At 41.8% G+C, this 274,711-nt stretch overlaps 7 protein-coding genes across 9 annotated transcripts; 3 read left to right on the plus strand and 4 right to left on the minus strand.

The window, feature by feature from the left end:
- Positions 1-1,424: 1,424 nt before the first annotated feature.
- MVK (mevalonate kinase) lies at positions 1,425-19,586 on the minus strand. Of its 2 annotated transcripts, XM_075262830.1 has the most exons (12): positions 19,498-19,586; positions 17,155-17,243; positions 15,985-16,135; positions 15,007-15,151; positions 14,699-14,854; positions 14,510-14,613; positions 14,036-14,081; positions 11,979-12,069; positions 6,526-6,642; positions 4,310-4,463; positions 1,748-1,916; positions 1,425-1,630 (listed from the first exon to the last, which is right to left on the minus strand). In XM_075262830.1, the coding sequence occupies exons 2-11, from the start codon at positions 17,230-17,232 to the stop codon at positions 1,765-1,767; spliced, it is 1,194 nt and encodes a 397-aa protein (XP_075118931.1). In that variant the 5' UTR covers positions 17,233-17,243; positions 19,498-19,586; the 3' UTR covers positions 1,425-1,630; positions 1,748-1,764. The 2 variants fall into 2 exon arrangements, with proteins under 2 accessions (XP_075118931.1, XP_075118924.1); XM_075262823.1 differs by having other exon boundaries at positions 1,425-1,916.
- Positions 19,587-19,823: 237 nt separating this feature from the next.
- Positions 19,824-46,510, plus strand: MMAB (metabolism of cobalamin associated B). Of its 2 annotated transcripts, XM_075276604.1 has the most exons (15): positions 19,851-19,937; positions 26,045-26,066; positions 26,208-26,302; positions 26,417-26,449; positions 26,528-26,738; positions 28,452-28,611; positions 28,688-29,218; positions 38,212-38,273; positions 38,351-38,444; positions 39,508-39,565; positions 42,810-42,882; positions 43,095-43,192; positions 43,552-43,616; positions 43,705-43,764; positions 45,861-46,510. In XM_075276604.1, exons 3-15 carry the CDS (start codon positions 26,219-26,221, stop codon positions 45,946-45,948), a joined length of 1,617 nt encoding a protein of 538 aa, XP_075132705.1. In that variant the 5' UTR covers positions 19,851-19,937; positions 26,045-26,066; positions 26,208-26,218; the 3' UTR covers positions 45,949-46,510. The 2 variants fall into 2 exon arrangements, with proteins under 2 accessions (XP_075132704.1, XP_075132705.1); XM_075276603.1 differs by lacking the exon at positions 26,045-26,066 and having other exon boundaries at positions 19,824-19,937; positions 26,129-26,302.
- Positions 46,511-47,025: 515 nt separating this feature from the next.
- Positions 47,026-63,062, minus strand: LOC142193826 (aldehyde dehydrogenase family 3 member B1-like). The gene is made up of 10 exons (XM_075262840.1): positions 63,007-63,062; positions 61,573-61,774; positions 61,026-61,136; positions 60,829-60,949; positions 60,387-60,472; positions 58,309-58,390; positions 56,829-57,215; positions 54,430-54,596; positions 49,203-49,302; positions 47,026-47,222 (listed from the first exon to the last, which is right to left on the minus strand). Exons 1-10 carry the CDS (start codon positions 63,060-63,062, stop codon positions 47,026-47,028), a joined length of 1,509 nt encoding a protein of 502 aa, XP_075118941.1.
- A 27,108-nt stretch (positions 63,063-90,170) lies between these two features.
- UBE3B (ubiquitin protein ligase E3B) lies at positions 90,171-132,798 on the minus strand. The gene is made up of 28 exons (XM_075276553.1): positions 132,712-132,798; positions 130,980-131,057; positions 127,778-127,946; positions 126,610-126,730; positions 125,716-125,775; positions 124,543-124,647; positions 122,163-122,259; positions 120,900-120,985; positions 117,995-118,077; positions 116,995-117,100; positions 115,340-115,460; positions 114,839-115,016; positions 114,324-114,493; positions 111,523-111,690; positions 110,251-110,422; positions 109,400-109,518; positions 108,242-108,356; positions 107,364-107,463; positions 106,521-106,640; positions 105,375-105,551; positions 105,186-105,296; positions 104,709-104,846; positions 102,707-102,772; positions 101,049-101,107; positions 96,307-96,489; positions 94,554-94,665; positions 94,379-94,471; positions 90,171-91,702 (listed from the first exon to the last, which is right to left on the minus strand). Exons 3-28 carry the CDS (start codon positions 127,936-127,938, stop codon positions 91,511-91,513), a joined length of 3,213 nt encoding a protein of 1,070 aa, XP_075132654.1. The 5' UTR covers positions 127,939-127,946; positions 130,980-131,057; positions 132,712-132,798; the 3' UTR covers positions 90,171-91,510.
- Positions 132,799-133,051: 253 nt separating this feature from the next.
- Positions 133,052-142,505, plus strand: KCTD10 (potassium channel tetramerization domain containing 10). The gene is made up of 7 exons (XM_075276554.1): positions 133,052-133,176; positions 135,356-135,569; positions 136,934-137,103; positions 138,608-138,694; positions 139,082-139,134; positions 139,980-140,175; positions 141,523-142,505. Exons 1-7 carry the CDS (start codon positions 133,174-133,176, stop codon positions 141,739-141,741), a joined length of 942 nt encoding a protein of 313 aa, XP_075132655.1. The 5' UTR covers positions 133,052-133,173; the 3' UTR covers positions 141,742-142,505.
- A 513-nt stretch (positions 142,506-143,018) lies between these two features.
- On the minus strand, positions 143,019-200,992 carry MYO1H (myosin IH). The gene is made up of 32 exons (XM_075272907.1): positions 200,939-200,992; positions 197,233-197,394; positions 195,440-195,555; positions 194,221-194,419; positions 194,059-194,139; positions 193,016-193,195; positions 192,829-192,927; positions 190,934-191,047; positions 185,274-185,345; positions 184,577-184,696; positions 182,557-182,624; positions 181,956-182,061; positions 179,103-179,183; positions 177,937-178,028; positions 177,326-177,420; positions 176,634-176,680; positions 175,881-175,961; positions 172,298-172,403; positions 171,189-171,306; positions 155,427-155,540; positions 155,007-155,083; positions 154,787-154,855; positions 152,655-152,739; positions 152,235-152,394; positions 151,888-151,971; positions 150,884-150,977; positions 149,492-149,547; positions 148,930-149,065; positions 148,060-148,130; positions 147,761-147,858; positions 146,747-146,843; positions 143,019-143,042 (listed from the first exon to the last, which is right to left on the minus strand). Exons 1-32 carry the CDS (start codon positions 200,990-200,992, stop codon positions 143,019-143,021), a joined length of 3,156 nt encoding a protein of 1,051 aa, XP_075129008.1.
- A 51,203-nt stretch (positions 200,993-252,195) lies between these two features.
- Positions 252,196-270,013, plus strand: FOXN4 (forkhead box N4). The gene is made up of 10 exons (XM_075276606.1): positions 252,196-253,027; positions 253,789-253,874; positions 264,978-265,141; positions 265,250-265,350; positions 265,429-265,539; positions 265,782-265,909; positions 265,995-266,091; positions 267,530-267,737; positions 267,838-268,209; positions 269,545-270,013. The coding sequence occupies exons 2-10, from the start codon at positions 253,792-253,794 to the stop codon at positions 269,793-269,795; spliced, it is 1,515 nt and encodes a 504-aa protein (XP_075132707.1). The 5' UTR covers positions 252,196-253,027; positions 253,789-253,791; the 3' UTR covers positions 269,796-270,013.
- Positions 270,014-274,711: the final 4,698 nt, after the last annotated feature.

Here is a 274,711-nt window from a genome sequence, read left to right on the forward strand (position 1 = left end):
TAAGCGCTAAGACTTTTTTTTCAGCGCTCAAATTCCATACCAAATTCCTCACCATTTTCCTCCATGTGAATGGACCCTTATACTTCTACCTTCTGCTCAACCTCACCATTCCTGCAAAGTGGCTATTTAAAGAGACTGCTGTATTTGGCTGATTGCCACTTTCCACTTCTAGGCCACTGATGTAATGTTCACTGGTCACGTGGCCTTGCTGCAGCTCGGTCCTGTTAATATGAATAGAATGAACAATGCTATGGCTTGGCAAATCGTCTGCATGTGCTCAACTACTTTTTTGATATTTTTTTTTCCTTACCTTCCAAAACTCTTCTCTTCCGACATACCCATGGGACGGCTTGTTCTTTGCACAAGTTGTAATTTCTTGTTGTGCAATTTTTAGGGTACAAATAATGTTTTGATTAGTTTTTGGGAGTTTGTGTGAAAAACCCCACAATTCTATCAGAATTTTTTGCATTATGTTTTTTTTTCATTGTTCTCAATTCATTAAAAATGCTATGGCAACTTTGTCCAGCGGGTCATTATGATTACGGCAACATCATATTTTATTTTATCGTGTTTTACTGAGTTTACAAATAAATTTGATGTGCAGCACACAGAGCCCATTGAAGGCTGAAGCGGGAAGAGAAGGCCACGAGCACAAGCGGGGAGCTGTAAGTGAATGCAGCCTGGTTCTTCTCGGTTCTGCTGATCTGGTTGTTAAAACCTGATTGGCAAAACTGGAGAGAAGTGGCGCCACCAACCCGATTCCACCACTGGTAAAGTTTCTAGGCCACAGGCCACATGGAGCTAAATACCAATATTTGTCTGCTCTCTGGTGACTCCCGCTTCTTACTGAATGCAAGATCTTTCTATGGTCAGAAAATCAGCAATGTTTTCCTTATCTTGGGTGGGATATCTTCTCATACATGTAGTGTTCCTGCCTGATAATTCTGCTGCAATTAGAAAATCATGGTTGGATTTTTGACAAGTCCCAGACCATAGAAAGTTTCTGCATTTGTGGTCGTATCCATTGGCAAATGATCAAGACAACAGACTGTCACCACTAAGATAGCAGAAAAAATCTTTAAAGTTCTGCAGAATTTTTAACTACTTATATTTGCAAAAATGTTTAACTTTTGACGATCTACAAATATAGATCTGATTATATTCATGAGAATACCCCTTTAAGTAGTTTCTGTGGACGAACTGAGCTCACATTAAGCTAAGTAACTCTGTATATAACTTGCATTATTCATCTTAAAGTCGTACTGACGCTTAGGCATGTTGTATTCTGTAGTCTAGAAATGTATTCACAGTTCTATAGGTTGTCACCGCAAACAGACAAGCAAAGTAAAGAGACTGACTGATTTATTTGTAAACATCAAATCTCACTTTTGCATTTAGTTAAATTTTGCTTAGAGATTAAAATAGTGTGTTATTTTACAGTAAAATAAAATTCTTATACTACAGATAGTACAGTAGTTACTCTGCCCCATAATGAAATAAATTATGCAGCTTATACTTAATATATCAGACAACAGCGCCCAAACTGAGTAACAGATCCCACAGACGTCCCGGTCTGGATAAACTCATCATTTGAAGGCTTCTATGATTCAATACTTCTGAGATGCAAGGGCTGGAGCTGAAGCAGCTAGAACAATTATATTATTAGAAGTTATTAGCATCACACAGACCCAGTTTTAAGGCTTAAACGACACAAAAAATGTAATCTCCTTGTCAGGCTTTGCATTACTCATGTTTTGTTGTCCTTTAAGCTGTCTGAAAAGATCTTCTGACATCTTCAGGCAATGATGATGAAGAATGTAAAGAAACTCCAGGGGCCCCAATACTGGTCTCCCAGCACTGATATCCACAGTCTGAAAGCTGTTGTTTGACGCTATCCACCACAGTGGGCTCAATATCTAACAGGAGAAACAAATTGATTTAGCAGAATGTAGCGATATCTTGTACTATTGTCTGGGAAATAGTGCCACCTAGCAGAAGAAAGTGGAACTGAAACAAAATCTTAGCAGGTACTCTGCATGAAACAGCCCTTGATAAAATATACTAGGTATCTAATAGCCTGGTCTGTTTCCTCTTAATGCCTCTAGTAGATGACACACATCACCTTTTAGAGTGATTCATTGCTTGTATACGTGGCTTGTCAGCATACATACTCTCCCTTATGTTTCCATCACTCTCCAAAATGAAATTTATTGTCCTGAGATGGTATACACTGTAACTGAGCAAACAGTCATAACAAAATAAAATCACACAGTTGTTTCTGGCAAAAGTGAGCGGTATTTCTCAACAGCCAAAGTCGCTAATCTAAAAAGGGGTTGGGGTATATACTAGCATTGGTTTGACAGCCTTCAGTAGGCGCCCGGCTATCATAGCAACGGACCGCCGGCCACGAATCTTGTTCCAGGCAACAGCAATCCTCTCCAAAATGGCAACACCCACAGAATGGTGCACAGGTCAGCTTTATCCAAGGCGCCACAGACCATAATGCCCACATTTAGCGCCAAGTCTATGGCGGCCACTCAGCTCCATAATTAAATTGGGGTTAAGGCTAAAATGTGTCAGATTAGTAAAGGGTGAAAATATTTATTTGACCCATAAATTCAAAATCTGCAATAGAAAAAAGTGACAGTTATAGTGCTTGGGGGTTAATTTGCGGATGCCATTGCATAGCTCAGTGCAGTTACTATGAAGCAAAACAGTAGAACTGTCAGCAAAGACCACTTGAACAAAGGCTATTTTAGAATCAACAGCATAAATAGGTCTACCTGAAGAGGTTGTACAGGCAATTTTTTTTTTTTTTTTAACCCCTTCCTGCCGGTGACATTTTTTTATTTTTTGCGGGGTCAGGTGTACTTTATTGTTATACCATTTTGGGTAATGTCTATAGCTTTGATTATTTTTTATTTAATTTTTTAACAGTGGTGAAAGAGCGATAAAAAGGCGGTTTGGCACTTTTGATTTTTTTCTCCCGCTATGGCATTCACCATATGGAAAAAATATTTTTATAAGTTTGTAGACCGGATGTTTTTGGACACAGGGATACCTAATGTGTATGTGTTTCACATTAATATATCACTTTTATATGTATTCTAGGGAAAGGAGGGTGATTTGAACTTTTAGTTTTTGGGGCTTTTTAAAAAAAAAATAAAAAAAAAAAATTACTACTGTTTTATTAGCCCCCCTAGGGAGCTTGAACCTGTAATACTCTGATTGCAAGTCCCATAGACTGCGATACAACTGTACTGCAGTCTATGGGACTTTCATTATGTTACTATTGTGGCTGATCATAGACCAGCGGCAATAGTAATATTCCTATTGCAGACCTGGAAGCCTTCAGAAGGCTTCCAGCTGCAAAGGGAACAGTTCGGCTCCTGCGATCCCACCACACAGGAGCCAGCCTGCAACAGAAAAATACAGGACCAGTGGGGAGCAGCCCCGTCGGGTAAAATTTTTATTTTGTGTGAGAAGGGGGGATCCTGGCCTCCAAAGCAAGCAATCAGAGTAGAATCTAAGCGCAGGCATTAACTCCATTACAGCAGAGACTCAGTAGCTATGGCAGCCACTCTGCAGCACAGCATCTTTAAAGACCCAGCATAGCAGATGTCGGGAATGGGTTAAATATGCCGGGGAGGTGAAAAAGCATAAGAAAAAAAAATTCACTCACCTGTCCCTGACGCACTGGTGTCCTCTCAGCGCAGTCCGGCACTACTGCTTCAAAGTTTTCTCACGGGTCTCTTCCTGAGTTCCGTTGGGGCCATTAATTTCAGAAGTCAGATTGGCTTCAGAAGTCACGTGACCGCTGAGGCCAATCAGCAGCCTCAAGAAGAGACCAGTAGTGATATCACATGCCCTTCGCTGAGGCCGCTGATTGGCCTCAGTGGTCACGTGTGGCTCAGACTTCCACCACACATCATCACTGGTACAAGAAGACCGGACCGCGCTGAGAGGTACTAGAGCATCGTGGAAAGTGAATTTTTTTTTATATTTTTCACTGCCCCAGACTGATTTAAACATTAAATGGGTTGTTCATTTTGTGCCTGTACAACCTCTTTAACCTACAACTAAAACATTTTCAATTTAATTTGTAGAGTAGAGTGCAGAGTAAATAAATTTGGCCTTCCTTTCATACATCAGAATATTTGTAGAATAACAGAGAAGCTATATTACAACCAACCTATTATGGCCGTAGTAGCCATCTGTACATGTATTTTGTGAAGTATTATTATAGCAGTGGTATTTGCTAGATCCATTCACGATCTAATGGAAACAGGAAAAAAAGTCTAGTACTTACCAGGATGGAGTAAAGTGATCGCACAGCCACCTCCTCCAGCTCCAGTCAGTTTACTGTGTAGACCATGGCATGCAGTCACCTGGCACAGTCTGTCCAGTGAGGGGTGCCCCACGCCAATCACATTTAAATGATGTTGATTAATATCAATTAGTTCCTGTAAAAACAACCAAACCCCAAAAGGTTAATCTGGTGATTCTGCGGCACTTACAATGCACAGTCAATGAAGTTTTCATGTGGTATAATGGAATTCACCAAAGAATTGAGATATAGGTGGTTGCATATTTTCTATCTAGCCCATGGCTATGGCTACAAAGAAATTAAAGGTAATGTGTAATGTGCATTTTATGTTAACTCCTTCTCATCACAGACATATTTCAATTCTGGTTAATTACTCACTGCCTTCTAAAAACCATAACATTTCACTTTTCTGTTCAAAGAGCCATATGTAGGCTTACTTTTTGTAACAGATTGTTCTTCATAATGGTAACATTTAATATTCTATACAGTGTACAGAGTAACTGCAAAAAAGAAAAAAAAAACTGAATGGGGGGGATATTTAAAAAAAAAAAAAATGCACGTTCACCATTTTCTTATGGGTTTTGGTGTTACCGCATTTACTGCGCAGCCAAGATTAATGAATTGCACACCTTTGTTACAGACACTGTAACTGAAAACAAAGTGCAGTATTTTCCGAACTTGAGGACGCTCTGTCTAGCAAGAATTAACTTTGCTAAAAAGTCCCTGCATCTTTTCCAAAGTCAGGGGGTTACTGCAGTGCTACATCCCCCTGACCGCTTTCCCAATGATCGGTAGAATCCCCAATAAAGCACTTTATCTTATCACATAGAAAGCTTAGCAGATGCACAGCCCTCTCCCTCTATGCCCCATCGAAATCTGTCAGATCAGTGCAGGGCAGGAGAGAGGAAGCTGAACACAATGAATACTGTACATCAGGTTTATCAACTTGTCATGGAGTGAACTGAGTGAGATACGCAGCCATCTCTGTAGCACATATCTCAGAAAATAGGGCACTGCAGGAATCCTGGAGGATCTTGCATGACATTGCAAGAATATGACCACTCAAATTCTTGCATGGGAGGAAGGCCTGCCCCCAGTGCACCGAATGCATAATTTAGATAAGATTTCAGAGTTGTTATTCTCAAAATCTACAAAAGTGACATCCATAACATAGGTATGTTGTTTATCGCTGTAATGTGCTTTGTAACACAATGGTGGAAACTGAATATACTTGGGGAGGTGATAGACCCCCTTTAAAGGGATTCTATCATTAAAATCAAATTTTTTTGTAGATCACACGTAGGAATAACCTTAAGAAAGGCTATTCTCCTACCTTTAGAAGTCTTCTCCGTGCTGCCGTTCGGTAGAAATTCTGGTTTTCATCTGTATGCAAATGAGTTCTTTCGCGGAACTGGGGGCGGTCCCCAGCGCTCAAACAGCACTGGGGGCATCCCCAATGCTGCGAGAGAACTTTCCAGCGCCGCCTTTATCTTCTTCAGGAACGGCCTCACTGCGCATCTTCTTCCGGAGCTGGTTCAAGCAGACTGCGCATGCCCGCGGCCACAAGAAGAAAGGCCGCTTAGACAATAAGCCATTCCTGAAGAAGATGAAGGCGAAGCTGGAGAGTTCTCTCGCAGCATTGAGGACGCCCTCAGTGCAGTTTGAGTGCTGGGGACCACCCCCAGTGCTGCGAGAGAACTCATTTGCATACAGATGAAAACCGGGATTTCTACCGAACGGCAGCGCGGAGAAGACATCTAAAGGTAGGAGAAGAATAGTCTTTCTTAAGGCTATTCCTACATATGAGCTACAAAAAATTAGATTTTAATGGTAGAACCCCTTTAATAAATTTATTTAATTACATTAGTGTAAAAATACATGTAATTCAGTGTGAGAATACTTGAGCGGTGTGTACTTACAGTGTATGCAGCAGAGCTGTATGTGTGCATGTTTGTGTTTACATTGTATGTAGCATATATGTACGGTGAGTGAGTGAGTGTTTTGTGCAGAAGAGCAGTTTGAGCGCTGCAGGAGTAGACTCTTAGCTAATCCTAGTTAGCGACATTGACCCCTCCACTCCTTTTTATCACCAAGGAAGGTCTGAATGCCATCCAAAAAATATGGTAAAGGTTACCAATTTCAGAGTCCTAAGAGCAGTACACCCGAGGAGCTTCTATAACTCTTTTCAGATATCTTACCTCTAATATAGAATACTGTTCTTTAGAAAGCCTATCAACTGCAGCTTGTAAGACATGCTGGCACTCTTCAGAAATTGCATTTATAGATGAAAGCACGGGCTCCATGATATTTGGATACTGTGAGAAAAAGATGTATACTGTTAAGATGGCACAAGCTATTTTAGGCTTACCATAAATAATATTTCAGATAACTTATTACATATATACTATGTGGAGTATCTACTTTATGTTCATTGTACAGATGGCCTAACTTACTTAAGTAGAAGAACGTCAGATCCCAGCTGCCTTGGAAAGGAAGATGGCAGCCAGATTTATAAATTTACTCTGACTAGGGTCTGTTCATACATAAGATTTTATGCAGATTATATGATGAAATTTGCATAAAATCCAGAACAATAATCGTTCATTAATCGTAAATGAGGTAAAATGTTCAATAGAGAAACCACCAGGTCCAGATGGCATACACCCCCGAGTTCTGAGGGAATTAAGCATGGTGGTAGATAGACCCTTGTATCTAATATTTAAGGTTTCCGTAACAACTGAGACTTTCACAGAATTGGCGCATAGCAAATGTGGTGCCAATTTTCAAAAACGGGTGTAAAAGTGAACCTGGAAACTATAGATACTATAAATATATAGTAAGTTTGACTTCTGTGGTGGGAAAGATATTTGAGGGCTTTCTAAGAGATGCTATCCTGGAGTATCTCAATGTAAATAATCTTATAACACCAAATCAGCATGGGTTTACGAGGAATCGGTCCTGTCAGACTAATCTGATCAGCTTCTATGAGGAGGTCAGTTCAAGACTGGACATGGGTAATGCAGGAGACGTGGTGTATCTGGACTTTTCAAAGGCTTTTGATACTGGTCCACATAAACGGTTGGTATGCAAAATGAGAATGTTAGGACTGGGGGAAAACATATGCATTTGGGTTAGCAGCTGGCTCTCTGATAGGAAACAGAGGGTACTTGTTAAAGGAATCCTATCATAGGATACTGTGCAAGCGGCCATTTTCTCGTGGACTGTGGGCATGCGCTGTCTGCTCTGCCCAAGGCCCGAGGCCTAGAAGTTACAAGCCAGGCGCTGGAGAGAGTTCTCTCGCAGCATTGGGGATGCCCCCAGTGCTGTTTGAGCGCTGGGGCCCGCCCCCCAGTAATGTGAGAGAACTTATTTGCATACCGCCAAGAACCGGGATTGTAGGCGATCAGCGGCGCGGAGAAGACAATGAAAGGTAGGAGAATAATAGCCTTTCTTAAGGCTATTCTGACATGTTACTCTTAAAAAAAAGGGTTTCTATGATATGATCCCTTTAATGGTAAATATTCAGACTGGGTCACAGTCACAAGTGGGGTGCCACAGGGGTCAGTATTACGTCCTCCCCTGTTTAATATCTTTGTTAATGACCTGGTAGAGGGTTTACAAAGCAGGGTGTCCATATTTCCAGATGATAATAAACTTTATAAGGTAATCAATAATGAGGAGGATAGTAGAATATTACAAGGGGATCCAAGAAAGCTAGAAGCTTGGCAAATAAAGTTTAATGTTGACAAATGTAAGGTTATACATTTTGATCGACAAAATAAAATGTATGATTATGTACTTAATAGTAAATTACTGAGTAAAACTGCCAATGAAAAAGGCTTGGGGATTTTGGTGGACAACAAGCTGCTGGCAAGGCAAATAAAATTATGGGACGCATCAAAAGGGGTCTAGATTCTCATGACAAGGACATAGTTATGCCTCTATACAAATCACTGGTACGGCCACACTGAGAATATTGTGCGCAATTTTGGGCTCCAGTATACAAAAAAGACATAATCGAACTTGAAAAAGTGCAAAAACGCACAAGCAAAATGATTAGGGGAATGGGTGGACTGGAGTACAACGATAGATTAACAAACTTGGGGTTATTCAGTTTAGAGAAAAGACGTCTACAGGGAGATCTAATAACAATGTACAAATACATAAACGGACAATACAAAGAACTTTATAAGGATCTTTTTATTCCTAGGCCAGTGACAAGGGGACATCCTCTACGTCTGGACGAGAAAAAGATTCACTAGCAACATAGAAGGGGATTCTTCACAGTAAGAACAGCGAGGACAAGTTCAAAGAGGGCCTGGATGCCTTTCTTGAAGAGAACAATATTACGGGTTATCGATTCTAGATTTTAAGGACACGTTGATCCAGGGTTTTATACTGAATGCCAGAGTGAAGTTGGGAAGGCTCATACCAAATGGGGCAATTTGTATGAGCCTCATGGGGCTTTTTGCCTTCCCCTGGATCAACACTGTAGGGGATAGTAGGGTTATAGGTTTGGACTTAATGGACTGATGTCTTCATCCAACCTCATCTACTACATCATTTCTTGGCATCACAGAAACATGGCTGACACCCTCAGACACCACCTCCCCCGCCGCCCTCTCCTATGGAGGTCTGCAATTCTCACACACTCCCCGCCCCAACAATAAACCTGGTGCAGGTGTAGGCGTCCTCCTGTCAGACAATTGCTCATTCGCCCCTATCCAAGCGCTACCTGCCCTCACCCCCCCCCCCCCTTTGAAGTGCACTCTGTTCGTATCTACTCACTCTGCAAACTCCAACTGACCATCATATATCGACCGCCGGGACCTACCGCTGCCTTCATCGACCACTTCACCACCTGGCTCACACACTTCCTATCCACAGACACCCCCACCATCATCATGGGTGATTTCAACATCCTCATTAACACAGACCAACCCCCCGCTTCCAGCCTCCTGTCCCTCACTGCCTGCTTTGGTCTCTCTCAATGGTCCTCCTCTGCCACTCACACAAAAGGTCACACACTAGACCTCATATTCACCCGGCTCTGCTCCATATGCAACCTCTCTAACTCTCCATCCACGCTCTTTGACCACAACCTGCTGACATTCTCTGCCCTCTCCTCTCCAATAGACACCCCAACCTCTAAACCAACACGCCTCCGCAGGAACCTCAACCGCCTTGACACCTGCACCCTCTCAGACTCTCTCCTACCACTCACTCACATCTCCTCACTCCAGGGCGCAGATGCCGCTACTGTCTTCTATAACACCACAATTACCTCAGCCCTTGACTCTGTGGCCCCCTACACAAACTCCAGAGCCCGATCGATCAATAGGAAACCCTGGCACACTGACCTGACTAAAAAACTGAGATGCAGAACGCCTTTGGAAGAAAAGCCACTCCCAGGAAGACTTCCTCAGTTACAAAGGGGCAGTTCTCACATTTAAGAATACACTCACCTCTGCAAAGCAGGTTTATTTCACCACAATCATATCTGCCCTATCCCGCAACCCCAAACAGCTATTCACCATCTTCAACTCCCTCCTCTGTCCTCCTGTGCCCCCTCAGAAGTCACTTATCTCAGCTGACGACTTTGCCTCTTACTTCAAAACTAAAATTGACACCATCAGAGACTGTCTCACCCTACACCCCCGGCAACCCCTCTACCCAACTACTCGCTGCTCCTCATCCTTAACCTGTTTCTCCACTGTCACTGACGAAAAGCTCTCCTCCCTAATCTCTAAATCCCATCTCAACTCCTGTGCGCTTGACCAGATCCAGTCACATCTCATCCCCAAACTCGCTGAAGTCATTACTCCAGCCCTAACCCATCTCTTCAACCTATCCTTAGCCAATGGATCTTTCCCCTCCGCCTTCAAACACGCCACAGTCACATCTACACTTAAGAAACTGTCCCTCGACCCGTCCTCTCCAGCCAACTACCGTCCCATCTCACTGCTCCCGTATGCTTCAAAACTGCTTGAGCAACACGTCCACTCAGAACTATCCTCCTGTCTCTCTTTGACAGACTGCAGTCAGGCTTCAGACCCCGCCACTGCCCTAACCAAAGTCACTAACGACCTTCTAACTGCCAAAGCCAAGCGCCATTACTCTGTCCTCCTCCTCCTTGACCTCTCCTCAGCCTTTGACACAGTCGACCACTCCCTCTTGTTAGAAATTCTCTCATCCCTTGGCATCTCAGACCTGGCCCTTTCCTGGATCTCCTCATACCTCACCAACCGCACATTCAGCGTCTCCTACTCACACACCACCTCCTCATCGCACCCTCTCTCTGTAGGTGTCCCCCAAGGCTCTGTCCTAGGACCCCTCCTGTTCTCAATCTACACCCTTGGCCTGGGCCACCTCATAGAACCTCATGGTTTTCAATACCATTGTTATGCTGATGAAACCCAAATATACATCTCTGGACCAGACATTACCTCTCTGTTGGCCACAGTTCCAGATTGTTTAGTGGCTGTAGCCTCCTTCATCTCCTCCAGCTTTCTCAAACTCAATATGGAGAAAACGGAGTTCATCATCTTTGCCCCACCCCGTATGGCCCCTCCACCTGACCCATCTATCAAAGTTAACGGAACCACACTTACCCCCGTCCCATGGGCCCGATGCCTTGGGATAACACTAGACCCCGACCTATCCTTCAAGTCACACGTTCAAACCCTCAACACTTCCTGCCGGTTCCAACTCAAGAACATCCATCAAATCCGCTCCTTCCTCACCCTTAAAACTACTAAGACGCTCGTCCATGCCCTCATAATCTCCCACTTAGATTACTGCAACACCCTTCTCCATGGACTCCCAGCTAACACCCTCGCACCCCTCCAATCCACCTTAAACTGCGCTGCTCGCTTAATTCACCTCACCCCCCAAGCTTCATCGCCTGCTCCCCTCTGCCAGTCCCTCCACTGGCTACCTACAGCCCAGCGAATTGAGTTCAAGCTTCTAACGTTGACATACAAAGCCATCCGCAACCTGTCCCCTCCATATATCTCTGAACTAATCTCCCGCTACCTGCCTCAGATCCTCCAAAGACCTCCTACTCCACTCAAGTGCATCCCCCATACTCTGGAACTCCTTACCAAGACACATAAGACTGACCTCCACAATCACAGGCTTCAAGAAGCCCCTGAAGACTCACCTATTCAGGAAAGCCTACAACCTCCAATAACACTATCACCGCACTGCCATCTGTATAGTCTCCCCCTCTCCTTCTGTCTCTATCCCCCTTCCCTCATAGACTGTAAGCATTCGCGGGCAGGGCCCTCTACCCCACTGTGTCAGTCAGCCATTGTTAGTATTATATCTACCTGTATATTTTGTGTACTGTATGTAACCCCCCCAATGTAATGCACCATGGAATTAATGATGCTATATAAATAATAATAATAATAATAATAAGTAAATATATATGATTTTAATTTAGGCCCATCCCTAGTACAACTCACTTAAAAAAATAATACTGACTTTTACCAACAACACTTATTAAATAATTTGGTACATTTAGTTAATATTAAATAGCCAAACAAAATAGGTTATCATATTAACAATGGTGGTTACATTACAAAAAGTACATTAATACACTATTCAAAACCCAAACTTTACTGGCAAATAAAGAAAGAGAATGCACCTTCAGTAACTTGTCTTTCACTCCTGCCACAAGGGTCTTTGTGCTGCGTGGGACACGCGTGTTGGTAAGTAATATTTGCAGCACTGGTACCCTGGAAAAAAGGACATGTTATAACAGAGATTACACATGGTTAGTGAAAAGATAAAATAATGAGATTTTAGGGGAAACAGATAATGCTTTTGTACTAAGAATAATGCAAAGTGACAAGCTATTTTGTACTTGATCTGAACCTATACTGATTTGCTTGTACTTTCTATTCGTACTTGTTAACTTGTACTCTTTTCATTAACACAAGCAGGGGTGAACCTGCCCTTTTCGTCGCCCGAGGCGGACGACAGAAAGCCACCCCCCCCCCTTGGAGGAGGGGGCGGAGGGTCGGGGGCGAAGCGAAGGGGGCAGGGCTTAGCGGCGTTCACAGGCAGGGAGAGGACCTGCTCTCTGCGCTGCTCCAGCGGCCTCCCCAATCCACCGCTCAGTGCTAAACCAGTCCAGGAAAGCTTGTCCTGGACTGGCTTAGGTAAGCAAAAATGCCGCCCTCCCTGAAGCCCTGGTATAGCGCCGCCTGAAGCGGTCGCTTCAGGTCGCCTCATGGGAGGTGCGGAGCTGAACACAAGTTTAAAAGAATAAACAAAGTGACAAAAATAAATGAAAACTCAAGGAGTATAGGTGATTCTCCTGTTGTATCCATAGTGATATGAAATAACGACAACAATAAAAATGCAAAATACTAGAAAACTGTGACTGAAGAGAAGCAAATCTGAAATTTTGTTTTCCACGGTTTTACTTGTAAGTGAGTTTCATATTAGAGAGCAATTTGTCCATATAAGAACTAGTAATAGTGGTATGAATCTAAATGAGTATTATAGCATATCAGTTTTCAAGGTCTCATATGCTTAAAGGGGTTTTCCAGGCAAAAATGGACAACGTGTTTAAGTTTTATATAGGCCAGGGGCAGTAAAAAAAATAAATTCATATTCATCTTTCCATGATGCTCCAGTGCCTCCCTGCGGAGTCCGGTCTTCTCGGCTCCGAGCTGATGTGTCGCAGAAGTCCTAGCCACATGTGACCATTGAGGCCAATCTGCGGCCTCAGCAAAGGGAATGAAATTTCACTACCTGTGACATCACGGGTCTCTTCTGGACTTTGCCAATTGGCCTCAATGGTCTCGTGACCGCTGAGGCCAATCAACAGCTTCAGCAGAGTGGATCCGTGATGTCACATCCAGTGAACAGTTTCTCTTTGAGAAGACGTCGTATCAGAAGGACCAGAAAGCGTTGGAAGGACACTAGAGTATCAGGGACAGGCGAGAATGATTTTTTTTTTTCCTCTCCGGTTTTCTAGGCATTAACAAAAAATATATATATGCCTGGACAACCTCTTTAAAATATATCTTAGTAACTGTAAAATGTATCCATTGTCAAAAAGTTGATGAAATTAATTTTCACAGGCAGTGTTAACACTAAAGGCCCAATTAAAGGAGATGATATATTTTAATGAGCACTGATGAGTACAAACACGCCAATGAGCTTTTGTTCTGCAAACACTCATTGAGTGATCAGCCACACTATAAGGGCCTATTCACACGGAGTAAACGGGCACGCAATGCGCCGCGTTTATGGGACGTCTGCGCCGCGATTTTGATGGTGCATGTTTGCGGTTGCGTTAGCGCTGCGTAAACGCGCTTTAACGCGATCACAAACATGCATCGTCAAAATTGCGGCGCAAACGTCCCGTAAACGCGGCACATTGCGTGCTGCGTTTACTCCGTGTGAATAGGCTCTAAGGGTGAATATAGGAAACAAGCATTCGTACCAGCATTCACTCCTGATAATTTCCATGCAAAATCTTCTGGTCTAATAGTGCCCTCAGTGATTATGTAATGTTTTTTCCCCTTCCCCAGATATACAGGAGATTGATCCCTGATGTACCAGAGTACAGACAATTCATGCCAGAAAGAGAATAACAACTAATGCTCAAGAAGAAAAGTGACATAATTCCTCAGTTTTCATGAAAGCAGACATAAAGAAGTAGAATAAAAGCAATTACTTAGGGTGTACCTTTCAATTGGAGTTATCTTACCAGCTTGAAACCGTAACGCACCCCCTACAATGAAAGCAAGTTAACTCATATTACTCCTTGTTTTCCAGCTAATATCACTAGCTGTATTAATGCAACATTACATGGGGATGAACAAATCATATAACATACAGAATGCATTTCTTGGCAGCACATTGCCCTGTTTACAATGGGTGATGTACTCCCAAATAACTAGCATGCTTTAGGCTGTATAAAAGCTGAGATCACCCAACAAATAAGCATTTTACAGCTACACATTGACCAGATATCAGGATAATGGTTCCTTCTAACTGGTCAATGTAAATGGGCCTTAACATTACATTCAATAAATGAGTCAATGGGGTTGATATGGTTTGTGATGTCCCCTGCATCTGCATGACACCTGTGTACTTAAACCCATAGAAACTATACTATATTGACAAGTCTCACACACAGAAGTTACAGTCGTTACATACCCCATGTTCCCACAGCATTGTCTACTCCAGATGGATTCCCATGGATGACCTTCTCACCCTGAAAGGCCCATCCATTAATAAGAGTCAACTCAGTCTGCGTCCACCTAGTACAACAACCACAGCGTTGAGTTAAACTAACACAAATTACTACAAGAACTCTACTAGATGTTACCAAGCATAACTACATACCTTGTGGTTTCGCTGTTATCTTGTGCTGGATATGAAATCTTTCCACCGGCTGCTAACAGGCCTGCAGCCATACTAACTGAATATGCCGCACTGGATCCTAAACCAGCTCCGGTTGGCAGCTGAGACCAAACCAATATTTCCAAACTTGGCAATTTTCTAGGTAAACCAATACAGTTTAGAGGTCAATGAGTTCAGCTGCTGTAAACAAGCGAAATATGCAACACCCAAAATACATAATTTACCAAAGATCACATCTACAGCTAGAAATCACTTCAGTAGTAGAACCTGTTGAAGTCATATATACGTACTGTCCACATATTGAGAGGTAGAGATAAAGGAATGCTAGAACTGCAAGGCTTTCAGTATCATTGGTTTCACTGGAAATACCAGCAAACGTCTTCAGAATAGTCAACTGTTGCGGACTAGGACTGACAGGCTCATTTTCTGGAGAATCTAGGCAAAAGAAGGAAAATAAAAGAATAATAACTCATGGCCTAAGTCATTATTCATCTTATTGAACATCTATAAGTCTGACTCCTGAATATGTGCTAAAGAGTGCAAATGCAGTGGCCATATAACCTGGGCATAGGATGTTGTGTGTGTTTGTTTATCTGGAAAATCCTTCCTCAAGTAGTTGTAGATGTCTTGTACAAGTGGTATAGTCACTGATAACTACAAAGCTAATACTACTACAAATGAATACACTTCCACAAATAAGCCATATCCAGCGCTGCGATGGGTGAGACGCCTTGTGATAAAGCCCCTTATAGAAAGAACACCAATTATGTAATAGGGAAGAATATGACTTTTTTTTTCCCTAGTGCTCTTCATCGAGCTATATTCCACTATTCCCACTGACTGCTTACACTTAGGTAAGGATACTTGACTATGAGAGAGGGATAGCTATTAGTCCATCAGGCCAAAAGCTATCTAACATCTTAGATTAGCCTTGCTTCACCTCATCTTCTATGTATATGTGTGAATATCATAAACTAAATTATAGAGATGCTTCTAATGGTATAGCTTTTACCGGTTAACAATGGCCTGGATTTATGTTCCCTTTAAATACATAAATGTGCTCCAGCCCTACTTTTGACAATGGAAAGCCCAATGAGATTTGTGGCTCAGTCACTGTGCATAGTACCTGTCCATCCAGGATTACTGGTTCTCTGGCCAGACATTTCCTACATACACGCTATTACATACAGTCAACCTTTTTAACTACAGTGATAACCATAGAAATCTTAAATTTGTCTCAGGAAGGGGTGTAATATAATTAAACTCACCTTGGAAAGATGGAACCAGGACTTGGAGGTCAGAAATATTCCAGCTGAACTTGGTTCCAATATTTGGTAGGTTAATTTCCACCGTACTACTATCTTTGCTAGGCCTCAACCTAAGGAATGTCCTTAAATTTAAACCTACTGCCAAAGCCACCTAAATATAGAACATAAATTTTTTTTAGTTATTAATATGTCAATGAGCCTAAAAACAGTTTTGGGTGGGATTAACACATTCTAAGTGAAGCACAGCCAAGATACGCCCAGGATGAGAACAAAAAACTAGGACAACACGGAGATCGATGCAATTCTAAATAACAGCAGCTAAAGGCAGTTTATTTTTTAATGGCAATGTGATTATATGGGGAATCAACCATTAAAGATGATCGTGCTTATTGCTAAAGTACTCCAGGTCATTGCAGATTTCAGCTATTTCTATGTCCAGACTATGTGAACTCACCATTCCCTATCTGCAGGGAATAGTTTTACTCTTCCTTCCAGGAAGCACAGTTTATGCTATGTTCACATATGCACCACTGTGTCCATTGCTCTGATCCGTCGTAGGAACAGAAAAGAGGGCACCAAAGATGTACAACAGACCCCGTTGACTAAAATGGTATGTTGGTTGTCCATTCTTTAAAATTGAAATAGCCAGATGAAAAAGTCAGGCTTGTAGCACATTTTTGTCTGGGGATTTTTCGCTGCACAGAGCAACAGAGGCTCCAAACGGAGGATCTGACACAGACGAGAATGTAGCCTTAGGGTGAATTCACACTGAGTAAACGCTGGCTTATTCTGAACGTAAAACACGTTCAGAATAAGTGGCGTTTAAAGCAGCTCCATTCATTTCTATGGGAGCGGGGATACGAGCGCTCCCCATAGAAATGAATGGGCTGCTTCTTTCACTCCGTGCAGTCCCATTGAAGTGAATGGGGAGTGCCGGCGTATACGGCAAGCTCTGCTCATGCCGGAGCATTTAAAGAATGGACAACCAACATGTTTTACGTTCAGAATAAGCTAGCGTTTACTCAGTGTGAATGCACCCTTAGAGGGAAGAGTGCCTACAGATATACATTAGCTGCTTTTAGGCATTATAGCACGATCTGGATTTCCAATAACACTATACTACAATTTTATGTATTGATATGCAGACATGGTCATGACATTGTACTATACCTTCCCATGTACCACAGCATGCTCTCCATGTAATATGACCTTCCCAGGGGCAGACACATACAATTCTCTACCAGCCATCGTTGTAATTCCTGTAATCAAAAGGATTTGCAGAAGGTATCAAATAGAGTTTGTAGGCACTTACAATCCTTTAAAAGTGTTGACTGTGCTACACACAGACTAAGTATAGGTTGTTTGACAGCGACGCTACAACCATCATTTAAAATAGAAGGGAGGTGCAGAGATCCCTGAACAATGTACATGATAGGGCAACTTCTTTGTCACTTGGGATTGAGGTATTGTGGGTAATAAAAAGTGGCTGTTTTGTCACGGATAGTAAATTAACGAGAACTGAAGAGTAAGGAAATATTCTTCTTGTACTACTACAATCTTAAAGGAATTAAAAGGTGAGCAATCCTCTAGTAACCACAAGTATTATATAGCTGATATGTAATAAGTCCTCCTCTTCAGTGCCAATGATACCAGGGGGCAGCAACCTCTTTTGTATTGTACACAGATTTTTTTTTCTTTTGAAAAAGTGAAATATGAAGCAGTGAATGTGAGATAATTGTAAGGATGTCACCCCTACATGAAAGGTATATGATGCCCAACATAATAGTAACCAATTAACTGCTTGATTAAACTTCTATTTCAATGCAATCCATGTACAGGACTCTTGTGTGCAAAGCTGACCCTTGTCTGGTGGATTGGACTTTTGGCTGAACAAAGAATTCAGAGTGCTGTGCAGTAAAGTAGCTTTGTGGGGGACAAGGAAATCCTTCACATAGCCCAGGGCTTTTTATTGCATAAACAATTGAAATGAATAAACGCCTACTTTAGCTGCCATATCATACTTTACTTTTGAACTTGCTTCAGGGTACAAAACCTTAGAGGCAATTGCTGCCCCCTGACTATAGCCTAGCCGCTAGGATGGCATGCCTCAGCTTTCCCCCTTAGTGCCTCATCCCCTCCGCCTGTGTTTACATGGCCTAAGAGACATAGGGATTATCTAGTGCAGCAGCATTTTGGAAATTACAGAAAGCCAAGGTGCCGGAGGTTGCTGACCCCTGGATTATGCTCTCTTTACCAACTTTCACTTATTTTACAGGGGGAGGTGTAGAGGTTATAGTACAACCATAATGTCACTGGGAATTTAGGGTAATTTAGTGACTAATACCTACTTATGGTGCTAAAGGTGTTAATATCATTTTGCATCTCCCATGTTCTTAGAGGGTTATGGATTAATAACTGATATCACTGGAAGTCTAACGATTAGTAATTAATAGTTGCCGAGCACAGTAAGAGCACAAATGTCAGATGGACTGGTGTAAAGCATCCCACCCCTGGACAAGTCTGAGCTTGGCAGAAGAATGTCAGAACAATACTACTTGCCTGTTCATAGACTATAATGGGGTCCGTGTGTTTTCCGCACAAATCATGTGGAAAGAAAAGTACTGCAAGCAGTACATTTCTCTCTGCATGATTTGTGCGGACACTGTGCAGAAAACACACGGACCCCTTTATAATCTATGGAGTCTGTGTGGTTTCTCTACTAATCACTTTTTAATGCGTTCGGTATTCCATTCAGGGAGGAGAGAGGGGCCCCAAGTGGACTTCCCAAACGGATACCAAGTACAGATGTGAACCGAGCCTAACTTCTAGATTGAGAGGACAGGCTCTGAGGAACAGAGTAGTAAGGATGAAAAGTGTTATTGTTCTACACCTCTGCAACTACACCGTGATCAGGTCATGTGGTACCTTTATGAGAATTGTGTGCTGCAATTTTAAGCGAACCTCATTACAACAGATTTTGGAGGGACGGTCTATAACTGCAGCATCGGATTTGGAAACATCTTGTGCTGCTGCAGCACTGACTGAACAGTGTATTAGGCTTGGTCTACACAGTGCTAGGACTGCAGCAATGAGTAGAGCAGGTTACTGTACATGTCACCTATATGAGGACATCCAATAAACCAGAGGTTGTCAATCACTAGCAGATAAGCACACAGGTAAGATGTGCATTACTGCAGTTAGGGGTCATCTAGTTTTATTGAAGTTTTATATGAAACAAAACGTACAAGTCCAAAAACAGGCAAGTCAAGGGAAGAACAAGGATGGAATTACTGCAATTAGAAAACACATGCAGTTCTTTAGTAAAAAGAGTCATGTAAGCCTAGCCTGATTGCACTGACAAGGGGAATGGTAACTCCCAGTTGTCACTTCTTTCATAGACTGCCCACATGACGATTGATTGTCTATAAGGCGATCTGCAGTGTGATGGAGCAGCAGCACTAACACGCAGAGCTCTGAGCAATCCCAAGTCTCTCACACATACAGGACAGTTACCTGTACCTCCGGCTGTCACCCCAGTCCCGCACCAAGACCATGCACACAGCTCCCCACCAGCGTGTACACAATACACTACCCCACATCACACCAATCAGCGTCCTCACAGCTCAATCCCAACCAACCAATCGGCATCAACCCCTCGACTTCCGCTTTTTCTGCCAATACCCTGAGGCCACGCCCATTCCTCTCCTCCAATCACTAAGAGCTTGCGTGCAGCAGCGCCAATCTCAGGTAATCAACTGCAGTACTTCCGTCCAATCAGCGTCGATTGTGTGACATAGCCAGAGCTTCCCGACCAATCCGCTTCTTACCACACCGTGGAACGAGGAGTGGGCGGGGCGTGGAGTGATGGCAGCCGCTCGTTTGTTATTACGGAGAGCCGTGCGAGGTGTGACCCAGGCAGGGCGTCTGTACAGTAGTAAGGGCGCCGAGGGGAGGTGAGAGAAGACTGCTGCTCTTATACGGCCGTATGCATGACGTTACAGGGTGTAGCCGGTGTCTGGGTCATCACTCTGGCCCACAACTCCGTATAGCGTGTACACGGATCACATGCATGCTGTTAGGGAGCCTCTAACCTATCTATCAGTCATCCCTATTGTCTGTGTGTACACCCAGGATACTGCTGCTCACCCTGCCCTCCTGTACTACCTAAAGACATCCATACATGGGAGATAGAAGGGAATCTTCCCTGATGGCTTCATCCATATCCTGCTGGGGGTTTAAAAAACACTGTAGAAAAAAAGCTATGTAAAAGTGAATGGGATAAGTATTGGGGTCCCAGGGCTGCTCTCTGTCCCCTCCTGATGCCATGAATGGTAGGGTAATATGGTAATACGCCTCTTATAAAGGCTTTCAGGAATTTCTGGACCTGTCCCAGTCATCTGAATAGAGATTTCAGAAATTCTTGCGCTTGATGCTGAAACAATCCCATTCAGGTGAATGAAGCGGGTTCTGTGTCACATCAAGTTCAGAAACAAAATCCACCCTGAGGCCGAAGACACACTGGGGGCATTTACCAAGCCTATTGGGCCTATTCTAATTCTGACCCCTTTCTTCAAAAAAAAAAAAAAAAGGTCCGCATTACTTATCACGTGTTTACCCCTATTTTACGTTACTTTTTTGGCGTAGTTTATCTGCAGTGACGTTTTACTACACATTTATGGCATTCACTTTTTTAAAAGGCAGAGAAACGGTGAAATTACATCCCAGTACGTGAGGGGGCCCTAACACTACCATTGCTGATGACAGTGCTGTCTTCCGTCATAGAAAGACCGCAACGGACATTAAACTGTCACAGACTGATTTTGTGTCCGTTCCCCAGTGATACTAATGTGAACAACATGAAGGAAACTCTTCCCTCATGTCATATTTGTAACAGAAGATAAAGTCCTGCACTCACAACAAAGGAAAGGTGGTCACAAGTAATACAAACCCCCAATGAGTTTTTGTGCACATTGTGTTGTGTATTTTTTGAGCCCAAGCCAGGACTGGATCCAAAAGGAATGGGAAATATAAAAGAAGCTCTTCTACTTCATCCTGCTGAATCCATTCCTTTGAGTCAACTACAGCAAAATCTGCAACACAAACTCAATGGTGGGGTAGAGGGGAGTTCAGACCAGCACATTGTGCATCGGTCTTAATATGTTGTGTGCATCATAGTAGAATTGGCGTTTCTTGGAATGTTTTGTGCATTACAACTGAAATCTTTGCCATTTTTGTACTGGCATTGATTTCTGGGACAACTCGTGGCAGTTTTCTGGTGCGACTCAGAGCAAATCAGATGGGCCAAGACGTCCCTGCCCCAGTATGCCTTGTTCTTGCCCACTTTTCACAAAATATTTGACAAAGTGACATCCACACTCATCTATGCCAAATTCCCCGTCTTGTGTTTCTCTTAAAGAGGACCTTTCATCAGATTCACAGGCTGTTCTATACACTGCTGGAAAGCTGACTGCACTGAATTCAGCGCACTGTCGGCTTTCCCGATCTGTGCCCCGGGTAAAGCGCAATCGATCCCGGTACCGTAGCGCTTTATAGTCAGAAGGGCGTTTCTGACAGTTAGCCAGGGACGCCCTTCTGCCCAGCAGCGCCTATCGTGCAGTACTGTGGAGCGGGGAGGAACCCGCAATATGCTTTAAAGGGAATCTATCATTGGCTATATTTTTAACTCGAGTATAAGCCGAATTTTTCAGTACAGTTTTTGTGCTGAAAAGGCCCCCTAGGCTTATACTCGAGTCAGTAAAAAAAAAAATGTATTTTTTTTTATAGGGGGGGTGGGTCTATGACCAGCCACAATATTAATGTATAGAATCTCCCATAATATAGTGGGAAAAAAAAAAAACAAGATTAAAAAAAAAAGTTCTAAATCACTCCTTTCCCTAGAATACATATAAAAGTGGAAAATGACTGTGAAACACATACACATTAGGTATCCCTGTGTCTGACAGTGCCTGGTCTACTGAATATAGGGGATCTGCAGTGTTCCTGTTCCATCGGGAAGGGGTTAATAGGAGCACTGCAGATACCCTATATTCAGCCAGGCTGAATTCCAAGTGGGGGAAGAACAAAACAGTCCTCAAGCTCAGGGAAGAAGCAGACAGACAACCAAAACACCCCCTCCCCTTCCCCAGCATCTACTGCACCCAAAAACTTTAATTTTTGAAATTTTCCAGTAGCTGCTGCATTCCCACCCCCCCCCCCGGGTCGGTTTATACTCGAGTATATACGGTTAGCATATATTTGCATAGCCTCTAGAAAGGCTATTCCAGACATATCTTTCATTCTGTAATCCTCACAGCCGTTTTCGGATTAGCCTGCTTTTATTGACATGCTAATTAGCCACCACTGTGCACTCTGGAAGTCTCTCCAAAAACAGCTGGGAGGATTACAGAATGAAAGGTATGTCTGGAATAGCTTTTCTGTAGGCAATGATAGATCCGCTTAAAAAAAAAACAAAAAAAACTGATGCATTCTGAGCAGTATCTATTGTGCAAAAATTTTCCTATTCAGGACTGCACACAAAAAAAATGATACATTACATTCGACCCCTTAGAACACATCGGGAGGAAGAGGGCATCTTTATGTGCCCATATTATGCTGAATGTGTATGAAAAGCTTATAGGACAGTTACACTATTGTTATTATAATGTCCGCCGCTTTCATTGATCATAGGATTAGAGCAAGGGATGGTAACAGCAACACAGATGGAGAAGAAGCCTCTTCTGTCTGGCATCAGTTTCCATTCACTCTAAACTTTTTCCTTCTTGTTTGTTCACTTTTATAATGGAAGAAAAAGCTGTGCACGCAGGAATTTTTCTTCTGTTACAAAAGTAAACAAACATGATGGAAGAAAGCTCCTGTCTTGTTTCTTTTTTTTTTTTTTTTTTTACATTACAGTGAATGCAGATTTACAGTTCTCCATCTGCATCAGTCTCTCTGTCATGAATAAGAGCAATGGTCATTAATAATGGTGATGTGAACCTACCTTTCTAAATCATAGAAATCCTTAGATGGCCAGGAGTTGTCGCCTGGTGTAGCTGTCTGCAGTAGCATACCATCTATGACTTGATGCCTCTTAAATGGTTAATAAAAAGTAATTTACTTCCACAATTGGCACATATATAACACTTGTCTTTGTACACGCTGGGGGTAATTTATTAACCCATCTATGCCAGTTTTCTGGTGCAGATGGCTAAAATTGTGGCATAGTTGTGGTTCGTGGCGCTTTTTTGCACCAGAGATGCTCCACATTGTGCGTTCTGTGCCTTACTCTCCTCTTTTTGCAAAAGCGAGCAGGGCTGAAAACAATGGGGCTGTAAAAGACACCTCTCCCCAAAAAATTTATTACCCTCATGCCAGAGAACTTACATGAGTTACACATGACATCTATGCCAGTTCCTTATTGGCATAGATTTCAGTCCTGGCACATAGGAGTGCACTTGATTTAGAAGCATCAGTTGGGGTCTTTATTAAGTCCTGCTTAGGAAACGTCAATCTTAGGGCTCGATCACACGGGGCAAGAGGGGGCAGATTTTGGCGCTGAATCTACCTCCTCACAATAGAGGTCTATGTAGACTGCTTCCCTTTCTTCAGGCGGATTCCACAGCTGAATCAGCCATGGCGTCCGCCTCACGGCAGCATGTTCCAGGTAGGGACCATTCATTTGGGCCTACTCTGGAGCGCAAAGCCGCGACAGTCTCAGCAGGCGTGTTTTGGTCCTATTCTGACGCCCTTGCCCCTTGTGAACTAGGCCTTAATAAATTCCCCTTATTATGTTTTATTATTAGAAATGGGACAGAGTTTACCAGTTGTGCACCAAATGTTTAGAATTAACGTAAGGAAATTTTCATGTAAGGACAAGATTTTGGAGCATGCTTACTAAAATCTAAAATGCCATACAAATGTTTCAAACTTTATGAATTGTCTTATCCATAAATTATTACAGATAGTTGTGGTATGTATATAAACTCTGCTACCCGGCACTTCTTTGGACCATCAGTATTAGATATTGTGATCTGATTCTTAGCACTCCCACTGATCAGCCATGGTGTGAGCTCTGTGACGTGTCCATTTTTTTCTTTGCTCCATACTGGTACTTATTGTAGTGGCTGTACTTTATACCATTGTACTAAAAGCCTGCAGACCCTTTTAGGGTTAAGGACAAATATTCATGTTTTTCATGTAGATTTTGGAGCCAAAACCAGTGGATTGAATAAAAAGAGAAAAGGTTCTATCCACCATTATTGGTTGATCCATTCCTGGTTTTGGTTTCTAAAACCGCATCAAAAAGCTGGAACATATCTTGACACACCAGTTTTTGGATCAGATTTTGTAGTGTTTTCTACCTAAAAAAAAAAAACAAACATCCATAATCTGCCTCCCCTTAATTTTAATTGGAAGCAATGGCAGATTTTTCAGCTAATTGTTCTGTGTCTTTCATTTAAGTCTTCAGGCAAAAAATGCTATATACTCATTGGAAGTCAGAAAAAAACAGCTTCAAAATATGTTCCAAACAGAAGAGACACCTGCCCAAAAAATTATTATCCTTCACGCCAGAGAACTTGCATGAGTTACACATGAAATCTGTGCTAGTTCCTTATTGGCATAGATTTCAGTTCTGACACACAGCAGGAGTGCACCTGATTTAGAAGTATCAAAAAAAGCCTCTAAAATTAGCTTGGAAAACAAATAGATTTAAAGGGGTTGTCCCATCTCAAGTATTCTATCTATAATGTTAGCTTATGTAAATTGAAGACTTTTGCTTTAGAAATGCTGCTTTGTTCGCCTGCTATGTGAACTTATTCCTCCCATTGTTTACACAGTATTGCTATAACTATAGGAAAAGTGACATCACTTACTCAGTGTTCTGCCAGCAGGACAATCTGTTCAGCTAATTCCAGTGCTGATAAAGATTTGTTATCTCTCTATGTAAACGCACAGATAACACTGAGTCCATTCTCTACAAACATCTGCATATTATATGATCTGCATAAGTATTGTGATACGTTCAGCAAGGGGGTGGGAACACAGGAAGCGAGATGAAGAGACAGCAGGCAAACTACTGAAACAGTGAGATGGGAAAACCCTTTAATGATTTTTTTTTTCTGCCTGCAAAATAGTCTGTGTGAACATATCCTTAAAATAAGTCTATCACCAGAACCCAGCACATCCACCCAGCCCTGCAGGTAAATAGGTTGGATCGGTTCCTCAGTTGACTAGCTATTGCTGTTTTTGGCAACATGCAGATTAGCTTTTTAGAGAAATAAGGGCATTGCTGTTGCTCCAAAGAAGTAAGCGGCAATGCCCTCATTGCTCCATAGAGCTCATTTACTTATTTACGAAAACAGTGATATCTTGGTAACCGAGGCTTCAATTCACAAGATATAAAACACTGAGGGTGCACAAAAACACTTCTGGAGGGCACGGAGAAGGCTAATTAGCATATGAATAAAAACGGACTTATTCAAAAACCACTGAGGTAATTTACATACAAAAGGTATGTGGAATAGCCTTTCTAAAGGCTATGCAAGTATGTGCTTAGCTAAAAATAACTTTTCCCAATGATAGAGGCCCTTTAATAAATGTGTATACAGCACTGTATGTGGACATCTTATGTATGCAGGATGACCATGGTACAATATATACAGATATCTACAAGTACTGTGTCATGTGGATACCAGTCTGGTTTACAGTATTGCGAGTCTGCTGCAGTCACTGAGCAGCTAGAGCAGTCGGTTGTCAGCAGGTCATCTCTGGAGTGTCAAAGGACTAGCAAACATTGAAATTTGCTTATGTTATTTTATACCATATTCAGCTGGAAAACCTCTGTACTATTCTCTTATCTTTACCAGATGATGTATTCTATTGCATGTTTGCCAAGCAGCTCTGTAGCCATCAGTTTAATGTGTGTGTATGTTTCATACCTTAAAATAAAATATATAAATTAAAAAAAAAAAGTATATGAACTGTCTTCCTATGAGTAAGCTTCCGGGTACGGGCTATGGCTGTGTGCACACTTACATTTTGATAAATCTTGAAAGCACAGATTGCTAGAGACATTTGTCGTGGTAGCGGATGGAAAACAGATGACAGTCCATCATCATCTGTTTTTAATCTGTTTTTTGTCCAGGAAACAGGAAAAGGAAGTAAGAGATGAGGGGAGGGTGTGGGGTTGCTTGGAGACATTGAGAGGAGCGTGAATCGAAGAGACAAGCAAAACATGAAGAGAATGATGAGAAAGGAAATCATGAAGACGAGCAGGGACCGGAGCCGCAACAGAGACGACAAACTCGATCACATTTGGGTAATATATGCAGTACATTTTATTTACCAGCCTTACACAGTCATTTAATTTTCTTGTTTTTTTTGTTTTTTTTATACTAGTTTTACGTTTTGTTTTGTTTTTTATGGTTTCCAGGACCCTCAAGACCAAGGCTGGGACTGCACTCGGGTAATCCCCTATAAATGTTGTGCCAGTTTTTGTTTCCAATATGGCGTACAAACGCTAACTTGTTTCTATTATGTTTAGGTCCGCAACAAGGAGCACAGAAGAGGATGTGACAAGATCCCAATCAATGTCCATCACCTGATTGAACTAGTCAAACAGAATCCTGCCCTTTGGGATCAGACAGACCCAGGACACTCTGACCGTGTTGTCACCCGACGTATATGGGAATCCATTTTTCAGGCTCTGGTCCCAGACTGGGATGTATTCTCTCGAAAGGACAAAGGGCTGTATGGTATGTGTAAATCTGGGGAAGCTACAGCTGCGTCTTTTTCAGAACCTTTCTGAGACATTTATATTGATGACCTATGCTTAGATTAGTTGATGGAAGCGACCGTGGGGCAATCGTGCAGCTTCGTTATTGAAAACCAGGCATACTTAACTGAAAAGTTCCCATTCTTCCTCGTTGCTTGTTTCCAAAAATTTTCACAACAAGGTCACAATGAGGTTTCTGCTTTGGGGCATCATGCTCCTTGGCAGCAATTGTTTACATGATGTGTTGTCTCCATGAATTGCATTGTTCAGGATGTGACCAAAGAAGCTTGTCAAGGTAAGCATGTTAAAAATGTTACTATTTTAAGCCCATAAACACCCTCTTCCATATCTCATTCAAGCTCTTGCCAATAGCAACTATAGCAAGAAACTAATATAGCTAATGGCAACTAATTTGGAAGATAGCTATGACCAATGTGTCCAAAAATAGACAATGTGTACAATAGAAAATGTGTACAAAAATTTCTCACAAGTAGCAGTTAAAGGGACTGTTTCACGTTCGACATTTGAAGGGAATCTGTTAAACTAATATTCTGTCAAAACAAAAATTCAGCCAGCAGCATCATAGCTGTAGGATAAGAAGTGGCTGTCCTATAAGTATACAAGGACAGATATTCACACCTGAATACAGAGGAATACTTGGAAAATTTCACACATGCTCATTGCCCTTGAACCTCATTTGCATATTTCTATAAACTGCTTTTTCAAGGAAGTGGTGCATCTACTGGATGTTCTAAAGGTATGATGGTGCTCCGCATAATGTTACTTGCAATGCACTGTGGCTGTTTGATATTAAGTTTCTTGGTGACAGACTCCATTCAATACCTGTCTACAGATTAGGTGATGTATGTCCGATCATGGTAGGCCGCACTGCTGGGACCTATCACTAGAACTGGAGTCAGGAGGACTTAGACAGTGAATGGTGGGATAAGGTGCATAGTCGACATCTGTTCCTCATACATTAAGGAGAAACAGGTGTATTTGGTTGGACTGCACGAATTGCTTAGGGCAGTGGTTCTTAACCAGGGTTCGATCGAACCCTAGGCCATATGCACGGTTCATTTTGTGTACCAGTAAAAAAACATATACCTATGTTTTGAATTTGGAAATAAATCATATTTGATTTATCACTAAAGAAGGGTTCGGTGAATGTGCATATGAAACTGGTGGGTTCGGTACCTCAAACAAGGTTAAGAACCACTTGTCATTGTTATATATTTTTCACTAAAACAAAGTTGACTCCATTGGTCAGAATGCTTATTGATTATGCTATTCTACAAAATGTTTAAATACCACTATCCGTCAAAAAAAAAAAAAAAAAGCTACATGTGGGGCAATGGCAACACAAATATTTTTTTGAAGATATATATAATTTTTGTGTTGCTTTTTTTGATCCACATTACTTTTTATTTTTGGCGTTGGCTAGAGATGAGCGAGTAGCATTTGATCACATACCTCCTCGCCATAGGTTTCCGTGTAAGCGGCCGAACACCAAGGGGTTAAGCGCATCGATAATTCGATGCGCTTAACCCCTTGGTGTTCGGCCGCTTACACGGAAACCTATGGCGGGGAGGTATTCAATCAAATACTACTCGCTCATCTCTAGCGTTGGCATATCATGGCTGATTCTCTCTATGTGACCAGCTTTATTGTGACACATCTTTGTCTTTAACAGAAAAACAAATACAGACACGATGGCGTTCCCTCAGGGACCGGTTTATGCGTGAGCTAGCAGAGGAAAGGAAGCTTCCCAGCGGTGCTATGGCCCCAAAAAGGAAGACCTACACTTACATGGAGCGCCTTGCATTCTTGAGGAAGGCAGCTGAGCAAAGACAGTATGTGGTTTGCTTCATTAGCTTTTAATGTCTCCATGGAATGATTCATTTTAGTGTACATGATTTATCTCCTTAGGTCTTCGACCAACGTGCGGGAGTCTGATTCTGAGTCACCTCCATATGAACCAGAACCTGAAGAGTCAGCCACCACTGCTGCTGAGGAGAGCGACGTGCCTCGTGTAGGTCCATCCCAGCCATCTTTCACAACCCTCCCACTAGAGACAATCCGCCACCAGACTGTTCGGGGATCTAGAAGGGGTGGCAAAGCAGCCAGGAAGAGCAGAAGGGAAGTATCGGACTTTGCAGACGATGTCTTCATGATGCTGTCCAACATGCATGAACAACAGGTCTCCTACCGTGAAGAACAGAAGGACCAGATGTGGCAGATAGAGCAGAGGCAACAGTGGGATAATGAAGATGGCGATCTACTGTTCCTCAAAAGCCTCCTCCCTTCTCTCAGAGAAATGTCACCTCGATGGAAGGCAGAATGTAAGGTGGCCTTGATGACAGTGATGGCCAGATTTACAACGTCCACACCCACAACAGACTCATCATTTTATGACCCTTCGATAATGGCCCCTAGTCCTGCCCACACTTCCACACTCAGGTATTTTCCCCCTACTCCCTTAATAATTTACAGACAGACTAGTACCAGCTTTAACTCAAAGGGTCTTCCCATCTGAGCACGTTATGCCATATTCAAAGAATAGAGAATAAATTGCAGATACATGGGGCCCTGACCACTCCGACCGCACCATCCAGGAGATCAGAGTTCTGTACCCCATTGAATGGAATGGTGGTTGAGCAGTACACGCTGCACTGCATTCTTTTCAGTAGGAACTGTAGTCCCCCTCCATTCTTCTGATTGGTAAGGGTCTCAGCAGTCAAACCCCCACTTATATGCAAGTTATGCCCTATCCTGTTGGAAACTACCGGGGTTTTTTTGTTTGGTTTTTTTTTTATAAATATGTGAAGTTATCTTTTGAGTTTCAATAATTCTGGAGTAGTGCCTGGAATTGAGTACTGCACAGACTTGATCCTGTAATACTAAATGAAAGGTTAGAGCAGCAGCCAAAATTTATCCTCTGTATTTGAGATTCTAGTCCAGAAGTGACAACCAATATGCCTGCTTTTTATACTGCGAATTATGCAAAATTGCCTGTATCTCTGAAAGTAAATGAAACAACTGGTACATTTTGATGGTTATAACTAAGTAGGGAAATGCCCGTGTCTCTGACGTGAACAAAGTAATTGTCAATATCTGCTTCATTAATATATTGTTACTGAAAAGTTTGGGGAGAAAACCTGTTCCTTCTCTTCTATCCATTGAAATCTCTGTTCTATGTTAAGAAGTCAAGGAGGCAGTCTAGTTGGTGATTTACAGCTGTCTCTATACACTGTAATATAGGGGAGGCTGTCAATGATAGGAGCACCTCCTTTACTTCTCAATGTGGAACGGATGTTTCAATGGGTAAATGGTAAGTTAGGCTAAGTTCACACGAAGTATTTTGGTCAGGATTTTGAGGCCGTATTCACCTCAAAATCCTGATCAAAAAGACAGCTCCCATTGAAATCAATGGGAGCAAGTCAGGTCTTTTTTCCGGGAGCCGTTTGTTCCGGCTCCCGGAAAAAAGACCTGACTTGCTCCCATTGAAAAAAAGAACGGACATGCTCATTCTTCAGGCCGATTCGCCTCACGAATCCGCCTGATGACACACCCTCCTCCGGACTAGGCCCATTCATTGGGCCTAATCTGGAGCTTAGAAGTTGTAGATCCAGCTCACCAAAGCATATATAAATGTTGTATATTACCGTGGTCCTAGGAAGCCCGGAAACTGATGGGACTTTAACCAGTAGATAATGAAGACTTTCAAATGGTGTAAAATCCAGCTTCAAACCAGGTATCACGTAAGAAGATTTCTAACGAGTGAATTTTTAAAAATTCTGACTGCTCTGGTTCAAGAAGGTGTCGGATTAGGCATTTTTTCTGTTAATGAATCCAAACATCTAATCCCAGAATTTCCTGTGGTAGCTATTTTACATGGGCTTCCAAAAGTACACAAGTCACAAAATCCACTTACGTTTCGTCCAATAGTGGCAGGTATTGGTTCTATTAATGAACAAATTTGCAAATGGCTGGACAGTTTGTTGCAACCTTTGGTAGTAAGAGTTCCAGGCTACCTACGAGATTCTAAAATGGTATTGAATAGTTTTGATGGGTTTAAGTGGGAAGATGATTTTTCCTGGCTTTCTTGTGACATTCAAGCTCTATATTCGAACATTCCGCATCAAATGGTAATTCGTGCATTAACCTATCACCTTACTAGGTATAGTAAATTTACAGATGTTCTGTGTCAATATATTTTGGATGTGACTCTGTTTTTATTAACACACAATTTTTTTCAATTTGATAGATCTTTTTATTTACAGATCAAAGGTGCCCCTATGGGGGCGCCTTTTTCCCCATCTATTGCCAACTTGACGTTGGCATGGTGGGAAGAGGTTAATATTTTTTCATCAGTCAATCCGTTTTTTGAGTTTATATCCTGGTACGGACGCTACATAGATGATGTGCTAATTGTTTGGCGCGGTTCTGTAGCGTCCGTGCCAGGATTTGTAGAATATTTGAATTCCAATGTTATGGGACTTAAATTTACACATGAACATCAGAGTAAACAAATTTCCTTTTTGGACATCCTTTTGGAAGGTGATAGTGTCAAAAGTTGTGTACATACGAGTCTATTTAGAAAATCGACCATGGGTAATTCTTTGTTGCTGGCTAGCAGCCAACACCCAAAACATACGATCAAATCGATCCCAGTGGGTGAATTAGTGCGCACTCGTAGAGCCTGTTCTAGTGATGAAAACTTCAGTAAAGAATCAGGGATTACTCTAGATAGGCTTAGGAAACGGGGTTACCCTGACTGGTCTTTGACCAGGGCAGTGAACATTGTTAAGAATAAACCTCGACATACATTGTTAATGGAAAAAACTTTTAATCGGTTAGATCAAAGAAAGAGACGAGTAGTTTTCTCAACCAAATACAGCCGTCAGTTTTCATCCATTAAAAAAAATCTTTCTAAGACACTTACCTATACTGTTTCAGGATCCTGTTACTAGGGACATTTTGAATAATGGAGTTCAGGTAGTTGCTAAACGAGGACATACTATAGGAGATCAGTTATCTCCGAGTATGTATGTAGAAAATACTACATCTTCTAGTGATACTTGGTTAAAATTGACAGGATTTTACAACTGTGGACAGTCCAGGTGTAGTGCATGTTGTAAAGCAAAAAAGACTAAAACTTTTTTTGATACGGACAAAAAACGCATGTTCAATATTAAAAGTTTTTTGAGTTGTAACAGCCACCATGTGGTGTATATAATTGAATGTTCAATATGCAAACTTCTGTATGTAGGCTGCACAATACGTAATGTTAAGATTCGGATATCAGAACACATAGCTGATAGTACTAAAAGCAATGAGAACATATCTAATGTATCAAAACACTTTTCATTTGTACATGGAGGAGATACGAGTTCTCTGTTGTATTATGCTATTGAACAGGTAAATAAACCATTGAGAGGGGGAAATTGGAGGAAGAAGCTAATGTTAAGAGAGGCATACTGGATAATGCACTTGAATTCCAGATATCCGAAGGGACTAAATGTACGGTCGGATTTATCTTATATTTATTAATTGTATTTTTGTTTAGTGTTGTCCGGCATGCTTCTCTTTAGCGTATTATACATCTATTCTTTTTGATTTCCGCACACAGTAAGTATTTTTAGCATGATTGCATGTTTGAATTAATAGTGTGTGGAGCCCCGTAAAATTAGGTTCATGTAACATAACTATTGCTCAGGTTTTATTGTGCTATAGTAAGTATTGGCTTTGTGTTTAGATTCGATCACATGACTAGTCATATGATTTACATGTGACTTGTCATGTGTTATTTCGCCCCTCCTGGTACACGTCATGTGGCGGGTTGCCATGGTTACCGGACTAGTTGTTTTGGGCGGAATAGATTATTGAAGATATGGGAAGTCATCAGAGCACATTAATGCTTGAAAAACAGCGGATAATGGTATTTTGATTTCAGGTTGGATTTATTATAGATGTTGGGTAATTTTAAATTAAGTATTAAAATTAGAGTTAAATTTGATAATGTTTTGCATATATTTGCTTGAGCAAGTGTGTTTTTTCCGATCATTACAGCATTACAGTTATATTATATTGTGTTGTATGGATTTGTTTATTATATTGTATGTTATTTTCATATGTTTTCAATTTATATATATACGCATTTTTGTATTTGGAATAGAAAGGGTTAGTAGAAAGAGAGGAGTGGTCAACTTAGGTGTTTCTATTTATACGTACCTTTTAACTTGTAGTAGTAGGCCATGAAGAAGGGACACGCTTTGTCCAGAAACGCGTAGCCTTTCACAATGCTTTGACTTTTTTGTCTACTCCATGTTACTTTGTAACATTTTTATTATTTTTTTGACCCGAAAATAAAAGTTATGTTTTAAGAAATCTTCTTACGTGATACCTGGTTTGAAGCTGGATTTTACACCATTTGAAAGTTTTCTAATCTGGAGCGGAGTGTGCGACTGAATGCCGGTGCACTGCAGCGGCATCCAGTTGCAGCTACCCGTATTTTGGACCGGAACCTGAGGCGGCCTCCGCCACAGGTTCCGGTCTAAAATACCCCGTGTGAACCCAGCCTTATACTGAATTTTTTTCTCCCAAATCTTTATATCCATCTACCTAGCTCCACCTGCTCCATGTTGCCTGCAGATTGCACTGTATTTTTCAATGTGACAGGTTCTCTTTAAATACTTGTCAAGCTTTCCTTTTGTAAAAAAAAAAAAAAAATCTCTTAGTGTAAAACAGGAGAGTGGCAGTAATTCTGTCACTTACAACATCATAAATCAGTATGATGATGTAGGTTGAGGTCACAGGCAACACAGTCAGACCTGGAAATATAGCCAATACGTCATATTTCTCAGCCTGAATATGGCCATGGGGCACGACCCTTAGGTTAAGGCCATATATTGTGGAATCACGGCAAAAAGCACTGTGTTTTACAGTTCCAGGAACGTGAGTGAGATTTTTTTTTTCGATGTGATTTATTCAATTGAATTATATCACTTTCAAAAATGTGGCCTGTTATTTTTACCTGTAAAAGCATTTTCCCCATAGACTTATATGGGAAGAAGTCAAAAATGAAAAGCGGTCAAAAAAAGAAAAAACTCATTTATGAGATTAGATGTTTATTGCATTTTTATGTACATCGTTTTTTTCTAGCTGTGTTTATTACATGTTTCCTTGTGGTGATTCATACTATGTTTTGCAGTGTTTATATGCTGTATGTTCCAGGAAAACTTATGTCATATCTACCTGTACCCCCCCATTTAATTGAAAGAGGCCAAAGGAGTTTCCTTTTGACTTATATTGGGCTGATCTGTGTTAGAGAAATCCTGTAAAAAATGGTATACCATACAGTATTTTTTTTTTTTTTTTTTTGTAGTTACCTCTGTAGGGAAACCATCCCAAGGTATATTTCTGACACAATGCAAACCAGAGTACTATTGGTGATGTTATAGTTTGGACTTGTTAGTGAAGGGAAAACACACATTGCATATGCATTTTAGGGGAAGTTCACGTTACTTTTTTGAACATCTGTGGCTCTCATCTGGCATAAAATGTGAGCAACAGACTTTTACAACTACAGAGTGATGGACACAGACGGTGTCACATTCATCTGTGTTCATTCACATTGACTCTAATATAAACAACATGACAGACGCTGTATTCCATCATATTTGTTTACTTTTTATACAGAAGAAAAAGTCTTCCATTCAAGACCTTTTCTTTAGTCAGGAAAATAAAAACATAGGGGAACAAAACTTTGTCATGTTTTTTAACATGAGAGCAGTGGCGTAACTAGGAATGGCGGGGCCCCGTGGCGAACTTTTGACATGGGGCCCCCCCGACACCGAAGATCTCGACCGAGTCCCTCCTACGCATTCCTGCGCGCTCTATTATGTCCCATAGTGGCCCCTGCACACAGTATTATGTCCCTTAGTGGCCCCTGCACACAGTATTATGTCCCTTAGTGGCCCCTGCACACAGTATTATGTCCCATAGTGGCCCCTGCACACAGTATTATGTCCCATAGTGGCCCCTGCACACAGTATTATGTCCCATAGTGGCCCCTGCACACAGTATTATCCCCCATAGTGGCCCCTGCACACAGTATTATCCCCCATAGTGGCCCCTGCACACAGTATTATCCCCCATAGTGGCCCCTGCACACAGTATTATGTCCCATAGTGGCCCCTGCACACAGTATTATGTCCCTTAGTGGCCCCTGCACACAGTATTATGTCCCTTAGTGGCCCCTGCACACAGTATTATGTCCCATAGTGGCCCCTGCACACAGTATTATGTCCCATAGTGGCCCCTGCACACAGTATTATGTCCCATAGTGGTCCCTGCACACAGTATTATGTCCCATAGTGGCCCCTGCACACAGTATTATGTCCCATAGTGGCCCCTGCACACAGTATTATGTCCCTTAGAGGCCCCTGCACACAGTATTATACCCAATAGTGGCCCCTGCACACAGTATTATGTCCCTTAGTGGCCCCTACAGGACTAAATACTGTCACCGCTGACCGCTATACCAGGACAAATTGTGGATAAAAAAAAATCTGGTCATGTGCATTACAATTTAGTAACTCCATGTGCCTCATATTAATAACAGTTAACCCCATCATCTCCCTCACATTAACCCCTGTCTGCCTCACCATAAGGGTTACTGATATGTGAGAGACATGGAGGTAATAATAAAGTATCTTCATTATTATTACCCCCATATGTCTCACATATCAGTAACTCTTATGGTGAGGCAAACAGGGGTTAATGTGAGGGAGATGATGGGGTTAACTGCTATTACTATGAGGCACATGGAGTTACTAAAACACAAGTAATCCCCCCAAATGCCTGATAGTAATAAGTAACCCCAGTACGTACCTGTGTAGCTTCAGTTTCATTTTCCTCTCTCCATTTTTCTTCTCTTCTGTGCTGGACGGCAGGGATAAGCCCCGCCCCCTCCTCTCATTGGTGGGCAGAGGACAGCAGAGAAAGGGAGGGGGGAGAGAGGGGGGGGAACGTCCTGCAGCGCTGACAGGAGCCAGACCTGAAGCTCCTGTGTCTCAGCCGTTGCTGCAGCTTCGGGGCCCCCTGTTGGTGGAAAGTATTCCACCAACAGGGGGCCCCGATCACTATACTCAGGGGTCCGAAAAGACCTCCGAGCATAATGATAGCAGCGGTAGCAGCTGTCACCGGGCCCCTAATGTCCCGGGCCCTGTGGCCGCTGCTATGGTGGTAGTTACGCCACTGCATGAGAGTGAATGCAAACTCGCACCAGTGGAGGTGGCTCCATCTACATTCTAAAATTTCTGTTCCTCTCACACTAAGGCATGAACCTATCAGTAAAGGGAATGCGTCACCAGGAAATTGCCTATTATTTAAATCCCCTTTTAAAATAAACAAACAAAAAATCCTAAAAATATTGTAGTTCCAACTTTTGCCACTAAGCCTTGAGACTTCCTGTTTCCTATAGAAGGACACAATGATCTGGATCAGACTCTGTTCACTTGTATGGGAAAGTTTTCTAGGCATGCTCTGTGACCTGGGCAAAAGTCATTATGTAGTGAGGGGGTTACTAACTTTTCAGGCAACTTAGTCTCATTTAAAGGGAGTCTATCACTGCCCGTGACTTTTCAAGAGGACAGCAAAACCCGACATGTAGGTTTTCGCTGTCCGCTTGAAAAGTCAGACATCTTTGGGTACGGACACTTAAGGACACCCACGGACAGTAAAAGAACGCACCCAATGTCCATTTAAATCAATGCAAAATGTCACGGACAAAGCTGGTGTCTGATGCTAATGTCCGCGCAAGATTTTGAACAGACCTTAGCAGCGGACACTAGCTGTCAGACACAGACGGTAGTGTGAACACCCCCTAAGAAAAGGCTACTTATGTACTTGTATTTACTTATGGCTGCTTGTGTCATCACTGATGGGATGTTATAGCCATAGACCACTTCCTGAATGTGCTCATAGATTTTTATCTGTGTCAGGGATCTGTTGAGCTGCATCATGTCGTGTTTTTGCTGTCCAGTGTCTATGGATCTTCTATATTTTATTCATTTGTGCTTTTCTCAGTTGTTTGCAATTTTACAGTTATTCATGGCAAAATTTGACGTAAATAAACCAGTAGTAGAGGGAAGAAATGCAGACTGCTCTTTATGGGTACGTGCTGTGTACAATAAAGGTTGTATGTGGTTAAATTGTACACTGAACAGTTATGCAGCTTTGATATATACTTTTTTGTAACAATTCTTTATAGTTGTAAGATACAGACTTGTCGTTGGCAAATAAAAACAAGCTTATTCCTTGATAGGCATAGATTTATCGAACCTGTCAAAGAAATTATACTTTGGCCTCCCACTGCTGTGACATCTCCCACACTACATCAGCAGCAAGAGCATTACTCCAGGGTTGAAGGTCAGCACACCTATTGCCTCATTTGCATAAGAATTTAAGGTTGTTTTTTTTTTTCAAAATCAACATATTGCTCTCATATCCCTGCAGTGCATCCTTCCCTCTGCTTGTGGTGTCGGCCATCTTGAGTTTTAGATTTCTCTCTGATCTGTTCTCAATCTCATGATGCCTCAGCACAGCTAGAGACAGTACCTGTTTGGTAACAATGTGATTATCCTCCTTTCTATATTCTACTAAAGAACCTAAAGACACTATAGGTATATAGCTAGGGAAGCTGTATGGTCTTTTACATTACTCAGCTGAAGAGCTTGATCTCATGAATATTTAGGTAGAAAGGAATAACTAAAAAGGTTGCTCACCCCAATTATAAATATTGGTGGGAATAAGTACTTAAAGATATATACCATATATACTCGAGTATAAGCCGACCAGAATATAAGCCGAGGCCTCTAATTTTAGCACAAAAAACTGGGAAAACTTATTGACTCGAGTATAAGCCTAGGGGGGAAAATGCAGCAACTACTGGAAAATTTCAAAAGTTAAAATAGTCAGAGTTTTTGGGTGCAGTAGTTGCTGGGTGCGGAGAAAGGGGAGGGGTGTTTTGGTTGTCTGTCTGCCCCTTCCCTGAGCTTGGGGGGTTTTTTTCCCCCCCACTTGGAATTCAGCCTGGCTGAATATAGGGTATCTGCAGTGCCCCTATTAACCCCTTCCTGACAGAACAGGAGCACTGCAGATACCCTATATTCAGTAGACCGGGCACTTTCAGACACAGGGATACCTAATGTGTATGTGTTTCACAGTCATTTTCTACTTTTCTATGTATTCTAGGGAAAGGAGTCATTTAGAACTTGCAGATACGGTATATTATCCCCCCCCCCCCCCCAGAGTGTCACTTTAAACACAGGTTACATTGAGGAAGCATGAATGACCACTCTCTGTAGAGTATCATATGTGATCACTGCATTTTAAGTAGCATCATGATATAATAGTAATTCCTTTACTCTTTCTGTGTCTTCTTTTAGCTCCCCACCAGAAAATAAAGCAGAGAAGATCCCAAAGATCTACACAAAAACAGGCGATAAAGGTCTCAATGACATTTCAGTGATATATTAGATTTGCTTCATTGCTCTCACAATAATTGTAACTTGTATTATTCTATAGGCTTCTCAAGCACATACACAGGAGAACGGAGGCCTAAAGATAGCCTCGTGTTTGACGCATTGGGAACTACCGATGAGCTGACCTCAGCTATAGGGTAAGCAGTTAGAAATATTCATAGCTTGTCAAATAAAAGCTAACAGTGGTTGGGAAATTATGTTGAACCCAGAACATTGAGAGTCAAATTTTAGATGACTCTTGATATTTCCACCAACCTGGGTTCCTAGAAATCTACAGAATTGGGTTGGGTTCACACTGCATTTTCTGGAAAATACTCAAAATCTGAGCATTTTACTTGTGGAAACTGTGAACAGAAAACCTGAGGTGCTTTCTGTCAGTTTCCATTGATGGGCCTCTTCAGTAGGATTGAGTAGTATGTGGTCACACCCCACAGCTTTAGCGGCCATTGTGATGCTGAAGTTGCAGTGAGATCAAGGAGGATTCTTTTTACACTGCTGGAAACAAAAGTGTGTCTGTCACTACCTCCTATTGAAAACAATGGGAGGTAGATTGAGGCATTTTTTTTAAACAGCTTTTGCAGCGGTAAATGACTCAATCAGCTCCACAAAAATACAGTATGAACTATGATTGTATTGTATAATGGAAAATATATTGCAGTTCAGGAGAGATTTTGTTCTGCTTTAGCCCACTTCTCAATAGCTATACAATTAGAAGAAGTCTCAGCTTCTATGAGAATATTGTGGGGGAGGGGGTTTCTCAGAGAAGATAGCCAAGAAAAATTTTCATTGAATTTCAAGGATGAAGGACCTATCATTAGTGTTGAAGGGCCCCATTCACTTTAAGTAGCTTACTATTTCACAAGCCTGTTTATGCTCTGAATGTGGAGATTTATTTCTCCTGTTGAGCTTTAACTGGAAATTTCTAAATACATAGTCTTTTGTGCTACTGCAGCCAGTTGTCTTACATAGGATAGTGAGGAAGGGGGAAGATGGCTTAACTCGTGCAACTCAAGAGAGAAAATGTCTTTATACTTTTCCTAGTTTTAGAAATATGACATAGGATATGAAGGAATGAACTGCTGGGATATTTTATTTGTGGTGCATTTTCTGTTCTTTAAGATTCACTTATGAACTGCATGATATACAGTACGTGGTCACTTTACATAGCATCTGAGCAGAATTTTATGTTTTCATTTTCAGGCTGGCCAAAGAATTTTGTCTAGATGCAAATCTCCAGTGTGTGGCAGAACTTGAGAAGGTATTTCTTAATTTCATGCTACAAACAGTGCATCAATCGGTTTACAGTTTGTGCATACACATCATTTGCATGATCATGGAGATAGATAAGGCCACTTGTAGCAAATCACCCATCTGTATGTCCATCACAATTTCTGGAATTAAACAAGGAGGTTCCTCTTGAATGCCTAGAAGCAGAGCTGAAAGTCCCAAGGGAATAGATTCTTGTGAAATATATATAAAATGTAACTTTTAATAAATAACATTAAAAATAGTCCTGCTATAAGAACAAAAAACCAACATGGACTGGTAGATATCAATATAAAGGAAAAGTGATAATATATCCATAAGACAAGGCACGGCGGCCTCCAAGAAAATTAAATTAAACCAGACCTACTCACCACTTAAGATGAAGCCGGATAAATAGGAGGACATATAATGTGTTTTGCCAGCCGGGCCAAAAGTGAGAGAAGCCTCAAAATAATGATAGGCTATACAATACATGGACAGTAAGGATAAAGAAGTACAAAAATACACTAGACAGGGTGCGATTCTGAATATGACCCTACAGGCCTAGCTCAGGGACCTTTGCTCTAGCAGCAAAATGCCCTGACAGGAACTTGTCCCTAAAATAAGGCCACCCTAAAAAAGAGCCCCCCCCCCCTTCAAAAGCAAGCACCCGGCGGGGTAGAAACAGAGATCATATTGTTTCTAGACATTTTGTTGAAGCATCCCCCAGTCGATGCTGGCTTTCACCACCAGTGCTGGGGTGTTTTCGCTGTAGTGGTTGCATTGCCTGCCCAGCCATTTTGACTGGTAAAAATGTATCTAAAGTTACAGGAACTACGTTCCCGATTCGTTCATTCATTAATTGTCATTCTAAAGGAGTACTTTACAAGGCTGATTTTGTTTGTGGCCTTGAATATGTTGGCAAGAGAGTTCATGAACTGAGATGAGTGGGTAATCATCTGGGCGACATTGCACACGGACCAGACACCCCTATTGCCAGGCATATCTGATTACTACATAATGGTGACGTTTCATGTATCAAATTTATGGGCATTGATTTGATTAACCTCCAAACCGTAGAGGTGATTGGGACCGTCTTGTCACACAAGCTGAGACTAGGTGGATCGTTCAGCTAAATACAGTCCAACCTTTAGGACTTAATGAATGGTTGAGCTTCACTTTTTTTATTTAGCTTGTCAATCCAATTTTTTGCATTAGTAGCACTTTTTTGTATCCTTGATTTTAGATCTGGCGCCATCCTTTTACCTGCCTAAATATCCTTACACCCATCCTAATTTTTATGTATGGTGTAGTTTGTTGAGTGGCATTGTAACATATATGCCCCTATTACACAACTTTATGTGTGTAATTTGTTTGGAGTCAGCTGGGCTCTCATCTTGCTGACTTGTTGGTAGCCTCGGAGCTTCCATCTGGCTCTGTTGTTGTTGTCTGTAGAGCCAGGTGCTAATGAGCATGTGCAGTTGGTTGATTGAAGGCGTGCACTTCCTGGCTTTAAAGGGATCCTATCACTCAGACACAATTTTTTTCTAAGTACCACGTTGAAATAGCCTTAAGAAAGGCTATTCGTCTCCTCTACCTTTTGTCGTCTTCTCCGCGCCGCCGTTCGCCTACAATTCTGTTTTTTCTCGGTATGCAAATTAGCTCTCACGCAGCACTGGTGGCGAGCCCCAGCGCTCAAACAGCACTGGGGGCATCCACAATGATGCGAGAGAACTCTCTCCAGCCCCGCCTCTATCTTCGTCATCAGCGTCATATTCAGCCTCCTCTTCCGGCGGTGGCTTGTAACTTCTAGGCCTCGGGCAGAGCAGACTGCGCATGACCACAGGCCACGATAAAATCTATTCCATTTGGACTTTCTGCTTTTGATATTGAATAGAGTATATTATCTGACTTTGTAATTGGACTTCTAGAAGCAGAGCTCCTTAAAATAAGGAATTGGTACAAAAATTATATTGTAAAATTGTATATCTTATAGTCATTTAAGATAAGATAATCCTTTAATAGTCCCACAATGGGGAAATTTCAGTGATACAGTTTCATAGATGGTACAGTAGTATATAACAAGAGAGAAACACATACAAGCTCATAGATAGATAGAGCAGATAGAGAAATACTAGGAATCATAGCAACTAAAAAGAAAGAAACAGACACACTGCAGGATCATTTAGTTCTCTGTGCGGATTGATGTTAATACAGCCGAATGTGGTTGGAGGACAGGAGGGGGGGGGGGGTCACAGCATGTAGATATAACAAGTAGAAAAACATTTTGCAGAGGTGGGGGACATATGCAGCTATCATGATAACATGTGGCAGTTCTTTTGGTAGGTAGTGAGATCTCCTGCTCACAGCTGATAGTTTGGTATCTTGTATCAGCACTATTGTCCATTAACCACAAAAAAATGCCCCAAATGTCCTTCATCACAAGCCCTCCTCCTTTCTTCTTACCACTGTGTTCTACTGCCCAGAGAGGTCTGAAGTCATCCAGGTAGACAGGGTGCTGCTCTCTTGCCAAGCTTCCATAACTCCTGGGGTAGGTGGGTGATGGTAGGTTCCCAGGTTGTAACAGAGTCCCACGTGTCCACAGTAATAAAAAGAAATACCAGTCAGCTGTAGGCATCTTCACACATCAGCAATAGATGCCAAAAATCATCTCCTTGAAAGAAGAAGTCCGCATTTCCATGTAGGTTTTTTCCTCCATGCCGCATGGTGTCCTTGCTGTCCTTAGCTGGGGGGATGGTAACAGGCACATGTGTACACACAGGAAACCAGCTGAACCAGGTCTTGAGTCATTGTCCATGCTTTACAATAGAAACAAAATACTCCACAGGGTCTTCCATTCGATTTATAGTTGCTAATTCATAGTGCTAGTTTGCTTGGTTACAGGATTCTTGAAGATACAGAGAAAGAGAGTGAAAAAGGAAAGATAAAGGTTGCTCCCAGCTTGGAGCTCTGTATCAGGCAGCCAGCCACTCAGGGGGCGGCGCCAGGAAGAGTTCATAAGAGTTCATGGCTACTTTCAAATAGAAAACAATTGATTTATCAAAATGTGTGCCCTCTAAGAAATAGACCTTGTGTTAGTCTAAGAAACCCCAAGTTTAGACATTTTACAGGACATTTGACCATTTTACTAGATGACAGCAATGTGTAAACCTCTCTGAGCTCCTGTTGGTTGTTATATAATGACACTTTGATCACTTACTCCCTATTAAACATTAACAGAAAATTTACCCTTACAGATACAATGTATACTGCAAGATATTGGCTCAAATATTGCAACACCACTGTCTTCAGCCAGAGAAAGTCATAAAGGTAAACTTGTCTTTCTTTAAATAAGCCTCAGCACTCCGTTGTATGTATATATATTTAATGGAATTGAAGCCTTTAGGTTTTTTTACGAACCCACAGGGCAATGGATCTGTAGGGAGAACTTACCATATAATTCATCTCTAGTAGCACTTTATGATCTACTAACTCCTTTTTGTATGGTGACTTATGAAGTCTGTTGGTTTGTTTTTCTGCAGAGAATACATCATTTAATGAAGATACTATTCGGGAATTAGAGCAATGGATTGATAAATACACCATTCAGCTTCCTCCACTGACCAACTTTATTCTGCCAGTATGTTCTAAATAAATCATACATGCTTGTATTTATGCCGAATTCACACAACAGAGTCTAGTCTTGGCAACAGTGTTCATGTGTGAGCCACATTTCATAGACTGAGTTTGCTTGTGTGAATTAAACTCACTGTATTATAGTTAGTTATGAAGCTATTGGCTCAGCATATTAGAGATCTAGCTGATCAGGAGCTCAATGCCTCATAACTAACTATAGTGCAGGCAACCATGACCCCGAATCTGACCATTTATCATAGATGGGACTTTTGTTATGAGAATCTTGCCTAGCCCAGATCACCGTCACTTCCTTACATGGGGCTGCTCTAGTTAACTAAGCACTTCAATGTTTTTTCCTTCTAGTCTGGAGGTAAGGCCAGTGCATCACTTCATGTGGCCAGAGCAGTTTGCCGGAGAGCAGAGAGAGTGTAAGATATTTCTTCTCTATAACAATGCCACCATCTTCTCATAGCCAATTACTTTGTGACTAAACTAAGCAATAATTTCTTATTCTAGAACTTTCAAACTACTGCAAACAGGAGAGGCAGATTCAAATGTTGGAAAATACTTGAACAGGTAAAACACTAGTTTTTAAAGTCATCCGATTGGTTTTAGCAATTTTTTTTCCCCTACCCCTTCCGCAATGGTTTGCACACAGTAAGCCTGGGGTGATTTTGAGTTGCACACGGTGGGTGAGATTCACATCCATATATCACACAAAAAAAAAAAAAAAATCCCACATCTGAAAGTGACTTGCACTCCAGACAAAGTGACTTGCACACAAAACAAAAAAAAATAATGGAATGAATTAAAAAAAAAAAAAAAAAAAAAAAAAAAAAAACACACAACAATTGGTTGTTACACCTGTCAAATACATAAACCACTACATTATTTAAACCATAGGGTAGACTCCATAAAGAAATTTTAAAAGGCTAAAGTCTATATATGCTCATTATAGGCCTGTTACAAAAATTTATATTTTTTGCTCAAACTTCCTTGTTAATTGCAATAAGCGTACAGATCTGCAGAATAAAGTTATTACATATGTTCTATTTTCCACAGCACAAAATTACTTTCTCCTTTATTCTTTCCTATAAGTGTTAGTCAATAAGTTGTATCAAAATTGTGTCACTGAAAAATAACTCATCCCACAACAAAAAAACTGGCTGTCATTAAATGGCTGTTTTTAGAGGGGTTAAAATAAAAATCAAACTGGTTGGCACTCTTGAATCATTTGATATAGCGTAAGCTAACTTTATGACCCCACAGGCAATAACGTTTAACAGCATACTATATGTCAGTATTTAGCACAGCAATAGGTTAGGCACAGTTCATATCTGCACATGGGTTTTCATTCAGGGGTCCACTTGGGAATCCCCCCGAACAAAAACTTAATCTGCATTAAAAAAGCAGTTACCTTAGGAAACATGTGGGCCCCATAGACTATAATTGGGTCCGTGTGGTTTCTGCATGAAAAACGCTGCTTGCAGAACTTTTTGCTCTGTATTTTTTATGTGGAGGGGAATAGAATCACCATGCGCTAATGCCCACACCGATCGTGGGCATTAACCCTTCTGGCGCCTCAGTCAAAGCTGACCAGGGCGCCATTTTCCCGGCGGGGCATGGGCGCCGCTATTTTGCTGGTGATCACTGGCACCTGAAGCAAGCTCCAGGGCCAACGTCACATTGGCATGACAGCCGGGAGCCTTGTAAAGGCTCCCAGGCCTGTCTGCAGTGATTTTCTTTTGCAGGCAGTTTTCTATGCAGCCTGCAAAAGAAATGACAATTTCTTGCAATGCATTAGTGATCAGACCCCCTGAGGTTCATTTACCCCTAAGGGGTCTGATAAAAGCAAAAAAAAATAAAATACAAAAGTTCAAGTCACCCACCTTTCCCTAGAGTACATATAAAAGTAGTTAAATACTGTGAAATACATATATGTTAGGTGTCCCTGTGTCCAAAATCGCCCGCTCTACAAATCTATAACAATATTTTTCCTGTACGGTAAACGCCGTAGCAGGAAAGAAGTCAAAAGTGCCAAACCGCCATTTTTTCACTGTTTTGCCTCTGATAAAAATTTGAGTTAAAAAAAAAAAAAAAAATCAAAGCAAAAGCAATTCCCCAAAATGGTAGAACTAAAAAGTACAACTGACACAGGAAAAAAAGACGCATTATACATCCCCATACACGGAAGTATTAAAAAAAAAAAAAAGTTACGGGTGTCAGAATATGTCAACTTTTAGAAAAAGAAAAAAATTGGCATAGTTTTGGATTTTTGTTAAGGAGTTAAAATGTAAATAAAACCATATAAATTTGGTATCCCCAGAATCATACTGAAACATAGAATACAGGGGACATGTCATTTTGGCTGCACAGTGAACACCATAAAAACGAATCCCGTAAGAAAATTGCACAATTGCACCTTTTCTTCAAATCCCCCCATTCTGAATTTTTTCCAGCTTCCCAGTACATTGTACAGAATAATTAATGATGGCATCATGAAGAACAATAAAGACCTCATATGACTGTGACAACGGAGAAATAAAAAAGTTATGGGGTTGGGGGGGGGGGGGGTCAAAAATGCCATTGGTGGGAGGGGGTTAAAGACTTGTCTGTATCTCTTTTATAAACCATTACTGGTGGGTCAGAACATTATGCTCTTATCTTTACAGGTTGAGCGATTACCTTTTCACATTGGCAAGATATGCAGCCAAGTCAGAAGGAAGACCTGAGACCATCTACACTCGATTGTACCCATAAGAAGAGGGGCTTCTATTGATTATCCATGCCATGTACAGTGGATACAGCTTGGAGTGAGGAGACCATGCACTTTTCATGGTTACATACCAAGACTACACAAGACAGTTTGAATGATATTTTTATATGTAAAGTACATGTAGCAAAGACTTTTTAGGCTGGCTGCCTGCAACAAATCTTATGTCATTCATTAAAATAGATTCCGTCACAAAAATCTAGCTTCCCCCTCGGCAGCCTGGCTCCTCTGCTCACAGATACAGACAGCTAGTTATATTTGGGAAAGATTTCCAAAGAAACAAAGTAGTCTGTAATATGTTAGAATGGAGATTAAAGTTACAGAACTTGATGCCTTTGTCTGGGTGGATGTTATTTCATATAGTTAAATAAAGTGATCAGAGTAAAGTCCATCAGCATTGGTAGTCTTGCTCCAACCACTGACCAGCGCGTATCAAAAGCTAATCTATAACCGATACAGTGCTTGTCCAAGATTAGAAGAACATGAATGCATCTGTCTACAAGTTATGTTTGGTGTTACTGCTCAGTCTTTTTCACGTCAGTGAAACTGAGCTGGAAGACTAGACCAGTTTCTTTAATCCTGGAGACCCCTTTGTATGTGTACTATTCAGTGATGGACAGCAGTCCAAATGTTGTGATCATATAAATAGTTTATTTAAAATAGATAAGGATTGGTACAAAACAACATACAGATAAAGCTTTTCAGTTACACCTCTCCTCCTCCTCCTCCACACAAAGGCCAGGTACATGTTTTGGTTTTTAAGAAGTATCTGATCCCAAGATAGAGATCCCAAAAGCAAGAGGAAAAGCTGCAAAAAACCCTTAAGTGTCTATATCAGTACACTATAGTACTCAGCCATACAGTTTTGAATCCCCATGCACAGGTACTACTTTTTAGTGAGCATTAGAAGAATCCATGGCACAGACTTTTGTCCTATATTCAATACCAATTAATTTTGGCAATAAGTTTCACGTCTGTGTTGAAAAGAAGTGACAGTCCATAACATTCACATGCCTGCATAGGACATTGAATGCGGCTTTCAGACAATGGATTAGAAGACATTTTTATAGTATGTGGCACCACTTATCTGTCCTGGAGATAGACGTTGCCCACTGCATGAGATGTAGCTGCTTCTCAGCATATGGAGGATAGCGCAGGTAAGTGACGCATTCAATGGCCGTGTTACGTAGTAGACAGGCACGGCTGTGAGAGAAGGTGTCAAAACTGTACTTGCCACCATATATTCCTACACCACTGTTTCCTGGGGCAAATGACAGGTGAGAAACAGATGTAAAATCAGTGATCTGCAGCAGATCTGTTACAGGTTATTATATCCACTCACAAAAGCCTCCAACAATTGTTATGTTACACTAGCTCTGCTCCATTAAGGGTAGATCTATACAGAATTTTACTTTGCTATTTTAATCGGCAACTTTTGGCTCTTATGTGGACCAGTGGGGGGGGGGGGGGGGGGGTTCTGTTGAATTGTCTAATACAGTATAAGGCACCCTCCGAAAATAAGGCATGCCCAAAAATCTTTGCAGCCGACTGAACAATGTGCTCAGTGTGCACAGGAAATCCGGCTGCTGCATCCACCCAACCCCCCCCCCCCCCCCCGAAGGCTTGCAAAGTCCCGCCCACCACTGCCAGGACGAACAGCAGCACCAGCGCTACTATGAAGATGGGAAAGGTAAGTATAATACCTCCCCCCCCTCCCCTACACTACCTACAACCGGCAGTCATGCTGACGCTCCGCTAAGGAAGTGCCGGCATGACTGCTGGTTGTCATAAGATGTCTCTCGAAAAGAAGACAGGTCCTATATTTAGGACGATAAATTTAATATAAGACACTGTCTTATTTTCGGGGAAGCACAGTAGGAATGGGTTTTAAAACTGACCGCTGGCAAGCCATCCCCTATTCAGTTTCCCCGGGAAATAGGACGGAGACCTGACATATGGACACGGGCGCAAGTGTTAATGCCCCCTAATAAGTATACATTGTATTACAAAAATATTCCCCAAACAACCAGCTACACAATACTAAAAAAGGAGTGAAACAATGGAAGGCCAACCATAGACACCGAATAGTGTGTGATGAGACAAAGATGGTGCTGGAGACTTAGATTAGTAAACGTCTAAGTTCAGCCATACAGCTCAGATTTCAGACAGCTGGCATACAGGTACCCAAAAGATGACGGAATAGCCCGTATAAACTAAATCAATCCCGCTATCAATGTCAACTGTCTAGTAAGGGATTAGTTTAGTAGATAAAAAAAAAATTTAAAAAAAATGCAGCGATTCTGCGCAAGTAGGCCAATTATTGGATAAAGGCCACTGATCCCACATTTATGGATTTTGGACAAAAACAATCTGTTTTTGCCAGACTAATAAAAGGTAAATGCAGTCTACTAGCCACCGCATTAAAGGGATTGTCCTGGAATTTGACAACTCACAGAAGTGGCCAGGGAAGGTGAAACTAAAATAAATAAATATATGAGATATAGAAAAAAAAAAAAAGTCTGCCAACAACTTAAGTAGAAGATGTCCTGCTGCAATGTACTGCTTTTACCAATAAAAGGAAATCTTCCCTCTGCTTAAGTTGCTGGCAGACTGGATTCTTTTCTCTATTTGGGTGCCCTTTGGTGGGGAGGGGTTTCTACTGTGCATTTATGGAATAATCGGAATATATTAGATATAGAGATTATATATCTATATCCATCACTCACCTGTCCCCGCCACTGTCCTTTTGGGCGCAGCGTGAAGTTGCTGTTAGTAGTCCTTCTCTGCATGTGACCACTGAGGCAAATTAGTAGCTTCAACTGTGGCTGAATTATGTGAGTGAAATCACCGGGTACTTTTCTGTGTCAGCTGACTGGCCTCATGTGGTGCAGAACTTCCAGCAGTGACTTCACGCCGCACGCCGTTGCATTGGGGACAGGAGAGTACGATTTTATTATATTTTTTCCTGTTTCGCCTTCTCTCACCTTCTCCAAGTTGTCAAATTGCTGGACAGCCAATTTAAGGAAAATGGATGTATTCTTAGAGTGGGTGGGGTTAGAGATGTTCCTGAATTAGATTTCACTAAATCACATCCACAGCACATACATACATTGCCTTTTAGGTTTGTTGGCATACGGTTAAACACTTGACACATTTTTCAATGCATTATAAACTGTAATAGGGCCATAACTGCATAATTTACAAATATTTCCTTTAAATTCCAAATAATGCGTACACTTACCCACGCCTCCACAGGGCAACCTGGTGTACAGACTTTGGACTATACTGTCATTTGAGCAGAAGCTTCCACTAGAAGTTTTTTGCATAACTTCTGAAATGACCTAAAGAAGGAACATAAATAAGTACAAGTCCAAGACTTCCCAAGTTATATTAATTTCATTTGGCATACATGTTTTAATCACGGAGTAGAACAGGAAGGGCCTCACTTTGTCTGCTTTATGAAGATACTAATGTGATCTACCAACTAATTCAACCACTCAAAATGACATAACATAACAGACGTTAAGTCAACAGGGACCATATGGGTGCTGCAATGGTCTGTAAGCTAATGAATCTGGCTATTGTGGTTTGTAAGAGAAATCACACACATCTGAACAGAGCCCAAGTTAGTTTTTCTTCAGTGTTTTTTTTTCTTACATTTATTGGAAAAAAAAGTGAATAACGAATAACATTTATAATATTGATAGTGTTACAACAGAAAAGCAGTTTCCATCTGTACATCTAGTGCGTCTGACACATTTAGTACTTAAAAAGGGTTTGTCCAAGACTAGAAAATGGGGGGGGGGGTTGAATTTTTACCCACATAAAAAGTACGATTTGCACATGGGCTGTGTCTGCTAATGGTGATCTCGTTTAAAGGGAACCTATCAGGTCTATTTGGGATACTAAACTAAGTACAAATCCTGGAAAAGTGATTTAGGATCCAAAATAGCAATACTGTAACCCTGTATGTGCCCACAGATTAAACAGTAAAGCGTTCTGGTCTTCTGTACACAACGCTTGCACAGTTCTTCACTGAAGTTGGGGCAAATCCAAGTGCGTGCACTGTGCAGCCAAGGTTCACTTTCCAAGTGTCACCTAGTGGTAGCATTGTCATTAGAGATGAGCGAACGCCGTTCGATTGAATTGGTATTAGATCGAATATCAGGCCGTTCGAGGTATTCGATTCCAATCCAATACCACGCGGCAAACGCAGTAAAAATTTGTATCCCCTCCCACCTTCCCTGGCACGTTTTTTGCACCAATAACTGTGCAGGGGAGGCGGGACAGGAACTACGACAACGGAGGCATTGAAAAAAAAAAAAAAAAAAAAAAAAATGAAAAAAACCAGTAAAATTGAAAAAAAAAAACCAAGACAGTAAAAGGACCTGAAAATAGATCCTGGGAGGGGCAAGGGTGGGATGACTCTGTTGGGAAGATTGGGAGGAAGGAGGGGCAGACTCCTGGGTATGAACAAGACTGCAGGTAGTGGCTGACTGGCTGGTGGAAAAGCAGCTGGAAGCATTATCCGCTAGCCCTTGTAACACCTGTTCCTGGTGCTTGGGCCTGGTCTGCGTTGTACCCTGCACCCTGCTTAACACAGCTGTCATATCAGGAATTGTGATGAGCGCATGCTAATTTTTCCTTCGGTTTAAAGTTATGTTTCTGTCCATATTATTGTAGAGGAAAGAAGTCTTCAAATTATTTATCCACATTCATAGAGGTTCTAGTGAGTTTGTAAAGTGTCCAGTGGAAAGGATGGGATAGGATTTCACATAAGTCTGCCACTCATGGGCACTCATGGTGCAAAAACTGAGGGAGCTGATTTTGATGAACCCTTGGGTTTTGGAGATGGAACTCCATCAAAGGTCTCTGCTGCTCACACACCCTGCTCAACACATGGTATCTAGGGTTTCACCATGTGGTGACCTCGCACAACTGCTTCAGGCAGATGTAGGCGTTGCTGGAGTGTATTGAGGCTAGCACCAGGTACTGTAGACTTGCCAAAGTAGGTGCACAACCGCCGCACTTTAACCAGTAGCTTGTGTAAATTGGGGTACGTTTTAAAAAACCGTTGCACCAATAATTTCAAAATGTGGGCCAGGTATGGACAGTGTTGGAGACTGGCAAGCTCCAGAGCCTCTACCAGGTCCCGGCCATTATCACACACGAAAAAAATGCCTGGGCCCAGGTGCAGCAGCGAAAACCACATTGCCATATCATCCAGGATGGCATCCCTGACCTCAGAGGCAGTGTGCTGTCTGTCCGCCAAGCTGATGAGCTTCAGCACGGCCTGCTGACATCTCCCCACGCCAGTGTTGCAGCATTTCCAGCTCGTAGCTGGGGTCGATTTAATGGCAGAGGAGGAGGAGGAGGATGGTGTTTCAGCGCTCCTGCCAGGAATATTGGGCGGGGAGACAAGGCAGGCCGCCACAGTTTTCCGACCCGATCCCAGCCTCAACTACATTCAGCCAGTGTGCTGTGACTGAGATGTAGCGTCCCTGGCCGCATGCACTTGTCCACGCGTCGGTGGTCAAGTGGAACTTTGTGCAAAGCACAGAACTTAGGGCCCGTCTGATGTTATGAGAATTTTGTTCAGTTCCAAAGGACTCTGTGTTTAGATTTGGCTCAGTCGCAGCTCCAGAACATGCCTTTGAAGGCAAGGTTTCCTTTAGTGGCTCCATCTCAGCAGGATTACGAAGCTTGGTTAAATCTGGTGTCGGAAGGGAAAGTGGTTTCTGATCTACATCTAAAGTACTGGAGCATGTTGTTTGGACTATTAACATCTGATCAGAACCCTGTAGAGGTAATGTAGAGTCCGATATTAGAGGACCATTACCGGTAGTAGTAGTTGCAGCCAATTCTCCACCTTTGCGGTCCTCTAGAGAAAAGTTACCCCCAAGACTTGATGCCAAAATGTTATCAATTTCCCAATCCAAATCAAGGTCAATGTCTGGGTCCTCAGTCCAATCCACTGCATCAATCCCACACAATGAGAGTGATGGTTCTGGAACCACCGTTTTAGGGCTAACAATTTTAAAGGGGCTAACACTCTGCTCGTGCAAGGCTCAACTCACCCAAAGGGCAAAAAACTCTGCTGGTGCAAGGCTCAAGTCACCTAAAGGGCCTAAATCTCTGTTTGTAGCTCAGCTTAAGGGCCTCTAACTTAATTTGGAAGGGCTCACGTTAAGGGCCAGAAAAGTGAATTTTTGAAGGTCTTACCACATCACACACACATAAAGACCGTTAAGGGTGGGTACTGTTGGATTTCCCATTGCCTATTCCATCTGTGGTTGTCATGGGCAACGTGATTTAAAGGGGTGCTTGGTAATGTTTCTTTAGCGTAAAATTTGGGTTTCTGTCCATACAATTGGGGAGGAAAGAAGGTTTCCAGGTATTTTCCCCATTTTCATAGAGGATTTTTTGAGTGTGGAAAGTGTGTAGTTGATAGGCTGTGATAGTGGGGTAAAACTGTGACTTGGGCGTGTCAGATGCCCCCAGACATGCTTCCTCTGCTGTCCCAGTTGCATTCCAGAGGTGTTGGCATCATTTCCTGAGGTGTCATAGTGGACTTCGTGACCCTCGTGAGTCGAATTGTGGGTTCCCCTGAAACAAACGTTTTTTTTCCCCATAGACTATAATGGGGTTCGATATTCGTTCGAATAGTCAAATATTGAGGGGCTATTCAAAACAAATAACGAATATTTCGCTCATCTCTAATTGTCATCTCTTGGTATAAAGGTTTGTAGTCGAAAACATTCATAGTGACCATGGACAGTTAGAATACAGCCGTTTGTGACATTAAACCACCAGTTCATAAGGACATGTGGAAGGCTTAGTGTCTCAAATGAAAATTATAGGTTCCCTATAAAGAACAAAGCCCATGAAAGATTGGCACCATATTTGAATGGGGAAGATTTTGGTTTTTTTTTTCCGTAGACAACCTCTTTAACATCTTAGCCATCTCAAAGATTTTCAGACTGATAATTTAACCTTTATGTGATGTAGACATTTTTCATTTTTGTGTTTTCATTTGTCGTTCCCTGCAATCCAAAAGTCTTAAGTTTCTAATTTTTCCATTACTCATCATCATATAGAAAGTGAAAATAACCATCTGAGTGGTTATATGCCCATGGTCAGAGTCATCTCTCTGTGTAAACAGATCCAGCAACTAGCTTCAGGGCGGGCGCCATATTTAGTCATGTGCACCATGATGTACAAGTACGTCCTGGTGCACATAGGAGTTAAAGAGTCTACCTTCTCCCCAAGCATATTCAACTGCCTCCTCCATGTTACAGAGATAAACAGCAATCCTCTGTTATTATGTCACCTTTGTAGGTTTAAAGAAAACACTTTGAAGTCTTATGCAAATTGTCAGTTTTTGCACACTGGGTCTACTGCTCTTGCTGTAGGATGGGCGAGGTCATAGCAGTGGAAGGATCAACATTACCTGCAAAGGTGGCACAGACAGGAGTATGAGCGGCAAGAGCAGTGCTCAGAAAGCTTCAGGCCAGCCCCCAGTGCACCAACTGCAGCATTTGTATGGTACTTCAATGTTTTTCTCCAATGGCATGTTATGTATATCTGTAATGTGCTCTATAACATGGTGGTGGCAGTTGGATAGGTTTAGTGTAGGCGATACACACCAATACCCTCCAATTTAATTTTGATTTGTGGCCTATTCCAAATCTAACAATTTGCATGTCTTTTTCCACTGACTTTACTTTAAATCACACATGCAACTGCAAGCTTTATTTTCATGCATCTTTCGCTAGGCTCACACAAGCGTTCATCTTTCCATTCCTGGGGTTCGATTGAGGACCCAAAAAAAATGGAAATTTAACCGGCTTAGAAAGCGGTTATCCGTGGGCCCCATTGACTATAATGAGGTCCACTGGGTTTCCTCTCGAAAAAATGCAGAGGAAAGTCTTGTCTGATTGCAGAACTTTTCTCTCCGCATTTTATAAGTGGGTTCGGGGACAGAAACCTCGAACATAGAGCGAGCACTAGTGTGAACCTAGCCTTTCATACTGAAATACAATAAATTTTACAGATGGACAGTTGAAACTCAAGCAGAAACCCTTCTGGAATCAGCAGATTATAGAAGCCAGTCTTCCTGAATTTGTCTGTTTCTGCAGTATCTCTCAGGATTTCTCTAAACTCCATTCAGATGAAGTGAAGAGTCACAGAAATTCCTGCACCAAACCAGCCTCGTGACCTTATCCACAGGTTGTATTTACACATGACCGTGAACAAATGATTTTGTAATCTATTTCCCCTATTTCAATGGATAAAATTCACAGCAAAAGCAGCAATAGGTAAATCACGCTTAGATCCTACTGCAGATTTTTTTTTTTTTTTTTTTTTTTAAATACCATTTATAAATAGGACAAACATCTGTAATGCCCTTTTCTCAATAGATTCAATGCAGGGGTAGGGTTTCTTAATACACTTAACCGTAAAATTACCTGAGAGTTGCTAGAATAGACATATATAGCCAAAGGCCGATCCCGCTTATTGATGAACTGGATCGCTTCTTCTAAAGTTTCTACAGTCAGAATGGGGAGGACTGGTCCAAGAATTTCTTGTTTCATAATAGGATCTGTTTCTTTTACATCAATCAGAACTGTAGGGGCTAAATAATAGAGAAGATGCATCAGGATGAGAAATATTGTATGATGATGGAAATATCACTAGGGGTAAAGATACACAATTTTGCACCAGTTTCACACTGGACTTTTTTTTTTTTTTTTTTTACTTACCCGTTACTTATTTCCAGCCACATGATAACCAATAAAACTGCAGGGCCAGTTACAAATACCAGGTAAAAACGCAAATAACATTTCACTATGTTAACAATGTAAAGACAGAGCCAAGTTTAATTTTAATGTCCCCCTCCAAATCCATATAATAAATATACACACATATATTTGAGATATAATTATACATGTGTATGCACACACGGTAGAACGCCGCATTTACACACAGTACAACATCGCATAATGGCCCCTCCACACAGTATAATGATCTACATTGATCCCTTCAAATATAGTATAATGTTCCATAGTGGCCCCTAATTTGTTTGAAAACATTTTGGGTTTGGCCAAGCCACAGATTTTGGGGTTCATTACCCACAAACTATTATTCTAGTCTGAGGTTTGTACCTCAGGGTAGAATGTGTGGAGGCCTAGAGGAGGTGAGTAAATGTAAATAACCTGTCCTGGGCTCCGGCACCAGTCCTCAGTCCTCTTCAGTGATGGCACAGACCTGTAATTTGTCCTCAGTGGTCACGTGGGTTACGCCAGTATCATTATGAGTCAGCGGTCTGTGTCATCATTGAAAAGGCCCAAAGACCAGCACCATAGCTCAGGAGAGGCAGGTTGCACAATTATTTATGTTTTCTCACCTTCCATGGGCCTCCAATCATTATACTATGAGGTCTGGAGAGACCTCAGAGTATGATCATAGCAGTTTCAGACGTATATGGTTCAAATTAAATCAGTGGGTGAACCTTGCAAGCAGTGGCGTAACTAGGAATGGCGGGGCCCCGTGGCGAACTTTTGACATGAGGCGCCCCCCCCCCCCCGACCAACGCTGAAGACCTCGACCGACCCCCCCCTACGCATTCCTGCATGTTCTATTATGCCCCATAGTGGCCCCTTCACACAGTACTATCCCCAATAGTGCCCCCTGCACACAGCATTGTCCCCCATAGTGGCTCCTGCACCCAGTATAATGATAAAAGTATAATGATAGCAGCGGTAGTGGCTGTCACCGGGCCCCTAATGTCCTGGGCCTTGTGGCAGCTGCCTCTGCTGCTATGGCGGTAGTTACGCCACTGCTTGCAAGGTTCGTCTTACAAAACACTTTTTCCTTCAGCCTCCAGGATGTCCCCTGCACTGCGCTGAATAGTGTTCAGCGACATGATGTGGGACACATGAGGCCCCTGGAGGGATGAAGTGGGAGTGGAGGCAGCCATGGACAGAAAGGATTGGTAAGTAAATAGGGGCGATTATCTGTTGGAATAATCCAGCAGGTAATGATCTATTAAAGGAAAAAAAGCAGCAGGGAACGCATCGGGCCCCCTAAGGTCATGGGTCATAGCAGCTGCTGAATAGTTTCTCACAATTTACCATGTCATATATGACTGCTAGTAGGCTCATAGTCCAAGTCGCAGTATGTTGGTTATTGTTTTTGTCTTCAAGGATAGAATTCAAGGATCCTTTAAAGGGGCTCTATCAGCAAAATCATGCTGCTAGAGCCCCACATATGCGTGCATAGCCTTTAAAAAGGCTATTCAGGCACTGTAAAAGTTAAATTAAACTACCCCCCCGTTTTAAAATAACTTATATAAGAATGTTCTCTACTTACGGAACGTGCACCCTGGGCTGGCATTCAGGGTGCGCCGTCTTCTTCTTCCCCGCCTCTTCTTCCTCTGCCGTCTTCGGGTCCCGTCCTCCTCCGGCGCTTGCTCGCGGTCACTGATAAAAAAAATAGCCCGGGCGCATGCGCAGTAGCACGCGGCTTCTACTACGGCTACTGCGCATGCGCCCGGGCTATATTTTTTTATCAGTGTCCGCGAGCAAGCGCCGGAGGAGGACGGGACCCGAAGACGTCAGAGGAAGAAGAGGCGGGGAAGAAGATGAAGACACGCCCTGAATGCCCGCCCAGCGTGCACGTTCCGTAAGTAAATCACATTCTTTTTTAAGTTATTATTTTAAAACGGGGGGGGTAGTTTAATTTAACATTTACGGTGCCTGAATAGCCTTTTTAAAGGCTATGCATGCATATGTGGGGCTCTATCAGCATGATTTTGCTGATAGAGCCCCTTTAAGATTTCAATTACTGTACCAGTCATAGTCCTTACCAATATATCGTTCACCCTCATCAGTTTGTCCTCCAAGAACCACTTGACCACAAGATAGAAAATCCTTGACTCTTTTATACTGGTCCAAACTTGCCATGCGACCATAGTGCTGGGAATCTTGTGGGTTTTTCCCATAGAATTCACTGATGCACATTTCCAGCTCATGAATTAGGGAATTTCGAATATTCATATGGCACAGAACATATTCTGGAGCGAGTGAATTTTGGCCTGCGTTAACAAACCGGGCCCATGCAATCCTATGAGCAGCTTCTTTAAGATCACATGACTTGTCCACATAGCAAGGATTCTTTCCTCCAAGGACCAAAGATACAGGCGTCATATGTTTGGCTGCTGCTTGCATTACCTGTCTACCTGTCTTATGGTCACCTGCAAGCACAATAGATAAGTCAACTAACATAAGTCCTCTTCACAGATTAAAACATTTCTGATCACCTTTTCTTAGGTTTTAGCAATATTACAAGGTTATTCCTTCTAGTCGCGAATAAATTAATACTTGTCAAACAAGTGTGTTAGAGTGTTTAGAGACTCGTCCCAAACTAGTAACGGTAGTCCATTTATAAGTTTCCAGGAGGATTAATAGAGTCATATTACAACACAAATCTAAGATTCTCCCAAATTATTATTTCATGGGATAACAAGTATTTATTAATACTGTTATGTGAGTTGATACATTTCGATAAACTTAAAGGGGTTGGCCTCTTTCAGACCAATAAAAAGATATACAATATTCCAATATACTTTCTGTATCTATTCCTCACACTTTTCTAGATCTCTGCTTGTGGTCATTCATTCTGTTACTTCTAGTAGATAAAACTCTGACCATGGTCATGTGATTTACGGTCCATGGTCATGTGATTTACGGTCCATGGTCATGTGATGAGCACACAGGTGCAGCTCGTTATAGTCACAGCACAGTAATTAGACAGCTGCCTGGTAATCAGCTGTGCACCTGTGTATTCATCACATGACCATGGACCGTAAATCACATGACCATGGTCAGACGTTTATCCAATAGAAGTAACAGAATGAATGACAGCAAGCCGAAATCTAGAAAACCGTGAGGAATTGATACAGAAAGTATACTAGAAAATTATATATCTTTTTATTGTACATTTGTTTGTCAATATTGGTCTGAAAGTGGCCAACCCCTTTAAGACCAAGAACTAAAATAATCTCTTACTGATCAGTTTTTATACAAATTGTAATTTTAATAACCACCATGCACCTTGGCTGCATTAATATTTATTCGTGTAAATGGGTGCTTTTTGTATGACCAATATTTTGATGGCCTGTTGTGACAGACTGTCAAGGAATAGACCATGCTCTAATTTTGCAATTTTCATGGATCCCTCCATGTACTCAAATGTATAAGGGCTCTGTGAAAACGGGCAGCCTGCGGGTGCAAAACAGCCATTTTCATGGTCATATGAATGTTGGTTTCATGTATAAATAAAAATACCTATGTAGAAGACATGGTCAAATTTGTGCTCCAAAATTTCCAGTAGTTCTATGTGTTCTCCAGATAATATCTGGTAACAGTTCTGGAGAGAAAAAAAATAGAATATATCTAATTTCAGCTAAAATTGACTAAACCAGGTGAGAAAAAAAAAAAAAAAAAAAAAAAAAAAAAACAGTATTATATATTTATCATAGGGCCAGGGCAGAATATAAGAAAAGAATGCCATGAGGAAGGAAGCGTGTAAGAGGAGACCTGTAATCCAGTAAATTTATCACTCCCAATCATAAATCCCATTGCATTTGAAGGAAAGCCTCATGAATAGTCTGTGTAAATGGTCATGCTGCAGATTTCAAAGCTTAATCTGTATGGACAAATTGCACTAAAAGACAGCTGTACGTGGAGGAGGGTTTTTAAAACCCTATGCTTGCCACTGCAAATTTAGCTTCGTCCACTTCTATGTTGACTCAGCCCGTTCGCAACCATTTTTCTTTGTATAATGCTTCTACAGTCACCCTAACATTATATGACCCCATATTATAATGTTCCCCTCCAATTGTCCCACAGTATGAAGTCCCTCTCCTCGTGTCCCAGTTTAAACTGGGGCAAACAGAGGGGGACATTAAACTGGGGGCAACTAGAGGCAGATATCTCCCCCTACAGCTACCCCACAGTTTAATATCCTCGTCTAGTAGCCCCTAGTTTAATGTCCACTCTTCCATCTATCCCCAGTTTAATATCCCCATTCATTTGCCCCCAGTTTAATTGCCACCCTTCAACTGCCACCAGCCTAATTTCCAACTTTATCTGCCCCAGTTTAATTGCCCCCCCCTACATCAGTCCCCAGTTTAATTGCCCCACTACACCTGCCACCAGATTAACTACCCCCTTCATTTACCACCAGTTTAATGTCCCACTTTATCTCTCCCCCAATGTCCACCTCCAAAGTTTAACATAATAAAATCACAGATACTCCCCTCTCATCACTCCTCTGCTGCTTTGTCTCTTCTCCTGGACTGTTCAGGGACCTACAGATGCGATGTGAGTGACGTCATCATATCACGCCTACAGTTCCTGGGGCCAGAATATAGGGAGGGGAACAGTGGTGAAGAAAGCACTGTCCGCTCCTGTTTTACCATTGTATTCAACTCATCTGTGTCCTCTACGAACAAAGATAAGTTGAATCTGGGACATACCTCCGGCCAACTGGGACAGGACCCAGAATCCAGGACTGTCCCGCAGAATCCATGACATTTGGGAGGTATGCTATTTTTGTTATGGCTGTTTCTTCAACCATTTATTTATTTATTTTTTTCAATGTAGATTGTGAGCCCCATATAGTTGCCCCCGTTTCTTCAACCATTTCTGTAACTACTGTAGACTTTTATGGCTAGCCTTTCACTAAAGTGCATGAATCAGATCCCCATTTTGTCTATAGGTGGAGTTTCTAGAGATGGGATCTGGACCAATAAAATGCCTCAAGGTCCTATTAGGCAATCCAACACTCTAGTAGGGTGACAACAAATGATGATAAGCAGGTTGATAGGCACTTGTTTGTATCTGCCCATTGCACTGGCCAATGTAAAGGAAATTCAGGAGGAATGATCTCTATCACAATTGTTCCCCCTTCGTTCTGCTGCATTGCTAGCAGCACATCCCTATTCACATAAGGCAACGGCCTCACAATAATCTACATCTTTTCTATCTTTTAGGCTACTGATGATGCAGAATTAAACATTTGCTCTAGAACCGCCATTTGGAAATTAATCTCCCTATAGATCAATGCCTGTTTTTCTCTGAAATCTAGTTGTATAATCTGGGATTAAGGCCAAACCAGTAGATCTGTAATGTGGCTCCAGAGCAAGTTCTCCTTTTCTACCAAGAAGGAAACATTTGCATATTGTTTTCATAGAATCCTTAGTATGGCATATACAGTCTATATAACTCTGCACCCCACAAGGTGGCCTGAAAGGGCAGTCGGCTCCCTAAAACGACATAATACTGCATATTCTATACATACTGTTTTGGTCTAACCTAGTATAGGTAAATGGACAATAACTGAAAACCAGAGCCGTACTTACATTATCCAGATAGAGAGGAAGCAGGGTTTGCAGCAGGTCCGCAGTGTGAGAACAGGTTTCTGGCAGTTTCAGTACCACAGCGTTACCTAGGAAAGAAAGTGGAACCTAGTAGAACCAAAATATCATGGTTATGATACCGTCAGCAGAAAAGCTATGACCACAAAAGGGAGGGAGAAATGGGAGAGGGGGGTTGTTTTTGTGAGCATGGTGAGGTCAATGTCCAAATATTAATGCATTGCAAAGGTTCAAAACCGTGGCCAATCTCAACCACCGACATGATGCTGGTTCCAAATCCACAGCACAAGTCGCTTTGCACTTTTTTTTCTGCAGTGTGTCAGTTTTATCCTCTTATCCACATTGCTACTGTATATCACAGCAGATTAGCAGACAAATGGTTTTGCAGGAACGAACCCACTGCGAGTATGCCAAAAAACAACCTTACCTGCGGCCACTGCGCCGACCATTGGTATAAGACAAAGCTGTACCGGTAAACTCCAGCCACTGATAATCAGCACTACACCTACAGGTTCCTTCTGCACAAAGCAGCGGTCTAGAAATGAAGTCTAGATAAAAAGAGAAATATATAGATTTAATATACAGAGCAATGTATATGTCACCAAGACCGAATGTCAAACATACCATATTCTTCTGGACGGGTTCTGGTGCCATCCATTGTTCTAGGTTATTCATTGCAAAAATTGCTTCATTTTTCACCGTAGAGATCTCAGATAAGATGGTTTCAAATCTGGGCTACAAGTGAAAGTGCAAACCCATTATACATGGAGTACAGTGTGGTAGATATAAGGTGCAATAGAGTCACTTACTTCCAAAACAGTATACATACAACATATGGAGCTCTACAGGGGAATGATAAGGTGCTAGTGCCTCCCTTTTCCTAAGAGTAGCAAGTATCTTCCTACTATGTTAGTAAAGGATTATACTAGTAAGAGACATCGGGGCGCATTATCACAGTCTGCTGGAAGTTAAAAGGTCTGTATACTGTTCTTGTACAGAGGCCCACTTCTCTTTGTAGGCACCCCTGTTAACTGCATTCAGCTTTAGTTAATGTCACCCCAAATAGAAGATTTACTTTCCAGTTCAGAATACCCTTAAAAGAGATAGGAACACACCCAATATAATAAATGTATGTAATGGTATAACTGCAGCCTCAATATTAAACCTTGACCTTGTGCATATCCTTCTCCAATGCTCCAACAAAATCCATCTCGTGTTGTTCCAGCAGGTTCACCATAGCTTGTAGCTGTTCCAGCCTAAATGGGCAAGACTTGGTTTTTCCTGATAAAAATGCCTCTCGGGACTTTTTCAGAATTTCTTCATATTGAGATGAAGTGGAGGATTTTCTTGCATGACTTTCACCAGTCATAGTCCTACATCATACAGTTACATGTCAGTTGAGCAACATAATCAATATGTATACATTAATAATACACTAAAAATAAAGGGAACACTCAACACATCCTAGATCAGAATGAATGAATATTCTCATTGAATACTTTGTTCTGTACAAAGTTGAATGTGATGATAAAAAAAATAATAATAATAAATAAATAATAATAATAATAATAATAATAATAATATCACACAAAAATCATCAATGGAAATCAAATTTATTAACCAATGGAGGCCTGGATTTGGAGTTCCCCCTAAAATTAAAGTGGAAAAAAAACACTACAGGCTGATCCAACTTTGATGTAATGTCCTGAAAACATGTCAAAACAAGGCTCAGTAGTGTGTGTGGCCTCCACGTGCCTGTATGACCTCCCTACAACGCCTGGGCATGCTCCTAATGAGGTTGTGGATGGTCTCCTGAGGGATCTCCTCCCAGACCTGCACTAAAGCATCTGACAACTCCTGGACAGTCTGTGGTGCAACGTGACATGCTGGAGGCACTACCGGGAGACAGGCCAGTACACCAGGAGACATGGAGGGGGCTGTAGGAGGGCAACAACCTAGCAGCAGGACCGCTACCTCCGCCTTTGTGCAAGGAGGAACAGGAGGAGCACTGTGGGCATTGGTTCTCTGAGGAATACATTGGAGTCCCAGGAGATATAGAGACTGCAAAACTCCTGAGCAACCACCATGTTTAAATAGTATTACATATCAGTAAGGCTATGTGCACATCTGAATCAAGGATTCTGTTAAGAGCCTTTTTCAAGGAATCCATGAAAAATCATGGCTTGGACACAGATGCATCTGTATTTCAAACACAGGGTTAGTGTTTGAATAGTATTTGTAGGTCAAAACCAAGAACAGTTAAAGGAACGGTGATCTTATGTAACTGCGTTGTCTACAATTTAGACCCCGTGACTTTTTCAGAGCTGAGATTTGTCAGTACAAACCCGGTGAACCAGTATTAAATAGACTATAATTAATTGGGTTTACAAATATATGGATCCTTTATCAGCAGCTGCACATCTAAGGCAGATTTTTCCCACTATACAGCTAAATGCATATTAAGACATGTAGTTTTTTTTTGTTTTTGTTAAGAATATGCTGCAAATAAAAGCCGCAGTATGTTAAACCTGCCTGAATATTTTTTACCTGGAATGAATTTATCAACACAAAATACAATAACTGGTCCCATTTACCTTGCCCTTACCTTCTTAAAACTCTAAACCAGCGGGCTGGTGATGGAGAGGCATTCCTATTGTCCATCGTTCTTTACAATCGATACAAACCACGGCCCCTTCTTTAGGGAAAAATCTAAAGATCACGAAGGAAGGGATTTCACCAAGAAAACAGATGCAAATGATTAATAAATACTGTTGAAAACCATTAAAAAAAAAAACAAAAAAACACAGTCTGAAAAATTAGCAAATCACAGCGGAAAAAGCTGCAGTAAATACTATTGCGTTTTTTCACAGTTAGGGGGCATTCACACTTGCGCCTGTTGGCTGTACATTGTGAATCTGTTGAAATTGCAGAAAAGCAGTTTAGGAAAGGTTTGCAAAAGGTCTGTTTAAGAGCCCATTCACTTCAAAGGGTTTTTAACCTTTTCGCTGCCAAGGGTCTCTGGAAATTTTGCACCTCCAGTAGCCAGAGCAATTTTCACAGTTTTGAGATGGACAAATCAAACCTAAATTGCAACATTAAAAAAGCATCCAACCCCCCCATACCTATATATTTTCTTAAAGTAGACACCTGCAGCATTGTCAGAATGCCACTTGGTACTGTATACGAAGAGGCACCTTCATGCAATTTTGATTTAAAGTGAGTGTTTTATGAAAAAATGCAAATAAATGTATATTATTTGTTAAAAGCGGAAACCAAACAAAAAATTAAATGCACCAAACCTCCTAAAAATAAGAGTTCAACATGTGCAGAGTTCATCCATATCACTATGGCCTGAACCCGCATGCACGTGTCTTCAGAAAATCGCTAGAACTGGAAGGAACAAAATTCTGCTTTGAAGCTGGAAATGTTAAAAAAGTATCATCCTATAAAATGTAGGGATTACACACCATGAAAAGTAAGTGAACCCCTAAACCCTATATATTTTTTGAAAGTAGACAACCTGAAGATTACAAATGTCTTAATGGGTCATCGATAGCCACATCCACCTTCATGCAACTTTGCGACCAACACAAATAATTTTTTGAAAAAAATACGCTAAAACACATATTTGCACCTAAAACTCATGTTCAATCTCACATTCATATACAAAATACTTTTAAAATAATAGCTTATGGTGTATACAATGTGTATATATACTATATGTACCGCAAACATCAACTACAACAAGAGCTCGGACTCCCAAAAACACGAATACAGAAGACAAGCAGGATTTTGCTGTTGTTCACTAATATGTTAAAAAGCTATACTGCACCTATCAAACTGTGACTGTGATACCAAAATCTAACTTTTTTCAGAGTACACAGCATACCGTATATAAAAACACAATTTAATAGTTTATATATACAACCACCTTCATTCAACTTTGCCGCAAACAGAGATTGCTAGCAAAAATTGCGCAAAAATTCAAATTTGCCACTAAAGTGCAGCTCAAGAAATCCCTTTCTGCAAACATAATGTACTGTCCATAAAACTGCAATATGTGAGGAGTTCATACATACCACACATGTATATATTTACAGGGGCGGATGTTAAAGAATCGCCAAAATCGCAGAAATGCGCCATCCCATTTTGTGCATGCAAATTAAATAGGACTTTACATAAAAATGTTATTTTCCATCCCCCTATAAAAATTTTAGCAATCTATACGTTCATCTCTAGTGATAATCGTTATTACTAGAGATGAGCGAACAGTGTTCTATCGAACTCATGTTCGATCGGATATTAGGCTGTTCGGCATGTTCGAATCGAACACCGCGTGGTAAAGTGCGCCATTACTCGATTCCCCTCCCACCTTCCCTGGCGCCTTTTTTGCTCCAATAACAGCGCAGGGTAGGTGGGACAGGAACTACGACACCGGTGACGTTGAGAAAAGTAGGCAAAACCCATTGGCTGCCGAAAACATGTGACCTCTAATTTAAAAGAACAGCGCCGCCCAGGTTCGCGTCATTCTGAGCTTGCAATTCACCGAGGACGGAGGTTTCCGTCCAGCTAGCTAGGGCTTAGATTCTGGGTAGGCAGGGACAGGCTAGGATAGGAAGGAGAAGACAACCAACAGCTCTTGTAAGAGCTAAATTCCAGGGAGAAGCTTGTCAGTGTAACGTGGCACTGACGGGCTCAATCGCCGCAACCCAGCTTTCCCAGGATCCTGAATGGAATACACTGTCAGTGTATTCCCGTATACCCGATATATACCCCCGATACCCGTTCCAACGGTGTGCCCCCCCACCTTCACCCCAGAAATACCCTGCAAGTCCCCTAGCAATAGAATTGGGGCTATATACACCCACAATTTTTACTACTGGTATACAGTGCCATTGTCTGACTGGGAATTCAAAGAATATATTGGGGTTATAAATACCCTCATTTCTTGCTACTGCCATATAGTGCCAGTTTCTGACTGGTAATTCAAAGAATATATTGGGGTTACGTGCACCCACAATTTTTACTACTGGTATACAGTGCCATTGTCTGACTGGGAATTCAAAGAATATATTGGGGTTATAAATACCCTCATTTCTTGCTACTGCCATATAGTGCCAGTTTCTGACTGGTAATTCAAAGAATATATTGGGGTTACGTGCACCCACAATTTTTACTACTGGTATACAGTGCCATTGTCTGACTGGGAATTCAAAGAATATATTGGGAATACAAATACCCTCATTTCTTGCTACTGCCATATAGTGCCAGTTTCTGACTGGTAATTCAAAGAATATATTGGGGTTACGTGCACCCACAATTTTTACTACTGGTATACAGTGCCATTGTCTGACTGGGAATTCAAAGAATATATTGGGAATACAAATACCCTCATTTCTTGCTACTGCCATATAGTGCCAGTTTCTGACTGGTAATTCAAAGAATATATTGGGGTTACGTGCACCCACAATTTTTACTACTGGTATACAGTGCCAATTTCTAACTAGGAATTCAAAATGCGCAAGGCTCCCGGAAAGTGACGTGGACGAGGCCGTGGGCGAGGTCGGGGGAATGGTTCTGGGGAGCAAGGTAGCAGTGAAGCCACAGGGCGTCCCGTGCCTACTCCTGTGGGGCAGCAAGCATTGCGCCACTCCACAGTGCCAGGGTTGCTTGCCACATTAACTAAACTGCAGGGTACAAACCTTAGTAGGCCCGAGAACCAGGAACAGGTCTTGCAATGGCTGTCAGAGAACGCTTACAGCACATTGTCCAGCAGCCAGTCAGACTCTGCCTCCTCTCCTCCTATTACCCAACAGTCTTGTCTTCCTTCCTCCCAAAATTCCGAAGCTTTACAGAACAATAACCCAAACTGTCCCTGCTCCCCAGAGCTGTTCTCCGCTCCTTTCATTGTCCCTCAACCTGCCTCTCCACGTCACGATTCCACGAACCTAACAGAGGAGCATCTGTGTCCAGATGCTCAAACACTAGAGTCTCCTCCATCTCCGTTCGATTTGGTGGTGGATGACCAGCAACCCACCCTCATCGACGATGATGTGACGCAGTTGCCGTCAGGGCATCCAGTTGACCGGCGCATTGTGCGGGAGGAGGAGATGAGACAGGAGTTGGAAGAGGAAGTGGTGGATGATGAGGACACTGACCCGACCTGGACAGGGGGGATGTCAAGCGGGGAAAGTAGTGTGGATGTTGAGGCAGGTGCAGCACCAAAAAGGTAGCTAGAGGCAGAGGCAGAGGTCAGCAGCTTAGGCGAAGCCAGGCCACACCCGGAATCTCCCAAGATGTTCCAGTTCGTACCCAGCCCCGAAAAACTCCCACCTCGAGGGCACGTTTCTCGAAGGTGTGGAGTTTTTTCAAGGAATGCGCCGAGGACAGATATAGTGTTGTCTGCACAATTTGCCTCTCGAAATTGATTAGGGGCTCTGAGAAGAGCAACCTGTCCACCACTTCAATGCGCCGTCATTTGGAATCCAAGCACTGGAATCAGTGGCAGGCAGCAACGGCAACTGCCTCTGCCACTGCCTCTGCCTCTGCCACTGCCACTGCTGACTGTGCTGGCGATGCACTCCAGAGGACGAGCCAGGACACCACTTCATCTGCCTCCACCACTTTGTTGACTTCTCCCTCATCCTCCCCTGTTCCTGTCTTATCTCCTTCTCCTGCACCATCAGGCGCTTCTTTACAACAACCCACCATCTCTCAGACATTGGAGCGGCGGCAGAAATACACTGCTAACCACCCACACGCGCAAGCCTTGAACGCCAACATCGCTAAACTGCTGGCCCAGGAGATGTTGGCGTTCCGGCTTGTTGAAACTCCCGCCTTCCTGGACCTGATGGCAACTGCGGCACCTCGCTATGCCGTCCCTAGCCGTCACTACTTCTCCCGGTGTGCCGTCCCCGCCTTGCACCAGCACGTGTCACTCAACATCAGGCGGGCCCTTAGTTCCGCGCTTTGCACAAAGGTCCACTTGACCACCGACACGTGGACAAGTGCATGCGGACAGGGACGCTACATTTCACTGACGGCACACTGGGTGAATGTAGTTGAGGCTGGGACTGCTTCCCAAACTGGCCCGGTGTACCTCGTCTCCCCGCCTAACATTCCTGGCAGGGACACGAGAAGAACACCCCCCTCCTCCTCCTCCGCCACCGCCTCCTCCTCCGCCACCGCCTCCTCCTCCGCCACCGCCTCCTCCTCCGCTGTTAGATTGACCCCAGCTACGAGTTGGAAACGTTGCAGCACTGGCGTTGGTAGACGTCAGCAGGCTGTGCTGAAGCTGATCAGCTTGGGGGACAGACAGCACACTGCCTCCGAGGTGAGGGATGCCCTCCTCGATGAGACGGCAATATGGTTTGAGCCGCTGCACCTGGGCCCAGGCATGGTCGTTTGTGATAACGGCCGGAACCTGGTAGCAGCTCTGGAGCTTGCCGGACTCCAACATGTTCCATGCCTGGCCCACGTCTTCAACCTAGTGGTGCAACGTTTCCTAAAGAGCTACCCCAATGTTCCAGAGCTACTGGTGAAAGTGCGGCGCATGTGCGCCCACTTTCGCAAGTCGACAGTAGCCGCTGCTAGCTTAAAATCTCTCCAGCAACGCCTGCATGTGCCACAACACCGGCTTTTGTGCGACGTCCCCACACGCTGGAACTCAACGTTTCAGATGTTGAATAGAGTGGTTGAGCAGCAGAGACCTTTGATGGAATACCAGCTACAAAACCCTAGGGTGCCACAAAGTCAGCTGCCTCAGTTTCACATCCATGAGTGGCCATGGATGAGAGACCTTTGTGACATCCTACGGGTCTTTGAGGAGTCCACAAGGAGGGTGAGCTCTGAGGATGCGATGGTGAGCCTTACAATCCCGCTCTTGTGTGTTCTGAGAGAATCCCTGATTGACATCAGGGATAACTCAGATCACACAGAGGAGTTAGGGATAGCATCCGATCCGTCACAGCTGGAGAGTAGGTCCACACATCTGTCCGCTTCACTGCGTTTAATGGAGGAGGAGGAGGAGGAGGAGGAGGAAGAAGAGTTGTCCGATGATGTGATGGTGATACAGGAGGCTTCCGGGCAACTTCGAATCGTCCCATTGTTGCAGCGCGGATGGGTAGACATGGAGGATGAGGAGGAAATGGAGATTGAACTTTCCGGTGGGGCCAGAGGAGTCATGCCAACTAACACTGTGGCAGACATGGCTGAGTTCATGTTGGGGTGCTTTACAACCGACAAGCGTATTGTCAAAATCATGGAGGACAACCAGTACTGGATCTTTGCTATCCTTGACCCCCGGTATAAAAACAACATCTCGTCTTTTATTCCGGTAGAGGGGAGGGCCAATCGCATCAATGCTTGCCACAGGCAATTGGTGCAGAATATGATGGAGATGTTTCCAGCATGTGACGTTGGCGGCAGGGAGGGCAGTTCCTCCAGTAGGCAACCAAGTTCTCACCGGTCCACACAAACGAGGGGCACACTGTCTAAGGTCTGGGACACCTTGATGGCACCCCCTCGCCAAAGTGCCGCCACGGAGGGTCCTAGTGTCACCAGGCGTGAGAAGTATAGGCGCATGTTGCGGGAATACCTTTCCGACCACAGCCCTGTCCTCTCCGACCCCTCTGCGCCCTACACGTATTGGGTGTCGAAGTTGGACCTGTGGCTTGAACTTGCCCTATATGCCTTGGAGGTGCTGTCCTGTCCTGCCGCCAGCGTCCTATCTGAGAGGGTGTTCAGTGCAGCCGGTGGCATCATCACTGACAAGCGCACCCGTCTGTCAGCTGAGAGTGCCGACCGGCTCACTTTGATAAAAATGAACCACCACTGGATAGAGCCTTCATTTTTGGGCCCACCTGTGTAAAGCACCCCAACATGAAACTCCATGTCTGTACTCAACCTCTCCAATTCCTCCGCATCCTCATACTCATCCACCATAAGCGTTGCACAATTCTGCTAATACTAGGCTCCCTCCACCCTGATTTCCCCCAACTCTGCTGGTTAGAGGCTCCCTCCACCATGAATTGGTCCAAACTGGGTTTTTTAGAGGCTCCCTCCACCATGAATTGGTCCAAACTGGGCTGGTTAGAGGCTCCCTCCACCATGAATTGGTCCAAACTGGGTTTTTTAGAGGCTCCCTCCACCATGAATTGGTCCAAACTGGGCTGTTTAGAGGCTCCCTCCACCATGAATTTGCCCAAACTGGGCTGGTTAGAGGCTCCCTCCACCATGAATTGGTCCAAGCTGGGTTTTTTAGAGGCTCCCTCCACCATGAATTTGCCCAAACTGGGCTGGTTAGAGGCTCCCTCCACCATGAATTGGTCCAAACTGGGCTGGTTAGAGGCTCCCTCCACCATTAATTGGTCCAAACTGGGCTGTTTAGAGGCTCCCTCCACCATGAATTTGCCCAAACTGGGCTGGTTAGAGGCTCCCTCCACCATGAATTGGTCCAAACTGGGCTGGTTAGAGGCTCCCTCCACCATGAATTTCCCAAAACTTGGCTGTTTAGAGGCTCCCTCCACCATGAATTGGTCCAAACTGGGTTTTTTAGAGGCTCCCTCCACCATGAATTTGCCCAAACTGGGCTGGTTAGAGGCTCCCTCCACCATGAATTGGTCCAAACTGGGGTTTTTAGAGGCTCCCTCCACCATGAATTTGCCCAAACTGGGCTGGTTAGAGGCTCCCTCCACCATGAATTGGTCCAAACTGGGTTTTTTAGAGGCTCCCTCCACCATGAATTTGCCCAAACTGGGCTGGTTAGAGGCTCTCTCCACCATGAATTGGTCCAAACTGGGGTTTTTAGAGGCTCCCTCCACCATGAATTTGCCCAAACTGGGCTGGTTAGAGGCTCCCTCCACCATGAATTGGTCCAAACTGGGTTTTTTAGAGGCTCCCTCCACCATGAATTGGTCCAAACTGGGTTTTTTAGAGGCTCCCTCCACCATTAATTGGTCCAAACTGGGCTGGTTAGAGGCTCCCTCCACCATGAATTGGTCCAAACTGGGTTTTTTAGAGGCTCCCTCCACCATGAATTTGCCCAAACTGGGCTGTTTAGAGGCTCCCTCCACCATGAATTGGTCCAAACTGGGGGTTTTAGGGGCTCCCTCCACCATGAATTTCCCAAAACTTGGCTGTTTAGAGGCTCCCTCCACCATTAATTGGTCCAAACTGGGCTGGTTAGAGGCTCCCTCCACCATGAATTTGCCCAAACTGGGCTGTTTAGAGGCTCCCTCCACCATGAATTGGTCCAAACTGGGTTTTTTAGAGGCTCCCTCCACCATGAATTGGTCCAAACTGGGCTGTTTAGAGGCTCCCTCCACCATGAATTTGCCCAAACTGGGCTGTTAGAGGCTCCCTCCACCATGAATTGGTCCAAGCTGGGTTTTTTAGAGGCTCCCTCCACCATGAATTTGCCCAAACTGGGCTGGTTAGAGGCTCCCTCCACCATTAATTGGTCCAAACTGGGCTGTTTAGAGGCTCCCTCCACCATGAATTTGCCCAAACTGGGCTGGTTAGAGGCTCCCTCCACCATGAATTGGTCCAAACTGGGCTGGTTAGAGGCTCCCTCCACCATGAATTTCCCAAAACTTGGCTGTTTAGAGGCTCCCTCCACCATTAATTGGTCCAAACTGGGCTGGTTAGAGGCTCCCTCCACCATGAATTTGCCCAAACTGGGCTGTTTAGAGGCTCCCTCCACCATGAATTGGTCCAAACTGGGTTTTTTAGAGGCTCCCTCCACCATGAATTGGTCCAAACTGGGCTGTTTAGAGGCTCCCTCCACCATGAATTTGCCCAAACTGGGCTGTTTAGAGGCTCCCTCCACCATGAATTTGCCCAAACTGGGCTGGTTAGAGGCTCCCTCCACCATGAATTTGCCCAAACTGGGCTGGTTAGAGGCTCCCTCCACCATGAATTGGTCCAAACTGGGGTTTTTAGAGGCTCCCTCCACCATGAATTTGCCCAAACTCTGCTGGTTAGAGGCTCAATCCACCATGAATTTGCCCAAACTCTGCTGGTTAGAGGCTCAATCCACCCTGATTTTCAAAACAAATGTTGGTGCCAACCTCAACTTACTACAAGGGCCAAATTCACTGCTGGTGACAAGCTCTCCTCACTGCAAGTGCCAAATACACATGTTTCAAGGTGTTTTCCTACTGTCAGAGAGGTGGTATTGAGTGTGTAAAGTGTGTAGTGGTTAGGCTGTGATGTTGGGGTAATAGAGGGTCTTTGGTGTGTTAGATGCCCCCAGACATGCTTCCCCTGCTGTCCCAGTGTCATTCCAGAGGTGTTGGCATCATTTCCTGGGGTGTCATAGTGGACTTGGTGACCCTCCAGACACGGATTTGGGTTTCCCCCTTAACGAGTATCTGTTCCCCATAGACTATAATGGGGTTCGAAACCCATTCGAACACACGAACATTGAGCGGCTGTTCGAATCGAATTTCGAACCTCGAACATTTTAGTGTTCGCTCATCTCTAGTTATTACTATTATTTTAGTGTGTAACGGATCTCACTAGAGACGTATTTTACTGTAGAAAGCTCAGGTATAGACAGGACAGGGATTGGGTGAAATGTAAACTTTATTCACGACTTTCTGTGTATGTTGTGTAAGTGTTTGGTGCGACTTTTTTTTTTGGCTTGCGACCTGGACAATGGTAAACGTCTGGGTCACAGTGCCAACAAACTTCCAGGTTATGTTCAGGAGGTATAACATAAGAATACCCCACTAGAAAAGCTCAGGGGGGAATTACATTATAACTGTATGTGACAATCAGAGACAAATGTATAGTATACGCTCTGATTGGCAGGAGAAGGGTTAATAGGGACAATAGAGTCCCTGCCACCACCCTCCTGCTGTCACATACAAGTTATGCAGAGAGAGAGATCGTTTCTGTGTCTCTCTCTCTCTCTCTGATGGGCTGCTCCGTGTCCCTCTTCCTTTGTTAGATCGCAAATTGCTTGCTTAGACAGGAGGGGGGGGGGACACTTTGGAGCTCTATATCTTTGGACTGCATCAACATATCTTGATGCTTTCAATTGCATTTTAAATATGAGAATCTCATCTTTAAAATGATATCAAGAACTCGGTGATTGGATGTACAGTTTTGGAGAAATTCACTGTTGAAATGCTGTCGGGGAATTGAGATCTGCAGTTGGATCTCAATGCCAAATAGTGTTTTCAACAGTGAATCACTACAAAACTGTAAGTAAAATCATCAAGTCCCTGGTATCATTTTAAAGATGAGAGTCTCTGCTTTAAAATGCATTTTAAAGCATCAAGATATGTTGATGCAGTCCAGAGAAATCGGCATTAGTAGGGAGGACGTACTAAGTACGTCCTCGGCTACTGAAGTGCCACCTTGGGAGCACGTACAGTGTACGTGCCTGGCAGCAAAAGGGTTAAAGCAACCGTATCCGTTTGCAGCCTCTCTGCCGTGAATCCGCTTTTTTCTGACGGACACAAAGTCCTGCATGGCCGACTTTATGTTCATCCACAATAAAGCATATCCATGGCTGAAAGGCTGCAAACAGACACAGTGCTTTAAAAACCCATTGAAGTGAATGGGCTCTTAAACAGGCCATTTGCAAACCGTTCCCAATCTGTCTTTCTGCAATTTCAGAGGGTTCATGACGGATGGACAGCAGGTGCAAGTGTGAACGAGGCATTACAGAGTTGAAGTCCTGGTTTTGAATCCTGCCAAGGACGACATCTGCAAAGAGTTTCTATGTTCTCCATGTTGTGTGGGTTTCCTCCCACACTCCAGAGTCATACTGATAGCGAGTTTAGATTGTGAGCCCTACCTTAGAAATCTATAAAGCACTTCAGAATAATATAAGGCTGTATAAGGATCCATTCATACAGAGTATTTTGGCGCTGATTCTGGAGCGGAATTTGCGTGGAAAAAAAACCTCCCATTGATTCCAAAGGGTTCCGCGCGGAAAACGGAACCCATTGAAGTCAATGGGAGGCTTTTTTTCCCCCACGCTGATTCTGACATAGATTCCACACCAGAATTAGCACCAAAACATTCCGTGTAAATGGACGCTTAGTGAGCAAAATAAATACCAGCTGAATTTTTCTATTTTTTCCCATTCATATGGGGAAAAGTTCTCATTTTTGGAAGGTAAAATTAACAAGGCAAATTTTTCATAAACATGTGAATTTTTGGAAATGCGGTGTAGGGGATGAGATTAAATAAAATTCAATCTTCAAGTGGTTGTGTGCAAAAGCAAGTTAAGACCTATTCTTGTGAATGGAGTGGCAAGACAAACATGCACATGGTCACATTTACTCATAAGCTATGGAAGTAGCCTCTATTACACCCAGTCCTGTGTTTGACACAGTGATTTATAGTGAAACACTGAATGCGGGAGTCCAGGATTAATGCATTCGTGGGGCCTAAGCTGTTTTTTTTTTGTTTTTGTTTTTTTGCTGCAGTTCGTTGAGTTCAGAATGAATTTAACAAAAGGGAAATGTCTTCCTTTACATTTTTTTTTTCAAAACAATCCTGACTTTGCCACAAAAACCACAGTAAAATCTGCAAAAAACATTGTGTTACTGCAAAGTGGGGCCTTAAGGGGTTTTCCATCCCCAAATTGAATTTTCCATTCTAATTAACTAGGCACAAGATAGATCAACAGTATGTGGTCTGGGTCGGTGGTAGTATGTGGTCGGGGTCCAACACCCGAACCCTGCACAGATCAGTTGTTATTAGCAGCCTCCAGGTGCCAGAAGCTGCTAATGGACAGGCGGTGTGTACAGCACTGCTTCTATACAAGTAATAGGAATGGCACAGCAGCCCCATCCACCACATAACAGTGGAGTGGTGCAGCATTACTGCACCGCATGGTGTAGCATGCTCTGCTTTGTCCACTAGGGCCTTCCAGCACTCAGAGACTGCAAGAAAAGATGAGCTATGGATAAGTCATCGGTATGAATATTAAATTTAGGGTCAGAAAACCCCTTTCAATATTCCAGATTTGTACAAACACTGGCATACAGGGTTTATCATATATGAAGCCTGGTTCACACATGTAGTTTTTCAAGCTAATTACAAGTGTGGATCCTAAGGCTGAGACCCCATGTTTTAGAAACGCAGCTTTTTTGTTGCAGTTTTTTGAGCCAAAGCCAGCAGTGGATTGAACAGAAGGGAGAAATAGAAGTACATCCTATATATTTCCAATTCCTTTTGTTGTCACTCTTGGCTGCAAAAAAGTATAAAGAAAAGGCAAATAAAACTCCACATTGAACATTGTTTAAGACATTTTTCCTTTTTTTATGCTATTGAACATGGTGTTTTTTTTGCAAGTACTCACTCTATATACAGTAAGCCTGTAGAAAACTTCCATAGCCATGATGCAGGAGCTGGATTATGTCCAAACTTCTTTAGTTCTTTGGAACTATAATCATCTAAATGCAACCATTGCTGTCCCATTCAGCCTGAAGCAATCTATGCAAGTACTAGGATCACATGAGCACTCCAATCACTGACGAGCCAATCACAAAGCTGGAATGGAAGTGGTTAAATAACCCATTCTTGTCATGTGTCCTCAGAAGGCAATGGCTATACCTAAAAGCTATAGGAAATGGACATTAATGTTGTCATAGGTTGTAAGCGTGGTGCCACACAGTGTACCTGATGTGGCTATTTCCAGTCACGGGGCTGTTGTTGCTTTCACTTCTCAATAAGTGAAGCGTAGAGTAAAGCTAAGGCCCCACGTAATGGGCTGCAGCAAAAAAGCACTGTGGGAAAAACGCAGCAAAAACGAATTTCAGTTTTTCCCTCTGCTCTTTTCACAGAAATGTCTGCTTCAGTTATATCTATAAGAAAACCGCCAATGGTTTTAGAAATCACAGCATCTCTGCTGTGGGTTTTTTTCTGCAATGTGTGGATGGTATTCACTATAATCCCATCTGCTTTGGAGGGACTGTAAAATGCAGCGGTTTTGTGTCCTGGCCTAAGGCTAAGGCCACATGTAGTGAAATACAGTTTGAAAAACCAGCATAAAATGCTTTAATTTTTCACTATTTTTTGCTGTTTTCCGCTTTTACCCCCGCCATATAAGTCATGGAGAAAAATGCAGCTTTTCTGCAGTGTGGTTTTTTTTTCTCATTGACATTGCTGAGGCTGTAAAGCGCAGCATTTCTCTTTACTGCATTTCCACAACATGTGGCCTCAGCCTAATTCCTGTATCTCATTACTTGCCTCGCGGTAACAGAAGAACTGTGTGGCCAGAAATGATACAAAGCTGAGTTTCCCGCTTGCTGAGAAGTGAAAGCGGGAGTGCCCTGGGGACTGGATGTGACTGTATCCAGGTACATTGTGTGGCAGCAGCCTTACTGGAATAAGATATCCCAAGGGAATATTCTTTTGTCTTATCTGTCAGGCTTTCTAAAGCGCTGAATTGTGCATCCCTCTACACTAGACTTGTGTACACCAAAATAACCTAAAGCCATACTCGCACAAGCATGGTAGATAACGTCCGTGAAAGCAAATGAAACTAAAATTACACCTTTTTCAAATTTTCTGCTCCTCATGCCATTTTAAGAAAAAATGGACAGGTCTCCCATGTCAGAAAACGGTTGTAAATTATAATTGAAGTCTGGCATGGACAATGGATGACCCAGATGTGTTAAGATGCAGAGAAATTATTAGGCCATGTTCACAAAGAGTTTTTTGCAGGCTGAAAAAATCTACTTCAAGAATTAGGAATAGTTTTTTTTCATGTTTTTTTGACACTTTTATTTTCTCTTATCCAGCACACTCTATGGACCTGGATCTAGTTAAAAAAAAAAACCCTGTTAACAGTTTGTGCAAATACAGCATGAAAAATCATGTTGTTCCCACCTCCCATTGATTTCAATGGATTTTTTAAAGGTGGGATCTGCCTGAAAATGGGTCATGTTTTTGTTCCAAAAAAAAAAAAAAAAGCTACTGACTCTCAGTGAAATAATTGGGAGACGATTTTTGAGGTGGATTTTGAGGAAGATTCCGCAAAAAAAAACATGTGAACTCACCCTAAGGCTGAGGCTCCATATTGTGGAAAGATTTTTTTTGTGATTTTTGAGGCAAATGAATGGGAAATCCACATAGACCGTACTTATACTTTTCCCTTCTGCTCAATCTACTTCTGACTTTGGCTCAAAAACTCACAGCAAATTCTGCAACAAAAAAAGCTGCATTTCTGCAATGTAATGTAGAACCAGACTTGGGGCTCTTAGGCTTACTGTCTGCAAAAAATTGCTGTGGAAAGACTGCGGTGTAAACGCATTGTGTTTTTGCCATAATGGTTTTGGAAATCGCAGTGTGTCCACCTTGCAGCAATTCAAGTTCTTAGCCTCTATTAATATGTGCCGTTCAACTGATTCCAGCACAGGTGGAATTTTCTCTTTAGTTGCCACCTTTTCATGCAATAAGTGCAGTTAGTTTTGGTGTCTGATGTGCTACGTAAGCTCTGTGATGTCAGAAGGGCAGTGTCACAGTCAGGGCAGTGGGATTCAGATCTCAGAGGCAGCCAGTGTCAGAATTCAGAGTCATACCCTTTGCCTGCTTCTATTTTGGGGGGAAACAAAGTGACCACAAATACAATAAGTTGCGTATTCCACTATTTTTATTATTTACGCCGTACACCATACAAGATATTTAACACTATTTCTGGACTTACTGCAGAAATATACAAAAATGATGCATTTGCTAGGCGGTTTTTCCTGCAGCACTTTATGGCTGTGGCTCGCACCGTGGGGTTTTAGGGTCCATTCACATGGAGGAAAATGGTGAGGAATTTGTTGTGGAATTTCAGCGCTGAAAAAAAATCCTCCCATTGACTTCAATGGGTTCCTTAGCAGAAAAAGGAGCATATGCAGAAACAGGGAGTTCTCACTGCCTTACCCCTCACCCATCAATGGCTGCTGTGTTTCTGCAGCCTGTCAATAAGTGAGTTGTACTCTGATCCTGAATACACTGTATGAGGTTGTCCAGGACCTGAAAGTAATTGATGCAGAGTACCTATCCACAGGTCAGGTCATAAGTATCAGAACAGTCAGACACTCGAACCCGGTCCCAATCATCTGTTTCAGCTGCTTTCATTTACTAGAATAGGAGCAGGACTTCTTCAGGCTGTATATGGGTATGTTCATACGGCGGAATTTGCATTCTGTGTGTGAACACTTCTGCGCATCGGCATCCTGTCACGGCATTCCGCTCAGGATTAGGCCCAAAGAATGGGCCTAATCGGAAGGGAGGCTTAGGCCGCGGACGCCGGGGCTGAGTCCGCTTGGAATCCACAGCAAGATAGGGCAGCTCGCTTTTTTTTTCTGCTACTAGCTAGTGGAAAAAAGAAGCAAGCTGCTCTCATTGAAGTCAATGGGAGCTGTTTTTGGAGCCGGATTTTGAAGCGCATGCCAGCGGCAGAAACAGATGATCGGGATGGGAACAAAAACCTATGTGTATGTGTTTTTTAATCACCTATTATCATCATCATTATTATATATATATATTTTTTAATGTAGATTGTGAGCCCCACATAGAGCTCACAATGTACTTTTTTTTCCCTAGCAGTATGTCTTTGGAATATGGGATGGAAATCCAGGCAAACACGGGGAGAACATACAAACTCCTTGCAGATAGTTTTTTGCCCTTGGTGGGATTTGAACACCAGAACTCTAAGGCTGCATTGCTAACCACTGAGCCACCGTGTGGCCCCATCATTATTATATTTTTTTGTACAGCTTTGACAAATTAAAGAGTGGAGCAATCCCTATACTTTATTGACCTTACATAGGGCAACAAAGCCATTTTAAGAAATTGGGGCAAGAGATGGCTTTTTTTAAGCCAACTAAAACAATAAGATCCTTTGCCAAACCTATTACCTATGATAACTAGCTGATGTCCATAATCAGGAAAAAACAATAAAATTCACTTTACTCTATACAATAAAAACAAAGTTAGGGGAAGTTCACACAGGGTCTGAAATCAATGGAAGCCGGTCAGTTCTTTTTTCTGGGAGCCGTTTCTTCCGGCTCCCGGAAAAAAAAAGCGAGATGCTCATTCTTCAGGCCGTTTCGCCTTTCGATTCGGCCTGAAGACACTCCCTTCTAATGAGTAGGCCCATTTATTGGGCCTAATCCGGAGTGGAGTGCGTGGCTGGATTCCAGTGCAGTACTCCGGCATTCAGTCACAGCTACCCGTTTTTTGGTCAGGAACCTGAGCGTCCTCCGCCTCAGGTTCCAGACCAAAAAACCCCGTGTACACTTACCCTAGAGATGCAGATGGGAATCCGCTTACGTGTTTCGAGGAGTTTGAGCCTCTTACTCCTAAGTTTCATAGTCCAAAGTTATAGTTGTAAATTAAAGGACAGAAGTCTACACTAGCTTCCTATCATGTACTGGCTTTGACTTCATTTGGTATGTTCTTCCCAAATTCAGGAACAATAAAAGTAGATAATAAATACGATTAGAGATGAGCGAACAGTGTTCTATCGAACTCATGTTCGATCGGATATTAGGCTGTTCGGCATGTTCGAATCGAACACCGCGTGGTAAAGTGCGCCATTACTCGATTCCCCTCCCACCTTCCCTGGCGCCTTTTTTTGCTCCAATAACAGCGCAGGGTAGGTGGGACAGGAACTACGACACCGGTGACGTTGAGAAAAGTAGGCAAAACCCATTGGCTGCCGAAAACATGTGACCTCTAATTTAAAAGAACAGCGCCGCCCAGGTTCGCGTCATTCTGAGCTTGCAATTCACCGAGGACGGAGGTTTCCGTCCAGCTAGCTAGGGCTTAGATTCTGGGTAGGCAGGGACAGGCTAGGATAGGAAGGAGAAGACAACCACAACAGCTCTTGTAAGAGCTAAATTCCAGGGAGAAGCTTGTCAGTGTAATGTGGCACTGACGGGCTTAATCGCCGCAACCCAGCTATCCCAGGATCCTGAATGGAATACACTGTCAGTGTATTCCCGTATACCCGATATATACCCCGATACCCGTTCCAACGGTGTGCCCCCCCACCTTCACCCCAGAAATACCCTGCAAGTCCCCTAGCAATAGAATTGGGGCTATATACACCCACAATTTTTACTACTGGTATACAGTGCCATTGTCTGACTGGGAATTCAAAGAATATATTGGGGTTATAAATACCCTCATTTCTTGCTACTGCCATATAGTGCCAGTTTCTGACTGGTAATTCAAAGAATATATTGTGGTTACGTGCACCCACAATTTTTACTACTGGTATACAGTGCCATTGTCTGACTGGGAATTCAAAGAATATATTGGGAATACAAATACCCTCATTTCTTGCTACTGCCATATAGTGCCAGTGTCTGACTGGGAATTCAAAGAATATATTGGGGTTACGTGCACCCACAATTTTTACTACTGGTATACAGTGCCATTGTCTGACTGGGAATTCAAAGAATATATTGGGGTTATAAATACCCTCATTTCTTGCTACTGCCATATAGTGCCAGTGTCTGACTGGGAATTCAAAGAATATATTGGGGTTACGTGCACCCACAATTTTTACTACTGGTATACAGTGCCATTGTCTGACTGGGAATTCAAAGAATATATTGGGAATACAAATACCCTCATTTCTTGCTACTGCCATATAGTGCCAGTGTCTGACTGGGAATTCAAAGAATATATTGGGGTTACGTGCACCCACAATTTTTACTACTGGTATACAGTGCCATTGTCTGACTGGGAATTCAAAGAATATATTGGGAATACAAATACCCTCATTTCTTGCTACTGCCATATAGTGCCAGTGTCTGACTGGGAATTCAAAGAATATATTGGGGTTACGTGCACCCACAATTTTTACTACTGGTATACAGTGCCATTGTCTGACTGGGAATTCAAAGAATATATTGGGAATACAAATACCCTCATTTCTTGCTACTGCCATATAGTGCCAGTTTCTGACTGGTAATTCAAAGAATATATTGTGGTTACGTGCACCCACAATTTTTACTACTGGTATACAGTGCCATTGTCTGACTGGGAATTCAAAGAATATATTGGGAATACAAATACCCTCATTTCTTGCTACTGCCATATAGTGCCAGTGTCTGACTGGAAATTCAAAGAATATATTGGGGTTACGTGCACCCACAATTTTTACTACTGGTATACAGTGCCATTGTCTGACTGGGAATTCAAAGAATATATTGGGGTTATAAATACCCTCATTTCTTGCTACTGCCATATAGTGCCAGTTTCTGACTGGTAATTCAAAGAATATATTGGGGTTACGTGCACCCACAATTTTTACTACTGGTATACAGTGCCATTGTCTGACTGGGAATTCAAAGAATATATTGGGAATACAAATACCCTCATTTCTTGCTACTGCCATATAGTGCCAGTTTCTGACTGGTAATTCAAAGAATATATTGGGGTTACGTGCACCCACAATTTTTACTACTGGTATACAGTGCCATTGTCTGACTGGGAATTCAAAGAATATATTGGGAATACAAATACCCTCATTTCTTGCTACTGCCATATAGTGCCAGTTTCTGACTGGTAATTCAAAGAATATATTGGGGTTACGTGCACCCACAATTTTTACTACTGGTATACAGTGCCATTGTCTGACTGGGAATTCAAAGAATATATTGGGAATACAAATACCCTCATTTCTTGCTACTGCCATATAGTGCCAGTGTCTGACTGGGAATTCAAAGAATATATTGGGGTTACGTGCACCCACAATTTTTACTACTGGTATACAGTGCCATTGTCTGACTGGGAATTCAAAGAATATATTGGGGTTATAAATACCCTCATTTCTTGCTACTGCCATATAGTGCCAGTTTCTGACTGGTAATTCAAAGAATATATTGTGGTTACGTGCACCCACAATTTTTACTACTGGTATACAGTGCCATTGTCTGACTGGGAATTCAAAGAATATATTGGGAATACAAATACCCTCATTTCTTGCTACTGCCATATAGTGCCAGTTTCTGACTGGTAATTCAAAGAATATATTGTGGTTACGTGCACCCACAATTTTTACTACTGGTATACAGTGCCATTGTCTGACTGGGAATTCAAAGAATATATTGGGAATACAAATACCCTCATTTCTTGCTACTGCCATATAGTGCCAGTTTCTGACTGGTAATTCAAAGAATATATTGTGGTTACGTGCACCCACAATTTTTACTACTGGTATACAGTGCCATTGTCTGACTGGGAATTCAAAGAATATATTGGGAATACAAATACCCTCATTTCTTGCTACTGCCATATAGTGCCAGTGTCTGACTGGGAATTCAAAGAATATATTGGGGTTACGTGCACCCACAATTTTTACTACTGGTATACAGTGCCATTGTCTGACTGGGAATTCAAAGAATATATTGGGAATACAAATACCCTCATTTCTTGCTACTGCCATATAGTGCCAGTGTCTGACTGGGAATTCAAAGAATATATTGGGGTTACGTGCACCCACAATTTTTACTACTGGTATACAGTGCCATTGTCTGACTGGGAATTCAAAGAATATATTGGGAATACAAATACCCTCATTTCTTGCTACTGCCATATAGTGCCAGTTTCTGACTGGTAATTCAAAGAATATATTGGGGTTACGTGCACCCACAATTTTTACTACTGGTATACAGTGCCATTGTCTGACTGGGAATTCAAAGAATATATTGGGAATACAAATACCCTCATTTCTTGCTACTGCCATATAGTGCCAGTGTCTGACTGGGAATTCAAAGAATATATTGGGGTTACGTGCACCCACAATTTTTACTACTGGTATACAGTGCCATTGTTTGACTGGGAATTCAAAGAATATATTGGGAATACAAATACCCTCATTTCTTGCTACTGCCATATAGTGCCAGTTTCTGACTGGGAATTCAAAGAATATATTGGGGTTACGTGCACCCACAATTTTTACTACTGGTATACAGTGCCATTGTCTGACTGGGAATTCAAAGAATATATTGGGAATACAAATACCCTCATTTCTTGCTACTGCCATATAGTGCCAGTTTCTGACTGGTAATTCAAAGAATATATTGTGGTTACGTGCACCCACAATTTTTACTACTGGTATACAGTGCCATTGTCTGACTGGGAATTCAAAGAATATATTGGGAATACAAATACCCTCATTTCTTGCTACTGCCATATAGTGCCAGTTTCTGACTGGTAATTCAAAGAATATATTGTGGTTACGTGCACCCACAATTTTTACTACTGGTATACAGTGCCATTGTCTGACTGGGAATTCAAAGAATATATTGGGAATACAAATACCCTCATTTCTTGCTACTGCCATATAGTGCCAGTGTCTGACTGGGAATTCAAAGAATATATTGGGGTTACGTGCACCCACAATTTTTACTACTGGTATACAGTGCCATTGTCTGACTGGGAATTCAAAGAATATATTGGGAATACAAATACCCTCATTTCTTGCTACTGCCATATAGTGCCAGTGTCTGACTGGGAATTCAAAGAATATATTGGGGTTACGTGCACCCACAATTTTTACTACTGGTATACAGTGCCATTGTCTGACTGGGAATTCAAAGAATATATTGGGAATACAAATACCCTCATTTCTTGCTACTGCCATATAGTGCCAGTTTCTGACTGGTAATTCAAAGAATATATTGGGGTTACGTGCACCCACAATTTTTACTACTGGTATACAGTGCCATTGTCTGACTGGGAATTCAAAGAATATATTGGGAATACAAATACCCTCATTTCTTGCTACTGCCATATAGTGCCAGTGTCTGACTGGGAATTCAAAGAATATATTGGGGTTACGTGCACCCACAATTTTTACTACTGGTATACAGTGCCATTGTTTGACTGGGAATTCAAAGAATATATTGGGAATACAAATACCCTCATTTCTTGCTACTGCCATATAGTGCCAGTTTCTGACTGGGAATTCAAAGAATATATTGGGGTTACGTGCACCCACAATTTTTACTACTGGTATACAGTGCCATTGTCTGACTGGGAATTCAAAGAATATATTGGGAATACAAATACCCTCATTTCTTGCTACTGCCATATAGTGCCAGTTTCTGACTGGTAATTCAAAGAATATATTGTGGTTACGTGCACCCACAATTTTTACTACTGGTATACAGTGCCATTGTCTGACTGGGAATTCAAAGAATATATTGGGAATACAAATACCCTCATTTCTTGCTACTGCCATATAGTGCCAGTGTCTGACTGGGAATTCAAAGAATATATTGGGGTTACGTGCACCCACAATTTTTACTACTGGTATACAGTGCCATTGTCTGACTGGGAATTCAAAGAATATATTGGGAATACAAATACCCTCATTTCTTGCTACTGCCATATAGTGCCAGTTTCTGACTGGTAATTCAAAGAATATATTGGGGTTACGTGCACCCACAATTTTTACTACTGGTATACAGTGCCAATTTCTAACTAGGAATTCAAAATGCGCAAGGCTCCCGGAAAGGGACGTGGACGAGGCCGTGGGCGAGGTCGGGGGAATGGTTCTGGGGAGCAAGGTAGCAGTGAAGCCACAGGGCGTCCCGTGCCTACTCCTGTGGGGCAGCAAGCATTGCGCCACTCCACAGTGCCAGGGTTGCTTGCCACATTAACTAAACTGCAGGGTACAAACCTTAGTAGGCCCGAGAACCAGGAACAGGTCTTGCAATGGCTGTCAGAGAACGCTTACAGCACATTGTCCAGCAGCCAGTCAGACTCTGCCTCCTCTCCTCCTATTACCCAACAGTCTTGTCTTCCTTCCTCCCAAAATTCCGAAGCTTTACAGAACAATAACCCAAACTGTCCCTGCTCCCCAGAGCTGTTCTCCGCTCCTTTCATTGTCCCTCAACCTGCCTCTCCACGTCACGATTCCACGAACCTAACAGAGGAGCATCTGTGTCCAAATGCTCAAACACTAGAGTCTCCTCCATCTCCGTTCGATTTGGTGGTGGATGACCAGCAACCCACCCTCATCGACGATGATATGACGCAGTTGCCGTCAGGGCATCCAGTTGACCGGCGCATTGTGCGGGAGGAGGAGATGAGACAGGAGTTGGAAGAGGAAGTGGTGGATGATGAGGACACTGACCCGACCTGGACAGGGGGGATGTCAAGCGGGGAAAGTAGTGTGGATGTTGAGGCAGGTGCAGCACCAAAAAGGGTAGCTAGAGGCAGAGGCAGAGGTCAGCAGCTTAGGCGAAGCCAGGCCACACCTGGAATCTCCCAAGATGTTCCAGTTCGTACCCAGCCCCGAAAAACTCCCACCTCGAGGGCACGTTTCTCAAAGGTGTGGAGTTTTTTCAAGGAATGCGCCGAGGACAGATATAGTGTTGTCTGCACAATTTGCCTCTCGAAATTGATTAGGGGCTCTGAGAAGAGCAACCTGTCCACCACTTCAATGCGCCGTCATTTGGAATCCAAGCACTGGAATCAGTGGCAGGCAGCAACGGCAGGACAAAGGCCGCCTGCCGTTCACGCCACTGCCACTGCCTCTGCCACTGCCTCTGCCTCTGCCACTGCCACTGCTGACTGTGCTGGCGATGCACTCCAGAGGACGAGCCAGGACACCACTTCATCTGCCTCCGCCACTTTGTTGACTTCTACCTCATCCTCCCCTGGTCCTGTCTTATCTCCTTCTCCTGCACCATCAAAGGCACCATCAGGCGTTTCTTTACAACAACCCACCATCTCTCAGACATTGGAGCGGCGGCAGAAATACACTGCTAACCACCCACACGCGCAAGCCTTGAACGCCAACATCGCTAAACTGCTGGCCCAGGAGATGTTGGCGTTCCGGCTTGTTGAAACTCCCGCCTTCCTGGACCTGATGGCAACTGCGGCACCTCGCTATGCCGTCCCTAGCCGTCACTACTTCTCCCGGTGTGCCGTCCCCGCCTTGCACCAGCACGTGTCACTCAACATCAGGCGGGCCCTTAGTTCCGCGCTTTGCACAAAGGTCCACTTGACCACCGACGCGTGGACAAGTGCATGCGGACAGGGACGCTACATTTCACTGACGGCACACTGGGTGAATGTAGTTGAGGCTGGGACTGCTTCCCAAACTGGCCCGGTGTACCTCGTCTCCCCGCCTAACATTCCTGGCAGGGACACGAGAAGAACACCCCCCTCCTCCTCCTCCTCTACCGCCTCCTCCTCCTCTACCGCCTCCTCCTCCGCCACCGCCTCCTCCTCCGCCACCGCCTCCTCCTCCGCTGTTAGATTGACCCCAGCTACGAGTTGGAAACGTTGCAGCACTGGCGTTGGTAGACGTCAGCAGGCTGTGCTGAAGCTGATCAGCTTGGGGGACAGACAGCACACTGCCTCCGAGGTGAGGGATGCCCTCCTCGATGAGACGGCAATATGGTTTGAGCCGCTGCACCTGGGCCCAGGCATGGTCGTTTGTGATAACGGCCGGAACCTGGTAGCAGCTCTGGAGCTTGCCGGACTCCAACATGTTCCATGCCTGGCCCACGTCTTCAACCTAGTGGTGCAACGTTTCCTAAAGAGCTACCCCAATGTTCCAGAGCTACTGGTGAAAGTGCGGCGCATGTGCGCCCACTTTCGCAAGTCGACAGTAGCCGCTGCTAGCTTAAAATCTCTCCAGCAACGCCTGCATGTGCCACAACACCGGCTTTTGTGCGACGTCCCCACACGCTGGAACTCAACGTTTCAGATGTTGAATAGAGTGGTTGAGCAGCAGAGACCTTTGATGGAATACCAGCTACAAAACCCTAGGGTGCCACAAAGTCAGCTGCCTCAGTTTCACATCCATGAGTGGCCATGGATGAGAGACCTTTGTGACATCCTACGGGTCTTTGAGGAGTCCACAAGGAGGGTGAGCTCTGAGGATGCGATGGTGAGCCTTACAATCCCGCTCTTGTGTGTTCTGAGAGAATCCCTGATTGACATCAGGGATAACTCAGATCACACAGAGGAGTTAGGGATAGCATCCGATCCGTCACAGCTGGAGAGTAGGTCCACACATCTGTCCGCTTCACTGCGTTTAATGGAGGAGGAGGAGGAGGAGGAGGAAGAAGAGTTGTCCGATGATGTGATGGTGATACAGGAGGCTTCCGGGCAACTTCGAATCGTCCCATTGTTGCAGCGCGGATGGGTAGACATGGAGGATGAGGAGGAAATGGAGATTGAACTTTCCGGTGGGGCCAGAGGAGTCATGCCAACTAACACTGTGGCAGACATGGCTGAGTTCATGTTGGGGTGCTTTACAACCGACAAGCGTATTGTCAAAATCATGGAGGACAACCAGTACTGGATCTTTGCTATCCTTGACCCCCGGTATAAAAACAACATCTCGTCTTTTATTCCGGTAGAGGGGAGGGCCAATCGCATCAATGCTTGCCACAGGCAATTGGTGCAGAATATGATGGAGATGTTTCCAGCATGTGACGTTGGCGGCAGGGAGGGCAGTTCCTCCAGTAGGCAACCAAGTTCTCACCGGTCCACACAAACGAGGGGCACACTGTCTAAGGTCTGGGACACCTTGATGGCACCCCCTCGCCAAAGTGCCGCCACGGAGGGTCCTAGTGTCACCAGGCGTGAGAAGTATAGGCGCATGTTGCGGGAATACCTTTCCGACCACAGCCCTGTCCTCTCCGACCCCTCTGCGCCCTACACGTATTGGGTGTCGAAGTTGGACCTGTGGCTTGAACTTGCCCTATATGCCTTGGAGGTGCTGTCCTGTCCTGCCGCCAGCGTCCTATCTGAGAGGGTGTTCAGTGCAGCCGGTGGCATCATCACTGACAAGCGCACCCGTCTGTCAGCTGAGAGTGCCGACCGGCTCACTTTGATAAAAATGAACCACCACTGGGTAGAGCCGTCATTTTTGTGCCCACCTGTGTAAAGCACCCCAACATGAAACTCCATGTCTGTACTCAACCTCTCCAATTCCTCCGCATCCTCATACTCATCCACCATAAGCGTTGCACAATTCTGCTAATACTAGGCTCCCTCCACCCTGATTTCCCCCAACTCTGCTGGTTAGAGGCTCCCTCCACCCTGATTTCCACCAACTCTGCTGGTTAGAGGCTCCCTCCACCATGAATTTGCCCAAACTGGGCTGTTTAGAGGCTCCCTCCACCATGAATTGGTCCAAACTGGGGTTTTTAGAGGCTCCCTCCACCATGAATTGGTCCAAACTGGGGTTTTTAGAGGCTCCCTCCACCATGAATTGGTCCAAACTGGGGTTTTTAGAGGCTCCCTCCACCATGAATTGGTCCAAACTTGGCTGTTTAGAGGCTCCCTCCACCATTAATTGGTCCAAACTGGGCTGGTTAGAGGCTCCCTCCACCATGAATTGGTCCAAACTGGGTTTTTTAGAGGCTCCCTCCACCATGAATTGGTCCAAACTGGGGTTTTTAGAGGCTCCCTCCACCATGAATTGGTCCAAACTGGGCTGTTTAGCGGCTCCCTCCACCATTAATTGGTCCAAACTGGGCTGGTTAGAGGCTCCCTCCACCATGAATTTGCCCAAACTGGGCTGGTTAGAGGCTCCCTCCACCATGAATTGGTCCAAACTGGGGTTTTTAGAGGCTCCCTCCACCATGAATTGGTCCAAACTTGGCTGTTTAGAGGCTCCCTCCACCATTAATTGGTCCAAACTGGGCTGGTTAGAGGCTCCCTCCACCATGAATTGGTCCAAACTGGGTTTTTTAGAGGCTCCCTCCACCATGAATTGGTCCAAACTGGGGTTTTTAGAGGCTCCCTCCACCATGAATTGGTCCAAACTGGGCTGTTTAGCGGCTCCCTCCACCATTAATTGGTCCAAACTGGGCTGGTTAGAGGCTCCCTCCACCATGAATTTGCCCAAACTGGGCTGTTTAGAGGCTCCCTCCACCATGAATTTGCCCAAACTGGGCTGGTTAGAGGCTCCCTCCACCATGAATTGGTCCAAACTGGGGTTTTTAGAGGCTCCCTCCACCATGAATTGGTCCAAACTTGGCTGTTTAGAGGCTCCCTCCACCATTAATTGGTCCAAACTGGGCTGGTTAGAGGCTCCCTCCACCATGAATTGGTCCAAACTGGGTTTTTTAGAGGCTCCCTCCACCATGAATTTGCCCAAACTGGGCTGTTTAGAGGCTCCCTCCACCATGAATTGGTCCAAACTGGGCTGGTTAGAGGCTCCCTCCACCATGAATTTCCCAAAACTTGGCTGTTTAGAGGCTCCCTCCACCATTAATTGGTCCAAACTGGGCTGGTTAGAGGCTCCCTCCACCATGAATTTGCCCAAACTGGGCTGTTTAGAGGCTCCCTCCACCATGAATTGGTCCAAACTGGGTTTTTTAGAGGCTCCCTCCACCATGAATTGGTCCAAACTGGGCTGTTTAGAGGCTCCCTCCACCATGAATTTGCCCAAACTGGGCTGGTTAGAGGCTCCCTCCACCATGAATTGGTCCAAACTGGGCTGGTTAGAGGCTCCCTCCACCATGAATTTGCCCAAACTGGGCTGTTTAGAGGCTCCCTCCACCATGAATTGGTCCAAACTGGGTTTTTTAGAGGCTCCCTCCACCATGAATTGGTCCAAACTGGGCTGTTTAGAGGCTCCCTCCACCATGAATTTGCCCAAACTGGGCTGGTTAGAGGCTCCCTCCACCATGAATTGGTCCAAACTGGGCTGGTTAGAGGCTCCCTCCACCATGAATTTGCCCAAACTGGGCTGTTTAGAGGCTCCCTCCACCATGAATTGGTCCAAACTGGGTTTTTTAGAGGCTCCCTCCACCATGAATTTGCCCAAACTGGGCTGTTTAGAGGCTCCCTCCACCATGAATTTGCCCAAACTGGGCTGTTTAGAGGCTCCCTCCACCATGAATTTGCCCAAACTGGGCTGGTTAGAGGCTCCCTCCACCATGAATTGGTCCAAACTGGGTTTTTTAGAGGCTCCCTCCACCATGAATTTGCCCAAACTGGGCTGGTTAGAGGCTCCCTCCACCATGAATTGGTCCAAACTGGGTTTTTTAGAGGCTCCCTCCACCATGAATTTGCCCAAACTGGGCTGGTTAGAGGCTCCCTCCACCATGAATTGGTCCAAACTGGGTTTTTTAGAGGCTCCCTCCACCATGAATTTGCCCACACTGGGCTGGTTAGAGGCTCCCTCCACCATGAATTGGTCCAAACTGGGGTTTTTAGAGGCTCCCTCCACCATGAATTTGCCCAAACTGGGGTGTTTAGAGGCTCCCTCCACCATGAATTTGCCCAAACTCTGCTGGTTAGAGGCTCAATCCACCCTGATTTTCAAAACAAATGTTGGTGCCAACCTCAACTTACTACAAGGGCCAAATTCACTGCTGGTGACAAGCTCTCCTCACTGCAAGTGCCAAATACACATGTTTCAAGGTGTTTTCCTACTGTCAGAGAGGTGGTATTGAGTGTGTAAAGTGTGTAGTTGTTAGGCTGTGATGTTGGGGTAATAGAGGGTCTTTGGTGTGTTAGATGCCCCCAGACATGCTTCCCCTGCTGTCCCAGTGTCATTCCAGAGGTGTTGGCATCATTTCCTGGGGTGTCATAGTGGACTTGGTGACCCTCCAGACACGGATTTGGGTTTCCCCCTTAACGAGTATCTGTTCCCCATAGACTATAATGGGGTTCGAAACCCATTCGAACACACGAACATTGAGCGGCTGTTCGAATCGAATTTCGAACCTCGAACATTTTAGTGTTCGCTCATCTCTAAATACGATCAATAAAACAAAGTTGCTTATAAGTAAAAGAAATATTTCAAAGTCAATAATTTATTTGCATCTTTTAAGCATTTATTTGCAACGGGACCTTTCCTTTTACACAGTAAGAGGGTGCCCCAGCATATATTTCTGGTCTTCTAGAGCTCGATGATCTGAACCATCTTCTTCATTTCAGTGTCGTCGAGGGACAGACTAGTAGATTCTCAAGCTGACGAAGGATCACAGAACATGATAAGAAGACAATGTCATTGCTAACTTTACAGAGGCTTGAGTTAACATTAAAATTAAACAAAATCGTACGGAATATATACATGAATGCTATATTAAAACCATCATAAAACTAATCCGGACTGTGATGTCTTGATACATATCAGTGGCATTAACATGTAGATTTCATGGAAACTGTTAAGAATGTGAATAGTGTTAGCATTATCCACACAAGTGCATATCATACAGGTATATATTTAGATATATATATTATGGGCTATTTCAGGCATGAGAACAAGGTTTGGTGCTTGTTTGTACACATAAGCTGATTTCCAAAAGCTGGTGCACTAAGCTATTAGTATAAGTGTACCAGGCATGTCTCTTTAGATGTATATATGTATACACATTTCTTTATGGACATAGGTACTGTATACATACAGGAAGTAACATGAGAGGGACAATGATTAGAGATAGAATGGAAGGAACAGTTAGCGGGTGAGTAAAGATTTTTTTCTGTAATAAATAGGTTCTATATAGCTCAGAGCACAGCACACAACTCCTCCGTAACTGCGTCAGTTCTTCTAGTTCCAGACACTGAAGGAGTGAAATATCTTACATTTGTACAACCTATGAGTATGAACGCAAGATTATATTGTATATCAAGTTTATATATACACTGGCCATCCAGTGGTGCAGAGATGGTATAATTCCTTGACTTAATAGTAATGTATGGCTTTAAAGATCCTACTATGTACACCAGAACATCTTCTGGTTTGTGCAAATAAGCAGGAACTTGTCTCCACTGCAGAAAAGACGCCATGTCTAAAGAATTTATGTCCTAAGACTCTGCAATCTGAAAATCTCTTAAATCTAAACATAGTACCATTTCTTCAAAACCACACAGAAGACATTTCTATATAAACCTTGCAAGAATCTCTGAAAGATGAAATCCTATCTGGTGGATCACACTAGTAACTCAAGTCAAATGTTTAAAGGATCAGTTGTGCTTACTTCAGAAACAAGTCAACCTGAGGATTAAATCTGGGGATAGGACCGAACATGGGGAAGTATGGTGAATATTTTAGTGCTTCATATAAGTAATTCTTCATTTCTGATGCAAACATATACAGACCCGAGGGGTGTGGAAAATTGGGAACCAAAGGTAAAGTCAAGTAAAAAGTGCTAAGATAGTTCAAAGCCTGTGTTCATGCTGATAGCATAGCGGAGTTTCTCCCGCAGAATTCCCTTCTTGCTGTAGTTGGGAAGTTTAAGAAGGTTAAAACAGGTAGAAGAAGTAGGAAGGCGGCCACCAGGTTCTCTCTTCCTAATCGTAAAGAAGCCACGTAGAACGCTACCCAAAGTGTCTCCTGTATCCTGAAAAAAGGGTAAATAACACTGTTTAAAACAGGGTTTTGTAAAACTTAAAGTGAGTTTAACCCCTTCCCGCCGATGGCACTTTTTGACTTCCTGACCAAGCTCGATTTTTCAAAACGGACATGTGTCACTTTATGTGGCAATAACTTTGGAACGCTTTAACTTACCAAAGTAATTTTGAGACTGTTTTTTCGTAACACATTGTACTTCATGTTAGTGGTACATTTTGGTTGATATGTTTTGTGTTTAATTATGAAAAAATAGGAAATTTGGTGGAAATTTTGAAAAATATGCATTTTATAAAGTTTGAAATGATGTGCATTGCATACAGAAAGTCAGACCGCCAAAATTATATCCTAAATCTCATGTCCCAGATCTCTGCTTTATGTCGGCATCAAACTTTAGTCACCCTTTTATTTTTTACGGACATTAGAAGATTTACAAGTGAAACAACAATATTCAAAATTTTCAAGAAATTTCCAAAACCCATTTTTTAACTAATCCAGTTATGAAGGCGTTTTGAAAGACCCTTGTATTAAACCCCCCCATAAATCACCCCATTTTCAAAACTGCACCCCTTAAATAAGCCAAAACAACATATGCCTAGTAATTTAACCCTATAAGTGCTTAACAGGAATTAATACAAAATGGAGGTGAAATTTTCAAATTTCATTTTATTTTACTAATATTTTCGTTTAGCCCTAGAATTTGCACATTCACAAGGGGTTAAAGGAGAAAATGCATCTCACAATTTGTTAGGCAAGTTCTCCCGACTACCATAGTACCCCACTTGTGGGTGTAAACTAATATATGGACCCACAGTGAGACGCAGAAGGGAAGGCGCGCCAAAGAGCTTTTAGAGGGCAGATGTAGCTGTGATCAGTTTCAGGCACCATGTCGCTTTTACAAAGCCCTTGTGGTGTCAAAACAGTGGAAACCTCTAGAAAGTGACCCCATTGTGAAAACCGCACCCCTCAAAGAATTTATCAAGTGATGTCGTGAGCATTAGTAACCCCGAAGTGAATGTGTAAGCTGTGCGGAGTAAATTGGGCACACCAAATCCTATTCTATTTTCCCACTAGCTCCTATGACACGAACGGGGAAGAGGGGCATTCTGGGGGATCAGCGCTGGTATATTATCTCTCATAAGCTCTAAATATGGGGGGTCCCCTGAAAACGCTCGCACAGCTTACACATTTCCTTCTAGTCACAGCCACTTATGTCCTAATGATTTGGCGACTTTTAGGGTTTTTGTCTTCACATTGTACAAGCTAGATTTTTATTTTTATTTTCTGGCAATGTGGCCATATGAGGGCTTGGTGTTTGCGGTATTAGATGTACTTTTCAATGCCACCATTTTGGGGCCTGTAACTTATTGACTACATTTTATTAACTCTTTCTGGGTGGGATGTAAAAGGAAACATCAATTCTGGCATTACTTTTTAGCATTTATTTTTTTTCCCGTGCAGCGTACAGCATAAGTAACATGTTACCTTTATTCTGCGGGTCGGTACGGTTACGAGGATACCTCATTTATATTATTTTTTAATGTGTTGCTATTTGTGCAGAATAAAATTCAATTTAGGGAAAAAAATCTACTATTTTTGCATCGCCATCTTCTGAAAGGCATAACATTTTTATTTTTCGCTAGACAGAGCTGGTTGAGGGCTTATTTTTTGCGGGAAGACCTCTTCTTTTTATTGGTACCATTTTGGTTTTCATCTAACCATTTGATTACTTTTTATTGAACATTTTGTAAGGGAAAGGTGGTGAATAATCATTATTTTGTGCGGTTTTCTACGTTTTTTTTTTACGCCGTTCGCCGTTCGGGTTAAATAATGTTTTAATTTTATTGTTCAGGTTATTACGGACGCGGCGATACCAAATATGTTATGTTTTTTTCTCTTTTTCTTTATTTTACATAATAAAACATTTTATATGGGGAAAAAGGGATTTTTGGGGCTTTATTTATTTGTAATTTATTTTAAACTTATTTAAACTTTTTTATCTTTACTTTTTTTTCACTTTTTTTTTCTGTCAACCTGGGGGATTGAAGCAGTGATCGGCTGATCACTGCTTCAATAGATATACGCTGCAATACACGTGTTACATGTGTATTGCAGAGTATAGGAAGCTGTCAGCCTGTGTGGACGCACAGACTGACAGCTTCATTTACGGCAGGATCGGCCAGGTGCGAGGACGGGGTAAGTGAAGGGGCAGACCCGGGGTCACTGATCAGACCCCGGGCTGCCCCCTACGAACACCGGCACCCCCCGAAACTGGCACGGTGGGTGCCGATCGCCACCATGTTATGTTGAAACCCAGGAGGTGCCGGTGGTCATGTTGACCGCCGGCACCTCAGGGGTAAACACCCGCGATCGGACCCGGTTCCGACCGCGGGTGTTACGGGGCATTGCCAGCCGTGTATCACGGCTGTCACCCGCTGTGCATGGTGCGCACACAGGTTCTGTGTGCGCACCATGCATCCGCAGTAATAGTACGGCAGTTTGCGGGAAGCCCTTCCCTGCAGCGCCGTACTATTACAGCGAATGTCGGGAAGGGGTTAAAGAATCTCTTTACACTGTAATTTTGTTGACAACTGTACACCAATGGAACACATAGATAAAATGTGCTGAAGACAGACATAATGTAATAGCATTTAATTCTGGTCCTCACCTGATCATCTGATACCTCCACACATCGTATGGAGAATGGTGGCTTGAGGTAGGCAAACCCTAAAAGCGGAGGACGGGAGCAGCTAGTAACAAACTGATGGAGGAAGAAAGAAATAACACTGTAACAGAGTAAAGATGGCAGCAAACATTGCTAATACTGCTAAGGAAGATGTTACCTTTAGAAACATGGCTTTTTCCTCTGAATTGAAATCATTTGCTAGAATATCCCACAGCCAGACAATAACCCGATGACTGCCATGGAAACCTCCATAGTACACGGTGTGCTTTCTGTTTATAAACAAGAACAAGCTTGGTTATACAGTGTGTCACTAACATTTGCCTTACAAGAGACACAGATACAGCTTACTCCATACACCATGCCCCCACTTGATGAAATATATAGGCCCTAACCCACATTGTTCTTACATACATCCATATAGTAGAGGGGGTTTAGAGGCATTGCTTGCTAATGCCGGGTTCACATCTACGCCCGGCCTCCGTTCTACAGGTTTCCGTTTCCTGCCCCAAACTGGGCAGCAGACGGAAACCTGCAGGCATTTTTCAAACCCATTCATTTGAATGGGTTTGAAAAGTGTCCGGCCGTGAGCGCTCGTGAGCATTTTGGGCTCTCCGCGGCAAAACCATTTTTTTTACGGTTTAGCCGTGGAGACCACAAAACGCTCACGGGCGGACACTGTCGGGTTTCCGTCTTCTGCATGCAGAAGACGGAAACCCGACAGATGGAGACTGGGCGCAGATGTGAACAAGCCGTAAGACATTAGCTCTTCTCCTTAAGGAAGAAATGTCTCGAGTGCCATGTGCAAGTGGATGCAAAGTCCAATACTTTAAAGAATCATGAAGCCACTGAACACTGTTCAAAGTAGAGACTTTTTCAGTATGGAAATGAGATATTTAGTATAAAATTCCCTTTGTGATCTTTCCCTCATGTATATTGTTGCACTAATCTCTAGAAATTATATTGAAAACAAGCTCCACTCTGTGCATGACCACTTATCTCCTTAGAGGGTTTGAAATTGTTATACTGATGAAGGCATGTCAAACATGCGGCCCTTTACAGGCATATCTGCGGCCCGCACAAAAGTCTAAAACTTTGTCTCTAAACTTTAGACACAAAGTTTGAGACTTTTGTGCAGGCCGCAGATGTACAATTCTTTCACTTGGGGGTTAATTGGAGCATTACCGTCTGTAGTGCTCCTATTAACCCCCAAGTGCAAGAATTGCAAGTGGGTGGGAAAAAACAGTCCTCAGGCCCAAGGAAGGGCCAGACATCCAGAAGCCCCCTCCCCCAGACCCCCCCCCCCCAGCACTCTAACCCTTCCCCAGCACTACAACACAATAATGGTGTCTGCAAGCTTTAACTGAGGTGCCATTTTACCGGCAATCGCAGGCACTCGGAACAAGATTCAGGGCCTGCGTGCTTTTTTTATGGCAGCCGGGAGCCTTGTGAGGCTCCAGCCTGTCATTCTATACTTTCTATTGTAGGCTACTCTATGTAGCCTGCAATAGAAATGCCGGATTTTTGCGATGCATGGTATTAGTGATCAGTTCCCTAGGCCCTAGCCATTAGCTGCTGTGTGCGGCCCTCGCAACAACCTCTTGTTACTCATGTGGCCCTCGGGGTACCCTGAGTTTGACATGCCTGATATAGGTAAAAATTCAATCTGTTCAATTCTTGTCTGACATGTTAATCTTCCTGCATTTATATACACATTTCTATTTGAAGTTTTGACCACTGTTGAATTTATCCTGCTAAAATAGTAGAATTGTGCATTATAATTTCCAGGCAGATAACATCTAGTCTGCACTGTCAGAGAAACCTCTCAAAGAGATCCAATTGTAGCATTTGGTAGAGGACACAAATATCAGAGAAACACAGGATCTCATTACACTTTTAATTATTAAACTCACTTGAGGTCATCCAAGTCAATCTCCGCATTGTCCCCTGATATGAGACGCTGCAGCTCTGGTGCTGAGAACATACGTATCCACTCAGGCCGGATGATGGAGCGGAAACCACTGATGAGAGCAGCTGTCTGGTTCTTAATCTGTGTATGCATGCGGAAGTGAGCCATAAGGTGGATGTAGCTGATCCTGGAGAACACAAAAGGAGAACCTACTGTAGGCAAGCTAGCTAAAGCACAGACAAACTGATAAAGAATAATAATAAAAGAATAATCTGCAGCATAAAAATAAACAAATAGTAAAACGGTAAAACTGTAAGTTCAGATCTGCACTGGAGTCTCTATTACAATGTTGGCCTGAAAGCAGCAGACAAAAAAGTCCCGCAGGGAGGGCTTGTTCCTCCACTGGATTCAGTTTTAAAAAGGCAGCCACCCAATGCACCCCATTATAGTCAATAGACCACGATTTTATGGATCCGCCCCTCGGTTTTTCCAGTACTATGACGAACCAGAACAACGGATAGGCTGATGCTAATGGGAACTGTAATCAAATTTGTAGACAATTAAAAGTATTATTTTTGCAAGCTTAAAAGTTTTAAACATTTTCTCTAACCATCTTCATGGTGACAATCTTTTATCGTAATCAGTTACCAATGGATACGACCATGAGTGCAGGAACTTTCTAAGGTCTGTCATTTGTCGGAAAGCCAGCCATGATTTCATTATTATGGACAGGTTATCAGGCAGATACACCATATACATGAGAAGATACCCTGGCCACAATAAGGGAATCATGGCAGGTTTCTAACAAGTCCCACATTTTAAGAAAAAAGACTGCCACCACTAAGATGCTTAGAGAAAATATTTATAACTGACATTTTTTCATGATGTATATTTGCAAAATGTTTAACAATACCAAGGACCTGACAATCATTCTGCAAGTTATCTCCTAGGATAGTGGGGCCTATCATTTGTTATCTGCCATCCCTAGGCCTACCCGCACAAGGTAGTAGAGAAGGCTTTATGGTTCCCTATGGATGTAGCACCAAGTTTATGTCGCTCCTATGGGTACCATGTGAGACTTCACAGTAAGGGCTAAGTTAAACCCTGAAGTCAGATTACAGCTAGTATATGGCATTCGTGAAATTTATCTGAAAATGGCTGACACCAAATGACATGCACATTATGTATACAGTTTGCCACTGACATTTGCCTTACAAGAGATACCGATACAGATTACTCTATACACCATGCCACTGATTGATGAAATATATAGACCCTAACCTACACTGTCCTTACATACATCCATATAGTAGAGGTTTAAAGAAATTGCTCTCTAAGAAATTAGCTCTTCTCCTTAAGGAAGAAATGTCTCGAGTGCCATGTGCAAGTGGATACAGTCAAAGTCCAATACTTTAAAGATTCAGGAAGCCACTGAACACTGTCCAAATTATAGATATTTCAGTATGAAAATTAGATATTTAGTACAAAATTCCTTTTGTGATATTTCCTTCATGTATGTTGTGCTAATCTCTAGAAATTACATTGAAAACAAGCTCCACTCTGCATGACTAGAGATGAGCGAACACTAAAATGTTCGAGGTTCGAAATTCGATTCGAACAGCCGCTCACTGTTCGAGTGTTCGAATGGGTTTCGAACCCCATTATAGTCTATGGGGAACATAAACTCGTTAAGGGGGAAACCCAAATTCGTGTCTGGAGGGTCACCAAGTCCACTATGACACCCCAGGAAATGATACCAACACCCTGGAATGACACTGGGACAGCAGAGGAAGCATGTCTGGGGGCATAAAAGTCACTTTATTTCATGGAAATCCCTGTCAGTTTGCGATTTTCGCAAGCTAACTTTTCCCCATAGAAATGCATTGGCCAGTGCTGATTGGCCAGAGTACGGAACTCGACCAATCAGCGCTGGCTCTGCTGGAGGAGGCGGAGTCTAAGATCGCTCCACACCAGTCTCCATTCAGGTCCGACCTTAGACTCCGCCTCCTCCGGCAGAGCCAGCGCTGATTGGCCGAAGGCTGGCCAATGCATTCCTATCCGAATGCAGAGACTTAGCAGTGCTGAGTCAGTTTTGCTCAACTACACATCTGATGCACACTCGGCACTGCTACATCAGATGTAGCAATCTGATGTAGCAGAGCCGAGGGTGCACTAGAACCCCTGTGCAAACTCAGTTCACGCTAATAGAATGCATTGGCCAGCGCTGATTGGCCAATGCATTCTATTAGCCCGATGAAGTAGAGCTGAATGTGTGTGCTAAGCACACTCATTCAGCACTGCTTCATCACGCCAATACAATGCATTAGCCAGTGCTGATTGGCCAGAGTACGGAATTCGGCCAATCAGCGCTGGCCAATGCATTCTATTAGCCCGATGAAGTAGAGCTGAATGTGTGTGCTAAGCACACACATTCAGCACTGCTTCATCACGCCAATACAATGCATTAGCCAGTGCTGATTGGCCAGAGTACGGAATTCGGCCAATCAGCGCTGGCCAATGCATTCTATTAGCCCGATGAAGTAGAGCTGAATGTGTGTGCTAAGCACACACATTCAGCACTGCTTCATCACGCCAATACAATGCATTAGCCAGTGCTGATTGGCCAGAGTACGGAATTCGGCCAATCAGCGCTGGCTCTGCTGGAGGAGGCGGAGTCTAAGGTCGGACCTGAATGGAGACTGGTGTGGAGCGATCTTAGACTCCGCCTCCTCCAGCAGAGCCAGCGCTGATTGGCCGAATTCCGTACTCTGGCCAATCAGCACTGGCTAATGCATTGTATTGGCGTGATGAAGCAGTGCTGAATGTGTGTGCTAAGCACACACATTCAGCTCTACTTCATCGGGCTAATAGAATGCATTGGCCAGCGCTGATTGGCCGAATTCCGTACTCTGGCCAATCAGCACTGGCTAATGCATTCTATTAGCCCGATGAAGTAGAGCTGAATGTGTGTGCTTAGCACACACATTCAGCACTGCTTCATCACGCCAATACAATGCATTAGCCAGTGCTGATTGGCCAGAGTACGGAATTCGGCCAATCAGCGCTGGCTCTGCTGGAGGAGGCGGAGTCTAAGGTCGGACCTGAATGGAGACTGGTGTGGAGCGATCTTAGACTCCGCCTCCTCCAGCAGAGCCAGCGCTGATTGGCCGAATTCCGTACTCTGGCCAATCAGCGCTGGCCAATGCATTCTATTAGCGTGAACTGAGTTTGCACAGGGGTTCTAGTGCACCCTCGGCTCTGCTACATCAGATTGCTACATCTGATGTAGCAGTGCCGAGTGTGCATCAGATGTGTAGTTGAGCAAAACTGACTCAGCACTGCTAAGTCTCTGCATTCGCATAGGAATGCATTGGCCAGCCTTCGGCCAATCAGCGCTGGCTCTGCCGGAGGAGGCGGAGTCTAAGGTCGGACCTGAATGGAGACTGGTGTGGAGCGATCTTAGACTCCGCCTCCTCCAGCAGAGCCAGCGCTGATTGGTCGAGTTCCGTACTCTGGCCAATCAGCGCTGGCCAATGCATTCTATTAGCCCGATGAAGTAGAGCTGAATGTGTGTGCTTAGCACACACATTCAGCTCTACTTCATCAGGCTAATAGAATACATTGGCCAATCAGCGCTGGCCAATGCATTCTATTAGCTTGATGAAGCAGAGTGTGCACAAGGGTTCAAGCGCACCCTCGGCTCTGATGTAGCAGAGCTGAGGGTGCACAAGGGTTCAAGTGCACCCTCGGCTCTCCTACATCAGAGCCGAGGGTGCTCTTGAACCCTTGTGCAGCCTCGGCTCTTCTACATCAGAGCCGAGGGTGCGCTTGAACCCTTGTGCACACTCTGCTTCATCAAGCTAATAGAATGCATTGGCCAGCACTGATTGGCCAGAGTACGGAATTCGGCCAATCAGCGCTGGCCAATGCATCCCTATGGGAAAAAGTTTATCTCACAAAAATCACAATTACACACCCGATAGAGCCCCAAAAAGTTATTTTTAATAACATTCCCCCCTAAATAAAGGTTATCCCTAGCTATCCCTGCCTGTACAGCTATCCCTGTCTCATAGTCACAAAGTTCACATTCTCATATGACCCGGATTTGAAATCCACTATTCGTCTAAAATGGAGGTCACCTGATTTCGGCAGCCAATGACTTTTTCCAATTTTTTTCAATGCCCCCGGTGTCGTAGTTCCTGTCCCACCTCCCCTGCGCTGTTATTGGTGCAAAAAAGGCGCCAGGGAAGGTGGGAGGGGAATCGAATTTTGGCGCACTTTACCACGCGGTGTTCGATTCGATTCGAACATGGCGAACACCCTGATATCCGATCGAACATGTGTTCGATAGAACACTGTTCGCTCATCTCTATGCATGACCACTTATCTCCTTCTCTGGGAATCCTTAGAGAGATCGATGTTGGATTCCACCTGAGACCCTCACAGATCAGCCATTTGAAGAGACTGCAGCATTTAGGGGAGCCCTGAGTCTCTTCACTGTATACAAAGCATAGTGATGTACATGGCATAAAGATTGTGTTTGGTGGCAGCTCAACCCCTATCTCATCCTGTAAAGCTGGCAGTTAGGTAGTGTATCAGGCTGATCTTGGATAGTGAGGGACATGAGACTGTGATTTAGCACAATGACTACATGACTACATGAAGCTTCTCTCCTTCCCCATGACTAGTAAAGGTAGATCTGCAAAAGGTAAATTTATGTAGTGAGTCTTTTTCCCATACACCTACTTGTTTTCATTAGTTACAGAGATAGATTTCCCTCCAGGAACCAGCTCATGACAGACCAGCTAATAAGAAATAGAAATATATTAGAAGAGACTAAAAGTGTTTGTTAAAATGCAAAATAAAATGTGATTTACGGCTTATACACACAGCTTTATGGCAGTATATATAGTGACATACATAGTATAGCTCTATGATATAAAGCTGTAGGCTGTCTGCTGCCTCTGTACAGCACTGTTTTATGGAGATATTCCTATGGAGTTATCCATTTGAATCCAAAAGAAAAACTCTCTGTATGAAATGATATATACAGTTTGTGCCTATAGACTTCTATGGGTGTCATAACACAGCTCTATATGACACACAACACAGAGCAGTCATATGACTGTGTACAGGGAGCATTACCCATACAGGAACCTTGCTCATAAAGCAGCTATTGTATTTTTATAGCAAATATCCTCTTGATACTGAAGCTGCAGTTCTAGGGGACATATTATTCTCTAATTTGTCATTTATTGTCCAGAATCGTACAATCCTAATATAAAGAAAATAGGCATTGGTGCTGACAAATGTGTACAATACAATGCGGCAAGCAGGTGGTATTGGGTAATAGACTGAGAAGATAGCACTATTATTTACATACCATACCATATGTCATCACATTTTCAACCGTGTGTGGTTTGCTCACAATGGTTTGTTTGGTCTAGTGCAAAAAAGCTAATATATAAATATAGTGGTGTATATGAGATTTATTAAAGGTACAACTCCAACTTCCTGGAATAAACACATTAAAAATATTACCAAATGCCATATACACCATATATGTGAAGTCAACCCACTGCTTTCCTAACATTCTCCAAAAACATAAGTGAATCTGTACATATTATTATCATGTTTTCTCATAAGTTCCAAAGTTAATTAATTATTCAGACCTACACATTATTTTATTCATAGGTAAATGAGATGAAAAGTGCTTTGACCAGGAATCTAGAGCTGAGACCAAAGCTAAGACATACCCACAAAGCATGTGAATTTATAGAGATTTACATGGAAATGGGGCTCCAAAGCTGAATAACAAAGGAACATTTGGAAACTGTAGAATCACCTCTACAAGGTACTGGTAGTTAATTAACTATTTACTAGTAACACTCCCATTAAAAGATAAAGTCACCACTAGGAGAGCTAAAGAGCTAACGGGACACTGTTATTATTTAGTTCAATTTATGAATGGAATACAGAAAGAATCCATTAGTGGTGGCTGCAATATTATTGAAATTGGGTGGACTTTCTCTTTAAAAGGGTTGTATCAAGTTTTAACATTATCCCCTAAAAACAGAATAGCACAGAGTTCTGCTATCTCCATCACACCTACAAGGAATTAATGGAGTGGCAGGGCGCATTTTCGTCCTGTCACTCCATCATGATGGGAGAACTGGACCTATGTTTTTGGAATTGGTGGGGATCATAGTAGTCAGACACCCATGATAATGAAGTTATCCCATATCCTATTGTTAGGGAATTTTTTTTTTATTAGGTACACAACTAATGATATAGTTAAAGCAAGCTGTCATGTGTAACACCACTAAAAAATGTAAAATCATACCAAAAATGTAACAAAGCTAAATTTTGGCATTTTGGCAAAATCAGTCATCAAATTATATTACCTGACCCATGACATCTTCATCATAAGAAAGTGTGAGACCCAGATCACTAATATCTCCATCATATCGCTGTAGAATGTAAAACAACAGTGTTACATAGCAATTGAAGAGAGATTTGGGTTTTCTATACAATCTGTGCAGAGTCTACAGTTTTACACTAAATAATGACATCAAATGACCAAATGATAACAAGTTGAATCCCATAAAGGGGTTTTCCCCAAGAACGTAACCATATGTAAATTAATAAACAATTAAAAGTTAAACATTTTTACAAACATAAATAATTTTTCATAGTTTTAAAGGGATTCTACCATTAAAATTGAATTTTTTCTCATTGACACGTAGGAATAGCCTTAAGAAAGGCTATTCTTCTCCTATCTTTAGATGTCTTCTCCGTGCCGCCGTTCGGTAGAGATCCCGATTTTCGTTGGTATGCAAATGAGTTCTCTCGCAGCACTGGGGGCAAGCCCCAGCGCTCAAACAGCACTGGGGGCGTCCCCGATGCTGCGAGGGAACTCTCCAGCGCTGCCTCCATCTTCTTCAGGAACTTCCTCTTCACGCGTCTTCTTCCGGCACAGGCGGTAAAACTTCTAGGCTTCGGGCATAGGGCAGAGCCGACTGCGCATGCCCACAGGCCACAAGAAAATTGCCACTTACTTTCTGTGTAAGCAGCCATTTTTCTTGTGGCCTGTGGGCATGCACAGTCGGCTCTGTCCGAGACCTAGAAGTTTAACCGCCCGCACCAGAAGAAGACGCGTGAAGAGGAAGTTCCTGAAAAAGATGGAGACTGCACTGGAGAGTTCTCTCGCAGCATTGGGGATGCCCCCAGTGCTGAGAGAGAACTCATTTGCATACCGACGAAAACCGGGATTTCTACCGAACGGCGGCGCATAGAAGACATCTAAAGGTAGGAGAAGAATAGACTTCCTTAAGGCTATTCCAACGTGACTACAAGAAAAAATTCAATTTTAATGGTAGAATCCCTTTAAAGATTTAAAATTTTGTGGTGACAGTTCTCAGGGTCTGGGGTTGCTAGGTGGGGTGGCATAGACACACAAGTCCAGTTTCTTTTAGTCCAAAACAAAGGTAGTTTTATTTTCACTCAAAAAAGGCAGTGCAGCAACAAAAGGAAACAATACAAAATAAATACCTGCCCGGCTAGGCTCTAACTAAACATAGAATAGGTTACCTCCCCTAGAATAACAGAAATCCAAAAAGCCAGTAGAATCATTCAGGACACAGCTCCCAAAAATATGACCTCTCTGTCAGCTCTCCAGCCAAACTCTGCCAAAGTGTTGCTGCTGGAGCTGGCTTCTTAAGCCTCCTTGACGAGGAGACTCTCTGCAGCTGAGTCGCTGCCGGAACATCCCCAAAGTGTGGACTGGAGGGGGGTGGAATGACAGGTCCCACTACCAATCCTACCTGTCAGTCCTAAAAATCCAACCCAGTACTGAGTATTTACCAAAATGCTCAGCAGATGAAAGTTGTCTGCTAAGAACAAACATTCCTGGAGTTTTCTCATCTCACCCACCTTAGTAGTCTGGGTGAGATGTACACCCCCTCCATTACCTGACCAGCCATCGGCTTACACAGCCTTTTGTCTTTATTTGTTGGTAATGGGTATGACCATGAACACATGAACTTTCGATACTTTGAGACTTGTCAGAACACAAGCCATGGTATGCTGTTCCAGCCCGCTTCTGTGTTCGTACAAGAGAAGATAACACCCACAATAAGTAAATCATGACTGATGTCTACAGCAGCTGTGATATGGTTTACACTTCAGCATAAGTGTATGGCCTGCTGAAAGATGCGCCAAATTTATTAAGTGTGCACCTCAATCGGGCAAATCCTTCAGTGGCACATGGGTTATAAAAACTAGCGCACAAAACAACAGCTTTGATAAATCACTCCAAATTTTACCAGACCTTTTACAACATAATTCAATGGTATGAAGTGTGATACAGTATTGTAGTGTCTTGAAAATTATTCCACTAGCTCTGACCTTAATGGATGTAAGATTTTTGTAGAACTCCGGGTCCAGAGACGGAAGCTCATCCACAGAACTGTAGAAAATGCTGTGATGGTGCCCCAGTAACTGACTAAGGAAAAACGAAGCAAAAGGAACATCCACCACAATACCCTATAATAGAGAAACATACTGATTAAATACATAGGCTCTGGCCATGACTGTGTGCTTTATCAGTGTGCTAGCAGTGTGTTCCATAGCTAATACACCAATCCATTCATCTCTATGGCCCCATACACACAGACATGTATTATCACAAGCCTAAGTATGCGGCAGTAAGCCCAGAGCAAAACTGAAGACAGGTCCTGTACCTGTCTGTATTGTGCCACAATCTCACTAGATGAAGTGAATGGTTCCATGGAGGCACCATTTCAGCTATCTACCATGGTCATGAGCATGTAGCCTAACACTAATTTTCAGAAGATGAAGTGGAAATTTAAGACCATATTTTACCTCATACACTGCCTTCCCAAGCATCTTCCCTACAAACTCAAACAACTGGAGGTAGTTCTCATGAATGTAAGATGTAGGAGATGGGTATAACCGATCACCAGAGCTTGTAGTCTGCAGGAAACAAGAGAAGCAGGTTATATAGAAAGCACTGATATTAAGAAAACAGACTGGTTATGGTCCCCCAAGTACCTTGAAAAGATTTAGAGCAGGATCAAATACTTTCTTTATGATTTCTTCTAAGAATTCCTTAAAAACACCATCCTGGTCTATTCCAGCCTCATCTACTCCCAAGTCATTGACAAATTTGACTCTAATGACTCCTTTCATGGCGTTCTGCGAGAGCTGTCTCAGCTGGTCATATCCATCCTGTAAAGGAAACACAATCTTTTGTATTTATATTCAAAAAGTAGGGTTGAGCCGATCTTGAGATTTCAGGATCATTTTTAAAATCCCATTTCCAGTCATTTTCCATTCGAACCCGATCCCAATGCAAGTCAATGGGATTTTTTTAATAATCGGAGATCGGATTTTAAAAACGATCCTATTCACTACACAGCATGGAGTACTTCACGTCACCCCGCCCTGTACCCGCCCACACTCTCCTAAGCCACAAGCCCCGTCTTCTTCCTAGGTCTGTAACACTAACCTGGGAGGCGGGGGAAGCGAGACAAGAAGAGGACCGAGAACAGCGGGGACCGGACCAGCGATCTGTGCAGGTAAGTGTTAGCTACTAGAGATGTTAGATAGTCTCCCATTAGAATGAATGGACACAGCCGACGCGCAGGGGGTTAAGCGGCCAGACGCCAGCACAGGCTGAGTGCCGGCTGCATCCATTCATTCCTATAGGACCTAGCTAACATTGTTAGCTTTTCCCACAATGCTTGGCCAGTAGCAAAGCATTGTGGGAAATAACCTCCGACCTCGACCGCCTAAAAAGATCAGGATCGGAATTCCGATCGCGATCGTGAAATTTACTCGATCGCCGATCGGAATCCGATCCTGATCGCTCAACCCCATCAAAAAGTGATACATTAATTAACATTGTTAATTACAACAGCTCCAATTTTACTACGATTTTGACTGCTTGTAATATGGACCTGTAACTATAATATACTGCCTTTATGATGAGCTGACAGATAAGGTTTAACACCAATCATGTATAAAGGGAGTTGACATGATCAAGACACAAAATCTGTATCTGTAATGAACACAACATGGGCCAGACTGTCTCAAGTTAAATCCTTATAACTATAATCACTGTTTGTGAACAGACATCTAACTTTCCCTAATAAAAAAACAAACATGACATGAATAAGTTAAGTTTCCATACAATACCTCAAGCATTCGTGATCTTCGAATAGTGATGTGTGTTACATGAGGAGAGGCGGTGTTTGTCTCCACCAAACCCAGCTTCTCCTTTTCCTTAGTAACTATATTTCGAAACAAAAGGACTCTCTGTAGGACATAAAGAAAAGATTGTAATGCTTGTAATAATATTTTGGAAAATGTACCATAAAAATGCATAAAAAATGGAATATGTATAATGTCCTACAAAGGAATTCGATAAAAAAAACACATTGAAAACAATGTGTAAACCCAACTTCACGGTGTAGCAGCAGCAAATACATGTGTTATTTCCAGCAGCCTCCTCTACTCCACCCATAGACCTTTATGTAAAACATAAGTCAGCCTGTTAAATGGATTTACTGGGCTCACTGCACAAGCATGTTGTCTGTGTAAATCTTCTATACAAACCTGTGTAATGTAATATACATTTATTGTGCATGCTATCTGACCTGCATTTATAATACATTTCTAATAATGATAATAAGTAATCTCTCACAGTAAAGGCAATGTCTATAGCTATAGATATTCAATATGTGAGATATGCGTTTTCCAGCATCACAGTCATCTATGTGGCTAGCAGTTTCTGCCTTCTTCTGGGACTACTGTCCCCTACTGAAAACATGATTACAGTATGGGACAGTAGTCGCGTGGGGAGGCAGGGTCTCCTAGCATCATAGATGACTACAATACTGAGAGTCCAAGTGATCAGTCTGGTATATATGGTCGACATCCAGACTGTATTTCACAGACTGAATACGATGGGGTAAAGCCAGCCTTAATGCAATAAACAGACATGTTACATTTAATACAGTCGCAAACTATGCCACATACATTTTTGTGCGGGATGACATGAGGGATGTACTGAAGTAATAGTTGGGCTCGTTTTCTCTCTTTGTCCAGTTCTTGGAAGAGCACTGCCGGTTTAAGATCTCTGTGTGGACAAGTAACAATCATTTAGATGTTTTGTAGCCAAGTCACTATTGAATACAATCAGATCTTTAGACAGATGGGCTGTACATTAGTAAGCTACAATATTCAAAATGCCATATCAAGCTTATACATTAATGTTACAAAGACTAAATGAAAATAATATATGTGCTGAGATACTGTACTGGGTAAATATCAGATGCAACTACAGTCAGAATAATAAATTATATTTACAGCCCCACATAAAGTGGTTTTCCAGTTTTATGTAAATGAAGCCTGATCACTAAAGGCAGCAAACCTCTACATTGTTAGTCTCGTTCTCAGGTAATACATGGGTATACCTGTATCCAGTCCAGGCAATGCTCTGTAATCCTGACTCTCAGACCGATACATTGTAGCAAACTACCAAAAAGACTATTACTGCTGCTGATGTATTTAGCTCACATAAGATTGAGTAGAATGGATATCATCATATGTATACAGCTACAATGCAGACACATATTTACATACAACTATACAAAAAAAAACTTCTAATCCTCCAAATGTACCTACTCAATAATAAATTATAAAGCACTCCAGATACAATTATGGGTTCACTATGCAACACTTAAAATTGCATTGATAAGTGGGTTGTCCTCTCAAAGGAGATGGCCAATATGAGTAAAAATATGATGGAAGTGTAAATCTGTCTCAGGAAATCTGCACCAGATAAAGGGGTCACCTTAAGAGGAAGCTGCACATTATTTACAAAAAACCATAAACTCCCTTATATTATAACTCACTTTCGCAACCAGTGGTCCTCTGGGGCAAACCGTCTACGGCAATCTCTCTCATACAGAACCATAAGCCAGCCATGCACTGAATGGAAAAGCTCCAGGGTTTCTCCTTTGGCATTCTCTGCAAAAATATAAATAATCACATTTCTGAATCATTCTGTGAAGTACAAGAGATACCTTAGTACGCGCACACAATAGGGCTGATTTAGTATTAATAATGCTTTCGAATTCTGGCGGATGCCGCTTAACATGCTGAATTTTGGCACACTTTTTTTTTTTTTTAAAATGTAGATTGTGAGCCCCATATAGGAATCACAATGTACATTTTTTTTTCTATCAGCATGTCTTTGTAGAATGGGAGGAAATCCACGCAAACACAGGGAGAACATACAAATTCCTTGCAGATGTTGTTCATGGCAGGATTCGAACCCCGGACTCCAGCGCTGCAAGGCTGCAGTGCTAATCACTGAGCCACCGTGTTGCCCTGCACACAATTTTTTTTGTCAGAAACTAAGCCAACTTATAGGTGGTGTAAGGGCTAGTTCACAGGGGGCAGGGTTAGGCGTATTTTGGTCCTGATTTTGAAGCGGGAAGCTGCGGAAAAAACTAAGCTAGACATGGATTCAGTGCCAAAATCCGCCCCCTCTTACTCCGTGTGAACAAGCCCTTAGCGTAACTTAGCCTAAAAAGTCTACCACTGCATCAGATTTATTATACAGCATCAGTCACTGCAATAAATCTGGAACATTTTAAAACTGTCTAGTCAAAGCCAAGATATGCAAGGTCTTAATCTTAACAAACAGCATGAAAATACTAAACTGATGGAGAACTGCAAAGAAAGTAGAAAGTTGAGGATAACAATAAAGCAGAGGCATGGAAGGATGAATGGTGAATAGTGTTAAGCGGCAATACCAGACACAGCTGATGAACAAGAGTGACCACTCTTTGTGCCAATTCTTGCTAATATGGTAGCATGAAAACAGTAATACATGGGATGGTTCAATTCTTTGCCACAAAAGCATTTGATGTTGTAGAGAAAAAAAAAAAAGAGTAATGGCTGACTAAGTTCAGCAATTCAGAATAGGAATTGGTCTTATTACGGTGCAGAAGAAGTGAAAACATAAATGCAGTCAATGAACCGACAGAATGCTCCTACTGTCTTACCCAGAATGCCATCCCAAACCATCTTGAATACGAAGCAATTGAGAAATGCAGATATAGTGACAAGTTCTTCCAGTTTGAAGGATATCTGCTCCTCATAGACTTCAATATCATCCAGTATCCTAGCAAAGAGATGCAATAAAGCTATGAACAAAGAAATATTGAAGTATAAATACATAATTTAAAGTGAATTTCAAGGCTTTAGATATTGATGTCTTCTTCAATATCAGATTAGTGGGAGTTGTGATGATGGCAGTTTAGCAACTATTCACTTGAATGAGAGCTGAGCTTTAGTAATCCGGAAGTGCTGATACACAGTGGATAGAGGTGGCTGCTCCACTCAGTGCACTGTGTAGTTCCAGCACTGTGGTCATCAGAATCTACAGCAAGGAAGATCCCTTTAAAGCGTAATTACCAATTCAGGTGACTTTCAGGACAAGCTGCTGTGTATGTACATGAGTATTAATGCTCAGTCTAGTCATTTTATAAGATCCAGCTCCCCAATCTCATTGTAGTCCATCCTAAGAGGCAGCAGCAGCATGGAGATTCACAGCAATAACAATTACAGACCTACTGCTTAACTCTTTTTAGATTAAACATATTATTTATAAATTGTTGGAATGTTGATTTTTTTTTAAAGAAAAGTAAGTCTAACATTTTCTAAATCTTTATCTTAATTTGTAGTTTTGATACATGAAACACTGGATATGAAGGTTGAACTTAAAATGGGCTGAAATGATCTTCAATAACAGTGCTCCATGCCGTGAAAGCAATTGTAAGACAAAGTATTGTGTAATATCATTGCTTCAGTTTAGCAGATGTGCAAAGAAATGAGCTGAAAGTCAAAAACTCACGTAATCAGGTGCCTGGAGCAGTCACAGAAAAGGACCAGCATAGCCAAAAGCCTGCGGGACTCCTCAGTGTCATTGCTCAAGCACTCCAAGAAAAGTTTTAAGCCCCCTTGAGGTCCCAGTTCACAAATGAAAGCCCACAGCTTGGGCAGAAGATCATCCAAGTAAGTTAGACCTAGAGGAAAAAGATGGCAAAATGTACACAGTGAGGCAAACAGACAACGCATATTCTAACGACACTAAGAAATTTGGGGGATATTTAGTAAATCGGAATTGGAGTAATCTGCACCAAATTTATCAAATGTTGCACAATCGGCACCATATTAGGAACACTATCATGATGTCGAGTAGGGACCTGAATGGCATGGGGGGGTTCCAAATATTTTCTGGATTATTAGGCTATCCATCTGCGTAGAGTCCCTCCACTGACTACCCAAAATGGATGAAAATCGAGAAGCTGTGGCTGGCTCCTGTCCAACCCAATTTCCTGCTCAGGAAAAACTCTATGGTTGAACTTTTTTAAATTGACAAAAAATGTAATAAAAATATGGTTAAAAAAAAAAAGTTACACAACATTTGATAAATTTTGCACATCTAAGTCTAACACTTCTGGCCTGAGATGTTACTCCCCTTTCTACAAACAATTGCAACACATTTGCTGTGTTTAAAAAAAAAAATGAGGTTGATAAACCTGGAGTACACACAGCTAGATGTCCAATTTCTCACTCACTCCAATAGTGGAGTAAAAATGCAAAATACTGCTGATTTTGTCTCTACTTAATGATGTTTATACCAGAATTCTGGAGTGCAGGAAATTATAAATTTCCCACTTAATAGAATAATAATTTAATAGTAATATATTTGAACATATTGCAGGAAGAATACTATGCTTTTCCTGCTATGCTTATTGGCCATAGGAGCAGAACAATGAACTAAAATGTTGACAGAATGAAGGATGCAGACATAGCAACCTCTAATGCTAAAAAAAGACTAAAGCTTTCTTACAGTATTGTCTTTTCCCCAACAGACAATAAGTCTTTTGTGCAGGACGACTTCTGCTAAAGACTGTTTATACATCACAAAGTAGAGATTTGCAACTATCTAAACTCTTTTGTACAAATCTTTGTGACATTTTGCATTAGGTATACCACTCGCTCACTACTGAAAATGAGTTGTTTCATTCCATTTTCTGATCCTAAAACCAGCTTTATAAAGATCTTATAGGTATTACACAAGACCAATGCAATGAAACATTAGGTGACACATGGGACTTACCAGTTAGAATCTGAAGCCGGATCTGAGTGAGAGTAGTAAGTGCAGTTTGATACAACACACAGATATTGCACACTTTTTGCACCTCCTGAGAGTCGACTCTTTTACCCCCAATTGGTTTCAATATGTGGCGAACTGAGGCAGATTTCTGGAAAGCCCTTTTAAACAGGTCTGGGAAGGTAAATGCATAAAAAACACTTAAATTAGTGTAATCTGAAAAGAATGCATGACCTATGTAATTTGTAGAAAATAAAATAGAACGTTCATTATTTGTGTTTTTTCTAGATCCATCATATGTCATATAGTTGAGTAAGTTGTCATAAAACATTTTAGAAATTGTTTAGTTATAGGGGTTTTCAGAGATTAGAACACTGATGGACTATAGTGGATAGGCCGTCAGTATCAGATTGGTAGAGGTCCAACTGTTGGTATCCCTGTTGACCATCCGTTTGATGGGGCCATTGTGCTCGGTCACAAATTGAGGTCTTTGCATTGTTTATGTTTTTCTGTCTATTTCATTTGAATAGGATAAAGCTGCAATAACCTGCACTACCACTTCAAAGTATACATGGTGCAGGCCGATGGACCGATGTAAACAGTGGCGGAGTGCTGCACCCCTTCAAACAACGAAAATCCTGCAAACCTCTGTTGAACGAATACTAAACTGACTCACCTTACATGGTATGGCTATCAATTTGCAAAATATACAGAAGTAAACAATTAAACAGCTGCTCAGCTGACTGATGCAGCCCTGCAGCTGACCCCCTCCCCCCCTAAATCTGATCAACCTATCCTACCTGTGTTTCTCTGAAAATAAGACAGGGTCTCTTCTTTTTTTTTTTTTTCTCCGAAACATAGGTTAGGGCTTGCTTTCAGGGAATGTCTAATTTTTTTTTTCCATAAACAACTATCCATTTACTAGACCAGCTTAAACCCAAAACTATTAGAGTTAACAAGTGCCAATTGTGGATGAGCTCTCACACACAGTCTGCATCACTCCTGCCAAAGGCGTATCACTGTCAGGTCCCTTGCCATTGCAGCAGCTTTCTACGGTAGCCAAAAGTAGCGGTTGGTTCCCCCTGATACTAGAAACAGCCACAATGTTTGGGCTGAGGAGGGGAGAGATGCCAGCAGGACTACCCGATCTGTGTGTGAGGGCCTGGCACTACCTGTTAGTCAGCCTTTATTGTTGTGAAGAACTATCTCATTAGTGCCATCTCGTATAGATAGTTCCCTTAAGGTCAATGTCCAATTCTTCCTAGGGTGTCTGCTTACCTTTGGTGTTTGATTCTTTTGGGGGTGTCTTATTTCCTTGATGACTTGTCTACTGTATCTGCTGTACTGTATTCCATTTACTTTTTTACATGTATATCTGCCTGGACACTATTTTTAATGAACTAGGGCTTATTTTTGGAGTAGGGCTTATATTTCAAACATACGCTAAAATTCCTGAAAAATCATGCTAGGACTTATTTTCAAGGTACCGTATTTTTCGGACTATAAGACGCACTTTTTTCCCCCAAAATTTTTGGGGAAAAGAAGGGTGCGTCTTATAGTCTGAATGTGCCTGGCCCGGCACCCGCCGTAATAGAGAGGCGGATGCCGGGGAGGGATAGACGCCGGGGCCTGAGACATCGCTACGATCCTCTGCCCTGCCTGAAGCCAGCAGCGGGAGGAGTGATGCTATTCCGCTCCTCCGTCCCCCCGTAGGATCGTAGCGATGTCTCAGGCCCCGGCGTCTATCCCTCCCCGGCATCCGCCTCTCTAGTACAGCGGATGCCGGGTCAGTATCGGTGGCCCCTTCTCCCCCGGGGTCGGTCCCCACCGGCCCCGTACCTGTAAAGTTGCAGGCCGGCTCCTGCGCGGCGATATCGCAGGAGCCGACCTGTCCGGGTGACAGCCGGGAGCCTAATGAGGCTCCCCGGCCTGTCACTGCTGTATTAGTATTGCGGCTGGTCTCTATGACCAGCCGTAATACTAATAGACAGAATGTCCCATAGACGGCAATACACTTGTATTGCCGTCTATGGGACTTGCAATCAAGTGACCGCAGGTTCAAGCCCCGGGGGGAGAATAAAATAGTAAAAAAAAAAAAAAAAAAAAAAAAAAACAACTTTAAAAATATGAAAAATAAAAGTTCTAAATCACCTCCTGTCCCTAGAATATATATATAAAAGTAGAAAATCATATGTCATAAACCACCGGGTTTTTTTTCAATACAAGGTGATCTAAGCAATAGATATTCCCCAAAATGGTATAACTAAAAAGTACTTCTGGCCCCGCAAAAAAACCCACTCTATGCATCCCCGTACAGCTGCAGGGTCACCTGTCAATGTGGCCTTGCAGCTGTTGCAAAACTACAACTCCCATTATATTAAATATTTTACCATTTTTTGCTTCAAATTTTTTTTTCCCTATTTTCCTCCTCTAAAACCTAGGTGCGTCTTATAGTCCGAAAAATACGGTCTTATTTTCGGGTAAACAGGGTAACATGAGACTAACAATATTCTGATCCTAGAAAACCACTTTAATGTATTACTAAACTAACTCACCTCACATGACCCATTGAAACAGGACATTAATACTGATGGGGGACATGTAGAAGACTGCACCATTTGCCAATACATGTAACATGGTGTCTACTAAAATAGAAAATTCGGATAACTTGACCAACAATGTCTTTGGCTGTGAATGGTCAATAGTTTCAAAGAGAAAACTGAAGTGAGAGTTAAAATATAAGACAAAAATAAGATCCAATAATATGAAACACGGCATGTGATCTGCCTCTGCTTACAATAACTTACTTTTCATGGGGAGGTTGTTCTGAGGAGAGGAGCTTGGGGTGGTTACAACAGACACATCTTGATTTTCTGCTAATTTCTTACTAAGGACTTCCCGGAACAAGATGCGGATCATATGAACTCCCCACAGATGCTGAAGCTGCTTAGTAAGCAATGGCATTGATTCATTGAGCCTGGTAAATAATAAAAGGGAAAAATAAGAAACTGGGTTACAGCTAGTTGCAAACAAGTGAGAGACAACACAACATAAAAAACTGTGATGTTTAAAATGTTGGAGAATTTTTTATTTTTTTTAAACTTGTTTTATTGAAAATAGTATGTTAAAAAAAAAGAAAACCGGTAGTAGCAGTCAAGGGTCACAATAATCTCAGACCACACATTGTAACAAGCAAAAAAGAGCAACAAAGTTGCTGCAAAGTCGATACCAGCGCAAAGACCACAGGCAGGTACCCACAAGGGAAGAAAGCCAGAGCATCGGAGTCCAAACAGCTTTAAATATATGTTTACAGAAAACTTACCCATAATCTACAGTCTGAGAGAACCAGCCTAACACAGGGTGCCAGTGTGTAAGGTTGGATTTCTTCTGAGACACATACTTCTGGCAGTATGATAACATTTGTGTGAGCACACTCACAAAGTGTCCTGTCTCTTCTTCCAAAACTTTCTCTGTCAGGTGGCCTAGATGAATAAGGTTACCTGAAAGTATAAGGGAAATATTGAAACAAGTGGAACTTAGAATACAGTTTATTAAAAGAAAAGACCATAAAATAAAAAATAAATACCCCCCACCCCAATATTCACAGACACTAGTAGAAAATCATCAGCATGTTTGTGCTGCATGGTTGAATGAGCAAGTGACTGGGAAAAGAAGATTAATGGCTTTGAAAAAAAATAAAAAAATAAAAATAAACTGGTAACAAAAAATCCTAGAGATTTGTTCCCAGATAATTATCCAACCAATATGGTGGCTTTATTTGCTGTACAGAAGTTTTATCATCTGTGAATGGATAAAACAATACCTAGCAAGCACAGGGTGTGACTTCCTTCTAGACAAACACATACATCTCTGCACTGTTCTTCCCGACTAAGGAACAAGACAAATTTATGAAAGAGCCCGTTTGATTCGATCACAGATAGTCTCTGAAAAAAAGAGAAATGATAAAAGAAGAAAAAAAGAAAGTAAAATATAATGTATATCTTAAAACCAGCTCACTAAAGGCACCACCATGATTAGGCTGACCATAAACATTAGATCTGTGTTATGAGAGCTCGACAAATTTCAACAGAATCTGCTAACATTTAAATATCTACATACTTATTTAGGGGGTTCTCCAAAGAAAAAAACTTGTCCAATTTCAGCAAATAAATGCTATTGTTTGTATGAACTGATAAAAATCAGTCCATGGTCATGTAATGGACACACAGGGGTTGTTACAAGATGTCTATGACGAGGTGTGCACCTGTGTGTCTGTCACATGACCACGGACTGTACATCACATGACCATGGACTGATTTTTATCCACTGGAAGTAAACAATGAATGATAACAAACAAAGATCTAGGAAACTGGGAGGAATTGATACAGAAAGTACCGTATATACTCGAGTATAAGCCGACCCGAATATAAGCCGACCCCCCTAATTTTACCACAAAAAAACTGGGAAAACGTATTGACTCGAGTATAAGCCTAGGGGGGAAATGCAGCAGCTACTGGAAAATTTCAAAAATTAAAATGGTCGTAGATGCTGGGGAAGGGGAGGGGGTGTTTTGGTTGTCTGTCTGCCCCTTCCCTGAGCACTGTTTTTTTTCCCCCCACTTGGAATTCAGCCTGGCTGAATATAGGTTATCTGCAGTGCTCCTATTAACCCCTTCCTGATGGAACAGGAGCACTGCAGATAACCTATATTCAGTAGACCGGGCACTTTCAGACACAGGGATACCTAATGTGTTTGTGTTTCACAGTCATTTTCTACTTTTGTATGTATTCTAGGGAAAGGAGGGATTAAGAACTTTTATTTATTTATTTTTATTTTTTTAATTTTTGCACTATTTTATGGGAGATTCTATACATTGACATTGTGGCTGGTCATAAACCCCCCTCACCCTCCTAAAAAAAAAAAAAAAAAAATAATTTTTTTTTTTTTTTTTGCTGACTCGAGTATAAGCCGAGGGGGGCTTTTTCAGCACAAAAACTGGGCTGAAAAATTCGGCTTAGGGTGCATTCACACTGAGTAAACGCTAGCTTATTTTGTAGAGTAAAATTACACTTAAAATTACACAGTGACCGGCCGGCGTCACAGGTGCTTCCATTCTTTTCTATTGGAGCGTGCTGTTTGGATCGGCTGATCCGAACAGTGTTCGCTCATCTGACTACCCTTCTCCCATTGAGAACACATGCAAGTTAGGCAAAGCAGAGTGTGCATATATAAGGGGGAGTAAAGGATAGTGTTCTGATGTGTTGTGCTAGTTTTCGGGCTTAGCAGTCATCTGTGAGGTGTTTGGCAGCCAGCCATTTATTGAAAGTGCACGGTTAATAGTTATGCTATTTCTGTGGCACCATGAGGTTTTAACAATCACTAAAGTCTAACTATAACCCCCAAACCCGCCACTGAGTTTTCCTTATGGATTAATTACATTTTCTTTATATTCCTCTGACATTTTGTTGAGTAACTTACATCTGGGGTCAAGACTGACAGATGTGAAATCAGGGCAGGAACAGACATTATGTGGATGAGGAAGGAGCGGAGAAGATTGTCAGAAAATTGTGCAGCCAGCACCGGCCTGAGAGAAAAAAAATCTTTGTTATTATTATTCCAATAAATCAAAAACTAGTCAGACTCTCGCTGTCCTAAATGTGAGCGTGAGGATACTCATATCTTGTATATGTCATGGGAGTGTGGCAGGCTCAACAGATTCAGGAAGAAGGTCCTTGAAATAATTATATACGTATATGTAGTGGAGGTTTGAGATACTGGAGATAGAGAATCTAGATCACAATGTGGTTGTGAGGATTCAGTGGAGCCTGTATCAGGTACAAAAACTGTAGCGGCTAGGTGGATTCCGGCCGATTTTCTAACCTGAGGAAGTTCCTTTCTAAAATGAAATCTGTACTTAAGCTGGAGTAGGGAGTGTAAAGCAACACAAGTGACAAGTGACCTACTTGTCAATAACCTTATTTGTTCATGAATAACCTTGACACTAGCTGCTCTATAGGATGTCAGAAGCTCTGGATTGCCTGGGGTGGGGGTATGAGCCACTTATTATGTATTATATTGATTGGTTTTAATATTTAATCTTGGATATTTTCCTGTTGTGATTATTTGCTTCTGGTAGATAGTTGTGTATTATATTTCTTTTTATGTGTTTTCTCTGTGTTGTTGGTTGTGCTGTATGTATAAAACTTACAAAAAAAACGTCCGATAAAAAAAAAGTACCAAGTCAGGCGTCTAAGCAAAACACATCTCTATTTGCACAATGAATGCACCTAAAATAATATTGTTTCTAGACAAATGCAATATACAAGAAGTACTATCTAAATTAAAATGCTGTTTCTGTATTATATCATTTAAAATGACAATGAGTAGGAATAGATATAACCTCATACACGGTCACAGGTCAGTATAAAGACTACTAGATATACAATACAGCTATGACAATTATCACAGAAATTCATACCGCAATGCCAGGGAAAATAATGCTGTTAATGTGGCTTTAGACAAAGATGGACGTGATCGAGCCAGACCATTGGTGAGAAGGATCTGCAAAGATAAATTTTGTTAAGGTTTCTTCCACGAATAACATAATTGTCCATTAACTAAAAAGGCAGGAAATGCTAATCACACTCGTACATAAAACTAAACATATAATTCTGAAAGTGGGAAGTATGATTGGAATATTACAGTCAGTATAAATAATATAATATTTCCCAATCTACCACAAACAACATAAATATTTCATATAAGTATGAAGGCAAACATAGGAGTGATGGGTTGCCACTACACAAACACTACATGCAGTATTATACTGCAAAGGAATCGGTAGAGAAGAATAGAGACGGGCTGATATCTGTAGGTAGAAGGCAAGGAAATTAGAGACAGGCTGAGAAGCCCGCTTCTGCTTGAGACTGTCATCCATATACAGAGTCTACAGCACACGCTGAGTACAGATTTTCCTTAGTAACAGATAGTTAGAGCATTGTTAAGGAAAAACTTCACAGACTTTTATTAAATCAAAAGTAGCCCAAAATCTCAGAGTCTATTACAAAAACCTTTTTTAAAGGGATCCTGTCATTAAAATTATTTTTTTTTTCTGGGTACCATGTAGGAATAGCCTTAAGAAAAGGCTATTCATCTCCTACCTTTAGATGTCTTCTCCGCGCCACCGTTCAGTATAAATCTCTGTTTTCGTCGGTATGCAAATGAGTCTGCCTCCATCTTCTTCAGGAATGTCCTCTTCACGCGTCTTCTTCCGGCAGTGGCTTCAAACTTCTAGGCCTCGGGCAGCCGGCTGCACATGCCCACTGGCCACAAGAAAATAGCCACTTACAATACTGTGTAAGTGGCTATTTTCTTGTGGCTGGCGGGCATGCGCAGTCGGCTTTGCCCAAGGCCCAAGGCCTAGAAGTTTGAAGCCACCACTGGAAGAAGACGTGAAGAAGACCCGTTCCTGAAGAAGATGGAGGCGGCGCTGGAGAGTTCTCTCGCAGCATTGGGGGCTCCCCCAGTGCTGCAAGAGAACTCAGTTGCATACCGACGAAAACCGGATTATATATTAAACGGCGTTGCAAAGAAGACATCTAAAGGCAGGAGACGAATAGCCTTTCTTAAGGCTATTCCTATGTGGTACACAGAAAAAATGAGTTTTAATGATAGGATCCCCTTAAACTCAGAACATGAAGCAGTACATGACAGATGTTATAAAAACGTCCCTTTGATATATTAGGTGTCAGGGTCTGGGGTTGCTAGGTGGGGTGGCATAGACACACAAGTCCAGTTTCTTTTAGTCCAAAACAAAGGTAGAGTTTATTTTCACTCAAAAATATAGTGCAGCAACAAAAGGAAACAATACAAAAATAAATACCTGCCCGGCTAGGCTCTAACTAAACATAGAATAGGTTACCTCACCTAGAATCACAGAAATCCAAAAAGCCAGTAGAATCATTCAGGACACAGCTCCCAAAAATATGACCTCTCTGTCAGCTCTCCAGCCAAACTCTGCCAAAGTGTTGCTGTTGGAGCAACTTCTTAAGCTCTCTTGATGGGCAGACTCTCTGCAGCTAAGTCGCTGCCGGAACATCCCCAAAGTGTGGACTGGAGGGGGGTGGAATGACAGGTCCCACTACCAATCCTACCTGTCATTCCTAAAAATCCAGCCCAGTACTGAGCATTTACCAAAATGATCAGTAGACGAAAGTTGTCTGCTGAGAACAAACATTCCTGGAGTTTTCTCATCTCACCCACCTGAGTAGTCTGGGTGAGATGTACACCCCCCTCCATTACCTGACCAGCCATGGGCTTACATAGGATACACATCAGAGGGACATAATGAAGTATGACAATAATAATCATACAGTTAGAATAATTGAGATTACACAAACACACATCTAGGTCAGCAAGCACAGATATAGATAAAACTGTATATCACGTTTCGAGAAACAATTGCATCCTGTTTAATTCAGAACTGTGTCAGTGGTAAATCACACAAAGGTCCCAAAAACTTTCCTGAACTTCTGAGGACATTCCTGTTTTATGCAATACGTTATACATGAAGTGATACTTACACTTTAAATTCATCAGCCAGGTATTTTTTTGTTCAACGTGTGACATCTTATTCTCTGCACATAGCGTCATTTTAAGCAAATAGAATATTACATCAAATAAAGACTACCAGTCTGCCAAGCTTTAATTTGATATTTGGGGTAATAAAAACTTAGACACTATGACACTTAAGTCTGGTGCCATTACTGAATATATGAGAAAAGGCTTCTCTCTTGTCTTGTTGGAGCCAATTAAAACATTAAGGAAATTCATAGTAAGCAACAGCAAAATTGTTATCTATTACAGAAATGACTTGCTTTATGAGTAAGGTAATGCAGCAAATGATGAAAGGAATACAGCAGGGCTGTAGCAGAAAATTTAAAACCCCTGTTGTTGCTCTATAGAATTTGCCAGTGGCAGAATACAGACTTGGTTTTATGGATGTGTACTGATGAGGCTGTCCTAACCATCAAAGGGTGATTTTATGAGCAAATGTTGGTATTCATTTTCCAGCTGCTGCCTTCTCTATAAGGCCTCATGCACACAACCAAGTGTGCAGGCAGTGGCCCTGTACAGTTCCTATCATTATAAAGCAGGTCCTATCCTGTTTAGTGACAACAGAAACCCCATTGACGTCAATGGGGGACAGAAGGCACTCAAATGACACTCAGATGTCATCCAAGCATCATCCAAGTACATTCCGCAATAAAATTGTCCACCCTATAACTGCTGTCATACAATTCCATAACACAGCGTCTCCATACTGTAGTTTTATTTCAACACACTTGACACACAGCTACCATAAAACTAGAGCTACAGAATACCTGTAATACAGAATAAAAGCCTTTCTGATTGAGATGGCCCATTATATTTGCACAGATATGGGTCATGGCAGGTCTTAGATTTTCTCCTACAAGAAAAAAAATGACAACAATTGCAACATGAAATTAAAATTGTAGTACTATGAGCAATCATACTATATTAAAAAAAAACACATTTAAACTGGGAAGTCAATTTGTCTATTCTAATGTTCTGGGAGCCATTTGGCTCAGTCAGTTTCAGTACCCAGACCACTGTTAGTGTGCAGTGTAGTATTCATCGCTTCGGCTTCTCCCTTGTCTCCCTCTTTTCCATGCTGTACCATACATTTTAGGGACATGTTTACATTTATATTGAATTCCCTTGTGTGCTGTAATAACTGTCTGTCCATTTGCTTTTCTACATCACTGCTACATGTTCATGCTACATCATCAATGAAATAAAGGGACAGTAAGTGGTCAATTACAGCACTGGACAAAGAAAGGAAACCCCTTATTTTACCGATGGTACTGTCTGATTGGTTGGCCTCTACAAAGCAGTAAGTTTGGCATTTCCTAGTGTCTGTGATGGGAAACCCCATTCAATCTAAGCTATAGACAGTCACTCACTGCTGCCAAACATGTATATTAAAGGGAAAGCTGACTCACAACTGCTGTCTTACAGAAATGACATATTTGGTAACTCAAACATTATAGATTATCGTCAGCCAAAAACACTTAATTCACTGGAACCGCCCGACCATTTACTGCGCATAATACTAACATAATACTTCTTTCTTATGGGAAATTCACCACTGCTGGAGGTGTCTGGTCATGACATTCCCTTCTTCCTGTTGAGAACACATGCACTCACAGCCAAGCATGCATATAAGGGGGTCTGAACTACACTAGTAAGGATTTAGTAATTAAGTCATAATAAATGGCATATTTCTATAACTCATAACAATATCAGCACTCTGGCAAGCCTTAATATAATTTATTATAAAATGATAACAATTATAAGCTATTAATCAAGTGTATATAATAGTACCATCCATAGTGCCAGTGCAATGATAGCAAGGGTCAGTAAAATAGTAGCACAGTATTTTGTGAGTAACCATATACTCTGGAAGTGCAAATAGTACTTTAGTACAAGTCCATAAGGAAAGCATTCATTCCTAAACATTGTGTTGTTTTGCTCTCCCCTCCTTCTGTTTCATGTGATTTTGTGAACTATAATACAATATACACTATAAAAAGTCCTATTCATTATGTAGCATAAAGTCATACCTTTCCCTCTGCAGATCTTCCAGGTGGAGGTGTCTGTGAAGTTGACCAACATGGTGAGGTAGAGAGTGATAAGCTTGGAATCCTGAAGGATATCAGGCTGAAGAAAGAACAGAACAAATATCCATTTCAAATGTGATTATAACCACTAAGAGTATGAAATATTAAAAAAACAAAAAACTTGCAAGTCTTCAGTAGGTGAAACCTTTTTTTAATGGCTAACTCATAATGATGACAGAATATGATGTTTCGAAGCTTACTCTGGGCTTCTTTTTCAGATATTTCTAAAAACACTTTCTGCAGGCTGCATATATATGTATAACTGGATACAGGTATAGGATTACAGGAAGGAGGGGGGAAGAGGCTTATTACTATATAAATATAAAAACAAATAATCAATTCCCAGTTCCCAGGTTCTTTATCTTTATGGCTGTCTTAGTTCAGCGATTTGTATAGAATGACATGAACCCACGTGATGCATTTATTCCATTATCCAGAGTCTTAAATAGGGTCATGCACTTGTACTCATAAATCAGTCGCTGTTTTCTTGATTTAAAATTCCCTCTTAAAATCAAAATTTTCATGTCACTGGTGATATTATGATCTTCCTGGCAGAAATGTTTTGGCATGGGAAGGTCTATTCTCTGTTGTTTGATTGTATGGCGATGTGAATTAATTCTCATTCTGAGTTTCTGGCCGGTCTCTCCAACATACAGATTATCAGTGGAACATTTGGTGCACATTATCAAATACACTACATTAGGTGTGTTACAGGCGAACGTACCTGGGATTTTATATTCCCTGTTAGAGTTTGGTATCTCTATCCTGTCAGTGGTCAGTATGTGCGGGCAGGTCTTGCACCTTTTCTGTCTGCATGGAAATGTTCCTGTGTTAGTTGGAGGTGATAGTGAGCTGCTCACAACCATATTCCTGAGGTTTGGTGGCTACCAAACCACCAAACCTCAGGACTATGGTTGTGAGCAGCTCACTGTCACCTCCAATTCCATGCGGATAGTAATAAGCCTCTACCCCCCCTCCCTGTAATCCTATCCCTATGTGTCCAGTTGTACATAAATATGCAGCCTGCAGAAAGTGTTTTTAGAAATATCTAAAGAAGAAGCCCAGAGTAAGCTTTGAAATGTCATATTCTGTCATCATTATGAGTTAGCCATTAAAAAAAGGTATCACTTGCTGAAAACTTGCAAGTTTTTTGGAGTTTTTTTATATTTCATAACCACTGGCTAACACAGTCCAAAACAAACATTTTCCTTATACCACTAAGAGTATGTAATACACAACAAATTACACTTTATATACTCACTTTTTTAACTGTTTTTATTTTGTTTTAGCAAATGTAAAGGTGGTCATCCTGTCACTTAAAGGGATTCTACCATTAGTAAGTAAGCGGCCATTTTCTTGTGGCCTGTGGGCATGCGCAGTCGGCTCTGCCCAAGGCCTACAAGTTTAACCGTATGTGCCGGAAGAAGAAGCGTGAAGAGGACGTTCCTGAAAAAGATGGAGGCGTCGCTGGAGAGTTCTCTCACAGTATTGGGGACGCCCTCAGTGCTGTTTGAGCGCTGGGGCCCGCCCCTAGTGCTGTGAGAGAACTCATTTGCATACCGACGAAAACCGGGATTTCTACCAAACAGTGGCGCGGAGGAGACATCTAAAGGTAGGAGAAGAATAGCCTTTCTTAAGGCTATTCCTACGTGTCAACTAGAAAAAAATGTGTTTTAATGGTAGTATTCCTTTAATCCCATGTGAGTCCAGGTCGACATGGCGAAATTTTACCCAAAGTAGATTGAGTGAGGACAAATCAACCAGATGAGTGTTGATGAATGTGTGTATTCGGGTCCAGTATGATTGAATTTGTGGGCACCACCAACGGCAGTGGTACAAGTTTGCCTCCAGCTCAACACATATAAATTAGTTTGAAGTCTGGTATAAACCCATCATATAGCCTTTTTGATTGTGTGTGACTTTTAGCCACATCACCCTCTATTGCGCTGCAAGCAGAAATTTATATGCATCAGCTGTCGCCTCCAGGACAACAACATATGTCAGTGGTGGATCATGATCATACTATTGAGTTACATTTGCCTTTGTGGTGGTAAAAATCTACGGCATTGCAATAGCTTCTACATTTTGGAAATTCAAGCCTTGCAGGTCATTGGCTCTGAAATTAGAGCTTTAAACATGGATAACCATTTGTGTGGTGTTATATTGGCCATTACTCCGGTCACATAGCTTTGGGCTTTTAAGAAGTGAAATAAGGGGAAAGGTAGTGGAGTGAATTTAATGGTGAGGTAAGTGAGGGAAAACATTCTATGCTCTTGCGGATGAATCAGCTTAGACATGGAGGTTAGGCTTTGCTTTTACTCACTTTTAACAGTTTCAGATATTCGCAGCACAGCCATAGGAGGTCTTTAATTTGCTTAATCCACAAGAGAGTAAGGTCTTTAGACAAAGCAAGAGAAACAAACCAAACCTGAAAGAAATATACATAGATAAATGCACATAGCTACAAAGCCTCAAAGATATTATACATTTTATACGATGCAAAAATATAACACACACACAGGAATGTAAATTGTATTCTCTGGCCCCTTAGATACATGAGGTACATGGTAGTGCAGGTAATCTTCTTACTGCTAGCTGTATTTCTAAGTTATTCACTCCCTTCTGTGTCAAGCAACCAATAACCAGACTCAATTGACAGTGTCCTATTCAGTTTCTCTATTCTCTGCTATGAAATTCTCAATCTAAATCTCATAGGACAAAATGAAAAAAAAAACTCGCATGCTGTTCACAGAAGAACCACTAAGTGAACTGACAAGTTAAAGTGTCAGTCATTTGATGTAGCCGAGGACCAGAAGTAAGTGGATAACTCACAAATAGTCACCAGTTAGATCATCTTCATTATAATTTACATCACATAACTATCGCATCACAATATTGTGGAACTGATTCTTTGTGTAATCTTTGCTTCATAAAGATTATAGTCATACAATAGGTCTGAAGGTTGCTGTTAAAAGCTTTAAATCAAAGAAGTGTAAAGTTATATACACATCGGATTTGTTACAGAAATGTATGTCACCATACCCCTTATCTGAATGATGCTTACAGATATAAATGTGCTTCCTTCCAAAACAACCCCATTCAAATGAATACAACAGATTTTCAGGTGCAGAAGTATATACAACAAATCTCATACATATGAATTCAACCTAAAAGAATACACCAAGCTGTTTATTTCATAAGTAATCTTAACCGGAAATCCACCCTTATTTCTCTGACTATGTCACAAAATCCAACAAAGCAAAATTGATCTAAGATTGATCTCTAACACAAGAATGTGCATGTAGAATACAAGACAGGACAGGAACTATCTCACTGAATCCTTGATACCATTTGCAATGTAAATGGGGAGTTAAGAGATGCCTAAATGAGAACTGCAAGCTGTACAGGAATCTAGACCTACACTTTGGCCACCCTAGCTATATACAAAATATGATAATGAATACAAAGTTGTATAACAGCAGAAATTGGTGTGTACCTTGGGTTCACTTTCACACTCCATACCGTTTAGGATGCAGCGACAAAGTTTTTCAAACCTCTACAGAAACAAAAATATTAGAAAATATAATTAATGTTAATATATTTGGAAAAGAATACTACAGAATTAAACAAAGCAAGTTATCGTTTGATAAAATAGATGCGCTGGCCTTCTATTTCCATCGGAAGAATTTGCTATAAATCCCATATTTTACTTTATTTAGTTCAGGCAGTCAGCGTTTAGATAACGCTGTATTGTATATATTTGAGTTACAGAATACCGTCAGAGGGGTCAAAAGAATTATTTTAACTCCATGGAATAGGTTTCCAAACAAAATTAGGATAATCTAAATCTCTGATATGAATGTAGAATCATCTCCTCCTATCAGCCTACAACCTCCAAAAACCCTGCTGCCACCACACCTGCACAGCTTCTACCCTGATCTACTGTCTGTATCCCCCTTCCCTCATAGATCGTAAGCCCTGGTGGGTAGGGCCTATTATTCTCAGATCATTCTCCCAGATATTTATGGTATATAATGGGAAAATCTGCAGACAGCATGTTATAGAATAGATTGATATATCATTTTGTGTGATTAGATTCAGTATAACCTGTCATTTATTTTTCTTCTATAAATGAATAAAAAGAACCTATTCCCACAAAACTATACCTTAATCTATAAAAGAATGCCTGCAAATTAAACTGTATTTTCATAGTTGAAGATTCCCTGAAGTTTTTCAGGAAGATACAGCTTATTACCAAGGATAAGACACAACTATCCACCACTGCAACGGTCAGATAAGGCCCTACATGGCCTTTAGAAACTGTATTGTAACCATACAAGAAATAACACAATCACTATGTTGTCATAAATGTACATGCAGGGACACTCACTACTTTGTCTTGCTGTGTTCTGAATATTATTAGCAGTTTGCGAGTAATCCTGAATATTGAGAGAGCATTGATCTTGATGGATCCATTCTCGGTGCCTTGCAGAAATTCATCTACTTCTCTCCTGTTGTCATCAAAAAAGTAACAATAACACATAATTAACCGAACTGCACTCATAGACATTAAATGATTGTAACTACATTCAGCCAATTTTAATATCATCAGGTTTCAATATTCATGACAGTGGGCAACATCATATACTCAGAAAAAATGAATGATGAGAAAACAATCAGCCAAATTAATATTTGATTGTTAAAGGGGTTTTATGTTTAATTTTTTATTTTTTTTTAATCTAATAACGCTACTTGTAGGGTCACAGACAGGACAAACCTGCACTCGCCTTCCTCCTGGCATCCGTTTCAAGCGCTGACAGCTCCGTTCATCTGTATGCAGGTCCCGCTGCTGTCTCAGAGAGGGGACCACTGCAGCCAATCACAGGCCTCAGCGGTGACCTCTTCACAAATGACACGCCACAGCAGTCACATGCCCTTTACGAAGAGGTGACTTTTGAGGCCTGAGATTGGCTGCGGCAGTCATCTGGCACAAACAGCTGGGGGACCTATATGGAGATGAATGGTTCTGTTGGCACTGGAGACAAAAGCCTGGGAAGAGGTGACTGCTGTTTAGTTATGATTATGGCCCAAAGAGCAACAGTATTAAATGATGAAAAAAAAATATGAAACTGATAACCCCTGTAAGATATGGTCCCTCACTTACAAAGTGAAAAGTTACAGATCTTTATAATATATTTAGTACGTCTATGTAAATCTCATTATCTAAATCTCTCCATGCTCAGTGAGCACAAACATCCAATGTTTATATTCAGAGTCTGCAAACCTGTCCTGATCATGTGCGACTGACATGGGTATGACTAGTCAGTGGGACCTTTTTCATTTACTGTTGATAAACAGTGATCTTGAAACGGCGAGAAACTTTAGTACAGATTGGTTAATAGATTGCAGAACGTTCATTACAAAATGGTTAGGTTTTATAAACATATAACTGAAAACCCTTTTCTTTCAGCAGACAAAACATCTGATAGCCTTCTTATGTCTACTGACAGCCTTAAAAAAGACTACACAGGCATAGAGGTTATGAACTGTAATGTTACCTGATTTCATGCTGCAATCGGCATCTACAAAGGAATCTTCTAATAAGTGCTTGGATTTTAATTGCCGCTTTCTCTCTCTCTTTGAGGCCTTTCCTTTCCTCACGTGCTTGCCTGGCCTTATCCAGAAATTGGGCCTTTGAAATCTGAGATGCCCCAAACATTTTTGATGCTGGAAAAAAAACAAATATGCAGGAACCACATAAAAATACTTATCACGGCACGGAAGTAATACCACAAGACTATGAAAATAACATCATAAATGAAGATCATAATAAGTTGTTCTTTCAAGGGGCTATCTAGGACTACAAAAATGATGGCCTATCCTTAGTGAAAGTCTGACTACTGGCACTCTCAAATCATCAGATGACTGAAGGGGCTCTGACACTGCATCGTATCCCCTTATTTTCTAGGCATTGCTCAATTTAATGGGATTTAGCTACAGTGAGAAGTAATACCTCTTCTTAAAGAGGACCTTTCACCTCCTGGAATACATGCAGTTTTATATACCGCTAGAAAGCCGACAGTGTGCTTTCACGTTCTGTGCCCCTTTTTAAGAGCTATTGGTGCCAGTACCGTAGCTCTTCACTGTCAGAAGGGCGTTTCTGACAGTCACTCAGGAACGCCCTTCCTCACAGCAGCATCTATTGCTCTGTACTGTGAGAGCGGTGGGGAAAGCCTCCTGCCTCTCCTCACAGTACTCGTCCTTTGACAAGCACTGGGGGCGGCGTTTCTCAACGCTCAGCGTCATCGCTGGGCAGTAAGGAACGCCCCCTCTCACAGTACAGTGCTATAGACGCTACTGTGAGGAAGGGTGCTCCTGACTGACTGTCAGAAACGCCCTTCTGACAGTGAAGAGTTACGGTAACGGCACTGATAGTTCTTCACTGGGGGCACAGAACGGGAAAGCCGATAGTGCGCTGAATACAGCACACTGTTGGCTTTCTAGCGGTATATAAAACCGCATGTGCCAGGGTGGTAAAATGTCCTCTTTAAGGCCATAGATTTTGCAGTCCTTGGAGAATCCTTTGACAACCAGTAATACATTTAACAATAATAGTAAAATATCAACCAGAAAAGATATATGTTAAAGGTGTTGTCCCACACTTTATTGTGCTCAGTGGATGTTTGGCATACGAGCCGCCCACCAATCAGCTGTTTGAAGAGCCCTCAGAACTCCTGGGCGCTGCGGCCTGTACCCTGTGCTGATTATGTTACATTCACCAGTCACATGGTACATAAGCAGTACTAGTGAATAGGGATGAGATGCAATACTAAATACAAACACAGTGATACGCAGGGAACTGTGGTTGGTATGTAATGAAGGCGCATTGCTCATGCTGTGAGCTATACAACCAGCTGATCTCTAGGTGTCCTTGGTGTTGGACTACCACAGATCTCATATTAATGATCTATTCTAAGGAAAGGTCATCAAAGTCCCAAAAACACAACTTGTTAATGTGGTTTATCCATGCAAAGTCTGTTCTAGAGCGTCACACTCTGAAATGCTGCTTGTTTGAGACTCTCTGCTCCTCTCCTTAAAGATAGGGGTCGGAAGAAGGCAATGATACTCATATGTCTGATCAGGCACTATGAAAAAATCCCATTTTCTCACTTATTTCACTGGGGGACACAGTACTATGGGATGTCCTAAAGTAGTCCCAGAGGGTGGGAATTACATGGTCATGCGATCAACCTAGCACACAGCACCTTGCAGAACCATACGACCAAAGCTGGCATCAGCAGAGGCCACAGAGAAGATCTACAGAACCTGGTGAAGGTATGAACAGAGGCACAGGTAGCAGCCTTGCAGAACTGAGCAGCAGAAAGATTGACGGCAAACAGCTCAGGAGGATCCATTAGCTCTAGAGGAATGAGCAGTCAAGCAGAGAAGACAGCCAACCCTTAATGAGATAGGCCTCCCGAATAACAGACCAAATTTATCAGAAATGGAAGTCTTGGACGCAGTCAGGCCCGATTATGGCCCACAGGGAGAACAAACTAATAAAATTTGTCTATTATACTTTGTGTGTGATCAATCTACTTTCGTTTTGGTGCATTGTAGAAGGCCAAGTAGAATCCTCCAGCAGGAACATGAGATTCATGTACCATGCCCAGCGTGGACAATCCAGAGCCATCAGGATTGTCTTGAGTTTCTTGAGAACCCGCAGGAAAAAAGGAAGAGGAGAGAACAGGTACAGAAGGCGTAAGGAGCCCAGAGTGGGGGAAGACCTTCATGCAGAGGAGGCCTTGAAGAGGAAAGCGATTGGTGAAACCAAGCAGCAAAAGGAGCAAAAATGCTGAGAACAACTGGAGGAAGGTGGCTGGCGTATAGGACGCCTCTGGGGGAGGAGAGAGCGTTTTTCCCCTGTAACTTCAGAGATTAGCTTTTTTAGGCCTTTGCCATAATGCCATCCCTGTTCCGGAGTGAAGGGAAGAGCCATGACCACCTACATAGAGGAAGATTCACCATTCCACAAACAGATCCAAACAGTACGGTGGATTGCCACTGATTGGCGGCCACCTGGCAGAACGGCGAGCTGCTTCCAGGGAGCATTGCACAGGTACTTGTAAGCATTCAGGAATTGAAAGCCAAGTAGCTGGTTGTCCTGGAGGGGGGCCTCAAGTGAGAGACCCTTCTGGTCGAAGAGCTGGAATGGCAGGGATGACAGCAAATGGAGACGGACTATAAGTTACTGAAAGAGCGGCGATCTGGGAAGACAGCTGTTCTAGAGATTCCACCACAGGCTGGTTAAGCCTGGCAAGGCCGCCTATGACCCAAATATGGAAAGCCGCCCAGGCAGGGGAGGATCCGCCAGAGAGGGATCGGAAACTTCCTGAGCTGGCTTAGGCAGAAGGCAGAGAGAGTGTGGTGTACACACTGAAAACCCCCATGCATCTCCGAAACAAAGAAAAAATAAAAACAATAAAGGACAGAAAGACTTGAGTCATGTGGTGTCTGCCTCCTATGGACACTAGGCAAAAACTGGCTACCACAGTGTCTGTAAAGATGGTATAGCCTGGAGGCGGAGCCAACATCTTTTGCTAATTCTTAGTGTCAGCCTCCTAGTGGCCAGGTCTATACCCAGGGTACTGTGTCCCTTGATAAAATAAGCGGAAAAAAGTTATTTTCTTGGGACAATAACTTATTAAGGGCTACAATGCAGGGAACCCCATCCTAGTAAGTACATTAAACAGTGCTTACCTTATGGTATCTTTGCTAGTAAGATACTTGTCTTGAATACAACATTTTGTTTGCTGGTGAATGTGAACAATCCAAGATCTAAAACAGATGATTGAAGGAAAGAGTAAGTGATCAGTTTACAACAAAAATGTATGCTTTTTATTTCCACTGACTAAAAGCTTAGTACACCATAGTGTACTTAAATTCTCACTAATTTTTCAACTACGTAACGTATCAGACTGTTTCCCTGCTCCCCCGCTGTCTGCTAATGTGCCCTCCACTTTGATAATTCTGCTATAAATATCTTACCGTATATGTACACACAACATTTGCTTGAGAAAGGTACGGTTACTTATCAAAAAATTGCTATCTGTGTCATGACATAAAGAATCCTTTCTGTTTTCCTGCATCTTGGACCTTCAAACATGGTTTGTAGCTTGCACCCAACTCTACTATTCACACTGTGCTGCTTTGGAATTGTACAAATGTTTATGGAGAAGGGTGGGGAGTGAGAAGAAGGAGAGAAAGATAGCAGCAAAATTATAGGTTTAGGCTGCATGCAAGCTATTGTGTGCTTTGTCAGTGTACTATCCATGTAGTAATATTGATTCATTCTTCAGCTCCTATTCCTGCCTGTTTTGCAGTCCAGGCTCATTTACTGAATTGTAGGGGTCCATGGTGGGCACAATGATACCGTCCTTGTGCCGTCTATACTGTATTCTCACACGCTCATACATGCACATGCAGTGTGCATGTAGCCTAAGTGTGATACTGGAGCTAAATAGGAGCTTTCTTTGATGACCTAAGGATTTTATTCACATGAGTACTTCTCTACGTATGACCCTCATGGTCCCTGGGGCTGTATCTGAGTGACAGACAGTTATGCAATAGATTCTTCTCTAGTTACTAAACTCGGGTACACACACTGTACTTTTGATTTATGTAAAGTTTGTTTAAAGGTTAGGTAAACTTTTATACAACCACACATATCACAAACTTGTGTGTGCTTGATAAGAATGTCTTTCTTCCTTCATTTTAAAATGTATGCTCCAATGGGCAAATGACCAGGGCATCTAAGGGGTTAATTGATTTCACAATCACAACAACTATTGCCAACATAGTGGGCGGTCAGCTGTATATCACATCAGTTTATTTGGTGATGGAGTGGATACATATACTGTAATAGGGGTGGACAATTATTATCCCAAATCAAAATCAGAATGAATTGTTTTACATTATTTTAGGACCCTCCCCCATTTCACATGCCGCACCCTTATTTATATACCCCACCATGCTGCTAAATATTAATGAGCAAAAAGTAAAAGTACAAGAATGATCGATTCTTAAGATCTACATACACAATAAAGCGTTAAGCCTGCTTCCACACAGTAAAAAAGAAAAAGTGTTATAATTTCACATGCTAGAGAAACATCATGATCCAAACTGGAATGTGCTGCCTGTGTCTATTGTTATTGCAGCTGTTTTCATTGATGTCCATGGAAGTTCTCATTGTTTGGCTACTAGAATGGTGTGACTACAGTAGTATGCTTTCTCTAGCCTCCATGTATACATGCACACTGTACATATACAGCCTATATGTAATATAGACAGAGTGGGGAGCATAGTGGTACAGTGTGTGTAAACACCAGAGCCTCCCCTGCACAGTCTGATATGTTGGACTGCACCCTACACGGTAAGTAAGGGCTTATTATGGGACAGAGTTAGAAGTCAAGAATGGGGGGGGGGGTCTGACCTTTACGGCCATCCAGCTCCTCAGCTCCCAAAACAAGAGCCACTCCCGGCTGCAGTCGGGAACCAGTCCTCTCCAGTCGGAGTGTTTTTGCTTGTGCACTTACTGAGGGCGGAAGTGCGTACGACCTGGCAAGCACTTGCGCAGAAATTCTGGCGCCATCATTGAAGTGGGCAGTAGCCCTCTAGCTGATCTCAGTACTGTAACTTGTTACACGTCTCCATAGTGATGCAGGCACTTAGGACTATGCACAGGTGACGCTCTGAGCTGCGTGCTGTATTTTGTCGCAATCTAAGCTATGCAGTTGGGGGATGGGGTGTGTGGTGGTTTCCTCAGGGAACATGGCCGCCGTGTCCGGGTCTAAGTGTGAGGCGCAGACTAGGAAGTGCGTCAGTGAGGGGCGGAAGTGTCTGATAGGGTTGGGTGGTTCCCGTTTTTTGGCCTGAGGGAAGTTTATCGGGTTTGATGGTGAGTATAGATTTTTCTCCATCCTTCAGTATAATGACGTGTGCCCGTACAGGACCCCCGCATACAGCGGTGCTGCCCGCCATCATAGGGGGGCACAGGAGGGGGCCCGGCAGCTGCGCAGATATTGTGTGAGGGGATATAACTATATATAAAACTGGCAGGAATACTCATAGACGGCTACCTAAGTGTTACTGACTCTCGTGGCAGTCATCTCATTGAAGATCCTTGTAGTCAGCCAGTGCCCATTGTGAGAGGCTGATAACAGAGAGCAGTAGAGCAGGACTGTATCATGTAAAGCTGTAACTAACAGCCTTATAGATCCCTATGGGGCTGTCAGTTTGAGTCTTTACACCCCCTTTGGGGCCTGGACCTGTAGCTGGTATTCACCCATATTGGGCACATCACTTTTAGATCTGCGTCCTGGCGATGAGCAGGGTCTGTCCTAGTATATGCTGAGATGCCACAAACCATTGCTGCCATGGCCACTGTTGTATCCAGCCTTGGCTCACCTAAATACAAGACGGAGCAGAGAATTGGGCTGCAGAGGGGTTTAGCTCTCATAGGGTTCATTAGAAAGTAGCAGAGGTTTTCACTGTACAATAAAGGGGGAGCATCTACGACATGGTCGCTCTCTGAGTCCCGGATGATCATTGCCTGATGATGTTCATGTACCCTATTCTGAAAGGGAATAGCCATTAGGAGTGACATCTGTAGAGTGATTTTTTTTTTGACTTTCATGTCTGAAAGGCCGCCCCCTTAATAGTAATAGTTGTCTTACCCTGCTTATTTTCTTCTTTAATATAGTCACACAATCACAGTGAGTCCTCTGTTTTTCTAGCATGGGTTGTTGTGCAAAGAGATGGTCTCATGAAAATATGATAGCTACTATATGGCCTTAGATTCATCAAAGTTTGCACCCCCTCATATGTTAAAATGCTCCTATTAGTTTTTTCCCTATATTGCTGTGTAATAAGTTGACGCTATATAAGCAAAATAGATAAATACATGTAACTCCTGTCTGTCACATACTGCCCACAGTCCACCCCCCTCACAGTCAGCATGCACCCATGTTTCCAGTGTTATCAGTACCAGTTGGTGCAGTTTCCAGGACTTGATGACAACATCCTCACAGTCTAAAATCTCTTTTGTATTAGCACTGCAGTGTTTTGCAGAGACACCATCAGTGATGGCAGATTTGAGATCTAAAAAAACCTTAGAGAATGTTGACATCATAGATGAACATTTCGCAGTTTGGACCCTCATCTACGATCAAGAATAGACGGGTGTTCTTTAAGGCAAATTCAAGCTGTCTTTACACTGCATGTCTGCCATACAAATTAATATCACCCCTGCAATGTCTGTTGCACAAGAAATGCCCGGCTTTACAGTGGGAAAGTCATTCTCCAGATTCTCTAAATCCATGGCAGTCAGCTGATTTAGTGAGTGTATCCTAAAATCCAAAGGGGTGGAATTTAATTGGCAGCGCCATAGAGAGATGTATCAAAATTAAGAAGTGAAAGCTCTTAATAATCTTGGTGCATCCTGGTTGCTCCATGTGCTAAAAGCTGAAATATAAGTCCTACCCCACTTCTCTGGCCCTGATCCTCAGCTTTCACTTACAGTGTTCCTAGTGCTAGAAAAAACCGTAAAAGGTGTGCATCAGAAAATTAGTATATGGTAAATCCTTTAGGCTAAGGCCCCATGTTCAGCAGAATGAAACGTTGTGATTTACAGCACCAGTAAAGTGAATGAGATTCTGGATAATCCCACCACCTGTTGCGGAAAAAAAAAAAACGCTGTGAAAAGCTGCCTTAGGCTAAGGCCCCATGCTGCAGAAACACAGCTTTTTTGTTGCAGATTTTGCTGCTGTTTTTTGAGCCAAAGCCAGGAATGGCTACAAAAGGAATGGGAAATCTAAAAGAAGCTTTTATACGTCTGCCTTCTACTCAGTCCACTCCTGGCTTTGGCTCAAAAAACCGCAGCAAAATCTGCAACAAAAAGCTGCATTTCCGCAATGTGGGGCCTGGGCCTTATGGAGACACGAGAAGATTCATATTGCCTTTGGAAAATGTCTACCTGTTAGTTTCTGTTGCTTGGTTAGCCATGGCAAATCTCTAATGTTATGCACAGGGGTAATAGTTGTCTTTTTATGTACACCTTATTTCCATTTCCCTTCCAGGAAGAAATGTCAGGAGAGAGTGTGGTGAGTTCTGTGGTGCCCGCAGCTACAACCCGGACCACCTCTTTTAAGTGTGCCAGCACCAGTTCCAAATATGTTAAACTCAACGTAGGGGGTGCCTTGTATTACACCACCATGCAAACGCTTACCAAGCAGGACACCATGCTAAAAGCAATGTTCAGCGGGAGAATGGAAGTGCTAACAGATAGTGAAGGTAAGAATCATCAATTTCTATTCCATTGTGAAATAGTTATCTTTCATTCTTCAAGTCTAGTCCAGAAAACAACTGTCTTATTCACTTAGATAGGACTTGCAGAAATTCACACCAAAACAGCCGCATTCTGATGAATAGTGTTGGTTTTCATTCTGAAATTTCTGGAAAAAATCTTCTAAAGGCAAATAGTTGAATGGGAACCAGAGGTAGATGCTTTTGGCTGCTCATTTTCCTTGTATGCATTATTACATGGTGACTTAGTAAAACATGGCCATGCAAAGTTCATCAAAATAGAAGCGTCTATTTCTATGGCTCTTTCTTACTTAAAGAGAACCCTGGCAACATAGCTAAGAAGGCATCTTCACTGTAGTATCCACTCCTACTATTGGCTCACAATCACTGAACAAAGTCACTGACCAAACACTGTCCTGTGAAAGCAGCCTTAGGCCCACTCTCCTGACAGTGGAGGGATATCTGTGCCGAAACAGGACCGAAATCTCTGGCTCCCGGGTGCATTGTCAACTTTTATAGTGGTATATAAATACCGCCAATGTCATACGACACAAAAGGTTCTCTTTAAACAGATTTCATCCACACAGAAAAAAATGCACTGAAAAGTCTCTTGTGCTGCAGGTTTTGAGCCCTCAGCACGTCAATTATTCAGCCACAGATCTGAAATCCAGGTAACCCATGAGACACAGATTTCTGCAGATTTTTGCCAGGGCCAGGTTTACAGTAGATTGTCTGTTACAGACATTCACCTGAGAACTTGCAGCTTGATGGATTAGCCTTTCAGAATGCTACAAAAATTCAGCAGGCAATGTGTAAGATCTGCTAATTTATCTAGTTGTTTTTCAAGCAATCCACTGCACTACCACCTATAGACGTAGTACTTAAACTTTCACCATGCTGTTGGGCCCGGTAAAGCCTATGCATACATTTACAATGGCGTGCTTCCATATACCATAGCGTAGTAGTAATCTATACCAGGTGAAAAAGCTCCAGTTCTAGTGTGTGTGGTGTTCATGAAATGACTGTGTCCTGGGTGTGACCAATGAATAACCATTGTTCTGACATTTCTCTTCCTCTGGCTGTTTCCTGTTCCCTAAAGACTCCTAAATTTCTGCTCTGTGACTATTTGCAAGCATTACTATTTCCATATGGCCAGCCAAAAAATACTGAGTCACTTAATCTTTGTGAACATATATTGAGTAACTCACTTTTGAGGTGCTGCAGGAGATACAACCCAGTGTAGATGATTTTGAGAAACCACATTGAGTATGTCTTTATTTGGCTTTGATTTTCTTCTAGAAATGTACATTGTGGGTTTTACGCCTATTAAATCACTATTGTATTTTATTAAGGTTGGATTCTTATAGACCGCTGTGGGAAGCACTTTGGGACCATACTAAATTACCTGAGAGATGGCTCTGTCCCACTTCCAGAAACACGGAGAGAAATTGAAGAACTTTTGGCAGAAGCGAAGTATTACTTGGTGCAGGGGCTGGCAGATGAATGCCAAGCATCTCTTCAGGTAGGATATCCTGGAAAGAGTGATGTTGAATATTTTCTGGAGATCCTAGAGGACTGTGATGTCTCCTAAGTCAGTGTACATTAGTATACCATTCATAGAGGTTCTCGGCTAATATAAGAGGCAATAATGTGCATTCTGTAGAGTGAGATCTCACTTAGAAGAGGAGAGCAGTGCTCGAGACTATGAAAGCAAAACTTGGCGCCCCATCCTGTAATCTGTCTCAGTGTGTCTACTTAAAAGACAGATGTTACGTGACAGCAGGTTAGAGGGATGGGAAACACCTTGTGCACCGCATTTTGAAGAAATAGTTTCTTGTCTTGATCAACCCCTTCCTGCTTTGCTTTGTAATTTTACGTATTAATGAGCTGTAGTATAACAAATCACGCAGTAGTAATTGACACAGTTAAGTCTGTTTATATCCAGATTATTAAAATATAATTACGCTAGGTGCACACCTTCGTTCTACTCTCCGTTCTGTGCTTTCTGTCTTCTGCATGCCAGAAGACGGAAAGCACAGACCGGGTCCGGCCGTGAGCGGCGGTGAGCGTTTTATGCTCTCCGCCGCGAAACCGGATTTTTTAATCCGGACACAGAGTACTGCATGTCCGACTCTGTGTCCGGATTAAAAAAAACCCGGTTTCGCGGCGGAGAGCGCAAAACGCTCACCGCCGCTCACGGCCGGACAGCTTTCTCACCCATTCAAATGAATAGGTGAGAGACTCCTGCAGGTTTCCGTCTCCTGCTCTGTTTTATGCAGGAAACGGAAACCTGCATTATGGAGAGGACAACGCAGATGTGAACGAGCCCTTACTTTACCAGTATATCAGAATGGTTTTCAGGGACGCTCACCTTCCCAACAAAGTGCCCTATGTGCCCTTTTTGTATATAATGTGCATCCTTCAGAAATGTTTTAAATTTACTTGATAAAGGACCCGAGTGGTTCCGAAACGTCGTAATCTGTCATCATTATAAGTTAGCCATTAAAAAGGTATCCACTACTGAAGACTATCAAGTTTTTTTTTGTTTTTTTATATTTCCTTCCCAACAAAAAGAAATAAGAATTTCAGCTCACACTGCAAAAAACAAGCTCTCACACAGCACTGTCATTACAGGTGTTACAATATAGCGCACCCAAGCAATTGATTTATTTAGGGAGTCTGTCAGCAGTAAATGCATTCTAAACCTAATCCCACTGCCTTGTAGAGGTGATTCTGCAGTTTCCAATGGAGCTACTGCTGTCACATTTTTAGGTGGAGTTTAAAACCTCAATCATCTATCTGTCGTCTCACTGGACTGTACATGCACTTGGTAGTGGAGATTTCTAAAAGTTTTCCTAGTTACACACTTTATTGTATTTCAATTTCTGGTGTTTATTTTCCTGTTCCATAGACATGAGTGAGTTTTATTTCATAGATTGTTTTAACAGCTGTTTAATTCTTACTTTATTTAGGTAAAAGTCATGTGATAAGAGGGATAACCTTCCTTATGTCTTTTCTTTCATTAGAGTAAAGATGTGTATGAGCCATTCTGTAAAGTCCCCGTGATCACGTCATCAAAAGAGGAGCAGAAGTTGATAGCTACATCTAATAAGGTCAGAACCATAGACATGGGTTTAGAATTCTTATGTTACTGGGAGGGGGAGGTATAGAGTGTCAGCTAACGTATACATATAGCAATATTCTAACTTTGTACATATCTGATAAATAAAAATTCCCCATCATTGTTTTTTTGTTGTTGTTGTTTTTTTATATATATATTTAGTTTGAAGTTTTGTAGATTACATCCCATAATCACCCTGTCACAAGTACATTAGTGAATAGTGAATGGCCACAATAGGTGCTTATTTAAGTGTAAACTGAATTTTATTGAAATTTCCAAAATAAAGAAACAGAATCACAGAGCATTACAAAATGACCACAATAGGTGCTTATTTATCTGCATGAACGAGCGCTGATATTTGATTGTTTTCTTCACCCAGCCTGCAGTCAAGTTACTTTACAACAGAAGCAATAACAAGTATTCCTATACCAGGTAGGGTTCCTCCATATATTGTGCACGGTTTTATAAGGAACATGTTCTTAAAGCGGCTCTGAACCTTGTTACCAAAAAAGGTGTTTCCATTATCTGTTTGTTTATACGGCAGAATCTGGTGCTGATTTTGAGGCGGTTTACCTCCTGATTCTGCCTCGTGCACAGCACTTTGAAGTAATAGTTTCTTTCACAGTGAGGTGGATTTCAAAGCACGGCGCTTAAAAAATAAGCATTCTGCTCTGTTTTGCCACCGATTCCATGGCTGATTCAGCCGCAGTCTACGGTGCTGTTTAGGCCCATTTATCTGAGCACACTCAGTGGTGGAAACTTGAAGCTCGTCTTCAGCATTTCGCACCATAGGGCCATAAAATGAAGAGCCATCTGAGGCTGACATCCTCCTCAGTTCCTCTTTATTTTTTGCTATGTGAACTGGCCATAAGGGAGTGTCGCACATGAAGACAACTTAACCCCTGTCCTGTGGATAGGAAATAAGTTATAGATTGAAAGCAAGGGGCCTGCACCTGCTATGTATGCTTTTAAAATAGAATACTCCACAGTCTAAATGTACTACTGAGCACCAGATATTCTACAACTTTTCTTTGAGAAATGACAAAGTGGTATAAAGTTTAGTAAAAAAAATATATATATATATATATATATATATATATATATATATTTTATATTGTAATAATGTACATTGTCCATCATATCCATCACAGTTATATATAAAAGTTGCTGGCATGTGGGGTCATTCGGTTGAGCGCTCAAGAGTGCCGTCCATGATCTATTCCTGCTTGGCAGGATTGGTTATTATAGTAATTTATTGTATTTTATTTTATTTGCAGTAACTCTGATGACAACATGCTGAAGAATATTGAGCTGTTTGATAAGTTGTCTCTGAGGTTTAACGGGAGGGTTTTGTTCATCAAAGATGTGATTGGTGATGAAATCTGCTGTTGGTCATTCTATGGTCAGGGTCGCAAAATTGCAGAAGTGTGCTGTACTTCCATTGTGTATGCTACAGAAAAAAAACAGACTAAGGTAAGTGTATTTATGAACCTACAGTGACATTTCTGTATGGATACTGTGAAGCAGTGGGGGGTTGTCCAAGTTCTTAAAAAGAACTGGGTCAGTTACAGGTACCAATATCTAATTGTTCTCCCCACCACCACGTGCAGAAATGTGCTCTGATCCCCACCACGTATTGGGATTTGTTTACATAGTGGGGAGGTGTCTGTATAGACACATCATTGCTGCAGTTAGTCCCTACCATGCACAGATTGCATGCAGTGGTGATGTGTATACAGGCTCCTCCCCATAACTAGAAGTGGTGGAGGGGGAGCACAAAGACGTAGAATTATTTACTTCATTCCCTGCATTTGCCATAGTTTTTTTTCCAACTTGGACAATCCCTTATAGCTGTTTCCCCAGCAGAAAATGTTGAAATGTTCAATGTTTATTTTATTTTTCCATTCACAGAGCTGTATGAGGGCTTTTTTGTGGAATAGATTGTACTTCATATTGGTACCAGTTAATATCTTGTTTGATGTCCTTTGAAGCTATATAAAAACTTGGGTTTTGTTTTTACGGTGTTCACAGTGCAGCCAAAATGGCTTGTTACTTTTATGCTGTGGGGCATTACAATTACGGCGATGCCAAATTTGCATAGTTTTTATGTTTTAACACCTCAACAAAATCCATATTCTGTGACCCTTAACTGTTTTATTGAAGATGTGTAAGGCCAGCTGTATTTTTTATGTATTTGGAGAATGGCATTTTACTTGCTTTTTATTCAATTTCATGGGCAGGCAAAGAAAAAAGGCTTTTGTTTTTTTTTTCTCCTGCTATGGCATTTTCGTATGAGAAAAATCTTTTTCAAATGTTTGCAGTTCAGGCATTTTCGGACCCTGGGAATTACAGAGTATTATGGCAGCCAGTAATAAAAGTGTATTGAAGACAGGCCCAGAAGCTTTCAATAGGCTCTCGGCTGTCATGGATACAGGTCGCTGCCCCCCAGTCTTATTCTGGGAAAGGTGTTCCTTTAAAACGTGGTGGGAAATGGCAGACAGCCAGTTAGTGTCATTTCCACTGCTCCATTCACTTCTATGTGACTAACAGAGATAACTAGGTAGAATGCTTTGTCAGTCCCATAGTAGTGAATTGAGTGGTGGTCACATGTGTCCTACACCTCTCCATTATGATAGTGGGATCCCCTGTGATCAGGCACTTGTTCCCTAGCCACAGGATATGGTATAAATATTGGTAAACCCCTTTTTTGTTGTTTCTGTTTTGTTTTGTTTTTTTTGTAAAAGGCGATTATGTAGAAATGTAGTGTAAGTACTACCTGAAAAACTCAGCTGACAAGGTTTATTATATTTGGTCATTTAGGTTGAGTTTCCAGAGGCAAGAATTTATGAAGAGACTCTAAACATTTTACTGTATGAGGCACAAGACGGACGGGGACCAGACAATGCTCTGCTGGAGGCCACAGGAGGGGCAGCAGGACGCTCCCATCATCTTGATGATGATGACGAACGGGATCGCATCGAACGAGTAAGACGGATTCACATCAAACGACCAGATGACCGGGCCCACCTCCACCAGTAGGACTTGTCCAACTGGACTATGATTTCTCCGTCCACAGACCTGTCTGCTCTGGTTTATCCCAATCCACATGAGAAATGCCATTTTAACGGTTGAGGTGGTTGTAAATGACACATGGCTGTGAATTTGGGTCCAGCCTCGCCTGTTACACGTTCTGTGACGTATTTATATCACTTTGAAGGGACAGGGACCTAATTTTGAGTGAGTTTTTTTGTTTTTTTTTATTGTATGTGTGGATTTCCCCAACCCCAAAGCAAATGCTGGTTGTATAAATGTAAACTTGCCAGCAAAGCACATAGGATGTATCAGATGTGGGAAATGAAGGTGAATTTGTGTCCAGAAGGAGAAAATTTATTGCCTTAATGCATTGCTTGATATTCTGTGCTACACATTGACAATTTGCTGTATGTAGACCAAGAAAAACATCTTGTACTTCCGCTCAGTGCAATGAATTCCTTGAGAAATGTTGGAGGTCACCTGTGTTCATTGGTTTGCACCCAGATACTATTATTGCATAACTGTTGAGCTCTGCTACATCAGTACGAGCCTAAACAGATGTGAACTGACACTTTATTTAATTTACAAACATTTACAGGTCCACGGTATCCAAATGTGGAATTGTCCTTCAGCCCAGGCAAGCAATGCATCTCCAAGTGTTTTTATGTCAGGATTAATATTCTATATTTTTCTTTGTTTTACATAGCATTAGTCTCTTATATGTATAAAATAATTTATATTGTCCCTAATCCCCAATAAACACAAATATGGACGCTTTTGAACTTTTGTTTTTTTATACTTGTATGTTGGAATAGACACGTCATGATTTATCGAACAATCCTTGTACATATAAAATCAATGTAATGAAGGGGGCTATTGGATACGTAGGTATGGCTACCTTAAAACTCTAGTAAAATACTATATACACACACCTACAATTGCCATCTCATGATGGCGTATCATAAACTCATACTTGCAAAAGCTGGTCATCTTTTGTCATCCATATGGAAGGGTAAGATACGACACATCTGTATATGTGGTCAAAACCCTCTTATACTGACACCTGGCCATTTGACATCCACTAAAAAAGATATTTCGTATGCTAAAGTGGACAGGCGGTTTATGGGGTTTTTTTTTTGTTAAAATGAAAGTGTTGTAGCTTTAGAATCTGAAGATCTTCGTACATCATGTTCAAACTACACCACTGCCATCGGGGTAGATATCTTGGTTATAGAAAAGTCCCAGTAGTATCAGTAATAGTCCATACTTTATGCCGATCTTCATTAGGATTTTAATCTCGGGGATGTCTGAAATAGAAATAAAAGAAATGTCAGTATTAATTTAATATACTGGGCTATGGTTATGTTTTGTTTTACAACAGAATGACCATATACAGTTATTAAACTTTGACTTTCCTATCAGAACAACCCCTTATCATATGTTCTGTTAGGGCATGTGGACATCATAGCTAGTGACGCCATGTTAGGATTCACTGTCACTATTTCAGGAGTCATATGTACTAATAACTAGTAACTTTTACACATTTGGACTATCATGCTACATGAATGGTTGAGTTAGAATGGCTGTATGTAATATTATATTTTCCCTATATTGGTCACCCCAGAAGAAATGACCACTTGACAAGTTGAAGCTTCTAAATTATTGCAGCAGATCTTACAGTCTGAAGACTAATCTCACAAGGTTCACCCAAAACATACTCTTAGTTGAAAAGGTATAAATAATCACCATTAATCATAATACTAGATTACAATTTTGGTTTAGGTCATAATTGCTCAGTCTCAGTCTTTAAAGTTTCATTTAGTAAATAAAGTATAATAAGTTACATTGCAATGTACTACATGCGCAATTGCGCCACCTAGTGACCAAGTCCTAGTATGAGACTAAATAAAAATGTTAAAGGGGCTCTAACAGCAAAATTATGCTGTATGAGCCCCACATATGCTTGAATAGCCTTTAAAAAGGTCATTCAGGCACCGCTAATGTTATTTTAAACCTCTCCCCCCCCCCCCCCATTTTAAAATAAAACCATAAAAACATATTTGTAAATCATACCTGTCCTGCAAGGTGGGCGGTCCTCCATGGTCCGACGTCATCTTGCTGTCATGCCTTCTTCTTCTTCCAGCGACGCCCTCCTGCCCTCGCTCTTCCCTGCCTTCATCTTGTTTTCTTCCGGAATGAAGAAGTTCGCAAACGTACTGCGCATGCGCAGTATGCTCACATAGTTCTAAGGGGTATTTAGAACTACAACAAAAATGGCGTTAACGTGTGCGCAGTAGCGCTCCGGAGGGAGCGCTACTGCGCTCGCGCGGGATTTGAACACAACCCGCTGGAAGAACAGAAGATCAAGGCGAGGAAGAGCCAGGACAGGAGGATGTCGCTGAAAGAAGAGGAAGGCAGGACAGCAAGATGACGTTGGATCGTGGAGGACCGCCCACCGTTCACGATAGGTATGATTTACAAATATGTTTATATGGTTTTATTTTAAAACAAGGGGGAGGTTTAAAATAAGATTACCGGTGCCTGAATATTATACATCATAATTTTGCTGATAGAGCCCCTTTAAAAATGTGTAATAAAATGTGAATATTTTTTTTTTTAAAAAGTCAAAATAAATATCCCTTTTCCCAATATTTTTTTTTAATAGAAAAATCATTATTCTAAAACTAGCCATTTGCTATTGATGTACCCATAACGACTAGAGATGAGCGAACAGTGTTCTATCGAACACATGTTCGATCGGATATCAGGGTGTTCGCCATGTTCGAATCGAATCGAACACCGCGTGGTAAAGTGCGCCAAAATTCGATTCCCCTCCCACCTTCCCTGGCGCCTTTTTTGCACCAATAACAGCGCAGGGGAGGTGGGACAGGAACTACGACACTGGGGGCATTGAAAAAAATTGGAAAAAGTCATTGGCTGCCGAAATCAGGTGACCTCCATTTTAGACGAATAGTGGATTTCAAATCCGGGTCATATGAGAATGTGAACTTTGTGACTATGAGACAGGGATAGCTGTACAGGCAGGGATAGCTAGGGATAACCTTTATTTAGGGGGGAATGTTATTAAAAATAACTTTTTGGGGCTCTATCGGGTGTGTAATTGTGATTTTTGTGAGATAAACTTTTTCCCATAGGGATGCATTGGCCAGCGCTGATTGGCCGAATTCCGTACTCTGGCCAATCAGCGCTGGCCAATGCATTCTATTAGCTTGATGAAGCAGAGTGTGCACAAGGGTTCAAGCGCACCCTCGGCTCTGATGTAGCAGAGCTGAGGCTGCACAAGGGTTCAAGCGCACCCTCGGCTCTGATGTAGGAGAGCCGAGGGTGCACTTGAACCCTTGTGCACCCTCGGCTCTGCTACATCAGAGCCGAGGGTGCGCTTGAACCCTTGTGCACACTCTGCTTCATCAAGCTAATAGAATGCATTGGCCAGCGCTGATTGGCCAGAGTACGGAATTCGGCCAATCAGCGCTGGCTCTGCTGGAGGAGGCGGAGTCTAAGATCGCTCCACACCAGTCTCCATTCAGGTCCGACCTTAGACTCCGCCTCCTCCAGCAGAGCCAGCGCTGATTGGCCGAATTCCGTACTCTGGCCAATCAGCACTGGCTAATGCATTGTATTGGCGTGATGAAGTAGTGCTGAATGTGTGTGCTTAACACACACATTCAGCTCTACTTCATCGGGCTAATAGAATGCATTGGCCAATCAGCGCTGGCCAATGCATTCTATTAGCGTGAACTGAGTTTGCACAGGGGTTCTAGTGCACCCTCGGCTCTGCTACATCAGATTGCTACATCTGATGTAGCAGTGCCGAGTGTGCATCAGATGTGTAGTTGAGCAAAACTGACTCGGCACTGCTAAGTCTCTGCATTCGCATAGGAATGCATTGGCCAGCCTTCGGCCAATCAGCGCTGGCTCTGCCGGAGGAGGCGGGGTCTAAGGTCGGACCTGAATGGAGACTGGTGTGGAGCGATCTTAGACTCCGCCTCCTCCAGCAGAGCCAGCGCTGATTGGTCGAGTTCCGTACTCTGGCCAATCAGCACTGGCCAATGCATTTCTATGGGGAAAAGTTAGCTTGCGAAAATCGCAAACTGACAGGGATTTCCATGAAATAAAGTGACTTTTATGCCCCCAGACATGCTTCCCCTGCTGTCCCAGTGTCATTCCAGGGTGTTGGTATCATTTCCTGGGGTGTCATAGTGGACTTGGTGACCCTCCAGACACGAATTTGGGTTTCCCCCTTAACGAGTTTATGTTCCCCATAGACTATAATGGGGTTCGAAACCCATTCGAACACTCGAACAGTGAGCGGCTGTTCGAATCGAATTTCGAACCTCGAACATTTTAGTGTTCGCTCATCTCTAATAACGACCCATATTTCAAAAATAGAACATGATCTTACAAACATCTAGTAAACGCCGTAGAATAAAAATATAACAAAATTTCTGGTTTTGGCCACATTGTCTCTAGTTATGAAAAAGTTATAAATCCGAAAATAGAACAGTAGAAATGATAGCTGATTCCACAAAAAAAAAATGCTATCACCACTCCGATGATAGAAAAAAAAAAAAAGGTTATGGTGAGCTAAAATGTACTAAAATTATTTCTAGCAGTTAAATTTTTTTATTCTGCAAAAGTTGGACAAATATATAACCTTGGTATCGCCGTAATCTTAGTGACTAGCAGAAAAAAAAAAAAAAAGTAACAATTCATGATGCACAGTGTACAGAGCTATCTGCTTCTACCTTTTGCACTGTATAGTATGGCATACATGCAGTTGCAAGGGTTCTCTTTGGGATCGCTCATGTTTCTAGGCCGCTATTACGAGTGCTCCCATTGAAGTGAATGGGAAGTGTTCGGCAGTCTGCCATAACGCTGGCGTGTACAGCTGTGATACACGCCCGGCGTTACTCCGTGTGAATGCCCCCTTACACTTCCACTATGTTGAGTTGTAATACATGTTAATAAAGAGCAACTGAGTACATCTTACCACAGTGAGGTGCCCATTCTTGGCCTTATACACCTGAGACTCTGCTGCAGTGGTGAAATCAATAAGTGCACTCTTGCTTTGAAAACAAAATTTGATGCTAGGAAGCAAAAAGAAATAATCTATTATTCTCCAATACAATACTTTAGACTGGATATGTTCAATGTGGCAAACCAGCACTGTCAAGTTTTTATGTGAAACTAAGACAATTTTCAATTGACTCACATGACATTGGGTCCGACTTACAAAGCCTGGCTTTAACAATCGGCGGAGGATGTGCCTTATTTATGACGTGACACCCCTCACCCCCACCCCACCATAAATGAGGTGCACCCTCTGCCACGCCGCGCATGCAGGGAAAAGCTACATCAGTTCATAACTGATAACATAATAGATTTGCAGCATCATTTCAGATGTAAATGATAATAAATCTGGTGAAATTGTGACTTTTCATGCTTGTAAGCCACAAAACTGGTGTACAATGTATAAATCTGCCCCATTAACTTTTTTTAAAGAAAATCTGTCACCAAGTACAAAATGCTAAGTGACATACATCAGGGCAAGTCCTTGAAGATTATACATAAACTGGCTCTTACCAAGTGGGCAGTAATGCTTTATTTTGTGAGAAAAGCGAAAGTTCTCGCCCCTGGTGAACAGCAGCTAACTTACATATAACTTCCAGGGGCCATATTTTTTTGAATGGGTGGATGGGCTTAAAAAACAAAACTACACATCTGAGATTTAGGGTTAACACGATGGAAACCTTTTTCCCTCGTGTGGCTTTTTGGCAAAGCTACCCGCGACAAGATACTGTTGCAGTGCATTGGCATTCCATCGCAGCATCCCACTCCTGATTTGGCCCTAATGCATGGACCTAAGCAGGAGGGTGTCTCAAGCTACGGAATCCACATGAAGACAGAGCATTCTTTAATAGGACCTATTTAACACTTTGAGCTAGCTAGATCCCGCACCCTCTACTCAGGGCAGATAGTAGGGCCAGCAATCTTCATATATTACCATCCTTTGCATATGTTGACAGCGTCTTGTTTAGAAGCCAGCATGCACAGCTTGGTAACCACCTCAAAGATATGGTCACATTGTAATACAACATCACCCTGTAGTCAAGAAATTGAAGAATATGTAAGTTTTCTCCACAACTAATTTAAACCAAAGAATTGTAAAACTAGATTCTTTTTTGATCATTTAGTTACAGATTATATTTATATAAAATCCCCACAAAAAAAAGCTAAAGATAACATTTAAGGGTAAATTACAGCACATACCTAGAAATCTAGATATCCAGAGTAGTTTCCTACCTTCTGTTTATTGTCTTCTGGAGATACATGGATGACTAAGATCCCGTCACTCAAGTTACTGACAGATATTTCTAGCAGAAATATATATATTACAGTAAATATGCTGTTTCATATAACTTTTACAGTTATTACACATACCATTTTGGATTCCATTTAAGTTTTGTGCTTGCTACTAAAAATCTGTTATTTCTACTTGCTGTTTTATGTAAGTGGGCGAAATGTTTCAAAGTCTTGTTCACACTTTCACGTTTTGAAAAAGGCATCTGTTTTTGAAAATGGCAGCATGTTAACTTTAGCTGCGAATTGCAAACGTGGTCCCTGCGGATTTCGTAGGGGATGAAAAAACAGAGAAAAAAAAAAAAAAAGCAGCAAAAATACAATGTGTTGCTACATGGAGCCTTAGTTTAAGGGTCCATTCACATGGAGGAAAATGGTGCTTTATTTGGCGCTGAATTTTCGATGCTGAATGGGTGCTGCTAGCTTTTTTTTCCCACTAGCGGAACCCATTGAAGTCAATGGGAGGCTTTTTTTCAGCGCTGAAATTCCACACCAAATTCCTCACCATTTTCCTCTGTGTCAACGGACCCTTAGTTTAAAAGAGGAAAACTGTCTGTTGTGAATGCTCTACTGGCCAACGTGAAAACTAGTGGGAAAAGTGAAAAGATTTAGTATTTTTGCTTACATTAAACAAAACAATGAACAGAATTTTAAAAAACAATGTCCTTCCTACAACTATATTTTAAATAATATGTACATTCCCTTTAAACTGTTGTGTGCTGTATACTTGATATGGTAAAGCATTTTCTTTTGCTGTGCAATACATTCCCCTCCTATAGACTGATGGGGATTTAAAACCCTTATGTTCGTCACCTTTTAGGTCTGTGTATTCAATCTTCTGCTTGATCTTGACTTGCTCAGTAATATATAGAGTTGACTGTGACAGTACGAGATTCCGAGGCCGAGGTTTAAATCCATTTCTGTCATACTTTATTAGAGCAATGCCATACTAAGACATGGGGACAAGAAAGTTATGCAGGTCAATAGATGCTAAATGAAGCAGAAGAAAGAGCAGTCAACAGAATTTTACATCCATTTAGCAGATCGGTTTAATGGATGGAAAAAACAGTAAAAAACAACTGATCAACCATTTGCCTAGAGATCAATGCTACAAAAAAAACAACAAAAAAAATCAGTTTCTGTCCTTTTTTTTGGATAGACACAGAAACATAGTATACCATACTTTTGTATCCGTCAAAAAAAAAAACACAAACATTGATTTCTATGTAAACAGAGGGCCATTCGTTTGCGCTGTTTTTTTTTATCTGTTTTTTCCATCTCTTAAACGGAGCTGCTAAATGGTTAAAAAAAATGTAAAGTGAATGGAAACAGGCTGATTACGTAATATGATTAAGACAGTTGAGCTCCTCCCTACCTTCATCTTGTCATATAGCATGAGCTGGTGGACTTTTGGACTGATATCCTGTTCGGCTAGGAGATGAAATATATAATACAACATTCAGTTTGATGGTGTGATGATCCTATTGTTATTTCAGTATATACAGCTTTGAGAGTTAAACGGTTCCTAACTTTCAAACCTTCAGTATTGTCCTATTATTGAATGAGAACACTATTGCTCTCACTACCCCCCCCCAATAAAAAATGAAAAAATGATTAGTGAGGGTCATACTTTACTGACCAACCAAGCCTTATCCTTCCCATACCACTTTTAGATATACGCAATATATACAGAGGTTTGAAATTGAGTAGATTTGAGTGTCATAGTGAAAGCAAAAACTTAAAGAGAACCTTTCACCTCCTGGGGCACATGTGGTTTAATACACCGCTAGAAAGCTGACAGTGCGCTGAATTCAATGCATTATCAGCTTTCACAAAATGTGCCTCTGGTGAAGAACTATCAATGCCGGTACCGTGGCGCTTCACCATCAGAATGGCGTTATTGACAGTCAGTCAGGAACGCCCTTCCTCACGGCACCATCTATAGTGCTGTACTCTGGGAGAGTAGGGAGGAACACCTCCCCCAGTATTCGCCTATGGACGAATACTGTGAGGGGAGGGAGGAGGCGTTCCTCCCAGCTCTCACATTTTCTTAAAGAGGACCTTTCATCAGATTGGGCACAGGCAGTTTTATATACTGCTGGAAAGCTGACAGTGCGCTGAATTCAGCGCACTATCGGCTTTCCCGATCTGTGCCCGGTGTAAAGCGCTATCTGTCCCCGTACCGTAGGGCTTTACAGTCAGAAGGGCGTTTCTGACACTTAGCCAGGAACGTCCTTCTCCACAGCAGCGCCTATCGTGCTGTACTGTGGCGCGGGGAGGAACACCCCCTCCCTCTGCTCACACAGCTCGTCCATAGACGAGTATTAGCAGGAGAAGGAGGGGGAGTTCCTCCCCGCGCCACAGTACAGCGCGATAGGCGCCGCGAGACAGAAGGGCGTCCCTGGCTAACTGTCATAAACACCCTTCTGACCATAGAGCACTACGGTCCCGGGACCAATAGCGCTTTACACCGGGCACAGATCGGGAAAGCCGATAGTGCACTGAATTCAGCGCACTGTCAGCTTTCCAGCAGAATATAAAACTGCATGTGCCAAATCTTTAAACATACTTACACTATCTAGTACTTACACTAATATGTTGATTTATGCCACCCTTTTAACAGCGCGGTGTGGGGCTTGTTGATCCTCCTATCTATCTCTTGCAGAACATGGACTGCTATTCCTCTTGCCACACAGCAGCTGCCTTACTTGCCTATATACTCCCATATATACTTATGTACTATCTATGTACTTTAGCTCTCACTTACTTAACCGGGAGTCTTCAAATGGCTGGCTAATACTTTGATCGTAGCCTTCCTTCTTCCCTTTGAAAATTTCACTGGCTACAACTTTCTGTCGCATCTGCATACACATAAAATAAATTAGTACAATAAAGATTTACTTTTAATGAAAACAAGCTGCAATTTATATATAAATATAGCAATGGGGACCGTAACTGGGACCAAGAACCAGCAAGGGTTGCTATAAATCTCAACATGTCGCCTTGACAATGAAAACTGTCAGTAAAATTGAAGCAAAGTCACAAACTCCTAGACTTTTATTTAATTAAGAAATTGCTGTACAAGTTGCACTATTCTTCCTGTCAAAATGAGGAACATCAAGTGGTACGCGATAGACCCCACTATAATTTAAGGGGGCCACTGGGCTCCACTGGTGTCCATTATTCAACTGGTCCACCAGTAAATGGAAGCGTCTAAGTGAATGCAGCCTGAAAGAGCATCCAAAAAAGCTGAATGGCAATACAAACATTTATCTACATCTAAGTATATACAGAAATCACGCCACAATATAGATGACGAGAAAGAACAAAGCGTTAAGATGTGAATAAAACGAGGAAAAAGAAATATAGGATGGCACTGCTAGAAATATAAATGAAAGTCCCAATAAATTGAAGGTAAGTATGAGGATTGTAACCTTAAATGTGAAGAGCTGTGGGGGTGCTCAATGACCAAAAAAAGGCAGTATGAAAAAATAGAGCATATGTAGAAAAAATTAGGAAGGGCACTCACCCACATCCAAGCTCATCTTGGATGGAGCTTGGATGTGGGTGAGTGCCCTTCCTAATTTTTTCTACATATGCTTAAGATGTGAATATTAAATTAACAGCTTCCTCTAGTAGACAGCTCATTTACACTTATAGTAATATGGGATGAACAAACACTTCCCTCCAGACAATTATATGTATAGTGCACCATCAGCACTCCGCGTAATGTAGCGGCAAACCAAATAGCGATGGATCTGGCTACCATACCTGTTCTATTCTTTGTGGAGTAATCGATTTGCGATATTTCCTCACCAGGTTTCTGATACATAGCTTATACAGCAATTCTGAGGTCTGTAACAAAGGAAAGAAACTTCTTATACTGAATCAGCTTCAGACCTAACATTCACGTTACAGAGGCCATTCTAATGTACAGTACAGCATACAGTAGGGTAATGTTAGAAATATTAATTAAAATCTTCTTCCTCCTTATTTTACTGTTTTACGTCATCTCATGTTTAATAAGTTTTCCTTGAAGTTTCCATGACCTCTCTAAAGACTCATCTCCAAAATATATCAGCATTTTTCTTACTATTGTAAGACAAGCGTTCTCTTACCTTTGTCAAAGCTATCGGTGGCTGTAACCAACTCTTGTCCAGGACATTTTTAGGCACTTTGTCCTTTAGTTTCACGAGGTAGTTGTACTGCATCATGCGAACAAAATCTTTGTTCTCATCACAGAGCTTTTTATTCCGGTTTATGAAGCCAGTGATGAATCTATAAATTGAGATAGACCCTGTTGAGGAAATCCACTCTACTGCTTCTAGATGGAGCACATGTCTAGTATTTGGCATCTGCCATCTGAATACGCTGAACAAGGGCATCATATTAGACACTGTTAAGTGGTGGGACGATCAGGGGGGAGGGTTTAAGACCTTAAGTTCATTTTATGCTAACCTATTGTTAAATGTAGAGGCCAACAGGGAACAATTCCCAGAAATTTGACATCATTTATTGAAGTTTTCCACAATTCTTACTTTCGTATGGTTTGCGCAGCCCATGCCCGTTTCTTGGCAGCTTTCCTGGCCATAACTCCTCTCCAGCAAGATTCTAGTTTGACAGCTATAAGAGATAATAGATATTGTTAAATCAAGTGACACAGATATTGCACATATTAGACATTCAGCAGCAACAGAAAATTGAGACTCTGAATGTGTTGTGAAATTATCTACAATAGTCATGGATTTATTTTATGAACAGCTAGAACATTTTTATTTTTCCTTTAATATTCCAACTAACACCAAGAAATTAACAATAAAACAGTTATTTAGTAGATTTATAGGGTCACTGACTTGACATGAAATGGGTTTTCTGAGGCTTAATACTTAATGACCTATACCTTGGGATATTCAGTGGGTGTCTTACATCTAGGAACCCAACAGATCAGCTGTGGTGCTTCCTTCCTCTTCACAGACCATGTGATATCACATTCATTAGTGGAATTACCTCTACGATTCTATGCTCAGTAAGTAGCAAAGAGGCCACAGCGCTCACCTAAACAGCTGATCTGTGGGGGTCCTGTGTATCAGACCCTCACTGATCTTCATCTGATGACATATCCTAAGGATAGATCATCAGTCCCAGAAAACCTCTTTAAATCAGTGACAGACTAAGTCCTGAGGCTAGTGGCATTGTTATAGAGAGGGCAGACAAAGCATCCACATGGCAGCTGATGTTTTATGGGGCCAACATGCCCTTTATCCTTCCAGTAATTTAAATGCACATGGTATATGGAGAATTTGTAACAGATTTTGTAGACGAGCGCAGGAAACCGCACATCTAAATATATTTGGGGATATTCCTTAAGATATCTACCCAATTTTCTGCCATGAAAAGCTTGTTTTAGGTGAATGCCGCTCTTCCATGGGATTGGCTGGTTTTGCTGTGGCTTTCAGCTGAGATTTTTGGGCAACTGGCTCAGCTTCCAACCTTTGCATTGTAAACGTTGAACACTATGGCCAAACATGCAACAATAATTGATATGCTGGAAGTTCTTTGTTCTTTTGTGCATTGGCTTAAACCCTATCCACTATACTGCCACTGTACACCATAGCTGGTTAGCCACAGCTGATTTTGCCACTAACCTGCTACCAAAATGCATCTTATGCCTCCGACCTAAAATATGTTTTGCATAAAAAAAATTTATGGCAAGTCTCATGGTTAAACCCACGTAAGAGCTGTTTGGGGATCCAGTGACCCAGCAATTTTGCTATATTTTCTGCCAGGAACTGCTCTAATATATAGGTCAGATCTACAAAAGTTCTTAGCTTAGGCATAGATTTCAGTCTCTGTGGATAAGAGGTATGTGTCATTAAATAAATTAGTAATATCTCATTCTAGTGCATATATCCCCATAAAGTTTACATATTTTGGTGCAGTGTTAAAGAGTGTTAAAGAATTCCTTCCTTGAGCAATTTTAGGAAGTCTTTTATAGACATGTGAAAGAGTTGAAGGTGCTGATGAAATAATGTTTCTGTGATGTATATCACTTTTGTAGAGAAAAAACACTTTGAAGTGTAATGCAAATGAGTTAGTAGGTGCACTGTGGGTGGGGCTTCTGCTCCCTGGAGCACTGCTATTGTTGCTCAGGCTAGTACCTCCTCCTTCCAGTGCCACTCCTTGCAATGGGAGTTGATCCCACTATTATGACATCAACCATCGTACCTAAACATCAAAAGCAGTGCTCCCAGGGCTGAAGCCCCACCCCCAGGGCACCAAGTACTTTATTTGAATAACACTTCAGTTATTTTTCTACAGGATCTACATAAGTGACATACATAACCAAGCTATGCTGTTTATCACTGTAATGTGCTCTGTAAGTCGTGGTAGTTGAAAATGCTTGGGTGAGGTGATAGACACCCTTCAATATTTCATATTCTGCAGTGGTTATGAGCAGAAAAATATCACCAACCATTAAAGGAGACAATTTACATGTAGTAATAACTTATTGTAAATTGTAATTGTTTTGCTATAAATAATGGATTAAATTTATCTCCTTGCCTATATCTCTAGGCTACAGAACCACTTAAGAGCACAATAATATCGGCCTCTCTAAAATGAACAGGTTATGGGAGTAAAGAAATAAGATCAGTATACAGGAATCACATACCTGCTTTCTTCTTTTTTAAAAAAGCTCTTTTTCCTAAACACCCTTTGTATTTGGCTTGGATTTTAGAAACTAAAAAATAAAGAAAATAAGTACATTTAGGTTAAACGTGCAAACAAATGCAACAGAACGATGTAAACCAGAATAAACATGATGTATGATGTAATATAGTCAAAGATGAGACTTCTATAAGTGACAGGTTAGTAATAATGAATATCATTACCCAACTGATGCTTTCTCATTTCAAATGCATCCACAGTATTAAATAAAGTATAAGGAAAACGTATGAACAACTTCGTCCTGAAAAAGAACACGACACAATAGTTATTAATAGTAGAAATAAGTAACTCAGTAGTTTATCGAATATGTATATATTAATGAACATTTCATACACCCCTCATACTGGTCATCTACAGACAGAAGTGGTGTGATGCATGATTGAAGGATCAGACTACACAGTTTGTAGCCTGTAACATGGAGACATATAGTTTTACACAGGAGCTGTGTACATAAAATAGGAGGATATTTCAAACATGGCTATTTGAAAAGTTGTTTCATTTTGTATTGTATATGCATTGGTATTAAACTGGAAGGATAATGTACTAGTATACAGTTATGCATAGTGTAATGTGAATTTAGTTACCTCCCAAGTTTGTATTCATTCGGCTGGTAACCCATATGTTTCACTAATCGCTCAACTCCTTCTCGTGCAGAACCAGCCCAGTTTGGCCAAGTGTCTGGGCACAATGATTTGTATCTAGATGGCAAGTAAAATAGACTTTAGGACACTGTTAATAAACATTTGCATACATATATAGAATCATGGTGACAACCTCACAGGGGACCTGACCCTTCTCCTGACATGTCTTTTTAATAAATACTTGTATTCATGACTAAAACATCTGGATGTTACTAGAGATGAGCGAACACTAAAATGTTCGAGGTTCGAAATTCGAATCGAACAGCCGCTCACTGTTCGTGTGTTCGAACGGGTTTCGAACCCCATTATAGTCTATGGGGAACATATACTCGTTAAGGGGGAAACCCAAATCCGTGTCTGGAGGGTCACCAAGTCCACTATGACACCACAGGAAATGATGCCAACACCTCTGGAATGACACTGGGACAGCAGGGGAAGCATGTCTGGGGGCATCTAACACACCAAAGACCCTCTATTACCCCAACATCACAGCCGAACAACTACACACTTTACACACTCAATACCACCTCTCTGACAGTAGGAAAACACCTTGAAACATGTGTATTTGGCACTTGCAGTGAGGAGAGCTTGTCACTAGCAGTGAATTTGGCCCTTGTAGTAAGTTGAGGTTGGCACCAACATTTGTTTTGAAAATCAGGGTGGATTGAGCCTCTAACCAGCAGAGTTTGGGCAAATTCATGGTGGAGGGAGCCTCTAAACACCCCAGTTTGGACCAATTCATGGTGGAGGGAGCCTCTAAAAACCCCAGTTTGGACCAATTCATGGTGGAGGGAGCCTCTAAAAAACCCAGTTTGGACCAATTCATGGTGGAGGGAGCCTCTAAACAGCCCAGTTTGGACCAATTCATGGTGGAGGGAGCCTCTAAACAGCCCAGTTTGGACCAATTCATGGTGGAGGGAGCCTCTAAACAGCCCAGTTTGGGCCAATTCATGGTGGAGGGAGCCTCTAACCAGCCCAGTTTGGGCAAATTCATGGTGGAGGGAGCCTCTAAAAACCCCCGTTTGGACCAATTCATGGTGGAGGGAGCCTCTAAACAGCCCAGTTTGGGCAAATTCATGGTGGAGGGAGCCTCTAACCAGCCCAGTTTGGACCAATTCATGGTGGAGGGAGCCTCTAAAAACCCCAGTTTGGACCAATTCATGGTGGAGGGAGCCTCTAAAAACCCCAGTTTGGATCAATTCATGGTGGAGGGAGCCTCTAAAACCCCCAGTTTGGACCAATTCATGCTGGAGGGAGCCTCTAAACAGCCCAGTTTGGGCAAATTCATGGTGGAGGGAGCCTCTAAAAACCCCAGTTTGGACCAATTCATGGTGGAGGGAGCCTCTAAAAACCCCAATTTGGACCAATTCATGGTGGAGGGAGCCTCTAAACAGCCCAGTTTGGGCAAATTCATGGTGGAGGGAGCCTCTAAAAACCCCAGTTTGGACCAATTCATGGTGGAGGGAGCCTCTAAAAACCCCAGTTTGGACCAATTCATGGTGGAGGGAGCCTCTAAAAAACCCAGTTTGGACCAATTCATGGTGGAGGGAGCCTCTAAACAGCCCAGTTTGGGCAAATTCATGGTGGAGGGAGCCTCTAAAAACCCCAGTTTGGACCAATTCATGGTGGAGGGAGCCTCTAAAAACCCCAGTTTGGACCAATTCATGGTGGAGGGAGCCTCTAACCAGCCCAGTTTGGACCAATTCATGGTGGAGGAAGCCTCTAAAAACCCCAGTTTGGACCAATTCATGGTGGAGGGAGCCTCTAAACAGCCCAGTTTGGACCAATTCATGGTGGAGGGAGCCTCTAAAAACCCCAATTTGGACCAATTCATGGTGGAGGGAGCCTCTAACCAGCCCAGTTTGGACCAATTCATGGTGGAGGGAGCCTCTAACCAGCCCAGTTTGGGCAAATTCATGGTGGAGGGAGCCTCTAAAAACCCCAATTTGGACCAATTCATGGTGGAGGGAGCCTCTAAACAGCCCAGTTTGGGCAAATTCATGGTGGAGGGAGCCTCTAAAAACCCCAGTTTGGACCAATTCATGGTGGAGGGAGCCTCTAAAAAACCCAGTTTGGACCAATTCATGGTGGAGGGAGCCTCTAACCAGCCCAGTTTGGACCAATTCATGGTGGAGGGAGCCTCTAAAAACCCCAGTTTGGACCAATTCATGGTGGAGGGAGCCTCTAAACAGCCCAGTTTGGACCAATTCATGGTGGAGGGAGCCTCTAAAAACCCCAATTTGGACCAATTCATGGTGGAGGGAGCCTCTAACCAGCCCAGTTTGGACCAATTCATGGTGGAGGGAGCCTCTAACCAGCCCAGTTTGGGCAAATTCATGGTGGAGGGAGCCTCTAAAAACCCCAGTTTGGACCAATTCATGGTGGAGGGAGCCTCTAAAAACCCCAGTTTGGACCAATTCATGGTGGAGGGAGCCTCTAAAAACCCCAGTTTGGACCAATTCATGGTGGAGGGAGCCTCTAAAAAACCCAGTTTGGACCAATTCATGGTGGAGGGAGCCTCTAACCAGTTTGGACCAATTCATGGTGGAGGGAGCCTCTAAACAGCCCAGTTTGGGCAAATTCATGGTGGAGGGAGCCTCTAACCAGCCCAGTTTGGACCAATTCATGGTGGAGGGAGCCTCTAAAAACCCCAGTTTGGACCAATTCATGGTGGAGGGAGCCTCTAAAAACCCCAGTTTGGACCAATTCATGGTGGAGGGAGCCTCTAAAAACCCCAGTTTGGACCAATTCATGCTGGAGGGAGCCTCTAAACAGCCCAGTTTGGGCAAATTCATGGTGGAGGGAGCCTCTAAAAACCCCAGTTTGGACCAATTCATGGTGGAGGAAGCCTCTAAAAACCCCAGTTTGGACCAATTCATGGTGGAGGGAGCCTCTAAACAGCCCAGTTTGGGCAAATTCATGGTGGAGGGAGCCTCTAAAAACCCCAGTTTGGACCAATTCATGGTGGAGGGAGCCTCTAAAAACCCCAGTTTGGACCAATTCATGGTGGAGGGAGCCTCTAAAAACCCCAGTTTGGACCAATTCATGGTGGAGGGAGCCTCTAAACAGCCCAGTTTGGGCAAATTCATGGTGGAGGGAGCCTCTAAAAACCCCAGTTTGGACCAATTCATGGTGGAGGAAGCCTCTAAAAACCCCAGTTTGGACCAATTCATGGTGGAGGGAGCCTCTAAACAGCCCAGTTTGGACCAATTCATGGTGGAGGGAGCCTCTAAAAACCCCAATTTGGACCAATTCATGGTGGAGGGAGCCTCTAACCAGCCCAGTTTGGACCAATTCATGGTGGAGGGAGCCTCTAACCAGCCCAGTTTGGGCAAATTCATGGTGGAGGGAGCCTCTAAAAACCCCAATTTGGACCAATTCATGGTGGAGGGAGCCTCTAAACAGCCCAGTTTTGGCAAATTCATGGTGGAGGGAGCCTCTAAAAACCCCAGTTTGGACCAATTCATGGTGGAGGGAGCCTCTAACCAGCCCAGTTTGGGCAAATTCATGGTGGAGGGAGCCTCTAACCAGCAGAGTTGTGGGAAAGCAGGGTGGAGGGAGCCTCTAACCAGCAGAGTTGGTGGAAATCAGGGTGGAGGGAGCCTCTAACCAGCAGAGTTGGGGGAAATCATGTTGGAGGGAGCCTAGTATTAGCAGAATTGTGCAACGCTTATGGTGGATGAGTATGAGGATGCGGAGGAATTGGAGAGGTTGAGTACAGACATGGAGTTTCATGTTGGGGTGCTTTACACAGGTGGGCACAAAAATGAAGGCTCTATCCAGTGGTGGTTCATTTTTATCAAAGTGAGCCGGTCGGCACTCTCAGCTGACAGACGGGTGCGCTTGTCAGTGATGATGCCACCGGCTGCACTGAACACCCTCTCAGATAGGACGCTGGCGGCAGGACAGGACAGCACCTCCAAGGCATATAGGGCAAGTTCAAGCCACAGGTCCAACTTCGACACCCAATACGTGTAGGGCGCAGAGGGGTCGGAGAGGACAGGGCTGTGGTCGGAAAGGTATTCCCGCAACATGCGCCTATACTTCTCACGCCTGGTGACACTAGGACCCTCTGTGGCGGCACTTTGGCGAGGGGGTGCCATCAAGGTGTCCCAGACCTTAGACAGTGTGCCCCTCGTTTGTGTGGACCGGTGAGAACTTGGTCGCCTACTGGAGGAACTGTCCTCCCTGCCGCCAACGTCACATGCTGGAAACATCTCCATCATATTCTGCACCAATTGCCTGTGGCAAGCATTGATGCGATTGGCCCTCCCCTCTACCGGAATAAAAGACGAGATGTTGTTTTTATACCGGGGGTCAAGGATAGCAAAGATCCAGTACTGGTTGTCCTCCATGATTTTGACAATACGCTTGTCGGTTGTAAAGCACCCCAACATGAACTCAGCCATGTCTGCCACAGTGTTAGTTGGCATGACTCCTCTGGCCCCACCGGAAAGTTCAATCTCCATTTCCTCCTCATCCTCCATGTCTACCCATCCGCGCTGCAACAATGGGACGATTCGAAGTTGCCCGGAAGCCTCCTGTATCACCATCACATCATCGGACAACTCTTCTTCCTCCTCCTCCTCCTCCTCCATTAAACGCGATGAAGCGGACAGATGTGTGGACCTACTCTCCAGCTGTGACGGATCGGATGCTATCCCTGACTCCTCTGTGTGATCTGAGTTATCCCTGATGTCAATCAGGGATTCTCTCAGAACACACAAGAGCGGGATTGTAAGGCTCACCATCGCATCCTCAGAGCTCACCCTCCTTGTGGACTCCTCAAACACCCGTAGGATGTCACAAAGGTCTCTCATCCATGGCCACTCATGGATGAGAAACTGAGGCAGCTGACTTTGTGGCACCCTAGGGTTTTGTAGCTGGTATTCCATCAAAGGTCTCTGCTGCTCAACCACTCTATTCAACATCTGAAATGTTGAGTTCCAGCGTGTGGGGACGTCGCACAAAAGCCGGTGTTGTGGCACATGCAGGCGTTGCTGGAGAGATTTTAAGCTAGCAGCGGCTACTGTCGACTTGCGAAAGTGGGCGCACATGCGCCGCACTTTCACCAGTAGCTCTGGAACATTGGGGTAGCTCTTTAGGAAACGTTGCACCACTAGGTTGAAGACGTGGGCCAGGCATGGAACATGTTGGAGTCCGGCAAGCTCCAGAGCTGCTACCAGGTTCCGGCCGTTATCACAAACGACCATGCCTGGGCCCAGGTGCAGCGGCTCAAACCATATTGCCGTCTCATCGAGGAGGGCATCCCTCACCTCGGAGGCAGTGTGCTGTCTGTCCCCCAAGCTGATCAGCTTCAGCACAGCCTGCTGACGTCTACCAACGCCAGTGCTGCAACGTTTCCAACTCGTAGCTGGGGTCAATCTAACAGCGGAGGAGGAGGCGGTGGCGGAGGAGGAGGCGGTAGAGGAGGAGGAGGAGGGGGGTGTTCTTCTCGTGTCCCTGCCAGGAATGTTAGGCGGGGAGACGAGGTACACCGGGCCAGTTTGGGAAGCAGTCCCAGCCTCAACTACATTCACCCAGTGTGCCGTCAGTGAAATGTAGCGTCCCTGTCCGCATGCACTTGTCCACGCGTCGGTGGTCAAGTGGACCTTTGTGCAAAGCGCGGAACTAAGGGCCCGCCTGATGTTGAGTGACACGTGCTGGTGCAAGGCGGGGACGGCACACCGGGAGAAGTAGTGACGGCTAGGGACGGCATAGCGAGGTGCCGCAGTTGCCATCAGGTCCAGGAAGGCGGGAGTTTCAACAAGCCGGAACGCCAACATCTCCTGGGCCAGCAGTTTAGCGATGTTGGCGTTCAAGGCTTGCGCGTGTGGGTGGTTAGCAGTGTATTTCTGCCGCCGCTCCAATGTCTGAGAGATGGTGGGTTGTTGTAAAGAAGCGCCTGATGGTGCCTTTGATGGTGCAGGAGAAGGAGATAAGACAGGAACAGGGGAGGATGAGGGAGAAGTCAACAAAGTGGCGGAGGCAGATGAAGTGGTGTCCTGGCTCGTCCTCTGGAGTGCATCGCCAGCACAGTCAGCAGTGGCAGTGGCAGAGGCAGAGGCAGTGGCAGAGGCAGTGGCAGTGGCGTGAACGGCAGGCGGCCTTTGTCCTGCCGTTGCTGCCTGCCACTGATTCCAGTGCTTGGATTCCAAATGACGGCGCATTGAAGTGGTGGACAGGTTGCTCTTCTCAGAGCCCCTAATCAATTTCGAGAGGCAAATTGTGCAGACAACACTATATCTGTCCTCGGCGCATTCCTTGAAAAAACTCCACACCTTCGAGAAACGTGCCCTCGAGGTGGGAGTTTTTCGGGGCTGGGTACGAACTGGAACATCTTGGGAGATTCCGGGTGTGGCCTGGCTTCGCCTAAGCTGCTGACCTCTGCCTCTGCCTCTAGCTACCCTTTTTGGTGCTGCACTTGCCTCAACATCCACACTACTTTCCCCGCTTGACATCCCCCCTGTCCAGGTCGGGTCAGTGTCCTCATCATCCACCACTTCCTCTTCCAACTCCTGTCTCATCTCCTCCTCCCGCACAATGCGCCGGTCAACTGGATGCCCTGACGGCAACTGCGTCACATCATCGTCGATGAGGGTGGGTTGCTGGTCATCCACCACCAAATCGAACGGAGATGGAGGAGACTCTAGTGTTTGAGCATCTGGACACAGATGCTCCTCTGTTAGGTTCGTGGAATCGTGACGTGGAGAGGCAGGTTGAGGGAAAATGAAAGGAGCGGAGAACAGCTCTGGGGAGCAGGGACAGTTGGGGTTATTGTTCTGTGAAGCTTGGGAATTTTGGGAGGAAGGAGGACAAGACTGTTGGGTAATAGGAGGAGAGGAGGCAGAGTCTGACTGGCTGCTGGACAATGTGCTGTAAGCGTTCTCTGACAGCCATTGCAAGACCTGTTCCTGGTTCTCGGGCCTACTAAGGTTTGTACCCTGCAGTTTAGTTAATGTGGCAAGCAACCCTGGCACTGTGGAGTGGCACAATGCTTGCTGCCCCACAGGAGTAGGCACGGGACGCCCTGTGGCTTCACTGCTACCTTGCTCCCCAGAACCATTCCCCCGACCTCGCCCACGGCCTCGTCCACGTCCCTTTCCGGGAGCCTTGCGCATTTTGAATTCCCAGTTAGAAATTGGCACTATATACCAGTAGCAAAAATTGTGGGTGCACGTAACCCCAATATATTCTTTGAATTCCCAGTCAGACAATGGCACTATATACCAGTAGCAAGAAATGCGGGTATTTATAACCCCAATATATTCTTTGAATTACCAGTCAGAAACTGGCACTATATGGCAGTAGCAAGAAATGAGGGTATTTATAACCCCAATATATTCTTTGAATTCCCAGTCAGACAATGGCACTGTATACCAGTAGTAAAAATTGTGGGTGCACGTAACCCCAATATATTCTTTGAATTACCAGTCAGAAACTGGCACTATATGGCAGTAGCAAGAAATGAGGGTATTTGTAACCCCAATATATTCTTTGAATTCCTAGTCAGAAACTGGCACTGTATACCAGTAGTAAAAATTGTGGGTGCACGTAACCCCAATATATTCTTTGAATTCCCAGTCAGACAATGGCACTATATACCAGTAGCAAGAAATGAGGGTATTTATAACCCCAATATATTCTTTGAATTCCCAGTCAGAAACTGGCACTATATGGCAGTAGCAAGAAATGAGGGTATTTATAACCCCAATATATTCTTTGAATTCCCAGTCAGACAATGGCACTGTATACCAGTAGTAAAAATTGTGGGTGCACGTAACCCCAATATATTCTTTGAATTACCAGTCAGAAACTGGCACTATATGGCAGTAGCAAGAAATGAGGGTATTTGTAACCCCAATATATTCTTTGAATTCCCAGTCAGAAACTGGCACTGTATACCAGTAGTAAAAATTGTGGGTGCACGTAACCCCAATATATTCTTTGAATTCCCAGTCAGAAACTGGCACTATATGGCAGTAGCAAGAAATGAGGGTATTTGTAACCCCAATATATTCTTTGAATTCCCAGTCAGAAACTGGCACTGTATACCAGTAGTAAAAATTGTGGGTGCACGTAACCCCAATATATTCTTTGAATTCCCAGTCAGACAATGGCACTATATACCAGTAGCAAGAAATGAGGGTATTTATAACCCCAATATATTCTTTGAATTCCCAGTCAGACAATGGCACTGTATACCAGTAGTAAAAATTGTGGGTGCACGTAACCCCAATATATTCTTTGAATTCCCAGTCAGAAACTGGCACTATATGGCAGTAGCAAGAAATGAGGGTATTTATAACCCCAATATATTCTTTGAATTCCCAGTCAGACAATGGCACTGTATACCAGTAGTAAAAATTGTGGGTGCACGTAACCCCAATATATTCTTTGAATTACCAGTCAGAAACTGGCACTATATGGCAGTAGCAAGAAATGAGGGTATTTGTAACCCCAATATATTCTTTGAATTCCCAGTCAGAAACTGGCACTGTATACCAGTAGTAAAAATTGTGGGTGCACGTAACCCCAATATATTCTTTGAATTCCCAGTCAGACAATGGCACTATATACCAGTAGCAAGAAATGAGGGTATTTATAACCCCAATATATTCTTTGAATTCCCAGTCAGAAACTGGCACTATATGGCAGTAGCAAGAAATGAGGGTATTTATAACCCCAATATATTCTTTGAATTCCCAGTCAGACAATGGCACTGTATACCAGTAGTAAAAATTGTGGGTGCACGTAACCCCAATATATTCTTTGAATTACCAGTCAGAAACTGGCACTATATGGCAGTAGCAAGAAATGAGGGTATTTGTAACCCCAATATATTCTTTGAATTCCCAGTCAGAAACTGGCACTGTATACCAGTAGTAAAAATTGTGGGTGCACGTAACCCCAATATATTCTTTGAATTCCCAGTCAGACAATGGCACTATATACCAGTAGCAAGAAATGAGGGTATTTATAACCCCAATATATTCTTTGAATTCCCAGTCAGACAATGGCACTGTATACCAGTAGTAAAAATTGTGGGTGCACGTAACCCCAATATATTCTTTGAATTCCCAGTCAGAAACTGGCACTATATGGCAGTAGCAAGAAATGAGGGTATTTATAACCCCAATATATTCTTTGAATTCCCAGTCAGACAATGGCACTGTATACCAGTAGTAAAAATTGTGGGTGCACGTAACCCCAATATATTCTTTGAATTACCAGTCAGAAACTGGCACTATATGGCAGTAGCAAGAAATGAGGGTATTTGTAACCCCAATATATTCTTTGAATTCCCAGTCAGAAACTGGCACTGTATACCAGTAGTAAAAATTGTGGGTGCACGTAACCCCAATATATTCTTTGAATTCCCAGTCAGACAATGGCACTATATACCAGTAGCAAGAAATGAGGGTATTTATAACCCCAATATATTCTTTGAATTCCCAGTCAGAAACTGGCACTATATGGCAGTAGCAAGAAATGAGGGTATTTATAACCCCAATATATTCTTTGAATTCCCAGTCAGACAATGGCACTGTATACCAGTAGTAAAAATTGTGGGTGCACGTAACCCCAATATATTCTTTGAATTACCAGTCAGAAACTGGCACTATATGGCAGTAGCAAGAAATGAGGGTATTTGTAACCCCAATATATTCTTTGAATTCCCAGTCAGAAACTGGCACTGTATACCAGTAGTAAAAATTGTGGGTGCACGTAACCCCAATATATTCTTTGAATTCCCAGTCAGACAATGGCACTATATACCAGTAGCAAGAAATGAGGGTATTTATAACCCCAATATATTCTTTGAATTCCCAGTCAGAAACTGGCACTATATGGCAGTAGCAAGAAATGAGGGTATTTATAACCCCAATATATTCTTTGAATTCCCAGTCAGACAATGGCACTGTATACCAGTAGTAAAAATTGTGGGTGCACGTAACCCCAATATATTCTTTGAATTACCAGTCAGAAACTGGCACTATATGGCAGTAGCAAGAAATGAGGGTATTTGTAACCCCAATATATTCTTTGAATTCCCAGTCAGAAACTGGCACTGTATACCAGTAGTAAAAATTGTGGGTGCACGTAACCCCAATATATTCTTTGAATTCCCAGTCAGACAATGGCACTATATACCAGTAGCAAGAAATGAGGGTATTTATAACCCCAATATATTCTTTGAATTCCCAGTCAGACAATGGCACTGTATACCAGTAGTAAAAATTGTGGGTGCACGTAACCCCAATATATTCTTTGAATTCCCAGTCAGAAACTGGCACTATATGGCAGTAGCAAGAAATGAGGGTATTTATAACCCCAATATATTCTTTGAATTCCCAGTCAGACAATGGCACTGTATACCAGTAGTAAAAATTGTGGGTGCACGTAACCCCAATATATTCTTTGAATTACCAGTTAGAAACTGGCACTATATGGCAGTAGCAAGAAATGAGGGTATTTGTAACCCCAATATATTCTTTGAATTCCCAGTCAGAAACTGGCACTGTATACCAGTAGTAAAAATTGTGGGTGCACGTAACCCCAATATATTCTTTGAATTCCCAGTCAGACAATGGCACTATATACCAGTAGCAAGAAATGAGGGTATTTATAACCCCAATATATTCTTTGAATTCCCAGTCAGAAACTGGCACTATATGGCAGTAGCAAGAAATGAGGGTATTTATAACCCCAATATATTCTTTGAATTCCCAGTCAGACAATGGCACTGTATACCAGTAGTAAAAATTGTGGGTGCACGTAACCCCAATATATTCTTTGAATTACCAGTCAGAAACTGGCACTATATGGCAGTAGCAAGAAATGAGGGTATTTGTAACCCCAATATATTCTTTGAATTCCCAGTCAGAAACTGGCACTGTATACCAGTAGTAAAAATTGTGGGTGCACGTAACCCCAATATATTCTTTGAATTCCCAGTCAGACAATGGCACTATATACCAGTAGCAAGAAATGAGGGTATTTATAACCCCAATATATTCTTTGAATTCCCAGTCAGAAACTGGCACTATATGGCAGTAGCAAGAAATGAGGGTATTTATAACCCCAATATATTCTTTGAATTCCCAGTCAGACAATGGCACTGTATACCAGTAGTAAAAATTGTGGGTGCACGTAACCCCAATATATTCTTTGAATTACCAGTCAGAAACTGGCACTATATGGCAGTAGCAAGAAATGAGGGTATTTGTAACCCCAATATATTCTTTGAATTCCCAGTCAGAAACTGGCACTGTATACCAGTAGTAAAAATTGTGGGTGCACGTAACCCCAATATATTCTTTGAATTCCCAGTCAGACAATGGCACTATATACCAGTAGCAAGAAATGAGGGTATTTATAACCCCAATATATTCTTTGAATTCCCAGTCAGAAACTGGCACTATATGGCAGTAGCAAGAAATGAGGGTATTTATAACCCCAATATATTCTTTGAATTCCCAGTCAGACAATGGCACTGTATACCAGTAGTAAAAATTGTGGGTGCACGTAACCCCAATATATTCTTTGAATTACCAGTCAGAAACTGGCACTATATGGCAGTAGCAAGAAATGAGGGTATTTGTAACCCCAATATATTCTTTGAATTCCCAGTCAGAAACTGGCACTGTATACCAGTAGTAAAAATTGTGGGTGCACGTAACCCCAATATATTCTTTGAATTCCCAGTCAGACAATGGCACTATATACCAGTAGCAAGAAATGAGGGTATTTATAACCCCAATATATTCTTTGAATTCCCAGTCAGACAATGGCACTGTATACCAGTAGTAAAAATTGTGGGTGCACGTAACCCCAATATATTCTTTGAATTACCAGTCAGAAACTGGCACTATATGGCAGTAGCAAGAAATGAGGGTATTTATAACCCCAATATATTCTTTGAATTCCCAGTCAGACAATGGCACTGTATACCAGTAGTAAAAATTGTGGGTGCACGTAACCCCAATATATTCTTTGAATTACCAGTCAGAAACTGGCACTATATGGCAGTAGCAAGAAATGAGGGTATTTGTAACCCCAATATATTCTTTGAATTCCCAGTCAGAAACTGGCACTGTATACCAGTAGTAAAAATTGTGGGTGCACGTAACCCCAATATATTCTTTGAATTACCAGTCAGAAACTGGCACTATATGGCAGTAGCAAGAAATGAGGGTATTTGTAACCCCAATATATTCTTTGAATTCCCAGTCAGAAACTGGCACTGTATACCAGTAGTAAAAATTGTGGGTGCACGTAACCCCAATATATTCTTTGAATTCCCAGTCAGACAATGGCACTATATACCAGTAGCAAGAAATGAGGGTATTTATAACCCCAATTTATTCTTTGAATTCCCAGTCAGACAATGGCACTGTATACCAGTAGTAAAAATTGTGGGTGCACGTAACCCCAATATATTCTTTGAATTCCCAGTCAGAAACTGGCACTATATGGCAGTAGCAAGAAATGAGGGTATTTATAACCCCAATATATTCTTTGAATTCCCAGTCAGACAATGGCACTGTATACCAGTAGTAAAAATTGTGGGTGCACGTAACCCCAATATATTCTTTGAATTCCCAGTCAGAAACTGGCACTATATGGCAGTAGCAAGAAATGAGGGTATTTGTAACCCCAATATATTCTTTGAATTCCCAGTCAGAAACTGGCACTGTATACCAGTAGTAAAAATTGTGGGTGCACGTAACCCCAATATATTCTTTGAATTACCAGTCAGAAACTGGCACTATATGGCAGTAGCAAGAAATGAGGGTATTTATAACCCCAATATATTCTTTGAATTACCAGTCAGAAACTGGCACTGTATACCAGTAGTAAAAATTGTGGGTGCACGTAACCCCAATATATTCTTTGAATTCCCAGTCAGACAATGGCACTATATACCAGTAGCAAGAAATGAGGGTATTTATAACCCCAATATATTCTTTGAATTCCCAGTCAGACAATGGCACTGTATACCAGTAGTAAAAATTGTGGGTGCACGTAACCCCAATATATTCTTTGAATTCCCAGTCAGACAATGGCACTATATGGCAGTAGCAAAAATAGTGGGTGTATATAGCCCCAATTCTATTGCTAGGGGACTTGCAGGGTATTTCTGGGGTGAAGGTGGGGGGGCACACCGTTGGAACGGGTATCGGGGGTATATATCGGGTATACGGGAATACACTGACAGTGTATTCCATTCAGGATCCTGGGAAAGCTGGGTTGCGGCGATTGAGCCCGTCAGTGCCACGTTACACTGACAAGCTTCTCCCTGGAATTTAGCTCTTACAAGAGCTGTTGTGGTTGTCTTCTCCTTCCTATCCTAGCCTGTCCCTGCCTACCCAGAATCTAAGCCCTAGCTAGCTGGACGGAAACCTCCGTCCTCGGTGAATTGCAAGCTCAGAATGACGCGAACCTGGGCGGCGCTGTTCTTTTAAATTAGAGGTCACATGTTTTCGGCAGCCAATGGGTTTTGCCTACTTTTCTCAACGTCACCGGTGTCGTAGTTCCTGTCCCACCTACCCTGCGCTGTTATTGGAGCAAAAAAGGCGCCAGGGAAGGTGGGAGGGGAATCGAGTAATGGCGCACTTTACCACGCGGTGTTCGATTCGATTCGAACATGCCGAACAGCCTAATATCCGATCGAACATGAGTTCGATAGAACACTGTTCGCTCATCTCTAGATGTTACCATTCGTCTTGTCAATGGGTGTCAACAATGTATTAGACAGTGTCAAAATGTGTATGGACACATCCTAAACTAATATAATCAGCTTGATTTTCCAGAATTTTTACTTTCATCAAAACTTTTTACTAAAACAGACTTGGGAGAGTCAACATAGACAGGTTGAGAGATAATGATTATGTCCAATGATCAATCCATCGGAATTTCTGGTATTCATATTTCACAATTTTTCTTGTTTTTTTTGCAGTAAACACTTTAAAAAATATGGTGTATGGTTTAATCTTTTTTTGTGAATTCTCACTTCCCAATAAGCATCACAATGTTTTTTGCATTCTGTCGACTTCATTAAATTGGTTCTCCAGGAACATAATCATATTAAATTTATAGACAATTCAAAACATTTTTTGCAAATATAAATAATAAAAGTTTTTGCTGTGTTTTAAAGCATTTTGTCTTGATAGGTTGCCAATGGATATGACCATGATGGTCCTTGGTCCGGCACCTGTCGGAAACCCAGCCATGATTTCATTATTGTTGCCCAGGTTAGCTGGCAGGAACATTGCATGCACAAGAAGATAACCCAGTCACAATAAAGAAATCATGGCTGGGTTTCTAACAAATGCCAGACCACAGAAGGTTCTTGCATTCATGGTCGTATTCACTGACAACCTATCAAGAGAAAGGTCTGTCCCCATTAAGATGATAAGAGAAAACCTTTAACAAAATTTTTCATTATTTATATTTTCAATAATGTTTAACTGTTAATTGTCTACAGATTTACATATAGTTATATTCATGGGAAAACCCCTTTAGGCTAAAGCCCCACGTTGTGGAAACGCAGCTTTTTTTGTTGCAGATTTTGTTTCGGTTTTTTGAGCCAAAGCCAAAAATGGCTACAAATTGAATGAGAAATATATAGGAAGTTCTTATACTTCTACCTTATGCTCAATCCACCCCTGGCTTTGACTCAAAAAACAACAGCAAAATCTGCAACAAAAAAAGTTGTGTTTCCGCAACGTGGGGCCTCAGCCTTAAAGGGCTTAGGGTAAGTTCACACAGCTGTCATTACAGTCTGTTGTTCTGATCCGTTATTAGTTCAGACGAATGGACTGAAACACTGACAGAATGATTTATGCAGACTCAGCTCCTTTCATTTGCTTTTATCCCCATTAATAATAATAATAATAATAATACATTTTATTTCTATAGCGCCAACATATTCCGCAGCGCTGTACAATTTGTAGGATTCAAATACAGGCAGAAAGATACATTACAAAGAAAATCATTTCACACAATGGGACTGAGGGCCCTGCTTGCAAGAGCTTACAGTCTATGAGGTAGAGGGGGTGACACAAGAGGTAGCAGGGGTGGTATTGCTTATACAGAGGTCAGACACTTTTATAATAGAGGTGACTGTCATTACATAAACATTAGACTTTATGAGCCGTCAACAGTCGTGTCCTTTAACATGTGGATGGAGCTTGGACAGATAAAGTTATCCTGAGATGACATCATATCATGTGGGGAAGTGTGGGAGCGGAGACAGAGGAGGGTTAAGGGTTTACGTTAGACATTGTGATAGGCCTGTCTGAACAGATGCGTCTTTAGTTTGGCCATTCACTGTCATATAAAAAAACAAGACTAATACAGTAGTTGTCTCCATCTTGTTTACTTTTCTAAACCAAAGAAAAGTACTGCAGGTATGACTTTAATGCGGTAGCAAGAATTGGACTTGTTATTTACATACAGTGAATGGGGATACAGGGTGCACCATCTGAATCAATAATTCTGTATGTTTCAGTCCATTGCCCGTTAGTGGAAAATTCCACTAGTGGAAAAAAAAGCTAGCAGAACCCATTGAAATCAATGGGAGGCTTTTTTTTCAGCGTGGAAAATTCCACACCAAATTTCTCACCATTTTCCTCTGTGTGAATGGACGCTAAAAGTCTAATAATCACAAATGATAAACATTGCTCAGAATCAATTTACCTCTCCAGGAATGTCTCATATTTTCTACGGTAGGCAAATCCGGCTCTTCTGACTCTTAAATGCTCCATCAAACCTAGGTATTTTACCTGGTGGCGGACCAACGTGTCATCAAATTTTCCTGCGTTGGGTGGATACACATAAACAGTTTTCAGATAGAGAATGATCATGAAGATGTAGGTTTAAGATAAGATAACAGTAAGTACTGATCTGAATACATGTAAAACAAATATATCTGTAAGCATTCTAATACTGTACAATGGATTGAATATACTTTTTTGCATTTTTCTGCGAATACACACAAATAAAATGTAAATATCATCTTTATTGTACATTAGAGTATAAAAACATCATATACATCACAACACACCTAAGAGGAAAAAAAAGACCCTCATGGATAGTAATCTGTTACAAACATCAATTACAAAACCAGGACTATTTGTCCAATTTTGCACTATTTACCTATTATCCAATTTTAAAACAGCTCTAAAGCTTTCAAAGTTAGGTCTCATGCACATGACCGTAACTATGATCTGCAATTGAGGATAAAAGTACAGTCCCATTCATTTTAATGAGGGCAGACACACAAGTGCAATTTTGCAGCGGTATGTCGTACTGTATTCAAGGACCACAAATTATGAAGTGTGTCCTTATTTTTGGCCGCATTTGTGGCGCAGACCACTGCAGGGAATCATACAGGATTCGTGATTGCAGATGACATACGGATGCAATGCAGACATGTTTTGTGCAGATTGCAAATCAATATTTATGGACTGTAAATCCACTACCTTCATGAGATGGAGGCCTTAATATTTTTTGTGCAGAGTGATAAATACTATATGAAAAATTCACTGTATGGGCAGATTATTATTGTTTTATACATTAAAAAAATACAGCCTTTTCCTATAATGATGCTACAATGTGCTCTTGCTTGATCCTTATGGTTATGATGTCCACATTTCACAATGTCATTTTGTAACATACAGGCTCAACAATCAAATATGTACAAATCACAATCCCAAATTATTTCCTACATATTTCTACACATTTTCGGTTCGAGTTCTTCTTGGCTATAATCATGGGTATGATACACAACAATAAGGTCTTCTTACCTGGCTGCTTGTCATTGTTTGGTTTGATACATCTAATATATGCCGGTTCCTTGGACATCAGGATTTCTATTAGACTTGTTAAACTGTTCTTGAACTGGGTAGTCACCTAAAAGGACAGGTAGAGTAAATAGGATTACTAAGGCAAATGGTTAGGCACTTCATATTTTCTTTACTTTTTCAGATACCAGAAGTGCTTATATAGTGGGGAGAATAAGTACTTGATACACTGGTGATTTGGCGTTTTCCTACCAACAAAGAATGGAGAGGTCTGTAATTTTTATTGTAAGTACACTTCAATTGTGAGAGACAGAATCTAAAAATAAATCCAGAAAATCACATTGTACGATTTTTAAATAATTAATTAGCATTTTATTGCATGAAATAAGTATTTGATCACCTACCAAACAGCAAAAACAGACCTGTTAGTTTTTCTTTAAGAAGTCCTCCTACCCTGCACTCATTACCTGTATTAATTGCACCCGTCCACACACTCAATCACACATCAACCTCTCCACCATGGCCAAGACCAAAGAGGACACCAGGGACAAAATTGTAGACCTGCACAAGACTGGGATGGGCTACAAGGCAATAGGAAGTAGCTTTTTGAGAAGGCAACATCTATTAGCGCAATTATTAGAAAATGGAAGAAACACAATGACTGTCAATCTTCCTCAGTCTAAGGCCTCATTCACACGGGGCACAGGACCGCGTATATTGGTTCTGATTCTGATGGAAAAGAGGAAGCTAGCGGTCTACATAGACCTCTATTGTGAGGGGGCGAATTCTGAGGTAGATTCGGCGTCAGAATCCGCCCCCTCTTGCCCTGTGTGAACGAGCCCTAAGGCTCCATGCAAGATCTCACCTTGTGGGGTAAGGATGATTCTGAGAAAGGTCAGGAATAATCTCAGAACTACACAGGAGGACCTGGTCAATAACCTGAAGAGAGCTGAGACCACAGTCTCTAAGATTATCGTTAGTAACACACTACACCGTCATGGATTAAAAACCTGAACGGCACACAAGGTTCTCCTGCTCATGTCAGCACATGTCTAGGCCCATTTGAAGTTCACTAATGACCATCTGGATGAGCCAGACGATGCATGGGAGAAGGTCATGTAGCCAGATGAGCCCAAAATAGAACTTTTCAGTATCAATTCCACTTCCGCGTTTGGAGGAAGAAGGATGACTACAACGCCAAGAGCACAGTCCCAACCATGAAGGTTGGGTGTGGAAACATCATCCTTTGGGTGTTCTTTTCATCAAAGAGGACTGGATGACTGCACTGTATTGAAGGGAAGATGAATGGGGCCATGTATCGCAAGATTTTGGCCAACCACCTTCCCTCAGTAAGAGCATTGAAGATGGCTCATGGATGGGTCTTCTCCCATGACAATGACTCAAAACACACAGCCAGGGCAACTAAGGAGTGGTTCTGTGAGAAGTATTTCAAGGTCATGGAGTGGCCTAGCCAGTTTCCAGAGCTGAACCCAAACGAAAATCTTTGGAGGAAGCTGATTGTAGCCCAGTGACAGCCACCAAACATGAAACATCTAGAGAAGATCTGTATGGAGGAGGGGCCAAAATCCCTACTGCGGTGTGTGCAAACTTGATCAAGAACTACTGGAAGTGTCTGACCTCTGTAATTGCAAACAAAGGTTTCTGTACCAAATATTAAGTTCTGTTTTTTTCTACTGTATCAAATAGTTATTTCACGCAATAAAATGAACATTCATTATTTAAAAATCATAAAATGTGATTATTTGGATTTTTCTTTAGATTCTGTCTCTCACAGTTGGTGTACCTACAGTAAAAATTACAGATCTTTCCATTCTTTGTTGGTGGGAAAATTTGCAAATTCATCAGTGTATCAAATACTTAGTTTCCTCAATGTATATATCTATAAGGGATCAATATTATTTATCTATTTGACCATTATATGATATTTTTATCATAATGAAACAAATATCTTCCTATTAAAATAAAACATACCTTGTATAATTTACCTTGGTTTAAAGGGTGCCTTCACACGGAGTATACACTCACTGATTCTGAACATGTAACACGTTCCGAATCAACGGCGTTAAAACAGATCCCATTGCTTTCTATAGAAGCCGGCATACATGTTTTAACACCCCTGATTCGGAACATGTTACACGTTCAGAATCAGTGAGCGTATACTCCTTGTGAAGGCACCCTAAATGCTTGCAAGATGAGCTAAAGAGATTGTCCAGGATAACATTTTTTTTTATTAATGAGGTGAAAAAAATAAAAATAAAAACATTTAACTGTCCCCAAAGCCTCCCAATAAGGTCTGATTCTGCTGCTCCGATGTTTTTGGGTCCCTTTCCTTAAAGGGGTGTTCCCATGAACATAACCATTTATAGATTTGTAGATTATTAAAAGTTAAACATTTTTGCAAATATAAGTAATTCAAAATTTTGCAGAGTATTAAAGATTTTCTCTAAATATCTTGTGGTCACAGTCTGTTGTCTTGATCGGTTGCCATTGGATACAACCATGAATGCAGAAACTTTCTAAGCTCAGAAAATCAGTCATGATGTTCTTATTGTGGCCGGGATATCTTCTCATACATGTAGTGTCCCTGCCTGATATCCCAGCTACAATAAGGACATCATGGCTATATTTTTGACAATTCCCAGACCATAGAAAGCTTATGCATTTGTGGTTGTATCCATTGGCAAACGATCTAGACAACAGACTGTCTAAGATGTTAGAGAGAATATTTAAAACCCTGCAGAATTTTTAACTACTTATATTTGCAAAAATGTTTAACTTTTAATTATCTACAAATATAGATATGATTATGTTCATCGGAATATCCCTTTAAGCCACTGATTGGCCTCAGCTATCATGTGTGGCAGGGACTTCTGACACAAAAAACATTGGAGCAGCAGGACTGGACGGGGCTGGGAAGCACTGGGGGCAGGTGAGGTGTTTTTTTGTTTTTTTTTTTTGGGGGGGGGGGTTCACCTCCCCTGGCCCCCACTAAATATGTAATCATATTTATACATCCTTAAAGGGAGTCTTTCATATCTAAAATGCTATCCAAAACAATAATAATGCCATGCAGGAGCCTTTAATAAGAGTGTAAATTTGACTTTATGGCCAAAACCCAAAGAAGTAATGCAGAGAAAATCATCTTTTCATAAATATGCAAATCAATCTTCAAGTGCAACATGGGCTGGGCTTGATTTACAGCTTTTGCCTGCAACAACCGTGATCTTTCATCTGAGAACTGGAGTATCTTCAGCTGTCTGTTGGCAAATCTGATAAATCAGGCCCCACCTCCAGTGCACTTACAGGCTATTTGTATACCCATAAAAAGTTGATCATGTCTGCATTGCTTCACTGGTTTGTGATCATAAAAGTATGTTTCTGCTCCTATTAAAGAACACTACATGGCACTAATATTGGTTTGCGAGGCATTTTGGACCTTGCACACTACGTGCTTATATGTGTTGATTGAACTTACTAATAAACTCTTATTATGATGGCTGCTCCAGTATGATCATCCTGATGAACATAAAGGACAAGGCTACATATAACAGAAAATCAAACTTACAGTATCAGGTCTCTTTCTGTTGTCCAGTTCTGAAGTTTGAAAACAATCCCTTAAGATGTCATTTTTAGATTTTACAAGCACCTGAGAAATATAAATTGGTGTAAATATGCAGTGGAAAATAAGAGCATTATAGATGTCCTTATACCCCTTACCTAATAAAATATTGAAAATAACAATTGACTTTCCAGCGGTATATAGAAATGCCTGTGCCCAAACCCATGAAAGGTCCTCTTTAAATAGCATAAATAATTCAATGCATTCTGCAACCCATCAGCCACTGTAATAAAGCTGACACATTGTAAGACTGACTATTCTTAGTTTACATTGTCTAATAATTAGTTTTCCTCTATGAACTTTCTGCCTCGATTACCTACATGGAAAATGCCATATTTTATAATATAGGTATAATTGACATGCTGCGATTTACAAAATTTCAACTGTGAATTTTTTCTACAACATGTGAATAGGATTAGCCAGAATCCCATCCATTTTGCAGACAATGTAAAACACAGCATTTTTTACACTTGTTTTTACTGTGTAATCGCACAATTTTGGTTTTCCTCAGATATTTTAAACTTATCTGCCCTCTCTTTTGTTGCTGAATTAGCCTTTGTTTTTGGTTTTGAAGACCTTACTAAAATATTGTAAAATGCAATACAAATATTACATTCTATTTATTGTATTGTAAGTCATGTTAATGCTAAAAATCTTCTGCGTAATAAAAAAATAAACAAACAGCATACAGATGCTTACCTCTTTTAGATTCCTATAAAGCAGATCATTATTTTTTTCCAAAAACCCTAAATCAGTAAATTAAAAAAATTTAATGAGCAGCATGAAACATTTTAGCTGTGAAATTCAAACAAAAAGAGCAATAGCTGAAGTGAATGGGCGCACCAATGCCTCCGGTCCAGCATCAGGCTGAATTTACAACGGGATAAACACCCCTATTCTCATGATTGGGGGGGTTTCAGCAGTCAGACCCTCACCAATCCGCTATTTAACCTCTATCCTATAGGTAGTGGATACATATTCTTTGTTGCATAACCTCTTTAATAGAGCCTCTGAAGTTCTGCTCGTTCGAACTAATAACAAAAAATCTGTCTAGATTTTTACATAATTCCTGTGGTGATTGTGTAGGGATTGAGGTTGGCTACATACAAATTTTGCACAAAGCCTCATCTGACCTTAACCTACAGGTATTCTACATGTGTTGCGAAAAAACATAGAAAACACAAACGCCCTAATAGAAATAAAGAAGCAAAGGAAGAAAAGGCACGGAAGGATCAGAAAAGAGGAAGAACAGGTCATCACTCTTAGAATAGCAGGCAGGATTGTGCCATTCAGTAGGCCTTGATCAGGTGAAAATCAGGTTTATCATTTTCAGTTAAAAAACTAATATTTTAAAATATGATCATTTTCTACATTGTCATTGTTTTACTTACCTACAGCGCAATACGTGACTTCCCCTGCATAGTGCATAAGCTGGAAGTCTACCCAGTCTATTGATTTCCTGTTTCCAGGGCCCGCAAGTTTGCGGCTGTGAAGTATACATCAGATGGTAAAGAGTCTCAGCAGTACTACAGAGAAAGCTGGTACATGTAGAATAAAACAATAAAGCAATAAAAGGTATATCTGTCTTTAAGAAATGTGTCTGTCAATCACAAAAACCACATATGGACTGGAATAGACGGGATATAATGACATGACCCCAGTCACTATTACATAGTGTGATAGTACAGTGGAGGTGGGAGATGTTGTAGTACTCAGTTTTTCCTATTTTAGCGCCTATTGTATGTGATCTGCTTACTGTTTCTAGTGTAGTGTTAAATGAAGAGTAATGCGGCCTAGATCAGAACTAGTTGGAAATATTCTTTCTGTAAGTGCACTGTAGTCACATATCCTTGTAATTCTCCTTCAGTTAATTTATGTCTAATATGTTGTTACTCCTGTGAATCGTTTTTGCTTATGTGCTTGTACTGAGGGTCCTTATTACTTTGTACACATCAGATAATAATGTACGGTAATTCTCAAGATTAAAGGAGTTTGTGCTTACGTTAGGAAGTGAGGGTGATCTCCCACCTTCTCTTCCAGTTTTGCTAAAAAGCTGAGGTCTGTGGCTTCTCCAGGACGCAAACATTCTTCATCCTACAACAATACAAGAGGTGGCAATACTGACTTACTTGACAATGATAAGTATATTTGATACATAATATATAACACTGTGAGGAAGAGTTATTAAGATGGGTGTATCTTACTCCAGTCTTAAAAAAGGCATTGACTGGAGTAGGTAAGGAGTGATTTATGAAGAGGCTCCAGCTAAATCACCTGCATGTCCAAGTGCCTGAATGGAAATCTATGACAGTTAGGAAGCGATGGAGATTTCCATTAACTGGTATGAGCAATAATGGATATGTCAGACTGAGACGTCCCCACCAGCTCTGCCCACATTAGAGAGTTCTTTGGTCACCAGGGGGAGCCAACTGCTACACTTGGCTGCAGTGAAACACTGCTGCAATGTAAAGGGGCCTGAGAAAAGAGTCACAGATCTGTGTGAGAGGGCCCATCCACCATTAGCACTAACCAACTCTAAATTATTTTGGGTGTAAGGGAGGTCTGGTGAGTGGATTGTTGTTGATGGAAAAAAATAAGACATCCCCTGAAAATAGGCCCTAAGCTATCTTTCAAAGCAAAAAAATAATATAAGACCCTGTCTTATTTTCAGAGAAAAATTACAATCTAGAGCAGTGATAACCATCCTCTTCTACTGTTCTGAAATTATCTATTGTGAGTTTATATCTTACACCAGTCCATAGGATCAACTATGCCTAGTAAAACAATTGTAGCACTGGGAAGGGGACTTGTAGAAATATACAACTCCTTCGTATCCTTTGATAGAGTTAGAGAAAACAAATTGTATTCCTATATGCAAATGACTTGACAAATGTCCACAGGGCAGACCCAAGCATGGAATTGCCCAGTCTCTTCTTACTATTCCCTACAGTCAATGGGAGGCAGAAAATCCACAATGAATTAGCAAATTTCGTAATTCCTGAAGCAGATTTTTTCTCGCCAAAATCCTCACCAAAAAAATGGTGAGAAATTTGGTGTGGAATTTCAGCCCTGAAAAAAAGCTTCCGATTGAATTCAATGGGTTCCTTTTTCTAAGGTCATTAGAAGCAGACACTAACCTAAGAGATTACAATCTTATGTATATATTACCAGTATAGCAATGATTCCCTTGTGCTTCTCTTCAATAAAGTCACAAATAATTTTGTTGTCAAAATACTGGACAGGTTCCCACTGTAAAGAACAAACACATCAATAATCTTTTTTTCAATTACCTTTCCGCAAAAGATGTAAAACTAAAAGTAAAGTTTGTCATATTAATTTATTTACTAGGTTACTAATAAGGGGGTGTTCACACTACCGTTGCTAATGTCTGTTGCGGTCTTCCGTCATAGGATGACAGCAGCGGACATTAAACTGTTACAGAGAACAGTCACAGACTGATTCTGTGTCCGTTTCCATTGACACTAATATAAACAACATAACAAAAGCTATCTTCCGTCATGTTTGTTTACCTTTGTAATGAAAGATGAAGTCCTGCATGCACATATAAAACCACTTCTTTATAATGGTCCCTACTATAGTGATTGTGTCACGACATGGTGACCGCAGTACACAGAGGCGGAATGTGAACTAGAAGCTCCTGGGCCTTGATGCAAAACCTGTCACAGAGCTCCCACTTACCATGTGATATATATATAATACTAGTGTTTTGTTATACTTAAATGTGGTCACACATCCAAATATTATACACCGAGTTTGTGCTATCTGTTCACATGGTATGATACTGCTGTTGTGGAACCCATCTCAAAATCAGTGGTAGATTCCACCATGTGAACATACCCTAAGGGCTAGTTCACACGGGGACAAAGAGCCGGATTTTGACGGCGGATTTTGCCTCAAAATCTACCTCATTACAATAGTGGTCTATGTAGACCGCTAGCTTTTTTTTTCTGCTAGCAGTTTTTCGCCGCTAGCAGAAAAAAGAAGCAATATGACCTTTCCGCCTGAAGAAAGCATAAGAAGTGAATGGGAGGCGGCCCATTCACTTTACGGGAGGGAAAAACTGCCTGGCGTTTTTTGAAGTGGTTTTTACAAAAAAAACGCTCCAAAAAAAGCTCCAAAAAGCGCGGCAAGGTCCAAAAAACAAAGCTTCCTAATTAGAAAGCTTTTTTTTGTCAGGACCAAAATAAGCCACACATAATTTACGTGTGAACTCACCCTAAGGGTGAGTTCACACTACGTAAACGGCAGCTTATTCTGAACGTAAAACACGTTCAGAATCAGCGGCGTATAAAGCAGTTCCATTCATTTCTATGGGAGCCGGCATACGAGCGCTCCCCATAGAAATGAATGGGCTGCTTTTTTCACTACGAGCACTCCCATTGAAGTGAATGGGAAGTGCCCGCGTGTACGGCTCGGCATGAGCAGAACACGGAGTTTTTTGGTCAGTAATTTGGTCAGGAAAAATCCGCTCAGGAAAATTCCTGAGGCGTTTTTTGAGGCATTTCCTGAAGCGTTTTTTGAAGCGTTTTCCACCTGCAAAATAAATGCAAGTCAATGGGAGGTGGAAATCTGCCTCAGAAAAAATGGTTGCGGTTTTTCCGTCTCCCATTGACTTGCATTGAATTTTGCGGCCGTAATCGCCTCAAAACCCTGCCCAAAAGACCAAAACCTTTTTTGGTTTATCTATAGATAAAATATAATGTAAGTGATATTCATAACCTATAGGACAGATTTAAGATTAGAGAGAGTAGATCTGTGCTTGTAGGTAACATAGGTGGGAAGGTAGCACTCCCTGTGCAAGCCTATTTTTATTGGAAAATACAATTACAGAAAGTTATGCTAAGGTCCCCAATTTCCCAATAAGTGTGCTGAATTGTAAGGCCCAAGAAAGGTGTTCAAGAATGGAAATAAGGCTGAGGCCCCCACATTGCAGAAATGAAGCTTTTTTGTTGCAGATTTTATTGTGATTATTTTTTTTTTGAGCTAAAGCCAGGACTGGATTGAGCAGGTAGAAGTGTAAAAGCTTCATATATATTTCCCATTCCTTTTGTAGCCATTCTTGGCTTTGGCTAAAAAACAAACAGGCAAATCTGCAACAAAAATGCATCTCTGCAATGTTGGGCCTCAGCCTTAGGCCAGGGCCCCACGGGACGTAAACGCTGCGATTTGCCCACAGTGGAGATGCTATGGGAAAAATCGCAACGTTTTACAGTGCAAGCAAAGGGGATGGAGTTCATGCAAATCCCATGTCCACTTTGCGGAAGAAATCGCAGCGTGGACACGCTGCGATTTGCAAAGCCGTTGTGGCTTTGCAAATCGCAGCATGCCAATTATATCTACCGAAACGCCGGCGGCTTTTCCGTAGATATAATGGGAAGAGAAAGTCTGCACAGGAAAACTCTCTGAACTTTCTCTTAAAAGCGCTGCGGAAAGAACTGCAATGCATTCACGCAGCTGTTCTTTCCGCAGCGCTTTAGCACTGCGATTACAGCCAGTGGAGCCTTAGCCTTAGAGAGGGTTTGATAGACAGATTGGGACTAGGTGAAGAATAAATGCCATCTTGCACTTCAAAAAGACTAAACCTCCAAGTCTGACTGGTTGTGTAACCATTATTGCTTGAGCCTAAAGTAAAGAGTGCCACGAGCGATGCCTGTTAAATGGCCACAGGTCTCCTGATTATTATTTGCATTTAGCATCAAGCTAGCGCTTCAAAATCCATCAGAGAGGAGACTTCCACAAGGGGTGTCCCTAGGAAACAGTAACAACCCCCACATCTACACTAGTACATCCCCCTCATCAATACACCACCCCAGGACCAGGTAAAGGAGATGGGTATTCTGAGAAAAAGCTGAGATGGGAAAATGAAGCGTTAAAATGTATCAATGCAAAATCATACACATTCCTAGAAGACATGTAGAACAATATGGGAAACTAAATACGAAGACAATAATGACTATTGCTATAAGAAATATATTAAAAAATGCAAATATTGTACAATACCTCAATTCCTTCTGTTTCATATTCTTCTTGCTCTGCCTTTAGTGTCATAGAAATGAAAAGCTGCTGCAGTTTTTCATTACAGTAGTTAATACAGAATTGCTCAAAGCTGGGAAATGACATAAACGTAATATATATTATACATTCCAGATTATTTGTTTCAAACATTTACAACGGAAATGTGTGACAGTGGCGCAACTAGGAATGGTGGGGCTCGAGGGCAAACATTTGACATGCCTGCCCTCCCTTCTCTGCTGTGTGACCATTCGGGGATTCCGTCCTCCATTCCGCTTGAAAAATGTGGAGAAAAAAGTCCTGCAAGCAAGACTTTACTTTTCGCATTTTTGGGGCAGAAACCTTTCGGGCTTTAGGCTTAAGGTGATTTGAATATATAGATCCATCACATTTTTTATTGAAATGTCCACCTATCATGTACAGAATGTACTGTAATCTAAGAGTCTGTAGCAATAAGGTGAAATAAGATGCACGCACCAGTAATTCATTGGACCTTGGACATACCAAATTTGAGGACACAAATTAAGCACTATTATAGGGTGAAAGGAAAGTATATTACACTGGATCAGAAGTGAATTGAGAAACTTACCTGTTTGTTTCAAACACTTCAAATCCATAAATGTCCAAAAGTCCAATTACTGTTTTCTTTGGTGGCTCCTGTGAATTCCAATTTCACCGTAAAATTAATGAATAATGTCTTATCACAATGTATTAGAACATGCTCAACATCAAAGATTCTGTTGTATAAATGTCATACATCCCATATTTGTATTCATAAAAAAAAAAAAAACAGCAGCCAAAGTCAAATAATATAACCTGGGAGAAGAAAAACCACTGCAAACTTTATTGGCCTTTTATGATCTATTTGTAGATTTCTTATAAACCATCATCATATCAAAAGTATCATCTCATCTGTACAGAAGAATTTATTGTAAGTGTAAGCCATAATGATATGAATATTTTAGTAGGTTTCATGACTCCAGAAGGTCACACGACCATCATTAGCGTTTAGGTGCTAAATATTTTATGACACAGAATAGAGCTGTCAAAATGTACAAGAACATGACAGGATGTTTGGCAAGATCGCTCATGTTACAGGAACACTGTTTCTCTCTTTCCTGGACTGAAGGTAAGCATGCGGACATCAATTAAACAATTGGATGTTAAATGCGATCACATTGAGATTAGTTATTTATGGTTCTACCTTTAAGGCTAAGGCCCCACGGGACGTCCTGCACTGCGGGAAAAACTGTGGGGGCAACGCATCGCAGTTCTTCCTGCAGCACTTTAGACAGAAAGTTTGCAGAGTTTTCCTACACAGACTTTGTGTTTCAATTATACCTATAGGGAAACTGCCAGCGTTTCCGTAGGTATAATTGACATGCTGTGATTTTCAAAACCACGCCGGTTTTGAAAATCATGGCATGTCCGCACCGCGGTTTTTACCGCAAAGTGGGCAAGTGATTCACTAGAATCCTATCCACTTTTCCCTTACTGTAAAATGCCACAATTTTTCCCACAGTGGGCAAATTGAAGTGTTTATATCCTGTGGGGCCCCGGCCTAAAGGAGGAAACAGATAGGAATGTAGGGTATGTTCACATAACAGAATTTTTCCTAGCTGACAAATCCAGCTTCAGGAATTTGAAGCTGAATTTTTCTGCTTGACCAAATTCCATTGCAAAATCTGCCACGGAAATCTGCCTCCCAGGCAAAACTTGGAGCTGATTTTGAGGGAGAACCTGTTAACATATCCTTACGTGGAACAAAGTAACCGGTATAAGAAAAGGCCCTGACTCCACTTTCACCATCTTCAGCAGCCAGCTAGCTCCGGACACGAATGGTCCTTCCTCTGTCCTCTATAAACATGGAACAAACAATTGTATCGAGCGACCAAATTCTGTCCGCTCCAACAGTCCTTTTGGAGGTATTGACAGTAATGAACTGGAGCACTGATGAGCAGCAGGAAACCCAACACCCACATCGGGTGGTATAACAGGGATAAACGACCAGAATTCGGGAATAACACTGCGCTGACTCCAAAAGTGTCCTCTGTCCTCTTTCACTCTTCCCTTTCAATCTCCACAGAAATTACATACTTCTCCTCACCTATAAGTGGATATGGATTCCACTGCCGCTGAGGATATGGATTTGATCGCTGGCTCTCATGACAGCTGCCATGCCTCGTACTGTATACCCTGACTAGCTTTACTTTAAACATTCGGTCTTTTATTTTACAAGGTTATTTTTTTATTGTGCCTCTACAAATTCATCATTATCATGTCATCCCAGATTATAGGAAAGCGATAAAGATCATTCAGGAAATTTTACGCTGGGTTCACACCAGCGCCTGAACTTCATTTTCAGGTTTCCGTCTTCTGCATAAGATGGAAACCTGTCATGCCGAGTCCAGCCGTGAGCGCCGGTGAGCGTTTTATGCATGTCTGGTGTCCGGTTTAAAAAAAACGGTTTCGCCGCGGAGAGCATAAAACGCTCATCGGCGCACACGGCCGGAGACTTTTCAAGCCCATTCAAATTATGGGCGCAGATGTGAACGAGCCCTAAGATAAAAAAAATAAAAAAAATAAACTATTCATGATACAGGTTTTACCTTATTTGCCAGAGATCCATTTATTTTGTTAACAAGCCAGCTGAAGGATCTCCCATACATTGCTTTGGCAAGAGCGTCACGAGCATAGTAGGCCAGCTCTAAATTCAAAGGGCTGAGGACCTGCAAGTCACAATAAATACCAAAGACAATTACTGTTAGTAGAACCATGTTAAAGGAGCTATCAAAGGCCTCCTTCCTCATTCCTCAGTTCCTGGACAACCCCTTTAAAGGGTAAAGCTCTACTCTAAAACTTAGAACCCAAGTGTAAATGCAGGTAATCTCCAACACATTGCCTCCCATGTGATATGAGAAATACTTCTATCACTCAGAATTTTATTTTTCTGATGAATAACATAACAGCTCACTAGGGTAACTAAGAAATGCCTGCTGACTGAAATGATTAATAATAGCTTAAAACCTTAGAAAGGCACATTTGTTTTGTCCCCCCCCCCCCCCCATTTCTCCATTTCAAAATAAAAGGGTTGTCCTATAATTACAACTTCTTCATTATCTTGTGTCTCTTAATAGATGGAGCCCAATAGCTCATGTGCACTGCTGCTCCCTTGTTCTCTATAGGACAGTGCCCTGCTTTCATTGTCGGTCCCAATAATGTAACAGTGATCATGGTGAGGACAATCCCTTTAATGGAAGGAATTATAAATTATTATCTAACCATTCATAACATTATAACACAAACCTGCTCGGATCTAGCTTCAATCTTCTTGTGGGTTAAAGCTTCTTGTAAAATGGACACAGGAACACCAAGAAGCTGTGATAAAATAAAAGCATAAAGCAAAACATATTCACTTTGTCTCACTGTTTCTACTAAATGCAATTTGTTGTCATTCTTCAGGACAGCTAGCAAAATAGCAAAATATATAGGGAGTTTCCTAGGACTTACACATTGATGATCCATAGATCAACATGTGATCAACATGATGTGATCAGTGGAGTCTGACAAACAGGACCGCACAAACAGCTCAGCAAGTTAAAGAAGTTGCATTTGTATGTCTTGCAGCCTGTTCACTGAATACTCAGCACAGTGCAGCACATTGAGTAGCGGTTGTGTGTTATGACCTGGTCTTTGTGGTCTCAGCCTGTTAGGTTCTGGTGTGAAGTGCCTGAACGGCATTCAGTGCATGAATCATCTGCAGGGGATGTGCTGCAGGGGAATGTTCACACTGGGCATGCTATTTCTGCGGTAGCAGTCATGAATGGATCATGTGATGAGTTGCTTTGTGGGTCAGTGCCTTAGTGAGTCTTTGTCTCTGAAGGGGTTAGGTCCTCTTCAGTGTTAGAAACTAATTACAGGCTGTGGGCAGTTCTTGTGCCGCTTCCTATCCCCTCTCTAGTTATTCCTGCTCTTTACTATTTAATTCCGCTTTGCATGCTGTCAGATGCCGGTCTTAAACTTCAGTTTCCTGTGTTCCAGAAATGGTCTGTCTGCCTGAAACTGCTTGTTCATCTGTGTCTGAGTCCTGGCCCATTCAGCCTTCCTTGCTGCCTATTCATACTATCCGGTTATTGGCTAAGTATAGAGCATTTTGATCCAAGCATAGTTGTTTCGGGTGCAGTGAACCCTAGCTTTTTACTGTTTGGATCTTTTGTAGGTTTTTTGGTGTGTAATACTAAGTTCTGTTTTTCCTATCACTTTGCATAGTGTCAGTATTGCTGTGTTTCACATTTATTTTCTCCTCTACACTTTGTGTTCCCACATATTCACCACTAGTTCAGTCAGACACCTGTGGGGGCATTTTCTGTATCTTACCTCTCCTTCATAAATGTGAAACTAGTCAGGTTTTCTGTTTCACTTGTAGGTGAGTTATTTCTCCGGCCAGTGGCGTAACTAGGAATGGCGGGGCCCCGTGGCGAACTTTTGACATGGGGCCCCCCCGACACCGAAGATCTCAACCGAGTCCCTCCTACGCATTCCTGCGCGCTCTATTATGTCCCATAGTGGCCCCTGCACACAGTATTATACCCAATAGTGGCCCCTGCATACAGTATTATGTCCCTTAGTGGCCCCTACAGGACTAAATACTGTCACCCGCTGACCGCTATACCAGGACAAATTGTGGATAAAAAAAAATCTGGTCATGTGCATTACAATTTAGTAACTCCTATTAATAGCAGTTAACCCTATCATGTCCCTCACATTAAGCCTTGTGTACCTCACATAAGAGTTACTGATATGTGAGAGACATGGAGGTAATAATAAAGTATCTTCATTACTATTACCCCCAAATGTCTCACATATCAGTAACTCTTATGGTGAGGCAAACAGGGGTTAATGTGAGGGAGATGATGGGGTTAACTGCTATTACTATGAGGCACATGGAGTTACTAAAACACAAGTAATCCCCCCAAATGCCTGATAGTAATAAGTAACCCCAGTACGTACCTGTGTAGCTTCAGTTTCATTTTCCTGGAGCAGCTTCTTCCTCTTCTCTTCTGTGCAGGACGGAAGGGATAAGCCCCGCCTCCTCCTCTCATTGGTGGGCAGAGGACAGCAGAGAAAGGGAGGGGGGAGAGAGGGGGAGCGTCCTGAAGCCCTGACAGGAGCCAGACCTGAAGCTCCTGTGTCTCAGCCGTTGCTGCAGCTTCGGGGCCCCCTGTTGGTGGAAAGTATTCCACCAACAGGGGGCCCCGATCATTATACTCGGGGGTCCGAAAAGACCTCCGAGCATAATGATAGCAGCTGTCACCGGGCCCCTAATGTCCCGGGCCCTGTGGCAGCTGCTACCGCTGCGATGGTGGTAGTTACGCCACTGTCTCCGGCGATGTTCACAACCACACAGGTTAGTTAGTCAGGCCCACGGCTACTTCTAGTGTGCAAGGCAGAGATTAGGAGTATCACACACAAGATATTCTAAACTGCTCATACTCTTAATTTTGTTTTTCTTTGGTATTTTTCCTTAAACTTGACTGAGAGGTTATCAGAGATCCCCACACCATAACACTGTGCTTGGTCTTGCAGCTCAGCTCCATTAACTTGAATGGGATTGAACTGCTGCTGTATCATGTGACTAATGAAAATGACATCATCGGCATAGGAATAAGGCCACAGTGTTTGCACAGCTGATCTTTGAGGGGCCCTGGGTTCTGAACACATATTGATGGCATATCCTAATGATAAGTCATCAGTATGTAAGTCCTGGAAAACCCCTTCAAGGGTTTATTTAGATGAGTGTATTTAATGTCCCTGTTCTACCAGTGGTTACAAAGGACAAAACACAGACCTATTATAGTCACAACTCTATTTTTCCACCAGGATCAATGGTCTGCAGCTGCACTACTACTATATTCCAGTATAGAAAACACAAGTGTAAAGCTAGACTCAGAATTAACTTATGAAGCTGGTAATGGCTTCTACTATTAGACAATCCAAGAACAAGGATTGCAAGCCTATACTGCTGGGCTGAAGCACGTCCAGAGTACAGTTTAAAGGGATTCTACCATTAAAACCTCTTTTTTTGTGGATAAGATGTCGGATGTCTCTTACCTTTAGATGTGATCTCCGCCGCGCCGTTCCTTAGAAATACCAGTTTTTACCGGTATGCAAATTAGTTCTCTGGTAGCGAGGGGGGGGGGCAGCGCTGAAAATGCGATGGGGGCGTCCCCACTGCAGCTCGAGAACACGATCTTGTGACGCCTCTATCTTCGGCTGGATCCTCCCCTTCTCTGTCGTCTTCCTCATGCCTCACCTCCGACGCCTGCGCAGTTGGCTCTGCCAGTGAGACACCAGCAGAGCCGAGTGCGAATGCCGGCTGGTGGCCATTTTTGGAAGGTCGCTCCTGCATTGAACTACAGAAGTGAAATAGGATAGCCCTGTTGTTCAAATCTGGCCCCTAACTCACATGACTTCTGTTGGTAATCATCCAAATCTAAACAGTTTCTGCGGACACGCAGAAGCTGTCCTTTCGGTATCCCCCTCCTCAGGGGTGCTGGATGATAGCTATCCCACCTGAGGAGGGAGTTTGTAGCTGTCTCCTTGCGATACAGACTAGTGTCAAGTTTTCCAGTCTCATTGATGGTGATCGTGATATCCAAAAAGGTGATGTTAACCGGGTTAATGGTTGAGGTAAACCTCATATTGATGTAATTTGTATTTAAGTTTTCCACGAAAGCATTAAACCCTTCCACTGTTCCTGTCCACAGTATTAGCACGTCGTCAATATAATGCAACCACAGCGAGATATCTGGAGTCCACTGTTCATGTTGCTCGGTAAAGACAAGGCGCTCCTCCCACCAGCCTAGGTATCTCGCTGTGGTTGCGTTATATCGACGACGTGCTAATACTGAAACGGTGGAAGGGTGGCGGGGCAGCGCGATTAGGTTTTTCTTTTGATCGTCTGCATCAGGTAGCGGGGGGAAAGTGTGCGTCTATATATATTATGTCCCACAGCAGCCCCCTGAAACCTCCATTATGCCCCACAGTTGGCCACCCAACTCTATTATGCTCCATAGCCGCTGTGGGGCATAATAGTGGTTGCAGAGGGACGCTGCTACTCTTTTTTTAAAGGACCCCCCCTGTTTTAATAACATACCAGTAAAACCAATATGTAAATGAGCCTGTCTGTGCACCCTGGGCATTCCTCCAAGCCACCATACACCCCCTGTGTCATACCTTGAAACCGGCCCCTCTTTAGCTTGCGTGCCGAAAATTGCTCCTCCTCTCCCCCTGTAACCGCCTCCAGCATCTCTCATCTCACTCCTGTACATTTAAATCTCAGGCATGTGCAATAACACTCCTTTCTGAGCGCTACTGCACATGCCGAGCGCCATTTTCTTGTGGACAGACGAAGAAAGCACGCAAGAAATGGTGATGAGAAACGCTGGAGGCGGAAAGAGGAATTTTCGGAGCACAAGCAAGACGGGGCGGTTTGAAGGTATGACACAAGGTGGTTGCGTATAGGTTTCTGTTTGGGGAGTGTACAAGCAGGCTCCCCGAACGGAAACCAGAACGCAGATGTGAACCGGGCCTAAGCATCACATTATAAAATACAATTTTAGTATGTATAATGGTAGACATGTATAGAAGCAAATACAGATAGATAGATAGATAGATAGATAGATAGATAGATAGATTGTTGTATATACATACACATATACCCATCTACTCACACACATACAGTCATATACAACATATACACACACCTATCTACACACATACAGGACTCACACAGTATATAAGACACATAATGTAAACACATATACACATCTATATATATTTTACCCAAGAATATATACCTTTGGCTGAATTGCTGGGTGCACAGGACATGGAGGAAACTCCTGTGCAGCTCTGCCTGGCAGTGGAGTAAGCTGTGACATCGCAAGAGACTTCTCCCCTCACACTCCGATGCTGAGGGGGAGGGGCGGCACAGCAAGCTGATGTGTGCAGGGAAACTTTTACAAACAGCGATCGGCAGCCCCCCACCCTTCCTCCTCCTAATGCAGACCCTGGATAGATGCCAAATTTCAAAAGGACTTTTGATGGCATTATCACTGACTTCATCAAAGGTCCTTTAACTTTAATACTGTTTAGGTAAAAAAAAAAAAAAAAGTCCTGTGGCTGCCGCCCCCTCCCAAACTGCCTCCCTGAGGCGGCTGCCTCATGTCTCCTCATTAGAGGTGCGGCCCTGCACACAGCTCTCCATGGTACGGAAGCAAATCTCTCTTTCCCAGGTAAGGATGAGTTGTCATCCATCACCTCAAGGACTAAGAGGAGGGGGCTGCCTGACAGGGTGGTTTGGCTAAACAAGCTTAAGAGACTGTAATACTTTACCATCTATGGAAGAAGTTAAGAGAGCTGGCTGTGTCCACTTCACTACAGAAGATCTTCCAAGCTTGGAACCAAAGACTTTTAAGTATTATTCTGTTTTAATCCCATTTATTTTTAAATCTGTTTGCATTTTGTGTACTTTATCATCTCTTGTATATATAGAACTGAACCCTTTGGGCATTAAATTGTTAAATTTATGGTTACTTTGTGTTGCTCTATGAAACCATTACCTTCCTTGAGGTATTTTGTGCCTGACTGTTTGGGAGATGCCTGTAAATGATAGCACAGCTTCTGATGAGCCGGGGAAATCGGCGGTGTTGGCAGTGTGTATTTGGGGTGCGTGGACTGTATTGGGGTGCAATTTACACTCAATTTGCAGCCTGAGTGAAGGGTGCAGGCAAGATTGAGTTAGTGGAATGAGTAGGCTGGCACCGTGTCCCATGCTATGACGGCCCGTACAAGACACCTACTTCAAACGTAGCTGTATTATACAGTATTAACTATCAGTGTATCTGTATAACCAAATTTAAGGATACATATTCATCTGTTACCCTCAACACAAATTATTGTAATACCTTTGACACCAACTGGAGTTGTGTACCATTCTTAATTATGGCATGGCCATGGCTGTCCTCTTCATACGTTATGTTCCCCAAGTGTAAGACACTGGCTACTAATCCAAAAAGATTCTAAAAATTTGAACATAAAAAGATTTGAAGAGTATGTTAAAAAGTTGTTTATATTTGTTTCATACATCAATAGTACAAGCAAATAAAATACTTTTTGTAATGTTACATTATTAGAGAAAAATTACTTAATTCACTGCTGAAATCTTTCTTTGCTGAAGGCAGACTGAAGGCTATGGAAGTCTTTGGAGAGGAGACTACAGAGGAAGAATAACACACATGTAGACACAGGCATACAAGTTGTGCTAAAAAGTTTACATCCCCCAGCAGACTTTTTGGGGGTTTTAGCCATTTTTTTTTAGAGAATATGAATGATAACACAAAAACTTTTTCTCCACTCATTGTTTGTGGTTGGTTGAAGCCATTTATTGTCAAACTACTGTGTTTTCTCTTTTTAACCAAAAACATCAAAATGACGCTATTGAAAAGTTCACATATGCTGGTGATTTTGGCTTGATAACATGCCCAGAAGTTGACACAAACCAAAGCACGGCCAAGTAAACCAACCAAAATTTTGGCCACAACTGCCTGGAAAATTGTTCGGAATGCAAAGAAAACCCCAGACAGAACGTCAGATGAAATACAGGACTCTGTGAAAACTATCGGTGTGGCTGTTTTAAGATGCACAATAAGGAGACACTTGAAGAAAAATGGGCTGCATGGTCGAGTTGCCAGAAGAAAGCCGTTACTGCGCAAATGCCACAAAGAATCTCGCCTTCAATACGCCAAACAGCACAGAGACAAGCCTCAAAACTTCTGGAACAAGGTAATTTGGAGTGATGAGACAAAACTCCTACTGTAAAGCATGGAGATGGATCACTGATGATGTGGGGATGTGTGAGCGATGAAGGCACGGGAAACTTGGTCAAGGAAAGATGAATGCAGCAAGTTATCAGCAAATACTGGAGACAAATTTGGGCTCATCAGCCAGGAAGCTGCACATGGGACATACTTGGACATTCCAACATGACAATGATCCAAAACACAAGGCTAAATCGACCTGTCATTGGCTACAAAAGAAGAAAGTGAAGGTTCTGGAGTGGCCATCTCAGTCTCCTGACCTCAATATCATGGAGCCACTGTGGGGAGATCTGAAGTGCACAGGAAATGCAAGACAGCCCAGGAATTTACAGGAACTGGAGACTTTTTGCCAAGAAGAATGGACAGAGAAAGTAAAGAGCCACATCCACAACTATCACAAAAGACTTTAAGCTGTCATTGATGTTATAGGGGGCAATATGTGGTATTAAGAACTGGAGTTGTGAACTTTTGAACAGGGTCATTTTGATGTTTTTGGTTGTCATTAAAAAGAGAAAACACATAAGTTTGACAATAAATGGCTTCAACCAATAACTAACCATGAGGGAGAAAACGTTTTTGTGTTATCATTCATATTCTCTGAAAAAAAGACCAAAAACCCCCCAAAATTTGTTGTGGTATGTAAACTTTTTAGCACAACTGTATAGACATGCTACTGTAGCTAACACCTCCATCTCAGCAGACTGCTTTTTCACACCAATAGCAGCAGGATGTCTGTGTGTATCTCTGCTGTAACACAGTCAATAAACACTGAAAGGGTGTAGCAAAGATGAAGAAGGGACTGTCAAAGATTCAGAAGATAAGTTCCAACACCTCCTGCTGATTTTTTTTCAGGACAGCATAACTCTCTATGACATTTTCCATATTTAAAAATGTATCATTTATCCAAGTTTCTGTGTTTTCTTTCTTTCTTTTCTCTGCGCAAATGTATATTGGACAAACAAATAATTTTATAGATTTCTTACCTCAATGTCTGCTTCAGTGAACTCAATGATAGTAAAAGCTCTCCGTACGAGCTTCCAGTTTGACTTGTCACAGATGGTACTAACTTTGGCACATTCACCCTTGTGATGCAAAATAAAATATATATATATATGTTGTTCATGTTTATATCAAAGTAGCTATAAAAATGCCTTTTGATTGTGATCTTACCTGGATGAGGTAACTATAAAGCTCAGGTTTACGCTCTAGTCCTAACCAACGGATTAAATGATCTTCTCCTCCTTCCAATAACTGGTAGAATATGTGGAAGTTCCTCTCCCCTTGATTCTGATGGACCACCCGTGACTTCTCTATTAAATAGCTAAGAATATGTCCTCCAGCTGGAGCGCCCTGTAGAGTTGGAAGTGACAATGGATTTACATGAACAGGCTCCGAGACTGATGTTTTCTCCCCTGTACTGGAGCGAACTTTTAATTTACTAGTGGGCCCATGCTTGTTCATAAATTAGCTGCATCTCTGATTCTTCATGTACCAGCTAAGAGCTGACATAGATATAACCTACAAGCTACTCCAATTTCTGGTGTAAATTATAGTAATTCTGCCGGGCTGTGGAGACCTAAACCTGTGGAGTTACCATGCATCCATAGCCTTTCCTTCTGAGATAAGACTTAAAAGGTTATTCCAACTAGAAGCATTTATCAGCTATATAGTAGAATAGAAGACTTTGGAACAATGTTATTGCCATCGTGTTCAGACCTCTACTTGTGCCCCGCCATGCTGTGAGAGATGATCCTCCCACTGCTATAACATCAGCCATCCTACTTGAGCAGCAACAGCAGTGCTGTAAGGACTTAAGGACTGCGCCCAGTGCTCCATCTGCCTCATTTACAAGACTTCAATGTTGTTTTTCCCCAGATCTATAAAAGTGACAAATATAACAAAGCTATGTTGTTTATTACTGCCATGTGCTCTGTAACAGAGTGGTGACAGTGGAATATGCTTAGAGGAGGTGGTAGACTCCCTTTAAAAGATAACAAGCAGAATAGTGAATGTTAGAGATCTCCTAATGCCTGCATCCTGCATCTTTAACAAGGGCTATGCCACACTTGCCAAGCACCCCCTGTTAAGTACTTGGGATACGTAATACATAAGTAATGCTTCTGGATGAAATTTCACTTTAATCCAATATCCTTGACACATTTGTATTCAGTTCCTATATATGTATTTGACAAGAAAGAAGTTGGTGTATTTACCTTGTAGTCAAACTGTACATCCATATATTTTCCAAATCTGCTTGAGTTGTCATTGCGAAGAGTTTTGGCATTTCCAAAAGCCTGACAATATCAAAATGAAATATTTTTTTAAAAATCAGTCTATTCAATAAATGCTATTTACCACGTATGAATACTAGTTACCTCCAGAACCGGATTTGACAGGAGAAGTCTGTCTCGGATTGTGTGAAGCTTCTCTGTGGTTGGACATGCCATAGCCAAGTACTGAAGGATTTTCTTGGATGTCTCTGTTTTACCAGATCCACTTTCTCCAGATATCAGCATGAAGTGATTGTTTCGCTCTGAACACATCACCCTGTAGGCATTATCTGCAACTGCATAACTAAAAAGACATATAGAACGGGCAGAAGAGTCAGTTGTAATACGGTGTGTTCACATGAAAGAGGCCATTTAAAAATGATCAATAGGCCATCAATTTTACATTGTTGGGGGTCCAGCCCCTTTCAGTTTAGCTGCTTGAGGGTGCCAGGGTTCTTATACAGGCGATGCCGCCTCTTTATTGTTTACATCAGGTACTGGGAGTTGTGCTGTTCAGAACACCTTACTTTTCAATGGCAGGAACAATGTTGTAAGGCCTAAAACAACCACTACAAAATTAACTTGTAGCTCCGGGCACCCAGTGTAACCAAAGAAGAGTATGTAAAGGAAAGATTGCAGCACCTTCAAACAGCTGATTGGTGAGGTGCCAAGGGTCGGACCTTCAGCAATATAAAATTGATGGCCTATTTATAGGACAGGCTGTCAATTTGAAAAATTTGGATAACCCCTTAAGGTTAAAAGCTGCTCTTGCTTATATCCAATATATCAAAAGGTCTCATCGATCATTCTTATGCCAAAAGTAGGTCCTATTAGAATATATTAGAGCCAGTATGAATAGGCATAACTTTTCTGTTGCTGAAATACTAAAGTGGGCAAGGTTACTCCGTGCAATGACATGGGGTAAAACATGTATACCAGGTGGTATATTTGGGAGCTATCTCAAGAATACCATCAGAGGTAAATATTAGAAAATGCTCTCAACATATAAAACACATCCAATGAGTCTTAAAAGAGTTGAAAACAAAGGCTTCATTTTTATGTCAATATTCACATCAGTAACTGTTCCCACTGGGACTCACAATCTATTCCCCCACCTCAGACACACACATGCATTTGGACATACAAGTGCCATTTAACAAGCAATGTGACTTCTCACCTCAGTGAGAGCCGTTTACAATGTACACTACATAGACGTAAAAATGGCTCAAGAGTCAAGAAGTGAGAGCCATGAAGCAAGTACTATTTTTATTGTGCGATACAACATAAAATGATGCATGTATGCATTTAATAAGCACAGACTTACATGTGTGGTGGCAGCTCAATGAAATTTACACCTTGGTACATGTTCATCTGCTGCTGAGTATAGAGTTCAAGATCCTTATATGGGTTCACAGAAACCAGCAATGTCCCGATATATGTCTGCAAAAAACACAGAAGAAAGGATTTAACTTTTCATGTTACACTGTGGTCATAAATATAGACACTTAACAATTAGAAGAGACCACTAATTATAACCAGAAGTGCTATTCTTATACTGACTCTCATCCAGGTTTCTGCATCCAAGTAAAACCCTACTTTTAAGGCCCCTTGCAGGTGGCCGTGACCGTGTTTAGTGTGCTATCCGTGTACTTCACAAATAGCACACTGACCCATTAATTTCAATGGGTGTGTACACACAATTGTGATTTTCATGTACCTTTGTGCGGGCCCCATCAGATAGGACAGGTCCTATTATGCTGAGTTCACACTGAGTTTTTTTGTCCAGATTTTGACACGGAATCCGCCTCAGAATCCGGCTCCCATTGACTTCAACTGAGCTGTTCACTTCTTTTTTCCGCTAGTGTTATTTTGCCGCTTGTGGAAAAAAGAAGCGAGTTGCCCTATCTTGCTGCGGATTCCATGGCGAAATCCGCCGCAGTGTCCGTGGCAAGACACTCACGACTAGACCCATTCATTTGGGCCTAATCCGGAGCCGAATTCCCAGAATCCAGTCGTGGCTAGCCATTTTTTGAATTCTGAGGCGGCCTCCACATCAAAATCCGGTCCAAAAAACCCTGTGTGAACACAGCCTCAGAGGTGGAATGAAGGAGTGCCTATGGATTGTACCGAAGGAGAATGTGGGGCTTGAGACTTTTAAAAGTGACTGATTTATGAGGAGATGTGTGCCATATCATAAGTGATGTGTATAATCCACAAGAGATATGAAGAACGGTGTGTAAAGGGGCTCTATCACTGGGAAAAGTCATTTTTAACTATATACATCCTCACATAGCCTTTAGAAATGCTATTCCACACCTACCTTTAGTATGTAGATTGCCTCAGTCCGCTTTTATTCATATGCTAATGAGCTTCCAGCCAGCACAGGAAGTTCCCAGCAGCACTCGCCCCTGCTATTATCTCCTATGTGTGTGCAAACAGGAAGCTGAGTCAGCAACAGCAGCAGTCTCCCATAGGAAACAATAGCAAAGGGGTGCACAATGCATCGTGCACCAGTCTAATTAGCATATGAATAAAAACAGACTTATTCAGAAACCACTGAGGCAATCTATATACTAAAGGTAGGTGTGGAATAGCATTTCTAAAGGCTATGCAAGGATGGGATTAGTTAAAAATGACTTTTCCCAGTGATAGAGCCCCTTTAAACTGTCAATATTCCTAAATCTCCCCCAATGAATATTCACATATCTTGAATATCACATCTGTGAAGAAAAGAAGGAAAACAAACATGTTCTATCTTTGTTCATTTTGATACCCAAATGAAGTAACGGCCTTTAACTCATCAGTGGGTTTGTTGAAAGAAAAAAAAAGACCAATGAAATTATATTTAAGATTTAGATTTAAAAACTAAAAGTTACAATAAAATATGATTTAAAACCCTTATTGGTTACTATGGACAACAGGATGTTGATTTCTTTATGACAATTTTGATAAATGGGGCCAATGGTTCCAATATAAAAGTATTATGCTTATTGCCTGGAAAATACCACTCGTATGTCCCTCAACAGGTAAATGAGTGTAAAAGCCTCCTAAGATTTAATTGATACATGCTATCGCTGTTACACTGTTGCTGTATCACCAAAGAATAAAAAACATTACATAGATAAGATTCTCCTGGAATCGCTTGCGCAGATTGTCAAGGAAAGCAGTCTCACTGGTGTGGGAATCTAGCAGCACAAAATCTTGAACTCCAACCTTCTCCCGAGCACTAAGGGAGCCTTCAATGTGCAAATTAGTGTTCTTTGGTTTACCATTTTCCACCTAAAAAAGGTAAAATACAATTTACATGAATAACAACATGGACATGAAAAAACATTGTAACAATAGAAAAACACCGCTACGCAATCTTCTTTTGAGATCTTCAGTTCCTACAAACTCTGAAAATTCTTTGTCTCTAAGGGCAGTATTACACAGCCATGTTTTTGGTTACTACTATATAATATGTGGGTCAGTAACAGAATCACTATCAAAAACAAAAATATATGGCTTGTATAACATTAACCAATATTGTCAATGACCACAACAAATGTAGTGCCAGAAACATTTTGTCACATAGTCCACTAGATGGCGCCTAAATATTTTCAAAAAATAAGAATTTACTGGTACACTGACCATTTGATATTTTGTAGTTTTTGCTTTCTTCTGAATTCACCTGCATTAGTTTTTCAGTCCTGAAGTATTACCGTTTATTTTACCAGCGATTACAAGTAAAAAAAAAATGTTCAAAATATTTAATGTTCAAAACATATTTAAAAATTAAAAAAACTTTTCTTCATTTAAATTGCATACTATATATAAAAAAAGAAAAAACAAATAGCTACACATATAATAATGACAATGAACTATAAAATTGTCATGTTACGTAGCTTACATGGGGAATTCTTTAAAAATATTACTAAGCGGATTGCTATATTTTTGCATTCAAAAAGTTGAATGTACCCCAAGATGTAAATGTCAATGGATACGACTAAAACAATCTCACATATAACTGTCAACACCAAAATAAATTTGTCTGCATTTTATTCTTTTGTCTGTAATAAATAAATAAGAAATATGTTGATACTTTGTACAATGTTAAAACTTGGATATCTATGAATCCACTTTGTGAAATAAGGGGCCGTTCACACTACCGTCGGTGTCCGACAGCTAGTGTCCGCTGCTAATATCCGTTCAAAATCTTGTGTGGACACTAGCTGTGGCCGTGATATTTTGTATTCATTTAAATGGACATCGGGTGCGTTCTTTTACAGTTCATGTCTGTCCTTAACTGTCCATTCCCAAAGATGTCCAACTTTTCAAGCGGACAGCAAAAACCTACATGTCGGGTTTTGCTGTCCATTTGAAAAGTCGGACATCGTTCCTCCCTGCTCACACTCTACAGTGCGATAGGCGCTGCTGGGCAGAAGGGCGTCCCTGGCTAAGTGTCAGAAACGCCCTTCTGACTGTAAAGCGCTACGGTACGGACCGATAGCGCTTTACCCGGGGCACAGATCGGGAAAGCCGACAGTGCGCTGAATTCAGCTTTCCAGTCAGCTTTCCAGCAGTATATGGAACTGCCTGTGCTCAATCTGATGAAAGGTCCTCTTTAAATAAAGAGAAGAAATATTTTTTATACGGAAGAAAAATGCTGGACTCTCCTTCCTTTTGTTCAATTTTCCTGTAAGGATCAGTTCCTTCTTTCACCAAGGGATCGTGAGTGTTCCTCTTAGATATGGAATAGTGTTGTTTTTGGGCTGTGTTTTCCCTTCCCTTCATCCGTATTGTGTTTTGCACTGTATTTACTATGCCATTGATATTTATTCCGGGAGTCTAGTCTGGCCTGCAGTTTGTAATCTTTCCGGAAGTCCAGTCTGGGGACTGAATTTTTTTTCGGATATTGTCAAGGATCTGTATTTATGCTAGGTTCCTGTCTGGGTCTTTGTTCTGGGGCCTGGTCTAGGGCCTGTATTAATTTTGAGATATCCTCTAGATCTGTATTTACTCTGTGGTCTGTATTTATTCCTGAGGTGCAGTCTGATCTGTTACCTGTATTTATGCTCTGGGGTCTCTGTTTATTCTGGGGTCTGTATTCATTTTGGAGTATTCATTATGGGCACTAATGTATGAAGCCATGCCCTCAAAACACACCTAATTTTTCTCACATTAACCAGGTCAGTATTTTTTAAGGGTAAACATACATCAGTGTCAGGACCCAAGGTTTCCCAGCAGAACATTTCCCAAAACATCACTCTACCAACAACCAGCTCCCCCTTTCCCATAGTGCATACTGGTGCCACCTCTTTCCCAGGTAAGAAATCCACATATACACAGATAACATAATGAAAAAGAAAATGCATTACTCAGTGGTCCAATTCTGAACCAGTCCCACTTTAGGCACTTCCAGCAATGGACCAGGCATGCATGAGAATTATGACCTGTCTATAGCACCACCAATCCATGTGCAGCAAGTTAACATGTACTGTACGTTATAATACCTTTCTAGCATGGCAAGAATTATATTTTTCCAGCAATTGATGCTATAGTAGCTTTTATATGAGACTGGTCCAGACAGACTATCTTTAGATCTCCACACACATCAAGGAACATCATCTAGCCATCACAATTTGGCACTTATCAAAGTCATTCAGATCCATACGCCTGCCTATTTTTCCTGTTTGCAACATATCATCTCTAAGAACCATCTATTCACTTTGTGCCTTGAGGATAATCAATATTATTCATTGTCAGTGGTTATAATGGATGATCAGTGTATTTTTGCAGCCAAAGCTCTACATTTTGTACATGTGGTAAAGGTTCCAAAAAAGTTGCATAATTTTTTGACTGCAAAAATAATTGTGCTGGCAAAAAATCCAAGGGGTTCAAATAGTTTTATCCACTTAGATGCCGCGGTCAAACAACTGTGGCATTTAAGGGGTTCCAATAATAAATGTCCCCCCTTACCCCTCTGCGGCAAAATCTATTTTCTGTCAGGAATAATGATTTTGGCAATCTTGTCATACAAAAAAAATGCTATCATATGTACCCAAACCAGTACCAATAAAAAGCACAAGGCATTCTGCAGAAAATAAGCCATCAAAAATAAAAATGTTACACACCTCAGAAGATGGCAAAATATATATAAACTCTGCATAATTAGTAACACATAAGAGAACAATGTAAATTAGGTAATACCGTATACGTGCCGATCCATAGAATAAAGGTAACATGTACACTGCATGAGAAAAAATGTAAAGGCTAAAACGCAATGCCATATATAAATATATATATATATATATATATATATATATATATAATTTATTTATTTTTTATCCACCAAAAAGTTAAAATTTAGCCAATAAATTTTAGGTACCCTGAAATGGTGTCATTACAAGATGCATCTCATACCACAAAAAAACAGCCCTCATATAGCTACATCACCAGAGAAATAAAAAAATATAGCTTGGACAATGTGAAGAGAAAAAAAACCCAAATTGCCAAATCATTAGAACACAATTGGTTGTGGCAGGAAGGGAATGTATAAGCTTACATATGCACTTTTCACCATCCGCTGTGCCTTAACATCTGGAATAATATTGCTCACTACACCCCTTGATAAATTCTTTGAGGGAAGTAGTTTTCAAAATGGGGTCACTGCCTAGTGGATTCCACTTCTTTGGCACCTCAGGGGCTCTGCAAACATGGACATGGAATAAAGATACCAAACATCTAAATCTGTGCTCCAAAGGCCGCATAGCGCTCCTTCCCTTCTGTGCCCTACTGTTTACCCAAACTGCAGTTTACGCCCACATGTATGACACTGGCGTACCCAGGATAACGTATTTAATGCCGTAAAGTGGAATCTACAGATATTTGACCCCATTTTGGAGGCTACATTACTGTAAGATGCTGGTTATGGACACTATGTCATATTTGCAGAAACCCTTAAATTGTCCCTACAAAATGGGGCCACTTTTTTGGGGAATTCCAATTTACTGGCAGCTCCAGGGCTCTTCAAAAACAACATGGTGTCCAGAAAGTACCTCTAAATCTATACTCTAAAATCTAAAAAGCATAGTGCTCTATCCCTTCTGAGCCCCACTGTGTGCCAAAAAAGCAGTTTACACCCACAAATACAACTTTTTTGTACCTAGAATAACCTACTTAACTCGTTCCTGACATTTGGCGAACTAGTACGGCGGATGCCAGTTGTTTAAAAATGGTGGCCACTCAGGAGCCGGGTGGCCACCATAGCTGCTGGGTTTCTGCTGTGTTAAACAGCAAACACCCGATGCTAATGTCCGAGCACCAATCGCGGGCATTAACCCCTCTGGTGCCTCAGTCAAAGCTGACCAAGGCGGCATTTCCCGGCAGTACATGGGTGCCGCCATTTTTCCAATGATCCCCGGCACCCAGAGTGAGCATCATGGCTAGGATCCCATTGTCATGAAAGCCGGGAACCTTATGAAGGCTCCCAGGCCTGTCATTCAATGTATTCTATTGCAGGCTACTCTGTGTAGCCTGCAAAAGAACTGCTGTTTTTTGCAAAGCTCTGCAATGCATTAGATTAATAGATCCATAAAAAAATATTTTTTTTAATAGATCTATAAATATATATATATATACATATATATATATATATATATATATATATATATATATATATATATATATATATTTTATAATTATTTATATATATATATATATATATATATATATATATATATATATATAATAAAAGTTCAAATCACCCCCCTTTCCCTAGCACACATATAAAAGCACTTAACTACTGTGAAATACATACACATTAGATATCCCTAGGTCCGAAAACGCCTGGTCTACAAACCTATAAAAAAATATTTTTCATGTACGGCAAACACCGCAGTGGGAAAAAAAAGTCAAAAGTACCAAACTGCCGTTTTTTCACAGTTTTGACTGTGATAAATGTAAATAAAACCATATAAATTTGGTATCCCTGGAATTTTACCAAAACATAGAATACAGGTGACATATCATTTTGGCTGCACAGTGAACGCTGTAAAGACGAAGCCCGTAAAAAAATCACACAAATGCATTTTTTCTTCAAATCCAACCCATTCAGAATTTTTTTCCAGCTTCCCAGTACATTGTACAGAATAATTATTGTCAGCATCATGAACAAAACTTTGTCCTGCAAACATTAAGAACTCATATGGCTCTGAGAGCAGAAAAATAAAAAAAAGTTATGGGCTTTGAAAGGGGGGAGTCAAAAATGAAAAATTGGAAAATGTCTGCGGCAGGAAGAGGTTAATAGTTATAGGAGTGCATGTCTCTGATTACACAAGTGGGTGCAACCTATTATGCACTAAAATTGCATATTTCATATAAAAATTTCAATTCTTACTTTGTACATTCATTTTTGGGAAGCAGTCTTGGGCTCCCCAAAAATGTCTCCAAAATGTGGTCACTTTTTTAAGTTTTCTTTTGTACTGAAACGTTAGGAGCATTGAAATGTAAAGATTGAGAGTCCTCGGTAGTTGATACCTTTTTTAATGGCTAACAAAAATGACAGACAAGCTTTCGAGACTACTTAGGTCCCTTCATCAGGCATTGTATAACACAAATTTTTTCTTATATAAAGACATATTTTTCTTATACAGTTAGGAGCATTGCAATAGAGATATGGCACCTGAAAACTTTTCCAGCAAAATCTGCCTTCCAAAAGCCAAATAGCGCTCTTTCTGTTCTCAGCACTTTACAACCACATATGGGGTATTCCGATGTTTCAGATAAATTGTTTAACAAACTTTGGGGAAAATTTTCTTTCTTTATACTTTTGTGAAAATGAATAATTTGGAGCTAGATTGAAGGTTTATTGGAAAAAAAGGAATTTTTTTTTTTTACGTCCCAATTTTAATATAATCATGAAACAGCTGTAGGGTCAAAATGTTTGATATGTTCTGTGAGGGGTCACTTTTGGGGGTTTCCATTGTTTTGCTACTCTAGGGGCTCTGCAAATGCGACATGCGAATCAGCCCTTCGAAAGACATATAGCGCTCTTTCCATGCAAAGCCCCCCATGTACCTATACAGGAGATTGCCACAACAGATGGGGCATAGCCGTGTTCAGGAGAATTTGTTTGACAAACTTCGAGGACCTTTTTCTCCTTTAACCCCTTGTGAAAATGAAAACTTGTAAACTGATGTTTTAGTAATTTTTCATTTACACATCCCAATGTTAATAAAATCTGTGAAATAGCGGTGGGCTCAAAATGCTCACTCTACCCCTTGATGAATTCTGTCACGATTGTAGTTTTAAAATGGGGTCACTTTTTGAGGGTTTTCATCATATTTGTACTCTATGGGGCTCTGCAAATGTAACATGGCACCTGAAACCTATTCCAGCAAAATCTGTTTTTCAAATGTCAAGTGGCGCTCCTTCTTTTTCATCAGTTTACACCCACTTTTGGGCATTTCTGTGCTCAGGAGAAATTGCATGATAAACTGTGAGATGCTTTTTCTGCCCTTGTGAATGTGTTAATTTTAGGACTAAATGAATGTATTATTGAAAAAAAAAAATGAAATGTCTAAATTTCACCTCCATATTGTTTTAATTCCGAATAAATGCTTAAGGGGTTAACAAACATACCAAATGTTGTTCTGAATTATTCAATTGGTGCAGTTTTGAAAATGAGGTGATTTATAGGGGTTTCTAATGTATATGTCTTTATAATCCCTTCTGAACTGAAGTGGTCCCTAAAAAATTAGTTTGGAAAATTCTCTTGTAAATCTGGAAAATCACTGCTACACTTGTAAGTCTTGTAATGAACGGACGATTAAAAGATGATGTCAATGGTATGACTATCTGTCTCGAAAGCAAAGCATTTCACATTTTGAAAATTTCTTTTTTTTTTTTTTTTAAATAAATACAAAAATATTGATCAATGTCTACCACTACCAAGAAGTACAATATGTCACGAAAAAACTGTCTCATAATCACTTGTCTATGTTAAGGCGCTTAATGTTATTGCCAGATAAAATGACATGTCAGTTTTGAAAAATGAGGCATTGTCCTTAAGGCACTCTCAGGCTAAGGCCCCACGTGGCGTCCTGCACCAAAAAAGCACTGCAGGAAAAGCTGCGTCAGAAATGCATTGTGGTTCTTCTCGCAGCGCTTTAGACATTAAGTTTGCATAGGTTTGCTCTGCAGACTTTCTGTTTCAATTATACCTATGGGGAAACCACTGGCATTACTGTAGGTATAATTGACATGCTGCAATTTCCAAAAATGCGCTGGTTTTAGAAATTGTGGAGTGTTCGCAGCACGGTTTTTACCGCAAGGTGGTCTAGCTAGAATCCCATCTACTTTGCTCTGACTGTAAAACGCCACGTTTGCGCCACATGGGGCCCCGGCCAAATAGTTTCTCTACTTGGGTGGCGTTCACAGATATTGAATCTGATGCTGAATTTGCTGAATTTCTGCTTCAGGAATTTGAATCAGATTTTTTCAGCTTGACAAACACTGACACAGATTTTGAAGCTGAATTTGAAGCATCATTTGGAGAAGACTGCCACAGTATTTTGCGTATTTTGCCTTTATTGGGCACGGCCAAAATACAAATTCCACTTCCAATTCCACGCCGATGGAAAAGATGCATTTTGTGCCTCTCATTCATTTCAATGGCAGTTCTCAGATGGTTTCTGCTGCTACCTCCCACTAAAATTAATGTGAAGCAGATTTTAGGCAGAATTTGAGATGGATTTTGAGGTGGATTCTGCCTCAAATTCAGCGTCAAATTCCTACATGTGAACACCCCCTTAGACTTGTTATAGTGTATTAATTAGAACCCTGCAATGATCATTGCTATAAAGAATCATTGATAAATAACATTATATTGGGGAACTTCAGCTTGACTGGGCCCTACATGTGCAAATTTTGATGGTTTGCTGAACTGCAATATCTTATCCCTTTGTTCTCCTGAGAAATATACATACTCAGAGCCCTTGTATGCTAAGCATTATGTATGTATCATAAGCCCACTCTTTCTTTTCTAAAGTATATAGTATATACTAGGCTACCATATACATATCGCATATGCATATGATCTAACAGTTTGTATAAATAGAGTTAAATGAACAAAGTCATGTGTATTTTTATTTGCATTGGGTGGTTATTAATGCAATGACTGTTAAAATGAAGGTTTTTTCACTTCTTGATTCATATAGCGAAATAAAATTATGCAGGGCAATCTTAATATGTTGCTAGGAAGCCTGCTCAGTGTCTAGAAATGCAAAAAGACTAGTGTCTGATATAATTTGCAGAATGGACAGCAAACCAAATTAGAAACTGCTGGATTTCACTATTCTTTCCAGCCTTTAATCTCTGTGCATTTTAAGAAACAAAATGTTAATCTACTTGATAGAAAGCAGTGGTCACACTATACCTACAATATATGTTAGCCCTCTAAACACTGGGAACTAGTGTGATGACTTGTAGAAAAAGAGGGAAATCATTCATTCCTCACAGCTCAAAATGCAGGACGGGTTTTCTGACTGCCCTCTTGAAATCCTACTTTACTGCCAAAGCCTGTCTTTGATTCTTGTTTTGGAATGTCAAACCATCAGATCAGCTTTTCAGATCCACAGCCCCCTCCCTCTCTCCATTACAAAAGCTCCCCCACAACAATTACCATGCTTGTGACGGATAACATTTTTTGTACTCCGTATAAAACGTTTTAACGCTGTACAATCCATTACACATATATTGCTGAATTCCCTTTGAGTAATTATTCATTAGAAAACATTTAATGTCGCTGTGGATTTCACACTGGGCAGTCTGTGGACAAAGACTCAGGGTAAGCCCATTCTGTAGGATCAAGACTGCTTCTTTTTCCCTAACTCTCGCTGTCTAATCTGAGAAAGTCCAGGATGAAGAGCCCGCCCTTCACAAGGTGGGGAGGGAGGGCTAAATTGTGCAGTTAACGGTCAAAGCACCCCCTGTGTGATCTGACACTCATTTCAAGATGATGGGAAACAATAGAGAATTGTTAGGAGCCTTCCCTTCTTATTTGGTGAAGACACAGGCAGAGAGAGAGACAGTTCAATACATGGGAGAAGCTATCCCACCTGCCAATGGTATTCCCTCCCTCTCGTCTCCCACTTTTCCACTGAACCTCTCTTCTACCAAGTTTAACGAAAAGAGACAGGTGAAAACGTTCATTAAAAGAACACCCTTCTGGGCGCCAACACATATCAATCCACTGGTGCTCACCGCTCTTGAAGAATAAGAATTCCTGCCCTGGGAACAGTTTAACGATGGCTAGAAGATGGTGGGATAGTCAGAAAAACCTTTCATGTATGGGCCTTATATAGAACATTTGAATGTTGTAAATAAGCTATATATTTATAACTGCAAACCCATTAACTTTACAGGTTTCAGAAATCTGTAAATGCAAAGATAACATGACCACTATGTCTTATAATGTAATATTATGGAACAAATCCATAAAGCAGTTCAATACTTCAGCTGACCACCCAGGGTACAGTATATGACAGAAACCAAGGTTCGAATGTGTTGTATTATAACATCTCTAATCCTGTTTAGGGGCTGTTCACATTATGTTTTGATTATCAGTTTAACTGATCAGTTTTAGCGATGCATAAAACTGATACCAATAACAGATGGAAACTGATGGCCTTTCGTTATGTTAAATAAAAAACTGAATAGACTCTCTACAACTAGACACCACGCGACTGATCAAAGGAACCATAAATCCTGAGAACTCTCCTATGAACTGATATATATGTTTTTTTGAACTGTTTATTTGCATGTTCTGCTTTCTATCTATTTTGCATCTAACACTCTATCCCTGTATAAATATGCCTGCCTTCAGATATTGTGTTACACCAGCATGATGAAGGGATAGTTCTAGTATCCTGAAAGCTCGCAATTTGTCAACATTTTTTTAAGTTAGCCATTAATAAAGGTATCAACTACTGAAGACTTCTGTCCATTTTTTTTTTTAGATCAGTCTTTTTGTGGGACACAAAAGTCCTACTAAGTGCCCTTGCACACGACTGAGTCCCGATCACTGCAGTAATAATGTGACATAACACTATCAGTTCATTACTATAGCAATTTGGCCATTTGGGAGCTCACTGGATCATAACTGACTATGATACAGTGACTCCTATGCACATGGCCGAATTCAGCCCAAGAAATACAGCCCACACACGGACCGTTTTCCACAGACAGGACTCGGTTGTGTGCAGGAGCCCAAATGTCCTACTTTTCTGTCCTATAGAAACTGATCCGTTTTTATTTCACGTTGACTCTGGTCATCAAATTAAATCCGTTTTCATCCATTTTTACGCTGGGTTCACACCGGCGTCTGATTTCCGTTTTCAGGTTTCCGTCTTCTGCAGATAGAAAACGAAAACCTGAAAGACAGTGTCCGGCCGTGAGCGCCGGTGAGCGTTTTGTGCTCTCTGCGGCAAAACCATTTTTTTTTTAACCAGACACAAAGTCCTGCATGTCCAACTTTGTATCCGGTTAAAAAAAAAAAAAACGGTTTCGCCGCATTCAAATTAATGAGTTTGAAAAATTACTGCAGGTTTCCGTCTCCTGCCCAATTTCAGGCAGGAAATGGAAACCTGCATAACGGAGACCCGGGGCGCAGATGTGAACAAGCCCTTAGCAACATTTTTTCGTATCTGTAAAACTGATCAGTTAACTTTGACGTGAACAGTCCCTCATGCTTCGGAGATAAGTGTTGCATGACACATCTGGCAGCTGCTTATCTTCTTCTCCCTATTGAACTAAGCATGCACTTTTGTCTAAGTTTAGTATGCACGTTCATTGAGAAGTCAAGGGAGAAAAAGCGTTTCTCAACAGCTCAGGCTTACAGCTGTAGCATTACCAGGCTTTTTCTTTTTATAAAAGCCAATTTCAACCTATTGAAGTTTGGTAAATTCAGAATTCTAAATAGCAATATTTAATCAGATATAACACTTTTTACCATTATTAACATTATACAAAAGTAGCACAACTGCTGCAAACTACTTTTATACAAATGGCCATACAAGAGTACTGTAAAAAACATAGGGATTTCAGAACACAAAGTTACAGACAAGAGACATGTATATCACAAGATGTAGGAAAAACAAGCACATATAGAAAGATCACCAAATAAGCATGTATGATCAAATATGGAGCTTTTGTTTGCCCTCCCAAAATACTTGGTCAAAAATCTAGGTTTAACTTAATGTTGAGCTAAGCCCAGTTTATATACTTTGATCGTATAACAATGTATAGACAGATGTTCCCTTTTGTACGGATGTGTGTCAATGTCTTGTGAAAAGCTACAGGACATATATTGCCAAAGCTGCTAAATGCGGACATCAATAGGAAAAATTTGGAAAAGCAGAGAGCCTCTTTAAATAGTAAAAACTTGTTACATCATTACAGATGACAAGGCACAGACGGGCGCCGCTGCCAAGTTAAAGGTTGCCTTAATTACAGTATGTTGTGTAGTAGATGTAACTCCTGCCCGTGTACCTGCAGGCTACTGGTGTTAGAGCGCCAGTTACAGGACCAGCTTAATAATAAATGCGTTTCTGTCTATGTGCCAAATATAATGAAACTGAAATATTTTCACTCTATCTTCCTATCTTTGCTATCTTCCTATTGTGTCTTATGAATCATGCCTGGATCTCTAAGTATATCTATAAGGAAAACCTAATACATGTATACTGAGCTAAGGATCATCTACTAAACATCATCATGCCTTTGTGGCAATTTTGTAACTTAATATCATACTATGTAAATCTTATTTTAAACATAATACAACATGTAACAATGCATTGTCATTTTATGTTACTATGATAGCAAAGAAAGAAACCGAGATGACCATTAAGATTACCTGTTTCTCCATTCTGGCTCCTCAGGTAGGTAGATCTAAGAAAGTCTTTACCATACACTTTTCTAGTTAGTGCATGGTGTAGATGAGACGTTCTCTTACCAAGATTCCTTAATAATTCACACTCAGAGACAGAGGCTCAGCCTGCGGCTACATCCTTCTATAAAACTAGCCTGACTGCTATGTAGATAAGAAGCAGTAACTCTACCTTCTTCTCGATTGAGTTTCAACCACTCTTGATCCTTCATTAGGCCTGTTTCATTACAGAGTAATTAATCTAGTATGGGAGGAAAGAAAGCTTGCTACCTTAATAGGATTATGTCGCAAAAGAAAATATTCAGCACATGTGTAAATATGTTTCTTGTTTGTAGATATTTCACATGAACATTACTATGATCACATTGTCTGAATATAGGGTGTTACTGATCAATTCAGGTACAGGATTTAATAGGGAATAATAAGTCTCCTTAACACTTCAGTATGTTATAGAGAAAATCCTAAATATACTAGTAGCCTAAATACATAGAATATCCTATATTTATACAAGATATAAATATTTTATGTTGGCTATAGGAAGCTATAGCTCAAAAATATACTATTCCATACAGAAAATCAAAATTGAAAAGTAGAACAAATGCTCAGATATTTCAAGTTAGTAGGCAAAGCAGTATAAAAAAAAGTCTAATGTTTATGTTACAATGTAATATAAAAAAAATCAAAATCATCACCAATAAAATTAAATTTATAAACCAATAGTAAATTATTCCAAGATCATCACAGGACAAAGCTAAGTTATGGAAATATATATTCTACTTTGCTCAAGTTCAAGGACTAAGGTGTGTGGATGTGTCAGGTTCGTGGATGAACTGCATGGACAACACATGGATGACGTCCAGGTGCCTCCTGTGCCTCCACAAACCATTCATTTACTCTAATGAGCTTAGGCCGCAAAATGGACAGGAACAAGATTTGTCCTGAGTTTTATAGAGAACATATTTGAGAATATCATGGACTGTTAGGAAAAGAAACTATTGATCTATATTATTATTATTATTATTATTATAAGAAGAACCAGTTAGATAGGTTACCTGTGATTTCAAAATAAGCTGCCATCTGCATACATGAGGGGAAACACTACTCCTGAACTCCTACTATTAAATATATTTTTGCTATTTTCCCCTCTGTACAGGCTCTCATTTTCTGTCACTGCACACCGAGAAGAAGTGATCCTGATCCTCTAATGCTTTCTTACATACTCTTATAAGCAGCAGCATGGAAGACATTATACAGCAGTAAAGAGCAGTTTTGCTGTGAGTCCAACACTGGGGTGAGAGATTACATCAGTAAAGATCATCAGTGAGCTGATAATACATCATTGTCTATTCTTCACTTTGGATGGATTATTACTAATGAAGTGATTGTGAGCGATCAGTACATAAGGCAAGGGAAAACTGAAAAGACAGTAAAGCTAAGTTCACATCTGCACCAGAGTCTCCACTGTAGACTCCACCACAGAAACCTCCAAAAATCGATGGAGAGAAAAATCCTGCGTTGAAACCAGCGGACATCCAATGGACTCCATGGTAATCAATGGGAACAGCTGGTGTCTGAGGGTAACCACTGTTTTAGCAGCCCGTCGTTCAGGTCCCCTAGTGGAACCGAATTACAAAGAGCCCAGCGCAGTGAACCTAGCCTTACTCGTTTTTAAGAAAAAGATGGTACATATCAAAAACAATCACAGAAATCATGTACAGGCCAAGAAGAAGCATAAAGGATCCAAGACACTATTCATATGGTTGCCAGGATTTAAAACTGTCTTATGGTCAATGTTATATAGATGTAATCTATTGTACAACTATTAGAAGGGTAACTTCCCTTTTGCCTTTTTTGTTAAAGGTTTGCCAATGATGTTCAGTTTGTGAAAAGCGTTTATAAACCAGTAGTACTAGGAAGCGACAGTAGAGACAGTCTCCGAGTTCATTTATTTTGTGCACTACGTCTTCTCAAGAAAAAAGCCCCGTAATCAATAACAAAAAAGGAAAATAAAGGAAAATTTACATTGTACTCTATGTAAAATCAATTTATATAATGAATAGCTAAAAACTCATGGAGGTTCGATGATTGAATGGGTCCATTCTCCTATTAAATGAGCCCATTGATAGGAGATGTTATGTTTATGCTGTTTTCTGTAAAGAACATAGCAGTCAGTGTGGGAAATGGGTCAGTTGATGAGGTGTTAGGTTTTTTCTTAAGTTAATAATGTATATTACTCGGCATCAAATATCACTCACTATGCCTTTGTTCGAGCGCTGCATCAAAGTTTTAGGAAGCAGAAACAAAACAAGCAACGAACTTCATGCTTACAAGGCATCAGTTTAATATTTCATGTCCAAATACAATTACACTGTCTCTGGCCACAAGCTATGTCCATCAGAAATCACCTTTTTTTGTTACAATAATTCATATCACACACCAAAAACAATTTTTTAATTCCATTTCAGCACTTTTTTTTTAATCAGTTCAGCTGTTGCTAAAGTACAAAGACATAACAATCAAACATAATGTGTAACCATGCAATAATAACAGAAAAACTGATTCTCAAAGGATATAAGGTATCTTGGGGATAGACAAAAAGGATTTGGAAAATTAATATGTCTTGTCTTAAAGGGGTAGTGCCGTTACAGACACTTATGCCCTATTCACAGGACATAGGATAAGTGTCTGGTCTTTCATTCATCAGAAGGACGGGAGACCAAAAGTCCCTTTACTGTACTGCATCCTCACGAATGGAGTGCCAGAGCGCTTGAATAACCATCGCTCCATTCCCTTTTATGGTCTGTCGGGACTGTTATATCCAGCAGTGCCTGCAGCCCCATAGAAGTAGATGGAGCACCAGTCATGCACACTGGCGCTTTATTCACAAGGAGGCTCTATGGGTTTATTCAATACCCGTACCAGAGAGCTCTCCATAGAATATGACAAAACACAAAAATACTTTTATTATTATTATCATCACCATCACACTATTTAGTATTAATTTGAATTCCCTCTTATAACGTGTTTCCCCGAAAATAGGACGTACCCTGAAAGTAAGGCATGGCAGACATTTTGCTGCCCTGCCTAATATAAGGCGCTTCCCCTAAAATAAGATGTACTGAATAGAAATGAATGGAAGTAGCCGGCAGTAGCGGGGGGTTAATCGGCGTGCCGGGCGCTTCCATTCGTTTCTATGGGAGCGTGTGTGGGCACCGACCGTAGGCTTAAGCGCTGGATGTCTGCTGACATCCAGCGCTAATGCCTCCGGTCAGTGCCCACACCGACCGTGGGCATTAACCCTTCTGGTGCTGGTGATCGCCGGCACCTGGAGCATGCTCCAGGGCCGACGTCACGTTGGCATGACAGCCGGGAGCCTTGTAAAGGCTCCCCGGCCTGTCTGCAGTGGTTTTCTTTTGCAGGCTTCTCTATGCAGCCTGCAAAAGAAATGACGATTTTTTTTTTGCAATGCAATGCAATTGCAAAGGTCTGATCACTAATGCATTGCATAGTATGTAAATACTGTGAAACACATACCGTACATGTTGGGTATCCCTGTGTCCAAAATCGCCTGCTCTACAAATCTATAAAAATATTTTTATACTGTACAGTATTTAATAAATGTTAATTTATATATTTAGCAATATATGTGAATTCTTCTTTGAAAAAAATAAGACACCCCCTGAAAATAAGACATGGCGCATCTTTGGGAGCAAAAATTAATATAAGACACCGTCTTATTTTCGGGGAAACAGGGTAGTAATTTATGAATCTGTTATCATAGTTTCCAATAGGTTAAAAACTGTCTGACTATAAACTATAGCACGTAGAAATTTCCCATTAGAAATATACAGATAAGTGTGAGATTGTATGTTGCTATGGGATGTATTAACAATGCACAAGCCAATCCATCTCCAAAATGACACCTGTTCTATTCACACAGACAGGTTATTTACTGTATCATATGTCTCCTATTGTGATTCTGTGTGTGAATGATGAACACAGTACAGTATCTGTTTCCCCTTGAAGTGTACATAAAATTCTTATTCCTCATGGTTTCCAAGATCTGTAGCTTATAATGGCCCATTAATTGCTAGAAATTGTTTTTCAGTCTTATTAATATGGTATTACAGATTACTGGATCCCATTAGATGTATGAACTGCATTTCTCATCTATCTGTTTCTATGCTGTATGTATTTCTATTCCTTATTTCTTTTTGACTCCCTAAGATAGGGTTACATGCACACGAAAAAATGGACATTAAAAGCAGATGAAACTGTCAGTTTTTAACTTCCTTTTTCCATCAGTGTGTTATTTTTCATGTTTTCTAGCTGTTTTTAACCCCTTAGAGACACAGCCCAAAAGTGACTTAAGGACCAGGCCTCTTTTTTCAAATCTGACATCTGTCACTTTAAATGGCGATAACTTTGAGACGCTTTAACTTACACAAGTGATTCTGAGATTGTTTTTTCGTAACACATTGTACTTCATGTCAGTAGTAAATTTTTGTTGATATGTTTTGTCTTTAATTATGAAAAAATAGGAAATTTGGTGAAAATTTTGAAAAAAATGCAGTTTTCAAACTTTGAAATTGCAAGCCTTTGAAATAGAAAGTCATACTACCCGAATTTTTTCATAAATATAATTAACCATGTCTCTGATTTATGTAGCAATCAAATTTTAAGCACCCTTTCATTTTTTTCAGATATTATAAGGCTTACAAGTCAAGCAGTAATTTTCCAAATTTTCAAGAAAATTTCCAAAACACATTTTTCAAGGGACCAGTTCAGTTCTGAAGGGAACTTGAAAGGCCTCTCTAATAAAACCCCCCAAAAGTCACCCCATTCTAAAAACTGCACTCCTGAAAGAATCTAAAACAGCAGTTAGAAAGTTTCTTAACCCTTTCAGCATTTCACAACAATTAAAACAAAATGGAGGTCAAATTTACATTTTTCAATTTCTGTCACTAATATATTCATTTAGCCCTAGAATTTACACATTTACTAAGGTTTAAAGGAGAAACTGCACCCCACATTTTGTTACACAATTTCTCCCGAACACGACAATACCCCATATGTGCTGGTACCCTAATGTACGGGCACACGGTCGCTCTCAGAACAGATGGAGCACTAATTGGATTTTGTAGGCCAGATTTTGCTAGAATATTTTTCAGGCGCCATGCCCCGATTGCAAAGCCCCCAAGGTGCCAAAACAGTGGAAAACCCCAAAATGTCACCCCATTTTGGAAACTAGACCCCTCAAGGAATTTATCAAGGGGTATAGTGAGCACTTGGACCCTATAGGTGTTTCACAGATTTTTTTACCATTGAGATGTGAAAATGAAAAATTACTTTTTTTATAATAAAATGTCACTGTAGCCCCAAATTTTTCATCTTCACAAAGGGTTAAAGGAGAAACTGCACCCCACATTTTGTTACACAATTTCTCCCGAACACAACAATACCCCATATGTGCTGGTACCCTAATGTACGGGCACACGGTCGCTCTCAGAACGGATAGAGCGCTAATTGGATTTTGTAGGCCAGATTTTACTAGAATACTTTTCAGGCACCATGTCCCTTTTGCAGAGCCCCCAATGTGCCAAAACAGTGGAAACCCCCAAAATGTCACCCCATTTTGGAAACTATACCCCTCAAGGAATTTACCAAGGGGTTTAGTGAACCCTTTGACCCTACAGGAGTGTAACAGAATTGGCCCAACAAAAGGAAAAGTGACATTTTTTGCTATAAAATGTAGCTTTAACCCCAAATTATGCATTTCCACAACGGGTTAAAAAAGAAAATGCACCCCACAAATTGTCAAGCACTTTGCCCCAACTACAGAAATGCCCCACATGTGGATGTAAAGTGATGTATGGGCACACTGTAAAGTCCAGAGCTGAAGGATCGCTATTGGGATTTTGGAGGGCAAATTTAGCTGAAATCTGTTTCAGGCACCATGTTGCATTTGGAGAGCCCCTGAAGTGCTAGAACAGTGGAACCCCCCCCCCCCCCAAAACGACCCCATTTTGAAAACTAGACCCCTCAAGGAATTTATCAAGGGGTTTAGTGAGCACTTGGACCCTACAGGTGTTTCACAGATTTTTTTACCATTGAGATGTGAAAATGAAAAATTACTTTTTTTCCAATAAATCGTCCATTTAGCGCCATATTTTTAATTTTTGCAAGTACTTAGAGAATTAAGAGCCCCCCACAGTTTGTTACACAATTTCCCCTGAACACGGCAATACCCCATATGTGATCATAATCTGCTGTATGGGTACATGTTGGGGCTCAGAATGGAAAGAGCGCTATTTGGATTTTGGAGGGCATATATTGCTGGAATAGTTTTGAGGTGCCATGTCGGATTTGCTGAGCCCCTAAAGTATCAATACAATAGAAACCCCTCAAAAGTGACCCCATTTTAGAAACTACACCCATCAAGGAATGTATCAAGTGGTATTATGATTTTGAGACTAAAAATGCTTCCCAAAATTTGAAATTTTTAAAGAAATATGCCATTTTGGTATCCAATGCATTGCACCCACTTTGTATTGTCAGAGACCTGCACTCCTAAAACTATTAAGTGGGCGATCCCGAGGGGCAAAAAAATTATATATGTGGGTATAAACTGCTGCTTGGGTGCACAGCAGGGCTCAGAAGGGAAGGAGCACTGCGCTTTATAGCTTTTGGGGTACAGATTTAGAGGGACTTTCTGGGTGCCATGTTGTTTTTGCAGAGCCCTGGAGGTGCCAGTAAACTGGAATTCCCCAAGAAGTGACCCCATTTTGTAGGGGAAATTTTAGAGTCTCTGCAAAAGTGCCATGGCATCCAAAAACCAAACCGTCTAAGTCTGTGCTCCAAAAACCAAATAACCTTCTTCCCTTCTGTGTCTGGCTGGGCCCTAATATCAGTTTATACCCACATATGACATTACGTACGTTATCCGGGGTACACCAGTGTCATACATGTGCCCTAATATCAGTTTATACTCACATATGACATTACCCCGGTTACACCAGTGTCATACATGTGTCATACATGTGGCATAAACTGCAGTTTGGGCACACAGCAGGGGGCAGAAGGGAAGGAGCGCGATGCGGCTTTTGGAGTACAGATTCAGATGTTTGGTATCTAGACGCCATGTCATGTTTGTAGAGCCTGTAAGGTACCAGAAAAGTGGATTCCCCAAAGGAGTGACCGCAGTTTGAAAACTGCACCCCTAAAAGAATTTATCAGGGGGTGTAGTGTAGTATTAGTATCCGTGACGTGACTGCTCAGCGGATGGCGAAGAGGGAATATATAAGCGGTGCGGAGGACATTGCAGACACTAAATTCCCTACTGTACCCCCAGTAGCTCCTATGATTGGGGGAGTCACACTGGGGTCACTTTGGGGGTCACTTCTGGTATATTTTCCCTCATAAGCTGTAAATATAGGGTGTCCCCTGATATTCGCTTGCACAGCTTATACATTCCCTGCCTGCCGCACCCAGTTGTGTTCTAATGATTTGGCGATTTTGCGTGATTTTGTCTTCACATTGGTAGAGGCTATATTTTCTTTATTTTTCTGCTGACGTGGCCATATAAGGGCTTGTTGTTTGCGGGATACGATGTATTTTGTAATGACACCATCTTGGGGTGCCTAAAACTTACTGATTACATTTTATTAACTCTTTTTTTGCTGGATTTAAAAGAGAAAAAATCAATTCTGGTATTGAGTTTTACCTTTTACATTTTTCGCCATGTAGCGTACAGTATAAGTAACATGTGACCTTTATTCTGCGGGTTGGTACGGTTACGGCGATACCTCATTTATGTTATTTTTTTATGCGATACTAAGTCTGCAGAACAAAAACACATTTGGGGACATAAATCAGTGATTTTTGCATAGCCATCTTCTGAGAGGCGTAACATTTTTATTTTTCGCTTGACAGTGTTGGTTGAGGGCTTATTTTTTGCGAGACAACCTGTGCATTTTATTGGTACTATTTTGGGGTGCATATGACTTTTTGATCACTTTTTATAGCACATTTTGTAAGGTGAGATGGCGAAAAATCACTACTTCCGGCGGGTTTTTTCCGTTATTTTTTACCGCCGTTCACTGTGTACATTAAATATTGTTTCAGTTTTGTTGTACAGGTTGTTACGGACGCGACAATACCAAATATGTATTGTTTTTATTAATTTTTTGTGTTTTTTTTACATAATTCATTTTTTATAGAAAAAAGGGATTTTTGGGACTTTATAACTTTATTAATTGTTTTCAAATACTTTTTTTTTTTTTTTACACTTTTTTTTTTACTTGTTCTTGTGTCTATGGGACACATGGATCAGTGAAGATTGCATCACTGATTCTCTACTCTAGACTGAGACACAGTCTGCAGTGACAGCCTGCACGTGTCTCACTCTAGACACAGGAAGTGAGCTGTGCGGACGGGACAGCTCACTTCCAGAAGACGCCGGGAGCACCAGGTAAGTAAGTGAGTGCTCAGGGCTGTCTGGGGTCACTAACCAGACCCCAGACTACGTACTACAGATACCGGCACCCCCCGATCTCGGTCCGGGGGGTGCCGGCGGGGGGGGGGAGAGATCGCGGCACCCTTTGTTTGCGGTGGTCATGTTTGACCATCGCAATCATAGGGTTAAAACCTCCGATCGGTAAAAGTACCGACCGGAGGTTATGGAAAAGGGTGATAGCTGTCAGTACTATCACTCAGTAGCTATCACTCAGTTCCGATTCCGCCCGCTCAGCTAGTGAGCGGGCGGAATCACCATGACGTAATATTACTTCATGGTGCGCAAAGTACCTCGCGTCCATGACGTAATAGTACGTCAAAGGTCGCTAAGGGGTTAATGTTTGTTTTGTATCCCTTGGTCATCTGAAAAAAACAACACACGAAGTGGGGGTTTTGGGTTTTGTTTTTTTTTTACCCATCTCAGTTATCAGTTTTTAATGGCTGTCACTAAGGCTGGACAATCATGACTTAAATGAAAATCACGATAAGTATAGAATTTTACGTTGAGTAATGACGATTATTTAGGTCACCCCATTTTAAAACCACAGCCCTTTTAAAGTATGAGTATGTATTGGTTGAACCTCGTGAGATTCTTTATGCCAGAGCCCAGGAGAGGTGAGTTACTCTGATTTTTATGCTTGATCACCTCCCCTGGGCCTCCGATCATTATGTTCAGGGGTCTGAAGAATAGCAGTTTTGGTTTGGACATGTTTTGTCTGAATGAAACTGCAGGTGGAAAGTCACGAATATTGTGATAACTGAAGTAGCTGACATGCATACAATCGGATTTGGTTAATTTTCAATTGATTTCCCATTCCTAGTTGTCACGTAGAAGCAAATACATTTTATTGAACTTTAAATACAGACCCAATCACTTGGTTGTCTGACCATATAATATGTGTGTCCCCATTGTTAAAAAAAAAATAGTCATTAAGAAAACACTAGTTACATGCCAATTTTCACTGTTTTGTGCATGTAGACTAACAATTTAGGTTTATTTTGGGATTTAATATACTTTTATAAAAGAACTATCTAGATAACAATTGTATAAAAAGGTCAATAAAACTCATCCCATGTACAATGGATAGATGAAATGTGGTTGAAACATTGGGGGACAACCACTGACAATGAAAAGTACCATGCCCACTTGTTTGAATAGTGTGGTGACTGTACAAACACACTGCCCTCCATTCTAGCTCTATGTAACTTTTAGAGATAGCCGAGGCCAGTCTCATAGATGTTGAACAGAGGGAAGTGCACAAGATCACAATTCTCATATTTGATGAGAGTCTTAGCAGTCAGACCTCACTGACAATTGACCATACTGATTTATGGTCCATGGCTCATCGCATGACCATGGACCATAAATCACATGACCATGGTCAGACTTTTATCCACTAGAAGTAACAGAATGAATGACAGCAAACAGAGATCTAGAAAACCGTGAGGAATTGTTACAGAAAGTATATTGGAAAATTGTATATCTTTTTATTGTACAAACCATAACATTTGCCTCTTAATATTGGTCTGAAAGTGGCCAACCCCTTTAAGACATGCACATGAAAAATAAGCATAAATTACTAGTGCAGTTTATACAATACAAAATTACTGGGATCTGGAAATGGTAATTGTGGTAAAATGTGATCAAAGTGTTCCTTTTTAAGTACATAAAACTTACACATGTAGACTTTAACTGCTATTATTATTATTATTATTATTATTATTATGTTAATAATACACATATATTTTCATTTGTGTGTTGCTATGTTACTTTATGCATTTAATGAAAAAAGGAAGAAGAACGGAGAAAGGGAGGGAAGGTAAGAAGGAAAAAGAGAGAGAGAAAATAAAGATTACAAAAAAGGGAAAAAAAATATTGTTTAACGCTTAATGTTCTAAGTAATACAAGCAAGCATTTAATATGGTATTAACTGTATCCTGACGGTTAATTCTATTTTCCCATTCATGTCAGTGGTAAAAGCAATGAATGTATATACAGTACTTTCTATGTGATACATGTGAAACCCAATTCCCCATGAGGTAGTGTACAGCAGACTATGCTTTGATTACAGTGATGAAATAATTCAAGAGAAGGTTGGGACTTGACGGCTATCGTGGTAATCGGAGCTCACAAGGAAAGGGCTTGCTATCATCTAGCCTAGCAACGGAGAGTAGCATCTGCTTGCAGCATTCCAATACCGGCAGCAGACATTACTTATTGTATTATCCTAGCATCATATCTTCGTTTGTATATTTGCATTTCAATGTTCTCAGCTGAAAAGCAAAAGTCTAAATTTGCTTTGCAGAGTAAACAAAATGAGCTCTGTTCATCTGTATTCTGCTTCTGAATATTTGTAGCATTATGGAGGTGTATAAAATTTTTAATAGCAGGGGTAGACATACCATTGGTACAACTTGTGAAGCTGTCTATGGGCCCAGAAGGTCAGTGGGCCTGTCACCTTAACAGTAGCTTTCTACCATCTATTAGATTGTGGGAAATACCTAAGCTAATGAACTTCATGGCTTACAATTACTGGGTGATTGTTGAAGGGGTCCTTAACTGTTGTTGCACAGGGGTCCACAGCTGTGTCTGCCCCGGTTTCTTAGTACTTAAAAAGAAAACCCAGAGCAATGTCAAACAAAAACCTAAAGCGTCTTGGGTATATGTAAAGGAGTATCCCCTCCAGAAACACTTACCACATATCCACTGGGTAGCAGACAAATAAATGTTATAAAGTATGGCGCCCAACCACTACAATAAGCTGTTTCTGTAATGTCTCCTCTATTACCCTGAAGTATAGGCTTCCTGAGATTCTAGATTATACTCTTACACTACGTCGTCTCTACTCGCTGGTCTGTCTAGATTATGTCACATGTATCCATTGAAAGACGAATGCAAGTTGTGTGCAGTTAATTTTTCTGGCCCAATTAAAATTAATGAGGACTGTCCCTGGCTGTCAGTCCTTGTTAGAGGTAATAGGAAGTGAGAAGGTTTGGATAACATGCAGATTTTGTCAGGAAGGAGAACTGGAGCCACTGCTCTAGCAGGATGTATCTGACAAACAATGGCTTGTGTTTCTCATAGCTCTGGACAAAAGATAACCTCAATCCAATAGATATGTAGTTAGTAACGTTGTTAAACCTTTTAGAATATCTAAGGTATTTGATGGTTTAGGATTATTTTTTTCTTACTATAAAGACTTTGTTATTTTATAGAAGTTAAAATGTTAAGTATAATGTTTTTCAATGATGATGTCAGAAAATTCAGTATCATTTTCTAGCTTTTTAGATACAGTGGAAAAAAATAACATATACCTTATTTTAAAGGGAATCTGACACCAGGAAACTTTTGATATGAAACCAACCAATTGTGTTGTAGAGGACATTATGCTATGCACCATCATGGTGCAATAGATGCACAATTTCCTTAAAAAAGCAGTTTAAACAAATATGCAAATCAAGTGTAATAAAACAACCTGAATATAGAGGGCTTGGAGGTTCTGGAACACCAACATTGCACTAGATTGTAATCTGCATATTTGTAAAAACTGCTTTTACATGAAATGGAGCATCTAATGTACTATGTAAAGATATGACAGACTCACACACAACACTCTAGGCTTAGCAGGACTCAGCAGGGGAAGGGGAAAGTGTTTCTCTGCGTCAGGTTACTGTGCAGGTAAACATACCCTTTAAAGGGGCTCTATCATTGGGAAAAGTCTTTTTTAACTAAGCACCGCCCTTAGAAAGGCTATTCCACATCTACCTTTTGTATGTAAATCGCCTCAGTAGTTTTTGAATGAGCCCGTTTTTATTCATATGCTAATTACCCTCCAGCGTGCACCCCGGCAGTCTCATTGTGCACCCTCTGCTATTCTCTCCTATACAGTCCTATGAAAAAGTTTGGGCACCCCTATTAATCTTAATCATTTTTAGTTCTAAATATTTTGGTGTTTATAACAGCCATTTCAGTTTGATATATCTAATAACTGATGGACACAGTAATATTTCAGGATTGAAATGAGGTTTATTGTACTAACAGAAAATGTGCAATATGCATTAAACCAAAATTTGACCGGTGCAAAAGTATGGGCACCTCAACAGAAAAGTGACATTAATATTTAGTAGATCCTCCTTTTGCAAAGATAACAGCCTCTAGTCGCTTCCTGTAGCTTTTAATCAGTTCCTGGATCCTGGATAAAGGTATTTTGGACAAACAATTCAAGTTCAGTTAAGTTAGATGGTCGCCGAGCATGGACAGCCCGCTTCAAATCATCCCACAGATGTTCAATGATATTCAGGTCTGGGGACTGGGATGGCCATTCCAGAACATTGTAATTGTTCCTCTGCATGAATGCCTGAGGATTTGGAGCGGTGTTTTGGATCACTGTCTTGCTGAAATATCCATCCCCGCCGTAACTTCAACTTCGTCACTGATTCTTGAACATTATTCTCAAGAATCTGCTGATACTGAGTGGAATCCATGCGACTCTCAACTTTAACAAGATTCCCGGTGCCGGCATTGGCCACACAGCCCCAAAGCATGATGGAACCTCCACCAAATTTTACAGTGGGTAGCATGTGTTTTTCTTGGAATGCTGTTTCTTTTTGGACGCCATGCATAACGCCTTTTTTTTTTATAACCAAACAACTCAATTTTTGTTTCCAAAATGAAGCTGCCTTGTCCAAATGTGCTTTTTCATACCTCAGGCAACTCTATTTGTGGCGTACGTGCAGAAACGGCTTCTTTCTCATCACTCTCTCATACAGCTTCTATTTGTGCAAAGTGCGCTGTATAGTTGACCGATGCACAGTGACACCATCTGCAGCAAGATGATGCTGCAGCTCTTTGGAGGTGGTCTGTGGATTGTCCTTGACTCTTCTCACCATTCTTCTTCTCTGCCTTTCTGATATTTTTCTTGGCCTGCCACTTCTGGGCTTAACAAGAACTGTCCCTGTGGTCTTCCATTTCCTTACTATGTTCCTCACAGTGGAAACTGACAGGTTAAATCTCTGAGACAACTTTTTGTATCCTTCCCCTGAACAACTATGTTGAACAATCTTTGTTTTCAGATCATTTGAGAGTTGTTTTGAGTAGCCCATGATGCCACTCTTCAGAGGAGATTCAAATAGGAGATCAACTTGCAATTGGCCACCTTAAATACCTTTTCTTATGATTGGATACATCTGGCTATGAAGTTCAAAGCTCACTGAGGTTACAAAACCAATTTTGTGCTTCAGTAAGTCAGTAAAAAGTAGTTAGGGGAATTCAAATCAATAAAATGATAAGGGTGCCCATACTTTTGCACCGGTCAAATTTTGGTTTAATGCATATTGCACATTTTCTGTTAGTACAATAAACCTCATTTCAATCCTGAAATATTACTGTGTCCATCAGTTATTAGATATATCAAACTGAAATGGCTGTTGCAAACACCAAAATATTTAGAACAAAAAATGATTAAGATTAATAGGGGTGCCCAAACTTTTTCATAGGACTGTATCTGTATACAGCACAGGCTGCTGCTGATGACTCAGCTCCAAGCTCGCACACACACGTAGGTGAGAATAACAGAGAGTAGTGCTCGCTGAGAACTTTCTGTGCTTGCTGGAGGCTAATTAGCTTATGAATAAAAACCCAGCTCATACAAAAACCACTGAGGCAATTTACATACTGAAGGTAGGTGTGGAATAGCCTTTCTAAAGGCTATGCAAGTATGTGCTTAGTTAAAAATGACTTTTCCCAATGATAGAGCCCCTTTAAGTACCCTGTAGTGTTGATGCAATAGATCAGCCTCATTTGGTCATTTATGTGTGTACAGTATATTGAAAAATATCAAAATGGTTATGCCACATATCTTAAGGTGGTAAATAGATAATATGATATGTAGCAAATGTTACAGTGTCTAGTTCCAAAGAAGTATGTTTATTATATTACTATATTACTGTACTGCCCTTTGTCCTGTGTCTCTGGATTTGCTGTGAAACTACTGACCTAAGAGTTATGAAAGAATAGCCAAAAGGTGTACAGAACTACTCTACTGTATTTCATTTTGTCAATATGCATCTACCTTATTTCTAGACGACCACATTCATTTCTTTTCCAATGTTATATTTAATTGGGAACCAGCCCAATATTTGGCATAAATTGATGTGGTCTCCTGTCACACCCTTGTTTAGTATGTTGTATGATATGGTCTAATAACATTGTGACAAGAAAATAATAGGCTACAGAATTTATGTTGTGAGCTCAGCTTGTTAAAATGAGCTTGCCAATGGAAGTCTGCCAGTCGCTAAATTTATGCAGTGTCGAAGTTAATGTTGCACACTATCAACTGTTTACTTAATTGTGACTAATTTCTAGCCAATGTCATTTTCAATTAAAGGGCAAATGATATGCAAATATCTGTGATTAAAAGCAGGTCAAGTTTCTTCCAGCAGACTACATGTACTGTACTACATATACTGCAAATGTAATATGTTCTAACTGACCTCAATGGGTTAAAAAACAATTCAGTCACTGCATCTACATTATATCATCATTTAGCAATGTCATTCTTAGGTTCTGTATGACATTGGTATTTCTCTATTACATTTACTGAAATGGAAAGTTTAAATTTAGTAATTAAATTTAGTAATAGAAATTCCGTATATGACATTCATAAAATCATATAATCTATTGTGCAAGAAAATAGTAAAATGTGCTTTTGAATTTGGATATTAAAAAGCAAAATGCAAGAGAATTTTTCCTCAATGACGCAGACAAGCCTTGCACAAGGTTTATTATGTGTTTGACGTTAGGTTCACACCTGTGTTCGGGTTTCCATTTGTGGGGTCCATTTGGGGCCACCCAAACAGAAACCTGATCCGCTTAAAAAAAGTGGTTCTCCGCAGACCATAGGCTAATGGTCTGTCCAGTTTCTGCCCAAAAAGGGTGAAAAATGTGGAGAGAAAAGCGCTGCTTGCACCTATACGGACATTCTGGCATTTCCTCAGGTATAATTGACATACTACTAGAGATGAGCGAACAGTGTTCTATCGAACACATGTTCGATCGGATATCAGGGTGTTCGCCATGTTCGAATCGAATCGAACACCGCGTGGTAAAGTGCGCCAAAATTCGATTCCTCTCCCACCTTCCCTGGCGCCTTTTTTGCACCAATAACAGCGCAGGGGAGGTGGGACAGGAACTACGACACCGGGGGCATTGAAAAAAATTGGAAAAAGTCATTGGCTGCCGAAATCAGGTGACCTCCATTTTAGACGAATAGTGGATTTCAAATCCGGGTCATATGAGAATGTGAACTTTGTGACTATGAGACAGGGATAGCTGTACAGGCAGGGATAGCTAGGGATAACCTTTATTTAGGGGGGAATGTTATTAAAAATAACTTTTTGGGGCTCTATCGGGTGTGTAATTGTGATTTTTGTGAGATAAACTTTTTCCCATAGGGATGCATTGGTCAGCGCTGATTGGCCGAATTCCGTACTCTGGCCAATCAGTGCTGGCCAATGCATTCTATTGGCGTGATGAAGCAGTGCTGAATGTGTGTGTTTAGCTCAACTACACCGGTGGACTAGTTGAGCTAAGCACACAGATTCAGCTCTGCTTCAATCAGCGCTGGCCAATGCATTCTATTAGCTTGATGAAGCAGTGTGCACAAGGGTTCAAGCGCACCCTCGGCTCTGATGTAGCAGAGCCGAGGCTGCACAAGGGTTCAAGCGCACCCTCGGCTCTGATGTAGCAGAGCCGAGGGTGCACTTGAACCCTTGTGCACCCTCGGCTCTGATGTAGCAGAGCCGAGGGTGCGCTTGAACCCTTGTGCACCCTCGGCTCTGCTACATCAGAGCCGAGGGTGCGCTTGAACCCTTGTGCACACTCTGCTTCATCAAGCTAATAGAATGCATTGGCCAGCGCTGATTGGCCAATGCATTCTATTAGCCCGATGAAGTAGAGCTGAATGTGTGTGCTAAGCACACACATTCAGCACTGCTTCATCACGCCAATACAATGCATTAGCCAGTGCTGATTGGCCAGAGTACGGAATTCGGCCAATCAGCGCTGGCTCTGCTGGAGGAGGCGGAGTCTAAGATCGCTCCACACCAGTCTCCATTCAGGTCCGACCTTAGACTCCGCCTCCTCCAGCAGAGCCAGCGCTGATTGGCCGAATTCCGTACTCTGGCCAATCAGTGCTGGCCAATGCATTCTGTTGGCGTGATGAAGCAGTGCTGAATGTGTGTGTTTAGCTCAACTACACCGGTGGAGTAGTTGAGCTAAGCACACAGATTCAGCTCTGCTTCAATCAGCGCTGGCCAATGCATTCTATTAGCTTGATGAAGCAGAGTGTGCACAAGGGTTCAAGCGCACCCTCGGCTCTGATGTAGCAGAGCCGAGGCTGCACAAGGGTTCAAGCGCACTTGAACCCTTGTGCACCCTCGGCTCTGCTACATCAGAGCCGAGGGTGCGCTTGAACCCTTGCGCAGCCTCGGCTCTGCTACATCAGAGCCGAGGGTGCGCTTGAACCCTTGTGCAGCCTCGGCTCTGCTACATCAGAGCCGAGGGTGCGCTTGAACCCTTGTGCACCCTCGGCTCTGCTACATCAGAGCCGAGGGTGCGCTTGAACCCTTGTGCACCCTCGGCTCTGCTACATCAGAGCCGAGGGTGCGCTTGAACCCTTGTGCACACTCTGCTTCATCAAGCTAATAGAATGCATTGGCCAGCGCTGATTGAAGCAGAGCTGAATCTGTGTGCTTAGCTCAACTACTCCACCGGTGTAGTTGAGCTAAACACACACATTCAGCACTGCTTCATCACGCCAACAGAATGCATTGGCCAGCACTGATTGGCCAGAGTACGGAATTCGGCCAATCAGCGCTGGCTCTGCTGGAGGAGGCGGAGTCTAATGTCGGACCTGAATGGAGATTGGTGTGGAGCGATCTTAGACTCCGCCTCCTCCAGCAGAGCCAGCGCTGATTGGTCGAGTTCCGTACTCTGTCCAATCAGCGCTGGCCAATGCATTCTATTAGCCCAATGAAGTAGAGCTGAATGTGTGTGCTTAGCACACACATTCAGCTCTACTTCATCGGGCTAATAGAATGCATTGGCCAATCAGCGCTGGCCAATGCATTCTATTAGCGTGAACTGAGTTTGCACAGGGGTTCTAGTGCACCCTCGGCTCTGCTACATCAGATTGCTACATCTGATGTAGCAGTGCCGAGTGTGCATCAGATGTGTAGTTGAGCAGAACTGGCTCAGCACTGCTAAGTCTCTGCATTCGCATAGGAATGCATTGGCCAGCCTTCGGCCAATCAGCGCTGGCTCTGCCGGAGGAGGCGGAGTCTAAGGTCGGACCTGAATGGAGACTGGTGTGGAGCGATCTTAGACTCCGCCTCCTCCAGCAGAGCCAGCGCTGATTGGTCGAGTTCCGTACTCTGGCCAATCAGCACTGGCCAATGAATTTCTATGGGGAAAAGTTAGCTTGCGAAAATCGCAAACTGACAGGGATTTCCATGAAAAAAAGTGACTTTTATGCCCCCAGACATGCTTCCCCTGCTGTCCCAGTGTCATTCCAGAGTGTTGGTATCATTTCCTGGGGTGTCATAGTGGACTTGGTGACACTCCAGACACGGATTTGGGTTTCCCCCTTAACGAGTTTATGTTCCCCATAGACTATAATGGGGTTCGAAACCCATTCGAACACTCGAACAGTGAGTGGCTGTTCGAATCGAATTTCGAACCTCGAACATTTTAGTGTTCGCTCATCTCTACATACTACGATTTCCAAAATCGCAATGGTTTTGGAAAGCACAGCATGTCCACTGCGCGTATTTTCCCGCAATGTGAAGACTAGAATCCCATCCACATTGCAGGGACTTTGCTTTTCCGCCACTTGCAAACCGCAGAGTTTATGCTTCGTGGAGCCTTAGCTTTATTTGGATTTTGTATGACAACTATACAATATCATCTTATGTTATTAAGATATAGTGCGCTTCATTATCAAAGTGGAAATAGTCTTCACTGTGTTATACACTGCGACGTAATAAATAAAAATTGTGTTTAAAAAAAACAGATGCAGCGCACTGGGTTGCTGTGATAAAGTCATCTTTAGGCTGTGGACACACTGGGAATACTTGCATATATGTTAGCCGCTGCTTATGTGCTGCGAGTATCCCACTGCAATTGCAATATACAATAGAAGCAATAGAGGATGACGTTTCACTAAAACTCATTCACATGCTGCAACCACAATCTGTCAAAAGTCAATTATCGCTGTGGGTTTTAGAAGCAGATTTCACCCTTTGTAATACAGGACAACACAGTGTATTATTGTACTGTTACTAGAAAGTGGCAAAAAATGCCCCTGAACTTTGCACATTTTTGCCACATAATTGCACCCTGCGATTGCATCCCACTCACCACTTTTACTTATAGGCTAGGTTAACACATGTGCTGGGCTCTGTGTTGTTCTGGTCCGCAATTACCCCATAGATTATAATGTTTCCACAGGTTTCCACCGTTATACTGAATCCAGCAGAGAGAAAAAACCTCCTCCATGCATGACTTTTCTCTCTGCTGATTCTCAGCGGTCTCTGCTCTGGCACAGATAATAACCTAGCCTTAGACAGACTGCTTAGGCAGAACTATTGGGAAGCTAGATGGGCCAAGGACGTCTCGGCCTGTGAGATTTGCAATAAGTCTCACTAAAAAACTAGCATGAGATACCAGAAATTCACACCAGCCCATGATTGGCATTGATTTGGGTTGAGACGTACCTAGATGCGCAAGAGTTATTAAAAGTTTGGAGCTTGTTAGTAATTATGGAACAAATTAAGTCTGACGGCTGAAACGCAAGTCTTAATAAATCCTCCCCCACTGTAGTGTCCATCCCTTGTGTCTCAAGCCTTAGACTGCCTGTTCTAACTTTACACGGTCTACATATTAGACAGGATTACTAATGACTTTTGTTTGGAACAAAATATTGGTGGGATTGTAGGTAGCATTAAAAAAACAAAAGTGACTAACAATGATAGTGCCAAGCATGCACCAATTTTTATCAATTTAGTGAAATTTGCACCATTTTAGGCATCATGCTGTAGACTATTGTTGTTATACTTTCATCAGACATATGTTATTCAGTAGGATTTAGGCTGCATTAGAAAACAGATGATACTGTCAGTTTTAATGTCTATTTTCCATCAGTGTGTCATTAATTATTAATGTTTCCTTTCTGTTTTAATGTCCATTTTGCATTAACTGTCAGTTAAAAAAAAAAGATGAACTATTTTTTTTTTTTTTTTTGACCCAACCTACTCAGCTTTTTTAATGCTCCTCAAATGGAAGAAAATCCATTTCGATGGATGTTAAAAAGGGGCACAATGAATTGTATTGAACCTTCTGTGAAAATGGACAAAACTACGATATATCTTGTTTTTTAACAGTTTGCTTAAAAAAACCCAAAACACACACACAACAGGCAAGTTTATGCCCCATTGACTCCCACTGTTCTTGTTCTTGTTCATTTTTCATGTTCGTGTACATAAGACCTACCACAATGTGATTTAGAATACTGTAAAATAATAAACTAAGCGCTGCTCTCCAGGTACCCTGCTGGTCTCTCTATCCTGGCCTCTAGTAATGATGTTCTAACATGGTCATGTGATGCTGTAGCCAATCAATAGCTGCAGCAAACACTTCTGAGGACACCACTGTGGATGCGGCAGCCATATGACCATGTTGGAGGTGAAGCTAGAGAAAGAGACGGGACAACTGGTTGGAAGTGTTACATGAGCAACGAGGGTCTGTACAGTAAGTATGAACTAAGTCATGTTATCTGCATAAAGGATGACAAAATCATTTGTCTGGCAGAATAAGCCAATATTAAGATTTGTATCAATACCTTGTGTATTAGTAAACATTTCAAGGGGGTTGTCCAGAACTTCAGATATAGCTGTCCAGGACTTCAGATTCCAGTGTCAAACTGGAAAACTGAAAAAAGAAAAAAAAAAAGAGATTAAACAAAATTAGGTTGAGGCCCTACGTTGCGTAAAAGCTGCTTTTTTGGTGCAGATTTTGCTGCTTTTTTAAGTGAAAGCCAAGAATGGCTACAAAAGGAAAGGACAATATATAGGAAGCTCTTATACTTCTTCTTTCTGCTAAATCCACTCCCAGCTTTGATTCAAAAACCGCAGCAAAATCTGCAACAAAAACAACTATTCTGCAATACTGGGCCTTAGCCTTAATTTTAAAATTTCCACCAATGTCCCGCATCACTAATTTCCCACAGTACACAGATGTGTTGTGGTGTCATGTCCTTTTTTATGTGACATAAGCACCCCATATCCCGGAAAACAATTTTATGTTTAAATATTGCAGAGTTATATAAAAGGTTTTCTTTTGGTAATCTTATTTCCCTACAAATGTTGCCTTACAATATACAGATGAATATAATACATCATTCTTATTGTAGCATATATGAATATGTAACACTTTCTTGTTCTCTATTTCTTCACAGATTCGTTCAGCCTTATCAGTGGACAAATCAGGTTGTTCTTGTCTGGAAATAGCCCATAAAAAGCTGATCCATTCATTGGGTTTTGTGAACCTCAAGGCCCTGTAGGTCACTGAGCAAATCCTACCCCGCTGAATTGTTGACAGGTCTTTGCAGGGTTCCTTACTAAACACCAACACTTAATTGACTGTCTTCCCTCTAACCATGAAATGATTCAGAAAATGTTCGTTTTTAAGCCTATTATCCATCACAATGAATAACTCAGTCTGTCCCCATGACGGTGTCTGAGTTATGATTACTATAGAGTTGAACGGGATGAACAGATTTAAATGTTATCACGCAGGAACACACTGGTACTTGCTTTACATAAGCTTCTTTTTTGTGTAGGGGGTCTGCAATAAATAGTTTTCTTTTACCTGCATTTGAATGAGTGGCTTGAATAGTCACCCAGAATCAAACAATGCAATTTATAAGCTATACACAAATAGGCAAATGGTTTAGTGTTGGGGTAACCAATGAGAATTTCTAAGTAATTCCACCTAGACAGTATAGTAGCAAGAAAATACTTTTTTTGTAGGTATATTCATGCACCTGCATTTCTAATGGAAGGGGCTGCTGCATGATATTTATCACAGAAGGCCAAAAAAAAAAAAAAAAGATGGAAAGTGATTTGTCACCAATAGCAGAAAATTGGGTTAAATTTACTACAGCTATATATACGTTTTCATTCTGTTTTCTGAAGCTGTCTGACTGAGCCTGCATGAACATGTCTGTTGCTTTTGAAGATTTTTTGACTGTTATTTATCCCCTTTTTCCACTAGTCCGATAGATCTTACACATCACTTATCCATCAGTCGCAATAATGTGAAATCTGTAATTTAACACTTCTCTAAAAAGGAACAAAGCTGCCGCATGTAAATGCTTAGACCATAAACCAAGAACTTCAATAGCACTTTTCGGTGAACAGCTATTTCTTCTGACCCCCAAATACGTGCAAGCTTGGTTTGGCCACGCCCACATCACAGGTTCGACTCACACCCTCAGTGACACAAGACTATGGGTCACCTACATAATAACTAATAGTCACTCTGTGCCTGATAGGAACATGTTTTCTATAAAAATTTGGTGCTATTAAAAACAATAGAGAAAAATGTGGAAAACAGACATATTTTCCTCCCCATTTATCCAGGTACTAAAAAAAAAAAAGAAAAACATGCAAAAATAAAAAAAATAAAGCCTTATCGGTGTTATGATGTTCGCACCATTGCCTGTATTTTGTACTGTGCATTTACCCTGTTTTCTTATGAAAAACCTAATAAAAACTGATTACACCTAAAAAATAAAGCCTTCTAGATCAATAAATAAAAAGATGCAAAAATTATTTGAATAACCCAAATGAAAAAAGTTATAGGTTTCAAAACCGCGTGTACCAAAAAAAATGTGTCTGGTCATGAAGTGGTAGCTAATATATAATTCCAAGACCTGACTGACAAAGGCTGCCAGCAATCCGTAACACAAACTGCACCACTAACTACAATGCATAACCCCATGAGTACCAGTCTTAGGTTAAATAAGCTATAATGACAAGTAATTCATTAGTTAGGGGAAAAAAGCTACCTTGACTTCTGCCCCCTACATTCAGCCATGCTTAATAAGTTCACTAATGCTTTTTGTAGACTTTGTTTGTTTTACTTTGTGTTCTAATGTCCTATTTTGTTTGCTTTTGATTTGACTGTTATTGAAGAAAGATGTAGGTTAAAAATCATCAAGCAATATCAATCATTAATACAAAAATAATTTTTTTTAGAGTTTTCTGGTGTCATGTAATTGTTTATTAATCAATTTAGTTTTACTCATTACTGTAATATACAACATATAATACAATGAGGGGTGCAGAGGATGCAATAGCTAGAAGGCGCTAGAGCCTGAGGAGTCAAAAAGGCCTCTATACAAAATAATAATTATTCATGGCTGTAAGCTCTTGTGAGCAGGGCCCTCAATACAATTGTGTGAATTGACTATTTCTTTGTAATGTATCTTTCATGTCTGTATTTGAACCCTACAAAGTGTACAAAGCTGTAGAATATGTTGGCGCAATATAAATAAAATGTATTGTTAAAATGAATTATTATAATAAGATGCCAGTATAATTGGTATCACTTGGTAAGTAGGGGCCACGTTACACATTTTCCAATGGGGCCCAAGGGCTTCAAGTTACATCTCTGAATATAACATACTGTATATACTCGAGTATAAGTCGACCCGAATATAAGCCGAGGCCCCTAATTTTATGACAAAAAACTGGGAAAACTTATTGACTCGAGTATAAGCCTAGGGGGGAAATGCAGCAGCTACTGGAAAATTTCAAAAATTTAAATGGTTGGAGTTTTTGGGTGCAGTAGTTGCTGGGTGCTGGGGAAGGGGAGGGGGTGTTTTGGTTGTCTGTCTGCCCCTTCCCTGAGCTTGAGGAGTGAGGTTTTTCCCCCCCACTTGTAATTCAGCCAGGCTGAATTACAAGTGGGAGGGAAAAAAACTCAGTCCTCAAGCTCAGGGAAGGGGCAGACAGACAACCAAAACACCTATTCAGTAGACCGGACACTTTCAGACACAGGGATACCTAATGTGTATGTGTGTCACAGTCATTTTCTACTTTTACATGTATTCTAGGGAAAGGAATGATTTAGAACTTTTATTTACTTTATTTTTTATTATATTTTTTAAAGCTTCTTTTTTTTTCACTATTTTATGGGAGATTCTATACAATACTATTGCAGCTGGTCATAGACCCCCCCCCCTCCCAAAAACTGTGCTGAAAAATTCGGCTTATACTCGAGTATATACGATATATATTTCGAGTGTGATTTTGTTTTAAGTGTGATTTAAGATTAAATGACTTCAGATTCATAGACTTTCAAAAATACACACAAAAAAATGATCCTATACACTTTTTATTTGAACTGTGCTTATTTAAATGGGTATTCCCACGAACATCATTATTTTAAATTTGTAGATAATTAAAAGTTAAACATTTTTGCAAATATAAGTAATTCAATGTTTTGCAGAGTTTTAAATATTTTTTCTAAATATCTTGTGGTCACAGTCTGTTGTCTTGATCGGTTGCCAGTGGATACGATCATGAATGCAAGACTTTTCTAAGGTCAGAAAACCAGTCATGATTTCTTTATGGTGGCCGGGATATCTTCTGATACATGTAGTATCTCTGCCTGATAACCCAGCTACAATAAGAAAATCATGGCTGGGTTCCTGACAAGTCCCAGACCATAGAAAGTTTCTGCATTTGTGGTCATATCTAGAGATGAGCGAGTACTATTCGAAACTCCCGTTTCGAATAGCACACACCAATAGGAATGAATGGACGCAGCCGGCAGGGGGTTAAGCGGCCGGCTGCCAGCAAAGTCTGCGCGCCGGACACTTCGATTCATTCCTATGGGTGCGTGCTATTCAAAACAACCGTTTTGAATAGTACTCGCTCATCGCTAGTCATATCCATTGGCAACTGATCAAGACAATAGACTGTCACCACTAAGATGGTTAGAGAAAATCTTTAAAACGCTGCAGAATTTTTAACTACTTATATTTGCAAAAATGTTTAACTTTTAATTATCTACAAATATAGATATGATTATGTTCATGGGAACACCCCTTTAACTTGTATATTTTGTTTTTGTATATTAATCCCCATTATGTAAGATATGCTCCAGGCTTAGAAGAGCAACATGTATTCTCTGCTTGAGCATCGCTTGAGGGAGCATACTGCTGTGCAAGATGTAAGCACATTGCACATTTGGAAGCCAAGATCATAGATCTAAATGAGGAAATTGAAAGACTGAGGTCCACTGATAACTTGGAAAGGAGTTTGTTGCTCACAGAGCAGGAACTCACTGGGATAAATGCAGAAGGGGATGATAGCATGGAGGTGCAGGAACAGGAGGCAGCTAGCTGGGTGACAGAAAGCAGCAGGGTAAAGGGAAGAGTGCCAGGGAGGGTAGTCTTGAATTGGCACACCCCAACAAGCTTGCTAAATTGGTAGATGAGGGGGATGTTAGTACAGGGTTAACACTGCTGCAGCATGACACCTCCTCTAACAGCCAGCGGAATGTCTGCTCCAGTAAGAAGGAGTATAGGAGTACAGGGCAGGCCAGACCAGATAGGAGTTGGGGATTCAATTATTAGGGGAACAGACAGGGCAATCTGTCACAAAGACCGGGACTATTAAGTGGTGTGTTGCCTTCCATGTTCTCGAGTTTGACACATTGTGCATCAGGTTGACAGATTACTGGGTGGGGCTGGTGTGCATCCAGCAGCCATGATGCATGCTGGCACAAATGACAAAGCTAAAGGTAGGTGGAAGGTCATTAAAAATGATTTCAGGGATCTAGGAAGCAGGCTGAAAGCAAGGTCCTCCAACACAGTCAGTAGGCAGAGGAAGAGTAAGTATAAAGATAAACCCATAAAATGTATGCATACCAACGCCAGAAGTTTCACTAACAGGATGGCAATTAAATCTGCATCATGATAGTAGGCTTATTAACTGAGTCATGCATGATGTGAAGGGGGCTGCCCCTAGAGGGCAGCTTACAGAAGCACTGTTCTCCTAATTACATCCAGGAGAATAGATTTGCATATTTTTTTACCCAGAGTCCCTAGTGGAGCAGGAATGACTTGTAAGTCTCCATACGCCTATGTAGGCACACACTCTCCCTAATGTGTTTGATTATCCCCTAACAGGATGGAAGAACTAGAAGTGATAATGTTGGAAGAAAAATATGAAATAGTGGGGATAAGTGAGACATGTCTGGACTCTAGCTATTACTGGGCTGTAAATATACAGGGGTACAGTATGTTTAGAACTGAACCTCCCAATAGGAGAGGGGGAGGGGGTTTGCTTGCATGTAAAGTCCAGCCTTAAGTTAGTCCTGTGTGAGGACATACAGTGGGGAAAAAATTGTATTTAGTCAGCCACCAATTGTGCAAGTTCCCCTACTTAAAAAGATAAGAGAGGCCTGTAATTAACATCATAACTTGACAACCCTATAGAAAACCTTTGGAGGGAGTTGAAAGTCCATGTTGCCCACCGATAGCCCCAAAACATCACTGCTCTAGAGGAGATCTGCATGGAGGAATGGGCCAACATACCAACAACAGTGTGTGCCAACCTTGTGAAGACTTATAGAAAAGGTTTGACCTCTGTCATTGCCAACAAAGGATATATAACAAAGTATTGCGATTAAGGGCTCGTTCACAGCTGCGCCCAGCACTCCGTTATGCAGGTTTCCGTTTCCTGCATAAAACAGAGCAGGAGACGGAAACCTGCAGGAGTCTTTCTCACCCATTCATTTGAATGGGTGAGAAAGCTGTCCAGCCGTGAGCGGCGGTGAGCGTTTTACGCTCTCGGCCGCGAAACCGGGTTTTTTAATCCGGATACAGAGTCGGACATGCTGTACTCTGTGTCCAGATTAAAAGAAAACAGTTTCGCGGCGGAGAGCATAAAACGCTTGCAAGTAGAAGACGGAAAGCACAGAATGGAGTGCTGAACGCAGGTGTGAACCTAGCGTAACTTTTGTTATTGACCAAATACTTATTTTCCACCATAATTTGCATACAAATTCTTACAAAATCAGACAATGTGATTTTCTGGATTTGTTTTCTCATTTTGTCTCTCATAGTTGAGGTCTACCTATGGTGTTACAGGCTGACCTCATGTTTTTAAGTGGGAGAACTTGCACAATTGGTGGCTGACTAAATACTTTTTTTCCCCACTGTAGCTCACGAACAAGACAGACAGGATTACAATAGAAGTTCTCTCCTCTACAGATAACACCCATAGTAACACAACTCTCTCATAGATCTCAATGAGGCTTCAGACTATTTGCCTATGCCCATGACTATACAGTAAATCCTTGTATACTGGAAAATGCAAAAAAACGAAAATAGAAAGAGATTAGAAAGAAGTGATGTATTTCATAATCTGCTTTTAACCCCTACCCGACATCCGCCGTACTAGTACGGGTGTTTAACTGCTTCATATAGCAGACACCATGTGCTAATGTCCCATGTCGCATTCATCACAGGTATTAACCCTTCTGGCACCTCGGTCAAAACTGACCGAGGTGCCATTTTCCCGGCAGCGCGTGGGTGCCGCCATTTTGCTGGTGATCGCCGGTCCCTGACTCAAGCTCCGGGGCTGACGTCACATTGGCATGACAGAATTGTAATGCATTGCATTAGTCATCAGACCCACTGGACTTCAAGATTCCTAGGGTGGGTCTAATAAATGCAGAAAAAGTAAAAAAAAAATATTAAAAAATTAAACAGTATTAAAAATTCAAATCACTCCCCTTTCCGTAGAACACATATAAAAGTACTTAAATATTGTGAAAAATCCACAAATTAGGTATCCCTTTGTCCAAATATGCCTGGTCTACAAATCTATAAAAAATATATTTCCTATGCCATAAAACGCCATAGCGGGAAAAAAAAGTCAAAACTGCCAAACTGCCATTTTTCACTGTTTTGGTCTACTTGGTCTACTCTCCATGCCTACTCTAAATGGATGGAGATTGAGAAATTGTGGTTGGCTCCACAGCACCCTAATTCTTTGATTTGGTCCAGTCCATATTCTACCCTTGGGTCCAGTCTTTTGGGACACATGGCACTCACCAGAGATGTCTGGCGTACTTGTCTGGCTCGTTTTCCCATTTCCTCTTCCCGTTCCTCTATGACTGCCTTTCACTTGCACCCTAACTATCCGCCTAGACTCACTGGATCCGTAGTCGGCTCATGGTTGAAGGCGGGCCTCTTCCGGCTAGCCAATATTATTGACTATCGGACTCGGACTTGCCATTTTTCCAAATTTGTCATTTGGCTTCCTCTGTTTTTCTGGGGCCGGTTGCACCTAACCCCACGCTTTTTGTGAGGCTCTGTAAGGTTGATACTGGGACCCAAGGGTTGATCTCAGATATCTAACGTCTACTCTCGGACCCTAATCCTGATATTTTGCCTATACATCCCTACATGTCACGATGGGAATGGAAACCAATTGGGGGCAGCCTATCTCGAACTCTGACTGGTCCCTTATTTGGAATAGGGCGCCTAAGACTTTGAGTTGTGTTGTTCACATGCACTGGTATCATACTCTGGCTCTTCTCCATTCCTTAGACAGGTCTGTCCCGGATAGCTGCTGGCGCTGTGGTACCCATCCTGCGCATATCTTTCATCTTTCGTCTTGTCCCTCCCTCCAGCACTATTGGTGCCAGGTTCGAGAGCCTCTTGGAACAGGTACTAGGGGTTAGTCTCCCCTGGTCTCCCATGACTTATGTTCTTCATCTCCCCCGCATTAAATTGCGCAAGCATGCCCTTCGCCTCTTGTTAATTCTCCTCACCTTGGCTAGGTGCTTAGTTGCCAAGCATTGGCGGCAGCCGGTCCCTCCAGCTATTGAGGAGCTGTATTCTAGAATCAGGAACGCGTTGTCACTGGAATACTTGACAGCTGTTCTCAATAATGAGGAGGAGAAATTTCATGCCATTTGGGACCTTTGGGACGCGTTTTGGGCCACCCAGCCTCTCTGATCTGATATCATATGGACCCTCCCTTCCCCCGTTGGTGTTTTCCCCTTGTCTTTCCTGCCCTCTTGTTCTCCTGTCTAGTCTTGTCTTCTCTTGTCGTTATCTGTCTTTTATGTGTGGATCATTTTTCTTTTTGATTTCTATTCCTTGATATTGTTTTAATTGTGTATTGCAGTGTTATCCTACTTGTACAATTATTATCGATACGGGTTTATTGTCCTTTTCTGTTTTTCTTTATTGATAAAATCCTTTAAATAAACTGTTTAAAAAAATAGAACATTGAGAGAAATTTGAGGACTTTCATCTGCCATTTTTCTCTGAAACAGAGCTTCTCAGATTAGCCTCAGACACCTAACCAGTCTGAGCATCGTACCATAAGTTCTGAGGTTGAATCAGTCATGGAATTCACGGGTAGATCAAGAGGTATGCTTATTTTTCAGTGTCCTGAAAAAAGGAGCATCTGTCACTATCACTCTTTGAAAACGATGGGAAGCAGATCCATCTCAATATCAACTGCAAATTTTGTTGTGTGAACCTAGCCTTAGAATGTAGGTAAATCCCATCCTAACAAAATTAACCCAAAATGAAAAAGCCATGTGTGACATTAGAAGTGCACCCTATGAATTAAAAGCTTGAAGAACCAACTTGGCAATAACTTGATGCAATGGTTTTCTGTATTACTTTAACTGGCTCTCTCATAGTTCTAGGCAAATTTCGACCCACTTTTCTTTACAATTACAATTCAGTCCATTGAGGTTTGTGGGCATTTGTGTATACACAGATTCCTTAAAATCCCGCCACAGCATTTCAATAGGGTTGAAATTTGGACTTTGACTAGGCCATTTGAATACACTGATTCTTTTCTTTTTCAGCCACTCTGTTGTAGATTTTATGGTGTGTTTTGGTCAATTGCCCTGTTAAATGACACAATTTTAGCTGTTGGATACATAATCTCATATTTACCTCTCCGATACTGTGCCAAGGTTTTGTGGCTACAAAATAAACCCAAACCATCACTCCCCCCACCATGCTTCATAGTTGGCATACTGTGTGCTTATATGTTGTTAGTTTTTAGTCATTATGTAAACATCTCCACTTTGATCACATCTGTCCAAAAGGCATTTTTCCAGGAATCGTGTGGTTTGTTTGGATGGAAAAGAATCGGTTGTCTCCTAAGGCCTGTATACGTAAATGTAGTTGTTGGGATTTTAGGAATTGATTGGTTTATTTTGCTGCAATGCCCACAACTGTTTTTAATTTTTTCCACTTGTGAATAATCTTTCCCACTGTTCAGCAATGCACTTCAAATTCAACATGGCCTTATAACTCTTCCCAGACTGATGGGCAAAAACAACAATTTTTTTTTCAGATCATTAGTAATGTCTTTCTTCCTTAGCATTTGCCTGAATGCTCCAGACCAACAAACTGCCAAAACTCCTGCTTTTATAGAGGTCACACTTGCTGATGATCAATGAATCAAGGGCATTTGATTAGTAGCACCTGGCTGTTACCCTCTTAATTCCTATGGAAGCAGTGAGGGTGTACTTACTTTTTTACACACTGCTTCTGCATTTTAGCCTAGCGTATGCTAAATAAATTATGGCAGTATAATTTATCATGCATTGGTATTTTTCTTTACCTCATATTAATACCTTCTAAGGACAACATATATATATATATATATATATATATATATATATATATAGTGTCCTGATATGTTAAACCATAGAATTCAAAGAGGGTATACTGTTTTTCTCATAGCTGTAGATATGTGTCTTAAGAAAAGTAAAGTAAGTCATAAAGGAAGAAAAGCATCAGCATTATTATATTGGGCTGTATTTAGTGATTACTTTGATACATATGACAATATACAGCATTTTATAGCACATAAATCATATGTAGAGTAAAATGTTGAACATTTCCCACTGCACGGTTACTATAGTGCACATGTGAATACATCATTATATATCCATGAAAACATAGATGAGAAAAATACTAATAAATAAGAAATAGCAGTTTACTAATGCTTCACAGGACTAGGTCATTTTTCATTTGTGACTGCATTCATTTCAAGTCATAGAGAAAATAAATGCTCATCAAATACTCCACTCATGCTTGTCTAGAAAAATCCAGACTTCTCCTTCATTAACAGTTAGCAAGTCAGGGATATCTGCATCTTTTGAACCTGTGTCCCAGGCAGGTCTCATTCTCTCCTTCCTCCTCACATTGTTCCGTTACATCCATCTATTTAATCATCGGATTGTGTCTATTGTAGGAGTAACAGGCGCCATCTGTACCATCTCATGGGAATTGTGGTATGGTCTTGTATCCTTGTGTGATGTTTCTATAATCTTACAATAATGACTAGTAAACAGTGGATTACAAAGCATGTATTTCATGTGGATTAAACTCTTATATATGTTAACACCTATGTGTTTCTAGTTGTTGATTTGGTTTTTTTACACATTCTTTTATTTGACTGGAAAGTGAAACATGTATTAAATATGTAGGTCATGTTAAGAAAATGAGGAAACATAGAAACAATAGAAACTACATAAAACGCATATCCATTGTGGGGAAGGTGGCTCACTAAGAGCAATGGTGCGGACCCAACCAGTCAGAGACAGGGACACAAATCTGTAGCAAACACGTTTATTTAGAAAACTACAGCAAAATAAACAAACCTTCATGTCGGGCACAAATGACCAAAATAAAATACAGCCTTAACTTCTGGCAAAAGAATGTCAAACAAAACCCTGCTCGTCTGAGTACTAACTAAACAATAAAGTACTAACTGTATGTGCCGCTACCAGCCACACTAGTAAACAAAAAAAGCACACTACAGTCTCACCAAACTCACAGTGTCAGGACAGACCCAGGCACCTCCTCTCACTCCCAGGATCTGCCCTGAAGTGCAGGCTCTGCAGCTTTTTATGTGCCAGTAACCAGCCTATGAACCACACCTGGGGCTGAAGCCTATTGAAGACCAGCAGTGGACCACACAGAGGTCAGAAACCTAGGGCTGATATAGCAGGACACCAGCACTTTGACTGTCACCTTCTCACACCATACAAAGATAAATATTATTATTTCACCTGCTTCAGGTCAGGTAATCGACCATGAATATCATGTATGTATACCATAAATATTCTAGAGTCAAATGTGGGGCCATCTATCCTACAGCAAAAACTAGTTCATATAACAGCACAGTGATTGCGCATGCCTAGAAGTTTGAAGCCAACGCCGCAAGAAGACACAGGGAGAGGTCGTTTCAGTCGAAGATAGAGGCGGTGCTGAAGATTTCTCTCGCAGCTTTGGGGACACCCACTCTTACGGCTATTCCTACGTATTAGCAAGAAAAAATAGCATTTTAATGATTGAATCCCTTTAAGGATGAGGCAGCGTGCTCAAATGCTTAATATTTAGCCTTTACTGCGTTTTACTGTCTCAGCAAAGTAAATTACATTTTATTTAATCTCATTCCCACATTGCGTATTAATTTTACCTCTGAAAATGCTACTTTTTTTACCCCCATTAATTTATGGGGATAGCAAAAATGCAGAATGAAGTTGAAAGACAGTGAAGTGTTTTTCCTGAGGTGCATTTTTTTCTGCAGCTTTTTTTTAGCTGTGATTTACAACATGCTGCTTTAGCCTAAGAGAGCTGTGCATAATTGAATACCCACAAACCTGAATGAACTGAAGCAACAATGTAATGGAGAATGGGACAAAGTTCCTCCAGAACAATGTGAGAGATTGATAAAGTCACACATAAAAGGATTACTTCAGGTTATTGGTGCTAAAGGTAGTTTTATAAACTATGGAATCTACAGTGAGTTGGCCATCTGAAGTTGCATTTACCTAATTTTAAAGGGATCCTATCATTAAAACTCAATTTTTCTGCCTACCACGTAGGAATAGCCTTAAGAAAGGCTATTCGTCTCCTACCTTTAGATGTCTTCTCCGCGCTGCCATTCGGTAGTAATCCTGGTTTTCGACAGTAGGCAAATGAGTTCTCTCGCAGCACTGGGGGCGGTCCTCAGTGCTCAAACAGCACTTGGGGCGTCCCCAATGCTGCGAGAGAACTTTCCAGCGCCAGAACGGGTCTTCTTTGTGTCTTTTTCCGGCGGTGGCTTCAAACTTCTAGGCCTCAGGCAGACGACTGTGCATGCCTGCCGGCCACGAGAAAATGGCCGTTTACAATACTGTGTTCTTGTGGCCGGCGGTCATGCGCAGTCGGCTTTGCCCTAGGCCTAGAAGTTTGAAGCCTACGCCAGAAGAAGACGCGAAGAAGACCCGTTCCTGAAGAAGATGGATGCGGCGCTGAAGAGTTCTCTTGCAGCATTGGGGACACCCCCAAACAGCGCTGTACTGTGTGAGCGGGGAGGAATATAGATGAGTATTATCAGGAGGGAAGGGGGCGTTCCTCCCCGCTCCACAGTACAGCGCGATAGGCGCTGCTGGGCAGAAGGGCGTCCCTGGCTAACTGTCAGAAACACCCTTCTGACTGTAAAGCGCTATGGTACCGGGACCGATAGCGCTTTACCCGGGGCACAGATCGGGAAAGCCAACAGTGCGCTGAATTCAGCGCATTGTCAGCTTTCCAGCAGTATATAGAACTGCCTGTGCCCAATCTGATGAAAGGTCCTCTTTAAACAAGCCAAAATGAAGAAAAAGTTTGCCATAAAAGTCTGGCTCCAAGAAAGCCATCTAATACCTTTGGTACAAACTTAGACTAGACAGTGTACAGATGCACTAAATTTCCCATTCAGCCTTAGCCACCATGATAAATCTGGCAAATTTTCAGACTTCCTGTATTTATTTATTAGTAAATGTGGGCCATCGTTTTTGCAAGTCCTATTCAGATGAATAAAGCAATTGTCAAAATGTTTGCATCAAATCTGTCACATGTGAATTTGCACTAAGCTCCTACGTAGCACAAACGTGTTTTCCCCGTGGCGAATCCCATCCACACATTGCAAAAATAAATCTGAAGTGGAAATGCAGCGATTTCAAAAACAGTTATCAATTATACCTGCAGAAATAATGGTGTTTTCCATATAGGTATCATAGATATAGTTACCCTATAAATATGTCAGTCTGAGGCCTCTATAATAATAATAACTTTATTTATATAGCGTCAACATCTTCTGCAGCACTTTACAAATCAGAGGGTTCATGTACAGACAATATTTCACATTACAATGTGACAAAGAATTAATATATCAAACAATAGTAGTGATGGCCCTGCTCGTGAGAGATAGGGACACAAAAGGTAAGAAGTAGAGATGAGCGAACACTGAATATCAGGCCGTTCAGGGTATTTGATTGGAATCGAATACCAGGAGAAGCAGCAGAGCTCAGCACACACAGAGATGCAGCAGAGCTGAGTGTGCAGCAGGGTTCAGCGCACATTCAGCACTGCTACATCTGAGATGCAGCAGAGCTGAGTGTGCAGCAGGGTTCAACGCACACTCAGAACTGCTACATCTGAGATGCAGCAGAGCTGAGTATGCAGCAGGGTTGAAAGCACACTCAACTCTGCTGCATCTGAGATGTAGCAGTACTAAGTATGCATTGAACCCTGCTGCACACTCAGCTCTGCTGCATCTGAGATGTAGCAGTGCTGAGTGTGCGTTGAACCCTGCTGCACACTCAGCTCTGCTGCATCTGAGATGTAGCAGTGCTGAGTGTGCATTGAACCCTGCTGCACACTCAGCTCTGCTGCATCTGAGATGTAGGAGTGCTGAGTGTGCGTTGAACCCTGCTGCACACTCAGCTCTGCTGCATCTGAGATGTAGCAGTGCTGAGTGTGCGTTGAACCCTGCTGCACACTCAGATCTGCTGCATCTGAGATGTAGCAGTGCTGAGTGTACGTTGAACCCTGCTGCACACTCAGCTCTGCTACATCTGCGGTGTAGCAGAGCTGAGCGCACGGCCAGCTCTGCTTCATCTCCGGTGTAGCAGCGCTGGCTGTGCACTCAGCTCGGCTGCATCTCCGGAGTAGCCGAGCTCAGTGCACGGCCACCTCTACTTCATCTCCGATGTAGCAGTGCTGGCCGTGCGCTCAGCTCGGCTGCATCTCCGGAGTAGCCGAGCTCAGCGCACAGCCATCTCTCGAGCTCAGTGCGTTGAACCCTGCTGCACACTCAGCTCTGCTGCATCTGAGCTGTAGCAGTGCTGAGTGTGCGTGGTCAAGTGGAGTGTGCGGTGGTCAAGTGGACCTTGCAGCAAAGCGCGGAACTCTGGGCCCGACTGATGTTATGGGACACGTGCAGGCGCAAGGTGGGGACAGCACACCAAGAGAAGTAGTAACGGTTAGCACCAGCATAGGGAGGTGCCCCAGCTGCCATCTGGTGACGGAAGGCCTGGGTATCCAGAAGCATAAACGCCAACATCTCCAGGGCCAGCAGTTTTTAGATGAGGCCGTTAAAGGCTTGGGCATGTGGGTGGCTTGAGCTGTTCTTCTGCCTGCAATGAAACGCCTGGGAGATGGGGAGTGGCTGGGAAGAGGCGCATGATGGTGCAGGCCAAAAGGGCGGATGAGGGTGAACTCCCCAATGTGTAAGAGACAGATGTGTAGGTGTCCAGGCTGGTATAAACAGTGGAAGAGGCAGTGTCGGCAACTCCGAGCGACGATTGTCCTGCGTTTGCTCTCTCCCACTGAGCCCAGGGCTTGTCTTCCAAATGACAGTGCACGCAAAAGGTGGTAAGGTTGCTCTTTTCAGAGCCCCTACTCAGTTTAGTGTGCAAACCGCACTAAATTTGTCATGTAACTGGTGACACTAGGCACCTCAGTGGCAGTAGTTTGGCCAGGGGGTGCCGCTAGCCTCCTGTGTGACAATGAAATCATCTGCCACTTCGTCATCCTCCTCTTCCTCCATCAATATATGCTGTAAAGCGGACAGGAGTGTGCACTGACTATCCTGCTGGAATGGTTCTGCTCCTATGCCTGACTTCTCAGCGTACAATGCGTTATCCCTGATGGTGATGAGGGATTCTTGCATCACACACAGGAGCGGGATTGTTAAAATCAGTAATGCTTCATCAAAGCTGACCCTCTTGGTGGACTCCTCAAAGACACGGAGAGATCTCGCATAAGTATGGCAACATGGGCGAGTTTTGCATGAGTGGCTAGTACATGGAAAATCTTTGGCCTTGCTGCCTCTGCCTCTAGCCATCTTTTTCCCTGCTTAGCTCGCCTCCACATCTACACTGTTTTTCCCGCTATACATCACCCCTGTCCATGCCTCTGCCTGTAGCCACCTTTTTTGCTGCTTAGCCTGCCTCCATATTTACATATCATTTGTGCGATTTTTTTTGCTCTCCTGTACCAGAACAAAGGATGAAATTTTTAACTTATACCGGGGGTCGAGGATTGCAAAAATCCATTATTGTTTGCTCTCCATGATGTGAACTATGCCTTTGTCTCTTGAAAATCAACCTAACATGAAGTCAGCCATGTGTGCAGGTGTCTAACTTAGCATGACTTATAATGAGCTTCTAACCAGCACAGTTGGGGAATCAGGGTGGATTGAGCCTCTAACCAGAAGAGTTTGGGGGCATTAGTGTGAATTGAACCTAGTAGGAGCAGAATTGTGCAACGCTGATGGTGGAGGAGTATGTGGAGGAGGAAGAATTGTAGAGGGTGAGCACACACATCAAACTTCATGTCAGGGTGCTTGACACTGCTAGAAATGAAAATGATGGGTCTATCCAGTGGCTGTTCATTTTGATCAGCGTCAGCCGGTCAGCACTGACAGCTGGCTGTGCTTATCCGTGATGATGTCACCAGCTATGCTGAAGACATTTTCCGATAGCACGCTGGCCTCAAGGCAGGAAAGGACCTCCAATGCGTAGAGCGCAAGTTCCAGCCACAAATCCAACTTGGAGACCCACTAAATGTAGGGCGCAGAGGGATCGGAGAGGACAGGGCTGGGGTCGGCAAGGTACTCTCACAACATGCGCCTATACCTGTCCCTCCTGGTGACACTAGGCCCCTCAGTGGCGGTAGTTTGGCCAGGGGGTGCCATTAAAGTGTCCCAGACCTTGGAGAGCGTGCCCCTGGTGGGTGTGGACCAGATGACAGTTGTTAGCCTGTTGGAAGAATTAGTCTGGCAACATGGGCGAGTTTTGCATGAGTGGCTAGTACACAGAAAATCTTTGGCCTTGCTGCCTCTAGCCACCTTTTTTGCTGCTGCGCTTGCATCCACATCTACACTGCTTTCACTCCTAGACATCACCCCAGTCCACGCCTCTGCCTGTATCCACCTTTTTTCCTGCTTAGCTTGCCTCCACATCTACACTGCTTTCCCCGCTATACATCACCCCTGTCCATTTAGGGTAGGTGGCCTCGTCGTCCACCAACTCCTCTTCCAATTGCTCACTCTCCTCTTACTGCAAACTGCACATGACCACAGCAAGCCGTGATGGCAACTGTGTCTCATCATCATCACTGAGGACGGAAAATGTTGGTTGCGGGTCCACAACCACAAATTTGCCAGGTAATGGCGGATGCTCCAGTGTTTGGGCATCAGTACACACAAATTCATCTGGTAGCTCCTGGGATTTGGGAAGTGGTTCAACACAGGGAGAGACAGTAAAAGGACCCGAAAAGAGATCCTGGGATGGGGCAAGGGTGGGATGACTCTGTTGGGAAGATTGGGCATGTTGGGAGGAAGGAGGAGCAGACTCTTGGGTATGAACACAACTGCAGGTAGTGGCTGACCGGCTGCTGGAAAAGCAGCTGGAAGCATTATCCGCTAGCCATTGTAACACCTGTTCCTGGTGCTCGGGCCTGGTCTGCATTGTACCCTGCTTAACGCAGCTGTCATATCAGCAATTGTGATAAGCGCATGCTAATGTTTCTTGTCCAGTGGAAAGGATGGAATAGGATTTCACATAAGTCTGCCACCCATGGAAACTCATGGTGCAAAAACTGAGGGAGCTGACTTTGATGAACCCTTGGGTTTTGTAGATGGAACTCCATCAAAGGTCTCTGCTGCTCACACACCCTGCTCAACATACGGTATCTAAGGTTTCAGTGTGTGGTGACCTCGCACAACAGCCGATGCTTCAGGCAGATGTAGGCATTGCTGGAGTGTATTGAGGCTAGCACCAGTTACTGTAGACTTGCCAAAGTGGGAGCACAAGCGCCGCACTTTAACCAGTAGCTTGTGTAAATTGGGGTAAGTTGTTAGAAACCGTTGCACCAATAATTTGAAAACGTAGGCCATGTGTGGACCGTGTTTGAGTCTGACAAGCTCCAGATCTGCTACCAGGTTCCGGCCATTATCACATACGCCAACCTGCACCTGGGCCCAGGTGCAGCGGGGCAAAAAACATTGCCATCTCATCCAAGATGGCATCCCTGACCTCGGAGGAACTGTGCTATCTGATGAGCTTCAGCACGGCCTGCTGACGTCATCCCACGCCAGTGTTGCAGCATTTCCGGCTCGTAGCAGAGGTCGATTTAACGGCGGCGGAGGAGGAGGGTGGTGTTTCAGCACTCCTGCTAGGAATATTCGGCAGGGAGACAAGGCAGGCCGCCACAGTTTGTGACCCGGTCCCAGCCTCAACTACATTCAGCCAGTGTGCCGCGATTGAGATGCATCATCCCTGGCCACATGCACTTGTTCACGCATCGGTGGTCAAGTGGAATTTTGTGCAACTTAGCGCAGAACTTAGGGCCCGCCTGATGTTACGGGACACGTGCTGGTGCAAGGCTCAACTCAACCTAAGGGCCAAAAACACTGCTGGTGAATTTTGTTCCGTTCCAAAAGACTCTGTGTTTAGATTTGGCTCAGTCGCAGCTCAAGAACTTTGAATGACTTTGAAGGCTCCATCTCAGCAGGGTGATGATAGTGAAGCTTGGTTAAATCTGGTGTCGGAAGGGAAAGTGGTTTCTGATCTACATCTAAAGTACTGGAGCATGTTGTTTGGACTATTAACACCTGATCAGAACCCTGTAGAGGTAATGTAGAGTTCGATATTAGAGGACCATTACCAGTAGTAGTAGTTGCAGCCAATTCTCCACCTTTGCGGTCCTCTAAATAAAAGTTACCTCCAGGACTTGATGCCAAAATGTTATCAATTTCCCAATCAAAATTAAGGTCAATGTCTGGGTCCTCAGTCCAATCCACTGCATCAATCCAACACAATGAGAGTGATGGTTCTGGAACCACTGTTTTAGGGGCTAAGAATTTTAAAGGGGCTAACACTCTGCTGGTACAAGGCTCAACTCACCCAAAGGGCAAAAAACTCTGCTGGTCCAAGGCTGAACTAAGTTAAAGCGCCTAAAACTCTGCTGGTAAGAGGCTGAAGTCACCTAAAGGGCCTCAATCTCTGCTGGTAGCTCAGGTTAAGGGCATGTAATTTAATTTGGAAGGGCTCACGTTAAGGGCCATAAAAGTGAATTTTGGAAGGTCTTACCACATCACACACACACACATCCACAATGACAGTTCAGGGTGGGTACTGTTGGATTTCCCATTGCCTATTCCATCTGTGGTTGTCATGGGCAACGTGATTTAAAGGGGTGCTTGTTAATGTTTCTTTAGCTTAAATTTGGGTTTCTGTCCATCCATTTGGGGAAGAAAGGTTCCCAGGTATTTTCCCACTTTGATAGAGGTTTTTTTGAGTGTGGAAAGTGTGTAGTTGATAGGCTGTGATGGTGGGGTAAAAATGTGACTTGGGCTTGTTAGATGCCCCCAGACATGCTTCCCCTGCTGTCCCAGTTGCATTGCAGAGGTGTTGGCATCATTTGCTGAGGTGTCATAGTGGACTTGGTGACCCTCCTGAGTCGAATGGTGGGTTCCCCTGAAACAAAGCATTTTTCCCCATAGACTATAATGGTGTTCAATATTCGATCAAATAGCCGAATATTGAGCGGCTATTCGAAACGAATAACGAATATTCTACTGTTCGCTCATCTCTAGTAAGGGCTCGTTCACACGTGGGACGGGTTTTGACACTGAGAGAGACGCGGCGAGCCGCGTCACTCTCGGGTCAAAACCCTCCTGCCACGACCATCACGGTCGCGGCTTTCCCCTCCGCAGCTGGCTCAAATGAATGAGTCGACATCGGAGGGTGCTGCTGCTAGGCGGAAGCCGCGGCTCAGCGCGCCGCAGCTTCCGCCTGAAGAAAGGGCAGCTCGCTTCTTTTTTTCCGTTATCGGCAGCTGCCGATAGCAGAAAAAAGAAAGCTAGTGGTCTCCATGGACCACCATTGAAAGGGGCGGGTTATGACATGGATTCCGCTGTCAAAATCCGCCCCTTTAGCCCCGTGTGAACTAGCCCTAAGAAGGCTTCTTTGGTACAATGGTTCAGCGATCTTTTAATAAATAAGGTCTTATAACTGAAGCTGTATGAGTCTCCAGCTAGTATCTGGGAATCTACAGATACTAACTGCAATGAGTGCAGTTAGACGAAGGGGTGAGGTTCTGAGGAATTGAGTAGGAAGGATAGTTTAGGATAAGAATTGCTAGCTTAGTGTGTAGAGGAGTACGACAATGTAATCAGGTATGTAAAACTAATACAGACAAATCATTTCTTCTTGAACTTTCCCCCTTTTCTCAGTGAGTTGTTGAAGGTTCTAGTAAAAAGCCTCTATTTCTTTTTTGCTCTGATTTTATCAAATGTCATCTGAGGGTCATGACTATTCTCAGGGAATACAAAAGCCTTTTTTGGTTTGTTCCTCTCTTGCTATCACAATCACAGCCCCCCTCCCCAATTATATAAGCTTTGCCTGCTACTGTCGGACCAGGGTTGTCAGCAATTTATAACCATGGTTGTCAGCAAATACAGCTCTGTTGCAAATTCCAACAAAAATCAGTGGAGAGAACAGTCCTGCAAGGTTTCAGTATTAAAATGGTGGAAACACAACAGACACCCAGGAGACCTCATTATAGTTTATGGCTGTGATGGCAAACCTATGGTACAGAATTCCCATTAGTGAGCAATCGCTGCTTTCAGCTGTATGTGCAAATGCACATACGGCTAAAAGCTGTCAGTGTAGATTGTGGCCCGCACGACCACTGCCTACACTGACTGCAGAGTGTGACTTCTGCCCTGACGCAGGCGCTATGACGCAAATCATCAGCGCCTTCAGTTAGAAGAGGGAGGACGCCCGGCGGCTCTTCATGGGACTTCAGGTAAGTATAACACTCTTTGTGTGGAGGGAGGAGGGGCTACTGTGGAGCATATAGTATTGTGTGGAGAGGCATACTGTAGAACATATAATACTGTGTGTGGGGGCTACTGAGGAGTGTATAATATTGTGTTTGGGGACGTACTGTGGAGCATATAATAATGTGTGTGTGTGGGGGGGGTACTGTGGAGCATACAATACTATGTGGGGGACTACGGTGGAGCATATAATACTGTGTGGGGGCGTGCTGTGGAACATATACTGTGTGTGAGGCTACTGTGTAGCATATAATACTGTGTGGGGAACCTACTGTGGAGCATGTAGTACTTTCTAGGGGCCCAAAGTGGAGTATATAATATTGTGTGTGGACCAAAGTGCAGCACATAATACTGTGTGGGGGCCCAAATGGTGCATATTATACTGTGTGTGGGCCATTGTGGAGCATATAATACGGTCTGAGGGCCACTATGGAGCATATAATACTGTTGCAGAGCAACCGCCATAGCTACTGTACCAGGACTGTAGTGGAGTTCCGGAGTTAATGCCCACGATCAGTTTCTACTATGATCGCAGGCACTGCTGATCATGAACCACCCCCCAAAGTATTTCAATTGCACAGGGCTGGTCCGTGACCACCCCCAAAGCAGCACACCTATATCGCGGCTGGTCCCTACTGCCATAACTACTGTTTCAGGTCTCTGCTAATGTACAACGGAGACCCAGAGTTAATGCCTGGCATCGTTGAATGTAACACCCTTCCTTCCCCTCAAAAGTATTAGAACTGCCCCAGCTAGTTTGTGACCCTCCCAAACCCACCCACCAATGGAAAACAACAATACCTGGGGCTGGTCCTCACTGGCCTGTACCTTTCTAGTTGCAGGATGGCTCCCTCGCAGGAGCCAACCTGTTCTTTGACAGCCGGAAACGTAATGAAGGCTCCCAGGCCTGTCATAGGAATATAACTATTCAGACTGGTCATAAACCAGCCTAAATAGTATATGGGGAATCTCCCACAGACTGCAATGTGTTGAATTTGAAATGACCATCAAAGTGGGTAGATGGGCATAGACTATCATTGGCTCCGCTGGGTTTCCACCCAAAAAATGCAGAGAGAAAAGCGTAATGGGGACAGAATCCCAGACTGGTTTAAAATGAGTCTATCACAGCCACCAAACATATTGAACTGTCACCACATCACAGTGATATACATTATATCTTTGTTATGTATATCACACGGAGATTCTGAGAAAAACAAGTCTAATGAAAATATGGATATCACACGTGGGACAAAATGCAGACGGGTGAATAAGCTGCAACACATTTAGTTTCATATAGCTAGATGTAGAGAAATCTGAACTCATTGCTTCCACCAAAGCAACTCATGTTCACATCTGCATTACAGACTCCATAGTACACTCCATCAGTGTCTGCCTGAAATTGGTGGGCGAATAAGTCCAGTACACATAGCTTTTTTTTTTTTTTGTCTGCCACTTTAAAAAGGCTATTCAGGCACTGTAAATGTTATATTAAACTACCCCCCCAGTTTTAAAATAATACCCAAGAATGTGCTCTACTTACCGAACGTGCACGCTGGGCGGGCATTCAGGGTGTGTCTTCATCTTCCTCCACGCCTCTTCTTCCTCCGATGTCCTCCGGTCCCGTCCTCCTCCGGCGCTCGCGAGCGGACACTGATATAAAAAAAATAGCCTGGGCGCATGCGCAGTAGCATGCGGTTTTTTCTACGGCTACTGCGCATGCGCCCAGGCTATTTTTTTTATATCAGTGTCCGTTCGCGAGCGCCGGAGGAGGATGGGACCGGAGGACATCGGAGGAAGAAGAGGCGTGGAGCAAGATGAAGACACACCCTGAATGCATGATTTTGCTGATAGAGCCCCTTTAAGGTTTAAAAACATTATAGTAAACGGGGTTCATTAGCAGTCTGTTTGTCCATTATCCTGGTCCCCCAACGGATCAGAACAACAGACAGCCAACACTAGTGTACCTACTGTCATTTGCAGATAAGCCTGAATGGAGCAGTGGTCGGGAAGGTGCACACTTACTATGAGCTGTGGACAACCCCTTTAATGACTCTGAATCGTTTCTATCAGGACTACACCTATTCAGAGGGATTCTTATCTTTTGTATAGGGTGTCATGTATCCTATATATGCCATGTCCTGTGCACCACACCCCTCACGTTCGGAGTTCTGAGTACGTGTTAATGCCCACACAGGACAAGTGTACTGACTGAATGTTGCTCTCCATTCCGTGTGGAGACAATACAGGGATAATTATTTGTTTGTTTCCCCTGTGGTGTGTGAGCGCCTCCCGTCCCTCCCTTTCTCTCCCCCTCCTGCTGCCGCCTTCCCACCTGCCTTTCCCGGGCTGTGGCGCGGGTCTTGCGGCGGGTATGGCCAGCGCGGGCCGGGCGGGCTTACTGACTCGCCAACGGCTGAGCGCAGGATGTGAGGAGGCAGAGGAGTAGAGCAGGGCTGCGGCTCACACACCTGCGCTCTCTACACACACGAGCCCCACGGAGCAACCTTCACAGCGGAGACACCGGACGAGTCCAACAGAACAAACCCCCCCGCATTGGCCTGGCACTGCTGAACTTTCAAAACAGCAACGGCTGTTGTGGCAGCGGGCGCGTACCATCGCTTGCAATACGAGGGGTGTCCTTACCCTGGTGTCGGTGAAGAAGTAAGCAACAACTGGCGCTTTACAAGAACATTATGGAAAGGTCAAACGTCCCGGGCAGAAGTGTTTAGATGACAGCGGTGCCCTATGCGCTCTCACTACAAAGTGCTGTATGAAAACTGTTACACCAAACGCTGTCTCTACGTACAGATAAGAGCGAACATCTCCAAGTACTTGTACCTCATGTGCCTTAACATGGCGATTACTGTGGCATAAACATATGAGAGGACGCTGGGCCAGGACAGTCACTAGTGGGCACAAAGGCGACCTTGTTGAGGGCAGGAGGCGAGGCTGCACAGAACAGGGAGCAGGGCTCACTGCGAGAGACGAGTGGCCTGGCCTGCCCTGCTAATGACCCAGGCCTGCAGTGCGCATGCGCGGCGCTGGACAGCTCCTGAGAGGGAAATTTAAAAACGGTTTGGGGACCAGATAGAAATCACATTACAAAGAACAGAGCAGCGGCCAGGAACACAGAGACCCCGCAGGTGCCTGCACCAACACCACTCCGTGCACCAGCAAGTCCAGCACTATTAGGTACCCACCTGCTTTATCTATGGCTACTGAAGGATGCCATGTCACCTGGACTCCTCTGTGTCCTATATACAGTGCTTACCATTGTATGACATGTATATTCATGGAGATGTGTATTCTGCATGCTTCATGGTGGTGACATCAAAACATAAAGGGTTAATCGAATAGCCATCTATCTCATATCTGTCTAAAGACCGTAATTATCTATATCTATAGCTATTCTGTCATATCTAACTATTCCTTATCTGTCTATTCCTTATCTGTCTATCTGTCTGTCTAATATCTATCCCGCATATCTATCTATCTAATCCATATCTGTCTGTCTAATATCTATCTCTGCATATATGTCTGTCTATATATCTAATCCATATCTGTCTGTCTAATATCTATCTATATAATCCATATCTGTCTAATATCTATTTATCTCTCCAAATCTGTCTGTCTAATATCTATCTATCTCTCTATTCCATATATGTCTGTCTAAGCTATCTATTCCACATCTGTGTAATATCTATCTATCTATCTATCTATCTATCTATCTATCTATACCATATATGTCTGTCAATCTGATCCATATCTGTATGTCTAATATCTATCTATCTGTCTATCATCTATCTCATATCTGTCTATCTACCTCTGATTCAAAGGTACATATCTATTTTTTATCCCTATCTATCTATCTATCTATCTATCTATCTATCTATCTATCTATCTCTGTCATTCAGTCCATCTATTTAGCTAACAGCAAATTTTCCCCCTTAAAGGAGATGATAGACAGTGACATCTCGGGAATTATGTCTGGAATAATCAGGACATCAGAAGAAAATCGACCCCCCAGTCAAGAATACAGGTACTGAGCCTTATTTTACTTTACATAGGTGTTCACTTGCTAGCATCAACACATATGCATAAATATAGTAACTGCTTGAACGTATGATATGAGATGGCTCATAGTAGAGTGTGTTTGTATTACAAAACTAATCTGGACTACATGTCACTCCTATCCATACAGTGATGCCAATGGCAGCATTATTATTCTGCACTCTCATTTATTGTCCTGTAAGACTAATATTCAGTACTTATTTACCTCTAATGTTGTGATAGGATCCTCTATCCCATAAACAGGTTATTCAACCTATACAATAACACTTCTATTGTAATCTCTTATCTGCTATTTTAGTCAACATATCTGTAATTCAGCACAAGTACTGTCAGTAAAATCACTTTTGCCCTTCTAATATTTCTATAGTAATTTTACTGCGCAGAGTACATATTATAGAATTAGTCAATGACAAAAGAGAACAATTGAAGCAATTATCATAATAGCAATTATTCAGATAATTTATATTTTCCAACTGAATATTTATAGCAGTGTGAATAGAAGCCTACAGCTAAAGAATAAATGAGGCTAAACAAAATTAACATGTCACTTTGTCAGGAATAATTTTAAAAAATGACGCTGTGGATGTAACATTGTGAAGTAAATAAAATTACTTTATCGCCACTTACATCTAAAATGTATCAATCTTTACAGTGAGAATAAAGATTTTAGCACCCCCTGGTGCATACTACGTAGAATACTGTAGAATACTGCTCGTAAGAGAACGAAGTGTGCATGACTAACAGAGGCAATAGATCACAGTTAGATCTGAAGCTAGTTCCAGAGTAAATTTATGTAATATTTTTTTATTTTTTATGTACTTATTATCACAATAAATTGCACGCTTCTCTTATAATTGGTAGTGCTATGTGTAGCAGGTCTTATATAATTTAATAATCTACCTTGTTAGATGTAATTTATGTGTGATTATTTATCTGAATGTAGTAAAAAATATAATAAGATCCATATAATAATTAATTGCGGTAATTATTAATGATAAATAAAATTACTGTTGTTATGAATACTGTGACATCTCCCAATAATCAGTGATAAATGCAGAAAATAAACTGATTTTTTTCTCATGAGGTTATATGTAACTGCTAGGTATGTTGTTTGTGATAGTTAGGAATATTGGAAAGACATTGTAATACATCAGTCAGTATGCCACAATATTGTGCTCATCTTTTAGAAATTTGATCATTGGTAGTTATTACACCCGACCCCTTTTATGCACTGGTTTCAGAATGTGTGTGGGGTTTTTTTTGTTTTTTTTTTACTTTTTTGCTGTTCTCAGCTGTCCCTAATATGTCTGTTTTAGTAAATACTTGTATTGCCAATAAAATAACTCTGGCTTATAATTTCTTAGAACTCTTTATTGTGCGGTTCCTCTGTTATTCCTCTTGTAAATGTATATGATTAATATGGGGTGTGTTCTTACAGTCTCCACACTCATTGGATAGTGTATAGGGACAGATTCTAGGTTCGTAACACCCAAAAATTTCCAATAGGAATAACCAGAGTAACAGTACAACACAAAGTTCTTTCCATGCCAAATGTAATTATTTATTCAATCAGACATGTCAGAAGAATTAATCTTTTAAGGTTTAATGTCACCTTGTTATCTTTTATATTTAACACCCGAAACTTTTTCTAGTCACAGTACATGCTGAAAGGTTTGCAGCCTGTTGCTATGACTGTCAAAAATGTTAGTTTATTTAGTTTGGTTTTAATTATTGATAGGATTTGTGCTAGGATGTATGGATATTTATTAGTAAACAACTATGTATGGGTATGCTATGAAGAGATACTTTGATTTAACTAAGTTCTGCAAGTTTAGTTATTCTAGTAGAATTTTTGGCCATTAGAATTATGCCTTTGAATCCGTAGTCAGTTAACTGTAAACCAGTAGCCACCATTGTACTTCTCCTCCAGTAGTTGTGATTGCTCCTGAGAGAGCTGCGTAAATAATGGCAAGGTTTTTTCATGAGGCCTGACAGAGGAAAGAATAGAGCTGTCACTTTGTATGAGTGCTGTTTACACTTGCCCTGTCACTATGGCACATAACGGGATCCGAGGATCACTGCGGGGTTGCTCTGCAGTCCCACATAACAGGGGGAAGAGAATGGCTCCCAATTAAAGACAAGGCCTGTGTGAATTTGCCTCTGTGTGGGGATCTCTAGGAGAGCATCTTTTGGAGCAGTCAAAGCATATTTAGGGTATGACTATTCAAGCTTTAAATGATGTACGAGTGGTTTGTCCTAATAACTGCAATAACAAGCTCTAAATATCTTAAGTGGCATGAAAAGAGACTTGGTCTTTGTCCAACCGCAGCAAAATTGCTGGAATGGAGAAATACGTTCTACAGATGTTCATGGTTCACCATTTACAATACAAAGTGAAAAGGAGGACTGCTGATGAGCTGAATGTACTGGACTAAATAAGTAAGCCACACATATCTGCAAATATAGGACTGAAACATCTCACTGTAGTAGTCTGTTTGATAGCAGTGTCCCACGCATTAAATAATGCCAATAAATATATAAGAAAAGAGATGTGTTATTTCTGTTCCTGCAGAGCACATACGGTACAAAATTAGTTAAAGAGAACCTATCTTCTCTTCTGACATCTCTCTTTAGTAAATGCTTGTATTCTCTCTGAAATCACAATTCTGGGGTACCTCTGCATTGTAATATTCCTCTATTAGTCTTACTAGAAATGTATCAAAAATTTGGGTGTTCCATTCCATTTGTCAAAGGGGCGTACAAAGTCTGACACTAGCAGCACTGATTGGACACCGTCAGACTGTGCAGAGACACACCCCTGACTAGTAACACCCAATGGTCAATTTATTCATAAATTTCAAGGATGAATAACAGAGGAACAGTGAAACACGAAGTGCTAAGAAAAGATGATCCAGAACTCGAGATAACCATACTCTTACAAAGCCATTTATTTCAGTAAATACAGTAGGATTGAACATGTTGAAATGTAGTAGGGCCGATTACAAGAACCATACGTTTGTGTAGTCCTTTAGAGACCAGCCTATTTGTTATTATAACAAAGTGATTCTGTCCTGACACTACCTTAAACGGGTTGTGCCATTAAGGACACTTACTCCTTATCCACAGGACAGGGGATGAGTGTCCAAATCTTGGGAGCCTGACTGCTGTGTCCCCAAGTGTCAAGAGGGGGACCGAGAATGTCTCTAAAGCCTCGTTGTGTTCCCAGCATCCATATAGCAATAAATGGAGTAGTCCATTCAAAAGAAGGCTTTAGGGCAACTTTTCAGCCCCCATTCTCCTGATTGCTGGAGGTCCCAGTGGTTGGATCCCCAGCGATCATACACTTATCGCATGTCCTGTGAATACACTACCCTATTTACACTACTCAGAAACAAAAAAAGGTTTGAAAATGCCTAAGAAAAAGCTGATCAACTATCATAATGGATAAGAGATGGATAAGTGCCCTTAATGGCACAATTCCTCCTATTCTATACCATGCTGCCTGTTGGGCACAACCCCATTAATGATTATTTGCAGTCCTCCGGAAATTTCATCAGAATCTGCTGCGGAGTCTCTGTTGCAGATGTGTACCTATCCCAACTTGCATATTTTGTTGCCAATGTTGTTGTAGATTTGCCGCATGTATTGCAAAGCATTAAATTAATCTATCTATCCATCTAAATTGTTTACATATGCGAGATGGGTTACTCACTCGCCATAGAAACTGTAGCGAGTTTTGGTATTGTAATCTCATAGATTTCGATGGGTTACCCGGAGCCGGACTGTCTGGTTATAGGTGACCTGTGAGGGGGGTCCCGGATGTCGGACCCCTGTAGATCTAATATTGATGGCCTATCCTAAGCATAGGCCATCAATGTTAGAAACCAGATAACACCTTTAAGGCGTAATTCACATCTGAGCATGGGTTTCCGTTCAGTAGGATCTGCTTGGGGACCCCCTGAACGGACACCTAATCCACATAAAAAAGCGGTTACCTTAGGAAACCGCGGACCCCATAGACTATAATGTGGTCAGTGTGGTTTCCTCACGAAAAATGCGGAGAAAAAAGTGCTACGATACTTGCAGTGCTTTTCACTTGGCATTTTTCATGTGGAGAGGGAAACGGAATTCTCAAACATACAGTAGATGTGAACCGAGCCTAAGCTTGTCTGGAATAAACATATCCATATCCCAAAATAAAATGATACTAATATAAGGACAAATTAGATGGTCCATGTGGTCCTTTTCTGCTGTTAATCTTCTAAGTTCTTATGTTTAATCCAAGGGTCCTAATGAGGGCATTTTTACACAGCCATATCATGTCCAAAACAATTTATGAAATAAATGGTACCAGAGGTGTTGCTCCTTTGTAGGGGAGATGGGATAGCTGTCAATCGCATACTATTTAACATGAACTTGTCACATTGAACAGGCATTCCTATATGCAGGCAGGATGTTATAGAGCAGTAGGAGCTATATATAGTTTGGTAGGAAAATATTTTGCAAACCTTGTTGCTTATTGATCTAAATCTCTGCCTATTCCTCATTCCATTCCATGTGACAGGTTCATGTTAAATAATATTCATCTGTCAGTTATGTTTTCCATCTCTCACATATAAAATACTGAACCTTGGTCTCCTCCACATTAGACAACATTGGAGCAGATAAACTAATAGTATCTAATGTTTAGGCCGTGCACTAGATTTTCACTGTCTGGCATACTTAGACTGTCAAGTCTAACTTTACAACACTTATTAGTTGCCTTAGTTTTTGACAAAATTTGATGCAAATTTCTAACGCATTGTCCAGAATTTTGGTGCATTTTTTGCCTCAGGGATTTTCATATAAAACACTACCCTGCTGACCTGTGGTGCAGAAACTGTTGGAAAGTGTCTACAACAGAGAATACAAAATGAGTTGTAAAGCAAGTACAAAGCAAATTATGGCAGTATTCTAGTGCACACACTAAACCACCAGTCACTCTTACACCTCTCTACCCAGCCATATTCATTTCATCAGGACCACCCTGATTCTAAAATCCACAAAGAGGCTAACTTGCCAAAGAGCAGTAGAGTACCATGGGAATTCTGGCATGTCACATTAGATTAGGGTTGTGTCATGGCCAAGGCAGGGACAGACCCTCTCTGAATCCTAATGTTATGGGCTTGGTGGGGGCAAGTCTTAACTCCACCCCCAGTTATTAATGGGCCTAGTTGATGGATCTTAGCGTGGAAATGTGTGTATGTCTGCTGTCATTTATGCCACCATGTGAGTCTGAGCAGACACAGGAGTCTTTATTGATACTGCACCCTTTGTCTAGTATGTTTATTTGCGCATACTCGTATATAGATATCATGGGCAAAGTACTGGGACTACGCCCGCATGTTATCATCTCCCGTGGCTCCATTCAGTAATCCACCAGCAATGTCTCAGTGTTAGCAGCCTAAAGCAATTACACCCAGACAGTTTGTAAATTACCAATGAATGATTGAAAGGTGAGAAAAATCAATCCTCAGCTTGGAAATGGTTCGCCTGAGCAGGATCTATCCTCTAAATATCAGGCGAGTGACATTTCTATTTACCGGTGCTGTTATGATAGCAATGGTTGTGTTGTATACACCAATCAGTTTTCATAAAACATAATTGCTAGTTTTATTATTTATAGTTGATGTTTCTGGTTATTTAGATTCCTCAATAATTATCACATTTGCGTAGAAATGAAGGAATTGATATTATTCCATTACATAAAGGCCAATTTAGGCAATCCTCGGGGGAGCATTCTCTGCACCGTCCTCTTCATGATCTGCGTTACACACAATGCAGAGCCTGAGGGGGTGTCACAAAATGTTCCCCTAAGGCCTGCCCAAGTGACCCTAGAATTGGTGCTGATCAGGTGAGAATAGCAGGCTAGGAGGATGCAGCTCTAGTGCAGACACGACTCAGAGACCAAGTAAGTTTAACCCAAAATATTACATTGAATAGCGTAAGATATCCATAGTTTTTTGCAGGTTACTTTGTTGTGATTGTTCAGGGAAAGTGTATTTGTTTTAGGGAATATTTGTAGATTTTATTTTCATTTTTCTCTGACCTACGTATACAAATTGACATACAAGAAAATGTGATGGTTTCTTTATGAATCTGTAGTTTGCTGGTTTGTGGCGCTATTTCTTCAATGTATGATATCACAATCATCTGGAGTGGTGATAATGGAGATGTGGATTAGCGTTTATAGAGGGTGTAATATACAAGGACTGTTATAGTGAGTGTCAAGGCTCATTGTGTTCTAGCCTTAAAGAGATTAGTAAGTCTATCGGCCATTTGACTAAAAAAACCGGCCATTTGACTGATGAATTTCATTGGTCTTTCTTTTTTTGATGTTTTTTTTGATGTTTTTAATGGATGTAAAATGGATGTCAGAGAATTAAATTCTATAGTAGTTTGTCTGGCTCATGACTACTGACTGTGCATCTTTAAAGCTACTAGAACCTGAATATAGCTTTCATTTATTGTACTACTTAAGTACTATTCTATATTTTGTAGCTTTGCAGTATGATGTCTTTACACTTTACAATGATTTCATCTCAGCCCCTCCGCTCTGATGTAGAAGGACATCTCTGTTTGAGTGGTCTTTCAGAGCAGGTGGGAGGGACTTTGAGATGTTAGAGTCACCTGAATCACATGATGTTTCCCCGCATGTGAAGTGGTGTTTTCAGTTGTCAGTATGCAAATGAACTGAGGTAAGCAGGATTGAGGACTTGGTTTATATCCTGGGTTCTGAGCCTTTAGAGGACCTTTAACCACCTCTGCCCTCTTCAGTTCTCTTACTCATTTAATAGATGCTGCCCCACTGATTCCAGCACAGTTGGATCTTTTTCTCTACCAACACCATTTCCGAGCAATTAGTGCACTTAGGTGGGTGGTGTAAGGAAAGCAAGGGGTGCATATTCGAGTTTTGGCACTGCTTATGATAAGCGCTCTGAATCACGCTCTCCTTTCTTCTCCTGCCTGACACCACCCATCTGATAGTACAGAGCCTAAATAGCATATCAGGCACTGAAACTACCTGGACCAATTGTTCGAGAATGGTGGGGGCTAGAGTAGAGAAAAAATTCCAACTGTGCTGGAATCAGTGGAGTAGCGTCTTTTAACAGATTCTAAGAACTGAAGTTGGTGGAGGTGGGCAACGGTCCACTTTAACGTTTGGACATAAACCCTGTATGGTTACTGTTTTAGATATGTGTCTACCTCTCTCCGTTGTCTCTTTATAACATTGTCCCCACTTTTGAGGTTTCCAAAATGCTGACAGACTCCCTTTGAGTTAGCACTCCCACAAACAAATGTTATACTCTGACCCATTAGAACAACACATAATATACACTGTAGTGAAGGTAATCTTACTGGTGGTTGTATTTGTTAGCTATATAGCAATCAGAATGAATCTTCAGCCAACACTGTATCTAATGTGTGGACAGGAAGTCAGTTTGTTCATTGGCTCCTATGAGAACTGACTTCCTCTCCACACATAAGACACTACATCATTTGGAGAGTCTGATCACTGGTCACATGACAACTAAGGACCAGAAAAGAGAATATGACTCACTGCTGCAAATCAGATTACAGTACCGGTAATATAATTTCCTGAGGAGTATCTTCTTGCAGGCAGACGTTTGAGGTGCAATTCTCCTCAAAATATTCCTCAAAAACACCTGCCCCCATTCACTTAAATGGAAGTCAGGCAGATTATTTTCTGTTGCTGAAAAAAGGATTTTTGCAAACACCGTTCCAAAAACGCTAGCATTTTTTTGTTCTTCCCATTAATTTCAATAGGGTTTGCAAGGTGGAATGTTCCTGAAGACAGGTCATGAGGCTTTTTTTTTCCCTCTAGATGTCAGATAAGCTAGAAGAATAAAATCTGCTCCTGACTCCAACTGATATGAATGGGAAAGTTGGGAGGCGTTGGGAGATTCCAAAATTTGGCTTCAAAAAACTGTCTTAGGCCGGGGCCCCATGGGATGAAAACGCCGCGATTTGCCCGCAGCCCGCATGCTGCAGTAAAAATCACGGTGTTTTACAGTGCAAGCAAAGGGGATGGGATTCGTGCGAATCTTATGCCCACTTTGCAGAAAAAAAAGCAGTGCAGACACGCTGTGATTTGCAAAGCAGTATATAATGGGAAGAAAAAGTCCGCAGAGGAAAATGCCGTGAACTTTCTCTTCAAAGCGCTGCGGGAAGAACCGCAATGCGATCATGCAGCGGTTCTTCCCGCAGCGCTTTATCACTGCGTTTACGGCCCGTGGGGCCTTAACCTTAACATACTCTTTATTGCTTTTCCATCTATGACCATTTTAATAATAATCTTGCATATCCCCATTATTTATAGTCTTCTACATCTTATTCCGTGTATTAACACAACCCATCTTTCTATGTCTCAAGGAATAGTCCATATTTGTAAGGCTTTTTCCGTGGTCTATATTCATGGTTCACACTTGCAATATTAAGTTGTTTTATTTTGTAGTTATCCATTTCTAAATCCATCCATATATATAGATATATTAGTCTCCCAGTGTCCTCTCTTTATGTATTATTTCGTTTTTAGTAACGTCATTATCTTATTTGACATTATAAATTTTGCTGTTTGTATTTTAGCAACTGGAAAAAAACCTAAAATGTAATGTATATAAATAATATAATACACTATGCTAATAATATGTATATAAATACATATATATGTATATATTTCTTTGTTTTAAGGGCATCTTATATGAATATCATAGCTCAGTGGTTATGTCAGTTAAGTCAATGTGATAAATTGCTGCTCAATATAATAATCCATCTCTTTGTATTTTTGATGTTATTTTATTAAAGCTGTTGTTTGTTACCACCTTCCCCAAACGGTCACCACAACATTACAGCACACATTTCAGTGATATTCATGTGTTATGTATGTCACTTTTATAGATATGGAAAAAAAAAAAACGGTATTTTGAACTCTTGTGCAACTGAGGCATTTGGTGCACTGGGGGCAGATCTTCAGCTCCATAGAGCACTGCTTTACTCAGACCCCTACCATCTCCAGCCTGTGCTACTATGTGCTATAACATCACCCATCCTACTTGAGAAGTAGAATCACAGTGATGATTTATCATTGGAATTTGCTCCGTAATACAGCGGTAGCAGATGAATATTATTTCTTTAATAGACTCTCTTTAGGCTATCATTGTTTGCTTACTTATTGATACGTAACCACTTTTTGCATACATTTTATTCCAGACTAATAAAATGTTTGCAGCCAATAGATGTACATTTAATTTACCTAAGACCCTAAGCTAGCCATGGACATTAGATTTCAACCAACAACTATGATCTAAACGTACACATGTGGCTCAACTGAATGCTACAAATACTATCTCAGTATATAGTAAGTGGCTGCCGTTTATATTTGATGTTGCCTATCTCAGTGAGAGAACTAAGTTCTTTTAGGGTGAGGCCCCACGTTGTACAAAATCTGCAGATTTTGATGCGTTTTTTGAGCCAAAGCCAAGAGTGGATTTAATAGAAGAGAGATGTATACTATAAGTACTTCCTATATTTTTCCCATTAGTTTTCAAAGCAATCTTGACTTTGGCTCAAAAAAAGGCAGCAAAACATGTAACAAAAAATCAGCTTTTCTGCAACATGGGGCCTTAAGAAGATTTCCTCCTGTCTGACCTTTGTTTCTGCTTTCCTTCTTTGACTCTATACTGTTGACAGATCAATTGGCAGGAGCTGTAAAAAAAAAAAGTTAACGTCCACCTTTACACTGAAAGAATGGCAACAAAACAAATCGTATATTCTGTTGATATGTATGAAGGGAGAACTTTTAGATTATGGTTCTGCTATGAAGAAGCTGGGCACCGATGTATGTATAATGTATGCTGGGGGCACATATGTGTAATATATAGGATTGGCCATTACTAGTATAATAAATAGAACGCAGTTCAATGTTCATTCAGAACTGAACAGCTGCCTTTCTTCCTCTGATCTCAGGGCCAAAAGGCTACGGACACCTGGGTTGCAGCCGGAGCGATTCAGCAATTTGTATTCATATTAAAGTGCCAGTTATTACCAGATGAAAATATTGTAAATGGCAAAGAAATATGAATAGCTGAATATTGTGATAGTAAGATGAATACATTATACATTTGTGGTCCTAGGATCTAACTGGTGAATTTGTTGGGAGGTGTTAACACGTTGCTTGCTAGTATTTTACAATCCTGGAAGGAGGTTTGCCACATGACAGGAGGCATTTGCACAGGGTTTTGACTCTTAACACCCCTTATCCGACCTTTCGATTTAAAATAAGGAAAAATCACAAGCCTCTTCTTTCAGGCCAGTAGGCACCAGGCGGGTGGCAGATGGCATGTTTTTGTGCGTTACTTGTCTGCTGTCATTCAGCTAGATTAATGCAGGGTCTGTGTAGAGGGGTAAAGGAGAGGGGGAGGAAGATGAAAAAGAGAAACAATTAACCTAAAAAGAAAACAATGGAGACACGTGTCAGTCGGCTCTAGCCGTTTGCGGACACAATAGGCAATCATCTTTCAATAACAGAACCAACTGTTGCAACCCAGCCGGGCCTGCCCAGCTTTCAAATGATTTTGTTTGATCTTGTTTGTTTATGACTCAGCCAATGGGAGAGCCGGAATAAAGGTCAGCTGGGCCCTTTCTCCCCTTCACCCTGCAAAATTGCAAAGGGATATTATGAGCATGAATGGTAAAGCATGCTGTTCTGGTACAAAGCAGCTTCACTGCAGACTGGTCAACATCCAAACAGTTCACTGTACAGAGCTCAGCTCATGGGGAGCATTGGGCACCAGAAATGACGGCATGAATCTATCATTTATGAATCTACTTACACTATTAGTAATGAGTGATTAGAAGTCATTCTTCTATTATATGCAATACCGAGCTCTAAAGGAGATATGTTACTGTACTAAAGTGAGGAGCTGCTAATAGGTTACCTTGTTTTTAGATGTATATTCAATGCATACAATATATACAGAATATTTCTTACCTATAGCATTAATACTTGCAGGCTTGTGCCCTCTGACCCCTCACAAATACGAGATGACGATCTTCCTAATGACTTACAGTCTCTATCATGGCTGACCTCTGTGGATGTGCCCAGGTTACAGCAAATGACCAGTGGAAGAATGGAGTACAATATGAACTCACAGAACATAGTAATACAGCAGCAAGGTAGGTCACATGTACAATGTGTATAGATTTACAGTCAGAAAGGTGTGCATGCTTTCTATAGTAGTATGTGTGTTCTTTACAACGTCATATATATGTTCTCATTTTTAGGTCATCTCCCCAATACTATGTCTGGACAAATGATTCATATACCAGCAAGTATGCAGCAAGGTATCCTCGGCCTGAACACCATGACCTCCCATGTTTCCAATGTAAGAGGATTGATAAATTATGCAGGTAGACAATTAGGCTACAAACAAAATCACTAACCTTTTTATTCTTCTCAACAGATCACCCAGTACACTATGGGTGGACATCAGTCTCCAAGCCTTCAGTCTCCACAGCCTATGTATCAGTCTCATTCCCAGCAAGTCTATGAACTATCTCAGGGTTCTCAGCAGGTAAAGCAACGATACTTGGATCTGTTGCTTCTTATATGTTTTGTGAGCTCCTACCCTACATTAATTATGATCACAGCAAATTCCCCACTCAAGAATACTGATGAGTGCTTTATATAAGGCTTTTACTGACAGTGGGGTGGGGAGGAAGCAGTTAACTCTTTCTTACAATTGACCATTTTGTTGCAATAACTTTACTGTTTTATGAGCTAGATATCTATTGTCTTGTGTTCTATTCACTGTAGTGTTCTCCTGCTGGGATATTTAATAACTCCTATAGAGCACAGCCTCCATATTCTCAAGCACGCCTGGCTGCTCACTCTGCGCAGGACATACACCATAAGAATTACCCTAAGCCTATATATTCATACAGGTGAGTTTCTGTAGATTTGCAAATCTAAAAAAATAGCAGTGTTGTGGGTTATTGGTCATAGTCACTATTTGCTGTTTTGTTACAGCTGCCTTATTGCAATGGCCTTAAAAAACAGCAAGACTGGTAGCCTGCCTGTGAGTGAGATCTACAGTTTCATGAAGGAGCACTTCCCATATTTCAAGGTAAGAGCATAGAAATCAAATAAACAGGTGTTATAAGAGTGGTGAGTAGAATAGCATTTCTGAATGTCGATGTCCAACCTTTACTTGGAAGTGCACCAGCCACAAAGCCTAAGATCATGAAAACTGGACCCTTGAACATTAAAATACTTGGTTATCATTCTTGGTCTAAGGGTTGCTTCACATCTGCGTTTGTATTCTGTCTGGGGGAGTCCACATGGGGACCCCCCCCCCCGAGCGGAATACCAATTGCAAGTGCTGTGCAGTAAAAGCACATGGACCCCATAGACTATAATGGGGTCTGTGTGCTTGCCGTCAGATCTCTGCACAGAACATGCGGACAGGAAAGTAGATCACAATCTAATTTCCTGTCTGCATGATTCCTGCGGGCAGCGCGCGGCAAGCACACCAACCCCATTATAGTCTATGGGGATCAGTATGCTTTTACTGCACAGCGCTTGCAATTGCGTTTTGTATTCCATTCGGGGGGTCCCCATGCACACTCCCCGAATGTAATACCAAGCACAGATGTGAACGAAGGGTAACATGGCTTCATTTCCACTGCAGTAAAATCACTGTATCTATCCTACATTTAGCCAAATGATTTAATGATTTATTTCTATTCACTGAAGAAATGTTTTACTGCCACACAGGCCACTGACCATGCAAATCCCTTTAGGGCCCAACTTCTAATAGGCAGTACTAGTAAAATAGCATCATCTGACAAAGTACAGCTTATATGAAGTTGGCTACACAACATAAAAATTAGTTTAGTAACCTGCACGGTATCCAGATATCTGTCCAATAGAGTACTTGTGGTGAAATGATCTAGTCTGTCCATGAATGTACAGTAATGCAACAGTTTTGGCAGCTGCAAAATACACTGTCACAACCATTTTGTCCTGTAATATTTGCTGTGAACTATGTGTGTGTAATAAACTCATAATAAAGAGGAGCTGTCACCTCTTCTGATCTGTATTAGTAAAAACATGCATACTCCAAAATATAACAATTCTGGAAATGGCCTGAAGAATGAGCATCTCGCTTATTTTTCCGGCTTGTTTTTCTGGTTTGTTCCGGCTCCTGGAAAAAAGACCTGAGCAGCTCCCATTGATTTCAATGGGAGCCTTCTTTTTGGTCAGGATTTTGAGGTGGATACGGCCTCAAAATCCTGACCAAAATACTACATGTGAACTTACCATAACAGTGCCAGGCTGTGCAGGGTAACGCCCACAATTGATAACACCCAGATGGCAATATACTCATAAATGTCTAGGAGGAATAATAAAGGAACGGCACAACATGTTCCTAAGAAAACATGTTGCAAAATTGTTATGTTATGGGGATTGCAATTATTTACTTAACTAACATGTCAGGAGAGGTGACAGGTCCTCTTGAAAACATATTGTCAATGACAGAATTGTGTCCTTTGCCTTTACAGACAGCTCCTGATGGCTGGAAAAATTCAGTGCGACATAACCTGTCCCTGAACAAGTGCTTTGAAAAGGTGGAGAATAAGTTAAGTGGATCTTCTCGTAAAGGATGTCTTTGGGCTTTGAATCCTGCTAAGATAGAGAAAATGGAAGAGGAGATGCAGAAGTGGAAGAGGAAAGATCTACCAGCCATTCGAAGGAGTATGGCTAACCCAGGTAAGTGTGCCGAATGGCAAGATGAGTTGATTTTACCTATAAACTACATGTCTGAACTCTAATACAAATGCACTTGCTTGACTATAAACTTCCCTTACAGATGAACTGGACAAACTGATTATGGACAGGCCAGAAAACTGCAAAGCTCCAAGTAAATTAACAACCTCCGAAGCACCAGTAATGACAAATATTGGAAGTATTCCCATTCAGCAAGTTCAGCCACATCCTGTCATGACACTATCTTTACAGTCCATAGCTTTACATCATCAAATTCAGACTCAAGCTAGGATTGCATCAAGTTCTCCTGCACCAGCCCAAAGCCCTCCACTCCATGTGGTCCCAGACATGACTCAAAGCCCGCTGCACCAGCATGTTATAAGTAGGGGAGCTTCTGACTTCCTCAGCATTACCTCAGATATGAACACAGAGGTGGATTCCATTGATCCTAGTATTATGGATTTTGCTCTTCAAGGTAGGTTATCATTAGTGTTAATAAGTTGTGAAATCAGAAGTGAGCATACACCAAGACAGATTCACAAATTTTGCATTCCTTTAGATATTAATATCTGCACATCAGAAACTTGCTTGGTATATTTTTTGCTTTGTATATATGTTTGTGTGAACATTATGGAGATACAAATGGTTCCTAAAGAGCCATATTTACCTGGAAGAAAACAATTTACCTTGAATATATTGCCCACTGATAGGAAACATACGCAGGGAAGGGTATGACCAGGATACCGTCCTGGTTTTGGTTCAGTTAGGCTTCATGTGCAGTCTGCAGATCAGTGAAAACAGCACAAATGACACACGGATTGGTATCAGTGTGTCATCCGTAGTTTTCACTCACCCATACATTCAAATGAATGTGACAGAGTCGTTATTATGGACAGAGATAGGACCTGCTCCATAATTTGTAGCTCTTAAATTCGGTCTGGGCACATAGCCACAAAAACTAAGGCTGCGTGTGTGCCCCCAATAACATATATGGGTATCCACAATTGCAGATAAAAATACATTTGTGTGCATAATTAATATTAAGATTAATTAAGATTTATCTTGTGTGATTAATTCCTTGTATATATAGCTTTAAATTGTAAAAAAAAAAAAAAAAGCTGTAATAAAAATATAACATGGAAATGTGACCTGGCCAATACTTAATTGATACATTGTGACAAATTGCACCTTTTTAGTCCATCACGTCAACACAAGTCTTTTGGATTTTCATTATTTGGAGTACTCCATGGATACTCTATGGAAAAGCAACCAAGTATTCTTCTTTCAATATTTGAGCCTAGACCTAATTACATATATACAAGTATGGAATGTAAGAATTAATTGTATGCCCAGGTCTGTCTCAGAGGACAATCCACCATTTTCCAGGGGCGTTTCTTAGGCCTATTATGTATAATGGTAAATGCCAGTTTATACTGTAAAGTACCTGCTCACAGTTACTCTTTGAAATGCTAAGGGTCAGTGCACACGGAGTTTTTTGGCGCTGATTTTGACACTGAATCCGCCTCAAAATCAGCATCCATAAAAAGCCTCCCAATAGAGTTGGGAGGCTTTTTTGGAGGCTGATTTTGAGGCGGATTCAGGGTCAAAATCTTCGCCAAAAAACTCTGTGTGCACTGACCCTACAAGATCAGATTTAAGTCTCAAAAATGCATAAAATAAGTCTCTTGGAAATGAAATTAAGAACTAGGTATATTCTATAGGCTGACCGCACAGAGAAAAATTGTATCTGGTAGATATATGTATGTTTGGTACAGGTACATGACATAATCTTATATTCTTTTTTTCGAAGGTAACATCTGGGAAGACATGAAGGATGACAGCTTTAGTCTAGATACACTGGCAGCATTCAGCAACTCTCCTTTGCAGCTGTCAGACTGTGATTTGGGGACCATAGGCCTGACACCAGTGTCTAGTAGCAGTGACCATTCCTTCACAGACTTCCAAGTCACCAGCCTATACACTACATATGCCAATTTGGACAATTCAACACCCTCCCAGTGTGTGACAGGACAAGGCAATAAACCCATTGCTCTATTGTAGATCTGCCAGAGACAGCATATGCGCCAGAACCAAAATGACTGGGAACAGAATGTGAACGTGAACGCAGTTTACAAAGACAAGACTACTGTCCACATTTCCAACGCTGCCTTGTTTATCTGGTGTTGCATTTTTGACATATCTTTTATCTATTTTCTTATACCATTTCTTTCTGATTTAAGTGAAAAAATACCTATTTTGGGTACAGAGATTTTTTTTAAAATCGGGATCTATTTTCGCTACTGTAAGGAAAACGTTCCACAATAGACATTTCTTGTGATCACTTACTGTGAAAGGCTCTATAGTACTTACCACACAGACTTCAGATGTGACATATAATCCTGCACTGAGCCTACGTGCTGCAATGTTGCCAGTAAAACAGAAAGACTGTGATATCAATAACACTGTATTAACAATGACAAAGTGTCCTCACTTTATCTTGTGCTCCGAGAACTATGGAATATATCACTAGCTGTGATTCCTCTTGTGTATGTAGCACACCTACTGAACTACGTGTAAGGTGGCAAATTCATTGAGTAGCTCTTACGTAAACCTTACAATATTATTAACTGTATTACTGTTGCACTAAAATCAATATGATATTGTTTTTCTGCACTTAGTGTATGCGTTTATATAAAAATAGGTTGGGGAGGAAAAACTGTCAAGCTTGAGCATGGTCATAGGCCTCAAGTAAACTCAACTCAAGCTTTATGGAAGCATGAAGCATATAATGTTTTTTTTAAACTTTTTATGGCTCCATGTGAAACAAATAATATGTCTACAGAGGTACAGTAAGGCCTCATGCATCTCTCTGTGTGACCTATTATAGCTCTGTACAACATGGAGCCATAATGTAGCTGTGCGCTTAAGACCTAAACTTTATCAAAACCATGCATTTAACTAACTGCAGAAAAACACTGACACATTGCGAAAACCTCAAATCAGAACAAAAGGGACAAGTTTATTAAGGGTCTGGTTCCTAAGATTGAAGATCTGTCCTTAGGATAGGCCATCAATATTAGATCTGTGGGGGTCTGACAACCATTAACATCTACAGATAACAGGCAGCACAAGAGAACTGCTCTTCTTACTTGTGATACAATCTACGGCAAGTGTAGGTACAGCAGTGCTGCCTCATTGACGTTTATGGGGCAGCGCTCTAAAACCTAAACTTGCCATTACAGTTTGTACAGTGAGTGAACAGTGCGGCTATTTCACGCTAGCTCAGTACTGGTTATGTACTGGGTGTGAACCCCCACAGTATTCCCTCAATTAAACTTTCCTTATATTCTAGGTGAGTTGTTATAGAGAAGGGTTAAATCTGAAGACCTTTCTTCCGGAGCCACTTTACTAGATCATTAACTGTACAATTGTATGTGAACACATTCAACATGCAGCTTTACATATCTGTATATGTGTAGCACAATCTGCCAATGACCAGCTCTTACCAAACCTCCTCTCCAAGCTATATCCTCTTAGACTTCACATGTGGCTTGGAGATGCTGGGACATAGTTACCAAAATTCAGTACAAACTTCTTACTCCAGATTGGTTGAATGTTTAGAGCTACACTTGCTCTTGGTCACCGCAATGACTAAGAACTAGTATATCTTGAAATGCATCAGATACTCCGGTCTATACATTTTAAAACAAATTTTGGTTTTTACAATGTTTGCTGCTGCAGTGTTTTTAGATGCTGTGCACACCACAGGGTTTCATTGCCCTGTGCTAGCCATTTTTTGTAAAAATAATACAACAGTTGTCTTAACGGCCCTGTGACCGATGCATGAGATAGTAGAATTTGTCATATATTGGGCCTTTTTCTCAGATCCCTCAGTACATGAAAATCTATGACGATTCCATGAAAACAGATTTTCCTCAGATCATGTTTACATCTGCATTTGGGGATTCTGTCCCCTGTTCCGCTTGAAAAATGCAAAGAGCAAAGTCCTGCTTTCAGGACTTTTATCTCTGAATTTTTGGGGTGCAAAACCGGTGGACCCCATTATAGTCTATAGTTTACGTGGGTAATCGCTTTCTAAGCAGATTGGGTTTCTGTTGTACGGGTCCCCAAACAGAACTGAAGAACAGAAACTCCAATGCAGGTGTAAACCTAGCACCAGGTGTACACTCCGCCAGAAAATAAGCACTTTTTCACAACCAAGGGCATGGCACAGTCATGGATATTTTTACACGGTGCTGGACTTATCCCTACTGATACTACTTACCTTTGTCAATGTCAATGTTTACAGTACTGTTCATCATCAAATAGCTCCTGGACGGTTGGTGATGTTGCCCTTGGAGGATGTTTAGATACTATTCTTTATTCATAGCAATGTTCTTAGGCAAAATTATGAGTGAGCCCACTGCCTTGGATAAAAAGCGCCCCACACTTATGAAATGCTTAAAGTTGTACTTCAGTTTAACATAGAAACATCTGACTAAAGATCTAAAAACACCAAAGCAGCAAACATTGTGAAAACTATACACAGTGTTGGATACCAAGTGACCAATATGACCATATGAACAAGTGACCAATATCTTATCATATGTGATCACATAATAAAACTTCAATCATAAAATCCAGACTTTGCCAAAACGATCATGGGCCTATTTTTTATTGTTGTCAAAATCACTGTACAAAATCTATTCTCCTTCATCTGTTCCTCAGCCTGTTTGTAGGCTCATAGAATAGGTTTATCTTTTTCTATGTGTAATAATATTGTGCTAGGCAGTATTATGTGTAAATTTATTTATATTTATTATTTTCAACAGAACAATGTAAATTAATTATTTCTGTGCAGCGTCTGTTATGTTTTTGTATTTTTATGTCTTCTACTATTAGTAAAGACTTCAATCAAAAATGACTGTTTTATTGCATGGGGCATGTATAAATACTCTTAACATATTTATGACATGTTTAATATTTATTACATTGAGCAATGTTAGGGTGGTGACACACCATAGCCCATATTTATCAAGGTGGATACGCGTAGGTTAAGTTCACACGTAGTTTTTTGGTCAGGATTTTGAGGCCGTATCCGCCTCAAGTAAGTTACCAGAATTGACGCGTTCATTTCTTTCACTATTTTTCGTTCACCAATTGCCAGAATAGCACCAACTGCTGAATTGCTGGCCCGATGCTGAACTACTGACTGCTAGCCCGATGCTGGCCCGATAACAGAGCCCGATGCTGAACTGCTGAGAGCCCGATGTTGAACCCAATGCTGAACTGCTGACTGCTGTCCCGATGAACTGCGATGCTGGCCCGATAACAGAAAACTGCTGTCCCAATGAATTGTGATGCTGGCCCAATAACGGAAAAGTACCGTATTCCACTGCCAGGAGGCCCTTGTGTGTCAGGGCCCCAGGCAACTGTTGGCAGCCGGCCAATTTTAGCCATTACAGTGCTGCCGGGAGCCTGGGGCCTCGAGGTTACCGATCTGGCCCCTGTCACTATCAGTCCTCATTTTCTCAATGCATCTGCATTGGAAAAATGAACACTGATCGTCAAGGCTCAGGCGTACCAGGGGATTGACCGGTTCCCCAGTGGGCCAGTCCGACCTTGGTTACTAAGGGCTCGTTCACATCTGCGTTCTCCTCTCCGTACTGCAGGTTTCCGTTTCCTGCATAAAACAGAGCAGGAGACGGAAGCCTGCAGGAGTCTTTCTCACCCATTCATTTGAATGGGTGAGAAAGCTGTCCGGCCGTGAGCGGCGGTGAGTAGAGATGAGCGAGTACTGTTCGGATCAGCCGATCCGAACAGCACGCACGCATTGAAATGAATGGAAGCACCTGGTACTTCCGCTTTGATGCCGGCCGCTTAACCCCCCACGTGCCGACTACATCCATTTATTTCAATGCATGCGTGCTGTTCGGATCGGCTGATCCGAACAGTACTCGCTCATCTCTAGTGGTGAGTGTTTTATGCTCTCCTCCGCGAAACCGGGTTTTATAATCCGGACACAGAGTCGGACATGCAGTACTCTGTGTCCGGATTAAAAAAAACGGTTTTGCGGCGGAGAGCATAAAACGCTCACGGCCGGACCCGGTCTGTGGTTTCCGTCTTCTGGCATGCAGAAGACGGAAACCACAGAACGGAGACCCTGAACGCAGGTGTGAACCTAGCGTAACTTATGTTCAATGGGAGCTGCTCACTTTTTTTTCCCCACTAGCTAGTAGCGGAAATAACAAGCGAGATGCCCTATCTTGCTGCAGATTCCACATCTGATTCAGCCGTGGCGTCCGTGGCTTGAGACACACTCTTGTTTACACCCATTAATTCAGGCCTAATGCCGATGCTGCATTGGCATCCCGTCGTGGCTAGCTGCACAGACTGTTCACAAGGCGGAAAAGGTGTCTGCGACCTTTTCCTCCGTGTGAACGCACCCTGTGTTCAGTACATAGTGTGTCTCCACAACTATTGGCTAGGATCTATTAGTGGTATAGTTGAGAACAGTATTACATATATGAACATTTATAGTTTTCTATTCCTTAAAATTGTTCAGAATTTGCCAAATATAGCCACTTTTTCCCGAAACAGTGCTTTATGTGTCCAGGGTTTGTACCTAATATTGCTGTTGGTCACCACTACAGAGACTGGGACTGAGCCACAATACTATGTACGCGCATATCACATTGAAACCAATAGGGAAAAAAGCAGCCCATTCATTTCTTTGGGGAGCGCACGTATGCCGGCTCCCATTGAAATGAATGGGATCTGCTTTGTACATGCTCATTCTGAAAGTGTTTTACGCTCAGAATGAGCTGAGCGTATCCGAAGTGTGAATGCACCCTAAAAATTACCATAACGGAGAGGAAAAAAATATTTTAGAAAGTTTTTAGTAGCACTTTGTGCCATTAAAAAAAAACGTGAAAAGTGAAAAACAGACCTGTTTTCCCTCCTCTTTTGTCTATATT

The sequence above is a fragment of the Leptodactylus fuscus genome, chromosome 1 (assembly GCF_031893055.1).
Source record: "Leptodactylus fuscus isolate aLepFus1 chromosome 1, aLepFus1.hap2, whole genome shotgun sequence".
NCBI classification, from domain to species: domain Eukaryota; kingdom Metazoa; phylum Chordata; class Amphibia; order Anura; family Leptodactylidae; genus Leptodactylus; species Leptodactylus fuscus.

What these genes read in the sequence shown, in the direction of transcription:
- MVK (XM_075262830.1), bottom strand. Translation starts at nt 17,232, where the DNA reads ATGGCTGGTAGAGAATTGTATGTGTCTGCCCCTGGGAAGGTCATATTA. An exon ending in CAATGCTGTGGGAACATGGG is followed by an intron (nt 14,082 to 14,509) that starts GTATGTAACGAC and finishes CTTTCATTGTAG; the next exon opens with GGGGTGCGTTACGGTTTCAA. An exon ending in GATCACTTTACTCCATCCTG is followed by an intron (nt 1,917 to 4,309) that starts GTAAGTACTAGA and finishes TTCTCCTGTTAG; the next exon opens with ATATTGAGCCCACTGTGGTG.
- MMAB (XM_075276603.1), top strand. Translation starts at nt 26,219, where the DNA reads ATGAAGAGAATGATGAGAAAGGAAATCATGAAGACGAGCAGGGACCGG. An exon ending in AAGGCTGGGACTGCACTCGG is followed by an intron (nt 26,450 to 26,527) that starts GTAATCCCCTAT and finishes TATTATGTTTAG; the next exon opens with GTCCGCAACAAGGAGCACAG. An exon ending in AAAGGACAAAGGGCTGTATG is followed by an intron (nt 26,739 to 28,451) that starts GTATGTGTAAAT and finishes TGTCTTTAACAG; the next exon opens with AAAAACAAATACAGACACGA.
- LOC142193826 (XM_075262840.1), bottom strand. Translation starts at nt 63,062, where the DNA reads ATGGACAATAGGAATGCCTCTCCATCACCAGCCCGCTGGTTTAGAGTT. An exon ending in TGACCATGTCTTCTACATAG is followed by an intron (nt 57,216 to 58,308) that starts GTATTTTTATTT and finishes TTGTGCTTGCAG; the next exon opens with GTGACCATAAGACAGGTAGA. An exon ending in GTTGCCCTGTGGAGGCGTGG is followed by an intron (nt 47,223 to 49,202) that starts GTAAGTGTACGC and finishes CATTTGCCCCAG; the next exon opens with GAAACAGTGGTGTAGGAATA.
- UBE3B (XM_075276553.1), bottom strand. Translation starts at nt 127,938, where the DNA reads ATGTTTGGGGCATCTCAGATTTCAAAGGCCCAATTTCTGGATAAGGCC. An exon ending in ATGTCATCCCGCACAAAAAT is followed by an intron (nt 106,641 to 107,363) that starts GTATGTGGCATA and finishes TATGTCCTACAG; the next exon opens with AGAGTCCTTTTGTTTCGAAA. An exon ending in TCTGTAACTAATGAAAACAA is followed by an intron (nt 96,490 to 101,048) that starts GTAGGTGTATGG and finishes TGTGTTCTCCAG; the next exon opens with GATCAGCTACATCCACCTTA.
- KCTD10 (XM_075276554.1), top strand. An exon ending in TGATAGCTACATCTAATAAG is followed by an intron (nt 138,695 to 139,081) that starts GTCAGAACCATA and finishes TTCTTCACCCAG; the next exon opens with CCTGCAGTCAAGTTACTTTA. An exon ending in CAGAAAAAAAACAGACTAAG is followed by an intron (nt 140,176 to 141,522) that starts GTAAGTGTATTT and finishes TTGGTCATTTAG; the next exon opens with GTTGAGTTTCCAGAGGCAAG.
- MYO1H (XM_075272907.1), bottom strand. Translation starts at nt 200,992, where the DNA reads ATGGGGTCAAATATCTGTAGATTCCACTTTACGGCATTAAATACGTTA. An exon ending in TGCTATATGACAAGATGAAG is followed by an intron (nt 149,066 to 149,491) that starts GTAGGGAGGAGC and finishes CCCATGTCTTAG; the next exon opens with TATGGCATTGCTCTAATAAA. An exon ending in AGAATGGGCACCTCACTGTG is followed by an intron (nt 143,043 to 146,746) that starts GTAAGATGTACT and finishes TTTCTATTTCAG; the next exon opens with ACATCCCCGAGATTAAAATC.
- FOXN4 (XM_075276606.1), top strand. Translation starts at nt 253,792, where the DNA reads ATGATAGACAGTGACATCTCGGGAATTATGTCTGGAATAATCAGGACA. An exon ending in CCCCCCAGTCAAGAATACAG is followed by an intron (nt 253,875 to 264,977) that starts GTACTGAGCCTT and finishes TAATACTTGCAG; the next exon opens with GCTTGTGCCCTCTGACCCCT. An exon ending in TGACCTCCCATGTTTCCAAT is followed by an intron (nt 265,351 to 265,428) that starts GTAAGAGGATTG and finishes TCTTCTCAACAG; the next exon opens with ATCACCCAGTACACTATGGG.